Source organism: Phodopus roborovskii, unplaced genomic scaffold, assembly GCF_943737965.1.
Source record: "Phodopus roborovskii unplaced genomic scaffold, PHOROB, whole genome shotgun sequence".
NCBI lineage: Eukaryota > Metazoa > Chordata > Mammalia > Rodentia > Cricetidae > Phodopus > Phodopus roborovskii.
In genome coordinates this window covers 21,680,604-21,925,988 of record NW_026126558.1, presented here as the reverse complement: position 1 = coordinate 21,925,988, position 245,385 = coordinate 21,680,604, and the positions used below count along the sequence as shown (strand labels likewise).

General features: G+C 42.4%; 8 protein-coding genes, 2 non-coding genes and 1 pseudogene across 12 annotated transcripts; 5 read left to right on the top strand and 6 right to left on the bottom strand.

Annotated features, from left to right (window-relative positions):
• Window positions 1-3,001: 3,001 nt before the first annotated feature.
• Window positions 3,002-72,995, top strand: Sntb2 (syntrophin beta 2). The gene is made up of 7 exons (XM_051201465.1): window positions 3,002-3,537; window positions 43,402-43,615; window positions 53,402-53,612; window positions 58,749-58,891; window positions 64,342-64,538; window positions 71,632-71,816; window positions 72,524-72,995. The coding sequence occupies exons 1-7, from the start codon at window positions 3,018-3,020 to the stop codon at window positions 72,614-72,616; spliced, it is 1,563 nt and encodes a 520-aa protein (XP_051057422.1). The 5' UTR covers window positions 3,002-3,017; the 3' UTR covers window positions 72,617-72,995.
• LOC127234786 (small nucleolar RNA SNORA68) lies at window positions 45,835-45,965 on the top strand. Its single transcript, XR_007835606.1, has one exon. It is a non-coding gene; the product is annotated as a small nucleolar RNA SNORA68 (small nucleolar RNA).
• On the bottom strand, window positions 71,367-71,469 carry LOC127234774 (U6 spliceosomal RNA). The gene has a single exon (XR_007835598.1). It is a non-coding gene; the product is annotated as a U6 spliceosomal RNA (small nuclear RNA).
• A 12,676-nt stretch (window positions 72,996-85,671) lies between the features above and the next one.
• Window positions 85,672-99,642, top strand: Vps4a (vacuolar protein sorting 4 homolog A). The gene is made up of 11 exons (XM_051201464.1): window positions 85,672-85,793; window positions 90,929-91,040; window positions 91,137-91,284; window positions 91,968-92,029; window positions 92,130-92,249; window positions 93,963-94,119; window positions 95,462-95,610; window positions 95,916-95,997; window positions 96,238-96,457; window positions 98,569-98,709; window positions 99,186-99,642. The coding sequence occupies exons 1-11, from the start codon at window positions 85,773-85,775 to the stop codon at window positions 99,285-99,287; spliced, it is 1,314 nt and encodes a 437-aa protein (XP_051057421.1). The 5' UTR covers window positions 85,672-85,772; the 3' UTR covers window positions 99,288-99,642.
• Pdf (peptide deformylase, mitochondrial) lies at window positions 99,559-102,740 on the bottom strand. The gene is made up of 2 exons (XM_051201467.1): window positions 102,186-102,740; window positions 99,559-101,508 (listed from the first exon to the last, which is right to left on the bottom strand). Exons 1-2 carry the CDS (start codon window positions 102,721-102,723, stop codon window positions 101,351-101,353), a joined length of 696 nt encoding a protein of 231 aa, XP_051057424.1. The 5' UTR covers window positions 102,724-102,740; the 3' UTR covers window positions 99,559-101,350.
• An 88-nt stretch (window positions 102,741-102,828) lies between these two features.
• Window positions 102,829-110,409, bottom strand: Cog8 (component of oligomeric golgi complex 8). Its single transcript, XM_051201455.1, has 5 exons — window positions 109,980-110,409; window positions 107,501-107,708; window positions 105,593-106,420; window positions 104,469-104,637; window positions 102,829-103,318 (listed from the first exon to the last, which is right to left on the bottom strand). The coding sequence occupies exons 1-5, from the start codon at window positions 110,372-110,374 to the stop codon at window positions 102,996-102,998; spliced, it is 1,923 nt and encodes a 640-aa protein (XP_051057412.1). The 5' UTR covers window positions 110,375-110,409; the 3' UTR covers window positions 102,829-102,995.
• A 134-nt stretch (window positions 110,410-110,543) lies between these two features.
• On the top strand, window positions 110,544-112,319 carry Nip7 (nucleolar pre-rRNA processing protein NIP7). The gene is made up of 5 exons (XM_051201469.1): window positions 110,544-110,708; window positions 110,817-110,903; window positions 111,001-111,139; window positions 111,571-111,711; window positions 111,894-112,319. The coding sequence occupies exons 1-5, from the start codon at window positions 110,653-110,655 to the stop codon at window positions 112,011-112,013; spliced, it is 543 nt and encodes a 180-aa protein (XP_051057426.1). The 5' UTR covers window positions 110,544-110,652; the 3' UTR covers window positions 112,014-112,319.
• Window positions 112,320-114,928: 2,609 nt separating this feature from the next.
• Window positions 114,929-121,085, bottom strand: Tmed6 (transmembrane p24 trafficking protein 6). Its single transcript, XM_051201466.1, has 4 exons — window positions 120,836-121,085; window positions 118,835-118,961; window positions 116,993-117,141; window positions 114,929-115,180 (listed from the first exon to the last, which is right to left on the bottom strand). Exons 1-4 carry the CDS (start codon window positions 121,046-121,048, stop codon window positions 114,953-114,955), a joined length of 717 nt encoding a protein of 238 aa, XP_051057423.1. The 5' UTR covers window positions 121,049-121,085; the 3' UTR covers window positions 114,929-114,952.
• A 3,596-nt stretch (window positions 121,086-124,681) lies between these two features.
• Window positions 124,682-149,431, bottom strand: Terf2 (telomeric repeat binding factor 2). 3 transcript variants are annotated; one of them, XM_051201456.1, is made up of 10 exons: window positions 149,037-149,430; window positions 148,847-148,942; window positions 147,582-147,712; window positions 140,489-140,575; window positions 138,358-138,504; window positions 135,993-136,099; window positions 133,473-133,865; window positions 129,677-129,759; window positions 126,995-127,038; window positions 124,682-125,832 (listed from the first exon to the last, which is right to left on the bottom strand). In XM_051201456.1, the coding sequence occupies exons 1-10, from the start codon at window positions 149,413-149,415 to the stop codon at window positions 125,674-125,676; spliced, it is 1,626 nt and encodes a 541-aa protein (XP_051057413.1). In that variant the 5' UTR covers window positions 149,416-149,430; the 3' UTR covers window positions 124,682-125,673. The 3 variants fall into 3 exon arrangements, 2 of the variants coding, with proteins under 2 accessions (XP_051057413.1, XP_051057414.1); XR_007835585.1 differs by having other exon boundaries at window positions 125,689-125,832; window positions 133,748-133,865; window positions 149,037-149,431; XM_051201457.1 differs by lacking the exon at window positions 140,489-140,575.
• A 50,839-nt stretch (window positions 149,432-200,270) lies between these two features.
• LOC127234500 (cytochrome b5 type B) lies at window positions 200,271-235,098 on the top strand. The gene is made up of 5 exons (XM_051201470.1): window positions 200,271-200,525; window positions 217,659-217,787; window positions 218,239-218,271; window positions 227,139-227,167; window positions 231,075-235,098. Exons 1-5 carry the CDS (start codon window positions 200,364-200,366, stop codon window positions 231,163-231,165), a joined length of 444 nt encoding a protein of 147 aa, XP_051057427.1. The 5' UTR covers window positions 200,271-200,363; the 3' UTR covers window positions 231,166-235,098.
• A 9,718-nt stretch (window positions 235,099-244,816) lies between these two features.
• The window catches only part of LOC127234498 (60S ribosomal protein L9-like), a 629-nt pseudogene continuing 60 nt past the window's right edge, over window positions 244,817-245,385 (bottom strand).

Sequence of the window (245,385 nt, the reverse complement as noted above, 5' to 3'; positions counted from 1 at the left end):
TCTAGGCAAAGGCACTGTTTCAAAAGAATTTTAAGGAAATACTCCCAAGTAATCTCTATTACCTTCCCTGTTCCCAGGTTTAAATATTTTGTTATATAACTTGCTATCTTACATAAGTGTCCCCACCAATAATTTGAGACTTCCTTCAACTCTATTGACAAAAAGTCCTTCATACTCTTGGAAAGAATTTCCAGGACTTCCCTTTTCTAATAAAGGTGTCCTCGATTGCCCAATCCCACCCCCCACCACCACATGATCACATATGTAAAAGTGTTAAAATTAGTGCTGAGACTCAGAGGAATCAGCTGCCAAATGCTCTCTAACAAGCAGAAATTTCACATAACTCAGGCCTCTGGGGGCTCTGGCTCAGCTGGAGAAAAGCCAGAAATGCCTGTGACTGCAGGTGCACTTGGGCACATTGGGACCTGCTGGAACAACAAGCTAGCTTTACTGCAGTTGATTTAGGAGAAGGCTGGAGGGTTGAGCTTTCGCTGACATTTGCAGCTTGGAAAATCGTGCCCCACTCACTGCAAAGACCTGTTGTAATGATCCTTTTGATAAAAAGATACATTTCTCATTTTGAATTCTTTATTCATTCAGGCTCTGAACGCTTAGCCTATGTCCTGTCTGCACATGAATGCACTTTGATAGAGAGGTATGTGGCCTCAGTGTAGGCTCTTCACCGTGTATTTCCTGAGTGATCCTTCCAACTTCCCCCTTCACAGGAGTTGATGCACATTCCCTGTTTGCCCTGTCTCTGCTCAAATGAACACATGAGGATTTTATTTCTACTATGAAAGAAAGGTTGGAGGGCATCTTGGCCCTAATGATTTTGCTGAGAGAACTTACCTTCTCAGCATTATGGTTTTTGAGATGTGAGGTGGATAGTAAAAGCAACGCTAAATCAGGGTGTGGGAGAACCAATTTTGTCTTGGTTTTTTTATTGTTGACTTTATGTTAGAGTCTTTAAAAATATATACATTGTTTGTTGCCCTTTGTGGTGGCACATGCCTTTAATCCCAGCATTCAGTAGGTAGAGGCAGAAAAACAAAAAACAACGAAAGTTTTTTTTTTTTTTTGAGATAGGGTTTCTATGTGTTCTATGTGTAACAGTCTTGCTGTCTTGGAACTCACTCTGTAGACCAAGCTGGCTTTGAACTCACAGAGATGTGTATCCTCTCCTACCCTATCCTACTCCCCCTCCCACCCAGTGCTGGGATCAAAGGCTTGTCAGAATCTTTAAGTTGTAGTCTCTCTTCAGTTCCTCTACACCACCAACCTGGAAGAAACAGTGGATTATAGCCTTGGTTATTGGTTCTGCAATTAGGCAAAATTGAAGACTCTTTAGATAAAAAAATCTTTATACAGTTTCTGGGTGTTCACGTACATATGCTCAAAAAAAAAAAATGATGGCAAGCCTACAAAATCAAGAACAGACTTTTTAGTGTATGGTTATATGAAGCTTTTCATACACACACACTACCCCTTCCTAAGTAACCATCACAGATGGTTAATTTTTTGTGTTCACTTGACTGTGCTAAAAGATGCCTAGATAGACACTGGATAAACAGATGTAAAACATTTTTGGATGTGTCTGTGTGTTTCTGGAAGAAGTCATTTGCATGGTGACCTGAGTAAAGACGACCAGTGTGAACAGGCATTATCCAGTCAGGTGAGAACTACAATGGAACCATACGGCACAGGGTAAATTCACTCTGTATGAAAACTGGGACATCTCTGTTCTGCCACACTTCAGTGCTCCTGGTTTTCCATGGACTGGGCCAACTTTTTTACACTGTAGCTTTCCATTCCCATTTCCTCCTCAGGCCTCCAGTGTTCTAAGACCTTCAGACTTCTACCATTGGCTCCTCTGGTTCTCAGGTCTTTGGATTTTGGTCCAAAGCATACTAACCAACTTTCTTGGGGCTGCAGATGGCAGATCGTGGAATTTAGCCTCCATAATCTTGTGGCTAATTCTGCACAATCTGTTAACTATATATCCATTCATCTGTTTCTCTGGGGAACTCTTAAAACATCACCATGCTGCAAATGTCTTTGACCCTGCACACTGTGGCTTCCCAATGCTTAAGAAGATATGGTTCCCTCTGATTGCAGGCAAGTAAACAGGTTATTTAAAAAAGCAGCGACAAGGACTGGAGAGATGGTTCAGCTTAAGAGCACTGGCTGCTCTTCCAGAGGACCTGGGTTCAATTCTCAGCATCCACATGGTAGCTTACAACTGTAACTCCAGTTCCAGGGGTTCTGACGCCAATACACCTTAATCAAAACAACAACAACAACAATAATAAAACAGTGGCAAAGCCTTGGATTCATGCCTTTGGACCCATGTTCACTTACGTTTTATCCTCTGCTTGTGCTATTCTCTCTACCCTGGGCTCTGTGCTACTCACCCAAGACTAACCAAATGTTCTTTTTGTCCTTTCCTAGGGACGTTTGTACAGTCTTTTAACCACAGAGAATCACACCTAGTTAGTTGCCTCTGCTTTTCTTTCCCACCAGACCACAGGCTCTCTCAGCTGTGCCGTCTTCAGGGCCTTAAAAGGAGCTCCAGCACACCTCTGAGCGCTTAGAGTATTTGCAAAGAACCAATCAATGCAGGAACGAATGCGCCACCCGGCCCTGCAGGGTCACAAAGTGCCTCTCCATCCTAACTTCGCTCTCCATGCCCTGACAGCTCTTAGAGAGAAATCAGGAGCTCGAGGGGGGGAGGGGTCACGGAGAACCAACTCGAAGGACTGCGAGGAGCCGAGCTGCCCGCGAGCTGCTGCCCACCTACCAAGGACTTTCCGCGATCCAGGGCAATTTCACCTCCCGGAAGCCGCCGCGCCGGCCTTCCTCCGCCCCTCCGGAAAGTGGGCGTGGCCCTCATGAATAATAAATCGCCGGGGGGGGAGGGGAGGGGTCCGCCCCCCTCGGGCGGGAAGGGGGAAGCGCCTAGGCTGCCTGACTGGAATCCAGGGATCTGCAGCGACGGCGGCCACGGGAGCAGGCCGGCCATGGCGGTGTGGACGCGGGCTACCAAAGCGGGGCTGGTGGAGCTCCTTCTAAGGGAGCGCTGGGTGCGGGTGGTGGCTGAACTCAGCGGCGAGAGCCTGAGCTTGACGGGCGACGCCGCGGCGGTGGAGCCCGAGCCGCCGGCTGCCGCCTTCAACGGTCTCCCGAACGGCGGCGGCGGCGACTCGCTGCCCGGGAGCCCGAACCGCGGCCTGGGGCCGCCCAGCCCTCCCGCACCGCCCCGCGACCCCGCTGGGGAGGCGGGTGCCTCGCCGCCCGTGCGCCGAGTGCGAGTGGTGAAGCAGGAGGCGGGCGGCCTGGGCATCAGCATCAAGGGCGGCCGCGAGAACCGGATGCCGATCCTCATCTCCAAGATCTTCCCGGGGCTGGCGGCCGACCAGAGCCGGGCGCTGCGGCTGGGCGACGCCATCCTGTCGGTGAACGGCACCGACCTGCGCCAGGCCACCCACGACCAGGCCGTGCAGGCGCTGAAGCGCGCGGGCAAGGAGGTGCTGCTGGAGGGTGAGCGGGGCCGGGCGGGCGGTGGCGGTCTGGGCTCGCCAGCGCGCACTTTGTTTCTGCCACCCTGACGCCTGTGCGGGGCGAGCCGGTTCCCTCCGCCTTAGCCGGCAGATCTCTTCTTCTGGGGCTCTGGAGTGTGGAAAAACTGATGCACCCTTCGAGGACAAAGTTGGGTAGACACAGAAGTGTGGCTTTGCCGCCCCTCAGCGAGACTCAGCAGAGATTTGGAGGGGGGAGAGCAGCAGGCGCGTGCGAAGCTCACCCCCTTGCACGATAAGCTGACACTAAGCGCAAACGACGGAGAGGGCGATCGGCTCGAGTTCTGTAGTCTCCTTTTTGCCTGCTGAGAAGCGTCGGTTGGGCACTTTCTTAAGTCACCTCGGGCTCCCGGGGCGGGCGGGTCTATTAAATTCATCCACACCGTTGCCAGCAGTTTGTTTGGGCAAACCACCAAAGCACTGGTTAATTTATGGGAATTTAACCCATCATTGGCTCTCAACAATAACCAGAGGAGATCATAGCACTTCATGGAAGGCAGAGAGCTGAGACAGCAAGTTTGTGTGGTTAATGAGCCTTGTTTAACAGTGGAGGCTCACGTGTTTGAGCATTTTACTGCCAACTAGAGTTTCGCCCCTTTTGCAAGAGACTGGTGCCAGCTTCCTACCACTCGAAGGCATGCTGCCTCAAGACCAGTAGGCATTTTATAAAAATCCCGAAACCGTACCATTACACGATATATGTGAATAGTCAGTTATTTTCCTTAAATATAAATGTTATCTGTGAACTATGTTTCATATGAGTTGATGCAACTGACATAAAATTGAATCTCATCTCCAAAGACTTGTGCATGTTGAAGGTAATGGAATATTGTAAATGAAAAGCCAGTTGCTTGCTTTAGAAATAATTGCACGACTAGCTTCATTTCCGCTGCCGAGTCAGTCATTCCAGGAGCATTTATTGCTGCTAGCATATAATAGAGAGTATGAAAGGTGCTGTCCCTATTTTATCTCTACGTGGGGAAATGAAAGAAAATGCAAAATAACTTCTAGGGAGGAAAAACATTAAATACTTGACTCTGTAGTAGAGACTACAAGGGGCTAAGGGACTGCAAATTTAACAAGTTATATAGTTCATACCTTTTATCCCAGCACTCAAGAGACAGAGGCAGGTAGATTAGTTGGAGACCAGCATGGTCTACATACTGAGTTCCAAGCCAGCTAGGACTACACAATGGGACTCTGTCTCAAAAACAAACAAACAAAACAACAAAAAGGTGTTAGATGGAAATGGGCTCTCTCTCTCTCTCTCTCTCTCTCTCTCTCTCTGTGTGTGTGTGTGTGTGTGTGTATGTGTGTGTGTGCATTGAGAGCCTGGCCTCAAAGAGGTCATCTCCCTGACTCAGCTTCTTGAGTGCTGGGATTTACAGGTATGTACCTCCATATCCAGTTCAGTTTAAACTTAAAATTTTAAAGATTATGTTACACATAGAGGTGTTTTGCCTGCATATATATCTGTGCCCTATGTGTATACCTGGTGCCCTTGGAGGCCAGAAGAGAGTATCAGATCATGTGGGACTAGATTTACAAATGGTTGTGAGCCACTTGATTGGGTAATGGGAATCAAACCTAGGTCCTCTGTAAGAGCAGCCAGTATACTTTACCTGATAAGCCATCTCTCCAGCCCTAGTTTTCACCATTTTATAAATCTGTGATACTTGGGGGGGGAAAATAGCTTATAAAGAAACAGCATGGGGCCAGGTAGTGGTAGAGAACCCCTTTAATCTCAGAGACAAGAGGCAGGTGGAAATCTGAGTTCTAGGACAGTCATAGCTACACAGAGAAGCCTGTCTCTAAAAACAAAACAAGGAGTAACATGGGGCTGGAGAGATGGCTCCAGGCTAGACCCTGTACTCTTTTTGCCAGCAGACCCCTTTCAGTTCCCAGTATGTACATCAGGTTTCTGACAATTACCTGGAAGTCTAGTTCTAGGGCATCTGACACTTCTCCAAGGGCACATGCACATACCCACCACAGACATGTACACATAATTAAAGACTGTTAAAAATTTGTTTATGGGGGGCAGGCATGATGGTGCACACCTTTAATCCCAGTGTACTTGGGAGGCAGAAGCAGGTAGATCTCTGAGTTCGAGGTCAGCCTGGTCTACAGAGTGAGTTTCAGGACAGCCAAAGATACACAGGGAAACCCTGTCTCAAAAAAACAAAAGGAAAAAAATATTCTTTTTTTAATTGATTGCAAAATTGCAGTGCCTCATTTTTATAATGTCTTATTTATGAGTCTTGTTTATATCCCAATTTTAGGTAAGGCCAGGCACTGCCCAGAAATTAATGTTAATCAAGGAAATAAAAATACAGCAAAATTGGCATAGGTTTGTAAAAGTAAAGTACCATGACATGGTCTAGGCAAGTTATCAGCTATAAATTCTTAGAGCCAGAATATTGAATTTCATTCAATTTTGTGGTATGCAGTAGTGATGGAATGACAGTTCAACCCTTTATGCCATATTAAAATGCAAAACAAAAGGTTTTTGTTTACCAGTAGTTTGAACCTGGTATTTATAGCTGTAAAATGACAACCGTCTAGTAAATGCTTCCCAGTATTCATTAGTTCATTCATAGGCCTGGTGTGCTTTTAGAACCTGTTTTACAGATGGTGGCATAGTAACATTTATTGTAAGGAAGCCTTTTACCTAGCCTATAGACTTGTTTTTTCCCATTCGTGTAAGACAAGCAGTTTTTGTCTATATATAAGTGTGGTGAATTTGTGGTGTTCCTTTTTTACACCGAGGGTTGTAAAAATAAAGTTGCTCAGGTACAAAATCTCTAAAAGAGTTATTTAGTGAGCTAGTCAAACTATTTAAAATTGAGAGGTACTGTCTCCTCCAGACAGCCCCCTCTCAAGCCAGAGTTTCATGTAGCCATGCTCTCTCTCCTCAGGCATAATTATGTGGTAAGTCTGATCTTGAACTTGTGATCTTCCTGTCTCTTCTTCCAAAGGGCTGTGGTTCATGTAGGTCACTTGTAAAAGATAAGAGAGTTTAAAGCCCAATATTGTGGCATGAACTTTTAAGCCCAGCACTTGGAAGATAGAGGCAGGAGAATCCCTGAGTTCTAGATCCGGCCTGATCTACATGATGCCAGGACTATGTAGAGACTCTGTCTCAAAAATCAACCAAAAAAACCCCCCCCCCAAAAAAAAAAAAAAAAAAAAGAGCCTGCTAAGTGGGAGATTAAAGCAGGAAGAAGGGTTGCTTCAAGGGGGGCATTGGCATCCTGATGAGACCACTCCTCTCAGGGTGCTATCATATGTTAACAATCCACACACTTAACAGGTGGGGCCAGGAGGAGTGACAGTTGTTTGAGAACAGTCTAGGTTACAAAATCTTGGGGAGTGTAGAGCAGGAGGACATTTCTCCTGAAATCATTTGTCCTCTAGTTAGATGCCTGAAACCTGGCCTTGACATAGCATAGTGTTCTTTTTGTGGTGTGGGCAGGGAATTTCAGGCATATTCTTGCCACCCACATGTCAACAGTAGCCTTAGTGTCTGGTTGCCTGAGGTTAGAGAATAGAGCTAAAGGATTTTTTTTTTTTTTTTAAATATTGAAGAGGTGAGGGGATTGTTCCTCTAGTCTGTTGTCAGACATTTACTCAATTCCTTTTTTCTTACCCTCTCCAGCTTCAAAGAGAAAGGCCTGTTAGTGATTTTATTTTGGGAGACAGATCACTATGTAGTTTTGGCTGGCCTGGAACTCTCTGTAGACCAGGCTGGCCTTGGACTCAGAGATAAGCCTGCCTCTGCGTGTGCCACCATGCCCAGCTTCATATTTCTTGTTAGTCTCTCTCTCTCTCTTTTCTCAAGACAGGGTTTCTCTGTGTAACAGCCTTGTTGTAATAGAGCTGGAACTCGCTCTGTAGACCAGGCTGGCCTTGAACCCACAGAGATCTGCCTGCCTCTGCCTCCCAAGAGCTGGGACTAAAGGGATGCACCACTACCACCACTGCCACCTGTTTCCTTTCGCTCTCTATATGGCCCTTTTAAGTAGGGTGTATATTTTTGTTGTACAGCTAACTAACCTGGGGTTCACAAAGCTACAAGAATCACTGAATACCTCAGAATATTTTTTGATTTGGTGGGGGAGTGTTGATGAGGAAATTTTGTTTCCTTTAGGCAAAATTTCTCCCCTGAAATTTTTGTTATTGTTTTAATTTATTTATCTTTATTTTTTTGTGCATTGGTGTTGTGTCTATACTGGAGTTACAGTTGTGCACTGCCATGTGGGTGCTGGGAATTGAACCCTGGTTCTTTGGAAGAGCAGCCAGTGCTCTTAACTGCTGAGCCATCTCTTCAGGCCCTGCCCTGGAATTTTTTTTTAAAGAATTATTTATTTTGAGTGTATGTGTACATGCAGCATGGCACATATGTGAAGGTCAAATGGCACTTTATGTGAGTTGATTTGTGCCTTTACCATGTAGGTCAGAAATTGAACTCAGGTTGTTAGGGTTGGTGGCAAGTAACTCTACCCACTGAGGTATCTCACTGACCTTTCCCAGGGATTTTAAAAGCTGTACTGAGAGGTTGTGTACAAAAGAAGCTGAAGAGTGTTCTTGGCATCAAAGAATGTAATGCAGTTGAAGGAGAACTAGGTATACTAGCACATGCCTAATCTCAGCAGTCTGGAGGCTGAGGTTGGGGATTTGCAAACAAACAAAAGGAGCCCCACAACTATTTCACCAGAACTATGATAACCATTAAGCCAAACAATGACAGCTAGAGATCAGCTTTGGACTACATACTGCTCAGTACAGTTTTGAGGAGGCTAGCTGAGATGATCCAGTCTCCCAGACTACCCTAGCCAGGACTTGAGACAAGCCCTGCACTTACCCATTTTGCAGAAATCAGACAACAAATAATAGAGTTTGACAGTTAAAGCATAAGGTTTTCCTAGGCCACGTAAGCAAGATTCTGTTTTTTTTTTAAAAAGAAATAAATTGGGGTAAGACTATCAGCTTGAGAATAAAATATATAATCTGTTGAGATTTCTCTGGAGTAAGTAATCAGATGGGGCATGGATAGTTGAATGTGACTTCTGGACTGACGGGGAATTTGATCTCAGGCTTAAAGAACAGATAGCTTTTCTGTAGAGGAAGTCAATCCAAATTGAGAGGGTAGTTTGAACATGACATATAGTAGGAAATGGAGTGGAGAGCTAACTGGTATAGACCCAAGGGAAGAAAGTAAAATCAATTAGGTTTATGCAAGACTTTGAAAAAGCCAAAAGTATTGGATCTTTTTCATTTTGTCACTCAGCATTTAACAGATACCCATAGCAAACAACGTATGTGATAGGCGCTGGGAATTCCAAGTTGGGAGCGAACCCTACCCTTTAGGCTAACAAGGGAACATTATTGATTGTTGTGGTAAATACTTTCATAGGGGTGAGACTGTTTGCCCATAAAATAGGTAGATGTGTAAAGGAGACAACCTGGTAGTTGTAAGAAAATTGGTGTTGTGCTCATGTATGCAGACACACATTCCTTCACAAAGCATGACCAAGTGGTTGTTTTTAGACAAGATCTTGTATAGCCTAGGTGGCCTCCAATTCTTCTTCCTTCTGCCTCAGTCTCCTGACTGAGATTATAGCCTAGAGTTAACACATGAGAAGAAATAGGAGATGTATGTATGCCCTGTAGCCAATGCTAAAGTGGTGGTATCTAACATAAAAAGGAAAAAGAAATTGAGCTTTAGGAGTGATTAATAAAGTAATATGCCAAGAGAAGAGAGGAGGCTTCACAAAGGAGCAGGAGTTGGTCCTGGTGATCTTACTCATTTGTCTGCTGTCATCAGGTTGGAATTTAGAGTGTTATTGTCTCTAGTGGAGCAGCTTCATCAAATATCTTCTGCTTTGAACTAACTTCACAAGATGAGCATATGGTTTGCAGCAGTTTTCAACCTGTAGACCAGGCTGGCCTTGAACTCACAGAGATCTGCCTGCCTCTGCCTCCTGAGTGCTGGGACTAAAGGTGTGTGCCACCACACTGCCTCCTTTTTGGTTTTTTGGGATAGGATTTTTCTGTGTGGCCCTGGCTGTCCACCTGCTTCAGGTTTCTAATTTTATTTATTGTGTATTCATGTTTTGCCTGCAGGGACCTGTATACCATGTATGTACAGTGCACACATAAGCCAGATCTTCTGGAACAGAATTACAGAAAGTTGTGAGCATGTGGATGCTGGGAAGAAGGTGCTCTGCAAAATAGCTAGTGGTTTTAACTGCTGGGCTCTCTCTTGCCCCTATATCTCCCTCCTTTTGTTTTGTTTTTAAGAAAGAGTCTCAGGCTGGAGAGATGGCTCAGCCTTTAAAGATTAAGAAAGAGTCTCTCTGTATGGTCCCAAGCTGTCCTGTAATTCCCTGTGTAGGCCAAGCTGCTTAATGCAGAGATCGTCCTGCCTCTGTGCCTCTCAAGTGTTAGGATTTAAGGCGTATGCCACCTGCCCAGACCAATATTTCCATCTCAAAACTTTTAAAATATAATTTATTTATTCTTATTTTATGTGCATTGGTATTTTGCCTGCAAGTATATCTGTGTGAGGGTGCTGGATCCCTGGAGCTGTAGTTTCAGACAGCTATGAGCTGCCATGTGGGTGCTGGGAATTGAATCAGGCCCTCTGGAAGAGCAGCCAGTACTCAATGCTGAACCATCTCTAGCCCCCAATATTTCCTTATCAGTATGAGTTCTTTGCCACATGATGAGGTGATTAGATTTGTCAGGAAAGTGAAATTGTCAAGGAAACTATTTGAAATGCAGATATACTCACATTATCATCAATAAGGAACTTTACCCTATCTAATATATATTGTACTTTGAGTCACTTAGTTGCTGATACTAGAATGACTTCATTTAATTTTACTTCCTCTTTATATCTCATTCTTTCTTGATTTCTGTATTTTGTCATTTATTTTATGTAATAGGCACTTTGCCTAAATTTTGCCTGTACATCATGAGTGTGTGCCTGGTGCCTACAGATGTCAGAAGAGGGTGTTAGAATTCCCCTGGGACTGGAGTTATAGATGCATGTGAGCCACCATATGGGTACTAGGAGACATCGCTCCAGCCCTATTTCTGTATTTTTATATGCTTTTATAATATATAGCATTAATTGCTATTGAGAGTGATTAGAGATGTACTGTCAAAAAGGTTTAAGCCTGAGAAGCTGCACATGTTTTTTAAATGAGGGAGGGTAATAGGAGGGTGAGGGCAGGAAATGAAGCTGAGAAGCTCAAGTTCTGAGGCTTTCCCAATACCATCAAGTTAGAGACTGAGAGGGATAGTGTGAAACTGCAGTCTTGATATTGGTCAGGGTGGTGGGACAGCCTGGAAGTCCCAGCTGTCCGGGAGGTTGAGGAGGGAGGATCACAAGTTCAAGGCCTGCTAGAGCTACGGAGGGAATCTGGTCAGCCTTAGTCACTTAGCATTGTCTTGTTTGAAATAAAAGTGAAAGGGAGTAGACACATCTCTGAGTTCGAGGCCAGTCTGGTTTACAAAGCAAGTTTGAGGACAGCCAGGGCTGTTACACAGAAAAACCCTGTCCCCAAAAAACAGGAAAGAGGGAAGGGAAGGGAAGGAAGGGGAAGAAGGAAAAGAAGGAAAGAAAAGAAAGGTGAAATCTAGGGATATAGTTCATTGCTAGGTATATGCGATGCTGTAGGTTTAAAATGAAAAAAGTTAACTCGCGATGGCAGAGGCAGGTAGAAGATCTCTGAGTTAGAGGACAGCCTAGTGACAGTGAGTTCTAGGACAGCTAGGGATACGTAGAGACCCTGTCTAAAAAATATCAATTAAGAAAAAAAGAAGTTAGAAATAGAGAAGGGTGCTAGAGAGATGGCTCAACAGTTAAGACTCCAGAGGACCCAAGTTCAATTTCCAGCATCCACGTGGCAGCTCACACCTGTCAGTAACTCCAAGATCTGAAACCCTCACACAGGCATACATGTAGGCAAAACACCATTGCAAATAAAAATAAATTATTAAAAGAAATAGGAGAGAAAGAAATGGAGCAAAAGTCAAGATTTCTGGTTTGGGAAGCTGGACAGTTGTGAAACCAACAAGAACAGAGACCATGCCTCACATGCTGTAATCCTTGGCAGTCCAAAAAAAAAAAAAAAAAAAAAAAAGCCCCATAAAATGAGCATGAAAGAATTAGTTTGAGGAATGATAAAGAACTTCATTTCAGGGCATGTTGCACTTGAGTTACCTATGTGGTATTCCAGTGGAAAAGGCCAGAAGCTGGTTGGAAGTAGATACAAGTCTGTACTCAAGGGAAATGTCAGAGCAGCATTGAATATTTATGAGACATCAGGGTAGAGGTGGTAATTGTGGATGAAGTCATCGAGAGTAATGCAAATGAAAAAGAAATAGAAACAGGATGGAATCCTATAGAAACTTTGCTTTTAAAGCCAGGGTAGAGGAAGAATCTAGGAAGAAGTAGCACAGGAAGATGGGGGTGGGGTACAGAAAATAGCACAATGACAGGCAGGCACATTTACAAAAGGGGAAAATTGTGAAATAAAAAGTCCACTGGGTCTGACAGAGAATAAGATTATTGTCGTTCCTAAGACCTGTTTCATCAGGGTGCAGGGAACAGAGGACAGCAAGTGGACCATAATTTTTAAAAGCTCAGCAAAATGAAAGAAACAAAGGTGGTGACAGAATTGAATGATACACACAGTTTCACTCTTGTGGTTGTTTCTTATGTTGTTTTAAGTAGGGAAGAGTTGGGGCATATTTGTGTGAAAGAAGGAAAGGACAAAGTGAGGGTGAGGTTGCAGAGATAGGAGTGGTGCAGTCTGTTTTTGAGCCAGGAAGTGACATGATGGGAACAGAATTTTAGGTTGGCAGCAGTGGATGCACGGGATGCTGTGCAAAGAGGAAAGAACAGAGCTAGGAGAAACTACAGCTGTTGCAGTAAAGCAATCCAAATCATAGGTGACAGCCATGGATTGAGACTAGAGGGAGACTTTTGCCAAAGGTCATAGCAGAGCACACAAGGAACCTTCTGCCTAGGTAGCCTCTTTCTGACTGACTGTGCACCCACAGATTTGACACTTGGGACAGTATTTCTGCAGCAAGTTTCTGTTAACTAAGCACTGGTGCTTTGATCCCAGAGATGTTGAAGCAGAAAAAGTCATTATTTCAAAGCAAGAGATGCCAGAATTCAGTGACACATAGACTATAATGACTTTAGCCGTGAGATTTCTATCCAGGAAGTAGAGGAATAGTTACCAGTGACAAAATAGAATAGTATGGAGGATAGGGCACTCATGCTGTTCAACTTTGTTATAAAGCTGTTAGGCAGTGTCAATGTGCTGTGTGGCTTTGAGGGGAAAAGTTGTGGTTAACAGTACAGAGAGGAGGCTGAAGCGGAATCAGTGCATGTTTACCTCTGCCTTGGTCTTCACAGTGAGTTCCACCCAACAAAGCCCCAACTTTGGGGGAAAAGAAAAATAAAGGAGAGAGACTAAAGAGATGGCTCAGCAGTTAAGAGTACTGGGTGCTCTTCAGAGAACCAGGGTTCAATTCCTAGGACCCCTGTGGCAGCTCACAACCATCTGTAATTCTGGATCTAGGGAATCTGATACCCTCTTCTGGTCTATAGAGATTACTAGGCATGGAGGTACTGCACAGACACATATACAGGCAAAACACCTATCCATATAAAAGAGTATAACATTTTTTGTTGTTGTTCTTTGTTTTCCAGGCAGGGTTTCTCTGTGTAACAGCCCTGGCTGTCCTAGAAATTCATAGACATCCATCTGCTTTTGCCTCTTGAGTGCTGGGATTAAAAGCATGCACTACACCACTAAGCAATATAATAAATATGACAAGTATTCTCCGTGTAACAGCTCTGGCTGTCCTGGAACTCGCTCTGTAGACCAGGGTAGCTTGGAACTCAAAGGGTTCTGCCTGCCTCTGCCTCCCAAGCACTGGCATTAAAGTTGTGCTCTACCGCTGCCCAGAAAAAATAATTTCTAAAGGGAAAGAAAAGAGTAAACTCACTAGGCTAAGGAGATGGGGACATTGATTTTGTTGCTGTTGCCAACATTTCATTGCGGACATCTTTCTTTGTGTGTGTAGCCTGATTCTGGATTTTCTATCTTTTTTTAAAAACTTTATTTTATGTGTTGGAGACAGGGTTTCTCTGTGTAGCCCTGGCTGTCCTGGAACTCACTTTGTAGACCTGCCTGCCTCTGTCTCATGAGTACTGGATTAAAAGGCGTGTGCCACCACTGTCCGGCTATATATAAACTTTCAATCATATCAACTGATAGTTTGTAATATCCCTTTTCAGTAAAAAACACTAGACCTTACTCATCTATATGATGCTTGGCAGGTCAGGTACTTTGCCTCTGGAAACACATAACTGAAAGTGAGAGTTTCTCAGAGGATAGATAGTAAAGGTGGTGTTATGGACAGCTGTAAAAGGAAAACAGAATAGATTTGCTGGAGTAAAACAAATGAAGCTTTTGAAAAATTCTTACCACTCTAAATTATTCTGAACGTTAATTTTAATGGTACTTTGAACATAATTTTCTATGAATTTATAGAAACTTTGTAAATACCATCTATTTTTCCGGCTAAGCCAACCAAAATATGTAGTATTCAGGCCAGGGAGCTAGCTCAGTTGGCAGAGTGATTGCTTAGCATGGACAAAGCCCTAAGTTTGTTCCCAGCATTCCATAAACCTGGTGTAGAGGTGCATGCCTGCATTTCCAGCACCTGGGGGTAGTCAGGAAGATCAGAAATTCCAGCTCATCCTCATCTTCATAACACGTCCAGCCTTGGTATATGAGATCTGGTATATGAGATCTGAAATGGGGGAAGCACTCTTAGGCTAGGCCTTTAAGTCAGAAATAGATTTAGATAGAAACATTTGTCTATCAAAACAGAATATAAAAGTTTATTTTAGCAAGAATTATTTGGTTGCAGAAAACCAAAACACTAATTTAAGCTGAAGTTGTATGTGTTACCTTAGGTAACTCCTAAGACTGGGGTTGGCTCTAGATTTAGGTTCAGTAGAATCCAAAAGCTCAAATTATCTTGGTTGGCCACAGCAGTTCCTGTTGCAGAGAATCTAATTCTGTATAGTCAGCTAAGATGACACCAGCAGTTCTAGGAATATCTAGAACTTTTTTAAAACAAGATCTCTTGCTGGGTAGCCAGGTTGGCCTTGACTCTGCCTCATCCTCCTGAGTGCTGGGAGTATAGGCAAGAGCCACCAGCCACCACACTCAGCTCTCGGTTATTCTGATTTAGTTACTCCCACCTGATAAGTAACTTCCTACTTACTGGCTTTAGAGCCTTTTTTCTTCTTCTTTTTTTTTTTTTTTTTGGAGACAGGGTTTCTCTGTTTTGCTTTGTAGCCTGTCCAGGCTGGCCTCAAACTCACAGAGGTCCACCTGTCTCTGCCTCCCAAGTGCTGGGGCCAAAGGTGTGTGTCACCACTGCCCAGCTCAGAGGATTCTGACTAGCTCTACTTTGCCTACATCTTGGACTATGCCACTGTTACCAAGATGATAGACTGAGATCTAGGCACATGTAAATGGAGATTTGAAAATGCATCAGCCTGAATATTAATGTGGTGGATGCTACACAAATTTATATCCACTGTTAATAGTGCAGATAGTGAAGACTAGGGAGCTAAAAGTACCTTCATTTCTAAATTTTACTTAAAAATTTTTCTTTGTCTTTTATATTATACATTTTTAAGAATTAAAAGATGGGGATATATGTTTTATATATATAATAAAGGTAGGCAAAACATTCACAAACATAAAATAGGTTGTTTTTTTTAAAATTAAACCGGGACCAGTGAGGTGGCTTAGCAGGTAAAAGTACTTACCACACAAGCCTGATTATCTGAGTTTTTGATCCCTGTTGCCCAGTGGAAAGAGAGAACTGACTTCTGAAAGTTGTTCTCTGACCTCATTTGGATCACGACATATACTTTCCATACACACATCATAGATACAATACTAATATAAACAGAAACTAAATGACTTGCTGAGAATTTACTATCCTAATTTTGGTATGCATTATAATAATTTTAACAGCCCATGGAGCAATGGACATCATCCTCTTTAATTATATCATTATCATCATTATTATTAGAGATAGGGTCTCCTGTATCCAAAGATTACCACCCTGAACTTCTTCCTGTTTCTACCTCCCAAGTGCTGGGATTACAGGCATGAGCCACCATGTCCAGTTGATATGTGCTGGGGATCAAACCAAGGTTTCCTATGAGCTAAGCAAGCACTCTACAAACTAAGCTACATCCTTAGCCCTGTTTTTGGTTTTGGTTTGTTTTTGTTATTGTTTTTTGTTTTGTTTTGGTTTGGTTTAGGGTCTGGTTTTTCAAGACAGTTTCTTTGCCTATCCTCCAACTCACAGGGATCCTCCTGACCCTGCCACCTGAGTGCTGAGGTTAAAGACTTCTGCTCCCATCACCGAGCCCCAGCCCTGCTCATCTTCTGTTTGTTTGAAATGAAGTCTCACAGCTTTGCCCAGGCTGGTCCCAAACTCCTTGATTTAAGTGGATTCTCCTGCCTTTGATTCCAAGTAGCTAAGATTAAAAGGCACATAGCACCATATCCCTAGCTCCATACACTTATTAAGTATGAAGAAATTGAGTACTGGAATCTTAAACTACTTACCTAAGATTATAGCACTTGTAGCTGATAGAGACAAGTTTCATCTGATTTAACCATTGTAATAGACTGTTTTGGATCAAAAAACTAACAAATGCTAAGTGTGGTACCAGCCTTAGATTTTTTTTTTTCTTTATTTATTTGTTTTTTCGAGACAGGGTTTCTCTATAGCTTTGGAGCCTATCCTGGAACTTGCTCTGTAAATGAGGCTGGCCTCAAAGTTACAAAGGTCCTCCTGTCTCTGCTTCCCGAATGCTGGGATTAAGGCATGCACCACCACCATCTGGCTAGCCTTTGATTTTTAAATAATAATAAAAAATGTTATTATCGTGTTTGAGAGCACATTCGATATGTATATTTACATGTAGAAGTCAGTATGTTATTTTATTGTTGGATAATATCAGGTATGCACCATGTGTACACCTGATGCCCCGAGAAGGTATCAGAGCCCCTAAAACTATAACTATAGACTTGTAGACCATTGTGAGGCACCATGTAGATGCTGAGAACTGAACCCTGGTCTTCTGTAAATGTTCTTAACTGTTAATCTCTCCTGGTTTTTTTGTTTTTTTGTTTTTCTTTAAATCCTGATTGACCTGGAATTTAGAGATATATTTTCGTCTGCCTCCTGAGTGTTGGAGTGGAAGGCAAGGATACCATATCTGATGAAAATACTACTTTGATGGTGGTGTTGTTTGTTTTGTTTTTTAAAACAGGATTTCTTTATATAGACCTGGCTGTCCTGGAACTCATCTATAGACCAGGCTGGCTTTGAACTCAGAGATCTGCCTGCCTCTTCCTCCTGAATATAGGGATTAAAGGTGAGTGCCAACACCACTGAGCTACTTTGGTTTTGTTTTTGTTTTTTGTTTTTTTGTTTTTTGTTCATCTATTTATTATACATCCTGGCCAAAGCACCCCCCTTACTTTTTTAAAAATTTATTTTTATTTTATATGCATTGGTGTTTTGCCTACATGTATCACATGTATTTCTTTTTCTTTTCCTTTCCTTTCTTTTCTTTTTTTTTTTTTTTGTATTATATGTGCATTGGTGTTTTGCCATAGGTGTCAGGTCCTCTAGAACTGGAGTTACAGACAGTTTCAAGCTGCCATATGGGTTCTGGGAATTGAACCCGGGTCTTCTAGAAGAGTAGCCAGTGCTTTTAAACACTGAGTCATCTTTCCAGTTCCCGAAAATATTGCTTTCAATAAAGTAGTTTTCATTGTAATGAGGAAAATCTACATTTTTGAAAACCACTTATTTCTGGATGGTGATGACTCATGCTTTTAATCACAACACTCAAGAGTCAGAGGCAGGTGGATCTCTCTGAGTTGAGGCCAGCCTGGTCTACAAAATGAGTTCCAGGACAGCCAGATCTGTTAGACAGAGAAACCCAGTCTCAAAAAAACAAACAAAAAAGTTATTTCTCTTTTATATGTGTATTATATGTATGTATATATGTGTGTAAGCAGAGCTGCTCCCAAATAACCATTCAGAGACTTATTGTTAATTATAAATGCTGGGTTGATAGCTCAGGCTTGTTACTAGCTAACTCTTACATTTTAAATAACCCATATTTCTTATCTACCTTCTGCCATGTGATAGTACCTTCTTTCAACAAGGCATGTTCATTTTGTTTCTCTCTGCGTCCCTCAAGGGTCCTGAGACTCTGCCCTTCTTCCTCCCAGTATCTTCTGTGTCTGGCTGTACTACCCATAACCTCCTGCCTAGCCATCAGCCAGTCAGCTCGTAATTAAACCAATCAGAAGGTGCCTTGGCAAAGACACATCTTCACAGTGTACAAAAGATTATTCCATAACATATGTACACCATGTGCATGCCTGGTGCCTGCATAGAAAAGACTAAAAAGGGACATTGGATTCCCTGGAACTAGAGTTATAGATGATTGTGAGCTGCCATGTGGATCCTGCCAAGTGGCTTGTACTTTTGAGCCACCTTTCCAGCCTCTAAATATAAAATTCTTAAGTGTAGTCTTAAGGTAGACTCGCTCATTGTGGTGGTGATACAGTTCCATTAAGGGGGACAGTGGTGAAATGAAAAGAACTACGGAGTTGGATTAGTTAGCTGTAGTTTCTGCTACTCAGAATGCTGAAGCAGGTTTTTTGTTGTTTTTCGAGACAGGGTTTCTCTGTAACTGTCCTGGATGTTCTGGAACTCTGTCTGTAGACCTGGCTGGCGTCAAATTCACAGAGATCAGCCTGCCTCTGCTTCCTGAGTGCTGGGACTAAAGGTGTGTGCCATCACCAGCCTGCTGAGTATCACAGTTTTTTTTTTAAAATTTATTTATTTATTATACATTCAGTATTCTTCCTTCATGTATTTCTGCATGCCAGAAGAGGACACCAGATCTCATTACAGATGGTTGTGAGCCTCCGTGTGGTTGCTGGGAATTGAACTTAGGACCTCTGGAAGAGCAACAGCCAGTGCTCTTAACCTCTGAGCCATCTTTTGAGCCTGAGGATCACAGTTTTAAGGCCATCTATCTAGGCTACAGAGCAAGTTCAAGGCAAGCCTGGGAAACTTAATGAGACCCTAGGTAAAAATAAAGAGAACTGGGACTATAGCTAAGTGGTAAAAATCTTTATCTAGTATGTGTCAGGCATTAGGTTCAAGCTCCTGTACTGTAATATATGAAACTCCTTTAGTGGTTTTTGGTAAAGTAGTAATTTGTGAGTTTTTAAAATTGATTCTAATTATGTGTGTGCACATATGTATGTGCATGAGTGAGTTCATGTTGTTGTGAGTTACCTAACCTGGGTGCTGGGAACCAGACTCAGGTCTTCTGTAAGAACAGAAAGCCCTATTAACCCCTGAGTCATCTTTCTTGTCCTAAAGTATTAATTGCAGCAATATGAGCATAGAAAAAAAAAAAAAAACTAGAAGTCTTTATGAAAGGAATGCATTTTTCAATTTGGGGTGGGGAAAGGAAGTATTGCAAAATCACTGGGTATTATCCAGGTTTAGATAGAGACAAACTGAAAGGAATGTTAATCCATTCACATTATACTTACTGCCCAAAACAATGAACTTCAAAAACCCAAGCAAACAGAAGAAAACCAAAAAACACCTGAGAAATTGTTCTTGAATTGTTAGAAGGAAAAGTTTGAACAGTATTTTGTACTTATTTAAAACTGTTTCTGTATCTAATCACCCCTCTCCCTTTTAAAATTACAGTGAAATTTTGTTGTTTACGTATTCCCCTTAATTTTTTTGTTTGTTTGTTTTGTTTTGTTTTAAAGCAGAGTCTTGCCGGGCATTGGTGGCACACACCTTTAGTTCCAGCATTCGGGTGGCAGAGGCAGGCAGATCTCTGTGAGTTTGAGGCCAACCTGGTCTACAGAGTTCTAGGACAGGTTCCAAAACTACAGAGAAACCCTGTCTCAAAAAGAACCCCAACCAACCAGGGTTTCATTATGTATCTTTGACTGTCCTAGAAGTTACTGTGAAGACTAGGCTGGCCTTGAACATAGGGATTTTCTTATTATAGCCTTAATATTCTTATAAACAAGAGACTTTGCTTTAAAATATGAGGAAGCATTGCTGCTCAGCTGTCATTGCAGGGATTCACTAGAAATCTCCCATCAGACACCAGATTCCCTGGGTTGTATATCATCAGGTCTTCCTTAGATGGAACTTCATTTCTTGTCAAACAGAAAAACATGCTGAGATAGTAGTTTCCGATCTCAGATTTTGTCACTATCACCTTTACAAAGCAGCACCTCGGGCCTTGTCTAGAATGGGCTTAGAATCAGAGACATTCTTTATCAGGATGCTGATTCATTAATCTCATTTTGTGGAACAAAGAATCTCAAGTTAAGACCATCAACCTAAAAAAGCCTCTTTAGATTTAAGTTTGGGGAAACCTAAGACTTTTGAGAATAGTCTCACTGGGTAGTGGTAGCCTTTAATCTCAGGACTTGGGAGACAGAAGAGGCAGGTGGATCCCAGAGAGAATGGGGGGGAAAGAAGAGGGGAGAGAGAGACTTTCAAATGGTCTGCTAACATAGGGAAGTTTGCAACATTGGCCCTTCTAGCAATCCATCTCAATTAAATGCTCTGTGGCCTAGCAACTGTTTTCTACTCTCTCTGTATCTTTCTATGCAATTTAAGTGGAGCCTGTTTGTCCCAGTGGTGGTAGTTACTGTTATGTCTTTCAGAGAAGATCAAATTTTACTGTTTTTGTCATTTTGAAATAGGGTCTCATGTATTCTGTGGCCTCTGTACTCCTGTGTCAGTACTGCCTACCCAGGTCTCATTATTCTATACTGGTGATCTTGCTTTGTTTTCATACATATAATTTTAAGTTGGCTGGGAATACAATGTAGAAGACTTTAGTAAAAAGAGAGTCTTCCTATGCATGACACAATTGACTGCCCTAGAGTTCAAAGGAAGAAATACCAAGTACTTCCTTCATAGTACACCTTCATTTTCACACTGCCGAGAGACCATTGTACTACAATTCTTTCTTATCTGATAGATATGTCTTCTGGCCCTTTCTAACACGAGGAAAGAATCTCTTATCTTTTTTCCTTCCCTGTCATGTCCACTGATTACTGGATGTGCCCTCTGGCATCCTGCCCTCTGGCATCCTGTTTAGTATGACATTACAGCCTTTTATTTGTACAATAGTCTTTCCATTTTCTCTTCTCAGAATCTGAAACAACACATTTCACATGTATGGCCCCTATTCATCCAAACAAAGATTTTTTTTGTTTGTTTGTTGCTTTGTTTTGTTTCGAGAGAGACAGGGTTTCTCTGTGGCTTTGAAGGCTGTCTTGGAACCTTGTGGACCAGGCTGGTCTCGAACTCACAGAGATCCACAGTGCTGGGACTAAAGGCATTCGCCACCACCACCAGACTCCAAACAAAGAATTTTAAAACCTAGTAACATGAGATGGATTTGAAAGAGGGAAAACAGAAATATGAAACGTTCACTAAAACAAAAAAACAATACTGAATTTTCTCAGGATACTTCCTATACACTGTAAAAATCCTTCTTTTCATATCCTTTGCACATTGGGCTTCTTTCTTTCTTTCTTATTTATTTATTTATTTATTTATTTATTTATTTATTTATTTATTTATTTTTGGTGAGACCAGGCCTCTGTAGCTCAGATTGGCATTGAACTCACAGCAGTCTCCCTGACTTTAGTTTTCAGAGTGTTGGAATTACAGGCATACACCACAAAGCTCTGCTCTCAACTATGCTTGTTAAGAAGTAAAGAGAATGGGCTGGAGAGATGGGTCATTGGTTAAAGAGCACTGGTTGTTCTTTCAGAGGTCCCATATTCAATTCCCAATACCCACATGTCAGCTCACAACTGTCTATAACTTCATTCAGTTCCAGGGGACCTAATACCTTAACACCAATGCACATAAAATAAAGTTAAATAAATTATTAAAAATATATAAAAATAAAAGAATTTTTGAATTTTTTTAAATAAGAAAAAGTGATGAGAGAGACTGGAGAGATGGCTCAGTAGTTAAGAAAGCACTGACTGCTCTTATAGAAGACCCAAGTTCAATTCCCAGTACCTACATGGTGGCTCACAACCATCTATAGTAAGATCTGATGCCCTCTTCTAGCTTAAAGTCTGCAGATTGAGCACTCATATATATATATTTAATAATCTTTAAAAAATTAATTATTCTATAGATTGTTGTTTTCCCTGCATATGTCTGTACACCACATGCTTAAGTTACAGATGGTTGTGAGCTGAACATATGGGTGCTGGGAATTGAACCTGGGACTTATGGGAGAACAGTACTCTTAACTACTGAGCCATCTCTCCAGCCCTGAAGAAAAAATATTTTGAAAAGCCTTGCCCACTTTACTAGGTAATAAACATCTGGGCTATAAGAAACACCAATACATATTTCCTCTTGTGCTTAGGGTGATACTTTGCTCAGGTATTTGTTAGTTGCATGAAAAGGGGGTGCTAGAGAACTGAGCACCACCACCCCCCTTTTCAGGGAAGGATTCAACTTTTAAAATAACATTAATGTTTGTGAGTGTGTTTTCACCCGTGCTATATTGTAGAAATCAGAAGACAACTTGAGGGATCTGGTTCTTTCCAAAACACATGAAGGTTCTAGGGATCAAACTTGGGTCTTGGCATCAAGCACTCTTACCCACTGAGCCTCCTCTCTGGAGACAGGGTTTCATGTATTCCAGGCTGGCCACAAACGTGATATGGACTCAGTGCTTGTTAGGTGCTTGCTGCTGGGATGTAGCACAGTTGATAGTGTGCTTGCCTCTAGAATACACTAAGCTCATGAATTCAATCCCTAGTACCTCATAAACTAGATGTGGTGTCACATACCTGTAATCCCAGCACTGGGGAGAGGTGTGGAAATTCAAGGTCATCCTTGGTACTTAGGTACATAGGGACTTTAGGGACTTTAATGTCAGGGGTGGAGATCCTATTTCAAAAAAGAAAAACAAACCCTGTATCTTCATTAGAGTTACTAGCGAAACACCATGCAGAGCAATTTGGTAAGAAAGGGTTTATTTAGTTTACACTTCCACATCACAGTTCATCATCAAAGGAGGCACCAGGAGGCAGGGGCTGATTCAGAGGCCATGGAGGGGTGCTATGCTTACTGGCTTGTTTCCCATGGCTTGCTCAGCCTGCTTTGTTATAATATAGGACCCCCAGCCCAGGGATGGCCCCATTCACAGTAGGCTACTCTCTGCCATCAATCACTGATAAAATGCCCTTCAAGCTTGTCCACAGCAGGATATTTTTTTTTTTGGTGTGGGGGCGATTGTAACAGGGTTTCCCTGTCTATTCCTGGCTGCCCTAGAACTCATTCCCTATACCAGGCTGGCCTTGAACTCACAGACATTCATTTCCCTGCCTCTTCTGTGGTGCTGGGGTGGGGGAAGGCCTGCACCTCCATTACTCAGCTACAGCCAGATGTTATGGAGCCATTTTCTCAGTTGAGGCTGTCTCATCTCTGATGTCTCTAGCTTGTGTTAAGTTGACATAAAACTAGGCAACACACCCTGAATAATCTGTATTTAACTGTACATACAGTGTGAATAAAAATGACTGAGTATAAACAGGAGTACTCTTAAAGAGATTAAAGTATTTGACAGGTTTATAGATTCTTCAACATAATCATGGTGACTGGTTTTGGGTTGTTTTTTTTTTAAGCTTATGATAGTAGTAGTCTTCTACTCCCAGCTTTTTTGGGGCAGTGTACAGAATCTTACCTAGTCCCTTTTATCATTAAACTTGCAGCAATCCTCCTGCCTCAGACTCATGCATACTGGAATTATAGGTGTATGCCACCATGCCTTAGTTTCTTTTGTTTGATTGGGGTTTGTTTGTTCTTTTGATGTTACATTTATTTATTTATCTGAGTGTACGTGAGTGACTATATGGAGGTCAAAAGACAACTACTACTATATGAGTACTAGGGATGAAATTTAGTTGCCCATGCTTGGTAGTGTCTTTACTTCCTCAGCCACCTCACCAGCCCTGTTTTTGTTGTTGTTTTGTTTCTGTTTTGTTTTTTTGTTTGTTTGTTTTGCTTTTTTTTTTTGAGACAAAGTCTTAACTGTGTAGCCCAGGTCAGCCTTGTACTGAAGGTCTTCTTTCCTTAGCCTTCCATGTATCGAGGTTACAAGCACATGTGACATGTAGAGTTGGCTGCATTACATTTTGCATTTTGGGGTAGCTGGGGAGAAACCGAGGGAAATTATACATTAAGTAAGTACTACTGAGCTACATTCAAGCCTTTCATGTTTGTTTGGTTTTTTTTTTCCATCCAAGCCTTTCTTAAACTGTCTTTGTTTCCATTGTTTAAGTTATTGTGTCATGTAAACCATTGAATAAGGAAGCAAATTCAGTTCTGACCAGTTTTGACAAGTTCTGAGAGGAAATCTCATCTTTGTGGAATGAATATGAGAAGATACTACAGGGTTACAATGAATATGAGAAGATACTACAGGGTTACAAAGTAGATTGAGCATGTTGCTCCCTAACAGAGGTGAGGTCAGTTTGAATCTTCCTTAGAAATCAAAATACTAAACAAGTCTAGAGAATCTTACCTTGGTTTTCTTCCTTCCTTCCTTCCTTCCTTCCTTCCTTCTTCCTTCTCTCTCTCCCCCCACCTCTTTCTTTTTCTGTGTCTCCCAGCACTTGGGAGACAGAGGCAGGCGGATCTCTTTGAGTTTAAGGCTAACCTGGTCTACAGAGCAATTTCAGGTCAGCCAAGGCTACACAGAAACATCTTTTTATATGAACGTGTGGGGGTGGGGAGCAGATATATATATATCCCGTTTTTTGTTTTTTGGTTTTTTTTTTTTTTTTTTTGAGACAGGGTTTCCCTATGTAGCTTTGGAACCTGTCCTGGAACTAGCTCTTGTAGACCAGGCTGGTCTCCAACTCACAGAGATCCACCTGCCTCTGTCTCCCAACTGCTGGGAGACCACTATCATCTGTCAAATCAAGGTCTTCTGGACATTGTCAGTGCTCCTAACCATTGAATCATATCTCCAGAACTATTTTATTTTTTATAAAACTAAAGTGAGGCCAGGAACTCTGGGAGGCAGTTACAAGCTCTGTATTGTTTACATGTGTTTGGATGGAGAATCACTGAATGAAAGAGGAGAAAAGACATATCACTAAGGAAGTTAAGAGTTTGTTTACCAGAATGAAAAGGGATGAAAAGACTTCATTGACTGGAGAGTCTAGTTTTGTGTTGCTTTGCTACAAAGGATCTAATTTACTTAAGAAGAAGCTTCCAGAGATGCTCTTTGAAACTTAAGTTTTATTTCTTAGACCCAAAATATCTACTGTTTTTCAGAATACTACTATTCTTCAGAAGATGGGTAGTGATTAAAATAGCCAACATTCATTAAGCATGGAGAGCTTGCAGGCCCTGTTCCAACTGCTTTACAGCAGATGATTCTGACTCCCAAAGCGAGATTGTTTCCTTCATGAGTAACTTGAGGCATTGGGATCTGCCCAAGAAAGAAAAGTCTGAGAGAAACACAGGCAGCTCTGCCCAAGAACCTACATGTTTACTGTGCTAACAGTGGTAAGAATTTGCCCCAAAAATTGTTGATGCTAACATAGTCACGTAAGTAGGAATACATGCAACTTTGAAGAACAAAAATATACAATGTGTGACAAGACAGGGCACAGTGATAAGAGAGTATATTACTCCACCCTTCTGGATGTATCTGCAGTACGTGATACTTTGTCATGGGGGTAGCTATAGGAGACATCCTGTATTTTCCTACTGTTCATTTACAGTAATTGTTTAGGTAAGTTCACAAAGCCCTTTCATCTATTATGTTATATAACCACTGCTGAATGCACAGTTCCTTTTACAGTAAAAGAAAAAAAAAAGAATAAAATTATGTAAATGCAATGAAATAAAAGGAAATGTTATAACCAGGTGGTGGTGGCATACTCTTTTAATCCCAGCACTCAGGAGGCAGGGGCAGGTGGATTTCTGTGAGTTCAAGGCCAGCCTGGTCTAATAGAGTCAGTTCCAGGATTTTTTAGGTGTTTTATTAGCTATTTCAAATGTTAAAATATTTGTTAGTTAAATATTTGCTGTTTAAAAGCAAAACAAAATGCACACCTTTAATCCCAGCACTTGGTAGGTAGAGGCAGGTGGATCTATGTGAGTCTGAAGTACATTTAATATCCAAACTATAGATGGACATTGGTGGTGGTGCACTCCTAATCCCAGCGTTTGGGAGGCAGAGGCAGGCAGATCTCTGTGAGGCCACTCTGGTTTAAAAGAACAACAATGGCTAAAGAGCGACCCTTTCTCAAAAAGACATACAACCTATAACAAGCTCTTTAATCATTCATCTGTAAGTCTTCAACATAAACTTTAGATTTTAAGAAAACAAACAAAAATAATGCTGAACTGTGTGGCTTCTGTGTTTGGTTGGTTTTACTTGGATTCATGAATTAGGGCTAAACTGCAGGTGTTTTTAGAATGTATGGAAAACTTAATTTTGCTACTGAGCAGGTATCTTTTGCATACCTTATGCCTATATCCCTTCAGCAAGGCTGTGATGTGTTATGAATGAATGACACTGTCTTTTCTTTAAACTCTTTTAAAAGTTTGCCTTTATCTACTGTCCTTTGTGTTTTGTTTGTTATGAATTTTTGTTTGTTTTGTTTTGTCTACTTTTGAGACAGAGTTGGGTATGTATTCCTGGTTGCCCTGGAACTCTGGAATCCACCTGCCTCTGCCTCCTGAGCGCTGGGATTACAGGCATGCACCAACAAACCCAGCTATCTATTATCTTCTAAAGTTGAAGTCTCTGTTGTAGAGGTAACTTCAAACTGTGCTCTGAGGGAACTGCTTTTTGATGTTTGGGGAAACACTTCATTGTGTTTATCTTTGTATCTCCTTAAAGAGAAAAGACCTATACAGGCAAGACTGTCATGATATCCGATAATGCTGATGACTGAGCAGATGATTTCCTTAGACTTTTGAACGTACATCCCAGATGTTCCTAGCTACTTAGGTTTCTGTGACTGTTACTTCCTCCTTGCCTGTGTCTTCTCTGCCTTTGTGCCATAAGCCCAAGTAGGCTCCTTTGTTTTGTCTTTTCTGCTTGGACACTTGCATTGTCTTTCTATGACCAAGATTGAAATAAAAGATTTTTTTAATTTTTTGTGTTTGGGTATTATGCCTGCATGTATTTAAATGCCCCCTGAGGCCAGAAAAGTGCCTTAGATCCCCTGGAACTGGGACTAAAGAAAGTTTTGAGCCACAATGTGGGTGTTGGTATTCAAAACATGGTCCTCTGGAAGAGCAGCTGGTTATGGGCCATCTCTCCAGCCCAGTGTTTGTTGGTTTCTTTAAGATTTATTTTTAATTGTACACATGTGGGGGCTGGGTGGGAGTGTGCCTGTGAGTGGAGGTTCCCACAGAGGCCAGAAGACGGTGTTGAGTCCTCTGGAGCTGGAGGTACAGGCACTTGTGAGTCACCTTATGTGAATGCTGGGAACTGAACTTGGGTGCTCTTAACTCTTTATTCCCTGAAGAATTTGTGCACAAATTCATGCACATGTTCTTTGCTATGCTTGTACTAATTTTGTTATGTTCTGATTTCTGAAGCATATAAAGATGTAGTTTGCTGCCTTGGGAAAAGTAATGATAGCCCACATCTGTATCTCTTCACAGTTTCTAAAATCCCTCCCATACATTAAATTTATTTAATCCTTGTGATGACTATCTAAAGATAGCTACCATAATTTTACACAGAGAAAAACTGAAGCCCAAAGAAATAGGATGGATACATGGATACATAATCTCTTTCATGAAGTGATAACCCTTCAAGAGGTAGCTTGGCAGGGATTCCACGCTGCTTTCCCAGCCACCCTTTCCCTGCATTGCTGCCATGGTGTCTTTTTTTTGTTGTTGTTTGATTTTTTTCAGACAGGGTTTCTCTGTGTAGCTTTGGAACCTGTGCTGGAACTGGCTTTGTAGAGCAGGCTGACCTCAAACATACCCCTGGTGCCAGTAATTATTCAGGCTACTCTATGCTGCTTTTGGTGACTCATGAGCCATTTGCTGCTTTTTGGTGGACAGCCTGATGAATATAGGGCCTGATTTTAAGTCTTATGTCTGAGATTCAAAAGATGAATTGCCATAAAATGAAAAAGCTCTGGCTAAAGGGGTTTCTGTTTATAGTAATAGTTTAAAGGGTTAGTCTTTTGACAGGCCTGGTGGTAGCATGTGAGAAGTTGAGGCAGGATAATGATTTTGAGGCCAGTCTGCACTACACACATAGCAAATCCCAACAAAAATGTAGCCTCTTTGGGATCATTATCCTAGATACATGTTTCACTGTTTGATCCTCATTCTTTCATTTATTCCTTGTATGTGTGTGTAAGTACAGACATGGATGTGTCACAGGTATGAGATTGGAGGACAGTTTGCTGTAATTGATTCTTCATCACATGTGTTCTGGAGATTGAATTCAGGTTGCCACCCTTGGCACCAAAGCACCTTTATCTGCTAAGTTTCCTCATAGGCTCCTTTTTCCTTTTCTCTATGATTATTATTGGTGTGTGTGTGTGTGTGTGTGTGTGTGTGTGTGTGTGTGTGTGTGTGTGATGTAGTGATGCTCATGCCATGGGGCATGAATGTAGAGGTCAGAGAACAACTTTGTGGGTCAGTATTTTGCTTCCAACTTTTCTTGGATTCCAGAGATTGAGCTCAGGTTTACAATCTTGCTGCATAAGCGTCTCTACTCAATGATCTCCACCTGGCCGGCCTGCCTGCCTACCTGCCTTCCTTCCTTTTTTCCCCAATATGGCCTCAAACTTACTGCATAGCCCAGGATGGCCTTAAACTCTTGATCTATGTACTTTAGTACTCCAAGTATTAATTAGGGTTACAGGTGTCACCACGGCTGGTTTATAGTCAGAATGTGTGTGTTTTTTGTTTGGAGTTTTTTGGTTTTTTGTTTGTTTTTTGTTTTTGTTTTTATTTTTTGGTCCAGTTCATTAATTAGTTCTTTTTTTGTTTGTTTGTTTTGTTTTGTTTTTTTTGAGTCACAGTTTCAAATTATGGCCATCAATCATTTAGCAGTTCTCTTGCTTTAACTTTCTGAGTAGTAAGATTATATACACAGGCCCCCATTCCTAGCCGTTTGTTTGTTTGTTTGAGACAAGGTTTCTTAAACAACCCAGGCTATCCTAACTTGTCATCCTCCTGCCTTAACCTCGAAAGTACTGGGGTAACAAATGAGTGTCATCACATCTGGCTTTTTTCTTACATCCCAAAACAGGAGTTAAATGAAATGCTCACTTGCTCTCATACTAATAAGATTACTATGTTAATCTTAGCTAAGACCTGGATACTTCTCTTTTTAGTTATAAAGACCACAGGAGCAAATTTTTTAGTCCTGCCTCATTGATACTGGCTGCTGAATAATCTGCACATCGTAACTGCATGCTGTCTTAAAGATTGGAAAAATAAAAAAAATAAAAATAAAAAGATTGGATGCTGAGCTATATGTGCACAAGGCCTTGAGATCAGTCCAGGAGAGGATTAGGAGGGAAAGGGGAGAATGACAAGAGCTTTTTAAGTTCTTGGGCTTCCACTTTCTTAGAGAGAGAGAGAGAGAGTGTGTGTTTTGTTGTTGTTGTTGTTTTTTTTTTTTGAGACAAAGACTCACTACTTGCCTGGACTCACTCTGTAGACCAGGCTGGCCTCAAACTCACAGAGATCCTCCTGCCTCTGCCTCTGGAGTGCTGGGATTAAAGGCCTACGCCACCACTGCCTGGTTTTATCTGAGTTCTGGAATAGATTATATTTTATACTTGTTGGACCGAATTATCATTGGGGTTTCTTCTAGCTCTAAACTCTTGTATGTGATTTTTCTGAGGATAGTTTTTAAGCATAGTGTGTGTGTGTGTGTGTGTGTGTGTGTGTGTGTGTGTGTGTGTTATTACACACAGTATTCCCTTCTTAGTACTGGACGTGTGTGTGTGTGTTATTACACACAGTATATCCTTCTTAGTAGTAGGCATGAAAGCCAGGGCCTTGCACATGCCAGGCAAGCCTACTACCGCTACATCTTCAACTCTACAATGAATGTACTTTAAGAACCATTTCATAGCCGAGCCATGGTGTGCACACTTTTAATCCCAGCACGCAGAGGCAGGAGGATCTCTGTGAGTTCAAAGCCAGCCTGATCTACTGAGTGAATTCCAAGACAGCCATGGCTACAGAAAAACCCTGACTTAAAAAAAAAAAAACAAAACAAAACAAAAAAACAAAAAGAAAAAAGAAAAGAACCATTTCATTCATTAATCTTATCAAATGTGATCTTTTATAGGCCTATTTAAAGTTTAGATATGTACTTAATATATCTTAGCAATGGTGAATCTTTCTCCTTTCCTAAAATAATCTCCTAGAACCAGAGGAGGATTTGCCATGCACAGAGATAAATATAATCTCTGGATAAGCACTCTTACTGATTTGTAATATGCTGATATTAACACGAATGGACTGTCACTTCCAAGGACAAACTGGCACACATCCAGAGCTATTCCACAGCTGGGCACAGTGGTGCATACCTGCAGTCCCAACACTTGGGAAATGGAGGCCAGAAGATAGAAAATTCAAGGCCAGGTTTTATTACACAGAGAATTTGAGGTCATCCTCAGCTACTCAGTGAGACTCATCTCAAAATAACCAAATAGGGACTGGAGAAATGACTCAGCTGTTAAGAGTACTTCCACAGGTTGTCTTCTGACTTTTACAGAATTACTGTGGCACATACATAAGTATATGAGCAGATGGATAAGTAAGTGTAAAAACCATCATTGCCTATTCATTATTCTGACACCTCAGAAAGAACCTGGAAAGAAGTGGTAGGTGCTTGTAAATAAATGCACTGCTGAAGGTGGAAGCAGGAAGATTGCAGATGAAAAGCCAGACAGAAATAACCATAGGGAACCTGATTCAGAGAAACGAAAACAGCCAGTCATGGTTGTGAAACCCTTAGTCCCAGCACTTGGGAGGTGGAGAATGAGGTTTGGGTCTCAGAACCTACTTGGCAGCTAGCTCATAACTGTTTGTAATTCCAGTTCTGGGGATTCTGATCCCCTCTTGTGACTTATGTGGGTACACAGGCACACATAGTACATTTAAGGAGATGGGGAAGAGTGATGTTTTCTGTCTCCCCTTTTTAAAAAATAAACTTTTAAAGATTTATTATTGTTGTTTTTATTTATGTGTGTATATATGTGTTTGTGTGTGTGTGACTGCAAAGTCCAGAAGAAGTTGTCCATCTCTTGAAGCTGGAGTTACAGGCAGTTGTAAACCACCTTACATGGGTGCTGAGAACTCAATTTTGGTTCTCTGCAAGAGCAGCAAATCTCTTCTGATCCCTGTCCCCTTCCTTTCTTTGGGCAGGTTCTCACATATGCCAGTTTGGCATCCAACTTTCTATATAGCTGAGGATTGAACTTCTGATCCTTCTCGCATTAAAGTTATTCACTACTACATACAACTTAAAAAAAATACATGTCTATCACATGTGTATAAACTAGAAGAAGGCATCAGATTCATTGGAGCTGGAGGTAAAGGCAGTTGTGAGCTCCCAACATGGATGCCAGGAACCGAACTCTGGAAGAGGAGTTCATACTCTTAGCTGCAGAGCAATTTTTCCAGGCCCACAGCAAACATTTTGAAAGAAGTGCTAATTTGCTTGTCTGTGTGCTTATATTTGAAGAGTTGGTATAGTATAGACTGAAGCTAACATTGGGTTTTTAATTTGGGACAACCTGTGGTACCACCAACTGTGTCAAGTAGTTTAAACATTGAAGGCATGATGTTGGAGAGAATTGAGTTTGGACATCATGTAAGTTAGGAGTGTAATTGGTACAAGGAAAAGAAGACATAACCAAGAATGGCGTAAGTGCAAAGAATGTTTTAAGAGGTCTGAAATTGGTTCTTAAAGGACTGCAGCAACACCTTATGATAATCATGTTATGTTATTTGTAGTGAGTTTGTATTATAGTTGTAGAGCCTGACATATCTAAAGCTGCCTTGAGATGTAAGTTCAAAGGTAGAATGAAAGAGAGAGTTGCTGGTGGGATCTGTTCTCTTATCAAGAGAAGTGTTCCCAGCTGAGTATGGTGGCACATAACTATAATCCATCATTTGGGAGATGGGGGCAGGAGGATCACCTCAAGTTCAAGGTCAACTTTGTCTATATAGTGAGAGGCCAGGATGGGTTACAGAATGAGATCCTGTCTCAAAACAAAGGAAGGAAGGGAAGGAGTGATATCTCTCTTAAATGCAGGGTGTTTCAGCTATGAAATATCTCTTATCGGCCAACAGTGGGCCTGCAGCAAAGATTGGAGAAGTGTGTGATTAATTTTAACAAAAAGACCTGAGATTAGAAGTGGGTGCTAGGTTAGACATTCAAGTGTCTGCAATGAACTCACATTGTCATTATCTGTAAAACCTCAGATAAGGCGGGGCTGTGGTGGCACACACCTTTAAACCCAGAACTCAGAGGCAGAGGCAGGTGGATCTCTGTGAGTTCGAAGCCAGCCTGGTCTACAGAGCTATTCCCAGGACAGCCAGGGCTACACAGAAAAGCCCTGTGTGGGTTTGGAGGGGCGGGGACCTTAGATAAGAATGAGAAGCTCCTCTTTCTGTCATTTCTGAAGAGGCAGCCTTTTCTGTCTCTGTCTCTGTCACTGTCTCTTTTTCTCCCTTTTCTCTTCCCTTCCCTTCCTCCCCTTCCCCCAGTAAATGTTCTACATTAAAAAAAAAAAAAAAGTGAGAAACTCTTCAAACTCTTCATTATTTAGCCTTGGGTCCCATACAGAACTATAGTTGGTTGGTACTGTGGAGAATTAATTGGCTTTATAAAAATTAGATTAGTACCTGGAAGGGCCATTATGAAGGAGCTAGAGTGTAAGAATGTGCTTGTTTAGTGTCTGGTTTTCTGCAGATGACAAATCAAGGAGTATTCTTATATACCTCTGGAATTATAAGGTCTCCCCAAAGGCTGAATGAGTAATGATACTGCAGTCTGTGATGATTTATATTTAGCTGACACTCTTAATAGCATGTAATAGCAATATAACAGTCATTACACAGATTATTATAATACAAGCCTAGAGATTAAGTAATTTGTTTATGGTTGGACAGTAATAGAGCCTGGTCAGAGTGGGGAGGATCTCAAATCTCTAAGGCAGTGATGTGTATGTTTCAGGTATATTAGAAAAAGCCCTCTCTTTTTGTTGTATCTTTTTTCTAGTATTTAGTGGTTTGTACCAACCAGCCAGGTGTGGTGGTACATGACTTTAATCCCAGCTCTCAGGAGGCAGAGGCAGATGGATAACTGAGTTTAGGACAGCCAGGGCTACCTTGTCTCAAAATAATAATAATAATAATAATAATAATAATAATAATAATAATAATAGTAGTAGTAGTAGTAGTAGTATCACCATAATCCTAGGAAATCTGATCTATTTAAGCTTCTTGATGGTTTTATGTTAACATGTATATTTTCTCCTCAAAGAAAGATGTTTAGTTGATGTTTTTGTTTGTTTGTTTTTGTTCTTTTGCTCCTATTGTTATTACTGTTCCTGTTGTGGAAAGTCTAATGCATCCAACTGGCTTTAAGCTCACCATGTGCCAAGGATGACCTTGAAGTTCTGAGCCTCCTGCTTCTACCTCCTAAATTCTGGGGTTACAGAAATCCTGGGGTTGGACCTGGTTTCATGGACCTGGTTGGCAGTCTTTCTACCAACTGAGTTATATCCCCAGGAACCCCCTCTGGTATTTTTAATTAGTATTCTTCTGTAAGAAAGAGCTGATTCTTTCCTGTATTTATGTAGTTAATTTGTTCATATCAGCATAAACTCATTTTATTTTATGGGTTGTAATCCCTGCCATTCTACTAATAATTTTGATGTTGGAGTTGTTCTACTCTTTGTTTTCATTATAATCTAATCAACAAAACTAACCAAACATTGTTATTAGTTGTTATTTGATATATAAATATTACACTGTAGCTCAGCTGGGTTGGTCTTAGTGTGCTGCAGCCACATTCCTTAGTTATGTTACACAAGGAAGGAGAGTACACAATTGATTTCATCTTTTTCTTTTCTTCTGAACTTGGTTATTCTACCAAATTGTTCAGAAGATCTCTAATGACAATAAAAGTCTGGCAGTTACAAATAGCAGTCCTTTTTGTACAGTTTTAAAAGTTGCAAAGTGGTTGCAGATATGGAAACTTGGATGAAGTTCTTATTCCCAGTGGTGGCTCTCACTGGATGTTCAGGATGGAGTGCTTGCTGACCCTGTAAAGGCAGCTATTGTGCTTGGGTTAATACTGTGTTTCCGTTTATAGTGTATCACTCAGTGTGCTGATCTAAAACAAACCATCCGGTTTATCCAGCTAGTCCAAGATACATCTACTTAGCAGCAATGAAAGAGATGGATTTCCTTGCACTTAAATGACTAGAACTTTTTGCTTAGTATTTTTATAAGTATTTTCATTGTTTCTTTTTGTTTTGCTAATATATTTGATTATGTATAACATTTTACTTTTATATTTCTATAGCATTTATTGTATTTTATATCCCAATTTTTACTTTATCTGTTGGCCTAGAGTTTTTTGGGAATTTGGTGGGTGGGACATAACTTTCTTTCTGTTTATTTTTTCTTGTTAGACAGGGCCTTATATCGGCCAGCTGGCCTTAAACACCTCATCCTCCTGCCTAAATCCTGGAGTTGTAGGCATGTAATGTCACCTCTGTTGGGATCTCATAGTGTTTTAACCCTCGGGTGTGCCATCGGGCATGCAGAGTAGATGACAAAACAAAACCGTGACATGACAAGTACCAGGATGGCGACACATGAAATTCTGGGGGATAATAAATAAGAAAGAATGTGTGCTGTCAAAAATTGGTCTTTGTGAAAGGGAAGACAAAAAACAATTATCAACAAGTGTTGCCTAGAAATTGGTATCAAATATTTTATATAAAGAATTGCTCAAGCACCCAGGCAGTGGTAGCACACGCCTTTGATCCAGCACTCGGGAAGCAGAAACAGTCAGATCTCTGTGAGTTCGAGACTAGCCTGGTCTACAGAGTGAGTTCCAGGAAAGCAAGAGCTACACAGAGAGACCCTGTCTTGAAAGATGGGGGTGGTGGGTAGGGGGTGGGAAGGCTTGCTATCTTTTGGGAGCTCTCTGGAGTTCCATCTCCAGATACCATTAATCTTACATAATTTTACTCTACTGACCATTTATGTTCAGTGCTTGCTGTCTAGACAGTTCATATGTGTTAATATATGTTTCTTTAACTCTCTCAATTACTTAGTTGGTATTAGGGTTAGTATTACATTTTTATATGTTCTTAGTGGGTTATAAAAACAATAAGAAAAAGAATTCAGGTGTTGGTGTGGCACATGCATTTAAATTCCCTGCACTCAGGAGGCAGAGGCAGGTAGATCTCTGAGTTCAAGGCCTACAGAGTGAGTTCCAGGACAGTCAGAACTATACAAAGAAACTTTTTCTGGGGTGGGGGTGGAGGGAGCCATCTGTTGGTAGAGTGCTTGCTAATGTGCCAGGGTTTTTCCTGTGCTCTGTCCTCAGCATTGGGCAAAGCCAGGTGTGCTGTAGTCACATCATGAAAGACAGTAGTATTCTAACAAAACTTTTTGCTTACAAGTTTAGTGTATTTTATTTAAACATTTTGGTACAATTTAAGAATTTAAGTTAGTAAAACTTTTTGCATACTCCCTTTCTCATTGACTCTGTTTCAAAGAAGAATGGAAAAATCTGCAGGATATGGGGCTGGAGAGATGGCTCAGAAGTTAAGAGTGCTGACTGCTCTTCAGAGGACTAGGGTTCAATCCTCAGCAGCTCCCAACTGTCCGTGACTGCAGTTCCAAGGAATCCAACACCCTCAAACAGAAGCAAAACAACACTTCATATAAAATAAAAATGAATTATTTTGAAAAAAAATCTGCAGGATAGCTGTGGTGATTCCTAACATATCTGTAATTTGTAGTCAAAGCCAAGAAGGTCAGCCTGGGCTACACAGCAAGGCCCTGTGGAAAATTTTAAAAGAAAAAAAATTCAAACTTTACATGATCAGAACTTTTCACTAAGTATAGTAGCACAGACCTCTCATTCCCAGTACTCAAAAGGCTGAGGCAGGAGGATGGCAAACTCAAGACCAGCATGGGCTATGTCACCCAAAAAAGGTAAATGAAAAATAAACGACACATTGTTTCATATGAAGCAGTACTTCTTTGTAGAGAAAGAAGCAGGAAGAGCATACTTAACTACCCCCCCCCCAAAAAAAAACATAGAAACTAAATTGCTGTGGGTGTGGTGGCCTGTGCTTGTGATTTCTGCACTTAACTTGCAGAGGCAGGAAGATCATTGCAAGTTCAAGGGCAGCCTGAGTCCTGTCCAAAAAAAAAAAAAAAAAGTAAAACTCCAGAGAAGAGGCCAGGAAGATCTGCCCTGCTGAGAACAGCAGACCTTGTGTCCTCTGTCGCCCTCTTCACCTTCAGGCCCCTAAATGGAATGATTTGACTGGAGAGAGAGGAGGATGGGTAATGAGTGAATATGAATCAGTATGAAACAGAAGGAATTTCCTGTTTCTTTACTAATGTAAGGGTCTTAAATAATCATGCAGTTTCCAAAGGCAGATTTACTAGTGGCTATCTTCTCACAAAAGCATCTAAAAATGTAAAAGCCCAGGATGTTTAAAATAAACTCATGTATTCTGTTAGAGTTTGAGGGAACTGTTACAAAGAAAAAAATTTTTAATCTATGTAAGAGGTATTTTATTTACTTTATGAACAACCCACAGCTACTTGACCATTTTAGATTAGTAGTTAAAAAGTCTTCTACCAAGGAGAAATTATACTGTAAACAGACCAAAGTCTCAGTTATTTCAGTACAGTTGGGATTTATATGTACAGGTGTGAAAGTTGATAACTTCTATTAGGATGAGTATATATTACAAAGGGGATTTAGCAGATTGGCTTACATGATATAGACTAGATAGTCCAACAGTGGTTTGTCTACTGCTGGAGAAGCTGAGAACTCAGCAGCTGACCAGTCCACATGGCTAGATTCCTCAACAGTCCTAGTCTGGCACTTAATGCCTGGAGGATTCCTGGAGAATCACCAGTCTTCAGTCCACCTGGAAGACTGGGTTCCATTGTCAGCCAAAGATGACAATAGAGGCAGCAATAAGGTAGATGCTTGCACCAGCAAGAATTAAAAGTCAGCAGGTAAAAAGCAAACAGCTTTCCCCTCATACCTCATATCTGGGCATAGGAAGGTTCTCTTAGCCAATCCTTCTGGGAAAATACTCTCAGCCACTCAGAGGCATGTCTTACAATCAAGTTGTCAATCACAATTAACCATCACATATCAGTTTATGGCACATGGACATGCTACTTAGAGTATAAAATAATAAAATCTGGCTTTGGGGAAACAATTTACCCATGTTTATCAGGAATATTTTTTTGACCAGGTAATTAATATCTTCCTGAAAAAAGATGTTCATTGCAGATCATTAAAACTAAGTACCCAGTGATTAGGGAATAGCCTAGAAAATTGTGATAGACAATGGAATGTGATATGGTGCTTCTTAAATAGTACTTAAGAGTTGGTGTGATATGGAAATTATTATACTAGAAAAGTTTAAAACATAGAGTAAAATTGGGAATCTTTTATCTTTTTCCCTTCAGTATTTATTTATTTATTTATCTCTCTTGGGTGGAAGAAAGGGGACTGGAGAAATGGCTTAGTGGTTAAGAGGCTTAGTGGGTGCTGTTGTGTTTTGGTTTGGTTTGGGGTTTTTTTTTGGCTTTTTGAGAGGCCCATCACCCCCGCTCCCAAATAATGACACCCAGAGGCTTATTCTTAGTTACGAATTCCCAGGTCTTAGCTTGGCTTGTTTCTAACCAGCTTTTGTTGTTGTTGTTTTGTTTTTGTTTTTTTGAGACAGGGTTTCCCTGTAGCTTTGGAGCCTGTCCTGGAACTCACTCTGTAGACCAGGTTGGCTTTGAATTCAGAAAGATTCACCTAGCTAATTTTTCTTATCTTAAATTAACCTGTCTCCCTTTTCCCTCTGGGCTTTTATCTTTCTTAATTCCGAATATCTTACTTTCCCTTTCATTCTTTGGCTGTCTGAGTGGTTGGCACCTGCCTTCCTCCTCTTTGTTCTCTCCATTTTCTCCATACTCTGTTCTTCTCCTATTACTCTCTCCTATCAGCCCTCCTCGTATCTTACTCCTGCCTCACTATTGGCCTTTCAGATCTTTATTAGGACTATAAGGTGTTTTGTTTGTTTTTCTTTTTTATTGACCACAAATAATCACTCCCCTTTGAAGTGGCTTTTTTTTTTTTTTTTTTTTTTTTTTTTTTTTTGAGACAGGGTTTCTCTGTGTAGCCCTGGCTGTCCGGGAACTCACTTTGTAGATCAGGCTGGTCTCAAGTGCAGGGATCAAAGGCCTGTACTATCACCTCCTGGCCCATCAGGTATTTTAGACAGGCAAAGAATCACAGCTTCACAGAATTAAATGCAGCATAAACAAAAGTCACACACCTTATGATAATAGTCTGCCACAGGCTGCCCTTGCAGAGAACCTGAGTTTAGTTCCCAGTATCACTTCATTTGCTCATAGTCACATATAGCTCCAGGTTTAGGGAATCTGAGGCCCTCTGGCCTCTGTGGGTATTACATGTTAGTGTGCATATATAGGCCAAGTAGGTACACACGAATAAATAAAATTTTAGCTGGGTAGTGGTGGCGTGTACCTTTAATCCCAGAACTCAGGAGGCAGAGGCAGGCATATTTCTGTCTACAGAATGAGTTCCAGGATAGTCAGGGTTAGGGTTACACAGAAAAATCCTTTCTTGAAAAACAAAACAAACAAAATTTTAAAACTATAGAAACATTCTTTTCTCCGTTCCTCCTCCTTTCTCCTCTCTTTCCCTTTTGAGGCAGTCTTAACTTGCTATTTAACTGATGACCTTATTTTTAAATATACATAATACAGGCATTATATTTAAAATACGCAGAATTATATATTTAAAATCAACATATATATATATAAAAGCACTATAATATTTTAATTTATAGATACATGTACAAAATAGACAGTGTTTGTTAATTACAATTACTTACTTTGTGTATGTGCTTGCAGGGGTCAGAGGACAACTTACTAGAGTCTTTTCTCTCCTCTCTGTGGGTCTCTGGGACTGAGATCCTCAGGCTTGGCAGCAAGCACCTTTTCCAGGTGAACTATCTCATACCAGCCGTGTTTTTGTTATTTGAAAAAGAAGAAGGGACTGGGCGGTGGTGGAGCACACTTTTAGTCACAGCACTAGGAGGCAGAGGCAGGTGGATCTATGTGAATTAGAGGTCAGCTTGTACTACAGAGCTAGTCCCAGGGAAGCCCTGTCTCAAAAAAACAGAAAAAGGGAAAGGAGATGGGGTTAGACTGATACTTCTCAGAATGGATAGGAGCTCTTTTACTTTTGTTTTTTCTTTGAATCTTTTTGTTTTGGATGGAACCTAAAGCTTCAAGTCCTAGGCAAGAACTCTACTACTATCACCTAGGCACTTCCTTTCATTTTAAATAAGAGTGATCCATTCAGGTAAGACAGAAAATTAGCTCTAGCCTCTGAGAGTTTAGAGTTTAGTTGACAAACATTGGTGTGTGGTTATTTTAAGAAGTGTGGTTATTTAGTAGATAATAATCCCTCCACCCCACCCCACTTCCTGGCAGTCATGAGACTTGCTCTGTAGACCAGGCTGGCCTTAAATTCAGAGATCTACCTGCCTCTACCTCCCCAGTGGTGAGTCTATTTTGAGGGTGATCTTTAACTATGAGGGGAAAAACTGAAAGCCAGTGGGTTGGTTGTAAAGGTGTCTCTTTTCAGGTCATTGTCCAGGTTGGTTCTGTGACAGCCTGGAAGCATATGACAAAAATATTAATTTATAGGCTTTACACATTATGGATGGCTAATTAGCTGGATGTACAGATAGCAATACCATAATCTCAAGTGAAATTTAACACTTTTCTTTTTCTTGTTTCTTTTTGCAAAGGTTTCATGTAGCACAGGCAAGCCTTGAACTTAGTATCCAGCCAAGATGACCATGAACTTTTAAAATTATTTTTATTTTACATATCGATCCCAGTTCCCTCTCCCTCCCTCCCTCCCTCTCGCCCTCCCTCTCGCCCATCCTCCCATGCCTCCTGCCACCCACCCCCCACTCTACATGTAGGGTGATGCCCTCCAGGAGGGGTCATCTAAATCTGTCTAGTCATTTGGAGTAGGGACTAGGCCTTCTCTCCTGCCTCTAGGTTAGTTAAGGGAGTATCCCTCCATGGGGAATGTGCTCCCAAAATCCTTTTGTGCACCAAGGATACATTCTGATCCCACTGTCTGAGGTCCCTTAGACTGCTCAGTCCTAACTGAGACCCACGTTCAGGGGGTCTGAGTCAATCCAATGCTGGATTACCAGCTATCAATCTGGTGACCCATTAGCTCCTCCTTGTTCAGGTCAGCTGTCTCTATGTGTTTCTGTAGCTTGGTCTTGTCCTTCCTCTCTGCATCTGGATTCCTGTTCGGCTCAGTGTTTAGCTGTGGGTGTCTGCTTCTGTTTCCATCAGCTACTAGATGAGGGCTCCATGATGGTGGATAAGTTAGTCATTGTTCTCATTATCAGGGAAGGGCATTTATGGTAGCCTTTCCACTGTTGCTCAAACTGATAGTTGGAGTCAGTCTTGTAGGTGTCTGGACATTTCTCTAGATTCAGTTTTCTCTTCAAACCTACAATGGCTTCCTCATTTAGGCTCTCTCTCTATTTCTTTCTCTCCTTTTTCTCGTCTATTCCTCTCCTTGTTCAACCTTCCTAGTCCCACGTGCTTTCCTCTCCTCCCCTTCTCTTTCTCCTAGCTCCCTCTCCACTCACTGCCCCCCCCAATATGCTCAGGAGATCTTGTCCCTTTCCCCTTCTGTGAGGGACTTTATATAAATCTCTTAGAATCCTCCTTGCATCCTAGTTTTTCTGGCAGTGTGAAGTGTAGACTGGTGATCCTTTGCACTATGTCTAAAGTCCATATATGAGTGAGTACATACCATGTTCCTCTTTTTGTGACTGGGGTACCTCATTCAGGATGGTTTCAAGTTCCATCCATTTTCCTGCAAATTTCAAGATTCCGTTTTTTCCCACAGAGTAGTATTCCATTGTGTAAATGTGCCACATCTTCTTTATCCATTCAGTTGAGGGGCATCTAGGTTGCTTCCAGGTTCTTGCTATTACAAATAATGCTGCTACGAACATAGTTGAACACATGTCTTTGTTGCATGGATGTGGACCATTTGGGTATATGCCTAAGAGGGGGATTGCCAGGTCCTGTGGTAGACTGATTCCCATGAACTTTTTATTCTCCTCTTTGCACTACTTGAGTACTGGGATTTCAGGCTTAAACCACCATGCTTGGTTTGTGAGGTGCTGATTGCCAAACCAGGGGCTCAGTGCATGTTAGGAAAGCAGTCTACCAGTGGGCTGCTCTGAGCCCATAGTCATTGCTCTTTTAATATAGCGGCCCTTAGGTTGGGTGTGTGTCTGCTTTGCTTTTGTTTTAGCATGTTTGTACTAATCATATTAGAGATGCTAGTTCTGAGTAGATCATTAAGAATCTTCTAATCATTGTACTTTTCAAGGGTACTCATTTAGAATGGCTTTGTTTCCCCCGGTTGGCAGCCTGGTTGCTGGCATGGCACGCTGTAAGTGTTCAAAAAGCATGTCTCTGCCATTGGCATTGATTGAAAACCTTAGGAATTTCTGCCAAGTTCTCGTGATCTAATGCTTTCCTGAAAGCACAAAGCTCAAGTGTGTGCTGAAATGCCTGAGTCAGCTGCTCAAGGGATATACTGGCTACAATCCTGCTCATTCTTCCAGGATGAAAAATCTCCTTGGTGACCCAAGGCAGCAAGCTTTTACTTTCTCCACCCAGAGACACATTTTAAAAAAAAAAAAAACATGCAAGAAAAAGATGTGTGCATATGCAAGTATCTGTACTATGTTTAAATAGCAACATTAGAATTGTTTCCTAGTATGATTTCAGCAGATATTGGTATGGTGTTTTTTGTTTGTCTGTTTCATTTGTTAGTTTGAGTCAGGGTCTCATTTTGTAGCCTTGGCTGGCTTGGAACTTTCTACACAGACCCAGCTGGCCATGAACTCACAGAGATCCACCTATCTCTACTTCCCAAGTGCTGAGATTAATTTAATAATTTAAGACAATGGCTTCATCTCTTCTACTGACCAGGGTTAATTTTTAAAATTTCTGCAGCTTCCTAAGTCAGGAGTCAGGAAGGCAAAAGAAAGGCACCCACTATTTATTGATTACTCACTGTATGCCAGAGCTTACACTTATTTAGAATCACTCTGATTGTTTAGGTGAGGACCTTAGAAGCAGCAGGTAACCACAGAGCTTTGAAGTAGCGAGGACCGAGCCAGCAAGTCCCTTCCCAAAGGCCTTTCCAGTGTGTTGGGTGTTCGTAAAACACCATTATTGGATGGCATTGGGGGGGGCGATAATGACCTACTGACTGCTGTCAACATTACTAAATAAAAATACAAGTAGCAAATAGTAAGCATACTATACTACCATCAAGCAAAATTGATGGATACACAGACAGACAGATATGTCTGTTCTTACACTGTGCTTAGCATATGTAGCACCTCTACATGATCACACGATAGTTACCTTTAGAGATGGAAATCGATCATTATTATAAAATCTTTGGGTTTTGTTTTATGTGAATATGTATCAGTGATATCTCATTCAAAAACCCAAAACCTGAAGCTTTTAAAATACATCCAAGATACTAGTGGAAAATTCCATACCTGACCTAATACTACAGTCTAAATGAAGATGCTCTTGCCTAAGTTGCCTTCAAGCATATTTATACTGTTTATATGAAAGCCAATTTCCTGTTCATCTTCCCATGTATATACAAATATTTTTTACCTCCAGGTATATATGAATACTTCAAAATTTGTAAGGCTTCTGCTGGCAAGCATATCAGATAAGGGATATTCAACCTATATTATGTATTCAAAAGAGGATTTAATGGGAATAAACTATTTTGAAAAGGCAAGGGGTTTCAGTTGAATTGACTTTGTACTTGTATATACTTTGACACATTTTTTTAAACACAGAATAATGTTTGTGTGTCTTACTCCACCCCATCCAGGTGAAGCATTCCTATAGGTTAGGGTCTAAGCCTTATTTGCCCTTTTATCAATTGGGCTGAAATACTTGCTTTAGTATAGAGGGAAGAAAGATACATTTTTCTGACATTTGAAAGGCTCTCATGTACAAAAGAGATTAAGATTGTTGTGTGTATTTCAGTGGGTGGAAACATTAAGGTGAGTTCAGAAAATGTTGAATAAAGCTCAAGGACATTAATAGCATTTGAATTTTGATTTTTACTTTGCTCTAGATGTTACATGTATGTGAATATTTCAGTTTTCATTTGATCAGAAACAAAAATACTAACCTCCTTTGCTCTTTTTATTTTGTATTGTGTTTTTTATAGTCAAGTTCATCCGAGAAGTAACACCATATATCAAGAAGCCATCTTTAGTATCAGATCTGCCGTGGGAAGGTGCTGCTCCCCAGTCACCAAACTTCAGTGGCAGTGAAGACTCTGGTTCTCCAAAACATCAGAACAGCACCAAGGACAGGAAGGTCATCCCTCTCAAAATGTGCTTTGCTGCTAGAAACCTAAGCATGCCAGATCTGGAGAACAGGTAAGCATGACTGTTGAGAGCATCACATGCTCAGCCTTACAAACTCAAGGACACAACACAGAATCAGTGCCTCCTGCCGAGTAAATTATTAAGGAGAAAAATGATATTCTGACATTAGAGATCTGTCTTTAATGTGGAACCCTGAATGGCCTCAAACCCACCATCCTCTTACCCAGCCTCCCATGTCTTTTTATAGGATATTTATTTCTTTTTAGTTTTTTGAGACAGGGTTTCTCTATAAAAACCCCAGCTGTCCTGGAACTCACTTTGTAGACCAGGCTGGCCTTGAACTTGCAGAGATCCACCTGCCTCTACCTCTGGATGCTGGGATTAAAGGCACGTGCCATCACTATCCGTCTATAAGGAAATTTCTTAATTGTGAGTAACATTATAGTTCCGAGGCCACATTGTAGATCCGGGACATCAACTGGCAATGTGACAAGTTGGCTTCACAGACCCATGTCTTCTATGAAATGCAAGCAGTGGAATGAATAATTTATAATTTTCCTTCTTGTGTTTTATAATGATTTTAATTTCAGTGACTTTGTGAAAAAGTACTGTTAGACTCTGTTAGGCCAGGGATTTGGCAGAGTGGGGGTGACTTAAAACAAACAAACAAACAAACAAAAAACAAAACAAAACCAAAAAACCCTCATCCAGAGACCTAAAGATAGGCCCAGTATGCTTTCATTCTTGTGGTCTCTGATCTGAATACACCCATCTGCCTAAACAGAGTAGGGTAAAAGAACATGGAACACAGCAAGAAACTGAAGCCAGGCTTGTCCATCAGGCATAGTAGCACTTGTCTTAAATTCCAGTACTAGGGAGGAAGAAGCAGGCAGACCTCTGAATTCAAGATAAAACTGGTCTATATAGTGAATTCCAGACCAGCCAAGAATGACCTTCTTGAACATGTAAGGCTTTCGTGTGATTTATACTTAGGGTGTTTTATGTAGTATCTCAAAAAAAAAAAAATTGTAGCTTATTTTTAAGTCTATAAAATTTTCTTGTTTATGTGAATACTGTGTGTGGATGCCTGCAGAGGTCAAAACTGGATTTAGAAGCAGTAGTAAGTTGCCCAGCATGGGTACTGAGGTGACAAACTCAGGTGCTTTGCCAGAACATCAGGTGCTTTTAACCTTGATCCATATCTTCATCCCAAGAAATTGTAGCATAAAGGAAGCATAACTGAGACAGTTGTGGTAGCTCTCACCTTTAATCCCGGCTCTTGGGAAACTGAGGAAGGCGGATCACTGTGAATTTAAAGTTCCAGATTAGTCTAGGTTGTAAACCAGTTACAGAAAAATCACAAAGCAAAAAGCCTTAATTGATTTAGTACACACAACACCAAGGAGGGCAGAAATGTTAAAACCCTTTCATGATAAATCCCTTCTAGAATACATTCCTATGGTGTGGCTGATGCAACTAGAAGCTGGAGAAAAGAGCAAAGCATGTAAAATTTCTGGAGAAGAGGGGTTGTGGGGCTAGGGAAAGAAAAAAGGATGAAGGTGATTATGATTTTACTATATTACGAGGTTAGACATAGTCACCGTGACTTTCCTTAAAACTGGGGGCTGCATTCTTGGTTCAGTCATATGCTGCAACATTTTAAAAGATGTCTTTATTTTATGTGTGTGAGTATTTTGCCTACATGTATGTCTGTGTACCACATAAATATTTATTGCCATAGAAATCAGATCTCCCTGAACTGGAGTTACAGACATTTGTAAACCATGTGGGTGATGGGAATTGAGCCTGGTCTTCTTTTTTGTTTGTTTGTTTGTTTGGTTGGTTGGTTGGTTGAGGTTTTTGAGACAGGCTTTCCCAGTGTAATTCTAGAACTCATTCTTTAGACAAGGCTGGCCTCAGACTCAGAGATGAACCTGCCTCTGCCTCCTGAGTTCTGGGATTAAAGGCAGCATGCACCACCACCGTCATGAGCCTCAGTCTTCTGCAAAAGCAACAAGTGCTCTTAACTCCTAAGCAATCTCTTTCTAGCCCCATATACTAGAAGCATTTCATAACTGTCAGGTTTGAAAGAGATCCTCAGAACCAAGTGTAGAGAGCAATATGAAACTGCTAAAATTGTAGTAGACTATCTGTATGTATGTTTGCAGCTCAAGAAACTAGGACAGGGATTATGAGAGGGAGAAAGCAATCATAAGGGAGATACAAGATAGTAATGGATTACATGTAAAAGGAAAGCAGAATGGAAGCCTCTGGCACCCAACCCAAGAACTATTGCTGCCTATAGCAGCAGTTTAAACAGTGGTGCACACAGCAAAGGGGCTTTGTTGCCTTTGGGGAACTGTGTGGTGCCTCCCAGAGTAAATAAAGAAGTTCCACAGTCTTGGGGGTGGTGGGGGAGAAAGGAGAACTCAGTGAGGGCAGAAGGGGAACCAGCTGGAGAAGAGAACAATTGAGAAAAAGTATGCGGGTACACATACAAAGATGCTGTGGTGAAACCTAGTGCTTTCATCTTATCAAAAGTCAAAACACTGCATAATATTGGGGTATGTACCACATCCTTCATTCCATTCAGATGATCCTCATATTTAGCCATGACATGCTGTACAAGACTGGGGCTCAGGTGGCTGAGGCTAGTGTAAAGATTCAGTTTAACTGCTGAAAAGGAATTTTTCTTACCTGAAATACCACATTTGAAAATGGCTATCTTTTTATAAGATACAAATGAAAAGAAACTGATGGTTATTCTATGAGGGTGATGCTTTAACTTGCATTACAGTATTTTCTAGAGAAAAGCAAGCAGCAGACTTACAAGTAGCTGGTAGGGATCACATCTAACTTTGTTTATTTCCAGGATGTGAACATGTCCTGTTTGTCTTAGCAGGAAAAAAAACAAAAAAACATACAAAATCATGACCTAAGCACACTTGAGTTGTAAGACCTAGAAGACAGAGCCAAACATGTGGGCTGTAGCATTTTGGCCAAGCTATTTGTTTTCTTTACACTTCAGTTTCCTTTCAAACAAAATGAAAATTCTATGAGGGTTAAATAAGAAAATGGTTATAAAATTGGCAGAGTTACATTCTTAAAAGTGTGTGGTATGACCTGGAATCCCATGCTTAGAGACAGAAAGATCCTAGGGTCTTGCTGGCCAGCCAGCCTAGCTAGTCAGTGAGCTCCAACATCAGTAAGAATAAGATAGAGTGTGCTAGAGGAAGATAAGATGTCCATTTATTTATCTGTAGGGTTCTAAAAATTATTTTATGAGTATTTTACCTACATGTATGCCTGTGCCCCACAGAGGCCAGAAGAGAGGCCAATGTAACAGATGGTTGTGAACAACTATGTGGGTGTAGGAAATCAAATCCAGGTCCTCTGGAAAAGCAGCTGGTGCTCTTAACTGATGAGCCATCTCTCCTATCCTAACTGTGCCTTCTTGATAGTCACCTGAGCAATTTTTAGTTTGGAGTTGGTTGTCATGCCCATTTTGTAAATCTTTTTTTGGCCACACCATTTTGTTTTGCTTTGGTGAACTTAGTGAGTAGAGTGAGTTGCCATGTCAAGTGGTAGATGTGGCAGGGAATGGTGGTGCAAGCCTTTAATTCCAACACTAATTCAGCCCTCTAGAAGCACAGGCAGGCAGGCTTTCTGTGAGTTTCATACCAGTCATGCTACATAGCAAGACCTTTCCTCAGCAAACAAACAGATGTTAGGTGTGTGTTTTGTTTAAAAGGAACTCCCAGGGCTAGATAAATGGCCCAGCGGTTAGGCTGCTCTTCCAGTGGACTGTTCATTCCAGCACCATGTGGCTCACAGCAATCTGTAACTCCAGTCCCAAGTGATTAGACTCCTGACCTCCATGGACACCAGGCACACACCTGGTACACATTCATCTATGGAGGCAAAACATTAACACATTGAACACATAAAAGAAATCTAAGAAAGAAAAAAGAAATTTCCAGGCAGGCATTCTTTCAAAAGTGACCTGCCATTTTATGCTAACACCAACAACAGCTAACAGTGTGAGAATTTCCATTGCTCCATGTTCTTGCCAGCATTGTTGGCATTAACTATTCTGACGGGTATGTGGTAGAATCTCATTATAGTTCATCTTTCATTTCTATGCAAAGGTTTCACTAAAACCAAAAGGGAAGTGAGTAAATGAATGTTACTGCCTTTGCCCACCTGAGTTTCCACTGCCTCACTAGATGCTTCTGATAATTATGTGTTGTGTTGTGAAACTTGAAAACTAATGAATTAATGGTGAAGTCCATGAGAGAACATGAGCCTGTTCCTTAGCAGGTAGCATAGTGTCCGTAGGAATGTAGAATTTTGCTGTTGGTGGTGGTGTTTTGTTTTGTTTTTGTTTTTTAAGATGTATTTATTTATGATGTATATAGTGCCTGCATGCCAGAAGAGGATACCAGATCTCATTGTAGTTGCTGGGAATTGTGGTTGCTGGGAATTGAATTCAGGACCTCTGGAAGAGCAGGCAGTGCTCTTAACCTCTGAACCATCTCTCCAGCCCTGGTGGTGGTGGTTTTTTTTTTTTTTTTTTTTTTTTTTTTTAAAGACAGGATTTCTCACTGGGCGGTGGTGGCACGCCTTTAGTCCCAGCATTCGGGAGGCAGAGGCAGGGGTATCTCTGATTTACAGAGCTAGTTCCAGGCCAGCCTCCAAAGCCACAGAGAAACCCTGTCTCAAAAACCTAAAAACAAACAAACAAACAAACAAAAACAAAAAACAGAGTTTCTCAGTATAGCAGCCCTGTCCTAGTACTCACTCAGTAAACCAGACTGGCCTTGAACTCACAGAGTTATACCAGCCTCTGTCTTCCAAGTGCTGGGAGTAAAGGCATGCATCACAACTGCCTGGCTGAATAACAATTTTAATCTGGTTTTTGCATTCACTCACAGTTTCACATCTTCATTCTATTTTTTAGTAAAAGGTACATGTGAAGTTTGTGCTATAAAAATCACAAGATTATTACTAAAAACTCATAGGTTATATCAAAGACATAACCAAGTAGATAAAGTAATATAGGCTGAACTTAAAATTCCATGCTTCTATCTAAATATTGATTTGACTTATCTGTTCAAATTGTAATTAAGTTTCCCCGGAAATCCTCAGTGGTTTGAGTACAGGCCAAAACCTCTAACATTGTTGCTGCGCCCCCGTCCTATAGGCTCAGTTACTGGCAGACTGCCTCCATGTGTGCTATTAGCAGAGCTTTCATTTCAGTCATCCCTTTAAAACAACTCATCAAGCATTATTATGTTGCCTATGTTAGTTTTGAGGACTGCTCCAAGTCAGACTCTTCTGGGTCCTAGACTCAGTTCTGCTTGGGAGTTTATTGTTGTCTTGATTAACTCCTTTCCAAGAATCTACAAGATTTCGCTTTTCATGAATGTTGGTGATCCCACCTACAAGACAACTTCTTGCCCATTTCGTCATTCAAGCTCTCTTGTCCAAGTGTCTACTCCTGATTAATCAGGCTTGGTTTTACTTTATAGCAGATTTATTTTCATTCTTCCAGCTATTAATAATTAGGGTCTAATATCAGGATTTTTAGAAGCTATTCTGTGTTAATAGGCTACTCAGTGGCTAAGGACTCCATGACCTATCTGAGAGACTGTCTCAGGACTATATACCGTGTAAAGGGTATTTTTGGTTTTTTTCCCCCATTAAGTAATTGTTTTGTGCCTAAAGAAGGATGAACTGATTTCTATCTTTAGTGCTAAGTAGGTCAGTAGGAGGAGTGAAGGAAATTTCTTGTCTGGTTCTTGCCAGCAAATTTTAGTATGTGTTTAAAGAATGTTATGCTGTCCTTGGTCACAGAGCAATGGGGTGGAAATAAGTAAGTCCTTCTAGAAAATGGTCAGTGTAAAGACATATAGTCTGAACCAAGAATTGGCTTCTCCCAGACAGTTTGATGGGGATGATAATGGCTCTGACTCTTTTGCTAGGATAAGGTCATGGCAGTTACTGACCACTGAGTATGGAGAATTCTGTTTGTTTGTTTGTTAATAACAGTTTCATGGTGTAACTTAGACTGTCCTAGAATTTATTATATTGCCCAGGCTGGCCTCAAATTTCTTGCAATTTTGCCTTAACTACCTGAGCACAGGAGCCATGATGCTCAGCTAGATGCATTTTGTTTGGATTTTGTTTGTTTGGCCTTTTTGGTTTTGGCTTTGCTTGTCTTTGCAGTGTTAGGAATTGAACTTTAGGTTCAAATTCTCAACTGAGGCATGTTCCCACTTCCTGTTCTTATCTTTTGAGATATAACTCAGTAAGTAGCCAAGACTACAGTCCCCCCTGCCTCTTTGTAGTGCATACTTTAGTCTCACTTTCAGAAATAACCTTGCCACCAATTCCCTACCCACTTAGGAATTATGTGGCTGCAATTTTGCTTTTCCCACTCATTTTAGTTAGGGTTTCTATTACTGTGATGAAAAACTATGGTCAAAAGCAACTTGGGAGGAAAGGGTTTATGTCATCTTAGAACTCTCAAGCCATACTCTATCACTGAGGTGAATCAGGGCAATTCAAGGCAGAAACTGCTGCAGATGCCATGGAGGAATCTGCACTCCTGGCCTGCTCCCTATGCTTGCTGAGCCAGCTTTATTACAAAACCCAGGACCACCTGCCTGAGATGTGGCAGTGCCCACAGTGGGCTGGACTCTCCCACATCAATTATCAATCAAAAAGTGCCCCATAGACTTGCCTGTTTTCTCAGTTGAGGTTACCCTTTAGTAGATGACCCTAGCTTGTGTCAATATGTCAAAACCAACTCAGAGTCACTTTCCTAAGCCCAATGGCTGTTTGCTAGCTTCCCAAATTTTGTTGTAGTGAGCTCTCTGAGCTTATAGGATTATTCTTTATTTTTTTTTAAATTAATTTATTATGTGAGTTCAAGCATGCCACAGTGTATGTATAGAAGTCAGAGGACAACTTACAGAAGTCTTTTCTCTCTTTCCACCATGTAGGATCTTCAGATCAAAGTCAGGCCATTAGGCTTGGTAACAAATGTACTACTCACTAAGCCATCTCACTAGCCCTAGAATTAGCTTTTTAAAAAGCCTTCTTAAGCCTGGCAGTGGTAGCACATACCTTTAATCCCAGCGGTTGGGAAACAGAGGCAGATGGATCTCTGTAAGTCTGAGGCAAGCCAGGTCTACAGATTACAGAGTACCAGGACAGCCAGTGCTGTTACACAGAGAAGCCATCTTGGAAAACCAAAAAAAGAAAAGTCTTCTTAGGGGAGGTACCAGGTTTATAAATGATCTCCCCTCATAGAAATAATTTGGTAAGTGTGCCCAGAAGTATAAAGGTTTCCATTGCAGTCCTACTTTGCCTTTACTACCACAGAAGTCTTGTGTGTGTGTGTGTGTGTGTGTGTGTGTGTGTGTGTGTGTGTGTGTGTGTATTTATTTTTGGGTCTTGTTTCATTTTTCAAGACAAGGTTTCTCTGTAGCCCTGGCTGTCTTGGAACTCACAGATACCTGCCTGTCTCTATCTCTCAGAATACTGGGATTAATGTAAAGGCATGTACCACTACCGCCTAGCCAAAAGTGTCTTTTAAGGCATGGTCTTCTTAATAGCCAGGACCAACTATCCTTTATGACATCTTTTGGAACCTATAATTAACTGTGTTTTATCAACTGTTCATTTTCTGTTTTCCCTGTTAGACTGTAGGCCCAATTAGGGTAGAAACTGGATTTTTTTTTCCCCCTTTTGGTCTGTGTTTCTGCAGTACTAGCACATTATCTGTCATTTAGCAGGGGCTCAATTGATGTGTGTCTGAGGAAGTATAGATTGGGGGCTTAAGGGGTGGCTCAGTGTTAGAGAGTGATTGCTGTTCCCCCAGAGGACCCAAGTTCAATTCCCAGCGCACACCTGTGACTCTAGTTCTAAGGCATCTGATGACCTCTTCTGGCATCTGTGGGTACCAACATGTTACCATAAATACAAACAAATAAATAAAATAAATCTTAGAAGAAACTATAGATTAAGCAGAATTTGAGAATAAACACTTGCCATATAAAAAAACAAAGTATTTGGAGCTGGCATGGCATTCCATCCAGACCTGTCATCCCAGCACTTAGGATTGTCATGAATTTGAGGCCAATCAGCAGCATAATGAGACCTTCTCTCAAAATAGTAAGAAAGTAGGTAGGCTGCCTATCACCAAGCCTGACAACCTCTGTTTGATCCCTGGGACTCACATGGTAGAAGGAGAAAAATGTTTACCACAAGTTATCCTCTGACCTCTACACTCAACACTGTGGCACATGTATCCAAATGCACACACATACACACACACACACACACACAAACACACACACACACACACACACACACACACACTAATTGAACAACAGCCCCCCCTCCAAAAACTCAATACAAGATGAAAAAGTAAAAACAAAAATCAGTAAAAGTAGACTAGCAAGATGACTGAGCTTGTAAACGTACTTGCTGCACAACTCTGATGACCTGAGTTTGACCTGATCTCACTGCAGAACTAGAAGAGTAGGGTGGGGATGCCTAATGCATGACTGCTAATAATGCTAGAGGCCAACCTTGGAACTGCTGATCTAAAGTTAGCTTTAGCCAAGTATAATAGTAATAGTAGTACAGCAGCAGCACATGTCTTTAATCGCAGCACTCAAGAGGCAGGAGCAAGTGCACCTCTGGGAGCTTGGGGCCCACTGAGTCCATACAGTGAGTTCCAGACCAGCCAGGACTACATAGTGAGGCTTGGTCTCAAATACGTAAATAAACAAAATTCCAAATTTTCATAAAGAATAATATTCACAAAGAAAAGAAATATCCTGCTAATATCTCTTTATTTCAAATAACATTCATTTCAGTTCATTACTTTTTATGGCTTATATCAGAATTACCTAATTTTAAAAGATTATGTGTTTTTGTGTGTGTCTGTTCACATAAGTATAGGTGACCACAGAGGCTATTCTCTACCTGAGGTTATAAGCAGTTTATGTTATTATTGTTATTCGAACCACCTAATTTGAATGCTGAGATTCAAACCTGGGTCCACTGGAAAAGGAAGCAGCAAGTCCCCGTAACCACTGAGCCATCTCTCCAGCTCCTAATTATCTTAAAAATATTAAAATTTGTTTTTGTTTTTGTTTTTCAAGTCAGGGTTTCTCTGTGTAACAGCCCTGGCTGTCCTGGCACTCACTCTATAGACCAGTCTGGCCTTGAACTCACAGAGTTCACCTACCTTTGCCTCCTGAGTGCTTGGATTCGTGTGCCACCCGCCTGGTTTGTTATTTGTTTTGTTTTGGTTTTTTATTTGTTTGTAATTTTTAAAATATAAAATTCTCTTAGCTTTGTGTGGTAAAATTCACCTGTAATCCCAGTACTTGAGAGGTGAAGACCAGAGGAATGTGAGTTCAGGGTTATCCTCAGCTACATAGCAAGTGTGATGCCTGCCTAGAGTACATGGTATACATATGACACAAAATATATGTGTATGTGCATGTGCGTGCACGTGTGCTCATGTATGGGTGTTGGTGTTCCTGCCTGCAATGGACAGGTACTGGTTCTGTTTCTTTGACATGGAAATTAAGGCAAAGTGAAGTGTCCCACTAGTGACTATCCCATAGGCACAGTACAACAAATCCAGCCATTATTATTGTCCCATGTATTTGTGGTTTCTCTGGGATTGGACTCTGAGGAATTAAAGTATTTTTACTTGAAAAATCACAATTTTAGACTAGATTTAGTATGTTAACTCTGGTGGTGTGATGACTTGGAGCCTATGTCATTTTTCTCTTTTCTCTCTCCATACAGATTGATAGAGCTACATTCTCCTGATAGCAGGAACACCTTGATCCTACGCTGCAAAGATACAGCCACAGCACACTCCTGGTTCGTAGCTATCCACACCAACATAATGGCTCTCCTCCCACAGGTATTGGCTGAACTCAATGCCATGCTTGGTGCAACCAGTACAGCAGGAGGCAGCAAGGAAGTCAAGCATATTGCCTGGCTGGCAGAACAGGTAGGTGGGAGGCAGAGCAAGAATTTACTCATCCCTACTAAGAGTTAGAATGCTTCCCTTAAGGCATATATCTAGAGTATTATATCTATACCTACCTGTATAACCTCTCTCTCTCTGTCTCTGTCTCTCTCTGTCTCTGTCTCTCTCTCTTTCCTGTTAAGAGTAGGTTTTCCCTGCCGGTCTGGTCCCTCAGCCAGCCGCACCAGCCCCAAATAACACACAGACACGCTGTATTAGCTATAAAGCTGTTAGCCTGTACTAGCATTTCTTACTGGCTAGCTCTGTCTTAAATATTAACCCATTTCTGTTAATCTAAATGTTTCCACATGGTCTTGGCTTACGGGAGAGAGGGCCCGGCATTCTGCTCTCTTTGTCCTCCATGTTGAATCTCTTCCTAACTCTCATTTGAATCCTCCTCCTCTCCTAGTCCCGCCTATCTTGCTTTCCTATTGGCCAACAGTGTTATATTCATTAACCAGTACGATAAACATATTTACAGAATGACATCCAATGGTCCCATGTTGGGTGCCATTTTGTTAAGAGTTGGTGTACACACACACACACACACACACACACACACACACACACACACACACACACAGCCTGCCTGGTCCCAGAGCCACACCAGCCCCAAATAACACACAGAGACACTGAATTAGATACAAAGCTGTTGGCCAGTTACTAGTTTCTTATCGGCTAGCTCTGTTTTAAATATTAGCCCATTTCTATTAATCTAAGTATTCCCATGTGGTGTTATCTTACTGGAGAGAGGGCCTGGAGTTCTATTCTACCCTGTTGGTCCTACATCTTAAAACTCCTCCCTATTTCTTCTTCTCTCCACTTAGTCTCCTAGTCCCGCCTATCTTGCTTTCCTATTGGCCAACAGTGCTTTATTCATTAACTAATAAGAGAAACATATTTACAGAATGACATCTCCCATCACTTTCCTGGTCTCCCATCCAGTGTGTGTGTGTGTGTGTGTGTGTGTGTGTGTGTGTGTGTGAGAGAGAGAGAGAGAGAGAGAGAGAGAGAGAGAGAGAGAGAGTCTCACTCACCATGTAGACAAGGTTGGCCTGCCTCCTTTTCGCCAATGCTCCACCAAGCCTGTCTACAGATACATCTGTAGATTATGTATCACCCAGTTCCTGGATATCCACATAGCAACCCTTCTGTTTGTCTTTTATTTCTCCTCCCTAACTTCTTTTCTACATTCTAGCTACTGGTATTCTAATCATCACCTCCAGCAGCAGAATTAATCTTCGTGGTATTATCATCACAATATAACTAAAAGGAGGTTCCTGTTACCATCTCTCTAGACAGCATGGGGTGCTTTTTGTGATTTAGGACAAGTGTCAAGAGACTGGAGAGATGTCTCAGTGGCTAAGAGTGTTTTCTGTGCAATTATGAAAATCAGAGTTTAGATACCAGTACCTACATAACAAACTGTGTTGTACAAGTGCCTATATCACCTGTTCCAAAATAATCCAACACATTTTCCAAGCTTCTATGCAACACACACACACACACACACACACACACACACATATTTAAAAGGGTGTCTGGGTCAGTGAACTTTGTGTATTAATAACACATAGCAACATACTTTGATTCTGCTATAATAACAAGCAAGAAGTCTCAGACTTCATGAGAATAAATGAACATAACTATGTTTTAGTAAAATTTTAGAAAAACAGGTTGAAGGGTAGATTTGACCCAGAGGTCATAGGTTTGCCATTTTTTGTAGACTTTTGGTAGTGTTCCCAGGGGCAACAGTCTCTAGTCTATGTTCCTGAACTAGAAGTGTTTAAAATATACAAAATATAGAGTTGGAGATTTAACTCCATGGTAGCACACTGGTCTGATACAAACAAAGTCCTAGGCCTAATCCCTAATACCAGAGGAAGAAAACAAAATATTTTACAAACCATTAAACAAGATTCTATTTAAATATGAAATATTTAAATTAAAATATGAAAAGAAAAGAACCACAAAAGCCTAAGTGGATGCTCAATACTGGGGTGGGGGTGTTGGTAGAGCTGAAGAGCTCAAGTTCTTTTAGATCCCAGGTTCAGCACGATAGGGAAAAGGGTCACACATAATATCAAATTGCATCCCTCATTGTCAGTTGGGACAGTTAGTTCCAGGACATCAAGGGCTACACAGAGAAACCCTATCTCAAAAAAAAAAAAAAAAAAAAAAAAAAAAAAAAAAAAAAAAAAGGATCAGGGTGTTGGTGGCACACACCTTTAATCCTAGCACTCAGGAGGCAGAGGCAGGGGGATCTCTGTGAGTTTGAGGCCAGGCTGATCTACAGAGCTAGTCCCAGGACAGCCTCCAAAGCAATACAGAGAAACCCTGTCTCAAAAAACAAACAAAAAAACCTAAAAATGGCAAAGAAAATTCTTATTCTATTACTTACTGTCCCTATCACCCTAATTTATGTCTTTTTCCCTAGTAAATCTTTAGATATTTTCTTAATGCAAATGAAAGAAATATAAATATATAGTCTCCTTTTCCTCTTACAAAAATGTGTGAAGTATGTGTATGGTGGGGGTGGGGTGGAGGGGCCTGCACGTACCACAGAGAACATGTGGAGGTTAGAGGATAAAGGACAACTAAAGGACAACTTTTGCGGAGTCAGGGTTGATTTTTGTTTTTTGGTTGGTTTTTTGTTTTGTTTGTTTGTTTAAAGATTTGTTATGTAAACAGTGTTTTACATGCTGGCCAGAAGAGGACACCAGATCTCATTACAGATGGTTATGAGCCATCATGTGGTTGCTGGGAATTGAACTCAGGATCTCTAGAAGAGCAGCTAATACCCTTAACCACTGAACCATTTATCCAACCCCCTGTTTGTTTTGAGACAGGGTTTCTCTATGTAACAGCCTGTGCTGTTAGGTCCTGTCTCAAAACAACTTAAGGGCTCAGAGCTGTGAATGTAACTCAGTTGGTAGATTATTTGTTTAGCATGCATAAAGCCCTGAATTCTATCCCCAGAACTGTATAAAGCAGGCATACCTGTAAACCCGTACTCTTGAGGTATAAACAGGAAGATTAGGAAGCTTGGCTGCTTAGGAAGTTGTGGATGCTAGGAACTGAACAACATCCACTGCCCCTCTCTCTGGCCCTAAGAATCAACACTTTTAACAAATCATAAATTAAACAAAATTTTGTCATCCCACCTCACTCTCTAGAAATTGGACATTACTTATTCTTGAGGCAAGGGTTCCTTGAACTCTCATGTGGCCAGGAATGACCTTTAACAGCTGATCTAACCCTCCTGCTTTCACCTCTCAAGTGCTGACTGAGCTTATACACATGCACCACACTATGCCTGATAACTGATACTCTTCTACCAGATTGCAGCTAGCAGAGATGAATCTTAGAACATTAGGGAACATTGGTCCTCTCATAGGTTAGATTTCATTTCCCATTCCTGGAATCAGCCTATACCTTTGTCTAAGAGAAAAGAGATCCAGAGGTGTGTGGTAGCACATACCTTTAATCCCAGTACTAAGGCAGAGAGATAGGCAGGCAGATCTCTGTGAGTTCAAAGCCAACCAGGGTGAGTGAGACACTGTCTCAAAAGAATCTGAGACCCTGAGTTAAATGTTCTTAGTATACACTGGGCACGGTGGTGTACTCCTTTGATCCTGCCACTTTGGTGGCTGAGGCATGTGGATCTCTATAAATGAGAGGCCAGTTTGGTCTACATAGAGAGACTCTATGTTTTTTTTTACAACACAGAACCAAATAGCTTAGGCCTCTTGCAGATTCCAAGTGTGAATTTAAAATGTTCTGTCACATCCAAATCACCTTCAGAAGTGTTTTGGGTTTTTGTTTGTTTTAATGTGTTTGGATGTTTTGCCTACTTGTATATCCTTACCACATGAAAGACTGGTGCCAACAAAGGTCAGAAGAGGGTGGTTTGGATCCACTGGAACTGAGTTACAAGATGGTTGTGAGTTGCTATAGTCAAACTCAGGACCTCTGGAAGAGCGGCCAGTGCTCTTAACCACTGAGCCATCTCTTCAGCCCCCTTCAGAGGTCTCAAAGAAAAGAAATAAAAAGTGATTACGAAGACAGCTATTGAAGAGACAAATGACTCACCAACTTTGAGTTCTCCTGGAGGCAGTCAGGGATGACTTGGAGGGCAGGGATAAAATACAGTGTCCTTCAGCAGTCTTATTGTGGAGGACAGGGGCTTTGACGTGACAGGGCTTTTCTTGAACATAGTCTTTTCCATTTTGACCCTGGATCCTTGACATATGAATAAGTAGTAGCAGGTGTTTGTTTTCCTAGATTTTTAAACTTTCTAGATAACTGAGCTTTATGAGATAAAAATATGTATATTTGAAGCCAAAACATGTACTTCCTAAATAAAATGAAGAATCCTTGCATCTGTGTTTTCCAAAATAACAGTGTGGCACTGGGGACCAGTGCCTACATTGCCTACAGTGAGGCCCCTGTTTAAATCAGAGTATAAGAAAGACAAATTGCATCTGATCAACATTTTTTATAGTTATTATTGTGTGTGCATTTGTTGGGTGTATGTGTGTGTCTGTGTCTGTATCTGTGTGTGCATGAGTACAGGCTTGTGCATTCCCCTGTGCAGGCATGGAGGGGTTAGAAGAAAATTTTGGGGAGTCAGTTTTTTTTCCATCCACTGTGAACTCCAGAGATCAAACTCAGGTTGTTAGGCTTATATGGTAAGTATTCAAGACAGGTTTTCTCTCCATAGCCTTGGAGACTGTCCTGGAATTTGCTCGGTAGATGGGCTGGCCTAGAACTCACAGAGATCCATCTGCCTCTGCTTCCCAAGTGCTGGGATTAAAGGCCTGTGCCATCACAGCCCTGCTGATGCTGTTTTTAAGAAATGGGATAAAATTGTAATGTCACTAGATAATGCCTGTGACTTGTTAGCTTTTCAAATACACCCCCCACTTCACGCTTCCCAGTAGGGAATACCCACCTGTGGAAGTAACCTTGTGGGGATGATTGTGTATCTCAAGTCCACTAGGGTGGGAGAGCAAAACAAAGACTCCTTCTCCCCCCAGTGTTAGACCAGTGCTCACACAAAGCTCATTATTATCATATCACAGTTAGCTCTGATTCTGGATCTCACCATTGTAACAGGCAAAACTAGATGGTGGAAGACAGCAATGGAGGCCTGTTCTTATGGCTGTGACCGAGAAGGATTTGCTGCTTTATGATTGTATGCCATGGACAAGAGATGCCTGGGCATCGCCATGTCATAGCTACCCTCTTGTTGCCACAAGGTAAGATGAAAGGGGGGAAATGCTCTTAAATCTGCTGTAAAGTGATTTATACTACCTTTGGTACCTAAAATAGCATTTAAGAAGCTAACATAGAGAAAAGTATCTCTCCCCCCCCCCCACTTATCATTTTGTAGCTCCTAACTCTTACAGAATAAATTGCTTCAGTCACTTGTGGTTTTGTGTGTGTGTGTGTGTGTGTGTGTGTGTTGTTTAAATTATTGAGGGAGTGGCTGTTCCTTTTAAAACTTGCTTGGTCATGAAGATAATAGGGGTTTGGAGTGGTTTGGTTTTTCTTTATTATTGACTGTGACTAGAAAACCACTGAAATTGTAGCAGCCTTTTGAGTAGGTGATGAAATCATTTAAACCAGACTGTGGTGCAGTGGATAAAGCATTCAACTTAGCCAAAATGTCTTTCAGTGCTCTTTGCTACTAAAGAGCACATAGCAATAAGCACAGTTTTGTCCTGAAGCCACCGAATGTTCCCTGTGTCACAGATATGTGCAGTTGGGTGGGATTGAGAAATATAAACGGGCTGTCTTTTTGTTGTTGTTGTTGTTGTTTTGTTTTGTTTTTGTTTTTCGAGACAGGTTTCTCCGTAGCTTTAGAGGTTGTCCTGAAACTCACTCACAGAAGCTGGCCTTGAACTCACAGAGATCCACCTGGCTCTGCCTCCCTAGTACTGGGATTAAAGGCATGGCCATCACCACCCACCAAACTTAGGCTGTCTTAAGAGATAATAACTACAACTAGAAGCACCTTCAGATCCAGCTTTACTTGGATTCTAAAGGTGTTGGTATATCTGGAAAGCCCCACAAGACTGCTTTTAGAAATTATTCAAAGGCAATAAACCAGAATCCTTGAGAAGTCACAGTGCTCTCTCCTGAGCCGAAGCTGCCTCTTGGTGATGTTTTATTTTAACTGCCATTTGCCTTGATGGAAGGAAGGAGTGGGAGATAATCTAGTGGTTTCATTAAACAAGGGAGCTGCTCAGAAGAGTAGTTGATAATGAAAGACAGAAGCTCTGGAACCAGTGCTGTGCCCCATAGAGAACTCAGTATAGTGAGAGAACGCTGGGTAGCGAGAGGACGCTGGGTAAAGAGAGGACGCTGGGTAGCGAGAGGACGCTGGATAGAGAGAGGATGCTGGATAGAGAGAGGACGCTGGATAGTGAGAGAACGCTGGGTAGAGAATGCTGGATAGAGAGAACGCTAGATAGAGAACGCTGGATAGAGAGAGGACGCTGGATAGAGAGAACGCTGGGTAGAGAGAGCACGCTGGGTAGAGAGAGGACGCTGGATAGAGAGAGGATGCTGGATAGAGAGAGGACGCTGGATAGTGAGAGAACGCTGGGTAGAGAATGCTGGATAGAGAGAACGCTAGATAGAGAACGCTGGATAGAGAGAGAACGCTGGGTAGAGAGAGGACGCTGGGTAGAGAGAGAACGCTGGATAGAGAGAGAACACTGGATAGAGAGAGAATGCTGGGTAGAGAGAGAAACCTGGATAGAGAGAGAATGCTGGATAGAGTGTTGCATAGAGAACATTGGATAGAGAACGCTGGATGTTTCCTGTTTTGAACAACAGCAGCAACAAAAAGTTTGCTTTTGTGACAGCGTTTCACTCACTATGTAGGCCTAGCTAGTCTAAAACTTAATATCTAATCTGGTAGCCATGAACCCAGAGAGATCCACCTACCTCTACCTTCCAAGAACTAGATGTAAAGGTATGTTCCTCCATGTGCAGCTTGGTATCATTGTTTTCATGAAAATAAAATTTAAAATTGTCATACAGGGAGCTGGAGAGATGGCTCAGAAGTCAAGAGAACTGCCTGCTCTTCCAGAGGTCCTGAGTTCAATTCCCAGCAACCACATGGTGGCTCACAACAATCTATAATGAGATCTGGTGCCCTCTTCTGGCCTGCAGGCAGACATGGAGGCACAATGTTGTATACATAATAAATAAATAAATTTAAAAAGTCTGTCACTTTCATTTAAATTGAAGGTTAAAGATTATATTTCTTTAAAAAAATAAAATTAAAAGCTGTCATACAGCTTTCCTGAGTTTCTTTCAATTACAGAACAGAGTTAAAGTATCTCCTGAACTTGAGAACTAGGGAGGTGTGCTCTCCTTAATTCTTTCTTTACAAGAAGCACCTCGTAAAAGACACAGTTCTAAGTGTCAGTTTCCATGCCCTCACTCAAGTAAAGCTACCTTGACATCAAAAAAGTTTGATGTCATCTAAGAACGTCCCACTATGCTGTCACTTACTCTGTCTCACTTGTACTGAGAACCAGACAGGAACCCTACAAAAACAAGGGTGTTTCCACAGTTACGGTTGGACCAATTAGGTTGTGTTTCAAAGATTTAGAGCACTAAATAAACCTTCATTCCATAATGCTGAAATTTACAGTCACTTCATAAACAAGCAATTTCTATTCATTGGATGTCACTCATCAAAGGACTTTAGTAGTAAAGAAAATGGGGCAGTTGTGTATGTAAAGAGTAGGTCTACCCAGAGCCATCTTAGTTAGCTGTGGCAGCAAAAACAAATACAAAGTCAAACATGGTGGCACATACTTATAATCCTGGCACTTGAGAGGTGGAGGCAGTAAAACCAGGAGTTCAGGATTGGTCTGGGCTACTTGAGACCCTGTGTGAAAAAGGAAGAAAAGAAAATGTGTCACATGAGAAAAGGGAGTAAGAGTTAGTGTTTGTGCTTCAAATAGCATCAAGAAAACGAAGCCAAGAGTAGCTGCCTAAGAAGCCCTGCAAAAAAAAAAAAAAAAAAAAAAAGTATAGATGTAATCCCAATCCTGGGGAGGCAGAGGCAGGTACACAGGTGGATCCCTGGAGCTCTCTACCTGCCAGCCTAGTGGAATCAGTGAGCTCCAGGTTCAAGTGAATACACAGGGAAAAAGATAGTAGAAACATACAGAAAAAGAAAAGAAAGATCTTGATTTCTTGATTGTCCACAAAACTAAGTAATCCCTGATAAATTAAGAATTAATTATGGACGGGCAGTAGTGGCGCACGCCTTTAATTCCAGCACTTGGGAGGAAGAAATAGGTGGATCTCTGTGAATTCAAGGTCAGCCTGGTCTACAGAGTGAGTTCCAGGACAGGTCTGTTACACAAAGAAACCCTGTCTTACTACCCCCCACCCTCCAAAAAAGAAAAAGAATTGATTAATGCTTTAAACTTCAAGATCAAGTAATATTGTTAGATTTGTGTAAAGTAACAGCTACAGTTTATGTTGGATTATGTACACATTTAGTTTTTTGTTGTTAATGTTTTTTAGGGGGTGTTTGTTTGTGGTTGCTCGAGACAGGGTTTCTCTGTAGTTTTGGAGCCTGTCTTGGAACTAGTAGACTAGGCTGGCTTTGAACTCATAGCGATCCACCTGTCCCTGCCTCCCGAGTGCTGGGATTAAAGATGTGCAACACTATGCCTGACTTACACTTAGATTCTTAGAAATCAAACTTTATGCATGCATGTGTTCAAGTGAGCGTGTGTGCGTGTGCGTGTGTGTATGTGTGTTTTCTATCAATACATGACAATTTTGGCAATGAGGATTAAGTAATGCCTGGAGGTGTTGAAGGGAATTTTTATTTTTGGTCTTTCTTAAGATCAATGCTAGGTATACAACACAAGCAAAAAGACTTGATGTCCTAGGTGCTGTGGATCTTGCAGTATTTTCCTATAATATAAGACTTCTCTTTGACTGGGAGAGACAGAACCCAAGGATAACGTGACTTGCTGAACCATGTGGACAACTGAATGGTACTGAGCATGTGGGACTAATATGGCCCAGACTACTACGCTCAACTTTTCATGAGCTTATTTGGCACCCCCCCAGCAAAAGTTGGGGGCAACTTGGTAGTGTTTCCTAACCAGTGGCTGCTCCCCAAGTCCAGCAGCTGGTTTGAATTGGATCCCCTCTGCCAAACATTTCAAAATCAAATCTAGGAAAGAAATATCCTCCTAGACATGGGATTAGCAATCAAATAGAATAATGCAGTTACTTTCCTCCATACTCCATCTTACTTGGATCATATGTAGAGTAATTTTAAAACTTAACTCTTTCTGAGCTAGCTCATGTGAGTGCCACAGTAATCAGTTGAGTAACACAGTTCTCAGGTAACTCCATAGGGCAAGTCTGTAAGTTCAAAGGTATCTCATAGTAATTCTGTGTAATCATAAAATGTTACTTGTGGTTTTCATGTGCTAACAGTTGCCCTGGGGTAAGTTAAAGTGCTGATATTTTACATGTTTCAGGGCAACTGGCAACCTGTCACATGCACAGAACGCATCTGTATCAGTAGCCATTGTGTTCCCTAAATGGCCTTTGGGGGCAAGGAGTTTAAAATGCCTTTATTGAAGTAGTAAAAACTCAGGTTGTGGGTAGAAAGATTGTTCCTTGGATGATGAGTGCTTGTTTCAAGCATGAATTCTGGTTCCAGTGCCTAGGTAGAAAGCCAGGCATCCCACACATGTGTCTGTTCCCCAGTGCTGTGGGAACTGAGACAGGAGGATTGCTAGACTTTCTGGCCATCAGGCTCACTCCAGACTCAGTAAGAGACCCTGTCTCAAGAAAAGTATTGGTGCTAATTATTGCCCTGATAAAATTCTGGTTTTCAAGAAAAATTATAATTCTGAATTATGTTTGGGTGCTGCATATAAGTAGAACCATGTGCAAGTTGGAATTTTGACTTACTCTTTTAACATAAAATTCTCTAAGTTCTATGTAGTAGATGATCATAGGACTTTATTTTCTAGTCCACTGAGTGGAATATGCCATGGTTGAATTTTTGTTCAGTATTTTGCTTCATTTTAAGAGAAGGTCATGTCTGTACCCCAGGCTGTTTTAAAACTTAAAATTCTCCTGCCTCAACTGCTTAAGTGTTGGGATTATAGGCATGCACCATTACATTTGGATGAGTTTTCTTTTTTCCTTCCTTCCTTCCTCTCTCCTTTCCTCCCTCCCTCCTCTCTCTCTCTCTTCCTTTTTCTTGTTCTTTGGGCTTTGTTTTTCTGTATATGGATGTTTTGCCTGCATGTATGTCCATGCACCATGTGTGAACCTGGTGCCTGTGAAGACAGGAGAGGGTATTGGAGATGGTTGTGAATTGCCATATATCAAACCCAGGTCCTTTGAAAGAGCAGCAAATGCTTTTAATCTGAGTCATCTTTCCAGCCCCTGGCAGAATTTTCTGTATCTCTTTTCTGTTGGTAGAGTGTAAGTAGTACCCTGCTTCCTGTGACACCAAGGATTATTTTGTGAGATTAAAGAATAGTATCTACTTAAATACCACAATCTGGTTTTGAAATGCATTCATCTGAAAACTGCTGAAGGTTTTTTTTTATAAATTTCTGTTTATCAACAAATTCCTGGCATTTTCTTCCAGTAATGCAGTAATTACTTTAGCGCTCTGTTCTATTTGTGGCCCTAGGTTGGTTCATTCGGGTTCTGGATGTCGGTCACCCTCCCTTGGATCTGACCTTACATTTGCTACAAGGACGGGCTCTCGGCAGGGCATTGAGATGCATCTCTTCAGGGTTGAAACACACCGGGATTTGTCGACCTGGACCAGAATACTTGTTCAGGGTTGTCATGCTGCTGCTGAGCTGGTCAAGGAACTCTCGCTAGGTAGAGTTACTTCTGTTTGTTTGTTTGTTTGTTTGTTTGTTTGTGGCAGGGTCTCACACAGCCTATCCTTGCCTGCAACTCAGTCTGTAGCAAGGATGAGAGGATAACCTTGGACTCCTGATCCTCCTGCTCTGTTTGCCCAGTGCTGGAGTTACAGGTGTGCATATACTGTCATTCCAGGCCCTGGCCCTGGATTTCTAACAGCAATCATAGTGTTTTCCAGGATTTATTTTTATTGATGTGTGTAGGCATATGTTTGTGTGTATGTGCCATGTGTGTGCAGGTGCCCCTGGAGACCAAAAAAAGGGCAGCTGAAGAGACAGGATTTGCTTTTGTGGGTGGTAGGAACCAAACTGGAGTAAGTCCTTTAGAAAATTGAGGTATGTGCCTCTAAAAGCTGAGCCATCTGGGCTGGAGAGATGTCTCAGTGGTTAAGAGCACTGGCTGCTCTTCCAGAGGACTTGGGTTCAGTCCCCAGCACCTACATGGCAGCTTAGAACTGTCTGTAACTCCAGTTCCAGGGGATCTGATACTTTCACACTGGTGCACATAAAATAAAGTTAAATAAATTGAAAAAAAATAATAAAAGCTGAACTATCTCACCTGCCTTCTAACATTAACTAAGTGAAACTGTTCGGCGTTAAAGTAAAAACCACTTTTTTTGTGTGTGGTCCATAAACTGTTAAAATATGGCATCTGAAGTGTTTATGGTGGAAAGAAATCTGGTATTTGTCTCACTGGCAAAGCTTTACCATGCTTGCCACATGGCATTATGCACCCTACTACTTTTTTAGTGTTCATCATTTTAATCTACATTTAATAGTAAAGGAACCCAGGCAGTTAAAAATTAGATGCGCTGACTATAGTTAAGATTTGGCATCTAAGGTATGACTAGACACCTTAAATTCAAGCATCTGGCAATACTGTAGCTACATGTTTGGAATAGGAGTTTCTCTTCAAAGGTTTGATAATATCCTGTTCAAAAAATGCTTAGTACTTCTAGGAGCTGATTGCCATGTTTCTGCTGTGGAAGCTCCCTCTAGTGGCTAGTCTCTGCTGGTGGTTGTGTTCCACTGCGGCAGTGCGCCCTGGTGGCTAGTCCCTATGAACTTGGTGCTGTTGCATGTGCACTCTGTGAGCATACAGGTATTTCAGTTTGCCTTTCAGTTTCACAAAAACTAGGGTTGATGTGCCTGGGATTTGGGTTGCAGCACTTATACGGAACCAGCGATTTATGCTTCTCTCCTTCTCTATTCCCTCCTTCTCTATTCCAATGACTCATACTCGTGGCTGGGTTAAACGCTGGAAGGATGTACAATATCAATCCCCTTCATTCATTAAATCAGCAGATATTTGCTGTGTACTTTAGTGTTTACCAAGAGCTAAGCTTTGTGAGAGATAAAAGTAAATAAGACTTATTTCCTATCCCTGACCAAGAGCTGTGAGAAGAGTGCAGTGTCCTATTACCTCTGCAATTAGCTTGTTGGTTAGCCTTGATAGGATGGATTTTCTTACTCTATTAAGCAGGAATTCTACCCCAGCTTTTTTCTGGCATAGTTCTAGGGACCTTCTCCCTCCAAAGTTGCCCTGCAATTCTCAAAAGAGCCTGGGTCAGTGTCTGTCCATCCATCTGTTCATCTGTCTGTCCCTTCCTCCCCAGAACCCATGTCTACCTCTAAATACAGCTATGCTGGCTCATGTATGTAGTTCCAGACCCAGAAAGGTAAAGAAGAATCCCTGGGACTCAGTGGCTAGACCAACAAGATAACCTTTCTAAAAATTAAGACAGATAGCAACCAGGGAGGAACAATTCCCAAGGTTTGTCCTCTGTCATCTACATATGTGTACTTGTGCATGTACCCACACATACATGTAAAGGTACAGAATAGGTAACATGGTTACATTCATTTCAGTATAACAATGATTGACCCCTTAGTGAATAAATCTCTTCTCCTCCTGGCTTTACTAAAGATGTTAATATTAGGGGCTTCTTAAGAAGTTACCTTTAAGGTGGGCAGTGGTGGCACACCCTTTAGTCTGAGGCAGATCTCTGAGTTTGAGGCCAGTCTGGTCTACAGAGCAAGTTCCAAGACATCCAGGGCTATTACACAGAAAAAAAAGAAAAAAAGTTACTTTTAAAAGGCTTTTCTATTCAGTAATTCCCCATATGATGTGAAAAAGCCAATGTCCCTTCGTGAGTTTAAGACACAGTAACCAGATCAATGGAAAGAAAACTAGCTTTGTGCAGATGGTGAGTGTCATGGACCTAAAGAGTGTCAGGGAGAGGAATGGTGATAATACCTGCTGGCATGGATTATACTGAAGTTAACAGTGTCCACCAAGACTACATTAAATGTTTAAATTTCATTACAGCATTTTATTATTTTATATGTGAGTGTTTTGCCTACGTGTGAGTATGTGAACTACATGTGTGCAATGCCCATAGAAGCCAGAATTGGGTATTGGATCAACTGGAACTGGAGTCACAGACAGTTGTGAACTGCCAAGTGGATGTTGGGATCAAAACAAGAACAGCCAGTGCTCTTAACTGCTGAGTCACCTCCCCAAATACTCATCATAACATTTTCATACATGCATATCATTATGCTTTATTCATATTCATCCCCCATTACACTCATTTGTTCCCATACTCTTCCTCTTCTCTCTCCCAAATAATCCCTGTCTTAGTGTTTCTATTGCTGTGGTAGAACATGATCCAAAGCATTTCACTCACAGTTCTATGGAACAGTTCATCATTGAAATCAGTGGGCAGGAACCTGGATGGAGCAGGAGTTGATGCAGAGGCCAAGGAGAGATGTTGCTTACTGGCTTGCTCAACTTACTCTCTTGTAGAACCCAGGATCACCAACCCAGAGATGGCACCACCCACAATGGGCTGGGCCCTCCCCCATCAATTACTAAGAAAGTGCCCTGCAGGCTTGCTTAGCCTTGATTTTATAAAGACATTCTCTCAATTAAGGATCTTTCCTCACTGAATACTTGTGTCAAGCCTGGCCCTGCAATGTCTTTTTCTTTCAATTTAAACTAAAATGTTTTTCATTTTGTTTTTTGAGATATATTGTTCTAAAGTCAGGCTGATCTCAAACTTCCTATGTATCCAGGATGGTAGTGTACTCCTGATCCTTCTCCCTCAGCTTCCTAAGCACCAGGATTATAGGCATGTACCACCACACCCTCTTAAACCAAATACTAGAAATACATGAAGAGGTATGTGTCTGCTGGAGCCTAAGAGCCTAAAGGACAAAGGGTTTCTTTTCCAATCACAGTTCTTTTTTTTTTTTTTTTTTTTTTTTTTTTTTGGAGACAGGGTTTCTCTGGCTACCCTGCCTACCATTTGTTTCGTAGATCTGGCTGGCATCAGACTCAGAGATCTGCCTGCCTCTACCTCCTAAGTGCTGGGATTAAAGGCATGCACCACTAACACCCAGCTGACAGTGTTGCTCTTGAAGACAGAATGTTTGCCTACTATGCATAAGGACCTGGGCTTAATCCCCAGCATCACATAGGCCAGATATGATGGTGTATTACTGTAATTCCAGCATGTTCTAGTTTCCTGTCTGTGGCTTTAATAAAATAAAACACTGTGACCAAAAGCTACAAAGCTACTTTGGGGAAGAAAGAACTTATTTGCCTTATAATTCCATGTCACAATCCATCACTGAGAGAAGTCAGGACAGGAACTCGAGGCGAAAACTATAGAAGTTTGCTGGCTTGCTCCTAGGTCATACTCAGCCTAAATCCTCCCACATCAATCATTAATCATGTTCTTCACAGACATGGTCACAGGCCAGCCTGATCTGGGCAGTCCCTTGATTAAGATTCCCACAGATGATACTAGACTGTGTCAAATTAGAAGCTGAAATTATAGAGGACACAGCATTTGAGAGGTAGACATGGGAGAATCTGAAGTCCAAGGTCATTCTCGGCTATACAGACTAGCCTGAGCTACACAAAGACTGGCTCTAGAGTAAAATAAAATAAGGGGCTGGAGAGATGGCTCAGTGTTTAAGAGCACTGGCTGCTCTTTCAGAAGTCATAAGTTTGATTTCCAGTATGCACAAGGAGTCTTACAACTATCTGTAATCCCAGTCCCAAGGGATCCAATGACACTTTCTGGGCACCAGGCTTATACATGGTATACAGACATAAATGCAGACAAAGCAGTTATCCACATAAAATAAAAACAAATGAAACAAAATATAAAATAATATAGGGCTAGTGTGTGATGGCTCAGTGTGTGTGAGAATCCCTGATAGCCTGAATGCAATAACGATATCCACTTGATAGAGTAAGGGAACCAACTCCAAACTTGTCCTGTGACTTGCACATGCCCACTGTAGCTCAAGTGTGTGTGTGTGTGTGTGTGTGTGTGTGTGTGTGTGTGATACCACAAAACACATGCTCAGTATCTAGAGCTAAACATATTCAGTATGATCTTCCCTGCTCCACCATAAACAAGATTCTTTTTTTCAGCCAGGCTGTAGTGGCTCAGCCTATCTGGAGACAAAGGTAGTTAGATCCCTGAGTTCAAGGCCAGCCTGGTCTACAAATAAGTTCCAGGACAGCCAGTGCTTCACAGAGAAATCCTATCTTGGGGCAGGTGGCTGGGGTGGGGGGATTCTGTTTTTCAAAGTACCTCTTCTTACATTTGCTTTGCTTTCCTTCCCTCTTGAGGCAACACAGTTCCAAATAGAACATGTGAGAAATCTCAGGGCCTTGGAATGTAGCTCAGTGCTTGCCTGCCATGTGAGAGGAATTTCACACGAGCCCATAGTTGGATTGATGACTTTCCTTTCCTGGCTGTGACTATCTGACCTTCACACACTGCCAGTTACTCCACTGCCTGCTTGGCACCTTCTCCAGCCATCTTTGAATTTTTCTCCCCCTTTAAACTCCATCTCTTCACTGCACACTGGCTTTAGAGATGTTAGGACAGTGATCTGGGTGCTTTGTCAGGGCAAGCTGTCACCCGCACGTCTCCCTCAGCTGCTCATTTAGAGAGAGTAGAGTGCATGGACTACTGCAGGAAGCTGATGCACCCATGCTTACTCTTTACCCACTAGGTCCCTCCTCTGCCTCTGAGGATAACTACGAGTTAGTTGTTCAAAGCTCACTTCAAATAGTGCAGAGAAGGCTACTACCAATATTTATCTGTTTTTCTTTTTGCCAGTTTCCCAAACATACAGCTACATTAACTAGTAGGAGTTTTTGCATTTCCAGTGAGAGAATATGTTGGTTATATGTGATGACCTGCTTCAAGAGCCTTTCTTGTTAAAATGGAAAAGCAATAGCTCTGCCATAATCTCCAGGCATCACTCTGTAGCCCAGGCTAGACTCAGATTGCTGATTCTGCAGTCTCAGCTATTTAACTAAGTGCTGAGATTGTAGGCATGTGTCCCCATGCCCAGCTATCAGAGTTTCTGTGTTTTTGTCAATTCTGATGTATCTTAGTTTGGTTGAGCTTTAATTTTTTTTTTAAATTACATTAGCCTGTGAGAGTACATGCATGTGTTGTATATAGAAGTCAGAGGACAATTTGTGAGTCTGTCATCTCCCACCAAATGGATCTGGGGATGGGACAGGCTTGCTGGCAAGCACCATTTACCTGCTGAGTCATCTTGCAGCCCACCTTTGTTTTGGAGGGTGGGACTGGCAGTATTTGTTTTCTGTTCTCTGGCACTAGGGATTAAACCTAAGACCTCATTTATCTCCTTCCCAGATACCAACCAGAGCATGTTATAACTCTGAAGGACATCTTTCTGCCTTTGCCCTTCCTTCTTGCCCACTTGAACACTTCTCTCCACATCTCCCTGTCTGTTTAGTTTGATCTTTTTTGGTTGGTTGGTTGGTTGGTTGGTTGGTTGGCTGGCTGGCTGGCTGGCTGGTTTTTCAAGACAGGGCTTCTCTGGGGAACAGTTCTGGCTGTCTTAGAACTCACTTTGTAGATGTCTCTGGCCTGGAACTCAGAGATCCACCTGCTTCTATCTTCAGAGTGCGGTATTAAAGGCATGCACCACCACCATCTAGCTAGTTTTATCTTTTCTTTAGGGCCTATCTGAATTCCCATCCTAGAAACCTTTTCTTGACTTCAGCCTTAGCTTAGTTTCAAGTGTAATTGTGTGTTATACAGTGTACACAATTGTACCTTGTACAATTAGTGATTTGTAAAGTCTGAGAGCAGAGGATTCCCTTTTATCTTCCCCTCACTACACAAAGTTTACATACAGTTGAACTGAGTCAGACAGAGGTCAAGAAGAGTTAGACTATATCCTATCTCATCTCAATCAAGATGCTGGCTTGAGCAAAAGTAGTTTTAGGGGGCAGGAGACTGGACCCAGTAGTTCAGAGCATGTACTGCTCTTGCAAAGGACCCATTTTCAATTCCCAGTACCCATGACAGATAACTCATAATCAACTGCAACTCAAGCTCCAAGGGGACTTAGATCTCTTTGGACCCTTGCATTCACATGCCACACAACCACACAGATATATACACATATAGTTAAATTATACTTAATTCCAGATGTGGTGGCAGCATATGCCTTTAATCCTGCTTTCCAAAGGTAGAAGCAAGTAGATCTTTATGAGTTCGAGGTCAGCCTGGTCTACATATCAAGTTCCAGGCTATCCAGGGCTATATAAGGAAGATCTGTCTCAAAAAGAAAGAAAACTCAGCCTGGCTTTAGCCCACATTTATAGTTCTAACACTCAAGATACACAAGCAGGAAGATAAGGAGGGGTACATAATTACAGACCAGACTGGGGTACATTGAACCTGTCTCCAAATAAAAATAATAGGCCTCTTTAAAAAATACGTACTGCTTCATGAATTTGCATGTCATCCTTGCACAGTGTCATGCTAATCTTCCCTGTATCATTCCAATTTTAGTATTTGTACTGTCAAACTGTAGAATAATAAATCTTTTAAAATTTTATTTTAGGATATTTTATGTAGCTTGGGCCTCAAATTCTCAAGAAAAGATTGTTTTTCATGTTTGAAACCAGAAGACTTCTTTTCTACTTGATAACTAAAATAGGATTTTTATTATATGACTTTTCTTGTCTTCAATAGGCTGTACCTTAAGTGGCCAAGAGGTAAGATTCACCATCCACTATGACCATGGGTTCACTATCTCCAGAGACAATGGAGGCTCGAGCAGCATATTGTACCGTTATCCTTTTGAACGGCTGAAGATGTCTGCTGATGATGGAATCAGAAATCTCTATCTAGATTTTGGTGGTCCTGAGGGAGAACTGGTGAGAATGTTTTTGAAAACCATGAACTGTCTGTTGGATGGCACCCTGCATGACATGAGTCTGTCTTAGTTGTCTCTGTCTTTCACATTGCTTCTGTTCGTTCATTTGCTTGCTTGCTTGCTTTCCTTTATGTTGCTGGATGTTGCTGGGGACTGAGCTACATCTCCAACCCTCTCTCTGCTTCTCAATTCCTATGGCCTAACATTTGGCATTCCTTTAGAGAGTTAGTACATTGTTCATTTGTTTTCAGGATGGCACTGGGGCTGGATTCATTTTCTTTCTAGTTTGTTTGTTTTCAAGACAGGATTTCTCTGCATAGTTCTGGCTGTCCTGAAACTCAATCTCTAGACCTGACTGACCTCAAACTTGAAATCCACCTGCCTCTACCTCCTGAATGGCATGCAGCGCCACCACCTGGCACGGTTGATTTTTTGTTTGTTTTCCCCATATTAGAAAAACATTCTCTTTTTTTAAAGTTTTATGTGAGAACTGAAGAGAGAGTTATGTGTTTGCTCCACATGTATGAGTACCTGAATTCAATCCCCAAAAAAAATCTACATTAAAAAAGCTAGATGTAGCTGGGTGGTGGTGGCATACACCTTTAATCCCAGCACTCAAAGTGGGACATCATACCTAAATTTACTTAATGCCTTTGTTTATTGAAGTGTGTGTATATTATAGTAATAATTCATGTCCTTTCTCCACAGACTGTGGACCTGCATTCTTGTCCAAAGCCGATTGTATTTGTGTTGCACACATTCTTATCTGCCAAAGTTACTCGAATGGGACTGCTTGTATGAGCAGCAAGAGTCAAGAGAGAGCTTTGACTGTCACAAAAAGTATTTACACCTCAAAAACATGAAAATTTTAAAAAAGCAACAACAACAAGAAGCACAAAAAGAAACCCTTGCTCTCCTCCATCATAGTGCCTTCCCAAGGACCTGCAGATTGCTGCTGAACCAACAGGGTTTCAAGATGGGCTGACCTTACCCACACAACCTTGGTCAGAAATTCTAGAACTATAGTGAGCTCCAAATTGAAGTTGTGATTTATAGTCTTATTTTATAATGTGATCTCCAATTATGTTTATTTCCCATGATGAAAGCTAGCTCTTTCGGTTTCTCTTTGGATATAAACAAATAGCCAAAAGAAGTTCTCTTTTTCTTCCTGTAGGATTTGTTAGCCTTGTGTTTTTACTAGGATAACTGTCCTCCCCAGATGCTAGTGTGCAGCAACCCCTCCTGCAGGCATCCTACATAGGTGGATTGCGCGCAGTGTTACTCTCTTTACCTGTTCTTCCCCAGAGGGTTCTTTCATGCTCTCTGGCTCTCGCCGACCTCACCCTTCCCCATACCTCTGCCACTCTCTGGTTGCCTTTGCCTTCACTCCCCCTCTTTGTGGTTGGCCCACTGGAAAAGCAAGTTGGAAACCGCTGCTCTTAAAAGGGAGCTTTGCTTCCTTTAGTTTTTTTATTGAGTTTATATTTGGTAGGAGCCAGGGACGGTCTAAGGTTTATTTGGAAAGAAAGATCCTCATTTTAAGCTAAGCCATTTCTTATTGCTTACCAAATGTGCCTTTGGTGTCAGGGTCATTGGAGCTTTATGAGTGACTGTTTAGATGACTGGATCTCACTGCCATTCTAGGGATACCATAGCTTTAAGGAGTCATCCTGGAGGTTGGTTCTTTAGTGGCATCTTTCAGTAGTGACTTTGTGGATCATTTGTTAGTTTTGTAGCACAGATGCTATGTCAAGTGCACAGGGCACTGTGAGTCCAGGAAAGATCCTAGCATTGGACTTTTATGGCTCCAGAGTAGTAAGGATGAATTGCCTTCAGCTCACACTTTAACATTGGCTTCCCAACACACCCTGAGTGGGCAAGGGATAAGACAGACCATGACAGTCATCTGCTTTTGTTCAGTATGGCCAAGTGTCATCATGACTGCATCAGGGTGCTTTCTGGTTTTGTGGCCTGGAAAATCATACTCAGCTTGCTTTTCCTGGTTTGGAAGGAAATAGATGTATGTAGAAACATTTGAAATAGTCTTTCTACATAAAATGTCCAGATTAGCACAGTCCCTAAATCTGAAAAAAAAAAAAAAAAAAAAAAAGAAACATTGACTTTGAGTTTTCTATTCTGTCTGAAAAAAAAAAAAAAAATGTTTAGAAATAGCTCTCATTTTCTAGGTTTCTATCCACACAGGGTTATGAAGCTTCAAATGGGGTAGGAGGAGAAAAGGAAAGAAAACACAGCTGTTCATGCAGAACCTGAGCTGTGTAGTTTGGGTGCCTTGACTGTTGGCAGATACCCAAGTAGAGGTGGTGACCCCACTGCCCTCTGCTGTCTGTGCATCAGGCCTCCCTCTGCTCTCTGCAGTGAGACTAACAGTATACAAAGGCTAGGGAGGAATGCCCCTCCCACCTCACCTTCAAATAGGTATTGGAGCACCAAAACCAAATGATGTATTTTAAAGGTCCAGCCAAGATCAGAAAGCAGAACTACATTACAACAGATAACCTCAGGCGGAGTGCTTGAGTGCTCTTGTTACGAGGAGATATGGATGACTCATGGTTCAGTAGTAGAGTTGAAGTCTTCCATACTGGTGTGAAAGGACTTTTTGCCATTGATCCCTTAGCAGAGCTGTAAGCAGTGTGATGACTAGGGACAGGTAAGGTGTGCATCTGTTTTGTCTAAGGACTATGGCCTATGGGGTTTTTAATACTGACATTTGGGTCATGATGTAAAATGAAGGCCTATGGGTAATTTCTTTGTCATTAACAGCCCGAGAGCAAGGGCCGGAAGCTGCTTGTTTGAGAAGCACTCAGTCAACTAAATGTGTCAATTTTTCAAACCACAAGTGAAATGCTTTTTGTGAGTGTGGGATACCTTGACACGTACCTGTATTATTAATTTTGTACTCAAATGCCAAAAGATGGTAAAATATTTTCAAGTCATAACTAAAATTGGATATCTTTGATAATTCACCTCTTTTATAGAATCAGCTAAATTGTCTTTTTCTTTTGAAAATTGTTGAGGATGTTGTGGGATCCTGGGTTTGAGTGGAAAGGAAACTGCAGAGCACCCAGTTCAGATGGACTACTTTCTAGGTACCTTTGCATTCCATACCTGGATGGCCAGCCCTGGGCATGAGAAGTCTCCTGCCCCACAAGAAAGAGGACTAAAGGAAACTGATGTTATCAACAAGCTTTGCCTAGAAATTGGTATCAAATATTTTATATAAAGAAATGTTCATGTGGCCAGGCAGTGGTAGTGAACATCTTTAATCCCAGCACTTGGGAGGCACCACAGTCAGGTGGATCTCTGTGAGTTTGAGGCCAGCCAGAGAAACTGTCTCAAAAAACCAAGGAAGGAAGGAAAAAAGGAAGGGCTGGCTTCTGTATGCTGTATGCTGCATTTATTAGATAATTATGACTAAAGTCACAACTTGTAAAAGTTTTAGGTTAAATATCAGGACATGTATAGGCAATGAGAAATGTTATTTTAAATGTCATCTGCCTATTTTGAAGCCACATTTAGCACTTTTAGACTAGAGTAAGTCTGATAGTACCTGGTGGGGTTTTTTGATTTTTATTTTTCTCTGAATTCTCAGTTTGTTACTGGAAATTATTTGCATGGTAGGAGAGACTGGATTATTTATTTTTTTATATGTAGAGAATCTCTGCAGCCAAGAAAAAGCTAACATTGTCTTTTGTTTGGCTGAATAAATGCACTTAGCTGATAAACCAAAATTTATTCTTTCAAAATAAGAAATTATTATCACCAAAAATTATTAGGCTGTGTAATATCTGAACATGATTCTATTACCTCCCCCCCCCAAAAAAAAAGCTTTTACTATGAGTTATTCGGATGAACAGAATTGTGTGGAGAAAATTACTGATTTCTTAAAAGTTTTGTAAGAAACTCGAAGACTTCTTGTTTAGTTTAAATGCATGTGGATTTGTTTCCTATCCATCAAAGGATCTGCCCATGTGTTTTAATGTAAATCATCTTCCAAACTGCTATGCAACTTCTATCGGAAACCCCATCTGCTAAAAGAGTTCTGAAGAGTTCAGGGAAGAGACTCCAGCACTTTCTCTGTTCTTTTGTATCTTTGTTGGACACCTACCTTGATCATAATTTATTATTCTCACTGCTTCAAGCTGTTGGTTGTACAGTGTATTTAAACTATCCAAACAGTCTGCTTCCATCCCCAAGTGGCTGTCAGCAGTTCTAGGTGCCAAAATGAACTGGCTCCTTAGAAAGCTGGGCTTGGGACAGTGGTGGTGCACACCTTTACTCCTAGCACTCAGGAGGCAGAGGCAGAAGCAGACAGATCTCTGTAAGTTTGATGCCAATCTGGTTTGAAGAGCAAGTTCCAGGATGTTCAGGACTACAAAGAGAAGTAAAACAAGAACAAAAAGAAATCTGGGCTCAGTGGTGGCTTGCTGCTCAACCATGAGGACTGGGGTTTGGATTCCAGCACCCATGTCCAGTGGCCCAGGAAAGGAAGGTAGTAAACAAGCTCTTTATCTCTAATGAGAAATCAAAATGCAGGTCACTTAGTTCTTAAAAGCACATCGCTCTGGGTGGATTTTAATATGTAGTACATACTACATTTGATCCTGTTTCAAAAAAATTAAATAAATTTGAGGTTGCATAAACTTTAGTTGAGTTTTATAAAAGTCATGCTCATTCTTTCAAATGTTTCTGTCAGGCACACAGATCAGGTGGCATTATAGTCTACTGTGAGTTTAGGACACTTTCCATGACATTACAGTTGTTTTGTGGCTTTCCCTATGCTGAAGATGAAAGAAACTCTGCATTTTCCCATAGTTCCTTCTCCATGCCCTTATTTTAATTACTTAGTAATCTATAGTGACTTTTGGTTTTTTGAGACAGGGTTTCTCCATGTAACAGCTCTAACTGTCCTGGAACTTGCTCTGTAGACCAGGCTGGCCTGGAGCTCACAGAGATCCACCTGCCTCTGCCTCCAGAGTGCTGGGATTAAAGGCCACCAGCACCCAGCTCCTAGAATGATTTTTAATTTCTACATAATCCTAAAAGCTGATGGCAGCTAATCCTGAACTGTCTTTGAGCTCCACACTTCACTGTGGACACATCACAGACATTGATAAGAGTGTAATGACAGGTAGAAATCATGCATGTCAGGATTATGTATCTTGAAGCAACATAGTTGTTCCACACTATAGTGACATAAGTGGAAGTCATTCATTCCCAAGTAGCAGATCTGAAACCTATTCCCCCTTTTTAAGAAATGAAATGGCCTGGAGGTATATAGCTCAGTAGTAGAGCGCCCATTCAGCATGAGCAAAGCCTGGGCCCCTCTGGATTACTGCTGAAAGCAAACACAAACCCACAGCAATCTCAGCAGCAGCAGCAGCAGCAGCAGCAGCACAAAGGTGCTGCTTATCAAAGGTGAGAATTTCAGGTTGAGGTTCAGTGAATAGCCACAGGGATCACATTATTTTCTTGTATCTTTCCAGCAGTGGCCAAATCAACTAGAAAAATTATGGTTAATAAAACATGAGTTTTTATTCTTTTTTAATGTTAGGCATTGGCATTGATCTCAGGCAGGGCTGGGAGCATGCTAAGCATACGGTTAGTACCACCAAGCTATATACTCATGTATTCCCAGCCCCTATGATTTCAGAATAATAAGTTTTGGGTTTCTTCTTGGTTTTTAGACATACTCTCTCGTATAACCTATGTCAGCCTCAAATTAGTCTTCCTGCCTCCAACTAAGTGCCAGGTGTCATAGCTGTGCCCCACTTTGAAACTATAAACTTGAACATTTTCTTACCACCTCTACTTTTCCATCCCACTTTGGGTGACTGGATCGATTTGTTTTTATGTATATGAGTTTTTGCCTACATGTACATCATATGCACACCTAGTGCCCAAGGAAGCCTGAAGAGGGCACCAGATCCTCAGAACTGAATTCACAGAGGGTTAGAAGACATCATGTAGTTGCTGGGAACTAAAACCCAGCTCCTCTGCAGGTACAGCCAGTGTTCTTAACCACTGAACCATCTGACCAGCTACAGTATGTGGAGTAGAGTATGTTAAGGAGGTGTGAGGCAAGGAAGATCAGAAGTTCAAAGTCATCCTCAGCTATACAAAGAGTTTGAGGTCAACCTAGGATACATTAAACTCAGCTCAAAAATTTTTTGAGTGTGAGTTTAAAATATAAATATGCCTTTTGCAAATTATCTTTGCTCTCAAATACCAATTGGCATGTGTGTGTGTTGATTGGTTTTGTCAGTTGATTAGTCTTTCACCACAGGGTTTCTCTGTCTAATAGCCCTGGCTGTCCTGTAACTTACCCTGTAGACCAGGATGGCCTTAAACTCACAAAGATCCGCCTGCCTCTGCCTCCCGAGTACTGGGATTAAAGGCGTGCATCACCACAAACATGCTTGAAGCATGTTTTAAGACAGTCTCACTGTGTCTCCTAGGCTGGCCTTACAGCTCTCCACAGAGCCCAAGGCAAGCCCCAAACTGGCAGTCCCCTTGCTTCAGCTCTCAGAGGTTGGGATCACAGACAAGATGTTGGGTATTTAAAGGTGAATGCTTACTTTTTTTTTTTTTAAGCAAAGGTTCTGGCTGGTCTGGAAGCACTATGTAGACCAGACTGGCCTTGCAATGATCTGCCTGCATCTCTCTCCCCAAGTGCTGGAGTTAATGGTGTATCCTCCCACACCTGGGGTAAATGACAGTCTCAACAAAGAACCCTCTTGTTACTGCTCTACCAAAGGCAGTGAGGTGGATTAAGTCACAGGAATAAAAATATATCAGATTTACCTGAGTTGTAGGGTCCTTGGACATGTATTTTTTTTTTTTTCAAAATTTTTGAAGCCTTTTCAAATTCTTTGTTTTTGATACAAATAATGACAGCCTACAAAAGGGAGAAAAACTTAAAAGTTTTGTAATAAACAGGTGTCATTAGAATATCAAATATTAAAACATACTCTGCTGAAAAGCTAAATCTTGTAACTACCTAAGACTTTTCATATCGCATCAAATTCCTGTACTTAAAAGCCAACATTACTGTTCAAGCACTTGAGCAACCATAAATGTAGATTTTTATTGTTTTTAATGCCTAAGAGAGCAAAATTGGATCCCTTGGGTTACAGACACTTAGCCAGTCTGGGCTGGGCTGCCTAAGGAAAGACAAACAGACATGTTTATTCATTCCCAAACAGCACCTGAGCTCTCTGTGGTGGGGGTGGCATAAGGATGTAGTTACGTAGGCTTCTTCTTTCCACTTGTTTTCAAGTGTACTGGAATCATGTGTGAGAATGAGGTCATACCTTCAGTGTCTTGCTCTTTAAACTACCCTTTGACAATCAGGTGCTCATTACTGTATTTTATCAAAACCAGCACATAGTATTGCTGCAGGTCCAGTCCTTCAGAACACAAGAAGTGCTTTCCTTCTGTTGAGTCCTGTCACCAGTCGGCATTTGTTGCATCTTGCGGTTGTTTTCTGAATTAATAGGACTGGAGAGGAAAAAAAAGTTCAGGTTGGCCCAGTCTCTTCAATCCTCACTTATAGCCTAGGCACTGGGTTCAGCACAAGGTATCCCTGTTATGGTTACAGTCTGTTGGGTGAGTTCACATGGAGATCTCAGTGCCCAACCTATCTCTTTATCTCTTTTCTTTTTGGTGCCAGATCTGAAGTTTTTTAGAGCACATTTTTTCCTCTATGCACACTGATATCACTGACATGTATGTATTATTTCCCACTCTGTTCTTTTTTCTAATGTAAAACTGTGGAAGCTAGCTTCAGCAAGGCTGGTGATGTAACTCAGTTGAAAGAAGACTTGCCTCACGTACAGGAAGTCCCTAATACCATATAAAACCAGGTATGGAGGCCACATCTGTGAACCTAGCACTCATTTGGAAGGCGGGAGACAGGAAGAAGCTATCCTCAGTGAATGTAGTGAATATCAAGCCAGCTTGAGTGTGTGAAATTGTCTCAAAAAAGAATATATTTCTACCACTTGGTTGTTGCAGGCTTTGTTTTCTTTTTAGAATCCTTTAAATAAGACTTCTGTTCAAGTCTTACTTAACTGTCGCAAGTTTTCTGGCTACCAAATCCAAGATCCATGACATAAAACAGCAGTATGTGGTCTTACTTTTGAAAGAAGCTTTATGTATACTCTATTAATACAGATGTTTAGACAACACTTCCCTTGGGTTGCACATCAACATAGAGCATTGTATATTACAATGAAAACTTGTAACTTAAGGGTATTATATATATATATATATATAAAGTATATATGCCTTTGTAACCTTTATATTGTAAATAAAAATTTGCTTTTAGACATTGTTTCTTGATTTTTAGAATGTGGATATAGTTTCAGACTTTCAGGAAAGTTTCAAAAACACTGAAGAAACAGTGTGGTGGCTGCAATGTCAGCACTGGGGGGAAGCTGGGGCTCAAGAATTGCTGAACCAGCTTCAGCCAGTGTGAGACCTGCCTAATGTAGATTTCAAAAGCTTATCTCCCCTTGGCCACCTTTCTTAATTATTAGTGTTTTCCACACTTGTTCCATTATCTTGACATGTCTGTTTCTAGCAGGCACTCTATCATCCTTAAATTCTTTCATGATTATCTGTCTTACTATACAAGGCTCTTTGGGTGGCCACTGTCTGGCCCTCCTTGTCAGGAAATCAATATGAGATCAAGACCAACACCCCTACCAAGCCAGTACAGGTGATGCCATGCATTCTGGCCTATGGTACCCAGTACTGTGTGTTACTTTGATTGTCATGTCTCCAGTCTGCAACAGTTCTTTAGTTTTAGTGACTCCCTAATCAAACACAGGTTTTTGGGCCTATGGGAGGCTCAGCAGGTACCTCCAACCTGATGACAGAGAATACCACATGACAGGAGGAGAAAATAACTCCCAGAAGTTGCACACAAATGCACACATACACAGACATGCATGCATGTAGCTCCCACGCTATGATCTGTTCCACGAATCGGGCAAAGGTCATTCGTTTAATGGCAATGTCGAAACACCAAATGCCGAATGCCGTTTATTGAGGGGAAAGAACGGGCTTAAATACTGACTTACAGCACAGTGTAAAATTACAGGAATTTTAGGCTTAGCTCCTCTCGTGTGTGTGATCACGGTGAAAGATTTTAGTTTGTAGAGCAAGGATATAAGAAAAGGGGAAATTTTTTTATGTTAACCACTCTGGGGTTATCACAAACTCCATGGCAAAACTTAGAGAAAGGCTCAGTCAACAAGAAAGAGAGAGAGTAGTCCAACAGGGCTGGTTTAAAAGATGGTTCAATAAGTCCCCCTGGATGACCACTTTGGTGGCTACTATATTAGGACCCCTGACCATCCTCCTCCTTGTGCTCACCTTTGGGCCTTGCATTCTTAACTGCTTACTCCAATTCATTAAAGATCGGCTATCTATAACCCAAGCCCTAATTCTAACCCACCACAATCAGTCCCTCAAGCAACGAGAGGGACCTTAAGTTTTAAGATTAAAAACTCACAAAAAGAAATGGGGGAATGAAAGATTTTAGTTTGCAGAGCAAGGATGTAAGAAAAGGGCAGGAGAATAATTCTTGCAAGCAGAATATAGAAAAATCATAAGGCATGAACATTGACATGGGAGGAGAGAACAGAAATTATGAAAACAAAGAAAGTTACTATGGTGAGGGGGGCTAATGGCCATGCTAGACTGATCTTGTTAAATAGGGCTAGTTACAGCCAAGAGAAAGCAAGAGTATGAAAAAAGTTTCTCACAGGTCTTGGCCCACAACAAGGAAATAGGCCCCCAACCCTGGAACAAATGGTCCCAGATGAACAGCCCTGTTTGGGTCACTCCTGGCCAACGGACAGTCTGAGGACTTCCCAAGTCATTCTATGGTTTATCCTTTGAATAAGAACAGGTCGTACCTGGGTGAGCTCTCAAACATGAGATCATACTTTGTAATCAATGACCTTGTGCCCCATGCATGTATACTGATTTGCAGTCTTTCTCTATAAAAAGAGAGCCTGAACCCTTTGGGGGGTGTGCAGCTTTCCCCGAGATCGCTGACACCCGAGTGCACTCATTCAATAAACACCTCTTGCTTGTTGCATCTCCTGGTTTTGGTGTTTGTGTCGTGGGGCTCTCCCATTAGTCCATTAGGACCCCAGAATTAGGGTCCAACAACGGGATGTGTTGTCATGAGGTGTGTTGTTAAAATGGGAAGAGTACCAACAACAGCCTTGGGGCAAGGAGTTCCAGCCAACAGCTTCAGGCTTGCTCAAAGTGCCTCAGGGTCCATCCCACAAATGAACATAAATGTAAAAACATAAAAGAAGCCAGGTGTTGGTGGTGCATACCTTTAATACCACCAGCACTTGAGAGACAGAGACAGGCAAATATACAGGACAGCCAGGGCTACCCACAGAAAGCCTGCCCCCCCACACACACAGACTGTCATAGGTGTGCCTAGTCACCTTGATGTCAAGTTGACAACCAAGAATAGCCATCACATTCACTTACTGTAACTGATACCTTGGCCTTTGAAACCTTGCTTTCTGCCTCCCTGTCCATCACCCCACCCAACCATATCACTCCAAGACACCTCAGCTGCTTTTCCTTGGAAACAAGTTTCAGTAGCAGGGAAGATGGATTACAGAAGCAATTGCACAATTGGTGAACAAATGGATTTGGTGCCATTCTGAAGCAGATTCAAAAACAGCTGCACTTTTTTCAATATGTATGGGTGCTTTCCCTGCATATATGCACATGGAGGCCAGAAGACCACATTGGATCCACAGTGCTGACGTTAGAGATAGTTGTGAGCCATGTGGGTGCTGACTATAAACCAGGTCCTCTGGAAGAGCAGCCAGTGCCCTTAACTGCCCAGCAACCCCATTCTTAGAACTAGTTTTGGAGCCAGGTATAATGATACACCTTTAATCCCAGCACTAGGGAGGCAGAGGCAAGAGAATCTCTTGAATTTAAGGTCAGCCTGGTCTACATAGTTATATAAGATATACCCTTTAAAAACTGGCTTCTCGTGGACCTGGGTATGTTCTCTACTTAACCTCTTCCATTGTTTTTGTACAATTCTGTAAATCAGTCTTGAAGTCTCAACAATGCTAGGCAAACACTCTACCGCTGTCCTACTTGTTCAGCTGTTCTATCGTTTTGAGACAGGTCTCTGCGGACCAGTTTGACCTCAAAGTTTCGTCGTTACAGGCAAAAGCCCAAGGTTCCTTAATAAGTTGTTAAGAGTATGTGTCTCGGCATGAACCTCAGGACACTACTGTTTGATCCTCTGATTTTAGTGGGTTGTATTGGCTAATTGAAGTGGCTCACTGGTCCAAGCCTGGGTTTACAATAAAAGCCACATTCTTAAAACTAGCAGAATTCAACCTAGGACAGAGCTGTGATGGAGGTAGTCCTTCTGTGTATATGTTTGTCTTATTGGTTGATGAATAAAGCACTGTTGGCCAATAAGGCAGGAAGATAGGTGGGACTAGGAGATAAGGAGAATTCTGGGGAAGGTAGGCAGGAGAGCCAGCCAGTCAGTCACCATGTAAGGATGGGGAAGAAAGGACGCATCAGGCGTTTGTTCTCCAGTAGATAAGACCATGTGGAAACACATAGATTAATAGAAATGGGTTAGTAATTAAGACAAAACTAGCCAATAAGAAGCCCAAGCCATTGGCCAACAGTTTAATAATTATTATAGCATCTCTGTGTGTTCATTTGGGGCTAAAGTGGCTATAGGCTAGGTGGGACCAGGCTGGAAAGAACCTCAGCAACAACTGTGAGGAGAAGAATGGAATTAATTTCATTTAAAAGTCAGTCCTGTTCTACTGGAAGTGTAGGAGCTAAGAATCAACTGCTACACTGAGAAAGAATGTGAAGTTATCAAATCTAAGCATGTCATGTGGGCCAACCCCCTGACACTTAAATTTAGTGTGGGCAGTCCTCCCTCCTCCTCCCTGTACTTCCCATCCGGCAATAGCAGCACTGACTCCAGAACCCAGGCTGTCTCAGGGTTCAGGCAGCCAGGAGACTGCCAAGATGAAATCCCTGTCCCTCAGAAGCAGGCTCTGAGAGGAAAGCAAGTCACCAGAGAATACTGAGTGGTCCAAACCAAAAAAAAAAAAAAAAAGGCAACAGCCTGTGGGTCTCAAACCCAGCACTTGTCACTGCCTGAGTAGTATCCTCCAAAATTCATATGCTAAATCTTAGAGCGTGAGCAAAGGTCCTTAAGGATGGGATTAAGTCAGAATGGAGCTTGAGTGGGCTCCAATCCAATGTGGCTGCTGTCCTTATAAAATGAAGAAACAGGTGTTCTGCAGACTGTAAAGGCAAATGCTGATGTGGGCGGGACTGGCCATCTCCCTCCTCCTTTGAAGGCATTGGAGCAGAAAAGGAAAATAGGGCTTGGAAGGCAAGGAAGGTACCAGTAAGAAACTGGTCATTGCAGCCTCCAGCAGGACTGTGTTTGCATATATATGCATACACCTACTGCTTATAAGCAAGATGCAGACACTGGGCATTGTGTGAGTAATAAAATGTCCAAGCTCCTATGGAGTCCTTCATGTCTTTCATATTTCAAAACAATCTTCTAGGGGCTGGAGAGACAGCTCAGCCAGTGGTTAAGAGCATTGCCTGCCCTTCTAAAGGTCCTGAGTTCAATTCCTAGCAATCACATGACGGCTCATAACCATCTGTAATGAGACTGGTGGCCTCTTCTGATGTCAGGGATGCATTCGGGCAGAACTTAATATACATACATAATAAATCTTTTTTTTTAAAGATTATGTATACAGTGTTCTGTTGGCATGTATTCCTGAATATTCTTACCCACCATAAGAGGGCACTAAATCTCATTATAGATGGTTGTGAGCCACCATATGGTTGCTGGGAATTGAACTCAGGACCTCTGGAAGAACAGCCAGTGATCTTACCCTCTGAGCCATCTCTCCAGCCCATAATAAATAAATCTTAAAAACAACAAACAAACAAACAAATAACTAGCAGAATCTTGGCAGTGGTGGTGCATGCCTTTAGTTCCAGCACTCGGGAGGCAGAGGTAGGCGGATCTCTGAGTTCGAGGCCAGCCTGGTCTACAGATCGACAGATCGAGTTCTAGGACAAGCTAGGGCTATGCAGGGAAATCCTGTCTCGAAAAACAAAACAATAAATAAATAAAAATAAAAGCTATCACAAAACTGGCAAAGTCACTGTGTCCTAACAGTTACCTGGGATAGAGCCCTGGTACACTAGCTGTACACTAGCTTATTCATTGCTCCCTAAAGCTAGCCGAGGTAAATACTAATTATCATAACTTATTAAATAACCAGAAAACATAGCTCCAGTAAGTTAGATGTATTTTTCTGGTGATAATAACTCAAGTGGGGTCCTGATTGTACTTGGTGCCGCTCCCCAGCCTCCAAGCCCCGCCCTGCTCGTCCTGCCCGCCTGACTCTGGACCTTAGAAGTGCCCTTGCCGGGCCTCGCCCCTCAGGTTCCAGGCCCCGCCTCTCACCTGGATGTCACCAGGCCACGCCCCTACCTGTCCCACCCCTCAGTCAGGCGCCCCCACCCCTAACCTCATCCTTGGTCGCCCCCGCCTCTCACCCAGGAAGGCCTCAGCCCCGTCCCTCGTCGGGATCCCGCCAGGCCCCGCCCCCGACAACCCCCTCCCCTTGGAGGAGAGATGCCTGCAGTTCCGGATCGTGGCCGCTGGGTGGCAGCCGCGTGGCTCGGGCTGGGCCGCTCTGGGCCGCGCTTCTCGCTCACCTTCGGACTAGGTTCAGGCTGCTAGTGGCAGTCCTGCCCGCACCGAACGCCGACCCGCCGGGTTCCCAGCGCTGGACCCACCACCTCGGCTCCTCCGGGCCGGACCGAGGCCGCAAGCAACGCCGCGGAGTGTGGACCGAACCCAGGAGATGAAATGACAACGTCAACCCTCCAGGTACCTGGGCGCGGCACGACCGCCCAGGCCGAAGGCTGCAGGGCCTGCGGGCCGCTGAGCGGGCAGGCTGCGGCCTCCTCGAAGCCCCGTCTGGCGGTCCCCATAGGGCCGCCTCGTCCCACCCGTGCTGCAGCCTCTCCCATGCTCGGAGTCCCAGGGATGTCTCCACTGGGCCCCGGCCCAGGCCGAACCGGCGTGGCCCCGAGCCCTCTGCGCGCAGCTGGGGCTGAACTGCCGCCTTGCAGCGGTCCCGCCTTCCCCCCGAGCGAGCCCGGATTCCGCAGGTCGCTCCGGGAACGCCGCTCACTTGCTCCTACTATGCTCCCTGGCTGCCCCCTGACCTTCTGCCAACGAACCCCCGATTTCTCGGCCAGCCACCCTTCATTCATTCCCTAGATGGTGCAGGGCGATCCTGGAGTGGCGCCGCCCGAAAGAAGGAAGGGCTTTCTAGAGCTGTCAGAAAGCGTAAACATGTTCAGGCCTCAGGCTTGGGTTTAAATCCCAGCCCTGCCACTAGCGTGCCTAGGTTTTGATCTTTGAATGTTGGATCTCATCAGTAAAATGGGCAGTGCCCTTGTAGGGTGGTTGTCAGACGGCTCAAGACCGAATAATTCAGAGGAAGCGTTTGTAACATAGGTTCAGCACATCTTGTGCTCTGTAAGCCTTTGCAAATAGAGTCAGCACTTGGGCAGAATCAAGTAAGACTTCATGAAGGAAGGGACTTTAGCCAGAGCATCAAGAGTGGGTGGCTTTCACATACATGTTCGGGGGGTGGGGGTGGAATGGTTGCTCCAAATGGAAATACAGGAGTGGGAATCAATTGGAGTACAAGGTTTGGAATTAGATGGAATCCAGAGCCAGAACCCACCATCCACCGCCAGAATTCTTATCTGTTTATTTACTAGGGATTAAGCCAACTTCAGCTAGATCCCACCTGCCTGGCTAGTGTTTCAGTGCCTGTGAACCAAGAACGTTTTTTTTGTGCCGGGCTGTGGTGATGAATCCCAGCACTCTTGAGGCAGAGGCAGGTGGATGGATCTCTGAGTTTGAGGCCAGTCTGGTCCACAGAGTGAGTTCCAGGACAGTCAAAACTACACAGAGAAACCTTGTCTCACCCCCCCCCCAAGAAAGAGAGAGAAAAGTATTTTTCTGGCATTTTTGAAATAGTTCTTAAAAATTATTTATTTTTGTTTTGTGTGCATCGATTGCCTACATGTGTGTCTGTGTGAGGATGCCGGGTCCACTAGAATTGAAGTTAAGTTGTAAGCCACCATGTGGGTGCTGGGAACTGAACCCAGGTCCTCTGGAAGAGCTGTTAGTGCTCTTAACCATGGAGCCATCTATCTCTTCGGCCCCAAAACAGTTTTAGGTAGATAAAGAACTGGTGCTGTACATTTAAAGTGTACCATTCAGTGCTTTTAGAGGTTTGTATCATCACCAAAGAAACTATGCTGTTAACCATTGTTCCCCAGCCATTCTGTCCCACATAACCCACTTGTCTGTGGAGTTGCCTATTTTAGACACTTTATGTTATTTTGTGTGTCTGTGTATATATGGTGTGTGTATGCCTACTAATATGTCAGTGCCCATTCACTGCCTGTGGGGAGGTCAGAGGGTAACTTCAGAGGTCAGTTCTCTCCTTTTGAATGTTAACTCAGGTTGTCAGTCTTGGTAGTAAGCAGTTTTGTTTGTTTCTCTGGAATTTCCTTTATAACAAAACAGCAGCAGTAGGTTCTTCCCCAGGGCCTGTGATTCCTGAGCCATGGGCTTCTGACCAGATTTTCAGTACCAGACCTGAGTTCCTATAGAGGCCTCAGGCCCAAGCCTACATCATTGAGTACCCCAAACCTTTGTGACACTGTTGCACCAGAGAGCACAGCTTGCCTGGCAGGTCAGTATTGCAGCAAGCGTGGTTGACTTTAGGGATACTATTGATGTCTTTTCTCACCCAGGGACCTGTATAGCACCTTCCAGCACTATGAAAGCTAGTTGGCAGGTCAGTTTCAGCCTGGTTTCTATTTTATTTAATTTGAGACAGGATCTTGGTATGTAGCCTTGGCTGGAACTTGTTATGTGGACCAGGCTGGCCTCAGACTCACAAATATCTACCTGCTTCTGTTTTCCCAGACCTGGACTTAAACTGTTTACACCACACCTAGCTCACACTTGATTTGTCTTTGTCCTGAAATAATCAGGCAAGCACCTTTACCTGCTGAGCCATCTTGCTGGCTTGGGTGTTTTTGTTTGTTGTTGTTGTTGTTTTTTTTTTTTTTTTTTTTTTTTTTTTTTTTTTGAGGCAAGATTTCTCTGTGTAGCCCTGGCTGACCTGGAACTCACTGTTGAATTCAGTGATCTGCTTGCCTCTGCCTCGTACAGGGGTTAAAGTTGTGTGCCACCAAACAACTGAGATTTTATTTATGTAAAATCATACAATGTGTGGTTCTCTGTGACTGACTTGGCTGGCTTAACTTAGTGTCACAATCTTTTACGTTGTTTAAATGGTTTGGAGGGCAGGCTTTCAGGTTTTTATGACATAATTTTAAATTCAGATTTTAGTGCCTATAAATAAAGTTTTATTGGATGACATCCCAGCTCATTCTTTTATATGCTGTCTATGGCTAATTTTGTGTTGCAGAGATTATATGGCCCCCAAACCTAACACATCTGCTGACTGAGCTTTCATAGAAAAAGGTCTGTCAGGCCCTGCTAGCACACCTTTGCTACTCCTTCGTCTCAGCCCTTTGCCATGGTATTACTAGAAAGGTGGCAGGGCTGGCAATTTAATTTGTCACCACACCCTCCTGCTATGCAAAGCTGTTTCTCTCCTTTCAAACTGAGATCTTCTGCAACTGAAAGACAGCATTAGTTGCCAGAAAAAAAATGTAATGCACCAGTAGGTGCCCTAATAGTGTTTAGCAGAGATGAGACAGGCCTGCTCTGCTCTGTGAGGACAGAGGAATTTCAGATATTGTTCTTAGCCTACACTTTATTTTTTATTCTTATGCATGTGTTTTGCCTGCATGTATGTATGTATGTATGTATGTATGTATGTATGTATGTATGTATGTACGTATCTTATTGCATGCCTGGTGCCCTGTGCTCTCACTGTCCAGAACTGGAGTTACAGCACTACATGGGTGCTGGGAATCAATTCTAGGTCCTCTGTATGAGTAGCAAGTGTAGTCAGGCTTGGTGGCACACACCTTTATCTTAGCACCTCTCTGTAAGCAGAGGTCTAGCTCATTTACATTCAGAGTTCCAGGCTTGTCAAAGCCAAATAGAGACCCTGTCTCAAAACAAAACAAGAGCATCAAGTACCTTTAAACCCTGAGCCATCTTTCCAGATTACTTATTTTGTTTTGTTTTGTGTAGGGGTGTTTTGCCTGCATGCATATCTGTTCACCACTTATATGCCTGGTGCCTGGGGAGGCCAGAAGGCATCTGATCCCCTAGAACTGGAAGCAGTTGTGAGCTGTCATGCAGGTGCTGGGACTCAAATCAGAGTTCCTTCAAGAGCAACAAATGCTCATAACTGCTGAGCTATCTTTCTTAATTTATTTTAAAGTTTTATACATTATTTGTCTGTTTGAAGGTCAGAGGACAACTTTTAGGAGTTGTAGGTTCTCCTTGAGTGTGAGGGTCTCCTTAGGAATTAGATGTCTCCTTCATTCATGGCTTCTAGGAATATTGAACTCAGGGCTCTGTGTTTTCACAGCTAGTGATTTTACCCATTGGACCATGTCACTAGCCCTGATCCTTTCCTCTATTCCCCATCCCACACACCCCCCCTTTTTTTTTTTTTTTTTTTTTTTTTTGGTTTTTCAAGATAGGGTTTCTCTGTGGCCTTGGAGGCTGTCCTGGAACTGGCTGGCCTCAAACTCACAGCTGGGCATTGGTGATGCACACCTTTAATCCTAGCACTCAGGAGGCAGAGGCAGGTGGATTTCTGTGAGTTCGAGGCCAGCCTGGTCTACAAAGTTCCAGGACAGCCTCCTAAGCCACAGAGAAACCCTGTCTTGAAAAACAAATAAATAAATAAATGGGGAGACCAGGAAAGTCATATTGAGTGGAAAGTCCAAAGAACTCTAGAACCAGGTACTGTCTCCATGGTTTCTAAGGCAATTCTGGGGAGACTACTATATTCACCTGCAAGTCAGTCCAGTACTGGCCATTCAGTGTAGGCAGTGGAGTCCAAGCATGACAGTCACCCACACACTCACTTTTTCTGTCTCCTCATTCTGGTGAGTTCCTCTCGTGTAGCCTTTCTCCTCACCCCAGCCTGGCCACCTTACAGAGCTGTCTGTGCTTTCCTTCCAGATGAGGATGGCTAAACAAATGTCCTGGCCCTGCCAAGAGCCAGTCAAGAGGTTATTGTTTGTTGTGGCTGAAGCAGGGTCTGCAGTGGGATCTGCCTGCCAGGCAGCTAGTGCCACACCAGATGGAGGAGGATTCTGGCCAGGCTTTGCTGACTGGGGGTACTTCAGGTTTTCAAACTGGCTTTCTAAGGCCTCCAGTTCAGCTGGGAGCATGGACCTGCGGACCTTTTGAGACTCCCAAAGACATCACTCCCAATTCTTAGAGAGCACTTTTGATCCTGGAGCTCCTGGTTTGTAATGTACTGATCCTCCCCAACCATGTGTTCAGGAAACCTCTCTTCTGAACCTAGAGTGATCTGGGGAGTAGAGGGCTACAATTTTCTATTAGACTGAAACTGTCAGGTCCATGAAGGACTTTCTTAGCTGGCTGCATCTTTTTGGTCCTTGGGCCAAGTGTGGCTTCTGGCTTTGTTGAGCTACAAGAGCAAGTCCATCTTTCCCTGGGGCAGTGAAATAGAATGTGAACTTTCTCGTTGGACCTGCCCTTGGAGCCCCAACCCCACAGATTAGTTGGTTTCTATTTTCTAAGCTCTAGAACAGAATGGAGGAAGGGTGGCTTCTGACCATGACACTCCCTGGGATGAACAGCTTTCTTTACAATCCCTTCTAGTTGGTGTCAGAAAAGTGGGGCAACATACTGGCCTTCAACCAATAAATCCACAGGCCTGGCACTAACTCTCATCTCATTCTGCTGCTTGTGACCCCAAAGGCTCTCTGGGTCCTGTGGGGAGCACTGAGCTATATGCCTTGCCTCTCCAGAAAGCCATCGATCTGGTGACGAAAGCCACAGAAGAGGACAAAGCCAAGAACTACGAGGAGGCACTCCGGCTCTACCAGCATGCTGTGGAGTATTTCCTTCATGCCATCAAATGTGAGTCATTCTCAGGGTCCTCTGGCTGCAGTGCTCTGGAAGAGGAGGAGGGCTGGCACATGGGCTGATAGAGGCCACTGGGTTTCTCTTTTGCAGATGAAGCACACAGTGACAAGGCCAAGGAGAGTATTCGAGCAAAGTGCATGCAGTACCTAGACCGAGCAGAGAAGCTGAAAGATTATTTACGAAACAAAGAAAAACATGGCAAGAAGCCAGTCAAAGAAAATCAGAGTGAGGGCAAGGGGTGAGTGTGCTGGAGCATATAGCTTACGGAGCCACAGGCCTGGAGTGCATGTTCCAATTTCATGTGTTGATGTCATTCTTGATGCTAGTGCTGCCTTGGACCTTCTGTTGTACCTTCTTACAGGGTAGCTATCTACTGGTGACAAAACACCAACAGCTGCTTTCATTAAGCAGTCCACGGTGTCTTGATTTCTAAATATGAGAGACTGGGGAAGGGGAAGGGACAGAAGACGGGTCAGCAGGAGGCTTTGAGGGTGGGAAAGAAGTGATACAGATCTGGGCAGCAGATAGCTGTTGGCATGAGAGCTTCCCTTTAATGTTTTGATATAAGGTCTCTCACTATGTAATTTTAAACTTACTAATTTTAATTTTAAATGTCATGTCTTCTCCACCTTTTGAATTCTCTGGGGTTGCAACCACATGTAGTCTGTTGTCTGTTTTTGAGTTCTTCTGAAAAGTCTGACCATTTGCCTTGGTGCTTTTTAAATCCAGCCAAAAAAGCCTGACGTTGGTGGCGCCTGCCTTTAACCCCAGCACTCAGAAAGCAGAGGCAGGGGATCTCTGTGAGTTCGTGCTTGTTGCTCTGCCAGGGCTGAGCTGGGAACATACATACACAGCTAGCCTTACAGAGCCTCCTTGCTCTCAGAATGGAGGACCAACTTGATCTTCTGTTTCCTTTCTTAGTAGCGACAGTGACAGTGAAGGGGATAACCCAGAGAAAAAGAAATTACAAGAACAGTTGATGGGTAAGAGAGAGGCCTGAGCTCCATGGCAATAGGGGCACTGCATGGGTCCTTTTTTGGGTCCACTTGTGCTCATGTGTCAGTCTGGGCTTCCTCCTTTCAGGTGCTGTTGTGATGGAGAAACCCAACATACGGTGGAATGATGTGGCTGGTCTAGAGGGGGCTAAAGAGGCTCTCAAAGAAGCTGTCATTTTGCCAATTAAATTCCCACATTTATTCACAGGTAAGAATTCAGCACAGTGAATAACTTTAATCCCAACACTCAGGAGGTAGAGGTGGGTGGAGCTCTGAGTTCAAGGCCAGCCTGGCCTATAGAGTAAGTTCTACAACAGCCAAGGTGACACAGAGAAACCCTGTCTTGTAAACAAACCAAAGAATGTAGTCACTAGCTCAGGTATAAAACTATCAGCCTAAGGAATCTAGTTTGGGTTTCCATCATGAATGTTCCAGAACAGATGGTAGGTAGCCTCGTGTCTGCAGCAGACCACTCACAGAGGGTAAGTCCTGGCATGGCTGCATGTGTGCCTGTCCTTTTGACCACAGCCATCCACCTCATGGCTTGATTTTTGTTTTCTTTTGTTTTCCTTTTGCTGGGGATAGAACCTGGTACCTAAGCAAGCACTCTACCACTGACCCTGACCCTAACTCCCTGTCTTCTTCTTGCTAGATCTGAGTTAGAGGCCAGCCTGGTCTACAAATGAGTTTGAGGACAGCCAGGGCTGTTACACAGAGAAACCCTATCTCAAAAAAATAAAAACAAGTTTATGTGGCCTGGGAATATAGTTTGATTTGTAGTTTTTCCAACATTTGTAAAGCCCTGGGTTTGTGCAGGTATATCCCCCTATAATCCCAGTACTTGGGAGGCAGGATGAGCAGAAGTTCAGGGCCATTTTTGGCTATACTTTGAATTCTAGGTCAGTTTTGAGATACATGAAACTTGAATTTTGAATAGACATTCTCAGCAGGCAGGATCAAGAACCAGTGCTTGGGGTCATTAGTAAGATGGGGTCTGAGCTTCCAGTAGGTGTTTGGTTCTCTTCTAAGTCAGTGGCTTTATAAAACTTTTTCTTTCTGTATCAACAGAAATTTTATAACTTTGTTTTTATTTTATTTTTTTTTTTTAAGACAGGATTTCTCTGTGTGTCCTTGGCTATCCTGGAACTCTCTACACCAGGCTGGCCCCAAACTCAGAGATCCGCCTGCTTTGGCCTTCCAGGTGCTGGAAATAAAGGCTTATGCCACCACCACCCAGGCAATAACTTTGTTTTGAGATTTGGTTTTATTTTATGTATATTGGTGTTTTGCCTGCATGTATGTCTGTACACAGTATTCATTCAGTTCCCTTGAAGGCAAGAAGAGGGTGTTGGATCCCTTGGAACTAGTTACAGTTGTGAACTTCTATTTGGATGTTGTGACCAAGCCCAGGATCTCTGGAAGAACTTCTATAAACTGCTGTTAAGAACTATTAACTGCTGAACCATCTCTCCAACCCCACAACTTTTAATTTATTTATTGTATATGTATGGTATGTTCATGCATAATTATATATGTATTCCCTGTGTGGAGATGCATGCATGTGGACACGTGTATGAAGATCAGAGGAGGATGTCAAGTATCTTCCTCAATTGTTCTCCACCTTACATATTGAGGCAGCATCTTTAGTTGAAACCAAAAATAGATGAATCAGCTAGTCTAGCCAGCTTACTCCAGGGATTGCCTAGCTCTGCTTTCCAAACACTGGGGTGACACGTAGGCTGCCACTCTTACCTGGTATTTTCCTGGGTGCTGGGAAGCTGCACTCCAGTCCTCATGCTTGTAGGACAAGGGTTCTGTCACCTGAGCCAGCTTCTTCATAACTGCCTTCAACTTCTCAACTTTTCTTTGCTTCTTCTTTGCAATCAGGAAGCAGCTGACTTCTGTCTGTTCTTTATTACAGGCAAGCGCACCCCTTGGCGAGGTATACTGCTCTTTGGGCCCCCAGGCACAGGCAAGTCCTACCTGGCCAAAGCTGTGGCAACAGAAGCCAACAACTCCACCTTCTTCTCTGTGTCTTCCTCGGATCTGATGTCTAAGTGGTTGGGGGAGAGTGAGAAGTAAGTCAGCCGTCAGCTGTATTGTGGCAGCCCTGGCAGCTGCTGGTAGTCCAGCTTACTGGTCCCTTGGAAATCACTTCCCAGAGAAGCTGCCAGTCAGGGATAGTAGGAGAACAAGCTCTTACTTTTTTTTTTTTTAAAAAAGATTTATTTACTTACTATGTATACAATGCTCTGCCTGCATGTATGCCTACAAGCTGGAAGAGGGCAGCAGATCTTATTACAAATAGTGTGAGCCACCACGTGGTTGCTGGGAATTGAACTCAGGACTTCTTGAAGACAAGCCAGTGCTTTTAACCTCTCAGCCATCTCTCCAGCCCCCAAAGCGCTTACTTCTTGAGATGCTGTCCTGATACATGGATGTCAGGAAACTCAGCACTCTAGAGTTTCCAGCACTCATTTTTTTTTTTTTTTAATTTATTTTATGTATATGCGTGCTCTATCTGTATGTACAACTTTATGCCAGAAGAGGGCATCAGATCCCACTATACGTGGTTGTGAACCACCATGTGATTGCTGGGAATTGAACTCAGGTCCTCTGGAAGAGCAGCCAGTTCTTTTAACCCCTGAGTCATTTCTCCAGCCTCTTGTCAGGGAACTTGGAAAAGAAAAGATGAAGCACCCTTGTAATCCTAGCACTCAGGATACAGAAACAGAAGGAGCACACATTCAAGGTCGGCCTGCTCTCTATAATAAGACCTCTCAAAATAAAAAAGAAAGGGAAAGGATGCCAGATGGTGGTGGTGCACACCTTTAATCCCAGCACTTGGAGGCAGAAATAGGAGAATCTCTTGAGTTTGAAGTCATACTGGTCTACAGAGCGAGTTCCAGGACAGGCTTCAAAGCTACACAAAGAAACTCTGTCTCAAAAAATCAAAAAAGAAAGAAAAGGATTCTATTGTGAGTATATATCTTTTTGGGTTTGTGAGTCTGGCTCTCATGTACCCCTGGCTACTCATTCTGTAGCAGAGGCTTGCCTTGAACTTCTGATTCTCCTAGTACTACCTCCTAAGTGTTAGGGTTACAGATATATGTTACCAAGCCTATAGAGTCAGTTTCAGTTGTGTATCCTCTTTGGGGGTGTTTTATGGGAAATTGAGGCTCTGAGAATAGGAAAGGATTCTTCCCAAGTCCAGAGCCAATGAATGGTGCTCCCAGGACTTGAGGCTGATCCCACAGCAAGTTCTTGGTTCACTACTGTTTGAGGACTTGTCTGCCCTGTTTTCCCTATAACTATTTTCAGCCTCCCTGTGTGAGAGGAAGGCACTGGATGTAACAACTGGGTCTCAGGGTGGGCATGTTTGGGAGTGTCAAGGTCTTGACCTCTTTCTTACTCTCATAGGCTAGTCAAGAACCTGTTTGAGTTGGCCAGGCAACACAAGCCTTCCATCATCTTCATTGATGAGGTGGATTCCCTCTGCGGGTCACGGAATGAAAATGAGAGCGAAGCTGCCCGCAGGATCAAAACGGAGTTCTTAGTCCAGATGCAGGGTGTGTGCTGGTGCCTTGTCACTCCTTGGCTATCTTCCACCTAAAGCCAACCCAGGGCTCCATTATGTAGCTCCACTGGGTACGATAAAGGAGAGGCACTTGTGATGTCATCTCTGCCAGCCTTATATGGGCTTGCATCAAAGAGAGGTTCTGAGGCCTTTGTCATGTTGTCTCCATTCTTCCCAGAGCAGGTGGTACTTTAGATCTCTACCCAGGAAAGCCCCAGAACATTATTTATTTTCCCATGGGTCCTGGCTGCCTCTGCAGGCATCTTCAGATGCTTCTTTGTCTCCCATTCTCCACAGGAGTAGGGAATAACAATGATGGGACTCTTGTTCTTGGTGCCACAAACATCCCCTGGGTGTTGGATTCAGCCATTAGGAGGAGGTGAGTTTAAACTAGAAGGAGCTTTGGGCTGACATCTTTGTCTAGTAATGAATGGTCCATTTTGCTACTAGCTGTCTACCCCCATTTCTCTGGAATCCTCCCATGTCTGCATGTCAAGCAGAGCCCTTGGTAAAGTTGGGTACTGGACCTGGATCACTCATTTTAATATGCATGCTGCCTTTTCTCTTCACATCATTCTGTAATCAGCTCTCATTTGATATCATGCATATGTCTCTCCAGGTTTGAAAAGCGAATTTATATCCCATTGCCAGAGGAAGCAGCCCGGGCTCAGATGTTTCGGTTACATCTGGGAAGCACACCTCACAACCTCACGGATGCTAACATCCACGAGCTGGCCCGGAAGACAGAAGGCTACTCAGGAGCTGACATCAGTATCATCGTGCGGGACTCCCTCATGCAGCCAGTTAGAAAAGTACAGTCAGCAACACACTTCAAGAAGGTGAGTGGCAGCAGTGGCTTAGGCAGGGTCACCTGTCAGGAGGTGGGGTAGCCTCTGCTAAAGGTAGTTTTTTATTTGTTTGTTTTCTGAGACAGGGTTTCTGTCTGTAGTCCTGTGTAACGAGTATGGGTTTTCCGCCTGCCGCCGCCCGGTCTTGTTCTGCTGCCGTGCCAGCCCCAAATAATACACAGAGACTCTGTATTTGTACATACTGTTGGCCTGGTTACTTGTTTCTTCGCTAGCTCTGCCTTTAATTATTAACCCATTTCTGCTGATCTATGTATTTCTGGTGTTTTTTTCTTTTCTTTTTGGCCCAGGGCCCCCCCCCCCTCTTCTCCCCCTCCCCCCCCCCCCTTCCCTCTCCCGCCTTTTATTAACCAGTATGAGAAACATATACAGAATGACATCTCCCATCAGTCCTGGCTGTCCTTGAACTCACTCTGTAGACCAGGCTGGCTTTGAACTCAGATCCACCTGCCTCTGCCTGAGTGCTGGGATTAAAGGTGTGCACCACCACCACCTTCTACCTGGCTCCAAAGGTAGATATTAAGTATCCTTTTGCTCTAGAACTGGAACTGTGCCACACATCCTCCCTGAATTTACCGCTGTGGGAAACAAGACAGCAGCCAGCACTGTGCTGCGTGCACACAACCAAACACTTGTCAAGTCCAGACACAGCAAGTGGAAGGATTTGCTCACTCATTCAGGCACATCTTTGTTGTGTGTCTGCTGTGGATCCTGCTGTTTCCCACTGTCCTGGGTGTGGGGAAGGTAGTAGTGGAGACAACAAACGAGAAATGCTGGTTCTTTAGCAAATAGTGAACGCTTGTCAGAGTAAGTTAGCGACACTGGAAGGTCCACAAGTTTGGAGGGGTGAGTGGGTTGTTCTGTTAAAAGGAAAGACACACTATAGCGACCAGAGGCAACTCTTGGAGATGGGGGAAGTAGCCTTGGGATGCTTAGGGTGTGTTTCCCCATTGCAGGAGATGTTAGTGAGTTTGTTTCGGTTGAGACTGGGTTTCTCTTTGTAACAGCATTGGCTGTCCTGAAACTCACCTTGTAGCCCAGGCTGGCCTCAACTCACAGAGATCCACCTGCCTCTGCCTCCTGAGTGCTGGGATTAAAGGTGTGCACCACCATCACCCAGCTGGGAGAAACATTTTGCTGCAACATTTATGGGGATGAATCTTAGTGGAATTATTGAGGATGATGGGTCTACACTGGAGCTACAGGTAGATTCTAGAGACCAGCAGCTGGAAAGCATGTTGTCATGCACTTCTAAAATCGGATCAACCCACTTGGACCTCAACCTGTGTTTATTCATTGTTGAGTGTGTGCATATATAGGTCAATGGATAACTTTCAAGAGCTGGTTCTTTCCTTCCGCCATATGTACCTGGGAGAACAAACGCAGGTCATCAGGCTTGTTTACAGATGCCTTTACCATCTCACTAGCTGGAATTCATTTGTTTTAAGACAGTTTCAATTAGTTCAGGTCAGCCTCAAACTCTCCCTGAGGTCAAAGATAACCTACAACTCAAATATCCTAGGTGTTGAGATCACGGATGTTTGCCACCGGAGGGTTCTTGTCTTGTTTTAAGTACTGCTATGGGGGTGGGAGCAGTATGCTTGGGTGCCATGACATGTTTTGGAGGTAAAACTCAACTTTGCACTTGGCTCTCTTCTACTTTCACATGGGTTCCATAGATGGAACTCGCTTGTCAGGTTTGCATGGCAAGTGCCTTTACCCACTGAACCATCTTTCAAACCTCAGACCTGAGGGGTTTTGTTTATTTTTAAACTGGTGAGTCTTATTTATCAATGGAATCAGATGGAAAATGTTGACCCAGTATAACAATCCATTTGGAAATGTCAAGTACAAGCCAGACCCATACTTACTTGGTGGAGTGCTATAAAGCCATATAAACTTGATTTCTTCTCCAATAAATCTTTACAGTAGATCAGACCTGAGCTTTAAAGCAGCTTTGCCCTCCTCCAACCTTGACGACCTAGAAACCCCCTATTCCCTTCAGGCTATCCTTAAGTCCTCATGTATACTGCCACTAAGGTCAGCCAGCTGCCACACCAGCCTGAGTTTCTGCTTGGTTTCAGGTTTCTGGCCCTTCTCGCACCAACCCTAGTGTTGTGATTGATGATCTTCTGACCCCATGTTCTCCAGGGGACCCAGGGGCCATAGAGATGACTTGGATGGATGTCCCTGGTGATAAACTCTTAGAGCCTGTGGTTTGCATGGTAAGTGACCCACTGGAAGAGAACTAAAAAATCCTTAATGAAATTAAGTAGCCTTTTGGGTTGTGGGTAGCTGAGGTTTTTGCTGAGACTCTGGGAACCTTTAAGAGGAAGAGTAAAGTCCAGACACTATCATTCCAAGGACTGGCTTTTTGTTCCAGAAGGAACCAGTGAAAATATTCTCACACGAGTCTTACATAGACAGTCTAGATCTCTCCTAAGTTTGTTAGTTGTGGTGTCTGTCCTCCCCCAGTAGCTGTCTGCACTGTGGGTGAATATAGTAATGGAAGCTACTGATGGGATGGGGTGAGTTACAGGGTGAAGTGGTCTTTCAGATGGAAAGGCGGGTGGACATGATATTCAGTTTGCACTAGGGATGACCTCAGAGGCAGCCTCTTGTTAGTCTAGACAGCACAAATAAAGAGGCGCTGAGGACCTGGAATCAGCTGTTTCTCAGCTCTGTGCTTGTGTCTCTGTAGTGGGACATGCTGCGGTCTTTAGCCACTACCCGGCCCACGGTGAATGCAGAGGACCTCCTGAAAGTGAAGAAGTTCTCTGAGGACTTTGGACAGGAGAGTTAAAGCTTCATGTTGATAATGAAATTGGGAATTTGACTGGAGCAAATTCATGGGACTTCCTATACCAGTGGCCAGGCAGGGCCTGAGGTCCTGAAGTCACTAGCATCTCTTCTGCTGCCTGGCTGCCAATCTAGTGGGATGATGGGAGGGCCTCCACTGCTGCAGAGAAGCTTTGCCATATAGGACACCTGGACACTGGCTCTGCATACTTCACTCCTGGATGCTCACAGTCCTTGCCCTGATTTGTTTTGTTTATTTAGTTTTTTTTTTCCTCTTTTCTTTTTAACTTTTGTTCCCCTAAATTAATGCTGCTTTGATTTCTGTCTTGTTTATAAATAAAGAGAAAAATCATCTGGAAGTGTTGAGGAGTGGGAGCCACCAGGCCCTTGCTCCCACCCCTTTCCCCACATTAAGTCTGGCTACTTAGCCAGCTGACCGTGGGGAAGTAGGAAAAGCCATCCCACCCTCCTAAGTTTGCACCTGGAGCTTCCGGTCTTCCTTGCAGGAGCTGATGGCTTCTGTGAGCACAGAGCTTGTTTTCATCAGGAGAGATAACAGGCAGGTGGTCTTTATTGCTGCCTTCACCGACTGAGAACTGACCCCAGCCTTTGCTGGCCCTATGCTGGAGAAGTCTAATAAACCCTTTTCCTTTCTTGAGCTACTGAAGTCTTTCATTTTTGATTCTAGTATGGAATTCTTGAGAGTGGCGCTTACTTCTGGTAAGGCCCTCTTCATTGTTTTCTTTCCTTAGCAGGGCAAGAAGTAGGAGTGCTCATCAGGTCTGCTGTCCAGTCAGGTGACAAGTCCTGCATGCCTTAAGCTCAGAAGTGTGGCTGTAGTTTTGCTATCTTTTTTGTTTTGAGACAGGGTTTCAAGTAGATTAGGTAGATTCTGAACTCACTATGTAGAGGAGAATGATCTTGAACTTTAATCCTGCTTTCAGCTCTCAAGAGCAGAGACAGGAGTGAGTGGTAATGTTAGGTCTCTGTTCCTATGAGGCAACCTCAAATAACTACTACTGAACAGATGCTGCCCAGTTTAGAGTCCCCAGAGAAAGCAGCCCTAGAGATGCTGTGTGACATAGGTCACAGTATAGGCATGCACACACAATGAAGGAATTTCCAAAAACCAGTATTATTCCTCTGTATTTTATTTCCTGATGCTAGGACTCAAACCTAGGTCCCTCCACATTAAGCACTGTTGTACCCATGAGCTTTATATGCTCCCAGCTGTAAGTGCTCTAACTTGGAAACCTGAAAGGGCCAGAACTGATTCTGTAGCCAAGACTATATTGGCCTTTCACTACTTTTTTTTCTCTGATTGAAAGTAGCTGAGTGAAGCTTTGGTTGTTTTTTTTTTTTTTTTTTATTTTGTGTGTGTGCACGCACACACACGTGCATGTGCGCCCATATTCAAGTGCATGCCTCCATCCTAGAATTCACTCTGTAGACCAGGCTGGCCTCGAATCACCTGTCTCTGCCTCTCAAGTGCTGGGACTAAAGGTGTATACCATTATTGCCTGAAAAGCAAGTACTCTTTAACCTAGCTGTCAAGACATCCCTCCCTGATTTGAGCTAACTTTTTTTTTTGAGACAGTCTCACTATGTAATGTCCCTCTGGATAGCCTCAAACATCAGCTTGCCTCTGCCCAGAGTGCTGGAATTAAAGGTGTGCCATGACACCCATTTACCTGTATGTTAAAATGACTTTCTGATATTTGGACTACATTATTATCAAGCATTGGCTGTGGGGGTAGAATATATGTGTCTCATGAAGTCATCTGTACTGAGAATGGTCAACTGCCTACTTCTTTCCATGCAAAATTGTCAGGAAACACCTACTTCTTCAGTATTTCTATTCATGCTGTAACAGAACTCTGTCCGAATCTAATTTCAGGATAAGCAATTCCCATCATGTTCCTTTTATCTCAGTCCATTACATACCAGCAGTCCACTGTTTACTGTCAGGTTGAAACAATTCCAAGTTGAAGTACAAAAAGATGTGCCCATCTTAACCCAAAGTGTCTGCATGCCAATTTTCCAGACCCTCAGTCAAGCAACAGAGTGTCAGTCATTCACCTCCATCCAGCGGAGACTGGTAAATGTCCCACTGTCCATTTTGTCAATGAACAAGCAGCCTTGCAAATGATCCATCTCATGCTGGATGATTCGAGCTGTCCACCCACTTGCTGACCATACCACTGGCTCTCCTTTTGGGTTCAGTCCTGCAAAGGAAGTTACAGGCTCCCTGAGGTGAGGCTTTGCTAGATACGCTTAACCTCCTTCTGCCCCTACTTCCTGATTTCTGCCCTAGCTATGCCTGTTTACATCCTATCTACAGAGGCAACACCGGAAAGTGAATGTAGACAATAGTCCTTATCCATCCTAGAAAGGATGCCTCAACTTTGTTCAGTGCCAACTTTTTTTATTCAGCCCGATTCCCAGCTCTACTATAGGGCAAGCATAAGAAATCTTGATGAGGCGCTTTCCCTCCTCAAAGCTCTTCTTGGGTGCTGTTTACCAAAGATAATTAAGCTTGGCACTGTAGCAAATAAGAACCACCGTCTACAAAACAATGTGGACGATAGGCATGGAATGATTTGTTGCCCTAGTCTGGATAAAGCTGGGTCTCGCTTTCTTACACAAGCCCACCTGAAGATAAACTAGAAACGTGTAACACAGACACACATATATGAATCTATATACACACCTATGAGAGAGGAGAGACAGAATCCTATCTACGTAGTCTCCCCAGTTGGCACCCTGCGTCCCAAGAGGGTTTTGTCTTGCTCTTAGGAGTGCTGTCTGTCAGCCCTGAATTTCGTGTGCTCCCGGGTCCTGCTGTGTTTGCAGTCTCCGACTAGGGATAACATAGCCACCCCGCCGTCCCCGTCCCCGGCACCTGAGATCTGCACTGCCTGAAAGCGAGGTACACACGCCAGGAAACCGGCGACGCTCTCGCAGCCCTCAGGGAAGGTGACCAAGCGGCTGTCCAGCACTCTCAGGCTGGGGTTCACCAGCACGCGAAGCGGAAAAGGCTCCATCTGACGCAGCTCGCGCAGGCGCGGTGAGAAGGTGCTGAAGAGCGCTTCGGGGAACTCGAGCGCCAGCACTTGCAGCGGCACCCCCAGCTGCGGCGCACTCAGGCCCACGCAGCCGCGCCGTCGCATCACCTGCACCAGCCGCCCTACCAGCCGCCGCAGCTCCGGCCCCTCCAGCTGTGCGGGTTCCACCGGAGCCGCCACGGTGCGTAGCACCGGGTCCCCGACCTGGCACACACGCGTGTATGGCGGCTGTGGCGCGCCCCACACAAGGCGCCTCAGGTACCGCCAGTAGGAGCGCGTGCGCGCGGGGCCCTCTAGGCCGGCCGACGAACTGCAGCCCCGCGCCGGGCTCAGCGAGACACGCGTCGCTACCAGCAGCCCACCCAGCAGCCCCATGGCGCCTAGAACGGCCCCGGCCGGTCCTCCGGTTAACGCCAGGGATGCTGGGAAGCGTAGTTCCCGCGCGACTTAGAGCATTCGTCATCAGGGACAGCAGCCAGGTGGCGATAGTCGGTTGGCTTTATTAAAGCTCCCACGTACCAAAGTGCCCCGCGAAATCCTAGGCAAAGCTGTCTCAGCTTCCACACACGCAGCGACCTTCCCTCTCCAGATGCCGCCGACAGCACTGTGCCTTTAGTGCTGCTTGCCAGCCTGGGTGCAGGGAACGCCTAGGGCTCCTCACTCGGGGGCTGCAGCGGCTCTCCATCCAGCGGCTCTCCATCCAGCGGCTCTCCCTCCACTGGCTCCACAGGCAGCGGTTCCCCTGCTTCTTCCCTCTCTGACCCGCCCTCAGGGGACGCTGAAGTAACTGGCTCCAGGCTAGGTTGCTCCATAGAAACAGCTGGGGCCACGAGGTCGGGTACTATCTCCTGGTCATTTAGAGAGAAGACTGTCTCTCTCTTAGGCAGGATAAAGGCGAGAGGTTCCTGAATGGCGCTGATGTTCACATGCCCAAGGTTTCTGTGCTTGGAGAGCTGGGTGGGTGAAATGCCTGACTCACATGAAAATGAAAAATGAAATGGAAAGAAGTCATTAAATTCAATGCAGACACCGGGGGGGGGGCACACTCACAGTAAAGAACTGACACAATTACATATTCCAATACAGCAAGAACATATGGAACGACTTACACTGGCGCCCACAGTAAAGTGGGTGGAGCCAGGAGACACTGGGACCCTGGCATAGATAGACACAAGAGAAAGTGCTAAGCCAAGAACAGCTACCTTAGTGAAGGTCATCACTGACCCACTGCCTGAGAGAAGCTGTGCCTCCCCTCACCCAACTCCATAAGATATAACGTCTTATTTTTATTTTTTGAAACAGGGTCTCTACATAGCACTGGCTATCCTGGAATTCACTACCTAGACAAGCAGGCCTCCAATTCAGAGATCCACCTGTCTCCTGTTTCCCAAATGCTGAGATTAAAGGCCTGTGCTACCAAGCCCAATGAGGGATTTTTGTTTTATTTTCAAGACATGGTTTCTCTGTGTAGCCTGTCCTGGAAACTCACTTTGTAGCCCAAGCTGGCCTCGAAGTCAGATCTTCCTGCCTCTGCCTCCCAAATGCTGCAATTAAAGGTGTGCATCACCACCCCACCCCATCTAAAACTTCTTACCCCAACCCCTGGAAGTTAGAAGTAGGATGACCAGAAGTTCAAGAATGGCTTCAACTACATGCCAAATTCAAGGCCAGCTATAAGAGATTTAAAAAGATATTAACATACACAGATTTTACATGAATACATAATTAGAAACAATAAAATTAGGCCAGGCAGTAGTAGCACACACCTTTAATCCCAGCCATTCAGGAGGATCTTTTAAGTTTGAGGCCAACCTGGTATACTGAGTGAGTTCCAGGACAGCCAGGGCTATATTATAATGAAACCCTGTCTCAAAAAGCCAACAACAATAATAATAAAATCACAAAAACCAAAACCAATAATAATAATAATATTAATAAAAGTCCTAAAAGAAAACCAGAGCTAGGTGTCATGGTTCATGCCTTTAATACCAGCACTGGAGAGATAGAGGAAAACAGATCTTTGAGTTCCAGGTCAGCCTGAACTATACAGATCCTGTAACAAACAAACAAACAAACAAAACAAGTAGGTAAAAAATTAAAAAACCTTTCCTTTCTCTTACCTAGAGTCTGGGCTATCTGAGCTGGTGGGAAAAGGACTTGAAGACAGCGGTTCAAATAGGGAGCAAGGTCTTCCAGGAAGGCAGTGCAGAACTGGACAAAGATTTCTTGCTCCCCACTGCTGAATGCAGCCTCTTCAGCACGATGGAATGCCAGGATTGTTTTGGTTACCTACAAGACAAGAGTGACAACAATCAACCAGAGGAAGTCTACTGCTGCTGACTATGTGGAACAGCACAAAAATGCAGCATGAAGAAAGTTCATTCATAGCCAGGTGGTCAGGGTGCACACCTTTAGTCCCAGCACTCAGGAGGCAGAGACAGGTGGATCTCTGTAAGCTTGAGGCCAGCTTGCTGTACAGAGTGAGTTCCAGGACAGCCAGGACTACACAGAAAAACCCTGTCTTGAACAACAAAAGAAGAAAGTTATTCATCCCCAGCTGTACATTTCATTGCTATCTTGTTCACATTCAGCAATGTGGTCAATAGTCACTATTGTGTCACTTCATTGGTGGATTTATGACCCAGCCTGTTATGTTCTGGTATAGTTTCCAGTTCTAGCAGAGGATCATCATGAAAAACAAGTGGGATGCTCTCCTTAAGGCCTTGAGGAAGAAACATACACATTGTGAGCTGTCTTCGGTAGATGACCTCTAGGAACTGAGGACCTCAGTTCCATAACTTTTCCAATGGCACAGAATGGCACGTGACAACTGGAATGAGACTCTAATGGAGCTCAGAACTCTAACTCCAACAGACACTGGGAGATCCAGCTTAAATATAGCCTGTGAGACCCTGAACAGAAAACCCAGAGACAGTGTACCTGGATTCCTGGTTCACAGATACTGGATGATATATGTACTATTTAAAGCTGCTGAGTTCTAGGGAATCTGATATCAAGCAATAGACTGCATGCCGAATGATTGCCACAGGTACTCTACTTCATAGCTTCTACGATCATCCCCACATAGGGTGATCAATCATCAGAGATGCGCTACCAGAAAAACGCTTAAGACCACACTAAACCTCTCATAGTCAGCAGGCACCATGGTTACATGGACTGGTTTAATACAAAAGCCTGAATGGCTGCTAACAAAGGCAGACCAAGGTAGCAGAAAATTACCCACCTTAGCAAGAGCATCCTCCAAGGCCTGAGTCACATCCTGTGCTAGGGCCACAGGACAGCAGAGACGCAGATCATTGAAAGCAACCAAAATGTTGTTGAGAAAGCAGGCAAGAGGTGGGAAGTCTAAGAGTACCATCGGTGGCTGCAATGTCCCTGGTTGTGCGGCTGGCACTGCAGTAGGCATGTTACTGCTGCCCAGGATGGCTGCAGCCGAGATGAGGGTGTAGGAAGTCATTTCATCCTGGAATTTCTCCACTGCTTCCTCAACAGCCTTCTGGAAAGTGTTGATTGCCACCCTCTGGAAAACAGGAGCCAACTGGCCCCGGAAATCAGCCCCTACCCGGCTAAAGGACAGCCCAAAGTACATGCACTGGCCCAGCAGAGAGTCCAAGCGGCCACCTATACCCCGGGAAAGGTCAGCCTCTAACACCTGCAGGAATTGTGAGATTTTCTGTAGCACCCAGCCATGGAAGATGGCACCCTCATTCACAGTGTACTCTCCCATGGCAGGTGGGAGCAAGGGGTCTTCATCTGAGAAGATGGCACGGTACTGGGTGATGATATCAAAGAGGTGGACCCGGCAGGCCTCAATGGTTTTTGTGATATGGTAATAAGGATCATCATTAGGGATGGCAGTCAGGATGGAGCGAAGCCAAGCATCCCGGGCCTGAAGAAACTTCACCCTCAGCTCAGCCTCAGTGAAGACATCCATGCGCCTTAGATAGCCAATGACACGCAGGCAGGCTGGGAGCTGGATGTTGGTTCTCAGTTGCTGGATCAGCTGGCTGAGCATCAGCTGCATGGACTGACGTACTTCATTTACAATGCCCTGACAATATAGACATACTGAGTCACAACACACTGGGGAAAATATTTTGGAACCCATCCTACTAACCATGGACACTGTAGGCTTTCTTGACATACAACAGATTTGTAAAGCTTACACCTGAAGTTTACAGAGATCTGCTTGCATAACTAACTTTCTTGGTCAAAATTGTCCTAGCATTTTTCATCAAAATCGGCAAACTACAAACTGTTTATCTTGAGGCCCTGCCTGATTCTCCAGTTTCATCAGCTTCTTAATGCCCCCAGCCTTTCTCCATTATAGTACAGTAATAGTGGCTGGTTTGGAACACCTGAAACACTCCAGTTTCTTTCCACCTCACTCTGTATTGCCTCTTCTACTTCCTATTTTGCTCTCTCCCTAGATTTTCAAGTACTGGTTCTTTCTCATCCTGATCATGCTAGCAAAGCAACACTCTAACAACCCTTCCTAAGCCCACAATTCATTTCATTTTATTTTTGTCTTTTTAAAACAGAATTTGAGCAAGCTGGCCTCAAAACTCACTAAGTACCTAAGGATGGCCTTGAACTCCTGATTGATCCTTTTGCCTCCACCTTCCAGGAGCTGGTTTTACAGGCATATCCCATCACGCCTGGCTTTCTCTGGGTTATTCCTTCAGACATTTATCATTATCTGTCAAGTATCAGACGTTCACTAGAATAGAAATTTCATGAGAGCCATGGCCTTGAATACTTTGTTCACATGGTATTACTAGTACCTAAATCAGTATCTGGCACGTGAGTAATATGATCTTTGGCCAGGTGGTGGGGGTATATGTCTTTAATCCCAGTAATAGGGAGGCAGAGGTCAGCCTGATCTACAGAGTGAGTTCTAGGACAGCCAGAGCTACAAAGAAACCCTGTCTCAAACAAAACAAAACAAAAACCCAAAACAACAACAAAAAAGATCATTGAATAAGTAAGCCAATATCTTCTGTTCAGCTTCCCTGGCTAGCAGAAATTGATATGAAATAAGCAAAGGTTTCTACTTAAAAGCTTAGTCATAATCACAGAACTAATAATTACAAGATCATCAGCTTGAGGGCCCTCAGGGCAAGTGGGCTACCTGGATGACAGGGATGGAGGAGTATTTCCTTTCCAGTCGTCGCACATAGGCTGCAAGCTCCAGGGCCTCTTCATAATAGCTGTTTCGGACACAGGTGTCCATAAGCTGGGGAATCTCTAAAATCTCCAGGATTTCTGTGTGCCGGTTTAGAGTCAGGGTATTCATCCGGCGGTTAGAGCTGATCTCCTCAGCTTCTTTCACAAAGTTCCTAGAACCAGTTGGAAAATATATTTCTTCATTGTTTTGTTTACCTGATTCATTTAAAATCTTAACACAGTGCTGAGTGTGGTGATATACACTCTAAGCTCATCTTCCCAGAGGCTGAGGCTGATGAGTTCATGGCTTTTTCTACATAGTGCGTTCCAAACCAGGAACACATGGTTAAGACTCTAAGACTCTCTTTCAAAATCCTCACATCAAACCTGTAACTCTTTTTTTTTTTTTTTTTTTTTTTTTTTTTTTTTTGGAGACAGGGTTTCTGTGCATAGCCGATTGTCCTGTAACTCTCTATAGACCAGTCTAGCCTCAAACTCACAGATCTGTGTGCCTCTGCCTCTTGAGTGCTGGGATTAAAGGTGTGTACCACTAACTCCTGGCTAAGGAAACTTTTTTTTAATACTTTAATTAACATTATTATGTGCATTGGTGTGAGGGTGTCAGATCCCCTAGAACTGGAGTTAGACAGTTCCAAGCAGTCATGTGGGTGCTGGGAGTTGAACCCCAGATCTCCTGGAAAAGCAGCCAGTGTTCTTAGCCACTGAGCCCTCTTTCCAGCCCCTTGAAAAAATTTTTAACTCAAGGTTTAAGAAACTCCTCAAGAACACATCATTAACTGATGGCTTATATGGAGTCGAGATGGTTCAGTGGGTAAAGGTTTGTGGTGCCTGCCAACAAGTGTGACCTGAGTTTGATTCCCTAGATTTACATAATAGGAGAACCTACTCCTACAGTTGTCTTCTGACTTCCACATGCACATGGCAGCACCCATCTATCTCCATGTAATTTTAAAAAATGGCTTGAGATCTGGACTGGCTGCAAGGATTGTCACATTTGGTCGAGGTCTCATGGAGAAGGACTAAGTTATGGCAAGGTACTTTCCCTTCCTGGACCTGTCTCTTCATTGGTTAAAAGTAAGAAGACCCATTTCACAAAGGCATGAAAAGATGACATGTATGAGGCTGTTTGACAGTGGTATCCTACACCTTTAATCTGGGCACTCAGGAGGCAGAGGCAAGCAGATACCTGAGTTTGAGGCCAGTCTGGTCTATAGAGGGAGTTCCAGGACAGCTAAGGCTACACAGAGAAATCCTGTCTTGCAGAAGCAAAAGACATTTATGAAATACACAGGATCTGCCCCAAAGTAAATGTATAAAAACAGTAAATAAATTCCTTACTAGCCATTGCTGGGGCTGGCTCAGCAATCACTGCTTTTGCAGGGGACTCAGGTTCAGGTCCTAGTACACATATCAAGTGGCTCATAACCACTCCAGTCCTAGCAGATCTGACATCCCCTTCTGGCATCCCTGGGCACAAATGGTGCTCAGACATACATGCAGGTAAAACACTCACACATATTTTTAATAGCTATTAGTATTTCCCTAGTAGAGCAGCAACTAGCCTACAAGCCACTCTTGCCCTAAGACTCCCGTAGCTCTTAATGTGATGTGCTGCCCTTGCCCTTCCACTTTAACTTTCTCCACTTCCCTATAGTAATTCCAGAAACTGGCTTGATGAAGTCCTGAATCTCTTCAGGCACACAGGGTACAAAATCTATTTTAAATATCCAAAAGCTCTAAAGAAAACTGAACTTGAGTCACATAAAGCACAACTGGATAACAGAACTGAGGTTAAACAGACTAAGGACCTATAGCTGAAAAAGAAAATGCTTTTGACGATCTATGATGCCCCCAAATAGGATTTTCATGTCGGTCAGCCTCATATCAATGGAAGTTTCAAAGCAAATAGCCTCCAGCCCAAGCTGTTGAATATTCCTAACAATAAAGGTGCGTATATTAAGCTGACATTTACGTAATGTTAACTATGTCAGGCCCAATGAACTGCTTTATATAGATTTTTGTTTGTTTTGATACAGTGTCTCATGAGCTCGGGCTGGCCTGAACTCAAAACACAGACTTGGATGATGACTTTGCGATACAAGTGTTGGAATCACAGCTTGTGTTAACAAGTTTGGCTGGATTTTTATTATTGTTTAGTACAACAGCCTATGGGGGAGTGGTGGACTCCTGGCTTTCAATTCTGACTTGGAAACTTACTAGCTGTGTTCTTGGACAAGTCACTTCACTTTGACTTCCTCGTCTGTAAAATAACAATGACGGCACCTACCTAGATGGCTGTGGTGAAACTTAAGGGCATTAACAAGGCGTTCAGGAGAGTGCTCTGTGTAAGGGGCAGCTATGTCTAGCCTCCTGGCGTCCTGTTAGTTACAGATTTGGGACCCTCAGCATTAGGCCAGCCGCACCTGCAGCTCTGCTGAAAGCTGGGCAAACGGTCGAGTAGGTGACCGAGGGACGTCTCCACGTCGCCAAAGAGACGGTGGATGCGCTCGGTGCACTCAGCACCGCGAATGAACGTCTTGTAATTGGCGAAGGCTAGGTCGCGCGTCTGCTGCAGCAGCTGGGCCCGCTCCTCCGCCAAGCGCTCGGGCTCGCGCCGCAGCCGGTCCAGCCCCGAGCCGCTCAACTCCCGGAGGTAGCGGCCCACGTCAGGTCGCTCACGCCACTGGGCCTCAGGGAAGCGGTCGCGGAACAGCGACGCCAAAAGTCCCTCATCTTCTACCTCCCCCAGCGCGGCTGCTGTGGCCGTCGCCGCGGCCGGAGCAGGGGCGGAGGACCGGAGAGTCACAGCAGCTGCCATCTTTCCAGCAACGCCGTCACTTCCTCTCCAGGCCCGCGAGGGCGCCGCTGTAGCGCCTGGGACCGGAAACAGTTAAGAAGCATTTCCTTTTTCTATGGCTTCTCACCTAGCCGGCTTTGCGGCCCCCTAAGGTCCTCCAAGCTAGGTGGCACTAACATAGAGAACACGCGGCATCGGGCTAGAGAGGCAAGCTTTGGTGTTGCCAGGAAGCCGGGTGAGGTGACTTCCGTTTCCGCCTCTCCGGGCACGAGGATACCGGGAGTCAAGCTGGCGGGAAAATGAGGCCCTTGACTGAAGAAGAGACCCGAGTAATGTTTGAGAAGATTGCGAAATAGTAGGGTCCTGAGAGGCAGACGAGGGGCGGGCTGCGGGGAGCGGGGACGCGCGCGGCACTGGGGCAGGACGGCTCCGGCGTAACCGCCAGTCTTCTTTTTGCTCTCAGCATCGGGGAGAACCTACAGCTCCTGGTGGACAGGCCCGACGGCACCTACTGTTTCCGGCTGCACAACGACCGAGTGTACTATGTGAGGTGAGGCGAGGTGGGGCTTGGTGCGCACCGGCTCCTGGGCTGGAGGCCTGCGTCCCACAGAGGCCGTCACCAGCATCCTTCCTCCTCGACCTTGTAGTGAGATGATCCTGAAGCTGGCCGCCAACATCTCCGGGGATAAGCTGGTGTCACTGGGGACGTGTTTTGGGAAGTTTACCAAGACCCACAAGTTCCGGTTGCACGTTACAGCTCTCGATTACCTTGCACCCTATGCCAAGGTAAGTGGGGCCGCTCTTCCATTTTGTCATCGGGGATGAAGTCAAGAGCACAGATTCATTTCTTTCGAGTTCCTGACAGCGTCAGTAGGAGATGTTTGTAGGTGTAGCTGCGTAGCCTAGCTGACTGTAGTAAAACAGAGAGGCCTCCACAGTGTCAGCTGGTGATCAGAAAGTAGAGATAAGTGCCTGTGATGAGATTGATCTTGGGGCCCAAAAATAAACATACAAAACCCCCAAAACTGTTAAGTTGCTCATAGTGTTAAGATGTAGAGTCGAGGAAGGGACTCCATGGCAAAAGATAGAAAGATTGGTCCAAACAGTTTAAAGGGAGCATGTCTGCTTGCCTGTTTCCCCACCTCTCCTTAAACACAAAAGCAGCAGCCAGTCTACCTACTAGCATTCCTATCTCTTGATTTCTAACCCTTTTTCAGTATAAAGTGTGGATAAAGCCTGGAGCAGAGCAGTCCTTCTTGTATGGAAACCATGTGTTGAAATCGGGTCTGGGTCGAATCACTGAAAATACTTCTCAGTACCAGGGAGTAGTGGTTTACTCCATGGCAGACATTCCTTTGGTGAGTAGAGATGGTAGCCATCACAGATACCGGGTACCTTCTGAAAAGGATGTTGTTTTGGTCTGTGTACTGGGAGACTTAACTTCTCAGCACCCTTTGGAGTTCTCAGAGATATAACTGTTTTGATGCAGGTTTTTGTTTGTTTTTTAGTGAGTGAATTAGTGTTGTTCTTTCAATTCTAGGGCTTTGGGGTGGCAGCAAAGTCTACTCAAGACTGCAGAAAAGTGGACCCCATGGCAATTGTGGTGTTTCATCAAGCAGACATTGGGGAATATGTACGGCATGAAGAAACATTAACTTAGTATAGGCATCCCAAGAACTTTCTGCTGTATGAGGACTTAGCTTTGTTTCCAATGTGTGCAGACATCACCATGTCAAATTTGGATACTGGTATATGCAACTTCGATTCTTACTCAACACAGATGACTCAAAAATAGGGTTTCAGGCCCTCTAGAGGCAAAAGCAGGTGGACCACAAATATAGTGGGCTACTTGGCATGTTCAAGGCTAGCCTAGGGTACATAGTGAGACCCCCTGTGTCAAAAATCTAAACAAACCAAAACCTGTCAAGTGTTTGTGTGAGTAAATAGTTTTTGTAGTCTCTATCTGTATCTTTTTTGTTTGAATCAGCAGACTTGTTCTGATAACGAGCTCTAAGTTACTGCACTGAGGATAGGAGCAGTTTTACTGTTATCTGTGATAACACTTTTCCTCCAGTAATAGCATAGCAGACTAATGGTATTATTTTATTGATACCATTAAAGATAGAAACAGCCATATAAGGATAGTAGGCTATTCATATATATATATATATATATTTTATATTTTTTTTTTTTTTTTTTTTTTTTGAGGTGGGGGCGGGTTTCAAGGCAGGGTTTCTCTGTATTGTTTTTGAGCCTGTCCTGGAACTATGTAGACTACCTGGCCTCGAACTCATGGAAATCTGCCTGCCTTCGATCCCCTAGTGCTGGGATTAAAGGTGAGCACCACCAACACCTGGCTATGCCTATGATTTTTACCAGTGAAATTTAGTAAAAAGTTATGGATGGAACTCAACTATTTTTCTTGGTGGTAAGTGGTGTATGGTGTGGAAGAACCTGTACTCAAGTCTCAATTCTGCTGCCTGCCAGTTGTCTGGTATTGGACAAGTTACTCCAATACTGGATAAGCTTTATTCTTCCTTTGTTAAAAGGGGAAAGGGAAAAAAGTATGAAACTGATAAATGTGGTGATATACTTTTAATTCCAGCAGTGGGGAGGCAGAGGCAGATGTATTCAAAATCAGCATGGTCTACATGGGGCATTCCTGGCCAGACAAAAAGAAAACAAGCCAAAACAGACAAAATTGGAAAAATACCTTCACTCATCAATGTACCAGTATTCGTAATTAAAAATAATGATTATAAAGCATCTAGCATAGGTCTGGCAAATAGGTGTGGAATAAATACTGAAATAGGTTTTTTAAAGTGTTTTAGATGTATTTTTTTTGTGTGTGTATATGTGTGTCAATGTTTTGTCAGCATGTATGTATGTATGTATACTTGTGTACTGTGATGTGGAGGTCTGGAGAGTCTTGGATTCCCTGAAACTAGAGTTGCAGATGTATGTGAGTTAATGTGGGGGGTCTTTGGAACTGTGTCTTCTCCAAGAGTGAGTGGTCTGTGCTCTTAAAAACCATCAAACTATCTCTCCAACTCCCATTTTTAAAAACTATGTGTTCCAGGCATGGTGGCATACACCATTAATCTCAGCACTCAGGAGACAGGCAGGTGGATCTCTGAGCTCAAGGCCAGCAGTCTACATAGTGAGTTCCAGGACAGTTGGGGCTGTGTAGAGAAATCCTGTCTCAAAATAAAAAAAATTGTGTGTCTGTGTGAGTATATTCCACTTGGATGCCAGTGTCCTCAGAGGCCAAAAGAGGGATTAGATTCCCTGGAGTAGGAGTTAAAGGCAGTTGTGAGCCTTCTCTGTGTAGGTGTTGGAAACCAAATCCCTGTCTTCTAAAAGGAAGGCTCTTAATTGCTGCGCCATCTTCCCTGCCCATGTTGAAATATTTTTGTTACATTACTATTAATTGAAACAGGCTCTGAACTTGACCAGGCTGGCTTTGAACTCACAAAGATCCATCTTCCTCAAAAGTGTTGGAATTAGATGGGTAAACTGCCACACTGGGCTCAAAATAACTTTTTTTGTTTATTTTTTTGTTTTGTTTTTGGAGAGTGGGTTTCTCTGCTTTTTTGTTTTTAAAGCCCTGGCTTTCCTGGAGTCAGACTGGCTTCAAACCCACAGAGATCCTCCTGCCTCTGTCTCCTGAGTTCTGGGTCAAAGGTGAGCACCAACACCACCACATATCATCTTTTTTATTTTCTGTGACAGGGTCTCACATTGGTCTGAAACAACTATGTAGTCAGGCTGTCTAAGCCTCTCAAGTGATATTATAGGTCTATGTCACTACACCTCATTTCCAAAGGTAATATCCTTTAAAGTAAAATGTTTTCAACCACAGAAAGGCACCATAGAGCCAGCAGGATAGCTCCGTGGGTAGGCTGGTAGAGTGGATAAGGGCATGTGCCACCAAGACTAATGTTGAGTTCAGTCTCTGGGACAAAGTAGGAGGGAATGCTGAACTTCATAGTCCTATACAATGGATTTAAAAGTTTCTAAAGACACAAAAATTAGGTTTTGACGTATTGTTTTAAACTCTTTCAGAGCTTTTTAGCTTACATTGAGATAGGGGCTTGAATTGGCTGGGACTCATCTTTGCTTCCACCTTTGGGGTACTAGGGTTCAGGCCTGTGTGCCACTACTCTGACAGGTGTGGGGCTAGAGAACAAAGCCAGGGCTGCTGCATGCAAAGCAGGTACTCTGTCAACTGAGCTACTTCAGAACTCCCTTTCAGAAGGTTTTCCATTAACATCTAAGTGGGATCCATGAAGGTTAAGGGACAGCTGAACAGAATGGTATTTTAAGCTGGGGGTGGTAGTACACACCTTGGCAGCAGTGGGGAGGCAGAGACAAGTGAGTTTCTTGAGGCCAGCTGGGTCTACACAGCACGCTGTAGCCCAGCCAAGGCTACACATTGAAACCCTCTCTCCAAAACACTGCATTTAAGTTTTAACATTTAATACATATTTTAGGATAATCAGCATCAGAACTCAGTTTTTATTATTGCCATTTCCATTTACTGATGAACACAAATAGATTTGTCTTTCCCCAGAAAAGCTGGTTTATTAAAGCTATACATTAGCACCTTGGCCTTGTGTCAGCAGTTGAGACAATGAAAAGACGTTTCAAGAAATACACCTGAAGGACCCCAGAAAGAACAATAGCAAGGCTCTGAGCTGCAGACCACCAGTTCACATAGGTGTAGTTGGACTGGAGAAGGAAAAAATCAGCCACTTTTCTCATCCTGGCGAAGTTGTAGTAGCGCCACATGTGAAAGACATTGTTCTGAACCTTTCGTGTACTGTCCTGTGGGAATAAGGAAAACTGCTCTGGCTGCCGTCTGGGCCTTACCTGCACTAAGGTAAGTTACCAAAGTCACGTTATTCGAGATTCTGACATTCAACACTCCTGTAGCAGTTGATAATAAAAGGCCTTTAATCCTAGCACTCAGGAGGCAGAGGCAGGTGGATCTCTGAGTTCCAGGACAGCCAGAGGTGTTACACAGACAAACAAAAAATGATACTTTGGCTGTATTTAAAAAGATTTGCTGGGGTAGTTTTAAAGTTGGGAGGTATGGATGGGGGCTTGGGATGTACCTAAGTAGTAAGAAGGATTGCCTAGTATCTACAAAATTCTCAGCCTTGTACCCTAAACACATAGCCTTGCACATTTGAGGTAAACACTCTTACTAAGCTACTTTTCATGTAGCCCAGGTTGGCCTTACACTGTAGCCAAGGATAACTTTGATTCCTGATCTACTCTATTGAGTTATGGGTATAAGCCGTTGTCAGTGCCAGAAATAGTTCTGGAACAATGACTGTCATTGCCCTCCTAATTGATGTCTTCTCCCTACAGACTCTTGCTAGGCTTATAAAGAAATATCTTTGCAGATGTCTCTTATGAGTCCCACATTTTGCCATTATAGCACAAAAGCAGTCATAAATGATGTGTAACTGACAAATGAACATGGCTCTGTTCCAGTAAGATTTAGATTTACAGAACAAAAGCTTTTGTGTGCCAAGGAGACAAAGTGATGGGAGAAGAGATATGCAGATCACTTGTCTAGTCAGAGGCTTTCACCCAGAATCCAAAGGAAAACTTACAAGGAGCTTTTAAGAAAACGATGACTTCCCCACACACCTCTTTTCTACTTATAGTGCTGATGCTGCTAAACACCTAGCAAGGGCTAACTAGTACTGAGGTACATTCCCAGCCACCAGCAAAGGATCTCAGTAGACATTTTCTCAAAAATCTACAAAATGGTCAATAAGCATATAAAGAGATGCTTAATTTTGTTTGTTTTCTGACACAGTCTATCTACATAGCTCCAGCTGTCCTGGAACTCACTCTGTAGAGTTGGCTCAAACTCAGAGATCCACCTGTTTCTGCCTATGAGACCCTGTTTTTTTTTTTTTTTTTTTAAGAAAAAAAGAAAAAAAGAAAAAAAAAGTAATCAAAGAGGGGCAGTTGGTGCACACCCTTAATCCCAGCACTTGGGAGGTGGAGGCAGGCAGATCTCTTGAGTTCAAGGCCAGACTGGTCTACAGAGTGAGTTCTGGGACAGCCAGAGCTGTTACACAAGATAGTGTCTAAAAAAACCAAATAAGTAAATAATCAAGCTGGGTATGGTGGCACATGCCTTTACTCTCAGCACTAAAGAGACAGGTTGGTTTCTGTGAGTTCAAGGCCAGCCAAAGATGCATAGTAAGACCTTGTCTCAAACAAGCAGAAGCCATGCTTCGTGAAAGAAGCTACCACAAAGCTACATGTATGATTCTGTTTACATACAACTTCAAACAGAAAATCATAGGAACAGTTCTACAGTGATTCTAGCATTGGGTGATTCTGGAGGGAATGGGGGCAGTCAGGATGTGTAGAGTTTCAGGGACATGAGATTGTTCTGCTCTAGGCACCAGGGGTAAATGCACAAGTTTGTGAATATATATGAAAAGAGGCAGTGGGATAGATTGATCTGTTAGCCATTGTTTGCCCAGGCCTTGACACCAAACAGTGGTGCCATGCTGCATAATGCTGAACTGAAGGGTTCAGCTCCTCTCCCCTATTTTGTTTTTATCATGAGTCTTTCAGGCTATACCCCAGGAATGCTAATCCCATTACCTCAATGGCATCCAGGGTATCGTTCAGCTGTTTCCTTTGATTCTCTTTGTGATCCATTTCAGGCCCCTCATAGAAGACTCCAAAGTTGAGATACACTTGTATAGAACTGAAGCGATTCTGCTCATTTTTTAGACAAAGCTGATAGAAACCTGTGGGAATTCCTAGATCTCATTACCATGTTTTAAGTGTCCCACTCTGTCTTTTTGTTTGTTTTTTCCCTCGAGACAGGGTTTCTCTGTGTGGCTTTGGAGCCTGTCCTAGAACTCGATCTGTAGACCAGGCTAGTCTTGAACTCACAGAGATCTGCCTGCCTCTGCCAATTGCTGGGATTAAAAGTGTGTGCCACCACCACCCAGCATCCCACCCAGTCTTAAAGTTCTCCTAGTCATAGCTGTTCACCAGTTTGTTTGGGGGGGGGGTGTGTGTGTGTGTGGTTTTGTTTTTTAGAGGGGTGTGAGGCAGGGTTTCTCTGTGTAGCTCTAGCTGTCCTGGAATTTACTCTGTAGACCAGACTGGCCTCAGACTCACAGAAAGCCACCTACCTCTGCCTCCAAGGTGCTAGGATTAAAGATGTGTCCCACCACTGCCCAGCTTGTTTTATTTTTTAGTTTGAGGCGGCAGGGTCTCACTATGTAGCTCAGCCTGGTCTTGAACCCAGAATTCTCATACCTCAGCATTTGAAATGCTGGGATGATAGTCATTCACTACCACCTGTAGTTTGTTCCCGGGTTTCAAAATTACTACTGTAGCACCTATTTAGATCATAGGACCTTTTTTTGACACAAGGGGCACTGTTCTTTACAGCAACTTGATAAATGTTACTCCTATACTAGATACAAAAATGTTTTTTTCTTCCAACACTTACTGTTTTTTGTTTTGTTTTGAGATAGGGTCTCACTATGAAGACCAGTATGGTAGTTTGAATAAGAATGGCTCTATAGGATCATATATTTAAATGCTTGGTCCCTAGTTGCGAACTATTTGGGGAAAGATTAGAAGGTGTAGCCTTGCTGGAGGAGGTATGTCACTGTGGGTGGGGCTGTGAGGTTTCAAAAGCAATACCAGGCCTAGTCTATACCTCTCTGCCTCATGGTTGTGGGTCAGATATAACCTCTCAGTTACTGCTTCAGCAACATGCCTGCCTGTCCACTGCTTTGGTCATGTTTGTCAAAGCAATAGAACTCAGACAATCAGGCTGGCCTTGATTTCAGAGGTCTGCCTGCCTCTGCCTCCTGAGTACTGGGATTCCAGACCTCTGTTTGCCAATCCTAGGTATGTGTTGAAGTTGAAAGCATAGTGTCTTTGCTTATTCTTTGTATACTATTAAAACTGGAGGGTAACATCTTGAACTTGAAACTAGGAAAAATTGCTGGGCAGTGGTGGTACATGCTTTTAATCCCAGCACTGGAGAGGCAGAGACAGCTGAATCTGTGAGTTCAAGGTTAGCTTGGTCTATAAAGCAAGTTCCAGTATAGCCACCAGAGCTATACAGAGAAACATTGTCTTGAAAAATCAAAAACCAAACAAACACAAAAAACTTAGGAGAAACTGTCACATTATGGACAAAAGTGTTCTCACTGGAGTAATTCCCTACAAAATGTTCTGCTTGGTGACTAAAAGTTTGGAGTTTCATTTTATTTTATTATTATTTTTGTTTTATTTTGCTGTTTGGGACAGAGTTTCTTTGTGTGACAGCACTGGCTGTACTTATTGAACTCTCCTTATACATCAGGTTGGCCTCGAACTCACAGAGATTTCCCACTGTTTCTGCCTCCTGAGTGTTGTGATCAAAGGTGTGGGCAACCCTTATTTCTCAATTTCATAGAAACTGAAGATACAGACCTGTCTCTTGTGTAGCGAAGTTAATCTGGCCCCGAACATCCTGGGATGTGTCAATAAGGAAACCCTGTGGAGTATGTATGGTGGCAGCAATGTGTCGGTCATGTGACATCCCAAAAGTGAGCTGAACCTTCCATCACCATTTAAAAGAAAAGAATAGAAAAGATCCCTACATCATTCAGACACTAGCATGGACTTGACCCCCCCACAGCATCAGCACAGTAGCTCTGTGTGCCACCCTCCCAGCCCTCTTGTAGAAGCTTCAAACTGAGGTGGCTTTTTTAGTTGCCACCATGATGGCACGGTGGAGTCACATGAGTGTTCTGCAGTGGCACACACAGAATGTAGGATATAGTCACCTAAACAATTCCCCTGATGAGGAAGAAAGCAGGTCACCTGCCACACAGATATGGATTACTACCATATGCAGTTGCCATGCAGTTCCTGGCTGAAGTTGGGTGGTTGAGCTCCCTGGAGTGACCTAGATTTGGATATTTGCTGCTTGAGAGTCCCCTCCCCAAAGCAAACAGCACTCCTAGACACTTGTTCACAGTAAGCTCAAGAGTAGCTTTGGTTTAGTATAACAGACCATAAAAGACTGATAAATTAGGACAGGTGTAGTGAAGCACAACTTTAATCCTAGCACTTGGGAAGCAGAGGCAGGCAGATCTGTGGGTTCAAGGCCAGCCAGTTTCAGGATAGCCAGGACTACACAAAGAAATCCTGTCTTGAAAAACAAAATAACTACAAAAAGGTTAATTTCAGCAGAATAAGAGTAATATTGCTTGCTAGGCAGTAGTGCACACTTTTAATACCAGCACTTGGGAGGCAGAAGCAGGCAGTTCTCTGTGAGTTCTAGGCTAGACTGGTCTACTGAGTAAGTTCCAGAGCTACACAGAGAAATGCTGTCTGGAAAAACAAAACAAAAAAGACCTTCAGTGGAGTAAGAACAACTTAATACTATGTAAACCAACCAATATTAGAAAGTTATGGCTGGGTACGGCAGCACACACTTTGGGAAATGCAGGAATTTTGCGCATTCTCACCCAGCAAGGCCCATATATTGAGATCCTATCTCAAAAAAAGTAAAGAGAAAAAAAGCTAACAGGTTTCTTAGATAAAAACAGAGAACTGGGCTACAGCTCAGTTAATAGAGCACTTGCCTAGTATACACAAAGTCCTGGGTGTGATGCTCAGTACCACATAAACTAGGGCATGCTGTGTACACCTGTAGTCCTAGCACTTGTAAGGTGGAGGCAGGAGGATCATCAGTTCAGGGTCATCCTTGGTTGTGGCTCAAGTGTGAGGCCACCTCCTTGGCTGTACCCTGGGCTACATGAGACCCCCGTCTCCGCAGAGAGCCTCCACAACCTAAAACAAAACAAAACAACCTCTAACTTTAATATTAACCTCAGAAGGGTGTATTTGCAGCAACCATATGGTGGCTCACAGCCATCTATAGTGGGGTCTGAAGCCCTTTTCTGGCATAAAGTTGTACGTGCAGATGGAGAGAGCACTCATACATAAAATAAATAAATCTTTAAAAAGAAAAAAATTAGAACCTTCTGGTTGCACAGACAAACTTTCAGTTGGTTATTCTCTAGTATGCTAGGATTAAGAGGCAGGAAGAGCAGACAGTGGCCCCACACCATTGACTGAAGTGGTTTCATCTGAAATCTATTGATTGCCCTTTTCATCCAACTCTGTGCTGCATATATACCTATTTTAGAAGGTATTGGCTCTCTTAATCACCTAAAATCAGAGAACTAGTGAAGGCTGCCTCTCCTGAAGAAGCATGACTTTGTCCCTTGGATGTGAGCACACTGCTGTAGCTTCTAATTCTAGACCTACCCATATGTTTTCATACCTCTCTCATCCAGAGTTGCCCTCTAATTGAAGGTCCATTTGATTCACAAGTGGCAACCACAGCATCATAGATAACCAGATCTTGGCTTCATCAAAAACCTCACTTTATAAAAGCTATGGCCAGAGGCCTCCACGCACCTCATAGCTGAAATAGAAGTAACCCATCTGTTCAGCAAATTGCCAGAAACATTCTGTGTCTCCTGGATGGATCACAATGGCAAAGTCATGCTGATTGGATCCACGAAAGAGTGGCTGGTCCTCAGAGCCAATTAGGGGATCTGTCTTCTGGCTCATAGCAGAAGTCACTAGGCTAGGAACCACCAGCCCAGCCACAAGGAGCAAAGTGAACATGCTGCTTTCGATGGATTCTTCTGCAGGTGAGCTGCTCACAGCCCTATGGAAAGGTTAGACAGCATCTGGCTAATCATTAACCCCACAAGTTATAGCTAGGGCCAATTTCAGGGCCATCATAGACGTTCAGCAATACAAGTGCCATGCCCCCCATCTTGGATCACAGATAGATTTTGCTTTTCACCTCAAGTGGCGTGCCAGATCTAGTTAATGGATTATAGAAAAGTACTTATCAGAAGAGAGCTTTCCATCCATTTTTTGTGCTGTTTTCTTAGTTCTTGCTTCTTGTAGATTAAATATGTGGCAAGTTAATTTATAGCCAGTGTGCATACTGACTAAAGCTGGCTGAACTGAAGTTTCTCTTATATCAAATGGCTGGGTGCCACTTACTTTCTATTCAGCACCAGGTCAACAGACATCTGGCCAAAAGATTTTGTGCCCTAGAGCCAAAGCTCAGCACATACATGCATACAAAAGGCATTTTTCTCACTTCTTGTGAGTTGGGTGGGATAACCTATGTTTATTTTATGTATATATGGGTTTGTATCTGCATCTGCAAACCAGAAGAGGGCATTGGCTTCCATGAGACTACAATTATAGAAGGTTGTGTGTAACGAGTACGGTTTTTCCTATTGGCCAACAGTGCTTTATTCATTAACCAGTATGAGAAACATATATACATAATGGCATCTCCCGTCAGTTGTGAGCCCCCACATGGATCCAATTCCTGACACTTTTAGGACCTCCAGGATACCAGCCCAGTGCTCTTAACCACTGCTCTTTCCAGCCTAGCCCCCAGACTAGTCTTGAACTCCAACATCTGCCTGCCACTGAGTGCTGACATTAAAGACATTTGTCACCGTGCCCAGCTAAAAAGAAGTTTTTTGTTTTGTTTTGTTTCCCTGTATTGTTTTGGATCCTGACCTGGAACTAGCTCTGTAGACCAGGCTGGCTTCGAACTCACAGATACCTGCCTGCCTCTGCCTCCCGAGTGCTGGGATTAAAGGTGTTTGCCACCAACGCCTGGCACAAAGAAGTTTTAATATATTAAGTACTGGCTAGTTTTGTTAACTTGACACAAGCTATACTCATCTGAGATGAGGCAATCTCAATTGAGAAAATGTCTATAAAATTAGGCTACAGGTCAGCCTTCCGATATCTTAGTGATTGATGGAAGGCCCAGTCCATTGTGGGTGAGGCCCACGATGGGTTCTATAAGAAAATAGGCAGAGGAAAAAAAATGGAGAAAAGCCAGCAAGCAGCTCTCCTCCATGGCCTCTTCATCAGCTACTGCCTCCAGGTTCCTGCCTTGAGATCCTGTCCTGACTTCTTCAAAGATGAACAGTGCAATGGAAGTGTAAACCAAACACACCCTTTCCTCCCCAAGTTGCGCTTGGCCATCATTTTATCACAGCAATAGAAACCCAGACTAAGCTGGGTGGTGATGGTGATGCAGCACACCTTTAATCCCAGCACTTGGGAGGAAGAAGCAGGAGGATCTCTGCTAGTTCCAGAGCTGTTACACAGAGAAACACTGTCTGAAGGAGAGAAAACAAAAAAATAGGAAAAGAAATCCAGACAGTGAACAAGAAAGAAGGTGGTCTGTTCCTCCACCGAGTTTCCTCCACCCACTGCTCTCTAAACTGATATTGTTTTAAACCTTCTTTCTCTTCTTCTGTTTCCAATTTCTTCAGACCCACAGGGTCCAATCCTAAAAGCATTTCATATCCCAATCTTCAGTCTCCTATTCATGGCTTCAATACCCACTGACTCTCACAGGCACTAAGAAAAAACATTGTTTTTCCTCACAATACACTCCAGGGAGATACTGTCACCTACTTTTATTAGCGTTGAAGACAAGAGACACAAACTTGAATAGCTCATGGTCCCACAGTAATAGTTGGCATGGCTGGAGTCCTTATGTTCTAAGACAGTTTCTCAAGCTGTTAGTTCCCAAGGTCTGTCATCTGTAACTTGGGGCAGGTGAAATAGGATCTCACAATGTAGCACAGGATGGCATAGTATTTGTGATCCTGCTGCTTCAGGCTCCCACGGGGGCTGCAGAGATGTTTCAGTGGTTAAGAGCACTGACTGCTCTTCCAGAGGACCAGGGTTCAATTCTCTGCTCCCACATGGTGGCTCAAGGCTGGCTGTAACTCCAGTTTCAGGTAATCTAGCACCTTCACATAGACACACATGCAGGCAAAACACCAATGTGCACACGTGCGCACACACACACACAAAAGATGTGAGCCCTCATCTTCTGCTCTAGCAGCTTGCTATAATACCTGCCTGCCATGATGGATCTTTTGTTTTTCCAAGACAGGGTTTTTCTGTGTAGCCCTGACTATCCTGGAACTCAGAGATCCACCTGCCTCTACCACCACCCCCCTTCCCGCCCAGTGATGGGATTAAAGATGTGTGCCGCCACCACTTGGCCATGAAGTTTTTTTTATCCCTCTAAAACCTTAAACCCAAATAAACTCTCTCTTTTGTAAACTGCCTTGGTCATGGTGTTTTACAGCAACAGTAAAGTATCTAATACAGTCTTTAAAAAACAACAGGGAGAGGGGTATCATTTTCTTCAGTGGGTATACTACTGAAATACTGAGAAGTAGCCATGCTGAGGGGGGAGGAGCACAATGACAGGCCAGTCTCATCTACAGAGCAAGTCCCAGAAAACAAAATATACTCACTGAATTGGCGACTTTAAGAATTTGCTAGAATTCACTCCACTGACTCCAAGTGTTACAGGTAATAAGCAGAGAACAGACTTCAGCTCCCTTGAAGCCAGACAGCAAGCATCTCACTCACTACCTGAGAGGCCTGGTAGCTCTGAGGCTTCCCCCCCCCCCCCCCAGACAGGGTTTCTCTGTGTAGTCCTGGCTGTCCTGAAACTCACTTTGTAGACCAGGCTGGCCTCAAGCTCCACCTGCCTCTGCCTCCCAAGTGCTGGGATTAAAGGTGTGGACTGGCACTCCAGGGCAGTTTTTAAGGCGGAGGAACCAGGGACTACCTCATTCCACAGGTACACATTCCCTGTCAAGTCCCACTGCCAGTTTTCTATGGATGCTGCTTGTAACATAAGTGATGTTAAGATTGTGCTGGCATGTGAAGCATAGTTGTTTCAGGAGCTCTGTATAAACATAGTGAGGTCCTGTGGAAACAGGACAATGCTAACTTTAATTCATCAGTCTCACCCTCCTCCCTGGAGAGAGCCTTCTAAGGGTGACTAAGAAATAGTGACTCCCATCAGGGCTGGAGAGAGGGCACAACTAGCTATAGCTACCAGGCACTGAACAGTTCTGGGTCTCATTTCTCTGTGGCATCCTGTGTTGGGTGGTAAGAGGGCAGAATGCCACACACAGCCACCAGGTTCTAATCCTGCACTTTTCACACTTCAATTAAAGTGTGTTCAATTAAAGTGTTAAAGATGACAGAAAGTAGGGACTGTTTATAGTCTCTACATAAAGTGACCCTTGGGAGAAGGGACAAATCCACAACATGTGTGACATAGCATCTAAGGACTACAGAGTGGCTTCAAAGCAGCTCAAGAGCATCGTGCAGCAGCTGTAACCATCCTGCTGCCCTATTTGAATACATGCTGCACTGCAATTAACCAGCTATGGAACCTTGAGAGAAGCAAGACTTTAATGAGAACACTACAAGTAGGAACAATTCATTCTCATATTTAAAAAAAGGTTACAGAAAACACTTAACTGAAATTTTTTTTGTTGTTTTTTGTTTTGCTAAAAAGACAGTTTTTAAGGGTGTTTGAGAGAAAGCAAGCACAACACTGTACAAAAGGAGAAGGGCATATTGGATTCCTGTGCAAGACATGAACATAGCACGACTAGGGAAGTGTGGGAGCAACCACTTCACAGAGGATGAGTTATTCCACCAGGATTGACTTTAAGCTTTAAAAGTCCAGTATAAGGAAAGGCTGAGAAGGGGTGGACATGGGGTGGGGAGCTAAGCTTATCTACAATCACCATTTTACCAAAAAAGAAACACTTGTTCAACCACATGAGAACTGTGAAGGATAAACCTGCCGTGTAGTCCAGCACACGTTAACAGCGAATGCCAAGGCAGTTAGGTCCAGGGTTGATGATGCAAGTGGCGAAACAGTTTTTCAAAGGAATCAAATTCCACAAGGACTGACAATCTCTCATCTAGGCTCAATACACAGAGATCCTTTGTTCTTGAGTTAGGAGGCCAAAACTCAACGAAGATTAAGTACATTCCAGATAATGCTCACATTGCTGGTTTTAACAGGTCTTGGGATCATAAGTACTCCTAATGGATTCCATCATTCCTTAGGAGAAGGTTCTATGGATTACTGGGGATCAAATTGAAGCAAATCACTAAAGGAAAATGCTAATGATATTCTGGTACTGTACAAGCTGTGTGCCTGTCACCTCTGCTGCAGACACAGAGTATCCTTGGCTTTGCTTCTCAGCTCCATCATCTCCAACAACAGTGATGGGAGTGTACATGGACTCTCCATGGACAGAAAGAGGTCACCCACAATTCTCATCTCAGTCTAGCTTCTGAAAGACATCAGAACATCAGTGACTATTGTTCAGACCATGTTCTTGTGAATCCTGTGGAAATGAGAGCCTTTTTCAGTTCATGCCAAGTTTTTTCATGGTCCGCCAGCGATCTTTAATCATCACAGCTGTTCGGTTAATAAAGGGGTAACTTTTAGAAATGGCAGCCCAGTTTCCTTCCCCATATTTCTGCACTCCAGCCTTCACCCACTCGCTTTCTTCTATGGTCCACTTCTGCAAAAGAAAACCATAAAACTTGTCAGAACTTGTTGCCACTTATTTCTTTTCCAACATATCGATAAGGTAATCAAAGTAAAAAGTCCTACGAGAATACTCTATACTCAATAGCAAGGTTACAGCACAATATAAGCAAGGTGAAGATGACACACACATTTAATCCCAGTATTTGGGAGACAGAGGCAGGCAGATCGGCAGATCTCTATGGCAAGGACAGCCAAAGCTACAGATACAGACATTATCTAAAAGCAAAAACAAACACTGTGAGTCTGAACAGCTAGTAATTATCAATGTTCTAACATATCATTCTTTACTGATAATCACTGCTGTGGGGCTGGAGAAGAGGCTCAGTGGTCATGAGCATTTGCTGCCATTGCAGAAGCCCTTGGTTTGGTTTCCTGCACTTGCATCACTTGTATGGTGTATCACAATTATCTGTAAACTCCAATTTCAGGACATCAGATTCCTCTTTTGGCTTCCTGGGGGCACTGCACACATGTGGTACACACACACACATACATACAGGCTCACACACGGAAAAAAAAAAAAAAAAAAAAAAAAAAAGCCAAAACACTGAAAGAAACCTAAAACTCTGAAACTTAAAAATAAGAAAAGACATAAAGGGCTAGGGTGCAGCTCAGGGGCACAGTTGTTCACCAAGCATGTGTGTGAGGGCTCAAGCCTTAGTACCAAAAACCAAACAACAAAACCTACTGTTTGACCTTAGTTTGAACTGTCTTAAGTATTTTTACCAGGTGCATGGGTAATCTTTGCCTGAGAAGGGAAACTATTTTACCTGTTCTTATAAAACTCAAATCAGAAAATTGTCTTAAGGGCTAGAAAGATGGCACAGCATTGGCTGTCCTTTCAGAGGACCTGGTTCTATTCCCAGCACCCACACTGTAGCTCAACTATATGCACTCCAGTTCCTCTGCTGCCACCAGGCACACACATGGCAGGTATATGGACACAACCAGTTTTGATTTCCAGCACCATTATCAAGTAGCTCTTGATCATTTGTAACTCCAGCTCTGGGGGAATCTGACACCCTCTTCTGGATTCCATAGGGACAAGGTTACACACATATATAATTAAAAATACAATCTTACATGTAGGCAAAATATCCATACACACAAAGTTTAAACGAGTTTTTAATTACCTGCTTTCTTGTTAAACTGGCTGACTTGTCTTCTTTTGGTGCTGCTGGAAAATATGATCAGTACATGCTGTTTCTTTCACATGAAGAAAACATAGATTTAGACTTAAACATAGAATGTCCGAAGGGAAAACCTGATTTAAATTTCACAGGCACTGAAAGCTGGGAAGGCAGCTCATTGGTAGAGTGACTGCCTAGCTTCAATAAAACTGTCGAACCTCAGAATGGCAAAACCACAACAAAACAAATTTCACTAATGTTGAGATTTAAAAGGACATCACAAAAGGATAATTTCTTCTGTTTTTTTGTCTGCTGTCACTTCAGGCTCTGGGAACCTATACAAACAAGTGTTTTACACACAGACTTCTGCCAGTAACATGCCTTTAATCCCAGTACTCTGAAGGCAGAGGCAGGCTTATCTCTATGAGATAGAGGCCAGCTTGGTCTACAAAGAGTTCTAGGACAGCCAAGGCTACACAGAGAATCCCTGTCTTGAAAAAACCAACCAACCAAACAACAAAAACCCAAAGAACAAGAAAATCAGACTTCTAATAAATCTGGCTTGTTTTGAGGTTTTTTGAAACAAAGTTTTTCTATGTAGTTCTGGCTGTCCTGGAACACTCTCTGTAGACCAGGCTGTTCTTGACCTGGGACTAAAGGTGTGTGCTACCACCTCCTTCTTTAGAAAATGATGGCTTTGGTAAAGAGCTTGAAGTCTGTCATTAATCAGAATTTACTGGAACTGGCTGGTAGTAGTATAGGCCTTTAATTCTAGCACTCAGGAGGCAGAAAAGGCAGATCTCTGAGATTGAGGCCAGTCTGGTCTACAGATCTAGTTCTAGGACAGCTAGGGCTGTTACTCAGAGAAACCCTATCTCAAAAAACAAACACATATGAATAAATAAATAAATAAAATCTTAAGATTTACTACATATGTAGAAATACCACATATAGTTATCTGTATATAATCTCTCATTACCTGAGTTCAATCCCCAAGATCCACATGGAGGATGAAGAAAACTTACTCCCTCAAATTATCCTCTGACTTCCACAATCAATCAACAGCATGTGTGTACAAATAAATGGTTTTGTTTCTTTTTGTCTTTTAAAGACAGGGTTTCTCTGTGTATCCTTGGCTGTCCCGCTAGAGATCTACCTGCCTCTGCCTCCTGAGTGCTGGGATTAAAGGTGTGCACTGGCACTGCCTGGCTAAAATAAATGTGATTTTTTTGTTTTTCTTCCCCCATCTAAAACAGGGTCTCACTATGTAGTCCTACCTGGCTTCAACTCAGAGAAACTCCTATCTCTGTCAAAGGAGTGCTTAGACTCCTCTGAGCATGTGTTATCCATGCCCAGGTAATAAAAAGGTACTTTAAAACAGTATTTCACTTTGTATATATTTGTGTGTGCCTGTGTGCTCACAATAAGGCAAGAGTGTGGAGATCAGAGGACAAAGGAGAGTTGGTGCTCTTTCTATGTGGGTTCTGAGGATTGAATTTGGGTCAAGTGATTGGCAGAGTCATCTTGCTGGCCCCTATGAACATTCATTTTATGACAAAGCTTTTGGCATTGGGAAAGAATTACTGCTGCTGTTACAAGTCTTTACAATCCTCCAAATGAAGATTTAGCATTTAGCTATTTCTATTAGAATGCAAAATGCATAGTGGAAAAGATTCTAATACAAATGCTAAGAGCTTTAGATGTAATTACAGAAAATATAATTTCCTATCCTATACATGTATGCACAGAAACTGGTAAGACATCCTTTTCTTTTTTTTTTTTTTCCCTTTTTTGGTTTTTCGAGACAGGGTTTCTCTGTGCAGCTTTGGAGCCTGTCCTGACACTCATTTTGTAGACCAGGCTGGCCTCAAATTCACAGAGATCTGCCTGCCTCTGCCTCCCGAGTGCTGGGATCAAAGGTGTGCGCTACCACCCGGCAAGCCATCCTTTTCACTTGGACTGGAGATGTAGCTCAGCATTCACCAAAGAGACTTTTACTTTAAGAAATACAGGGAGATGGCTCAGCAGGTAAAGGCACTCACTGCCAAATCTGATGACCTGAATTTGATCTCTGGGGCATATCCTGACTTCCAAATGCATACATGCTACCTCCCCACTAACACAAAACATAATTTTTACAAATGGAATTTAAAAAAATTTAAATACAGGAGACCTAGCACTCAGTAGACAGAGGCAGGTGCATGGACCTGTGAGTTTGAGGCTAGCCTGGTCCATATAGAATTTCAGGCCAGCCAGGACTACACAGAGAGGCCCTGTCTCCAAAATAAACACACAGGAAAAAATTAGGTGTGATAGTGAATGACTGTAATCTTAGCACTTTGGAAACGGAGGTACGAACATCTTCAGCTACCACACAGGAAGCTCAAGGACAAACTGGACTACATGAGACCCTTTCTCACCACCAACACCCTACCAAGGGGGAAAAAAGGAAAAAGAAATACAGGGAGCCAAATGTGGTTACATGCCTGTGATCCTAACACCTGGGAGGCTGAAGATCCTGAATTTCAGACCAGTCTGGGCTACTCAGTAAGACAATCTGATCCGCAATGTTTCAAGATGAGACCAGGTACTTCTTCAGCTGTCTATCTGGGACACAGATGGTTCTGGAACATGAACATGACAGTAACATGCATCATACTTCAGCAAGGACAATCTGGGGCTTACCCTTAACTTTAAACAGCTGATCCTCTTCCATCCAAACTTCTTTTCCTTCAAGCCCATTAGGGCTGTTCCACTTGTTGGATACTCTAGGGAAGAGCAATGAAGATAAATGAAACACTCCCTTGGCCACAAGCTCTGGACTTGGCTCTTTCACTATTCAGGACCCACCACACCATGCTGACTCTTCCTAGGCTAGCCAGGCATCTCCATATGTGAACACTTCCCAGGCTGCAGGGCCACACCTCAAACTGGCACTGAGTAAAGCACGTTACTATATTGCCATTTCCCTCAACACTACTTTTAACTTCCTCATCTGTTTAGTTTTTTATGTTTTCTGTTTTTAGTTAGGACTATACTCTGAGCACATACTGGCCTGCAGCTCTCAATTCTCCTGTCTCTCCCTTCTGAGTGTTGGGATTACAGGTATGCATCAACATACCTAGTCATTTGGAATCCTTTAAAGGTCTCAGCAGTTCTCTGACTTAGAAGGTACCTCTCCTTCAGGGTCATGCTCTACTGTATTTAAACTGACTTTGGTACCCTCCCTATTCCTGGGGTTAAACTTAAGATACCTGGCATCAATAAGGTATCCTTTGCTCTTCCCAAGCCAACAGCACTGTGGCACTTATTTGTAGTAATAGTACCTAGGAGACTAAGTTGTGAAAACCACAAGTTCAAAGCCAGCCTGCAATACACATGCTATACTACTTAAGCAATAACAAAATCAGCACATGCCTCCTCATGGTCTATGAATCCAGGCCGTTTCCTATCTTGGCTCTACCACACCACACAAACACCATTACAGCAGTGATTCTGTAATCTAAGTATCTAATATATGACCTCTGTGGAAGGTCACATATTTGACCCTCAAGGGGTCTTGACTCACATGTTGAGAACAACTGCCCTAAAACAAGCCAGGCTACGTTGCTCCTCTTAGTTCTATCTAGGAGTTATCTTCCCTGCTCAGGAAACTAAATGGTCTTGCAATACTGAAAAAAAAAAAAAAAATCCATCTTTCTTTTCTTTGTGACAGGATTGTCCAGACTGGCCTTGAATGTGCCATATGATCAAAAGAGACCTTAATCTTCTGAACACTAGTACTGCAACAGGTATTTGCTTTCCCAACACAGAATGCCTGTGCTTCCACCTGCCAAGGCCTCACCCCAATTCCTCGTGTAATTTTCCTAACAAGTACCTAACCAAGTAGCTGAGACAAATGGTAGATAATGTATACTGTTAATATGGATTAGATCTTGAGAATAATTTACTTTACACAGAGTGGCACCGCAGCTGTCTTAGTTTTACTATAGACAGATAACAGTTTTCTGTCCCAGTCCTGACAGTCAGTGTGAACCCTGGTTCCTGGCAGCTACCATTTCCCCTGAACTGCTGTTCTGATCTCTCTGCAGTTCTCAAAGGCAGGCTGTTAGTAACCTGTCATTCTTTAATTCATACACTTGCTCTTTGTACAATTCTTCAGCAGGGGCTGCCTGAGGCCTAAGCACCTGTACAGTGTCCTGTGAGAATAGACTCTTCCTAGCTGTTAGGTGGTTGTGGCCCTGGGAAACTCAGGCCATTTCTGGATCTTCAAGTTCCTCACTAGTTAAGTTACAATTTCATGAACACTGGTCTATAGCAGGGACTTGTCAACCAGCCTGTGGCTGCTGGGTTTTGTCCTTTAGGCTTTGGAAACCTTAACCCTTAATATATTTAGGGGGTGTCATCCCTTACATACAAGTTCTAAGAATCCCTTTTACTTTATTAACAAACTCCTAGTAAACGCCTACCTTGTACAAGGTACTATGGGGGATAGAAAAATCTAGGCATACAGCAATTTTAGGCTATTTCACCTAACTCTGCCTTTCTCTGCTAGATCCTTCTGCCCCAAGCTCCAAGCTCTCCATACTAACCTATAGTTATCTCTAACTTCCTACCCCACTCTCAGTGGAGCCCCACAGGACTGGGAACATAAACATTAAAAAACAATGTTTAAATGTGACCTCTGCAGTTGGAGAAGATGCCTGCCTGATAACTTGACTACTACAAACTTAAGACTTGGCCACTGGCCTGTCCCTGCTGCTGCTGTGCTGTAGTCTCCCAGGTTTGCCATGCACACAATTAAGCTGCAACACTGTCGAGAATTCCTCTCTACAAGGTGCTTGCTATCATCCTACTCTTTCAAGGCCAGCTCAACATTTGTTCTTTTACAGGACATAGTCTACCCAAGAGCTGTATAAGCAGGCTCAGGAACTCTCCCCAAGCTCACAGGGCACCTCAGATGCTGCCTCATGCTATGCTCACTGGACAGACAGTGTTTGCAGATTTACAAGCCTTGCCATCTCTGTTGCCACTCATTTCACAGCCAGAACACTCAGTGGCCATGGACAAGCCCTACCTGCTGGATGTGGCTATGTTCCATTACATTTTATTAACAAAAACAGGTAGCAGGTGGATTTTGCCAACTGTTGTTGCATAGTACACATCATACTTCAGACCCTGGACATACTACAGCACTGGGTATATTCTGCAACTGTTGTACATACTCCCAGTTACAATCCTACTGGCATCCTGAATGCTCTTGTTTCTTCATCTGCTCATGGGGGCATTACCTATAACTTCACAGGGTTTGTGAGAAATAAATAGATCATGTATCAAACGAGGACAAGGTGTGTAGATCTGTATGAACTATGTGTGCCCGTGACTCACTCCTGAACGCAAGAGTGGTACCTACAGTGCAAATCTGTCTGGAGGAAACCATGTTATCACATGCCATGGCCTTCACACTGCAGGTCAGAGTGGGGTTCTCCAGTCACAACACACAGCGGTGTATAGAGATGGTGAGGACCTTGGGAGACCAGTGAGGTAGATGACTTACAGCAGGGACGGCTGTAGAAGAGTTCATGGAGGAGGTAAGAGTTTCAAGAGAGGCAACTGATGTATGTGGCCCCAGCTGCTGTGTCAACACCACATAGATTAAGACCCTGAAAATACATGTTTGCTACTTTCAGCTGTATGACAAAGGTGAGCTAGCAACTATCTGAGCCTTCCTCATCTATACCATAGGGCTAACTATCATCTCACAGAGAGCCATGGAGACTCAACAAGATAGCATGTGGAAGTGCTTGAGCCCAGGGAACACTTAAGTTTGCCTCCCCTTTGAAGCAGCAAAGGAATTCTGACAACGATGGAGAACTGACAGTCCACTGTCAGGAATGAAGTGAAGGTACAGCAGGAGAAACAAACAACATGTCCCAGAGAGAACAAACAAGCAATCCAGTGCCTGGAGGGTGGATCCACGAAGGCTAATCAAAAACCTGGGTTGGGAGTCACGATGGGAAATAAAACTAATCGAATTAACACATTCTAACCACTGCCCCATAGCAGTGGCAGAACAAGGAAGATTAGGAAATCTTTACTGAATTTGCTGAGTGTCAAATGACCACGAGAAAGTACACACCTAAGTATTCACTGGTCTTTCATACCAAAGTATAATGAGGCCCAACTCAGACAAACTTCACAAATAAGACTAATAGTCCTTGAGGCACTTAGATTGACTGGCAGAAGGCTCAGAAACCCTCCCTCCTCCTCATGCCGTAGGGCAGTGTAGTGTAGCCTCCAGTGAGGCTTGGGAACTGGCAGGGACTGCTACGTGTCGCTCCCTGCTTCAGTCTCATTCTAGCAGTCTGAGCAAGCCTTGGTAGAGAGTAACTTAGCAGCTTAGTTCATTCATGGAAGTAAAACCAGCCCCAACCAGGACCGCCAACCAGCCCCAAAACTGCTACAAAGAAGGTCTTCATACTTAGGATTCTTCTCCCCTGTGTGGGGTTGGTTGAGAGCTCTGGGCTTGGATGGAGATGCTGACATGGCCTCCAAGGAGGAGTTGAGGCCTGTGTTGGGCTCAGTACTCTGGCTGTCCTCCTCCAAAACCAATCTGCTTATTGTCATGCGACTGTTCTTGGGCTGAAGTTCTGAGCCTCCCTCACCCTCAGCAGGAGCTGAGTTTTCATTTTCATCTTTCCTGGGTCTCTTGTTTTTGTGGGTTGATGATGATAGGGATGCTAGATTAGGAAGTACCAGATCTTTCTGGTCCAGTCTTGTAAAAGCTGCCTCTGAGTCTTGTGCAGTTGACAGAGCTTTGAAAGCTGCCTTCAGAGTCCTGATTCCAATGGTGGTTGGAGTGTTCCGAGGCTGTCTGCAAATAAACAAGACACAGGAGAATCAGTCTCCCCAGTGTGGAAGCACATACAAAAAGGCAGGACTTTTGCAAAGTATAAGGCTTCAAAGAGAGGATTTTTTAACACTCTTATCAAAATAAAGGGGGGAAAAAAACAGGAGGGGGCTGCTTCCTGATTCTTGAAAAGCTGTTGTTTATAAAAAGTCTTCACTTAATGAGTACAAATCTAAATTGTATCAACTTTAAATTCCAAACAAGAGAGCCTCACAGGAGTCAAGGCCAATGCTATTCTCTCCAGAGGTCTCCAATCTGCATGCAGGCTACCATGTATGAGCAATGTTTTCCATCATGTAAGAGCTCTGAATAGTGCCTGCCAACCTCACATCTACCTGGGCAACAGGTCGATATGGCTACAGTCTCACTGAAATCTCCACTCTTTCAGCCATCCCAGTCCAACCCTCACAAACATTTAAAAACAGTGGCTTGAGAATTTTGAGGAAGTGGTGTGCCATTAGTCTGGAAGCAATGACACTGACTTTTACAGAAATTTTATTGATCCTTTGGAACAGCTAATGAACTTAGAGTAAAATCTGTCAGAAAAAGGCAAACTGGCAGCCTGAAGGCCAATTTCCCTTAACAAGTATGTCAGATTGTCTAACACATACAAAGTTTTTCTAAAATCAACACTCAAAAGTTGAGAAATCTAGCTCAGTGGTTAAGAATACTTACAGTTCTTACAGAGGACCACATTCAGTTACCAGCACCTACATAAGATGGCTCAATATTAACTGTATATAACTTCAGCTCCAGGAACTCTGAAGCCCTCTCCTGGATTCCATAGGCACCCATAGTCACCATACACACTCATACACACAACTAAAAAATGTATCTGTTTGAAACTTGAGAAATAACCACACACAAAAGAGGATATCTTACAAACAACCCAAGTTTTGGAATGTTTAGACACTCTCACAAAGTAGCAACTGCTAAAACCAGAAAACAAGGCCTTGCCTTTCTGTCCAGTGTCTTATTTTGAACTATCTAATTTTAGGACCCATTTGGCACTCTGTATTTCAAGCCAGGGTGTTATGATTCAGATATTGTTTCAGTGAGTCACATGTTGACATTTAACTCCTGGTCTGAAGATGGAGTTTCAGCAAGTAACGAGGATTAGAAAAGGCCATCAGAACAGAGCCCCAGGATTAACGAGCAGGGGACACACACATCCACACTTCTCTTTCCTCCTTCCCTTTCCCTCTCTCCCCATCAACTGGCATGCCAGCAAGAAGGCCATCACCACGTAGGGGCCCTCAAACCTCTAGTACTGTAAGCTAAATAAATCTTCTCTTTTATGACTAATAAAAATGTACCAATATACAGACCCCTAGAGGAATCTACACTTTTGACTTTCATATTAACTCACTAGAATTGAGATCCCATTTGTCTTCTTTCCTTTTCCTTCCTTCCTTTCTTTGTTCCTTCCTTCCCTCCTTTCTTCCTTCTCTTTCCAAGACAAGCTCTTATTATGTAGCCCAGGCTAGCCTCTAACTCAGGGCCTCTTGCCTCTGTCTCTCAAATGCTGGCATTAAAGCTATGTGTCACTAGAGGCAGGCAATCTCTGAGTTCAAGGCCAGCCTGGTATACAGAATGAGTTCCAGGACAGTCAAAGAGACTAACCAGGGGAACCTTGACTCCAAAAACCAAACAAACAAAAAAGAGCTACTTGCCACCATGTCCAGCTTTGATTCATTTACTTGAACACTGCTTCCTGAGTGAATTAAAAGATTAGTTATCCAGCCAGGTATGGTAGCTCATGCTGTAGTCGGAGCACATGGGAAGCTGAAGGAGTACTACTGAGTTCCTGGCCCAAAGGGTTACAAAGGGACTCTGTCTCAATATGAGCATGCACATTTGTGTGTGGTCATCCACAAGTTATAGGTGAAATGAAGAAATAAAAACAGAACCTTTGGGGACATGCCAATCAGGATCTTCTCTCAGAGACCCCAGGAGCTAATCTTATTTTCCTAGGCCACATTCTCCACCTCTCAGTATGGTATGCCCAAAACCTGGTAACGTCATCAAGTCCACTAAGAGAAACTGACCTTGCTAAAAGCCTTCCCTACAATCACAAAAAGACATTCTCACCTTGAAGGCTCTCTAGGTGGTTTTTCCACTGGCTCTGGGACTGGCTGCTTTTCTTCCTTCACTGTACTTGAAGCAGAAGATTCAGATTTCAAAGCCTTTTTGGCCATCTGGGAAAAGAACGGTGTCATTAGGAAGAGAAAGTCACATAAGTTCATTTAGTATCTGCTTCTTTCACCAAGAACATAGTCAACATGAAGCAAAGCATTTACAAATCCTACCCAGGCACCAGCTGGAAGACACAGATGGGCACAGCATGATGGGGATACCCTCAAACTTCTCTTCCTTATCGTATAACAGCAACAGACCTACCACAGTAACACCTCCATAGATAGCTAGCTACACTAAAAAGAATTCATTCTCTTGCACTGTACCTTTGTCTTTCCAACATCAGCCCTATCTAGTCCCTAGTTCCCAAGTCTCTTTTGGAGTTAGGTATAAAAGTTAAATTTCTTTCCCTACTTTAAAAAAATTTCCTATTTTCACATATATGTGCATGTACTTGCATGAATTCATGTGTACCACATGCCTATGGAGGCCAGAAGAGGGCATCACATTGCCTGGAAATGGAGTTGCAGGTGGTTGTGAGCCACCTTACAGGTGCTTGAAAGCTAACCTGGGTCCTCTGCAAGAGCAGCAAGTGCTCTTAACTACTGAGGCATCTTTCCAGGCCCCTCCCTCCCTCCCTCCTTTCTTTCTTTCTTGCAGGCTCTCAGCATATAGTTCCAGATGGTCTAACTTGACAAGTGGACCAGATTTGCCTTGGACTTGCTGTGACTTTCCTGTTTGTTTCCCAGGTGCTGGCATTGTAGGGGGTGTTCCATCATGCCTGGCCCAAACACTTTTTCAAACCTTAGGATAACTGACAGATAAAAATGATTTTTAAGCTGGGCAGTGGTGGTATACACCTTTAGACCTAGCACTTGGGAGGCAGAGGCAGGTGTGAGTTCAAGACCAGCCTGGTCTACAAGAGCTAGTTCCAGGACAGGCTCCAGGCTCCAAAGCTATACAGAGAAACCCTGTCTCGAAAAATAAACAAACAAAAAATTTTAGTTTGTGTGCATAATCTTTATTAGCTATATCCCTACATATGTTTTGTCTTCCTGACAGATTATTTTAAAATCCTTACCAGTACTACATAGGAAGCACTAGGCAGGTCATTCTAGCCTTAACCCTAACTGTGTTCATCTGTCTCCCTCTTACTCACTTCAGATACATCTGTGACTTGGTGTCTTAAGAGATAAGTTCTATCCTCATGTAAGGAGTAGCAAAATATTTTCCATTTACCCAAAATGCAAAGGAATCAAACACACCCAGACCAAAGTTCCAGTATCTAGATGCTTCCTGGCTAGCTATTCCAAATACCAGCTTTACAAGTGATCTTAGATCTGTCCAATGGCTGAAAGGCTCATCATTAACACTATCTGAAGAGGCCTCAGATCCCCCATTACAGGCTATTTTTAACAGTCAAAATCCTGGTTCCCCCACTTTATTCCCTTTTTTGGTGGTGCTGGGGATCAAATCGAGCCTTATACCTACTAGACCAAATGTTTTAATAATAAGCTGTGTCTCCAGCCATTAAGTTCTATGTAGCCTAGGCTAGTAATGCTCTGGTCTTACTGCATAGAGTAAAGGTGTGCATCACAATGAAATCTCAAGTCAAACAATTATCTTCATAAGGCCAGTGGAGCGCAGTGGCCCACACCTTTAATCCCAGTACTCAGGAGGCAGAGACAGGTGGATCACTCTGAGTTTGATGCCAATCTGGTTTACATACTTTTCCAGGCTAGCCAGGTAAAGACCCTATCTCAAAAGGGGTGGGAATAAGGCTAGAGAATAGCTCAGCGGTTAAAAGCATTGGATGCTCTTGTAGGAGACCCAAATTTAATTATCAGCACCTACAGGGTGGCTTAATCAGCAACTCCAGCAATTCCAGGGGATCTGACACCTTCTGACCTCCATAAGTACCACATATCTGTGATGTATAGGCATCTGTGTTGGCAAGATACACATATACTTTAAAAAAAAAAAAGGTCTCTTTCATTTGGCTACTTTAGACTATATCATACTTCTAGTCCCTCTTCTCCTCATGCCCTCACCTATCAACTCCCATCATTCCATATCTACTTCTCAGCTCAGATTTTACTGCCTGTGGGAACCAGTATTATAAGAGACAAGATTGGTCACAGGTAAAGTTGTCTAAAACTGCAGGTCAGAGAAACCAGGTACGTTCCATCTGTCACAGCCAGATCATCCAGGGCATCTCACAGGTATCTGAGAAAGGTAGTACATATAGTCAAGTCTCTGTCACACCATTCCTTTCATTTCAAAACATGGTTATGGGAAGAGAAGAGAGGCCAAAACACACCGTGAGGAGGTAGGGCTCCGTGTCATCCAAATGGTTCTCCAGGAAGCGCAACATCTTCTGCTGGAAGGTCTCATAGGAAAAGTTCTGGATAACAGGGTGTGCCAAGTTCTTTTCTCGAATAATGTTCAGGAGATCAGTTCTTAGCTTCTACATAAAAGATTGACATTTGCAACAAGAGCAAGGAAGAGAACAGTAACACATCAGTGCTGAGCTGAGACAGATACCACCAAACATCTGTAATTCAAAGGATTGGCCGATAAATCATGGTTCAGCCACAATGTATGGGTTATTATGCAGCTATTCACAAAAAAGGGACAAGGAAACTCCATAGTATGTTAATTAAAAAAATCCCAGGCTGGAGAGATGGCTGAGTAGTTAACAGCACTGGCTATTTTTCCAGAGTTCTGAGTTCAATTCCCAGCAACCACCTGGTGGCTTACAACTATCTATAGTGGGTTCTGATGGCCTCTTTTGGCAAGGTGTATATGCAGACAGAGCACTCATACACATAAATGAATAAACGAATAAATAAATAAATAAATCTTTAAGGAAAAAAATCCCTTACTACAATATTAAGAAAGAAAAAAAAAAAGGATAAGTGTTCAAATCAGTGTGAAGACTGCCTGCCTCCCATATGCAGAAGAGGTAAATGTGTTCAGGTGCACATACACACACAACAGACTTGCTTGTAGACAGTATCTCTGTAAGGATAAAAGTAACAACAGCTGCTGCTGAGAGCAGATAATAGCTAAAAACAGTGAATTTTCACTCACTGTTTTCTTACCCTGGCTTCATTTTACTTGTGTGTGTATATGACTGCCTGTGCATATATACGGATATGTCTGTGTCATAGCACAAGTATGAAGGTCAGAGGACAACTTGCAGGTGTTAGGTCTTGGGGATGAAACTCAGGTTGCCAGACTTGGTGTCTAGCACCTTTACGGACTTAACAGGCTCTTAGAATACCTTTTCAATTACATGTTAACTCTTCAAAGATTATGGGAATTTTGCTAGGCATGGTGGTACATGCTTTTAATCCTAGCACGTGGGAGGCAGAGGCAGGCAAATAATCTGTTAGTTTGAGGCCAGACAGGTCTACATAAGTTACTTCAACAACAGCCACAACTACATAGAGATGGCTATGCCTCAAAACAACAACAAAAAGGGGTAAAATGGGTTGAGTGTGTGTTTGATGACAGGATTCAAACCCAGGGCATGTTAGGAAATGTCATACCATTAAGCAATATTCCCCAGCCTAAAATTTAAGTTTATAAAATAATACAAATTGGGGGAAGAGAACCCGACTAAGGATGCAGTTCAAAATGACTTCCACACTTCTGACAGGAAATGGAGATATTAAGTCTTTTCTATGTAGCCATGTAGTCTACAAGGCTAACATTTACACAGACAGGGCTAGAAGTCTCATACTTTTGTTAAACATCTGGCACTGATTACTTATTTAAATGTTCTATCACAAAGCTGACAGAACAAGAAAAAAAAAAGTGGTTTATGAAAGCTAAAGCTTGAAAAACCAGTCTCAGATACTGAAGCCAGAGCCTGTTACCTTAAAAGAAAATGATGGGAAGCAGTCTGTTTTTTAGTTTTGAGACAGGGTTTCTTTGTGAAGCCCTGGCTGTCCTGTAACTCACCCTGTAGACCAGGATGGCCTTAAACTCACAAAGATCCGCCTGCCTCTGCCTCCCGAGTACTGGGATTAAAGGCGTGCACCACCACAAACATGCTTGAAGCATGTTTTAAGACAGTCTCACTGTGTCTCCTAGGCTGGCCTTACAGCTCTCCACAGAGCCCAAGGCAGGCCCCAAACTGGCAGTCCCCTTGCTTCAGCTCTCAGAGGTTGGGATCACAGACAAGATGTTGGGTATTTAAAGGTGAATGCTTACTTTTTTTTTTTTTTTTTAAGCAAAGGTTCTGGCTGGTCTGGAAGCACTATGTAGACCAGACTGGCCTTGCAATGATCTGCTTGCATCTCTCTTCCCAAGTGCTGGAGTTAATGGTGTGTCCTCCCACACCTGGGGTAAATGACAGTCTCAACAAAGAACCCTCTTGTTACTGCTCTACCAAAGGCAGTGAGGTGGATTAAGTCACAGGAATAAAAATATATCAGATTTACCTGAGTTGTAGGGTCCTTGGACATGTATTTTTTCAAAATTTTTGAAGCCTTTTCAAATTCTTTGTTTTTGATACAAATAATGACAGCCTACAAAAGGGAGAAAAACTTAAAAGTTTTGTAATAAACAGGTGTCATTAGAATATCAAATATTAAAACATACTCTGCTGAAAAGCTAAATCTTGTAACTACCTAAGACTTTTCACATCACATCAAATTCCTGTACTTAAAAGCCAACATTACTGTTCAAACACTTGAGCAACCATAAATGTAGATTTTTATTGTTTTTAATGCCTAAGAGAGCAAAATTGGATCCCTTGGGTTACAGACACTTAGCCAGTCTGGGCTGGACTGCCTAAGGAAAGGCAGACAGGAGTCATTCCAGAGGCCCCAGATTTCAGGTCTACAGAACAATTGATTCCAGTCTTTTTTGGGTACAAGAGCTCTGAAGTAGGGGTAGGGCTTGGTGACAAGCAAAGGGACAAGCAAAGTGCTGACCATCAAGTTCAGGTAGTTCTATTCAGAACAGGGCTGAGGCCAATTCTGTATAATGAAAACCAAGCCTCTTATACTATAAATGCCAGCTAGTTACTCGAACTGGAGTGTTCAAGGAATCTCTGAGAATGGCAAACAGCTCACCCATAACAGCAGATTTAAAATGACCAAGAGTCAGACAGGACTGACTTAACAGTCAGAGGAAAAAGAGTTTCTGTAAAGAAACCCTGAGAATATACACACAGGCAAAGGTAACAGTGACTGGGTAACTGAAAGGACACTTTTAACATGCTTGTAATTAGCACAACAATCCAGGGCAGATGAAACTGGTGCCAAATATTCTTCAACTAACAGGCTTGACTATAAATTCTTGGAAGATGCAAAATTAACCATCTTTTTGGATGACCATGTTTACTTACATATCATTTTCAGAATAAATATTATACTAACTTTCTTAAAATACCACAGCTTTTATTTTTTTTTTTTTATAAGCCACATCAGTTTTATTAGGTTTAACTGCATTTAACTTGCACACAGCAAAACTGTTTATGGCACCAAATGTTAAATATTCCCAGACTTCTGTAACCACAAAATACAAAAGCAATACTCTCCCATATCCTTTTCTAAACTATTCCTTTTACTGCTTTGTGTCTTTGCAATTTTACAGGTGTAGAGGGCACTACTTCTTGCTCTTTTCAGAGAGGGTATCACCACATAAAACACAATCCTCCTGTCTCAGCCTCCCACAAGCTGGGATTACAGCATTCACCACCAGATTGAGCTCCAGCACCAGCTGTATTAAGGATGTTTCTTTTACTCAGCACAATGCCCTCAGTCCATCTGTACTGCTGGACTGTCAGAAGTTCAGTTTTCTCGCTGTTGAGCACTACTGTATTGTTTGGGATATATATAGTTTACCCATTTATCTACTCAAGAACATTTGGAAGGATCAGTTTTGGGTCATTATGAACAGAAATGCTAAAACATGGGTATTTTTGTGAACAACCTTCAACTCTGAGGTAAATATGCAGAAGTGAGTTCCTTGGAGCAAATCACGTTTCATGGGGTAAGCAGCAGCCAAACTGATATGGTACAGAGCAGGGGTACTATTTAGCATTTCCGTCAGCAACAGGAACTGTTTCAGTTATCTGAATCCTCTCTAGTATCTTTTAATACCCCCACAGCAGTCCATAGTTCCTGGAGGTACTACAATGCATGGACGGGATGGTATAAGCTCCTACTCTATCTCCTAGCTCTGAAAATCTATTTACCATGTTGTCCTTGGATAGAGGAGAGCATATCGGATATTAAAATGTTGAGAACAGTTACCTGATATTAGCCAAAAGGGTGAAAAGTGATCCTGAAGCACTTTTTAACTATATAAATGTATCATATCCATGCTTTAAAGTAAAGCAGAATTTCTCTGGAGTTATTTATGAGTTTGGTCATCTAACTGATTCCCCATAGCAGGAAGGGTTATCTACTTTGGTGGCACTGACCCTGAACCCAGCCAGGGCTTACCCCTACTACCACAGATGTTTCATCACTGATTTTAGCCCCAGTCCTCTGTAAATTGAGAAAATAATCTTTAGTTATGTGCATGTGGACGTGGGTGTGTGTGAACACTGGTACCCACAGCGGTGCTGGTTCCCCCTGGAGCTGGAGTTAGAGGTGTTTTCTAATGTGGGTGTTGGGAATACAACTCAGATCCTCTTCAAGAGCAATACATGCTCTTAACTGAGTCATTTCTCCACATCTCTTTCTGAATTTTGAGACAGGATTTCACTAAGTGCCTAACTCTTTGTATTCATTCATTCTACAGTCTAGGCAGGCCCTGAATTCACAATCCTCCTGCCTCAGAATTGGGTACCTCAGATTACAGACCTGGTCACCAGACCCCACTCAGTGATTCTAGTTCACATTTCTTTTTTTTTTTTTTTTCCTTCGAGACAGGGTTGTTTCTCTGTATTGCTTTGGTGTCTGTCCTGAAATTCGCTCTATAGATCAGGCTGACCTTGAACTCATAGAGCGGCCTGTTTCTGTCTCCCGAGTGCAAGGATAAAAAGTATGCACCATCAATGCCCAGCTTGTTCACATTTCTTTAGTGACTAAATAAAGTTGAACATTATTTCATGGTTGCCTTAAACTTTTTTAAAAAGTGGTATACACCTCTATCCCAGAACTCAGGAAGCAGAGGCAGGTAGATTTGTGAGTTCAAAGCCAGTCTGACGCGCGCACGCATGCGTGTGTGTGTGTATGTTTCATTTATGTGTGTGTGTGTATATATATATAATGTATGTATGTATGTATGTATGTATGTATGTATGTTTACAACAATATGTTATTGTGTAAAACTTTACCCACTTAATCACAGGGCCAGAAGTTGGCTTAACAGTTAAGAACACTTGCTTTTGCAAAAGACCCAGGTTCAATTCCCAGCACCTACATGATAGCTCACAGCCATAACTCCAGGTCCAGAGGATCCAATGTTCTTCTGACCTGAGTAGGTACCAGGCATGTACATGGTCCACAGACACACAAGCAATCAAAATACTCAAAACACATAAAAATGAAATAAATCTCAGAGCTGGAGAGATGGCTCAGCAGTTAAGAGCACTGACTATTCTCCCAGAGGACCTAGGTTTAATTCCCAACATCCATATGGTAGCTAAAAACTGTAACTCCAAGATCTGACATCCTCACATAGACATACATGCAGATAAAACACCAAGGCATAAAACATAAAATAAATAAATTGGTCAGATGGTAGTGGCTCACACCTTTAATTCCAGCACTCAGGAGGCAGAGATTTCTGTGAGTCCAAGGCCAGCCTGGTCTACAGAGCGAGTTCCAGGATAGGCCTCAAAACTACAGAGAAACCCTGTCTCAAATAAATAAACAAATAAATAAATAAATAGTTTTTTAAAAAGGTAGCCTAGTCTACAAAGTAAATTTTAAGTCAGAGACAGCAATACAGGTAGACTGCCTTTAATTTCTAGAGGAGCATGGTGGCTCACAGCTGTAATCCCAACAGTCAGGAGGCTGAGACAGGAGGATTACCAGGAGTTCCAGCTGAGCTAGACACTATGAAAAGAGAACAAGAAAGCAAAACAAAGAATATTCTATGAATGTGTCTAATATACCAGTGTTCCTGAACATTTAGAACCAACAAATCAACTTATAATGCAATAAATATCTTCTAAAATCACACATGCGTGTGTACATGCATTCCTTAGCTCACATGTAGAAGTTCAAAGACAACTTGCAGGAATGTGTTGTCTCCTTCCACTATATGGGCTTGGCAATAGGAACCCTTAACTGATCAGCCATCTTGTTGGCCCAATAACTAACTCTTTTTCAGTCATAAAGAGAAACTGCCCGGCATGGTGGCACACACCTTTGATCCCAGCACTTGGGAGGCAGAGGCAGGTAGAGGCTGGATCATCGGTTAAGAGCACTGGCTGTTTTCTCAGAAGACCCAGTTCAATTCCCAGCACCTACATGGCAGCTCACAGCTGTCTGTAATTCTTCTAGGAGATCTGACTCCCCCATACAGACATACTTGCAAGCAAATAACAATGCACATAAAATAGATAATTAAAAACACAACAAAAAATGGGGGAAGGGGAGAGGGAGAGAGTATATGAGAACGAGCAAAGTTGGCTCCATATAATTACTTTTTATAGTCAGGATTCTCTCTTTCTCACTAAGCTGTCCTGGAACTCATGTCAATCTTCCTTGTTTTCATACCCAATGTAATGCTTTACTTATTTGTTTGTTTGTTTTCCAAGACAGGGTTTCAACTGTGTAACCCTGGCTGTCCTAGAACTCACTCTCTAGACTGCCTGGCCTCAAGGTATGTGCCACCATCGCCTGTCATGAAATAATGTTTTAATAGCCCTTTCAGAAAACTGTTGATGTTCTTCAACTTCAAACTTTTTCTTGGGTGGTGGTATTGGGAACTGAATCTAGGGCTTTGCATATGACAACAAAAGTGATCTACTGCAGGGCTATACCAGTGACCCTTATTTTTAAAATACTTATTACTTATTGTATGTGTTCATGCATGTGTACAAACTTATGTGCCACGGCACAACATGTACTGGCTGTTTCTTTCCTTCTACAATGTGGGGCTAGGGCTGGAGGTATCAAGCTCTGTTTGTCAGGCTTGGGCTTGGTGGCAAGGACCATTACTTATTGAACCAGTTCATTCTCTTCTAAAAAAAAAAGGATTTCAAGTTCATCATACTGGCTCAGCATTGGTGGCTCACACCTTTAATTCCAACACTCCAAGGCAGAGCCAGGTGGATCTGTGAGTTCGAGGCCAGCCTGGTCTACAGAGCTAGTTCCAGGACAGGCTCCAAAGCAATATAGAGAAATCCTGTCTTGAAAAACAAAACAAAGTTTACCATGCTGACCTTGATCTTCTCCCAGTCTCCTAAACAGCCTGGATTTCTTTAATAGGTCCTCATTAGTCCTGCTCTTATATCAAACTTTAGCAAGCAAACTCTCATTTAATTTTTTAAAATTTTACTGGGTGGTGGTAGCACACTCCTTTAATATCAGCACTTGAGAAGCAGAGGAAGGTAGATCTCTGAGTTGAGGCCAGCCTGGTCTACAGAGTAAGTTTCTGGATAGCCAAGGCTACACAGGGGAAAGGTCTCAAAATATAACCCCCTCAAAAAATTATTTTATGTGTATCAGTGTTTTGCCTGCATGGATGTCTGTGAACCATATGTGTGCAGTTCCTGAGAAGGCCAGAAGAGGGCATCATCAGATCCCTTGGACAGGAGCTACTGCATGTTGTAAGGTACCATGTGGATACTAGGAATAGAACTAGGGTCCTCTGGGAAAGAAGCCAGTGCTCTTAACTATTGTACCATTTTTTTCTTGCCCAACAAGCAAATCTAACACCATCCCACCCCACCACCCGCTGCCCCCAGACATCATCTCACTATTTAGAGGAGCCTGGCCTTAAACTCCACAGAGATTCAACTGCTTCTGCTACATGCACTACCACTCCTGGCTCAAACTTTTCTTAGTCACATTAAAATCCACTGGTCTTGGCAATCAAGATGGTTCAGAGAGTAAAGGAGTTTGCTGTGCAACCCTGAAGACCTTAGTTCTATCCCTAACCCTATGTATAGATGGAACAAGAGAACTTCTTCACAAAGTTGTCCTCTGGTCATCCTACAAATCGTGCACATGCACACACATAGACATACTAATTAACAAAATCTTTGGCTTTCTGGTTCCTCTGAAAGAGTCTCAGAGATCTCTAGAAATCTTTGAACATGAATTGATTGGTTCTAACTTAATTTACTTGATTAAACTTTTTCATTTTGAATTACCGACAATCTTCCATCTTACGGTAGCAGTCACTCAATCAAACCCAGAGCTCTCAGATCCAGCTGGTCTCCCCAGCCAGTTTGTCCTGAGATCCCATCTTCCCCTTCTGAGGCTGGGTCACAGTGCCCCCATGCCCTCCCAGCATTTACACTGGGGATCTGAACTCCAGTCTTCACACTGAATATCAAGTACTTAACTGCTGAACCATATCCCAGACCCTATTTTTTAAATACACTTTAATAATAAATTATTAAAACACTTTGCAAAACTTAAGTGAACCTAGGCATCCACAGTATTTTCTAAGATGACCACTAGGAGACTCTAGTACACTAAATGAGAAATTCAGAAAGTGTCATTTTGTAACCAGGGGGTTAAAGTAGCTGTGACAGAAGATCTAAAGCAGTCCTCACTGGGCCTGACCTCCTGAACAGTCCCATGTATACACTATCCCACAGCTGGCCTAGAGTGTGAGTCCTGCTAAGAGCCACATCACAGTGTGGATCAGATCTCTCAGACTCTACACAGGATCTTCTTAGTAGCTGAGGCTCGCATGCAACTCAAGATCCTCCCACTTCAGCCTCCTATAGTACTGGGATTTCAAAGAAGCATCACCATTCCCAGCTGAGTCTTGAAATGACTGCAACTGTGTTTATTTATTTATTTATTTATTTCTGCAGTGCTGAGAAGAAAAACCTACTTCTATACTTTAAGAGCTCTTCTACTTGAAGCCATCTGAGCCCTGCAAAGCAACAGCTTCAAATTCCTAGATGTTCATTAGCTTTGTTATTCTAGAATACTGTCTGTGCTATTCTTTCTCTAGTTGACTCTGATTCTAGTCTGTTTGCAGGGAATATTCTTTAACTCCTTTTCTCAGCAGTCAAAGAGCTCAGTTCCACATTTCCCATGGCCCTGGACATTCCATCTGGCTTGTTATGGACCAAACCCAGGACCAGAAATGCCTGGGGCCTCTTCTCAGTGCTCCTGAATGGCACAATAACTTCCAAAATGGCAGTCTTCAATGTCAACCCACTTCCCAGTCAATGGTCCTTCCTCGCTAAGGCCACAAAGACCAAAACCACAGAGTACTTTCTGAGCCTAGGTGAGAAAGGGGCCACGTGAAGAGATGACATGTTGCTTGCTCCACCACCCACCCTGCCTTTACTCTACCCACACAGAAAAGATTCGACAATGTGCCCTCAAAAATCTCTGGGTTTTGACAGATGAAAAAATAAAATGTTAAAAAGTGTCTTACAGCCTCTTTGATCAGTTTTCTACTGGATTCGACCACTGCTTCTGTCAGCGTGAATTCTGTTTTAATCATCTCCAGCACATTGATTGCTGATTCCAGGGGTGTGAGCTCAGCCTCCATATCAAAGGAACAGTCTAAGACAAAACACAGTTTTTACTTTAAGCTCTTTCCCAAGGAACAACAAATATGTCCAAAAAATAAATATCTATGGAAGCATGAAGACACCCTAAGACTCTCATTTGTATAAAGGACCATGCAAGCCAGGCATTTAATCTTAGCGCTAAGGAGGCAGAGGCCTCCTGTGAGATTGACAGTTAGGGCTATGTAGAGAGATCCTGTTTATAACAACAACAACAATAAAAGGACCAAGCAAACCCAGTAAGATTTGCATTTATGCCAAGTAGAGGTGGCAAATGATTTCATCCCAGCACTGGGGAGGTAGAGGCAAGTGGATCTCTGTGAGTTGCAAGCCAGCCTGGGATACAGCGCTAGCTCCAGAACAGCCAGGGCAACACAGAGAAATCCTGTTTTGAGAAAAACAAACAAACATATGATTTGCATCTATTTTCCTTATGTGCTTGTGATACGGTCCAAATTCAAATCAATTTTGTTTGTTTCTCTGTGTAGCCCTGGCTGTCCTGGAACTCCCTCTGTAGACCAGGCTGGCCTCAAACTCACAGAGATCCACTTGCCTCTGCCACCCAAGTGTTGGGATTAAAGGCATGGGCCACCACCACCTGACTCAAATCAACATATTTCAAATGACTAGCTCTCATTACTTTCCTACAAAGCTCAATTATAACATACACATTTACCTCTAAAATCCAGAATAAAACATGTTTCTCGGATACAAGTGGCCAACACTGAAGACAGTTTGTTATGTAGCTGCCAAGTTCAACTGGGGTGGGGTGGGGGGCATGGGGCTTCACACCCTACTACGGGGAGGAAGAAGGAGAAGGATGTGTCCTTAAGGATGTAACTTACTTTCAGCAACAAAAATAGGTGTACAATTAACAGGTGGACGGGAGGGGAGACCTCACCCTCCTCCCCCCCCCAAAAAAAAAACCACACAAAACCAGCCAAGAAGCCTTAACTGGAGAAAATTGGAACTAGAGAATTCAAACACTGTTGAACGAAAAAGACACCCACGGCGGAAACAGTAGTGCACTTTAACCCGGAAGCTTTCAGTCCCGGATGTTAAGTTTGAAAATAAAAAACCCCTACGTAAGTGAGCCCAGAAAAGAACACACACAAAAAAAGAGCCATACCTAAATTTTCCCCTTCTTCAATGCGCGACAGACACTGCATAACTCGCAGCAACCGGGACACCGTATGCTCCTTCCCCAAGGGCCTAACAAGCAGCGCTGGGAAAAAAGACATGGTTGGCTCAGCGAGCCCCGGACCCCAAGGCATGCCCCCCACAGACCCTCCTCCCCGCGGCCCCGGACCGAGACTCACCCTGCATGATGTCCCGGATCTGCCTGAAGTCCCCGTACCGGCTACTCCGAAAGGCCCGCAGCGCCTCGTGGAAGTAGAACTTGAGCACCCAGCGATTGACCGCCTCCTCCAGCCGCGCTTCCCCCGCGCCCCGCTCCGACGTACCTCCCAGCCCCGGCTCGTGCTGCCCCCGTCGAACCCGGCCGCCGCTGCGCGGTGCCCGCCGGCCAGCCGCCCGCCCGCCGCTGTCACTGCTCCCACCTCCTCCCGCCATCGCGCCCGACCGCCGAGCACCCTCCCCGCCCTCCCGTCTGGGCCGTTTCCTTGGCTGTGACGCCATCGGGTCACGCACAACGCCCGGGCCGGAAGCAGGGCCCGCTGTCCCGTCTCCCGCGGCCATGATACCGACGTGGTTGCAAGCCGCCAGCAGGCTTCTGGGAGGGAAAGGACCCAGAGAGGTACACCCTCCCCTCGGCCTCCGTAGTTCCCGTTGTGTTTGGCGCAATGCCTGCTGGGGGTTGAAGTCTACACAGTCTAGCTAGGAGTGTTGTTTCGAAGGTTATGCAGATGATGACACTGAAGAATATTAAAATAAGAGCAAGCATATTATTAGACATTCTGCAAATCGTGAGAAACAGTATAATAGAGAAAAGGTTCCTTCGTTTTGAGACAGATTCTCACTACGTATCCCTGGTTGGCCTGGAACTCATGATATCGACCAGATTGACCTGAAAAATCTGCCTCTGCCTGGTAGCGCTGATAGTAAAGGATAGTGCCACCATGGCCAGCTTTTGTTTTTATTTAAAATAAAATAATAATAATAATAATAATAATAATAATAATAATAATAATAATGTGGGTTTGTAGTGAGATATTCACTTCTCGGAATCAATTCAGGTCCTTGCGATTCTACAGCAAACACTTTATCAGCCATGTGGTCTCCCCGGTCCCCAGTAAAGATTTATTCTAAGACAGGTTCTGCAAAGTTGCTGGGTAGCTTTGAACCCACTTCAGAGCTCAGGTGCAACAAGGCTTTGAAGCCCTTCTCTGAAGCAGTCCTAGCAGTGGTAATCAAAGCTGCTTGGTGGAGTCCAGCCTGCTTACCTTACTTAAAAGGAACAAAATTATCCACCTTCACATCTGGACAGTTTTTGTTACTGTATAAATCTTGAACAAGTTACTTTCCCTTATGAGTGTACATAATGGAGGTACTGTTATTGTAAGCATTGTGGCAGCTTGCATAGATGGTGATTCTGGCACTCAGGAGCCAAAGAATACTGAGTGTTACAGCTCGGATGGCAAGGTGTTCTGGCACTCGGGAGCTAAGGAATACCACAGGTCACAGTAAGCATAGCAGTTTACAGCCCTGCTCTAGGGAGAGGCTTCCCCAGTGTAACAGCTCTGCTCCGGCAGGGGAGGGCTTCCCCTGTGAAGTTATTACAAGTCCTCCTGCTTCCCTAGAGGAAGGTTTCCGGAGCGAAAGTGTACAGCCCTGCTCTGCTTGCTCAGCTCTACTCTGCTTTGCTTTGCTCTGCTCTGGCTCTGGTGACTCCATTCCTGTGAAGAAAGGTCTCACCCAAACCTCATTTAAGAGATCTATTGGGAGGGAAGAATTCAAGAGAGTGGCTGTCCTCTGCCACTCTGGCAGAGAGCAGTCAGACAACCAGACAGCCACAAGCTGAACATGCACAGGATTTATATAGGACTTCTTAGGAGCAGGGTCGCCCCCACCCCTTGGAGATTTCCAGGGTGGGGATTGGTCAGATTTCAATCCCTGAGCTCAGATTGGCTAACTCTCATGCTCAGGAATTGGTTGGTTTTCTGCACAGGTTCAGGTTCAGAGTTGGCTATGATTTCAGGGCCAAAGTGTGTTTCTTTCTTTTCCTTTGTTTTTTGTTTGTTTGTTTGAGACAGGGTTTCTATCTGGCTGTCCTGGGACTCACTCTGTAGACCAGGCTGGCCTCGAACTCACAGAGATGTGACTGGCTCTGCCTCCCGAGTGCTGGGATTAAAGGCGTGCACCACCACCACCTGGCCTCAAAGTGTGTTTCTTTCTCTAGTCCTTTTTAGCCTTTTGGCTCTAATTTTAGGGCCAAGGTGTATTTTTTTCACTGACTCTGATTCCAGGGATAAAGTGTGTTTATTTGGCTGGCTCTTTTACCCCAAAGTTATTATTCTGCTCTAGTGAGACTCCTGTAGGTCAGGACTCAGCTTATAAAGGTTCAACAAGTGTGTGGTGTGTGGTATGTGGTGTGTGTGTGTGTGTGTGTGTGTGTGTGTGTGTGTGTGTGTACATACATGGAGATACAAGGATAACTTTTAAAAGTTAATTCTATCTCTAGCACTGCAAAGATAAAACTTCCTTTCCTTCATTTCCCTTTTCTCTGTACAGCTTACAAGTCTCAGCCAGATGTGGTGCACATGCCTGTAACCCACCTTTTGGGGTAGTAGGATTTACAAGATTGAGTTCAGCCCAGGCTACTTAGTCAGATCCTGCCTCACAAACAGGTGAAAACAAACAAGAACCCCTGTAATTCCAGTACTTAGAAGATAGAGGCAAGAGGATTTGGAGTTCAAGGCCAGCAAGGACTACATGGGACACTGTCAGGAAGGGAGCAGGGAGGGAGGGAGGAAGGGAGGAAGGAAGGGAGGAAGGAAAGAAAGCTTCTCACTCAGCTAAATCTGCACACACACCTTCATGAGAGTTCTCGTTTTTTTTATTTTGTTTTGTTTTTATTGCTTTTAAAACAGGTCTAACATAGTCCATGCTGCCCTCAAACTCCCAAACCTCCCATGCCTGCATCTCCCAAGTTCTCATATTCCAGAATACCTGGTGCTGTTCTAAGTTTTTGAAAATCCAGTGTCTCATGGTTGAACCAGTCTTTACCTACCACAGTCAGTTGGGACTCGGTTGCTTCAGGAGCTCCATTTTTCTCCAGCAGGGGGCAGAGTGGTGTAGGGGAAAGGCCACTGTCTCTGGGTTAAGCACAGGTTGGTTCTGGATTTTTCTGTTTTACAGGTTTGGGTAAGAATTTAAGTTTTGGGAGTCTAATTTTACTCCATCTACTTCAGAGGCCAGGCTACCAAACGGACAATTTATAGAGCTGTAGCTAAGATATGAACAAGAAATAAGTTAATGCCTGCAAATACTGCCAAATCCCAGTGCAATTAACAATGTTTACCTTTTGGTTTTGCCTAAGTATGTGTACATGGTGTAGGTGCTTGTGTGCATGTGTGCTTCTATGTGTGGAAGTGCATGTGCACATTTGTGCACAGTGTATGTGTAGGCCTGAGGTAGACATAGCTATCTTCTACTTTTTTGTTGTTTTTGTTTTGGAGAAGTGTCTGGTGGGCCTGGAACTCTCTACACAGAGCAGGCTGTATTTGAACTCACAGAGATCTGCCTCTGCCTCTCAAGTGCTGGGTTTAGAGGCATGGTAACACAGCCCCAGAAGGTTTTTAAAAATTAATAATATCCACTATCAGGGAAGGTATTGTACAGTAGGTACTTTCAGCCATTTATGGTGGCAGTGTCAATCAATACAACCTTTCCAGAGAAGAACTCAAAAAAGAACAAGCCATTATGAGGCCATACACATTCCACCTTTAGAAATTATTTCTGGAGGAAGAATCATAAATAAGTACTAAAATTTAAAGACTTTTTATTAGTAATTACTAATAATGTAGCCAAAAAGTTTTGATAATAGAATTTTAAAAATAAATCATGGTGTATATCATACTTAGGTATATTATTCTATGACTTTAAAAATGGCACCCCTGTTAAACTAAGTAATAAATAAAGTGTTAGCCTGGCGTAGATGGCACACGCCTTTAGTCCCAACATTCGGGAGGCAGATCTCTGTGAGTTCAAGGCCAGCCTGGTCTACAGAGCTAGTTCTAGGACAGGCTTCCAAAGCAATACAGAGAAACCAAACTAAATAAATAAAAGTGTTCAAGCATTATTTCATGCTCAATATATGAAGAAAGGAAAAAGAATGGAGCAAAAGAAATATTTAATATATAAAATATTTCTGGATCTTGGGTTATTGGTTCATGTGTGTTATCCCAGCTGAGGCTAAGACTGAAGGATCTCAAGTTCCAGGCTTGTCTGCCTACAGAGCCCGGTTCAACTAGAGCCTGTGCAACTTAAGACTTTCTGTCAAAGGAAAAGTAAACAAACAAAATGAAGGAGGGGGAGGGCCAGCAAGATGCCTCAATATATAGGTGTTTGTGGGTACTTCTGATGACAGTAATTCAATCCATGGACCCCACAAGGTAACAAGAGCAAATCAATTTACACACACACACACACACACACACACACACACACACACACACACGACTGGGAGTGGGATGTGATGCTACATGCCTATTATCAGAGCACTTGCATAATTGCCATAGTCTGACTTACAGGTAAAGTTTTAGATCAGCCAGGGATACACAGTGAAACTGCACCAAGGAGACAAAACAGAAAGTGGGGCTGCAGAGGTGGCTCAGCTGTTAAGAGTGTGTGATGCTATTCGAGAGGATGCAGGCTCATTTTCTAGCTCCCACATCTGCAGACATCTGTAACTCCACCACCAGGGTATCCAAATACTTCTTCTGACCTCATCTGGCTTTGTGCACATGGTACATATAACGTACATTCAGATATCCACACATATACATTAAATTAATAAATAAGGTCTAGAGAGATGGTTCAGCCATTAAAGGCTAGACTCACAAGCAGAAATGTAAGAGTTTGGTTCCCAGCACCCACAGCTGTCTCTCCAGCCACAAAAGCAAAGAAATAAATCTTTAAGATGTCAAATAAATAAATATGTAAAAACTACAAAAAGCAACAGAGGAGGAGGCCACAGCTCAGTGCCATCGCTTTAGCAGAGGATGGTTGAGGCTGTAGGTTTAATCCTATGGTAAAAATAAAGTAATAAAATAAAATAGTATCAGTATTTATTATTCATATTAGCCTTGCTAGGCTAATGCTTTACAACCTTTGTTACATTTAGTCTAAACTAAAATTCAATAAAGGATTTTCTTTGTTCCAGGTTTATATATGAAAGACAGGCTTCAGGGGATTAAATGACTTGCTTTAGACCCTTACTAATGCTTGTCTGAATCAGTTATTTTATTTATTTACTTTAGAGAGGGTCATATACATCCAGTCTGGCTTCAAACTCACTCTGTAGCTGACCTTGAATTTCAGATGCTCCTGCCTCCACTTCTTAGGTGTAGCCAGTGCCATCTCTCCAATCCCGGATTTTCTTTCTCTCTTTCTTCCTTCCTTCCTTTTTTTCTTTTTTAATAAAACAATTGTATTGACTTAGAAGCATACAGAATGTCAACAAAACAGCTGCATTTTTTTTTCAATTACAGAGTGGTATTCAACTAACAGAACAATTATCTTCGTGTCAGAGACAACTGAAGATGAAAAAAAAAACAAAGCAAAACAAAAACAAAACAAAAAAACTACCATCCCTATATATAACTAATTTGTGCTGTGCACCAATGAGAACCTGCTTTAAATTTCCACACCAATTTACAACCCCCAGACTGTACCAGGCAAGGTTAGTGGCTGTTGAAAATACCGCCAGTAAAGTGCTAACAAAAAAAAAGACACTGTATAGTTTAAAAACAAATCTTACAGAGCCTTACATTTCAATTTTTTTCTTTAAAAGGAGTGAGTTGTGTACATGGGGGTTAAATGCATTATAGACAAAAAAAAATACACAAAACTGGGCTAGAACCAACTTATTCTTCCTTCTTTTTCTTGCTCTCTTCTGCTCTGTAAGCAGCAAAACCCTTTCCGTACTTCTCCTTCAGCTTGGCTGCCTTCTTTTCGTAGGGCCGCTCGTCGTCTGCACAGTGTTGTTCCACATCTCCCAGTTTCTTCCCAACATCACCAGTGGACAAGCCTGGGTGTTCTCCTTTGATTTTTGGGTGATACTCAGAACAGAACAAGAAGGCCGAAGCAGGTCTCTTGGGTCCATTGGGGTCCTTGAACTTCTTTTTGGTCTCCCCTTTGGGGGGAATTTGGTTTTCATTTCTCCTTCATAACGAGCCTTGAAAGCCTTTGCCATTTCTTCAATTTCCCCTTATCTGATCACTTCTTGAAGAACTCTGAGAAGTTGACAGAAGCATCCGGGTACTTCTTCTTATATTCCCCCCAGCACAAGTTTGCATAAAAATGCATATGAGGACATTTTTCCCTGGGGTTCTTAGGATCTCCTTTGCCCATGTTTAGTTGAATTTCATCTGTGAGACAGAGTGGCCCAGTGCCCGTCCGGTTCGTGCTTGCTCTAGTGCTGTCCCTATGGAGCTCCATATACTGCAATGGCTGTGAGAGCGGGAGGCTATTTATTTATTATATGTCTATATGAGGATGCCAGATTCCCTGGACAGACAGTTGTGAGATGCCATGTGGGTGCTCAGAATTGAACCCAGGTCCTCTGGAAGAGCAACTAGTGCTCTTAACCACTGAGCCATCTCTCCAGGTCTCTTGATTTTCAAGATAGGGTTTCTCTGTGTAACAGTCTTGGCTGTCCTAGCACTCGCTTGTTAGACCAGGCTGGCCTGGAACTCAGAGAAAGCCACCTGCTTCTGTCTCCTGAGTGCTGGGATGAAAGGTGTGTGTCACCACCGCCCAGTGAGACATAGTTCTTAATAGCTATTAAGAACACTGGCTCCTCTTCCTGAAGAACCACAACCATCAGTAACTCCAGTTCCAGGGGATCCAGTGGTCTCTGTATGCGCATGCATACAACACATTCACCAAATGAATAAATTAAAGGCTGGGTTGTAGCATGCATGATTCCCGGGACTTCAGAAAACTTGACTTGGTCACACTGGGTTTAAACCTTTGGTCTTTTTTAAAATCCAAATTCAATCTAATTATTTTGAGACAAAAAAATCTCATCATGCTAGTCACATTCCTCACCCTAAGTCTGATTTTAAATTTAAACCTAATTGATAGCAGTAAGATAAAATGACGGGATTTGATTAGTTTCCTCTGTTCTTGAAGTTCATGTAAATAGGATCTCACACTAAGCAGTCTTCTGTCTGGCTTCTTTCGCACATTGTCTGTGAGATCTATCCACATAGTTCCTTTTTATAGCTGAGTATTGTGTTTCATCATGTGAGAGCCCACAATTTACCCATCCATTCTCATGCCAATAGACATTTGGATCATTGCCAATTTTGGGCAATTAGGAAAAGGTCTGCTATGAATATTCTAATTCAAGTTTAAAGGAAAAAACATACAAGTGGAAGTTCTGGACATTAACTGTAGACTGCTCATGGAGAGGTATACATAATTTTAGGCATCAGTTTCTTTTATTTATTGTGGAAGAAAGAAATGAAAGTAAAATTTGCTTCCTAAATATTTACAGCATCCAACACTTCTCTCTCCTTTCTATTTTAGGCTAGTGACAGCGTGGTGAGAACACAGTTGTGTTTGTTGGAAACATCTTCTGTCTGGATCTAGATTGTTAAGAGCACCCATTTCTCAGTTCCCAGTACCCAGATGGCAGCTCACATTTATCAGTAACTTCAGCTCTATGGGACCCAACACCCTCACACAGACATACATGCTAACAGCCACCATTCATAAAATAAAAATAAATAAATCACTTAAAATTATTATTATTATTTGTTTTTTGAGACAGGGTTTCTCCATATTGCTTTGGAGCCTGTCCTGGAACTAGCCCTGTAGACCAGGCTGGCCTCGAACTCACAGAGATCCATCTGCCTCTGCCTCCCGAGTGCTGGGATTAAAAGCATGCTCCACCAATGCCCAGCCTAAAATTATTTTTAAAAAAGAAAGAAAATATCTTCTACTAATCACTCTATGGTTTAACCTTTTTTCTTTAATTTGGCTTTCTCTTTCTCTCTTTTAAAGATTTATTTATTTACTTATTATGTACACAGTGTTCCTTCTGTATGTATGTCTGCAAGCCAGAAGGGGGCACCAGATCTCATTATAGATGGTTGTGAGCCACCATGTGGTTGCTGGGAATTGAACTCAGGATCTCTGGAAGAGCAACCAGTGCTCTTAACCTCTGAGCCATCTCTCCAGCCCTATGGTTTATCTTTAACGCAAACATTTTTAAAATTATGTTTCTGTGCATGTACTTTCCATGTAAGAGCTGTCTGCAGTGGTCAGAAGAGGGTGTGGCTCCCAAGAGCTGCCTCATGAGTCCTCCGAAAGAACAGAAGAGTCTTTATCTGGTGAGCATCTCTCCAGGCCTTCTTTGTTATCTTTCATACTCTTTTAAAAACTAAGCTTTTTAATTGGATGTGGTGGCACACACATGTAACCACTCTGCTCAGTGGGTAGAAACAGGAGGCGTGCTAGAAGTTCAAGGTCAGTCTGAACTACACAGCAAGACTGTCTCAAAATAATAATAAAATAATAATAATAACATACAGGGTGCAGTGGTTAGGAGCACCTCTTTCAGAGGACCTGAGTTTGACACCCAGAACACCCACATAGTGGTTCAAGGCCATCCATAACTTCAGTTCCAGGGGATCCAAAACCATCATCTGATCTCCAAGAGTATCAGACAAACACGAGGCATACATATATACATGCAAGCAAAACACTCATATGCATAAAAATAAAAGAAAAAATATAAAATTAGAATAATGATATAATAACAAAGTAAATGGGTTAGGTGTGGTGGCACATGCCTTCTTAAATTTCTTTTTTATTGAAATTTTTTTCATACAATATACTTTGACATGTTTTTCCCTTCCTTCAATTCCTCCAGGATCCTCCCCACCTCCTTGCCTTTATGTTCTTGTTCTCTTTTTCCTTCAAAAACAAATAAACAAACAAAAAAACAAAAGAAACAACCCCCCCACAAAAAACAACAAAATAAAGCAGACCAACAAGACTGGGGGGGGGGGAAGCTGAAGTAAAGTAAAATGAAACAAAAAGTCCAGGAAGTCACCATTGAGTTTGCATCTCCAGGGCATGGGTCCTGCTTGGGAGTATGGTAGATATACCATGTACGGCTTCATTGGAGAAAAGTAAGGGTATCAACTGCAGACAGCTTATTCAGCTTATTGGTTAGGGGTGGGACCCTGCCCACTTCCCCCTCTTCCCCCTCTCAGTGATGGGACCCTGTCTGGCTTGTTTAGGCACAGACTTTTAATCCCAACACTCTGGAGACAGAGGTAAGTGGATCTCTGAGTTTGAGGCCAGGCCAGCCTGGTCTACAGAAAGAGAACTTGTGTCAAAAACCCAACCAGCCATCCAACCAATAAACACAAATAAATAGGGGGCTAGAGAGATGATGGCTCAGTGTTTAAGTGTGGTTGCTGCTCTCACAAAGAAACTGAGTTCAGTTCCCAGTACCCTCTATGGGTTGTAACATCTGGTTGTAACTCCAGCACCAGGATACCAGAAGCCTCTGGTCTCCACAGTCATCTCCATGGCACAACAGTCATGGGCACACACCCACATATATACATACACACAATTAAAAATAATTTTAAAATCTTTAAAAAGCAAAGAACCAAAACAAAACAAAACAAAAAACTTTCTCTCTCTCTCTCTCTCTCTCTCTCTCTCTCTCTCTCTCTCTCTCTCTGTGTGTGTGTGTGTGTGTGTGTGTGTGTGTGTGTGTGTGTGTGTGTGTATGCAGGCATGCGTGGAGTCCAGAGGACAACCCCAGATGTCTAAAGGGTCTTTCACTAGCCTGGAGCTCACTAACTAGGTAAGGCTGTAAGCCTCAAAAATTCACCCATTTTTACTCTTTCAGCACTAATATCGTAAAAAGATTTTTACAAGGGTTTTTGGTAATCTAATTCAAGTCTTTGTACTTGCAAGGCAAACACTTTACTAACTGCTGCCCTAACCCTCAAATTATAGTTTGGACTTTCACAGTCTTAAAAATGATGGTGATGATGATGGTGGAGAGGGGGAATGGGGAATGGGTGTGTGGCATGCTGTGGTGTGTGTGGAGGTCAGAAAGCAACTTTCAGGAGTCAGTTCTCTCCTACCATGAGGGCTTCAGGGATTGGAAGTCAGGTTGCCAGGCTCGTGTTTCAACCCCCCACCCCTGCCCCTAGTCCCCAAGTCTCAATATGTAGCCATACATAGCCAGAACCTCACTATGTAGACCAGGGTGAACTCAGAGATCTGCCTGCCTCTGCCTCAAAAGACAGAGTCTCAAGCAGCCTTCACTGACTTCAAATTCTCTATGCAGCCAAGGATAGGCATGGATGTCCTGACCCTCCTGCCTCCACATCCTTGATGCTGGGATGACAGGCATGAATCACCATTTGGTTTTGTGCAGTGCTGAGGATGGAAGGCCAGGGCTTTGCACAAATAGGCAAGCATTCTACCATCTGAGCTATAGCCTCAGCCCCTAGACATAATTTTTTTTTTTTGGTGGTTGTTGTGTTTTTTTGTTTTTTGTTTTTGTTTTTGGTTTTTTTTTTTTTTTGCTTTGTTTTTTGAGACAGGGTTTCTCTGTATTGCTTTGGAGGCTATTCTGGAACTCGCTCTGCAGACCAGGCTGGCCTTGAACTCACAGAAATCCGCCTGCCTCTGCCTCCTAAGTGCTGGGATTCAAGGCATGCACCATCAACGCCCGGCTCCCTTGGCATTATCTTTTATCTAATCTAAATTTGATGTTTGAGAATGGCATAAAATAGGGGTCAGATGCCCTTTATTCCTCTATGAGCAACTAACTCATTGCCCTTAATAAAACAAACAAACAATAACCAAAAAACACCTGTTCTGGGACTGGAGACAGGTCAGAGTTTAAGATCACACACTGTTCTGTGTTCAGTTCCCAGCACCCAGGCAGTGATTAACAGCTGCCTGCAGATCCAGTTCCAGGAGATTTGACACTCTTTTCTGATCTCCATGGATACCTGCACACACATACACATCAACTCATGTGGGCATACACAACATAGACAATAAAACACACACACACACACCCTTGCTTTTCTGAAGTGTCACCATCATTATGAATTAAGAGCCCTGTGTGTAGACTCCAGAAATTTGAAAGTTAATTGAGTATGCAAACAAAAAATGTGAAGACCACATGACTAAATAATTCTTGTGTCTTTGGTCATTTCACTCACCCATGCCCCTGTTGTGGTGGGAGATAAGTTATGATGGCAGCCAGATACTCTGACCCAAAACACCTCAGGCAGCAGTAGTAATAGGTTTTTTTTTTTTCTCCCTTTTGTTGTTATATTTCAAATGCCGTGGAGTACATGGAAACAACACCCACTTGGGGCAGGAAATGCCAGGGAAAGAGCCCAGAGGACGTGACATTTGGGTGGGTCGTGAGTGACGGTGAAATCTGTCATCTCTTTTTATGACTGCAATCTGCTGTCTATGGTGTGTTTCCCACCCAGGTTTCATCTACATTATGTCTTATCTGATTTAGAAGGGCCCAGAGGGACTGTACTGTGCCTTGCCTCCCCCAGCCCTCACCTCAGAAGATCTAGAGCTGGTGCTGGCTTTGTGTTTGGCAGACTCACAGGGACTTCACGAAGGCCTGGGCTAGGCCTTTAAATTTTTCTGTAACTGCAGTGCCGCAGGATTCCTGAGTTTCACCCACACATGGCTCCCGCCCCAAGCCCCAGCTGACTGCCAACACCCACACCAACAAACTCACCCCCAGCACCACCACCCTAGGCTGTGTCGAAATTCTCACCACACCACACCAGGTCTATCTTTGCTCTGGAAGAACACAGGGTCTTGTGCTGTGCAGACACCTGATAAGCATCTGGTGAATAACCAGTGAGCAACTACAGTAGCTCAGGATACAGGAGCTGCTGTGTAGCAAGAAAGGGGAGGATGGGTGGCTGTTGCTATGTTCTCTGTGCATCGGAATCATGCAGGAGCCCTGAAGTGCTCAGACTTCTGCCCCCTTCCCCATCTGGGAGATGAGAATGAAGTACACAGTGAAAGTCCCTGGGTTTGGAAAAGAGCATTACTAAACGCATTGGACCCATTCTTCATTAAAAGTATCAAATTGAGCCAGGTGTGGGAGTCCATGCCTTTAATGCCAGCACTTGGGAGGATGAGGCAGGAGATGGCAGAGTTTGAGGCAATCCAGGGTTACATATAAAAACCTCATTTAAAAAAAAAAAAAAAAGATGGGTGAGCACACCTGCCAATACGTGCACGTATCCCTTACATTCACACACAGAGACAAAGACAGAGAAAGACAGAAGAAAAAGAAAGACAGAGAGAGACAGACAGAGAGAAAGGAAGGAAAGGAGGGAGGGAGGGAGGAAGGAAGGAAGGAAGGAAGAAGACAGGGTTTTTTGGTGTGTGTGTTTGTAACAGTCCTGGCTATCCTGGAACTTGATTTGTAGACCAGGGTAGCCTTGCATAGAGATTCACCTGCCTCTGCCTCCTGACTGCTGGTATTAAAGGTGTGTACCACCACTACCCAGCTTAAAAAATATTAATATTTAACACAGGAAAATTGAATAGATATAGGAAGGAGTAGGAAAGAGTTTGCTTGTATTTTTATGTCTTTCCTTGGCATTAAAATTTAGCTTCAAGAATCACTACTTTTCTATGTTACAAGCAGAGGATGTAGCTCAGTTGGCAAAATGCTTCCCTAGTGTACATGGATTCCACCACCAGAGCCACACAAACCAGGCATGATGGCATACCCTGTAATGCGGCCACCCTAGAGATGGGGGCAGAAAGACAGATGTTAAAGGTAATCCTTAGCTGCAAAGAGAGTTTGAGGCCATCCAGAGCTACATAGGATTTATCTAAAATAACACATAATTACACACTTTTGTGCACACTCAAACATATTTATACACACAAACACAGCATGAGAGGTAATCCTTGACTGCAAAGTGAGTTTGAGGCCATCCAGAACTACACAAGAATTCGTCTAAAATATCACACACACACACACACACACACACACACACACACACACACACACACACACAGAGAGAGAGAGAGAGAGAGAGAGAGAGAGAGAGAAAATTCCATATAGCCTCTGGATCCTGTAAAATGTTTTCTTTCCAGAAGGGGGCAGCAATGATTCTCAAATATCCCTGTCTAAGCGCTAAACCCAGGGTTAATGTCCACAGGTTTCCAGTTCCAGGCTCAAGTACCAGATGACAGAGGAAACAAACAACAACAATAACAGAAAGCTTTAGAGCTGTAGGAATTGTTGAATAAAACATTTTCCATATAGATCTTTTATTAATTCCAAAAGCTTTTATTACCCCTGAAGCTCAGTTTTCTTTTCTTTTCTTCTCTCTCTCTGTCTCTATCTCTCTCTGTCTCTCTCCTTCCTTCGTTCCTTCTTTTTTTTGAGACTAAGATTCTCAGTGTATTGCCTGCCTCTGCCTCCTGAGTGCTGGGATTAAATGGGTGCATTACTGCTGCTTGACTTTTTAGTATTTCTTTTCTTTTTTTCTTTTTTTGAAGCTCAGTTTTCTCATCTGATAAATTCTATGGAGTTGGAAATCGATTTAAAAAGCTCTCTGTTTAAAAACATCACCAGCAACAACAAGCCTGGAGTGATGGTGCATGCCTTTAATTCCAGCACTTGGGACACAGAGGCCAGAGGATTGTGAATTCTCCGCCAGCCTGATCGGTCTACAAAGAGAATTCTGGGACAGCAGAGCTGTTACACAGAGAAATTCTGTCTTGAAACACCAACACCAATACCATCCACCCACTACCAAAAAAACCCCACAAAACTTTAAGCAGGCATGGTGACATGCACCTCTAATCCCAGCATTTAGGCGGCAGAGGCAGGCAGATTTGAAGCCAACCTAATCTACAGAGTGAGTTCCAGGACAGCCAGGGCTACAGAGAAATTATGTCTTGAAAAACCCCAAATAAGTAGAGAAATAAATAAAACTTTAGCTGGGCATGGTGGTACATGCCTTCCAGGCAAAAGCAAGCAGATCTCTATGAGTTTGAGGCCAGCCTGGTCTACACAATAAGTTCTAAGTCAGCCAATGCAACATAGGGATAATCTGCCTTAAAAAAAAATATATATATATACACACACACACACACACACACACACACACACACACAATGCTGGGTGTCGGTGGCACTCAACTTTAGTCCCAGCATTCGGGAAGCAGAGGCAGGTGGATCTCTGAGTTTGAGGCCAGCCTAGTCTACAGAGCTAGTTCCAGGACAGGCTCCAAAGCAACACAGAAAAACCCTGTCTTGAAAAACCAACCAAACAACCAACCAACCAAACAAACAAACAAACAAAAATGTATATATACTTTGAGGCTGGAGAGATGGATCAATGGTTAAGAGCACTGGCTGTTCTTCCAAAGAGCTCAAGTTCAGTTCCTAGCAGCCCCATGGTAGCCCACAACTGTCAGTAACTCCAGTTCCAGGGAATCTAATACCTCCCCACACAGACATACATGCAGGCAAAACATCAATGCTCATAAAATAAAAAATAGACTTTACAAATCAAAATCAGCATTAAGAAGAAACAAGCCCTACTACCCTCTGAAATTAATTGGCTTATTAAATTATCTGCTTAACAGCCCTCAGCTAATCAGGATGAATCATTACCAGTTTAGCTTTAGTGTAGATCAAAGAACACTATTTTTTAGTGGGGGTATTGGTATTTACCAAAAACACTGATGGAGAAAAAGAGCTTCCTACTCTATAAATGTTTAGCATGTATACAAAGTGTTGTTACAGGGATGCCAGACCCGGAGAGAGGGAGAAGCCAGGATATCAATACAAAGGTCATAGCTCTAGTGTTCAGAAGTCACACACAGACTTACAAAAGGATCTTGAGTGGACTGTCCAAATTACACAGCAAGCAGTTGAAGAGAAATAAATGCAAGTTAAATTTTAACTGCAACTATCTGTTCTTGCTGGTCTGTTCTCCTCAGTGGGAGGGGCTGAGAGGGTGAGAGCGAGCTCTGGTCATTCTTGAAAGAGTCTGAGCTCTGCTGTGACCTCAGAAGGCATGTTCCATATAAACATGTGCTGTATATCTTTACATATATACAACACTTGAACTTTTCCAGCTATTTTTATGCTTCAAGAGCAATGCTGTTTTTACAGATGGCTTAAAAAAATCATAAAACTATTTCCTTTGTGTGTGTGTGATGGTACTAGGAATAGGACTCAGGGTCTATTGCACGCTAGGTGAGCACTCTACATCCCCAGCTCTTTTTGTTTGTTTGTTTTTGTTTTCTGTCTTTTTTTTGAGACAGGGTTTCTCTGTGGCTTTGGAGGTTGTCCTGGAACTAGCTCTTGCAGACCAGGCTGGTCTCGAACTCAGAGATCCACTTGCCTCTGTCTCCTGAGTGCTGGGATTAAAGGCACGTGCCACCACCACCCTGGCCCCAGCTCTTTTTGTACTTTCCATTTTTTGAGACAAGGCATCACTAAGTTGCCCAGGCTTGCCTTGAACTCTCTCTGTACCTAGGCAGGCCTTGAACCTGTTATCATCCTGCCTCAGCCTAAGGAGTGCTGGGGTTAAAAGTTTAAACCACCATACCCAACCCCATAACTATAATTTGAGTCTACTGGAATGTCTCTAGGAAAGAGTGATGCTGCAAAGGAACCCCAGTTTCCACGGTCAGCCAGGGTGCTTGGGCCAGGTCTCCTGGATGGAGGGAGACCTAAGAATCCAGAATGGCCCTCAGGATCAGATAATCAAAACAGGCCTAAGAATCACCTAGAACACTTGTTACATCATTGCCATGGTTGGCTCTCTAAGATTTTCATGCTGATCCAAAATGAAAGAGATTTATTTTTATGTGTATATGAGTGTGTTTGCGGGTACCCGAGGAAAGCTGAAGAGGGTGTCAGATCTGGAGTTATTCACGGCTGTGAACTGCTAGATGCAGGTGCTGGGAACAGAACACTGGTCTTCTGGAAGAACAGGAAACACTCTTAACTACCATCTTTCCAGCTCCACTGTACTAATTTTCTATTTTTCTTCTCTTCTCCTTTCTTTCTTTTATTTATTTTTTAAAGCTAACCTTTGCTCCTGTTTGAGAGTTCACATGAACACATGCTGGAGGACAGCCTGGGGTCAGTTTTCCCCATCCACCTTATTTGATATGAAATCTCATTTTGTTTTGTCTTTGTGCTCCAGCCTAGCTGGCCTTCAAGCTGCTGGGGAGTCTCCGGTCTTCACCTGCACATTGTTGTGGGAGTCCTAGACTTCAGAGGGCACTTCTGAACCCTGCTTTACCTGGGTTCTTCTACAAGCAGTTTTACCCACGGAGCCAGCACCTCAGCTCTGAGCTAAAACTGCCATAAAACTTTAACCACACGAGGGGCCACACGTGACATTCTGCAGCCATTTCCTTTCCCTGCCAGTCTGTTTGTTTTCTCCCAACACCGACTCGCCTGGCCTCCTTTATCCTCAGTCAAGGGCATCGCTTTGAAGTGCTGTAGTGTGGGTGCCCTTCAGTTCAGTCTTGGCATGAGGGCCTGTGAATTCTTTCATCTGAAACCCTCCTGGGTGTGCCAGCCATGCACTAGTCAACAGTCCATCTCTATTCTAAAACTTGCTGCAAACTCACCTCTCCTGGCAGTCTTACCCACCAACTTCCAACTTTTTGCTCTGTGTTCTGTGCTGTAGATGCAAAGGAGAAATGAGGATATAGGCCTGGAAGGATCTCTAAGACAGTGTTGAACATATGTTAATTCTGGTTCTTTCCATTTGAGGCAGTATGGCTGGATGAAGCAAGTAGTGACTCTGGAATCTGTACGGCATGCACACCCGGGAGTCCTCGAATTCATTCTGCTGTCCCCTGTCACCCAGGAAATGTTTTTTCCTTGTTGTGGGCCCTTGTCTTCCACCTCAGCTTCTCCCGGTAGCTGCCTTTTCTTTTCTCCTGGAGTGGAAGAACAGGTTTCTTTTACCTTCCCAAAGCACAATAAAACCCAAACTATCATCCCATTGTGTCCTCATCTGTCAGCGGAGGATAATTATAGTCCCTTCCTCCTTGCATTCTTGTAGGAATGAAATGAGATCAGGCACGTTTCCAGTCGCGGCACCTGGCAGGTTGCTTTAGACTGGCTTGTTTAAAACTCATTCCACCGCCTTTGTAGCTGGCTTCTTGGACTGCAGCTGACTTTCTCATAACTCTTGAAGCTATGGTTCTCCACTTAAGAGAGGGAGAAGGGGGCAGGGAGGCTGATGGAAGCAATGGCGCTCTGGGGTCAGGAGCTGTGGCGACGGCTTGGCAGTGCTGAAGCTCCTGGTTGGTGGCAACACTGTCACTTGCTTGTCAGCCAATTCTATAGTATTTTGGAAGTCATTCTTGGGTATTTAGCCCAGAATCTGTTTCTTCAACTTTCCATAATAAATTAGCAAGAGAAAAATAATCTGTCAACTGTAACTGAGAAAAAAACAAATCAGTCATCATTTTAAAACTTCGTTGAGGGCAGCTGAGATGGCTCTGTGGTAAGGGTACCTGTCACCAAGCCTAGTGACCTGAGTTTGATCCCTAAGACCCATCCATCGAGTAGCAGGAGAGAAGCAACTCTTGAAAGCTGTCCTCTGACCTCCACACCCACACCACATACATACACAAAGTAAGGAAATAAATACTTTTTTAAAAAAATTCATTGACAGCTTGGTGATAGAGGACATAATCATATTTCAGGAAAGAAAAAAAATATTTGTTTATTTATGTCTGTATGTCCCTTGGCACATATGTGGAGGTCAGGAGATAACCTTCAGGAGTGAGTTCTTTCCTTCCTCCAGATGTCTGAACCCAAATGTCTAGTCTGGCATTGCTCCTACTGCTGAGACACCTCACCAGCCCTTCAAGAAAGAAAATTTCAAATTGGCTACTAGATATGATCATGCTAAGTAATTATTATATTATTAATGTACCATAGAACTTTCTTTAATGACTCTTTTCTTTCTTTTGAGAGAAGGTCTTGCCACGTGGCTCTGGTTGGCCTGGAACTCATTATGTAGTTATGTGGCTCAGGCTGCCCTCAAATCTCAGCCTCCAGAATGCTGGGGTTCCAGGCATATGGCACCATGCCTGGGTCTTAATGATGGCTCTTATCTTACTTATGTGTTTATTAATCTTTTTTTATGAGTATGGGTGTTTTGCCTATATGTGTGTCTGTGCACCAAGTGCATACAGTGCTTGTAGGGCCAGAAGTGGGTGTCAGATCCCCTGGAACTGGAGTTAGAGAGAGTGGTGGGTTCTGGGAGCTCAACCCAGGTCCTCTGGTAGAGCAGTCAGTACTCTTAACTGAGTCATCTCTCCAGCCTCTTTATGGTGGGTTTTTAACATTACTGTAATCCTTAGCTAATGAAAGAAAATAGAAGAAAAAAAATTAAACTGTTCCTGTTTGTAGATGCCATAATTGTCTATGCACAACATTTGAAAGAACAGATAAAGATCTACTCCAAGTAGGAAGACTCAGTATTGAACTGGGAGTTGTAGCTCAGTGACAGAGTATCTGTCTAGCATGGCATAGTCCAGGGTTCCTAGAAACAATAATAAAAAAAAGACTTATTGTAGGTTCTGCCCAACATGTTCAAAAGAACACCAATCAGGCCGGGCCATGGTGGTGCACGCCTTCAATCCCAACTCTCCGGAGGCAGAGGCAGGTAGGGTCTCCTGTAGCTTAGGTTGTCCTTCAATTGGATATACAGCCAAGGCTAGCCTTGAACTTCTGATCTTCCTGCTTTTACTTCCCAAGTATGCACCATCATCATATCTGGCTTGATTCCAAAGTTTATTTAGAAAGACAAAAGATCCAGAATAATGAACACACTATTAAAGGAGACGAGCGTGCTGGAAGGCTGACATTATCCAACTTGAAAACATACTATAAAGTTACAGTGATCATGGTGGTAAAATAATAGTGAAAGAACAGACATATTGATGGAATAGAGATCCCAGAAACAGACACATATCAACACAGTCAAATAACCTTTAACAATGTAATAGAGATAGTGAAATGTAGGAAAGGCAGCATTTTCAACAAATAATACCTGACATACTTAATATCCATGTGCAACAGAATGAGTTTACACACAGACCTTAACCAAAATTAACTCAAAATGAGTCATAGATTTATAGGTAAAATGTAAAATTATAATGCCCTAAATAATAATCTGTGAGAAAATCTAGATGACATTGGCCATGTTATCTTAGATACAACACCAAAGGCAACATTTATTTAAAAAGTGAATGTATGGATGGCCTGGCTTGAATTTTTTCTTTGAACTTAGACCGGCACAAAAGCAATACACATTAGATGTGCTATAAACTGTTTGGCTTTTGATCTCTTCCTTAGTGGTATCATACGATACTATATCGTCTCATGATGGTGGGTGGTGGCAGCTAGCCCTACCTCTCAGTTAGCCACATAATCATGAAGGGAAACAGCACAGCTCTGGATTGTTCTGCTATGGTGTTTGGTAGGATGGGATAACAGGAGATATAAATAAGTACATAAATTGTAGAATATTCTGTTTACCCCTGACATAATTTTTATTAATTATTTGGGAATTACATACAATGCACCCTGATCACACTCACTTCCATTCCTCCCAGGTCTACCCCCTCCCCTTGAGCCTCCCCTTCAACAAAAAAATAAGAAAACAAAAATTAAAAACCCCAAGTCCAATTTGTGTTGCCTACATTCTCATTTGAGCCTTGGCTAAATCCCAGTGGCCAGTCCCTGGAGGATAACTGAGTCTTCCCACGGAGACAGAAGCCATCAACTGATGCATCTATATCACAGTTTTTAAGGACTTTCTTCAATAGTTTCATGTCTGGAGGGGAAGAGATTGGCACAGAAGCCTTCTCTCTGGCTTATTCTCAGTTATCTGAGTCTGCAGTCATCCATACGTCTGCAAAAGATGCATCCCTGCCCAATGAAGCCTGTAACAACATGGATCAACATGGTTTCTGGGGGCAGCACAGATTACAGAGTCTTGTGAGGAGATTTAACCCAGTAAATGAACCATTCTTCATCCTGGGTATCTTGCTGTTGCATAGAGTCAGGGTGATTGTACATTTGGACAGAGTGTCCAGGGGCATTACCTGCTCAAGCTCCAGGTTTTATATCAACTTGCCCTCCACACTGGACACCCTGCCAGTACCCCTGGCATGACCATTGTGTTTGCAGCCTGAGGGCAATGAGTGGCCCTATGCTTTCTTCCTCCCAGCGATGTAAACACTGGCTAGAAAAGCTGAAGGCAAGTCTGTAGAACATTTTGTTGATTAATGTTTTATGTTGGAGGGCCCACCTCCCCATGGGCAGTGCTGTCCTCTGAGTCTTAACTCTGGAGAGACTCCTTTGGTGCAACAGTTAATTACAGCCTCACACCAGGGATGTCATGGTGACAGGAGTCCAGTCACATGGAATCTGTGCTGGGTGTCACAAGCCCCACAGGCTTCTCTGTTGCTCCACTTATCTACACCTCCCCTTCAAGATGCTCCACCATACTCGCTCAGCTGTGATCAGAGATCACACTTGTTTTCCGTATAATATTCTCTTTTTTAACTTTACTTTATCTGCATTGGTATAGAAGGTGTCAGTTCCCCTGAAACCAGAGTTGCAGAAGGTTGTGAACTGCCATGTGGGTGCTGGGAATTGAACCTGGGTCCTCTGGAAGAGCAGCCAGTACTCTTAACCTCGGAGCCATCTCTCCAGCCCCTTGTATAATATTCTTTTTGTTTGTTTGTTTTTGTTTTTCAAGACAGGGTTTCTTTGTATTGCTTTGGAGCCTGTCCTGGAACTAGCTTTGTAGACCAGGCTGGCCTGGAACTCACAGAGATCTACCTGCCTCTGCTTCCCAAGTGCTGGGACTAAAGGTGTGTGCCACCAATGCCTTGCCTGTATAATATTATTAAAAGGGTGGATACATGCTATTGTACATTAGTCAAACCCACAGAAAGTGCACCAACAAGTCAGGCATGGTAATGCATGCTAGTTGGGGACTGGAGGACTAGGAGTCCATGGTCAACCTTGGCTATATATGTAATTCTATGCTAGCTTGGGCTACATGAATCGCTGTCTCAAAAAAGAGGTAGAGCACTAAGAGTAACTCTAACACAAACTATGACCTTTAGGTGATAATGATTTGTAAATCTAGTCTCACTAGCTAGAGCAGATTTATCACTACAATGTGGGGTATTGAGAGTGGAGGGTGGATTCTGAGTAGAGAGGGGTCACTACTTCGTGCTTAAGTTTATGTGACCTAAAATTGCTCCTAATTTAAAAAGAAAAGCCTGGTGGTGGTGGTGGTGCACATCTTTGATCCCAGCACTTGGGAGGCAGAGGCAGGCAGATCTCTGTGAGTTCAAGGTCAGCTGGTTTACAGAGAGAGTTCCGGGACAGCCAATGCTACACAGAGAAACCCTGTCTCAAAAACTAACTAACTAACTAAATAAATAAATAAACAAATAAATAAAGGAAAATGAATGGGGGAGGTGGGCACTTGGGATATAGTTTATGGCAGGATAACTGTCTAATATGTGAAGCCCAAAGTTCAATCCCGTGTTTGGCTAGAATCTCCACTCACCCTTGCTCGATCCAGATTATTCAGCTAATGAAGTTCCTCTCATTGATTTCTGAGAGCTGTTTGTTAAACAGTTACCAGAACACCTTTGCACTCAGAACTAAGAAGCAGGCCTTGTTCCTTTCCCTCTTAATCATCCACCATGAATGATTTCTAAGAGAGAGACCATGTTTAACACAGACATGAACAAAATGGCTCTTCCAGGCATAAAACTGTGTCCTTGAGGCTGGTCAGATCTTTGTACAAATAAAGCATTGACTTCTAGTCTTCAGGACTTGCTCAGGCTCTGTCTGTGGCCCACTGTACTCAAGGACAACTGGCGGGGCTAGCAGAGGAGAAACAGTAGAGGAGATGCCCTTAATAGCTTCTGACTCAGGCAGCCAAAGAAAAAAGGAATTCTTTTGCAAGCTTAAGCATTCCAGAAGCAGAGCAAAAGTGGAGTTGTGCATATTAACAAGGACTAAATGGTTGAAAGAGAGGGAGAGGGATGCCCACTTCAGAATTTGGAAGATCTAGCTAGGCAGGGTGGCACATGCATATAATCCCAGCACTTGTAAGGTGGATGCAGGAGGATCAGGAATCTAAGGCCAGCCTAGGTTATGGAAGAGACCCTGCCTCTAAACAAAAACAAAACAAAATCTACATGTAGTGATGCATAGCTGGAAAGACAGAGGTAGCAGGATAGCTACAATCGAAACCAGCCTGATTTATCTAGCAAGTTCTAAACTAGTCAGTCAAGGATACATAGTGAGACCCTGTCTCAAAAAAACAATAAACAGCCGGGAGGTGGTGATGCTTTTCTTTAATCCCAGCACTCAGGAGGCAGAAGGTGGCTCTCTGAGTTTGAGGCCAGCCTGGTCTACAGAATGAGTTCCAGGATAGTCAGGAACACAGAGAAAACTTGTCTTGATCCCGCTGCCCTCCAATGTAAAAGCAAGAGAGCTGGGTGTGGAGTAACAGACCTTTAATTCAAAAACTAAGGAGGCAGAGGTAGACAGGTCTCTTCTCTATAAATTCAAGGCCAACCTGGTCTACAGATTGAATGTCAGGTCAGCCTCGAGAAGCAGGCAAGTACAGGTTCTGAGCTCAAATTCTGGCCTGGGTGGGTCCTTGGTCTCGATACTTCACTTTCCTCATCTCAAATTACTTATCTGTACAAGGAGACACTGAACAAGCGTAGGCATAGGGTTTACAGAGCAGCTAGACATGTCTAGCACATAGTAGAAATAATGGTTGAAAAGTTTCTGCATCTTGATAAGCCTTTCCACTGATGCAGCAATCCAAATCAGACCAAGTCAAACTGAATTAGAAAAAGCCCACATTTAATGGATACAGCGCTCCTGGATGGCCTCCTAGCCCCCAAGAGAGGAGATGGGAAAGAGAGACCAGAAAACCACACATTTTCTGGAGGGCAATTTAAATACCCTGTGGGAGTGGTCTTGAGCATCTCTGGGGAGGGAGTCATCATTTGGTGGGCTTTCTAAGATGCAGCAGGGTTTGGAGGTAGGTAGGGTTCAGGCTGAACTTCCTCTGTAACATTCCAGACTCTTTGTATATATGGATCTCAGGGGCTGGGGTGAAGCTTCCACCAGAACAATGGTTAATCTCCATTGTTGACTTAATTAGGAGTTAGCTAAGAGACACTCCTCTCAGGACTGTCTATGAAGGCATCTCAGAGGGGATTAACCAGGGGGGCATTCACCCTGCATGTTGGCAGCACCACCCTTCCCCCACCTATTTCCTGATGGTAGATACAGCATGACCAGTCACTTGGTGCTCTACTGCCATGCCTGGCTTGGCATCATGGGCTGTAGCCCTTCAAACCAGAATTAAGAGAAGCCTTTCTTCCTTGAGATGGTTTTGTGAGGCATTCTGTCACAGAAACCATCTCTAATACAGCAGGTATTCCATTTACCACAGTAGTTATTACTGCTTCTCATGGGCTAACACAGCAAATAATCATGTGACTGCAACAAAATCCATATAAAGGACATCCTTTGCTTTTTCTGTTTTTTTTTTTTTCTTCCATGATAAATGTAACAGATTCAGGAAATTTACATGGTATTTGATATCATTTGTAGAATAAATAGAAATATATCTTCTGTCATTTCCCAAGCAGAACTGAATCCAGGATCACTAAAATACTAAAAGCCGTGGATGCTCAAGTCTCTGATAAACTGCAGAGTTATATGTGTGCAATGTGCACACATCTTCCTGTTTGCATTCTTCTTAGAAGGGAAGAAGAAGGCAAGCTGCACTGTGAGAAGTAAATAAAGAGGATCAAATGTTTGTCTGCAACATTCTACTCTTCAGTGAAGTCTAGTCCTTTAGTAACCACTAATTACGTCAAAAGGTAGTCATACAAGGGGAAAAAATGGCAGGATTTTTTTTTTTTCAAGACAGGGTTTCTTTGTATATCTTGGGCTGTCCTGAAATTCACTCTGTAGACCAGGCTGGCCTCAAACTCACAGAGATCTGCCTGCTTCTGCCTCCCGAGAACTGGGATTACAGTCATGTTCCACCAACGCCTGGCACAATGGCAGGATTTTAAAGAGGGCAATTTATTATGAAATAACACAAATGATTATAAATTTGTTATATAAAGTCATGGCTTTGGGCTGGAGAGATGGCTCAGCCGTTAAAGGCTAGGCTCACAACCAAAAATATAAAGTCATGACGTTTTTTTGTTTTGTTTTGTTTTGTTTTTTTTTTTTTGCTTTGTGCTTTGTTTTTCTTGTTGGTTGATTGGTTGACTTGAGACTACAAGAAGACATTCATTAATCCTAGAGCTATCACCTAACAGCTCTGCAAGCCTTCTGGAACGCAAGTGTTCTCAAAGAGTGCAGAGTGCAGTCAAGGTCCTCTTCCACCCTGTGCCGCTTTCATGAGATGACAAGAATAATCGAAGTGATGAATCATAGAGGTTCCGCAGACCTTCCTTCCCATATAGCTAACCAGTGGGCAGCAAGCAGGAAGCTGGGGGAAAGACAGAGGTGTCCAAGCTCAGCTTTATTCTGGACCTTATCTTTCCTTCTTTTCCCACACAGATGTTCCCTATGAATGAACCTGGCTCCATTGCCTCCACACTAGAATAGATTGTCCAAAGTGGCCTGAAAAGAGGAACTCATATTTTTTGAACTGATTCTTTCTTGACAGGAATTCAGACTTAGGAAGGAGCTGTCTAGCCTTTGATAAATACTCAAGATACATACCCAACCCAAAGACGGAACTGATGTCCTTCTGTCCTCTTGGTATCTCTTTTATCTCATTAGATGTGCTGCTGTGTTTTTGATTCAGGGTTGCAGTGAGTGGCAGCTGGGAGTGTGCCCTTTCTTCCTGCTGGGATTCACAAACAACAGGGTGTTTCCCGTAACCTGAAGTCCCAGGTGCTTGGACATATTGCCAAATACTTTTCCCAGCTTTTTTTTTTTTTTTTTTTTTTTTTTTAAAAATGCAATTGTGTCTACTAATTTCAGATAACAACACACACTCACATAATTTAAAACTTCAAGGAATATAGAGCATAAAATGTAATTTGTTCCCCCAATTTTGTGGCTTAGAGTCCCAGCTCCTTTCCCCAGTTATGCTAGTTTCTAGGCTATCTTCTCTGAGACAGAGATTTTATACACACTTAAAATAACACAGTATAAATAAAAGCAAGCTCATTAGGCCTGATTGCCTGCGTTTGATCCCTGGGATCCACTTGGTGGATGGTGAAAATTGACCCCTCTAAGTTGTTCTCTGACCACATGCACAATGCATCACATGTTCACCCCCACCCCACAAAACAAACAAATAAATGTAATCAAATGAATAAAAACCATTTACATGTTCTACCTCTTTATTTTTAGACATCAGGTTTCAATATGAAGCCCTGGCTGTCCGGGAACTCACTCTGTAGATCAGGCTGGCCTCAAACTCACAGAGATCCATCTGCTTCTGCCTCCCAAGTGCTGGGATTTAAAGGCATGAACCACCATGCTCAGTGTTATTCCTACCTTTTATCCTTTTATTTTATGGTAATAATACTGTATTATAGGGAGATAGGTTTTTTCACCCCCCCCCATCCCCACTATACAAAAAATACTTTTTTTTTTTTAAAAGAAAAAGTTCTTAAAAATAAATTTAGTGATGTGGGGGCTTGTCTAAGACCTAGGGAATGCTTAGTGCTAAATGCTTCTGGAGCCTTCTCCTAATCTCCACCTTACTACCTGTCTGTTTATGGCTGGGAGGTATGATCTTCTTCACCCTCCCAGATGGATTTGCACTTAAAAGGAAACCATCAACAACTCTTCAAAGGGATGGAGAAGGCTCTATGGTAAGGAGAGTTTCCTGATCTTGAAGGGACCAGACCCTCACCCAGCCCTCTGCTTTGGCAACTATGACAGGCTGCAGAAAAGACCCAGCAAGATGTAGACCTCTGACTTAGCACATGTTTGGACCTTCTGACCTTGCAGGACCTGTTCCAGTCACTAGAAAGCCCCAGACACCTTCCATGTGGCAAGGAACCAATCAGAAGTTATCTGGCAAGCTCTGGATGTGCTTTACTGAGGTAACAGTGACATATAGAACAATAGCAACCTTTCTGGAAGGGTTTATAGGCTATAGCAACCAGTTGACCAATCAACTCAGGACAGGTTGTCCAAGCTTGAAAGTGCACCAATCCTGAGACTGTTGAGGACCTCTAGACACTCCCCTTGCTCTGTCCCAACAAATTTCCCGCCCCTTGGTCCCTCAGGGTCCTTCTTGCCCCACTGGAGGTGTTAGACGAGGAAATGAGTTAATAAAGTTAACCCATTAAACTACTAAAGACTCGTTGCTTTTGCATCTGAACTGGTCTCTTGGTGATTTTGGAGTTCAGAATTTGAGCACAACAATCTTTCAGAGGACTAGAGTTCAGTTCCAAACACACAAGTTGGGTGGCTCACGGCTGTTGTGTGACAAAACTTTTCCTGTAGAGACTCAAGACAAGTGTCTACTCATCCCTGGTAGGGAGGCCACCACAGGTCAAAGCATGGATATCACCAAAGTCCAGTTTGATGGACCCTGGGTTTTATTGGGGTTACTTAGAGGAATATGGTAGGGAGGCCACTGCAGGTCAAAGCATGGATATCACCAAAGTCCACTTTGATGGACCCTGGGTTTTATTGGGGTTACTTAGAGGAATATGGGTAAGGGGTTACTTAGAGAAGCAGAAGTGACTCAAAGTCAGCTGCATCACCAAAGCCCACCCCAGTGTGGGTGACAGCTCACAGAAACTGGGAATCTGGAGCTCACTGCACAGCCTTCCAAGTAAGTGACACTGGTCTAAACTCTTCAGGCCGCTTGTCTAGTGTCACAGTCTTCACTGCATCTTGGGTTGTCTGTGAGCAACTCTCAGAAACTTTTATTGCTTACTCTGGGAGGGCAGGGATTAGTGAATCTGGTTAGTTTCAGAAACTTCCTAAAGCTGTTTTGAGTTGCTTACTTTTCTGCTTAAGGAGCTTCCCTGAATGATAGAATGTTTCAGTATTGGACACAGTTATATAACACAGCTAACTATGACTTCAGTTCCAGGGGATCTAACCCCCTTAGGTACCAACATACATGTGCTCATACACATATGTGCTTAGGCAGAGACATGCAGAGACATACACATATATATACATAAATAAAAATAAACCCTGAAAAAATTTTTACAACTCAGAGCTGGAGAGATGTCTCAGCCTTTAAGAAAACATGCCCCTTGAGTGGGTATTATGGCCCACACCTTTAATCCTAGAACTTTGAAGGTAGAGGCAGGTGGATCTCTGTGAATTCAAGGCAGACATGGTCTACAGAGTGAGTTCTAGATCAGCCAGAGCTACAAAGTCAGAAACCCTGTCTTAAAACAGAACAAAACAAAACACAATGAAACAAACAAAATGAACAAGTCCCCCAACACCTCCCCCCCAAAAAGATAGACCATGCCCCTCTTAGTGAGGACCTAAGTTGGATTCTCATCACCCACATCAGGTGGCTTACAACTAATTGCCCATAACTCCAGATCCAGGGATGTTTGATGCCTTGTGGCCTCTGTGCATAAGAGTACAGATGCCCACAGAGGGGCAATACATACCACTAAAAATGATAAAAATTAATCTGTCTTTTGTTTGCTTTTGTTTTTGAAGACAGGGTTTCTATGTGTATGTAGCCTTGGCTGTCCTGGAACTCTCTGTAGAACAGGCTGGCCTCAAACTCACAGAGATCCACCTGCCTCCCTCTCCCCAGTGCTGGAAATAAAGCCGTATGTATGCCACCCCCGCCCAGCAGACTTAATCTTAAAAAACAAACAAGCAAAAACCACACAATTCTTCTGGTGAGGATGGTGGCCACAAAGTCAGGGGGCTTTGAGGGAACTTTGGTAAATTCCCAGGTCAAATCCAGCCTCCACTCACTAATGACAAAGAATAAAACCTGGGAAGGAGGGGACTGGAGGACGAAGGAGAAAGATGATTTTTTTCCTCTCCAGCTTCTAACAGAATTTTGCAAACAATTGAAGTAATTAAAAGTTCTCAGAAGTAGCCGCTGGTGCCCTTTTCACCGAGGGAATGTGGGCCAAGCATGATATATTAAAAGAGAGGGAGCTGCTCCATTGAAGTTAAAAATAACCTTCTGTCACATGGCTGATTTGTTGGAATGCAGCAATAAAGGGCTGTGGGCAGAGGGAGAGCTGGATGCAGCTGGGTGGTTTGCATCAGGCCCTGTGCACATCCTGGGGACTGTGTTTGTGTTTGCACGGAGAAAGCAAACGTTATCCCAGCTGACTTAGGGCATCTGAAACACACACACACAAAGGAGGCAGGAAGAAGGGAAAGTGAGTTCAAGTTCAGAGCTGTGACCTTTGGGCTTATCAGACAGTGAGTGGATGAGAACTGGACACCTGTGCTCACTGGCTGCTGATTCACTAAACAAGGAAGGCCTTCCAGTTTCCCTGCCTTTGAATCTATTTCAAAGGGATATATGGCCCCAAGGAAACCTTTGATCCTGCATTCCTGGGAAAACCAATCTATAGTGTCTTGAGAGAAAAAGAGCTCAGCCAGCACGAATCACACTTGAGACTTAAAATGTTTCCCAGCCCTGGAGGATTGAACCCAAGGCCTTGTACGTGCTGCACAAGCACTTCCCCCCTGAGCTGTCTCCTCGGCTCTCTTCATTTTTTATTCTGAAATGGGGTCTTGAACTAACTGACCTTGAAATCACTCTAGCCTGGACAGGCCTCGAACTTGCAATTCTCCTATCTCAGCCTCCTAAATAAAAAGAATTGAGGGGACTAGAGAGGTGGCTCAGCAGTTAAGAACAACAGCAGTTAAGCACCAACATGGTGGCTCATAACTGTCTGTGACTCCAGTTCCAGGGGACCCAATGTCCTCATGTAAGCAAAGCAGCAATGCACATAAAATAAAAATAAAATAAATTATTTGTTAAAAAAGTGTTGAAATGGTAGAGTGCTTGCCAAGCAAGTGAAAAATTCTGTGTTTTAACCTCTAACACTTTATAAACTTGGTATGGTGGAACATTCCAGCAGGAGAATGAGAAGTTCCAGGTTATCCTTAGCCTCAGAGAGAGTTTGAGGCCAACCTGGGGTACAAGAGACCTTCTTTCAAAACAACAACAAAAACAATACAACAACTAGCAAACAAACATATATAAGACCCATGGCTGTGATGCTTACAAAGTGTATAGTGTAACAGCCAACCTAAAAGAAATCCTTATGAAAGCTAAAGTGGGCTGACATGAAGGCTCGAAAAATAGACACACTTGCCACCAAGCCTGAAGACTTGGGTGGGATCCCTAGAACCCATGTGGTTAAAGTGGGAGACACTTCTGCCAGTTGTTCTTTGGCTTCCAAACATAAGCCTTGGTGCAAATGGGAGAACACACACACACACACACACACACACAGTATTAAAATAAATTAAAGGTAGTGGTTACTGTCTTACACATAGTTTTTTTTTTTTTTTTTGAGACAGGGTTTCTCTGTTTTGCTTTGGAGCCTGTCCTGGAACTTGTTCTGTAGATCAGGCTGGCCTCGAACTCACAGATACCTGCCCGCCTCTGCCTCCTGAGTGCTGGGATTAAAGGCGTGCACCACCAGTGCCTGGCTGTCTTACCCATATTTCAGCACCATCTGGAATCAAATTTGTAGGTTTTTTTTAAATATTAATTTGCACACACACACACAAAACTATTTAGTTTGAGTGGGATTCTGTCTCCCCTGCCCACCTCCAACAATGGCCCACTACACATAAAGGAGACCGGCTGAATGTTAGGATAGCCTTTCCTTTCTCAGGTAGAGCAGACACCTTCGGCAGTATTCTATCGCGCCCACATGTCTGGTTTTCCCTGAAGCCAGGTGCCCTTTGGCCTGAGTTTTTCAAGCTGCTGACAAGCAGAGACAGGGCCAACATGAAGGAGCTGGTACTACTGCTTCTATTTGGCAGCCAGTTCTGCTGGGATCTTCTAGAATGCTTTATCCATTTCAAAGTCCATAATGGGAACCACTAAAAAAGGGTTTCTTAATGTCCTAGAGGAAGTTTGGGGTTCTTAATCTGAACACCTCTGGGAAATGGAGGCCAAGTTCTCTGTTGGGCATTCAGTGCTGAGAACAGAAACGACACGTGCTAGCTTGTGCAAAACTGAGACAAGTACTGTCTGTTACCAGACCGGATTTTACTTATGACTGGATTCAGCGCTGGCCAAGGTCCTCAGGGCACCCTTTGCCTTCCCTAGCCTCCTGTTCATCCCATCACTCTCCTGTGCCCACGAGTTTCCTCTGACAGAAAGCCGGGCAGCAGGAGGAAGGTTACGTGTTGTCACTGCTGTAGGGAGCTCTGTAACTCCAGAACAGGCCAGGAAGGGATGACACCCCTTCCGGACAGAAGCTCTTCAGAAGGAAGGTCTTTCCATTCCCCATGTGTCCTGCTGTTTGTCGGGTCCCGACTAACAGTGTTCTGTTTTTCTTCACCCTTCACTTCTACAAGTAGAGAAGAGAGGTCATTAGGAGAAACTGGGCCTGACTCTTCAGTATCTTGCTTTTCCTGAGGCCTGAGGATTAAGAGATTGGGCATTGGGTAGAGGAGGGCAACCCAGTGGCACAGGGCTTACTTATCCTGTACAAGGCCCTATCACTAAAAAAGGGAGGAGAAGGATACTGAGGATAAAGGAGGGGTACAACTTCTTCTCTTCACTCTGGTCCATTACTCCTCAAAATTTCTGGGGGGGGGGCGTGGATCTGTTTAATTAGGATATAAGTAAGCTTAGTCACATACTTCACTGTATTCTCCAACCTGTAGCCAGTATCAGAAGAAAAGCATCGTTTACTTTTTCTCAACTGACTTAGGGTCTGCTATGTTGTTAAAGCTGCATTTTTAATTAACTAATTGATGTGCACACAGGTGTGTACTTGTGTTTGTGTTTGGATGTGTGTAGGTATATGGAGGGCGTTTCAGGGGTTGTTCTTCAGGCACCAATCATCTGGGTTTTTTGTTTTTTTTTTTGTTTTTCTTGCTTGTTTTGTGTTTTGAGACAAGGTCTATTATGTAGTTCTGGCTGTCCTGGAACTCACTCTTTAGACAAGGCTGGCCTTGAACTCACAGAGATCCACCTGCCTCTGCCTCCTAAGTGCTGGGACTAAAGGCGTGCACCATTACTCCTGGCAACCATCTATCTACTTTACTTATTTATTTATTTTTGTTTTGTTTGCTTTTTGAGACAGGGTCTCTTATTGACCTGGAACTTGCCAAGGAGGCTAGGCTGGCTAGTCAGGCAGCTCAGGACCCACTTGTCTCCACCTCCCCATCACTAGAATTACACATGCCTCCATGATGCATATTTTTGTATTAGATCCTGGGGACTAAACTCAGGGTCCTCATGTTTGCATGGCCAGTACTCAACCAACTGAGCCATCTCTCTAGGCACTCCCTCTTGCCCCTCCCCTCTTTTTATTTTTCATTAACGGGGTTTCTATGTGAACCTTGGCTGTCCTGATCACTTTAAACCGGGCTGGCCTGGAACTCACAGAGATTCACCTGCTTTTGCCTCCCGAGTTCTGGATTAAAGACGAGTGCCACCACTGCCGGGCTTGCCCACCCTTTTCTTTTTTCTTTCTTTCCCTGGTTGGTGGAGAACTCACTCATTACAAGGTTGACCCCAAACTTTGGGTAATATCCTTGCCCCTATCTTTCAAGTGTTGAGATTATAGGTGATTGTCATCATTCCCAGTCTTGAAACCCGTTATTTCTTAAATACCTTCTGCAAGTCAACCAGAAGCACAGCTAAGAGGTCCAAGGACCTACAGACGCACCCTGGAACTCTCCCTTCCTTCAAAGTCCCCAGCACTAGGAGAATGCAGCACTTTGCCCTGGGAATTTAAAGAGACAGTGGAGGACTACAGCAGGCTCCCAAGGAAGTCATGAAGGAGGCAGGAAGGCCACATTCGCTCACAACAGCAGGTGGGAGATCTGGGTTATTTCACATAGAGGGGGCAGAAAAACAATGGAGAGAGCCATGCAGAGGGTGTGGCATCCCTGGTATTTTTCCACAGCTTTGCTCAGATTGGATCAGAGTCACAGTTGTCCCCCACCTCTCTTGTTCCGCTCTCATGCTTTTACGTATACCTCTGGGAAAAGAAATTGTTCCACTTGTGCACCCGGAGACGTGCAGGAGGTTGGGACACATACCAACCTAAAGTCATTTAATAGAAAAAAAAAATTGGAAAGTAATGAAAATACACAGAAAAGTATAAAGATGAAAGTTAAAGCCAGGCGTGGTGGCACACACCTTTGATCCCAGCATTTGGAAGGCAGAGGCAGGCGGATGTCTGTGAGTTTGGGGCCTGTCTGATCTACAAAGCGAGTTCCTGGACAGCCAGGGCTATACAAAGAACCCCTGTCTCAAAAAACAAACAAACAAACATGGCTGGAGAGATGGCTCAGTGGTTAAGAGCACTGACTGGTCTTTCACAGGCCCTGAGTTCAATTCCCAGCAACCACATCGTGGCTCACAACCATCTGTAATGAGATCTGGTGCCCTCTTCTGGCCTTCAGGCATACATGCAGGCAGAACAACAAACAAAAAAACAAAAAAGATGAAAGTTAAAATCAAATACAAACCCTTAGCTCTGAGATAGTAGTACTGTGATTCTTTTTTTCCATTTCCTTTTCTTATTTTTTAAGATTTATTTATGTATTATGTATGCAGTGCTCGTAGGCCAGAAGAGAGCATGAGATCTCATTATAAATGGTTGTCAGCCATCATGTGGTTGCTGGGAATTGAACTCAAGGCCTCTGGAAGAGCAGCCAGTGCTCTTAACCGCTGAGGCATCTCTCCAGCTCTTTTCTTTCTTTCTTTCTTTCTTAAAAGCTTTTATTTCATATGTAGGAGGGCTTTGTCTATCTGTCTGTATGCATCCCACATGCTTGCCTGGTGTTCTTAAAGGACAGAAGAGGATGTAAGATTCTTTGGAACTAGAGTTCCAGATAGGTGTGAGTCACAATGTGGGTGCTGGGAATTGAACCTAGGTATTCTGCAAGAGCAGCAAATCCTCTTAACCATGGAGCCCTCTTTCCAGCCCTTATTTTATTTCTTTTTCTTTTTTTCTTTTTTCTTTTTTTTGAGACAGGGTATCATATAACCTCAAACTCTTTGTGCAGGAAAATGTCTATGAACTCCTGACCCTTTTGTGGTCCCCCCTCCACTAGTGTAGGACTATAAATGTGAAGCACCATGGCCAGCCAGCATTTCGGTTGATCACTGTCTATCTTTTCTGCTGAATGTATTGTCAATTTTTTCACTATTCCTCATGTAGACAAGTAGTTTAAATAATAGAAAAATGTATATAATGTAGAAGATGAACATGGCATTTTCTACAATCTCTTCCTCTCTCTCCTTTTTTTTTTTTTTTTTTTTTTTTAAAAAAAACAGGGTCTTATGTAGTCCAGGCTAGCCTTGAACTTGTAACCCCTCTGTTTCAGTCTCCTGGATGATAGGATAACAGACCCATGTGTGTCTACAGCACACCATTTCTTTTAATATTATCATTTATGTGTTCGATGAAAATAATTTTTACTTTACAACTTTCTTTTCTCTTTTAGGCTTTAAAAATGCTTGAAATTAGTAGTACTCATTTGAGAAGAAGGTGCTAGCTTTCTGGCTCCATTTTGAGAGATGAAGAACTGGAGGTTCTCCTGGGCATGCTGGTACATGTCTCTAATTTCTTTTTTTGTTTGTTTGTTTTTCGAGGCAGGATTTCTCTGTGGCATTGGAGGCTGTCCTGGAACTAGCTCTTATAGACCAGGCTGGTCTCAAACTTACAGATTCACCTGCCTTTGCCTCCTGAGTGCTGGGATTTAAAGGTGTGTGCCACCAATGCATGTCTTTAATTTTAGCACTCAGGAGACAGATGTGAGCTTGAGGCCTTGAAGCCAGCCTGGTCTGCTTAGTAGGCAGCCAGAGAAAAAGAGAGAAGGGGGAGAGAGAGAGAGAGAGAGACCCTCCCTCAAATAACAGAAGGACCTCAATTCCCAAGGGTTGTCCTTAGCTATATTTGACCCCTGCTATGTGGCCAGACTCTAGGAATAGGAACACTTTCTTTTCTTCTTAATTAACTTTTAAATTAAAATAAAAAACAATTAGATACCAACCCTAGTTCCCTCTCCCTCCGGTCCTCCCAGTCCCTCCACCGTCTCCCCCCCCCCATCCACTCCTCAGAAAGGGTGAGGCCTCCCATGGGGGATCATCAATGTCATATCATTTGGGGCAGGACTGAGACAATCTACCGTGTGTCTAGGCTGAAAGAGTATCCCTCCATAGGGACTGGGCTCCAAAAAGCCAGTTCATGCTAGGGATAAATACTGGTTCCATTGCCAGCAGCCCCATAGACTGCTCAGGCCCTCCAACTGACACTCACATTCAGGGGACCTAGTTCAGCCTTATGCAGGTTCCCTGGAACAATTTCTTAATTTAGAAGACAGCTTTTCTAAGAAGAGGTAGAGCTGGGTGGTGGTAGCACACGCCTTTAACCCCAGCACTCGGGAGGCAGAGGCAGGCAGATCTCAGTGAGTTCAAGGCCAGTCTGGTCTATAAAGTGGACAGCCAGCACTGTTACACAGAGAAACCCTGTCTTAAAAAATCTCTCCCCCCAAAAAAAAGAAAAGGTGGAAAGACAAGTGATAAAAACAAAACAAAACAAAACAACCCAAGATTCTAGGACGTCTCTCTTTACCAGAAATACCTATCACATCCATCCATACTCCCAGGGTCCCTCTGGCTCCAATAATTTGATCATGGGAACATATAAGTGAACAAAGAGTTACAGAGAGTTTTTTTTTTTTTTTTTTTTTTTTTTTATCAGTGGGAGAGTTACTTTATTCAATGTGTTTCCTAATGTGAGTTGGGACAATAAGGGGAAAGAAAGAGAAGAAATAAAAGGCCAGTTTCTTTGGCCACTATTAATGAATCACCCCCCATGTCATTACCCATCCCTAGTCAGGAAAAGCTGAGTTTTTTCATGCCAAGAAAAACAGCAGGCAGGAAGAAACAAATTATGACCTTGTTTGTGTTTTGTGTCTTAACCATTTGATTTGTAGGCCTTGATCCAGTGATTATGGATGAAAGAAAATATTTCAGTGCCCCAGCTGTAACCTGAACTTAACCAGGGTGGGTCTCATGGCCATGGCTAAAATGTTATGAAGCTGAAATGCTTTGAGAATAAAGGATTAAAGTTTGAGGCCATCTGTAGGCATTTTCAAGCTACTCACAAGGTCAAATTCCTTTCTCACACTCTAACATCACAAAACTCTCTTTAGAAAGTTTGCTGCCTTTTTCTCATCCCAGAAGCTGGGCATTTACTGACTCAGTAAACAGTTAACTATCTAGTGTGTACTAAGGATCAATTCAGACACTGAGGATCCACATCAAAGTCAGAAGACATCGTGTGGTCATGGGCTCTGAGGGGAGAAGGAACACAGAAGGATGTACTAAGACAGGGAGCTACTAAGTAGAAGTGGCAAGTCTAGGCCTCACTTCGGGGCTGACATTGTACCTGAGATGGAATAAATGTATGTGAAATTGGGATGGAGGGGACCATTCCAGGTACATGGAATAACTTCTAAAACTGGCTCATGATACCGTCCTGATGGTACAGACCAGTAATCCAAGCCCTTAGGAAATTAAGGCAGAACAATCCCAAGTTCAAGGCCTGTGTGGTGGTTTGAATAGGTATAGCCCCATAGACTCATGTGTTTCACTGCTTGGCTCACAGGGAGTGGCCCTATTAGGAGGTGTAGCCTTGGAGGAAGAGTACCACATATGCTCAAGCTATGCCCACTGTGGTACACAGTTCACTTCTTGTTGCCTGCAGATGAAGATGTAGAACTCTCAGCTGTCTCTCCACCACCATGTCTGCCTGCATGCTGCCATGCTTCCCATCATGACAATAATGGACTAAAACTCAGAACCGTAAGCCAGCCCCAATTAAATGTTTTCCTTTACAAGAGTTACCATGGTCATGGAGTCTCTTCATAGCAATATAAATCCTAACTAAGACAGCCTGGAATATACAGCAAGATCTTGTTGCAAAAAAACAAACACACAAAATCTATAGGCAAATGTTTCATCATGGGGCTATGCCCTCAGCTCTATCTACACATGTCTAAGATAAGTTATTATTTTAAAAAAACCATGGCACAGATTTTTACATTACTCATTACACTTTTCTAACAAAAAGTCAGAAAAATGAGCATATTTGTATTTACTTGCATTTGCATGAAGAAACTTAGGAAAGGACTGGAGAGATGGTTCAGTGGTTAAGAGCACTCACTGTTCTTCCAGAGGACCTGAGTTCAATTTCTAGCACCCATAAGGCAGCTCACAACTGTCTGATACCCTCTTTTGGTGCAGATGTATATGCAGACAAAGTACCCATATACATAAAGTACATAAATAAGTACATCTTTAAAAAAAAGAAATGTAGGAAAGAAACATGCAAAACTAATATTCACTTAACAATTTTTTAAATGTAGGGCTACCATAATTCAAAAACATTAGTATTCTGTGTGTCAAGTTGTGAGAACTTGCTTAAATGCATTGTCACTGAGAATATCCTTTTGGTGATTGCTAACATTGCAAATGCTAATGTCTTTGACCTAGAAGTCCTATTTCTTTTTGTACATTGCATAACATTGTTAAGATCAAAGTTACTAATTTCAGTATTGTTCATGCTTGCAAAAACCTGGAAGGAACCCAAATTGGATATAAGTTAGGGTATATTTACTACTATGAATACTGGAACTATGCAAAGCTGTGTCACTGTACCAAAGAACTGGGGGTAAATCTCTCTCTCTCTCTCTTTCTGTGTGTGTGTGTGTGTGTGTGTGTGTGTGTGTGTGTGTGTGTGTGTGTGTGCTATGCCATGGTGCTATTGCTCCCCTTCCCCATCTATCTAAACATTTCTAAAGTAAGTCATTAAGTAAAAAGAAAAAAAAAGGCATGTCACAGATTGTGTGTGTGTTGTTCACTACATTTCTAACAAAAAGGTCATAAAATGAGCAAATTGCTGGCACATGCCATTAATCCCAGCACTCAGGAGGCAAAGGCTGGTGGATCTCTGTGAGGTTGAGGCCGTTCTGGTCTACAAAGGAGTTCCAGGACAGCTAGGGGTGTTACATAGAGAAACCCTGTCTCAAAAAAAAAAAAAAAAAAAAAAAAAAAAAAAAAAGAAAGAAAGAAAGAAAAAGAGCAAACTTGTATTTACTGCATGTATATTAAGAAATGTAGAAAAGAAACACACAAAGCTAACATGACAATCTGCACTGGGTGAGTGGAAAGGGAAACTGGGTAAAAGGTGAGACAGAGACGGCACTGCGTCTGCTTCAATTCTTTTCCTTTTTCCGTCCTTCTTTCCCTTTTTGAAGCTAACTTAATTATAATCTCCTAGGTCAACATTCTGTTAACAACTAGATAAAACAGATGTCTGATTTTGTTTTATGTGCAACAATAAGGTTTTCTTAAGTACTGATTTGCTCTTAGCAGTGTTTATAAAGACAAAGATTATGTTTTTTCATTTTACTAAATAAGGCATTTTAAGCCCATGATTAAATTTCTCCAGATGCTATTTATATGCTTTCCTACTAGGCAAAGCCTTCACTTGCTAGATAGATGCTGTCTTAATAGTAAAAATAAAATAAAAATTAAAAAATCTTGTCTCAAATAATTATTCATATTTGGGACATTCCTGCAAAATTACATAGTAATCATGGAGCTTATTTTACTGGACAAGAAGTTAAATGTACTTAAAATGTGTCCATTATACAAAATTTTATCACTTCTATGATTTCTGGTCCTTTAGATCAATAATTAAACATCTGTCACTACGTAAACCTCTAAAAAGTAAAGATATAGGTGACTTTATTAATGAAAAGAAGATCCCCTCCAGCCTAGAAGAAAAATTGCACTTTTATATTTCCTTTTTATTTTTTCTTATTGAGCCAGGTACTCTCACCATGTTGCCCTAACTGGCCTGGAACTCACAGATGTGTGCACTGCCATGTGAAGCTCGTTTTTATATTTCTCTTTCTTTCTTTCTTTTTTCTTTTTTCTTTTTCTGAGACAGGGTTTTTCTGTGGCTTTGGAGGCTGTCCTGGAACTAGCTCTTGTAGACCAGGCTGGTCTCAAACTCACAGAGATCTGCCTGCCTCTGCCTCCCGAGTACTGGGATTAAAGGCATGATCCACCAACGCCCGACCTCATTTTTATATTTCTTAAGTCTTGCTGTATTTAAAGGGTGTTTAGATTTGTGCTTGGTACAGTCCTTAGTCATGGGGATGATGCTGATCTCAGGTCTGATAAGATTACAGTTAAGACAGTATAGAAGCTGCATTATTTAACGTCATTTTGGGAGTATCCATATTTAAACTTTTCTAGTCTAAGGTAGATTGCCTCTCCATTTGCTCATTGCTTCTTAAAACATCCATTGTCTTTGCTAATTTTGATATGAAATATTATGCTCCTGTGCTACAACTGAGTTAAAACTTTAATAGCTACGGTGTTGTTAGAACTTTAGCAGTAAGTATAGAGAGCTAAAATGTTTCAGGTCTAAACCCCAAATTACAAATTATCTTGAACTATTTTAGTCTTTTTTTTTTTTTTTTTTTTTTTTTTTTTTGGCTCCTGAAACAGAGTTTTTCTGTAGCTTTCGAGGCTGTCCCACAACTTGCACAGTAAACCAGGCTGGCCTCAAACTCACAGAGATCCACCTGCCTCTGCCTCCCGAGTGCTGGGATTAAAGCTGTACCACCACGGCCCGGCGAACTATTTTAGTCTTTTAAGTAGCCAGTCAGTTACTTTCCTCTTTATGTGACTTGATATTCTTTGTTTGTTTTTTTGAGACTTGATATTTTTATGATCAGAACTCAAAAACAATTTAAGAGAGTCGACCTTAAGGAAATCTGTTGCACCCTATGAAAGGGTCTTTGTTCCCCCTAGACTTTCACCAAAACCTCCTCCAGAATACAAACCTCAAGCTTTATGGCACTCGCTTCTCCACAGGTTATTCCAGCATTAACCCTTTACCCTTTACCCTCAGAGCTGCTTAGGTCGGTCGTTTGCACCTAAGGCCATCTCCCCCACCCTCTCCTCTGCTGCAGGGCTCTGCCTCTCCCCACCCTCGCATTCTCTCTCTACTGCAGGGTTCTGCCTCTTCCCACCCTCAGAGTTCTCTGCTGAAGGGTTCTGCTGATAGCCCCGGGCTTTGTTCTACAGCCAGGGCTTTGGTACCCTCTACCTTCTCTTTTGTGGTCTCCTCCCTGAGTTCTGTACCCTCCTTTGTGGCTTCTCATCCTAACTGAAACACTGTTCCTCCTTCCCTTCCCCTTGATAAGCCTCTGAGTTTTCCGAGACCCCTGTTCACTGACCGGGAATTCCAGAACCGGGTTGGGTGTTCCTCTGGCTTGAAACTGAATCCCTTGTCTTGATCCACTCCTTTCCTAAAACGCTAGGATCTCAGCTGTCTGCACGGACTTCCTTGTCCCCAGGAGGGTAGACTAAGGCTCACAAAGACTTGTCTGCACCCTCTCCCTTTTCGCAGAACCATTTGATTTACCAAACAAACAATTCCTCCCCATGTGGTTGGTGTTCCTGGTTACACTGGATTTTCTTCCTCTGTCCTGTGACCTGCTTTTCTCTGGATGAGACAGTGTTCTTCTCCTCACCCCCACCCCATTTCTCTACCCTTTTGTCTGCTTTTGCTGGCTCTTCTGGGTCCAGTCTAATGTCCTTAGACTCAATAGTAAGTCTCCAAGTAGATTGGTGAATTTTTCTGTTCAATGTTACTATGTCTCAAAATATTAAAAAGGGAAAATGAAGTACAAGGAAAAGTAAGAAAGAAGAGAGAAGGCTAGACGGGTGTAAGACTGAAACTATTTTTAGCGGGGATGGAGAGATGGCTCAGTGCTCACTGAGCTTGCTGCTCTCTCACAGGATCCAGGTTTGGTTCCCAGCACCCACAGTGGGTGGCTCTCAGCCACCTGTAACTTTTGATTCTAGGGGATCTGACATCCTCATCTGGTCTCCAATGACACCCATGCATGCACATCCCCACACATCCATGTTCATTAAATAAATAAATAAATAATAAATAAATAAATAAATAAAATCCTTAAAATATATTTTTGCTCAAAGTTCTGTATAATAAGTCTGTTCAAAGTTCAGATGGCTGGATGTTCCAAGAATGGAAAAATAAAGCTAAGGAAGCTTTGACAAGGTACATGAGCTCTGTCAACGATAAGACTACACATGACATATGTATAATAATTAAAGGCAATTAAAAATATCTAAGGTCAAAGTTCAATCAAACCTCTACTTAAATTCATATATTATGTAAGAGATAAGACTAGAGATGATATGTGTGTAATAATTAAATATTATTAAAAATATCTAAGGCCAAAGTTCAACCATACTTCTACTTAAATCAGGAAGATTCTCTTAAATTAGTGATCTGTTCTTGATAGCATTTACAAGTACCAGCTTAAGGAACAAGAATATGTATAATTCAGAATTTCTAAACCAGTTTAGTTTTTGCCCAAGTTTTTAGGTATCTAATAACCAGATTTGAAGATCTATACATACATGGGCAGGAAGTGTAAAAGGGACACTATTTAACTTTTATTCTCCAAGGTCAGCTAGCTCCGAAGGGGGACGTTTCTTGAAAGGTTCTGAAGCCCTGGCAAGTCACCTGCCCTCCTGTGCACAGTGCATGAGACTCCCTCAAATTGGATTCTAACATGTATACATTCTATAAAGAGGAGTGCCAACATGGAAGGATATACCCTCTGTGTTTCCAAGGAGAGCCACAGCCAGCAAGGACTGACCCCTCCTCAGCAGATGACACAGCTGGTTAAAAAAAAGACTGATGGGGCCTTGGAAAGATGGATCAATGGTTAAGAGCCGTTGCCCTTGCAGAGGACCTGGTTCAGTTCCCATCACCCACAGGGTGGTTTATAACCATTCATAACTCTAGTTCCAGGGGATCCTATGCCCTCTTCTGACCTCCACAGGTGTAGGGCATACAAGTCAGTCAAAGATGGCGCAGAGGGCAAGAAAAGAGACCGAGTCCTGAGTTGTTTACAAAAACAAAAAAGATGATTGATTGCCTAGATTGAACCAGATGAGATCACTGCATGAACAGCTCATGATCACTAGGTAAAGCATGAGGTAGCCTAGGCATGTGATAGACTGATCTTTAAAACCATTGGCTGGCTGTTTTCCCTCTCTGCGGTCTTTTCATTTAAAAGATGCCTGCTATGGGACAATAAACAAGTTCCTACTTGACTAGATTTCTTGCCTCATCTGATTGTCTCTGAGATTCTTAGAGGCTGGGGAAAGAGCAGGCAGCACACTTAACTTTCCTCGGACCTAGCTCAGCTTTCTGTGACTGGGCTGAGACCCCCCCCCACACACACACACACAGGCATCGAGCATGCACAAGGTGCACAAACAAACATGGGGCAAAAACAGGCTAAGGGAGTTCAGGTCTCTTTCCAAGCCCAAGTGACCCATGGGGACTAAATTCCCACCTATATGGTCTTAAGCATCCAGCAGGAAAATATGACTAATGATTTAATTATTTTAAATAATTGATAGTAATATGAAACAGCAACTAAACTAAACTATGCTTTAAAAGAGATGAAGGATCCAAGTGTTAAAAATCTCCCAATAGGCCAGGTGGAGATCTCCATTTGTAAGATATGAGAAGATGATTATACTTTTCCTAACTGTAAACAAAATAGTTTGTATGTAGTTGTACTTTCTTTGACCCTCCAGCTCCCAAATAATGACACAGAGACTTTTTTTTAAGTGTGAAAGCTTGGCCTTAGCTCAGTCTTGTTCCCAAGTAGCTCTTACAACTTAAATTAACCTGTTTATATTTATCTGTGTTCTGCCATGTGGCTTGTTACCTCTCCTCCATAATGTACGTCTGACTTGCTGTATGTCTTGCTGGCAAATCCCTCCTCTCTTCTTCCCAGAGTTCCTATCTCTGCCCAGAAGTCTTGCCTATCCTCTCCTGTCAAGCTATTGGCCATTCAGCTCTTTAGAAGGTGCCTTAGCAGAAACACATCTTTATAGTGTACAAAAAGATTATCCCACAACATTTGTATAATCCTGATAATCAAACGCCCTCATCCTCTTGGTGAACAACTTTGAAATAGAATCCCTGGATCTTTGCAGTAAAAAGCGGATTGTATCCATTAGACTCTTGGTAATGACACTATTAGTCTTTGGACTTGTGTTCTCAACTTCCCTGTTACAATCTTGGTAGTAAGACTATTTATCTTCTGACTTTGCATACTCAACTGATTCTTAATTTTATCTACTCTTGTTGACAGCAAATCCATGTTTAGCTGACCCTGTGACAATCTAACTCTACCTATCTGGGTCCCCTTCTTTGCCCTTCAATGCCTGGAAGTCAGCAAGAGTGGAGATCCTAAACCCTATGTGTCCAAACTTCAGCCAGAACTTTCCAGATTAACTTGATGCCCATCTCCTAAGTTATCTTTAGGGGAAACATTAGGTAGCAAGGCAGATATTGGTGGGCATGGATAGAGGATATTGAGAAAGGATCTCCCCCCCCCAATGGACTTTGCATGCTTCCCTGACATTTGAACTTTTTAAATTTTAATTTAAAATTTTTTATGTACATTGGTGTTTTGCCTGCATATGTATTTGTGTGAGGGTGTTGGATAACCTGGAACTGGAGTTACAGATGGTTGTGGTGCTGGAAATTGAACATGGGTCCCCTGGAAGAGTAGCCACTGCTCTTAACTGCTGAGCCATCTCTTCAGGCCCCATTTGGACCTTTTCACTCATTACTCGAAGATTCCCCACCAGAAGGTGGCTGCTGGCTGACCTTCATTACTGAAACTGCTTACTTCTTAATTAGAAGACATGTTGACAACATCCTTTCCCTGAATTTCTGATACCAGAAGCTGCTCCCAGACAGCCATGCCCCCCATCCCCACCCCAATGAGGATGTCCAGTAGGAAAGAGCTATAACAATGGCAAGTATTCACTTCTCCACCTATCTATAGGAACAAAAATCAGGACTGTTGGCCAAGGCATGTTTTATTTTGTTTTAATGTTCCTCTATTTTGGTTAAATGGAGATGATTTATATCTTTAGAACTAACTTGTTTCTCTGGATTCTTGCTGTTCATGCCTTATTAAGCCTAGTAATGGCCCACCAGGACACATGTTTATCAATCACCTAACATTTTTTAACTGGTTACCCTAACAATGTCCAACTGCCCTCCACAAGGAAACTTTTCTCTTTGCCAACCATCTTGTTATGGAACTGCTTCTCTGCCATGTGGTCTGGACTCTCAGTAGAGCCCTGGCCATGCTGCTGTCTACCTGTCTTTCTATGGCATTAGTAATTCTTCCAATAATCTCTAAGGGGACAGTCTGTCTCTGAGTCTGATTTGAATCTGAAACCCCAAACCTTTTACTGGGGATCAAATCAAGAACTTTGCCCATGCACAAGAGCTTGGCAGTGCTCTACTACTAAGCTGCACTCCAGCCTGCTTTCAGTCATTTTTAAATTGGCTACTGGACTTTTTGTTTGCTTGTTTGTTTTGGTTTCTCTATGTAGCCCTGGCTGCCCTGGAACTTGCTCTGTAGATCAGGCTGGCCTTAAACTCAGAGATCTGCCTGCCTCTGCCTCCTGAGACCTGGGATTAAAGGCGTGCACCACTACCACCCAGTTAATTGGACAAGTGAGATGGCTTATGGTTATAGTATAAGCACTTGCTATCAAGCCTGATAGCCTGAGTTAGATTCCCAGGACCCACATGTTGGAAGCCCAGAACTAGCGCCTGCAAGTTGTCTGCTGTCTTCCACACAAGCACTGTGGCAAGTACAACCCCCCCCCCAATAATGATGCATGTGAGTGCAGGTACATGCATGCACAAGTTGGTGCATGCAGTTGGTTTTCGCTTTCTACCATTCCTCTGGGATCAAACCCTGATGGAGGATGTCCTTCTGTATGCTATATCTCTTATTGTTTCAGTCAATGGACAGGCAGGATTTAGCCAGGTAGAAAATCCAAACAAGGATAGTGAAAGGTAGTAGGTGGAGTGAAGGAGATGCCATATAGCTGCTGAGGAAGCAAGAGACTCAGACATCACCAGTACATGAGGAGATACACAGATTAATAAAAATGGGTTAATAGTTAAGAGAGAGCTAGCCAATAAGAAGCCTGGGCCATCGTCTAAACAATTTGCAATTAATATAAGCTTCTGTGTGTTTATTTGGGACTAAATGACTTCGGGACCAGCTGGAACAGGAACTCTGACTATAAAACTCAGATCCTCAGGCTTGTGTGGCAAGCGCTTTTACCTGCTGACTTACCTCTCCTTCCTGGATATTGACCTGTTAAATTAGGAGTTCTACATCCTTAAAAACACAGTTTTACATTGTCTACATGCAAGTACCTTATATTAGATATGACTTCCCAACATATCCTCCCTTTTTAGGAGCTGTCTTTTAGTTTTTTTTTTTTATAGTATTCCTTAAAGATATATTTTTAAAATTATGACAAAGTTAGGTTTATGAGATGGCACGAAGGTAAAAGTGCTTATGGCACAAACTTGACAATCATAGTTTGATCCTCATACCCCACAGTGGAAGAAGAGAACTGACTCATAGCATACACATGCCCACACTCTTAATCACATATACATTACTCTCATGCTCAATAATAATAATAAATAAAATTGAATATTTATAGGCTTCAAGTTATTTATTTTTTGTCTTGACCCTTGAGCTTTTGTGGTTGTATTTATTTCTCTTGCTTTTAATTGTCTCAATTGTTTTGTTTGAGAGAGAGAGATTGTTGCTCTCACCTCTCTATTTGCATGTAGAGGGTAGGGGTCAATGTCAGGTGTCCTCTATTTTCCCCAACCTTTTTTATTGAGACAGGGTCTTTCACTAACCCTGGAAGCTCATGTTTAGATTAGAATGCCTGGCCAGTGAGTACTTAGAATCTTCACTTCTTCACTCCTCAGTGCTGGGGTTACAGGCTTGTTCTCATAGGGTCTGTTTTATTTTACTCAGGTCCTCATGGTTACATAGCAAGAACTTTACCCACAGAGCCACTTCCTCAGCCCACTGTTTCCATGTTTCCAAACTCTGTTAGCACAATTGTTATTCACTTTTTCTTGTGTTATGTTTAAGGCTTTGATTATGTTTGGATTTTAGCTTAACCATTTGTTCAGAAAAACATTTAATTATTACCAGTTTGTCCAAACACCATAGAGAAGGCCACCTTTCCTCACTGATTTATTTATTTGTTTATTTTTGGTTTCTGGTGACAAGATTTCTCTTGTTCTGAGAACTCTGTAGACCAGGCTGGCCTTGAGTTCAGAGATTCCCCTGCCTCTGCCTCTGGAGTACTGTGATTAAAGATGTGTGTCACCACCACCTGGCTCATCACTGATTCAAAGTAACATTTTCACCTCATCATCTATTTTACTTACTTTAATTTTTTTCAGCCCTGGGACTGGGACACTTGCTAGATGAGAGCTTTAATATTAAGCTATATTCTTAGCTCTCCTTTTTTTTTTTTTCTTCTTCTAAGTTGGGGACTAGCAAGATGGCTTATCCAGTGGTAAAAGCAATTGCTACCAAGCTTGATGACCTTAGTTGGATCTCTGGAACTCACATGATAGAAGGAAAGAATCAACTCCCACACATCATCACTTGACCTCCACACATGGGCAGTGGCACATGAATGCCCACATGTGTACATGTGTGTGAAATACATACAGAGAGATAAATAATAAAGAATTAAAATATTCTGAGACAGGAGGATATCACTTGAATATAATATGTCCCCATAGGCTCATGTTCTGCAAAGGTTGGTGGTGCAATATGAGCAAGTTGTGAATCCTTCAAGAAGTGGAGCATGGATGAAGAAGCACACTGCCACACTACGAAGCAAGGCATTCCAGGGGATTGGAATTTCTCCCAGGATTTCTGTGCTTTGAGAAGAAAAAGGCTGAAGCCTTGTGCCATTAAGAGGGAGAACTTGTGTGCTAGCTAGTTACATGTCTACTTGACACAACTAGTCATTGGAGAGGAGGGAATCTCAATTGAGAATATGCCTCCATAAGACTGGGCTGTTAATGGCCAGGAGGTGGTGGCACACGCCTTTAATCACAGCACTGGGGAGGCAGAGGAAGGTGGATCTCTGTGAGTTCCAGGCCAGCCTGGTCTACAGAGTGAATTCCAGGACGCAGAGAAACCCAGTCTTGGGGAAAAAAAAAAAGACTGAGCTATTGGCAAGCCTGTCCATCAGCGGTTTTCAACCTCCCTACGGCTTCAATCTTTTAATACAGTTCCTTATATTACAGTGCCCTCAAGCCATAAAGTTATTTTCATTGCTATGCTGTAATTGTAATTTTGCTACTATTATGAATCATAATGTAAATATCTGATAAGCAACCTTGTGGGCTGAGAGGGTTGGCTGACCCCTCCCCCAGAAAGAGGTCACAGGTTGAGAACCAGTGCTGTAGAGCATTTTCTTAATTAGTGATTGGTGGGGGAGGACCCAATCTACTGCAGGTGGTGTCACCCCTGGCCTGGTGGTCCTAGGTTCTATAAGAAAGTTTCTATGACAAGGGGGAGCTCATGGATCCCAGACTGACTGCTGGAAAACCAGCATAGGACTGAACCAGGCCCCTGAACGTGGGTGTCAGTCAGGAGGCCTGGGGAGTCTATGGGGCCTCTGGTGGTGGAAGTGTATATTTATCCCTAGTGTACAAATGGACTTTGGGAGCCCATTCCCCATAGAGGGATATTCTCTCAGCCTAGATACATTTGCAGCGGCGCGGGAGGTGGGGGTGGGGGATTAGGCCCTGTCCCAAATGATGTGACAGACTTTAATGGTCCCTCATGGAAGGCCTCACCCTCCCTGGGGAGCAGAAGAAGGATGGGATGGGAGGTTGGTGGGGGGCATGGGAGGGTAGGAGGAAGAGGAAACTGGGATTGATATGAAAAATAAGATTGTTCCTCATTTAAATTAAAAAAGGAAAAAAGAATTAAAAATCTTAAAAAAAAAAGAAAGAAAGAAAGAAAGAAAGAAAGGTTTTATGAGCAAGCCATGAGGAGCATGTCAGTAAGCAGCACCTCTCCATTTCCTCTGCATCAGTTCCTGCCTCCAGGTTCTAGCCCTGCTTGAGTTCCTGTCCCGACTTCTTCCAACGACTATATCATGGAAATGTAAGCCAAACAAAGCCTTTCCTCCCTAACTTGATTTTGGCCATGGTGTTTCATCACAGTAACAGAAACCCTAGTAACCAGGACAACTTGTCTCCCAGAGAAATTTCAAGTGCTAATAACTTGCCTTACCACTTGCAGGATGAGACTGAAGTTCACTGATTGGTGGGACCATACCTTAACCTGGACTGAATAGATACACATTACTCTGGAAATCTACTTCATCTCAGTCTCATGTCAGGACCCAGCAGATGGAATGGGGGCGGGGTTCACTAGATCTCTTTGTCCCTCTTCCCAGTGTGGCCACATTGAATGCATCTTCTTCCTTTTCTGCTTTTCATTTTTTATTTACTTCTTTTAATTGTCTTATAGAGATGAGAGGCTGAGCCTGGCCTGCCAAAGGCCAATAACGTACACTTACTTTACTTCTTTTTTTCCTTTTGCTGCAGCTTGAACACAGGCCTTTGTGACACAGCAAATGCTCTGTCACAGAGCCACAATTCCAATCCACGTTCACTTTTTTAAACGTGGACATACTTTTTACCTATTAAAAACAAACTGGAAAATGCTGGAAGGAGGAAGAATGAAGGCTCTGAGCCTAGGCAGCTGAACCCAAGGAGGAAAACAATCTCATCAGTGTCTGTTTATGCAAAGCTCCCCCCCCAGATACAAAGGTAGGGGGAAGCAGGCTGATCTGAGGGTGGGAATTTTGTCACAGAATGCTGACGACCAGGCTAGAGGATAAAGGTTCCTAGCTTTGCAATAACTTTCTGAAACTTCTCAAAGAACTTCTCAGGGGTTGGACCTGGGAAGGAAAAAAGAGAATGATGGACTGTGATAGCTTTAAAAATCTGTCTTTCCCTCAGGGAAAGACCTACTTTTCCTTTCGAAGGATTCCAGATGAATGTCTTCCACCTCTCCCTTCCACAGAGGCTCTCCCATTCTACCCTCTTTAAAAACACCCTTGGGCCAGGAGGTGGGGGCATATGCCTTTAATCCCAGCACTCAGGAGGCAGAGGTAAGCAGACCTCTGTGAGTTCGAGGCCAGCCTGGTCTACAAAGAGAGTTTCAGGACAGCCTCCAAAGCTACAGAGAGACCCTGTCTCGAAAAACAAAAACAAACAGCATTGAAGGTAGAAAGAAGATGATGGGAGCACTGTAACTAAATCATCATATAAATGATAAAGGTATTTTTATCGTGATTTGAAATTCAGTGTTTTCAACACTGTTCACAAACAAACTGCACCAGAACTGATGGAAACACTTGCTAAAAATGCCCATTTCTGATTCTATATCCATACCTACTGGTCTCTGCATGCTTGGCAGGGGGTCCTCAGAAGGTTCATGTGTACTGAGGTTCCTTTTGAGTTATTTGTTTATCAAATATGTGCAGAGAGCTTGTTTTCACTGCTTTTGGCAATAATCTCTCCTAGAAATTAAATTACACACACATATAGGAAGGCATACCATTTGTGTCTGTGTGTCTATGTTTTAATTTCTTTCAGAGGAGAACTGGTTTCTTTAGATTTTTTTCTTTTGTTCAGAGCTGGAAATTGAACTCAGGGACTCAGGCATGCTAATCAGGCATTCTGTTTTTACATCCTCAGCCTATTGAGTTTGTTTCTTGCTGGAAGTGGTCACACACACACACACACACACACACACACACACACACACGCACACGCACACGCACACACACGCCCTAGTATTTGGGAAATGGAGGTAGGTGGATCAGGAATTAGGATCACGAATTAGGATCACCTTTGGCTACATGTTCAGTTTCAGGCTACCTAAGGCCCTCAACCAACCAAAGAAAACCCCCAAAACCAAAATAAAAAAATAGGGTGCAGAGAGCTGCAGAAAGATTGCTGAGCTTGTAAAAGTGCTTACCAGTAAAGTTGATGATTTAAGTTTGGTCATTGGAACCTGCATGGTTAAAGGAGAGAAATGATGACTACTACAATTTGTCCTCTGACCTCCACAGGCACTCCTCTCCCCAAATAAGTAAATATGAATAAAAATAAAAATACTTTTTTAAAAGTGAAGAAAAAAAAGCTACAATAGGGACTCAGTGGGTAAGAACTCTTGCTGAGCAAATGTGAGGTCTTAAGCTCAAGTCCCCAGCACCCACATTAAAAGACAGACAGGCACCCATACACCTGTAATTCCAGTTCTGGGGTGGTGGTGGTAGAGACAGGCAGATCCTGGGAGCTTGCTGACCATCCAATATAGCTGAAAACAGCAACCTCCAAGTTCAGTGAGAGACATGCTCTCAAGGAAGTATGTAGGGGAATGGCAGAGGAGACCTCTGACAAACTCCTCTAGCTTCCTTGTGCATGTATAGGTGTGCATACACATAAACAAAATAATAAAAATAGAGTTAAAACACAACAAAGAGCCTGCCTCATAGCTACATCCTTCCTCAAACCCTATTATAAAACTTGTGATGCTGTAAGTTTTCAGAAAAAAATCCTTGAAATGAATCTAAATGTTAGAATTTAGTGGTTGTGGAAGATCTTAAGAACCATAAGGGTTTGCTCTTACAGTGACATGTCTAGGAAGGTGAAGCCTTCCTCAGATTGGCCTGTGGGCATGTCTACAGGGCACTTTCTTGATTGCTAGTTGATGTGGGAGGGCCCATGCCACTGTGGGCTGCATCATCTCTTGGCATGTGTGCCTGAGCTATACAGGAAAGGTAGTCCTGCCCTGGCTTCCCTGCATGATGGCTTATAACTTGTAGGCCACATAAACGTTTTCCTCCTCAAGCTAGTTTTGGTCAGTATTTTATGACAGCCATCAGAGCAAACTATAACACATAGTTTGTATAATTAGGGAAATAAGATATGAAAAGTGGACATGGCACATGATGATGTACACTTTAAATCCAGCACTTGGGAGACATAAGTGTGTGGATCACTGTGAGTTCCAGGCCAGTCAGGCTTACATAGTGATACATGTCTCCAAATACATAGGTAAATAAGTAAAATATTAGTGAGAGAGATTGTAAATAGGTTACGGAAAGTCCCGAATGGTAGCCTGTGAAGTGACATGATGAAAACATTTTGGGATGATCAGCCTATTAGTTTCAATGGCAATTAAAGACAACAGGTTCAGGTGGATTCTGGCAATGGCGCACGCCTTTAATCCCAGCACTTGGGAGGCAGAGACAGGTGGATCTCTGTGAGTTCAAGGCCAGCCTGGTCTACAGAGTGAGTTCCAGGACAGCCAGGGCTGTTACACAGAGAAACCTTGCCTCGAAAAAACAATCAAATAATAATAATATTAATAATAATAATTATTATTATTATTTTAAAAAGCTAAGAGGTTTGCAACCCTGAACATTAACTTGGAAATCCGAAATACCTAGACTTCTAGCAGGGTTCTGAAGTCCCATTTTAGTCATTTAAAAACTAAAATAGTGTTGACAGGCCCTGGTCACTGAAAATTTTCATTAGAGATCATTTTGTCGGTAGTGGAGGAAACTTGGGGTATATGCTCATGCCCCAAGTGCTGTCCTTGTGTGTAGAGTCCTGGTGTCCAAAGCCAGCTGCAATTTACACAGCGACTGCTGTGTGCTGAGACCTTTCTTTACACACTCCCATTTAGTGTGTCAAGCGTCTCCAAAAGGAAGGTAGAGGTTATCTCGCCCATTCTTATTGCGGAGCCGTTTGGAGCCTAAGCGGAACCAGAGCAACCCCGGGACTGCAATTCTGTTTGCGAAGATAAGAGTTTCCGGTGTCTCGGGGGACTCAGGGTGGAGGGAAGGGAAAGAGACCCAGCTCTTTTAGGACTATGCTTGCCTGTGGGCTCTGCGAAGAGAAACCTCTCCTGAGGTGACATTTGTCACCCGGCAACGTTTAGGCATCGGTCCAAAATCACGGTATCCGATTGGCAAGGTTGGAAGGACTGGACGACGTTGATTGGTTACCTGGAGGTCGGACCAGGCTTTACCCGGTTACGGAAACCGACGAGGGCCACGCGCGGGCCGGACCTGAAGGAAGTTAGCCGCCGAACCCCAGATAGCGGTAGAGAGGGACTCGGACCCAATGGCGACCTCAGAGGCCAGCTGCAGCGGCGGGAATGGCGAGGGCTGTGACCCCTCCGTCACCTACTACCGGCTGGAGGAGGTGGCGAAGCGAAACTCCGCGGAGGAGACGTGGATGGTGATCCACGGGCGAGTCTACGATATCACCCGCTTCCTCAGCGAGGTGCGGGCCTGGGAGTCGGGAGGCCGCCGCGCGCTGCTGGGGTGAGGGGTGGAGGCCACGCGCGCCGGGAAGGGACCCTGCAGTCTCAGACCTCGGCTGGCAGAGTGCGTTTCTTAATGAATGCAGTGCTGCCGATATGTTAGAGCACATGGCAGACCATCAGCCCGTTTTCCATAAAGAGAAACTGAGGCTCGCAGAGGCCGAGAACCCTCAAGGTCACACACTTAACGACCTAATCCACTCGAACCCGTTTCAGAACTCTGCTCCTTACATTCTAGAAAGTATGCCTTAGGAAACAATGCCCTTGGGGTTTTTATTTTCTTGAGGAGAACCCGAGATATTTTTTTAATTAAATTATATATGTGTACGAGGGCTTATGCAGACGTGTTTCGGTCCTTGCAGAGGCCAGAGATCAGAGCCCTAGGAGCTGGAGTAACTGGAGGTTGTGAGCCTCCTGATGTGGGTTCTGGGTACTGAACTTGGATCCTTTGAGAGTGTAGTTTGTGCTCTTAACCAGTGACCATTCTTTCCAGTGGAGCAGAGATTCCTGTTACCCCTGTTCCCGACTAGCCAGTTGATTTTTGTTGTTGTTAAAGACAAGGTCTCATTGCCTGTCCTGGAGCTAGCTCTATGTAGACCAGTCTGGCCACAAATTCAGAGAGATCTGCCTGCCTCTGCTTCCTGAGTGCTGAGTTAAAGGATGGTGGCCTGATTTTTTTAAAAAATATTTTCCTCCCCTATTTTGAGTTGAACTAGAAGCCATGATTTTTTCCTTTTGCCATTGACTATATATTCCCTCACTCTATTTTTTAATTTTTAAAACTTTAAGGTATTGGGGATTGACCCAAGGCCTTGGCTGTATTAGGCATGTCTTCTACCATTAAGATAAATCTCTGATTGCTCTCAACCCTTTTTGTTGGTTCTTCAGATCAAATCTCATTACACAAGATCTCTTTGAGCCAGTTGTGCAATAGCTAATCTTTTCTTTCTTCCTGAGATAGAGTCTGATGTATACCAGGCTGGCTTTCATCTCAACTATGTTGTCATTTATTTAGACCTTGAACTTCTAATTTTCCTGTGTGTGCCCTGCTGGGGATCCAGTCCTCTTCCTTGTCAGGCATTCTGTCAACTGAATTATACCTCTAGACTTAGGTCTGACAGGTATTCAGCCATGTAATCACTTCTGAGGAAATAGAGCATTTTCATTCTCCTAAAATGCACCCTTTTGTTCCTTTGCTATCATTTTCAACCTCAGGGAAGCAGTGATCAGCAGTCACTAAAGATTAGTTTGAAGCCTTGATTTGTGTGACCATTTTATTTTGTTATAGAATAATACTCTTATGGTTGATATCTTATAATTCAGTTTTGTTTTGAGAACAGTTTATTTCTTTTGTGTGTGTGGTATTGGATATTGCATATGAAGGGCTTGCACATACCAGGCAAACACTACTTCTGAACTATTTTCCCAGAGCCACACCTTCCCTCCAGCATCTTAGTTTTGCAAAGAGGACATTGTGCTAATGAATTTTTTTCTACTAGACAATGAACAGATTTCAAGAATTTGGTAATTTCGTACATTTGTATAGCAGACTACCCTCCTTCCCAAGAGGGTAAATGAAGCCAGGACCCTCACACATGCTAGGCAAGTAAAGTATTCTACCCTCAATGTCACTGCTTGACACAGGATTTTACTCTGCAGCCTAGGCTAGGCACTAAACTCTTTGTAGTCCTACCTCAGCCTCCTGAGAGCTGGGATTCCAAGTCTGTGCCATCACATCTGACTCTCAGGTTTGTTCTTTCTCCTTTAAAAAAAAATGGTTCTTCAGATTGAACCCAGGGCCTTAGATTGACACAGGGCAAGCAGTGTGCCACTGAAACCATACTATACACCCAACCCAGTTGTTTGTTTGTTGATTCTCCCAATTACTAGCAATTACTAGAATTAATGATGACCATATACCATCTCTCCTGGCTTCTTTTCTCTTTCTTTCTTTTCTTTGTTTCTTTCTTTCTTTCTTTTCTTTTTCTTTTTTTTTTGGATGCAGCATCTCTCTCTATAGCCTCGAAGATTCTGGAACTCAATATGTAGACCAGGCTGGCCTCAAACTCTCAGACATTTACCTCCTGGGATTAAAGGTGAGGTGCTAGCTTTTTTTTTTTTTTTTTTTTTTTCCAAACAACTAGTTAAGAGTAACATGGATAGGGATACCAGAAATAGTTTCTGGGGGGATTATGGTCATATAATTGTCTGATGAATGACTGTCGGGCTTAGAAGATCTCTTGATTTCTTTTGTCTACATAGTATTATTTCAAAATCCTGGTCTTAAGTGTGTTTTCTGGTATTTGAATTCTAATATGTTTTCTGTTCAAGTATAGTCCATTATATGGAGGCAGCCCATTTTTTTTTAACTTCAAGCTTTGTGATTTTCATTTTCCCAGAATTTATTGATTGAGCATAGGTAGTGAATTTGGAAAGATCCAGATAAGTAAAGGTTATCAGCCTATTTTGCCATGAACTGAGGTAGTTAGAGATGACATATGGTAGGCAAGGCTTCCCTTGAAGCTTGGGATACAGCTCTTTATATTCAGTTAGCTGGTTTTTTTTTTTTTTTTTTTTTTTTTTTTTTGCTTTCGTTTTTTGAGACAGGGTTTCTCAGTGTAGCTTTGGAGCCTATCCTGGCACTTGCTCTGTAGACCAGGCTGGCCTTGAACTTAGAGAGATCTGCCTGCCTCTGCCTCCCAAGTGCTGGGATTAAAGGATTGCATCACCACTGCCTGGCCCATTTAGCTGTTTCTTTGTTGTCTTTTTTTTTTTTTAAGACAGGGTCTTACCTGTATTCCAGGCTGGCTTTATGGTGCTCAGACTGGCCTTGGGTTTGTGGTAATTCTCCTATGTCAGCTTCCTGAGTGTTGAGATGACACGCTTGAATCACCATGCTCAGCTTGCAGTCAGCTGTTACTGGTTAACCTGTTCCATAATCTATCATTCCAAGATTATTCATTCATCTACTTAGGCAAATATTTAACCTTTACTTGGTGCCAGATGCTGTTTTAGGTACTAAGGATACAGTAGTGAATCTATGCCATTTAAAGTCACAATGCATAGGAAGCTAACAGTAAACTAAGTAAATGAATGAATTGTAATCCATGGTATATAGGTAGATAGTATATAGGTTCTAGGAAGAAAGAGGATGGTGTAATCTGTGTATATATGGTGAGATAGTAAAGATTAGGGGTTAATATTTTTGGTATGAAAGCCAGAGATAGTGTTTTAAAGGCGAGTAAAGACCAGGAGTAAAGTGAGGCAGCTAGCCAGGTGGATGTCTGCAGGGAGAGCACTCCCTGGGGAGGGCTTTGAGGTAAGAATGAGTCTGATATGTTTGAGGACATTGGTTGGATAGTAGCACAGGAGATCAGAATGATTAGAGGCCGATCATGTTCCAGCTTTGTTGGTTTTAGGATGAAGTTTGATTTTTGTTCTGAGATGGCAAATCATTGGAGAAAAAGCATGATATATTGCAGTTTAATGGGGTAATTTCTTAAGCTCTATTGAGAAAGCAATGGTGGAGGACAAAGGTAGAATTGGGGATTATAGTTAAGGAAGATAATTGCAATTAAGGCAAAGAATAGTGGCTTGGACCAGAATAGTAGTGATGGGGTAGTAAGAAGTACATGTTAGTGGTGGCACACTGCTTTAATTCCCGCACTCAGGAGGCAGAGGCAGATCTGTGAGTTTGAGGCCAGCCTTGTCTACAGAGCTAGTTCCAGGACAGCCAGAGTTGTTATACAAAGAAACCCTGTCTTACTCCCCCCCCCCCCAAAAAAAATAATATGGCCAGAGAACTATGCAGAAGCCAGTAAATCTGGCTTGATAGGTAACTCACACTAGGTAGCTGTAGAGGCTAGATGTTGGATTCCCTTGAATTAGAGTTACAGGCAGTTAAGAGCCACCTGATGTGAATGCTGGCAACCAACTTGATTGTAAACACTTACAATTAATCAGTGAGCCACCTCTCGGCACCAGCATTGCTTTTTTGTTTTGCTTGGTTTTGTTTTTGAGTCAGGTTCTCACTATGAAGCGTTGGCTGATCTGAAACTCACAACATAGATCAGTCTGTCCTTGAACTCACAGAAATCTCCCTTTCTCTGCCTCTCCAATGCTAGGATTAAAGGTATGCACCACCAGCCTGGCTCCTGTATTTCTTTTTTAACCCGTGTATCTGTTTTTGTTACTGTTCTATTTCTACGAAGAGATACCATGACTAAGGCTACTCACAAAAGAAAGTCTTTAATTGAAATTTTGCTTACAGTTTCAGAGGGTTAGTCCATGAACATCATGACAGGGAGGGATGGCACAGGAGCAGTAGCTGATCCACAAGTTGCAGGTAGAGAGAATAAGACTGGGCCTACTGTAGGCTTTTGAAACCTCAAAGCCCACCCCCAGTTACACACTTCTTCCAACAAGGCCACATCTGCTCCAACAAGGCCACACCTCCTAATACTTCCCAAACCCCACAGTATCTCAAGGACTTTTCCATATCAATATTTGGATAGGATTTGTTGTAGATAACCTGATTAATTTAGGCAGTTTCCTATTGATAAACATTTGGGGTGTATCAGTATCTAGTTTTCCTCTAGCTCCAAGTCAGTTTTATTGACATATACAAACAGTGACGTGTACAGATACTGATATAATAGAGTTATATAGTTAAGTTTTGAGAAATGTTACATTTGTAACCATCATTAAAATCAAGAGTGTTTCTACCATTTCTAGTGTTCTAATGTAGAATAGTGTATATGTTTCTCACGTTTTTATCCATTCCTTTTCTGTTTTCCTTTGTATGGATATGCTATTTATTCACCTGTTGATTGACATTTGGGTAGTTCTGGGTTTTGACTGTTATGACTAAAGCTGCTATGAACTTTCATGTACAAATCTCTTTGTAGACATAAATTTCTATTCTTTTACCTAGTAGTTAAATTGGTAAGAGTGAAGCAGTGTATCTGTAAATTTTTAGGCAGTGGTTAGTTCAGTACTACTCTCAGAACTCACATCATTTGTACTCATACCAGCATGTAAGCTTTAAAGGTCTGCTTGTCTTCACTGACACACTGTATTTGTTAATCATTTTATTTGCAGCAATTCTGATGAGTAAGCAGCGGTATATAGTTCTACTCCCTGATGACACATGACTTTTGGTTTCATGGGCTTTATGGCCATCTTTTTGCAAGATACCTTTGCAGTCTTGCATTTTTTTTCACTTTTTGTTTGGTTTTTTGTTTGTTTGTTTGTTTTGAGACAAGGTCTCGATGTATCCCTGGTTGGCCTGGAACTCTCAGAGATCTTCCTACCTCTTCCTAAAGAGTGCTGGGATTAAAGAAATGGGCTACCATGCCCGTCCATAACTTTTTTCCCCAGAGACAAGGTTTTACTAAATTGCTCAGGGTAGTCTTGAACTTCGTATGTAATCTAGGCTGGCCTCAAACTCAGGCCTTCTGCCTCAGTCTTCTAATTACTGGAATCGCAAGTATATATCATCATGCCCAGCTTTTTTTTTTAAATTAAAAATGTTTATTAAGTCTTTAAAATTTAGTGTGTTTGTGAGCATGTATGCATGTCCATGTGTGTATGCAAGTGCACGAGAGTGCCATGGTACACGTGTTATGGTGTGTTTAAGGTCTCTGCCTGAAGGAAGGCAGAGAATACAGACTCTGTTAGGTGCAATCCCAAGGGATCCCCTGAAAACATCAATTTGACTGTCATTTATAGTAGATTTTCATGAGGACGGTTTAAAAAAAAAAAGCAGCAACAACAAAACAGTTCAATTGTTATTTAAGTGGTGGGTAAGCATATATATAGAAGGCATTCTGTGTTCCCTCAGCTGTTCACATGAGTAGTCCTAGGGAAGACTTAAAATAAGATAAGGCAATTTAATCCCTGGCCCTGCATAAGTAGGGTAAACCAATCAATTGCTTTGTTTTCATTTGTGTGTTCATTTTATGTGTGGTCATAGGCATGTGTGTGCCTTTTGAACAGAGTGAGTGTTCCCCAATTGTCTTATAGGTGTCATGCTCTGTCTCAATCACATAGAAGGTAGCTGTGGTTCCTATTCCTAAGAGTTTATAGTCTAGTGGTGAAGAAAGACATTAAATAAAATAACAATTGTGGGTTTTAGGAGGTGGCTCAGCTGGTAGAGCACTTATGGTGCAAGTCTCACACTACCTGAATTTAATTCCTGGGACCTACATAGGGTGAAGGAGAGCCTACTTCACAGGGTTGTTCTCTGGTCTCCACAAAGTGCTCTGTCTGGCATGTGTGTGCATCACCCACAAGAATTAGTTAATTAAAATTGTTATTCTATGAAGATACCTAAACACTTGTGAGAGTCAGTAGCCATGGAGCCTGGGGTGGTAGGGTTATCAGGTTATGTTAGAATTTGTAGACCTGAATTTGGGACTTGGGGTAATTTGGTGACCTTATCAGGTTATGCCCTTTGGCATCAGGCTTGTTTCCTAGGCAACACCCCTGTCTTACCAAGTTCACTCTTCCCAAGCAAATGCCATAATTTCCTCCTGTCACTTCCTAGCTCTGTTATCTTTCTTTTCCTTGTCACACTTTAATCTTCGTTTTTGGCTTTGGTGATATAATGTATTTGGCTAGAGATTGCTCTTTATCATCCAGCCTAATTTTTGCAGTTTCCTCAAGCTAATGTTTCTCAGTTCCATTTTCCAAGTCAGGTGGTCTCTAGTAGAGTTCCATTGTCACATTTTTACTGCACCAGTATGGAATTTCCATCCACAGACAAATTTAATACTTTTTTCCAGCTAGAATTTTATACTGTAATTGTCATTCCTCATATTCTCTTGCCAGTTCATCAGTCCTCTGTTCTTTCCATAGACTTAATAATGTGGGATACATTTCCATTAGTAATTTAATTTTTTCATTTGTCTTGTAAAGCATAGATTTTTCTGTTCTCTATCAGCAGTATTTAGTAAACTAATTGAATTTAAGACTACTTCTGCCATCTGTGGTGTCAATCGAAATCCCTGTACTTATTAAGCTGAATTGGGAAAATCTTGAGTTTGAGAACTGTCTAAGCTACAACAAAACCCCAAAACTAAACACACAAAAGAGATTTTTATGCAAAGTGGGCATTATATATTATATAATACTAGGTTTTACTTAAAGTTGGTGGGAATCTTGTTCGTTTTGGTGTAGAGCTTGAACTGAGGACGTTGAACTTACTAGGTAAATAAACACTTTATGATTGAACTATTTCTCTAGCTCCTGTGTATGTGATCTGTTCAGATTTATTTTTGGTTTTGTGTATGTATGTGTGTCTGTGCACTTGGGTGTTGGGACTCTTGGAACTGTAGTTATAAGTAGCCGTAAGTGCCCATTTTGGGTACTGGGAACCAAATGAATCTTCAAGAGCAGTAAGTGCTCTTAACTGTGGAGTCATCTCTTCAGCTCCTTGTAAGTTTTGTTGTTATTATATTGTATATTGTATTTTGTTGTGTTTTGCTGTGCTAAGAATCAAATCTTCTGCATGTTTGGTAAGCACACTGCCATTTCTAGGCCAAGGAAGAAATTTTTTATTGTTCAGTAGACTTAATTATTATAGAAAACCAGTCTAGATTGCAGAGGATAACCCCATACTCTTGTCTGGTTTGTCTGATTTAGACAGAAGTAAATATTGGGCTTATGTTAAATGTTGGTATATAAATTAAGATTCTGTTTTATAACAGTAAGTGGCATATATGTATATTTATATGTGCATGTATATAAAACTATCTTTACCTTTTTTACTTTTGCAGTGTTGAAGATTGACCTATCTATACCCTTGGAGCTCCCCTTTTTCTTTCATTTTTGTTTTTGTTTGTTTGTCTTGTTTTGTTTGTTGGTAGTTTTTTGAGACAGAGTTTGTTTTGTTTTTTGAGACAGGGTTTTTCTGTGTAACTGCTCTGACTGTCCTGCAACTTACTCAGTAGACCAGGCTAGCCTTGAATCCATAGAGATCCACCTGCTTCTGCCTCCTGAGTGCTAGGATTAACGGTGTGCACTTACACCACAAGGCTTGAGACAGGTTTTCTTTATGTAGACCTGGCTGTCTTTGAACTCACTCTGTAGACCAGGTTGGCCTCAAACTTAGGGATCTGCCTGCCTCTGCTTCCTGAGTGATAGGAGTCGAGGACCACCCCCACCGTGGCTTTAGCTCTCCATTTTAACCATTTTTACCTGTACAATTCAGTGCTACTCATTTTATTTACACTATTCTGTAGTTATCACCACAGTCTTATTTCCAAAGCTTTTCATCACTTTGAACAGAAACTCTGTAAGCATTAAGCAACAACTCTCTATTTTGTTCCCCAAATTCACGGTAATCTCCAGTTGTATCAATGGATCATTCTGTTTTATATAGCTGAATCATATAGTGCCTTTTGTGCCTGTTCTCCTTAACTTACTATATTCTTTTTCTTTTCTTTTGTTTTGTTTTTTCAAGCTCTGTGTAGCTTTGGAACCTGTCCCAGAACTCTCTGTAGACCAGGCTGGTCTCGAATTCACAGAAATCTGCCTGCTGAGTGCTGGGATTAAAGGTGTGCGTCACCACCGCCCAGATACATGCTTTTTAATGTTATATATTTACTTGTGTGGGTGGATAGGTGAGCCATACTACAGTGTACATGTAAAGGTCAGAGGAGAACTTTTTGGAGTCAAGTCTTTTCCTAAACCTTTCTGGTGATCAAAGTCAGGTCTTTAAGTTTGGCAGGAAGGACCATCACCTACTGAGCTATCTCATTAGCCCTTTACTCTTTGAATGAAAAGCATTCTTATGATACATTTTTAAAATGTAACATTTAACATTTTAACCATTTTTAAGTATATAGTTTGGCAATAAGCACATTTACATTTTTTTTACAACTATTAGCACTGTCAGTCTTCAGAGCTTTCTCATTCCAAACTACCTATTTAAACAACAAATCCCAATTCCCTGATGCTCCCAGTTTTGGCAGTTCACTGTTCTGATTTCTGTTTCTATGAATTTTACCGATAGAAATGGGATCATATAAGTCAGCTGTGGTGGTTCATGCCTGCAATCCCTGAACTCAGGAGGCAGAGGCAGGAGGATTACTTTAAGTTCAAGGCCAGCCTTGAACTTATGGTTATGGTTGAACTTAGGTAGTAATTCTTCTAGATGCAATTAAGTAGAATTTCCTTCTTTTTTGCTGGGGTGGGGGGGGGGTCATTCATTGCTGGTTATAGAAACACATTTTTTTTTTTTTTGAGCTTGTTTCCAAAACCTTGCTGACTTATTTTGTGACCTGTTAATACCTTTTTTTTTTTTTTTTTTTTTTTTTTTGTAGAGTCTTTGAGCTCTTCTGTTTCTTTCTCTTCCTTCCTTTCCTCCTTCCTTTCTATTTGGATTTCTATTTATTTGTCTAAGTGTCTTGGCTAGAACTTTAAGTACAGTACTGAATAGCAGTCCTGCAAACAGGCATCTAATCTTGTTACTGATTAAGGAACAGTCTTTCACTCTGAGTATTCTTTTGTATGTTTTTCATAAGTGCTGTTTATTATGTTGCTGAAATTTCCTTTCTAGTTTTCTAAGACTTTTGTCAGGGTGTTGAACTTTGTCAAATGCTTTTTTCTGTCACTAGATGATTAGGTTGTTTTTCCCTTCTTTTAGTTAATTAATGTGGTACATTGATACATTTTATTTTTCTTTAGTAATTTTATTATGATTAAACATTATTTATTTAAAATCTGTTTGTATACATGTACATGCCATAGCACACATGTGGAAGCCAGCAGACGACTTCAGGAATCTGTTCTCTCCATGTGGGTGATGGGGAATGAACTCAGGTCATTAGTGTTGGCAACAGGTACTTTTACCTGATGAGCCTTCTGAGCTACCTTGAAGGCCCTCTCTCTACCTTATGTTTTGAGACTGTCACTGAACTGAATCCTCATGTCTGCTTCCCCTGCTCTTGGATTATAAGCACACTCCACTGTGCTGAGCTTTTTACATAGTGAGTCTTTATGCTAGTGTGGAAAACTCTTTACTGACTGTGCTCACTAAAGTCCCAGTCCACACTGGTGGTAAATAATACCATCCCAAAAAGTTGGGTGTGGTGATGAACACCTGTTAGCCCAGCGTACAGGAGACAGACTAGGGCAGGTCTCTGTGAGTTCGAGGTCAGCCTGATCTATAGTTTCTGGATAGCCAGGGCTATGCTGAGAGACCCTGCCTCAAAACAAAACAAATCAACCTCTTTTTTTATATTTTTAAAGAATCCTTTTGTTGCCTTCTTTTTTAAGTTTTTTTTTTTTCAAACATGAGTACACTATATTATTTCTATCCTTCAATCTCTTCCCTCCAACTCCTCTAATGTTCTCTTTTAGTGTTGGTCATATTTCATATGTACATGTGTTTAGGTTTGACACTTGGGATTGGATAGCCTATAAGGAGGTTCCTCCCTGGAGAAAACAGATTCTTTTCTGAGCAGCCAATCACCTGTGGCTCTTCATCTAAGAGTGGTGGCTTGTGAAGTTTCTCCCATTCATGTTGGCATCCCAGTTGGTGTGGTCATTATATGGTTTAGCTTAGGTTTGAGAGAATGTGGCCCATTGTGGCAGGGAAAACATGGTGACTGAAGTGAGAGATGACTGGTCACATCGTGTTTGCAGTCAGGAAGAGAGAGAGGTGAATGCTGATCTCATCTGACATTCTCATTTGCCCTTTTTATTCATTTTGGGACCACAGCACATAGGAGCATGCCACCCACATTCAGGGTGGGTCTTAGGTAAGTTCTAAAAACGTCCTCACAGCTGTGTTTTCTAGGTGAACTGCTGAACTCTGCTGAACTGACAGAGAAGATTAGCCAACACAAAGACTGGTTGACAAGAACTAGTTGGGCTAAAATTGAACTTGGTCTCATCTCTTGTATTGTTTGGGCTAGGTCTAGAATGGACTCATATTGACCATAGGACTTACAGCCCTTGGGTCGGGTGGGGTGGGGTGCCTTGTGCACTATTTTCAGTTCTTTTTTCCTTATTTGACCTCTTAAAATAGCTACAGCAAACTCAGTGTTAGACCCAAAGTTAACTGTAAGCTCTACCTCCCCAAGGACCAGATAACTTCCTAAGATTCTGAGAGTTGTAGTTCTTGGAAAATAACTGCAAAGCTTCATGGGAAAATATGATGACCTGGGTTTTGTCCATACAAGTCCCACCAACATGTGTCTGGAGGCCACACAGCTGGAAAGTTTCCAGATGGTGGTCCTGACCAAATTCCATCTTGGTTAGTATTTATCATTTTAAATAAAAGCTTGCTTAAATTCTACCAAAATAGTGGAACTGCTTTAAATTTTAGGATTAACAATAATAGCACATTTTTATTTATTGGCAGTCTACAGTATGCTTTCCAAGACCTGTGGTGCTAAAACTAGGGACGTATTGCCTTTTTTTTTTTTTTTTTTTTTTTTTTTTTTTTTTTTTTTTTTTTTTGAGACAGGGTTTCTCTGTGTAGCTTTGGAGTCTATCCTGGCACTCACTCTGTAGCCCAGGCTGGCCTCGAACTCACAAAGATCTGCCTGCCTCTGCCTCCTGAGTGCTGGTATTAAAGGTGTACACCACTACTGCCCAGCTGGGACGTGTAGCTTTTAATAGTATTTAAGATTACTTTGTGTCTGCTACTGGTATCATCAATTTGTCATTTAGTCTTTTTAAAATATTTATTTTTTTTTAAATTTTGTTTTGCATTCCAAACAAAGTTCTCACTCCCACCTTGTCATTTAGCTTTATTTGTCCATTTGTGTGTGTGGGTGGTTTTAGATTGATTCTTGAAGATGGCTAAACAATTTAATCACTGTGCTTGATTGTATATATTGGGCTTCCGTCTAAAATGTTGCTTGGAGAAAGTGCTGTGCAGTGAAAAACATTTGAAAAATTCTACCTTGTGTCCAGTCAGTAAACTTATCCAGGTGTTTCCTCTTTTTGGATATCAACTGCATAGTTCTAAAGACATATTTTAAAATCTGTAACACAAAAATGCACAAAGCCTGAAAGCTTCTTTAATGAGTTTTTCCCAAGTGAAACTGCCTCCCAAGTTCTGGTAGCCCTCTAGGTGTGTTTCTTCTAATCAGTACCCCTTCCTTTATGCAAAGTGATCAAAGTGTGGTGACATCTAGCTTTTTACATAATATATTCTGTTATAAAGCATTCCTTTTGCATACTTATGTATAAATCTTTTTTATTTTCTTTTGGTTTTTCGAGACGGGGTTTCTCTGTAGCTTTGGAGGTTGTCCTGGAATTTTTTTGGTAGACCAGGCTGGCCTTGAACTCACAGAGATCTGCCTGCCTCTGCCTCCTGAGTGCCGGGATTAAGGCCTGCACCACTACTGCCTGGTTTATGTATAAATCTTACAGTTATTATGGATTGACTTAGAAATGCCCCCTATAGGTTTTGAACACTTATCTGCCAACTGGTGACACTATTTTGGAATGCTGTAAGTCTTTTAGGATGTGGAGCCTAAGCTGACAAAAATAGGTCACTTGGAGTGGGAAATTATGCCAACCCCTGCTACTCCCTACTTTGTGGTCCAGACCACTACAGTGTGAATCTGCATCTCGTGTTCCTGTTACCATGTTTTCCCTGCTCAGATGGACTGTAAATCCTCTAAAACAGCCAAAAGAAATGTCTCCTCCCTGATGCTGTTGGCTTGGTTTACTTTGTAGAGTTGTTATGATTATAGCTACTCAAAATTCTTCTTCTCTTCTTCTTCTTCTTCTTCTTCTTCTTCTTCTTCTTCTTCTTCTTATTCTTCTTATTATTATTATTGTGTTTGTATGGATATGGGCATGCCTTTTCCGTGGTACATATGTGGAGGTCAGGAAACAGTTTTAAGGAATTGGTTCTGTAGATTAAACTTGGTTTTTCATGTTTGCACATCAAGGGCTTTGCGGGATAAACCATCTTACTGGCCCTACATCTACTTCTTGACAGAAATGTCACACTGTCACTTCTCCAGAACATTTAATCCAGGTAGAATATCCCTGGGCAACTCATATCTGTGTCTGCCAGAAATTGCCTTTGCTGTCATTTTACAACATTGTATGAAACGTTGTAACCAAAATAACTAGGTCTTTAGTTCAACTGAGTGATATACTTGCTTGTAGCAGCTTTGATTTTTCTGTTGATTTGATACATTCTCTTAAAAATTGTATTTTACATGTGTGGATGTTTGTGTGCATATATGTCTGAACAGCACATGTGTTCTTGGTGCCTGAACAGGCCAGAAGAGAGTCTCCCCTCTTTCCCCTCTTCAGATCCACTAGAACTGGAATTATAGACAGTTGTGAGCCCCCAGGTGGGTTCTGGGGACAGAATCTGAGCCCTCTATTTGAGCAGCTAGTGCTTTTACTGCTGAGCCATCTTTCCAGCCCCAGTTTGATAAATTCTTAACTATGAGGCAAGGAAGGACCTTTGTAATGTAACCCCTCTTTGATTCTAAAAGCACTTGAGAATATAGCAGTATGTTAGAGTCATTCATTTTCCCTAGATAATATTCAGAGATGTGTCTGTCCTGGCACTAGGTATTCATGCTGAAAATAAATTTTGTGAATAAAATTTTGAGTCTTTGTTCTTCATGTCACTTAAAATGAACAGAGAAATTTTATTTGCTCATCTGTGGTTAATAAATTTTTAGTAATAATAATTATGAACTTTTGTAAAGAAAGGGATTAAAATATCAACATAGATATAAATATATTTATCCACAATATTAGTTTTATTATGCTTTAAGTTAGGACTTAATGCATATAATAGTTATAATTGATAATATTTTTCCAAATGTTTGAAAAGTAGCTCAGGTTTTCCCCCTTTTCTGCCTACTATTTCTAGTGTTAACAGAAGAATTCTGAATCTATGTGTATGATGTGTATAGGTATGTTTGCATGTGGTGTTTGTGTTTGCATGTGTGTAGGGGCTGAGGGTGACATCAAGGGTCTTCCTTAATTTGAGGCAGGACCTCTCAGTTGAATTCAAACCTCACCTGTATGACTAGTCTAGTTAGTCAACATGCTCCTGGGATCCCTTATTTCTGCCTTCCTCGCTCTGAAATATTACAGGCAAGTTGCCAGGTCTATCTGGCATTTATATGACTTCCAGTTTTCATTTATGTGGGATAGGCAGTTTACCAGCTGAGTCATCTCTCAGCCTCAAACCATTTCATTTTTAATTTCTTTTAAGTTTTTTTTTCTTTTTTTTAAGTCGGGCAATTTTAATCCAAGCACTTGGGAGGCAGAGGCAGGTGGATCTCTGTGAGTTTCATTAACTACATAGCAAATTCTTGGACATTCAGGACTACATAGTGATAACCTGTCTCAATTCCTTTTCCCCCCAAAAGATTTTCTTACATAATATTTTTTGTTTATTTCATATGTCAGTGTTTTTCCTTCATGTATGTGGCATATGTATGTGTACCACAGGTGTTCTTTGGTGCTTGCAGAGGTTAGAAGAAGATATCAGATCCCTGAAACTGGAGTTACAGATGGTTGTGAATCACCATGTGGGTGCTGGGAACTGAACCTGGGTCCTCTGCAAGAGCAACAAGTGCACTTAACCACTAAACCCCTCTGAAATATTTTTGTTGTTGTTTTAAGACATGCCTCTAAAACATTTTTAATTTGACTTTTTCCTTGTGAATTACCAGCCACACACTTATCATTTCCTATGTTTTCTAGTATCAAATCTCAGAAAAAAAAGGCCCTGCTGCATGTCCCAGGCTATACAACCTCCCTTTTATTCAGAGAGACTCCAAGTGAAGGGCATCTTGTTTTTAGTCATATTTTATTTCTTTTTAAAAAAATTTGTTGTTCGTTTTGATTATATTTATAACATTTCTCTCTCCAAATGCTCTAATATATTCCTTTCTGCTGTCCAAATTTGTGGCCTCTTTTTCCATCAATTGTTATTATAGGCATGTATGTATTTGTATGTACATAGATTCCTAGGAACAGCCTGCCGAGTCTGTATAATTTTACATGTATGTATGTATGTATGTATGTATGTATGTATGTATGTATGTATGTTTGTTTGTTTTCAGGGTTGACCATTTGGCACTGGACTACCAGTTGTGGTGTTCTCCCCCGGGGAGGATTACCTCTCCTCCCAGATTTACTCAGTTGTAAGGGCAGCTCTTAAGTTCTCACAGGAATCCACTAGCCTCTGCCTCCTGAGTGCTAGGCATTAAAGGTGTGTACCACTGTGGCTTTTCATTGTGATAAAGGATCTGACAAAGTTGTTCCAGCTGGCTTGAGCTTGGGATGCCCTCCTCAGCCTCTTGTGTTTGTTGGGATATGCCATAAGAGGAAAATATCTTCCATAGTTTAGACACAGAGCAGATTGGGATGCAGATCCCTATGCAGTGATTTCATTTTCTCTCTGGATGAAACAGCTGAATGGTTTCAGATGAAACAGGTGAACAGTGCTCTTACTCCTGCATTAAAATAGCCTAGCTGCTGGGCTCTCCTGGGTGAATGCCTTTGAGAAGACCAAGATAGAAGCAGCTTTCTAATCCTCAGGGAGCTGGCGAGTAAGCGACTATGACTGGAAGGTGACTTTGAGAGGTTTTGTGTTTCTCTTAAATTAATCTTTAAAACATTAATACTGCTTAAGTGCTTGTTACAAAAGTCACTAATTAAAAAACACTAGTACTTCAGGAATACAGGTTTGGATGTTTTAAATAATGAAAATTCCAAATTTGTTAATAAGTAAATGTCTGCTGGGTTTTGAAGTCAGGGTCTGCTGAATTTAGAAAATACAGTTTTGGAATAGGTGATAACTTAGTAAAAATAGTTTCAAAAGGCAGGGTGTGTACCTTGTGCAGCCACCGGAATCCCTTTGGTATTTCCAGGTATCTACTTTTTGTCTGTCTGTCTGTCTGTCTTGATAAGGCCTCTCTGGGCCCTGAATGGCCTGGAGCTCACTGTATATACTAGGCTGCACTGGAATTCAGAGATCTGCCTGCTTCTGCCTCCCAGGTGCTGGGACAAAAAGTGTGTATCATTATTTTTGGCAGGTGTCAAGTTTTTTAAAATTTACTTTATTATTAATTTCTGTGTGTGTACATGGGTGTACAACCTACCCCAAAGCATGTGTGGAGGGAAGTCAGAGGACAGACACCTTTTGTAAGTTAGTTCTCTTTATAGGTTCCAGGAATCATAATCAGGTTGTCAGGCTTTCTCCTACTGAGCCATTTCTCATTATTCTATTTTACAAGTATGGACACAAAGACATCTTAGTCTCTTAGTAACTTATAATTATAGAATGTACTTCCCCTGCCCGACCTACTCTTTTTAAAGTTTTTTTTGAGACAGGGTTTCTCTGTATTGCTTTGGAGCCTGTCCTGAAACTAGCTCTGTAGACCAGGCTGGCCTCGAACTCACAGAGATCCGCCTGCCTCTGCCTCCCTGAGTGCTGGTATTAAAGGTGTGTGCCACCTTGTCCAGTTTTTTTTTTTTTTAACTTGAAAACAGCTTTAAACTTACAGAGAAGTTGCAAGAATAACCATTCAGGAAGCTGAGCTGGAGGAATTCATGCACACACATACACAAGAGAAAGTTTTTGAAAAGAAAGGAGAGAGAAATGGAATGGACATGCATGAGGCCCTGGGTTCAATGCCTAGAACCTCTGTCTGGATGTAATGGCCCACACTTGCAATCCCAGGAAAACAAGAGAGCTGGCTTAAAGGTCATTCTGGGGTATTTATTGAGTTCTAGCTCAGCCAAACTACATGAGACCCCATCTGAAAAAAGGAGGAAGAGGAAGAAAAATGTAGAAAACAGAATAAAGAACTCCAGAAATTCTGGAGTTCCCACTTGTGGTTTTCATTGTTGTTTTGTTGCAGTTTTAATGTTGACAAAGGAAATCAGTTGTTACCCTAATTATTCATTTTGGGCCAGAATTTTATAGACAGTGGTGCTGTGCTCTTCCTGATGTGCCCTCACAGGTGGCACACAGTTTGTTCTATTAAATGGAGAAAGGGGAAAGGAAGAATGGGGATGGAAAGAAAAAACTTCAGTTTGCTTTTCAGAGAGCACCCTATTTAGCAAATGCCATTTCCTTCTAGCATCCTGGTGGGGAAGAGGTTCTGCTGGAACAAGCTGGTGCTGATGCAACTGAAAGCTTTGAAGATGTTGGCCACTCCCCTGATGCCAGGGAAATGCTAAAGCAGTACTACATTGGTGACGTTCATCCGGTAAGAACTGTTGTATAAAAACTCAGTCACTTATGCAGAGAAACTACTGGACAGGCATTAACAGGATCAGAGAATGAATTATTTAGAGTAGAAATTCATTAAACCTAGCTCTCAGGCCTGGTTTCTCCAGAATCGTCAAGCTCTCATTTGTAGCACATAGTATCAGAAAAGCCAAGGGAACTAGTTCTTTACTTTTATTGACTGATTTTTATAATTAATAATACCTGTTTCTAAAATAGTGCTTTGGTTATTCTTGAAAAGTTTCTTGCTAAAGGTATCAACTATAGACTTGTAAGTCCTTTGTGCTTAGCATTCTAATGGGGGACCCTGGTAACCTAAAGGGTGGAGCTGGGCCCCTTCTTCAGACCTAAAGTCTTTGAGGGATAGGGACTAATTCATTGCTGCAGTTCATTTAGATCCTTCTAACATTGTTCTCTCTTTTTTGAAACAGAGTGACCTTAAACCTAAAAAAGGTGGTAATAAGGTAAGAAGTCATTAGTTTTTCTTGTGTGTTTCAAGTCTTTTTTTTTCTTCCTTCCTTCCTTTATTATTTCATTTGAGACAAGGTTTCTCTGTATAGTCCTAGCTGTCCTGGAACTCACTCTGTAGACCAGGCTGGCGTTGAACTCACAGAGATCCACCGGCCTCTGCCTCCCAGGTGCTAGGTGGGATTAAAGGCATGCACCACAACTGCCTGGCTTTTAAAAATAATTTTAATAAGAGAAATAAAAATGGGCCATAGAGATGGCTCAGTGGTTAAGAGCACTGGTTGTCCTTCCAGAGGACCTGGGTTTGATTCCTAGCAACTACATGGTATAGTTCATAACTGTAACTCCAGTCTCAGGGGTTCCAGTGTCCTCTTCGACTTCTGCTGACATTGTATGCACATAATGCACAGTTGATATTCATGTAGGGAGAACACTCATACACATAAAATATAAATAAAGGCTTAAAACAAGGAGAGAGCCAGAACATGGTGGTGCATGCTTTTAATCCCAGCACTCAGGAAGCAGAGGCAGATGCACCTCTGTGAGTTCAAGTTTACATTTATCCAAACCAAAATTCTATTTTTAAGTAATTTGGATTTTATAACTGTCAAAACAAAGGAATAACTAAATCTTAAACAAAAGGCAGCATTTTAACATTTTACTTGTGAGCCTAGCCTTTAATGCCTGAGCCATCTCCTCAGCCCAGTAAGAAGCATTTTGTTAATGCTTTGTATGCTTTTTTATTGAGACTCCAAAGTATGTTTTTTTGTAGTTTTGAAAGAAATTAGGTTATGGATTCAGTTTAGAAAAAATCTTATTCTTACTTATATAAAACAGATAATAAATGCTCTGATTAAATTTTTTTTTTCCTACAGGGTATCTTCTTTCTGTAAAATAGAGGCCTTTCTTTCTGTCCCTATTTCCCCAAATGAATTTTTAAAAACCTGTATGCTCAGATTATCCCACACCCTTTGTAGTTCCCTCACTGATGCAACCAAAAGAAAAGATTCAGTATTTGAGTGTTTGAAAACCTTAGTGTACTTTGCCTTATGTACAAAGAAGAAAGCCTTAAAGTCTTTTGTAATTTCCACAGACAGGGTGGTGTCATTGCCCATGTACTCCTACAGTTTCCTGTGACTTCTGTCCTTTAGAAGGTTATTACACTGCCTTCTGACCTCCAGGGATAAGCAGTCTAGGTGTTTCCTAGCTCATCATGCACATAATAGAGATTCCCTCCTTCCTCCTTCTAGATCTTCATTCTTCATTGAGCCAGGAAATAATGAACAGGTTTGGCACAGCAATTCAAACTGGCTTTGGCACAAGAATTCTTTCAATTCAAGAGATTGCTTGCTTGGCAGTGTCTGCCTTTTGTTGTTCTGAAATCCAGAGTGTGTATATAAATTAACTATTCTGTCTTGCTCCTCTACTGCTGTGAACTGTTAAATTATGAAAGGCAGATGAAATGGGTCTTTAAATACTTGTAAGCACTTTTGGTTGGTTTTTGTCTTTCCTTCCTCACACCTTACCCATTCTTGACTCCTCTTGTGACATTAAGGTAAATTTTGAGCTAATCATGGCCTTAATTGAACATGTTCAGAAAATGCCACTCTCAGAGTTCATTTTATTCAAAGGATACTGTAATTTTCCTCAAGGGGCACACCTTGAATTTAGGAGCCTTCACTCATTTCTTCACAGCAATCATTAAAGCACTCTTTATGTTAAGATAGTAGGAATATATTTTTATAGTTAACTTATCTAGAAATCTATCAGTTGTTTCTTGTTGCTGGTTTTCTTTCTTGGTAATACAGGAGGCAGTTAGGAACATTTGTGGAGAATGGACAGTAGTGTTTCAGAAATTCTATTCCTTGCATCAACCTAAATTGGGATCCCCTGGAATGAACTTGAAAATACAAATCAAGTGTTCATTTCCTGGGCTTTCACTATTCTTGTTCAGAATCTCTTGAGTTGAGCTGGGTTTGTATTTTGAATAGCCTAGGTGATAGGAAGGAAGCCAAGCACCACACTTTCTGCTGAATGCTGTGTCTGTTACTGCATTTTAGAAGAGATTGATTAGCTGACATAAAACTGACAGGCCTTGGATCCTCTCCCCCCAAGCAAGAAGTATAAAAAAAAAAAAAAAAAAAAAAGCCTCCTCAACCCACCAAATACTATATAGTAATTTAGAACTGCAAATGTAGTGTGGCCTCATCCTAGGTTAGGGAGGGACTGAAAGCTGTGCTTTCAAGCTTGTTTTTCTCCAGCTTCTTGTTCCCAAGAGACCTGTCTCCATTAGGATGGTTCTGGCTGTTGTTTGTTTCCAGTCAGGCTGTCTGTTACCTTCAGGCAGATTAGGCAAAGAAAGCCTTTTGGAAAAATTTCAAGATTACCTACCAGGTTTTCATAGAATTATATTCCAAACTGATTCTTTTTCCAGGAAGAAATTCTTGATCCCTCAGGTTTATTTCTATGCTTGATGTTAGCCAAAAGGCTGAGAAATGATAGGTTTTTCACAGCGGTTAAAACAGACACTTCGATCCTAGGATATAGATATCTCTTTCCTTCACTTCCTCATCTATGGTTAGACATTCACTGTCAAAAGTAGGAGCAAAGCTCATTTTATTAACTAGTTTCTTGTGGTTCAAGGTTTCTGAATTGGTAAGAAATGATTTTTGTTTTGTTTTTTCGAGACAGAGTTTCTCTGTGTAGTTTTGGAGCCTGTCTTGAAACTAGCTCTGTAGACCAGGCTTGCCTCGAACCTTGCAGAGATCCACCTGACTACCTCTGAGTGCTGGAACTAAAGGTGTAAGCCACCAATGCCTGGCTAAGAAATGATTTTTTTTTTAAAGATTTATTAAGTAGAGCCTTGAGCTTTCTATGGTAGGTAGAGATTTAGTTTTCATTCTCCTTTTCCTCCTGCTGCATCACTCCTCTTCCATCTTCATAAGCCTCCACATTCTTCCTGTGGAAGTGTGGGGAAACAGGACAAAAACAAAAACACATGTCTCTATTTGGGAGTACAAGTCAGTTTTCATTCCCACTTCTTCATTGTTTGCTTGTTAGCCAACGTTGGTCATATCTGCTAACGATATCCTTGAACTTCTGATCCTCCTGCTTATCACTTCTGGAGTCCAGAGTTTACAGACATGGACCACTGTGCCCTGTATTCGTTTCCCAATTCTTTTAGGAACAGCTTTTCATGTTCCCTTACTATACCACAGGTAAATAAGTGATCATGGTCACCATCATTTTATTATATGTTGATAATACCTTAGTTGATGGCCGGGGTATACTACAGTATAAAGATTTTAAAGATCTGAAGTTTATAAAATTGACAACAGATTTGTTTTGTTTTTGAGACAGGGTCTCACTGTAGCCTTGGCTGGCCTAGAACTCAGAGAGATCTGCCTGCCTCTGCCTCCCTAGTTCTGAGATAAAAGGTGTGCCATGATGCCTGGCTTTAGTCAGTAATAACTAATTAGAATAAAAAAAAACATTATTCAGTGGTGGTCCTTCCCTTTAATCCCAGCTCCAGGACAGCTAGGGCTACTCAGAGAAACCCTTCTCAAAAAACAAACAAAATTTATCCTTTGGGGTATGTTATGCCAAAGGTTACATGGTGAGACTCTTGTCTTCAAAAATAAAAAGAGAATACTTTGTACTTGATAGTTGGGGTTAAGAGAGTCACTACTTCAAAACCTGTTTTAGAAAAATAAAACCAGGAAGTTCTTTATTGTTCCTATCTTAACCACCTAACTTATTGAAGTTTGGAGTTAGGCTTCATAGATTCAAGTAGTAATTGCTACTGATCAAAGACTTCTATCAGGCTATGTCATTGCTCCCTGTAGTTTGTCAGACATTATGGTCTTTGGAAATTAAACATAGAATGTCATGGCCCAGTCACTTTTGAAAAACAATTGCAGTTTTTTTCTGAGCAGTGCCAGAGATTGATGTCTTCTTACCAAGTTCTAGAGGCAAAATAAGGTATGAGAATAGCCACACAACACCCTTTTATACTTTGCAGATAGAATTGGTGGGTCACATTTTCCCCTTTTAGGTCTGATTATATGGGAATGATCACTTTGGGATTTTTTTTTTTTTTTTTTTTTTTGGTTCTTTCATGACATGATTTCTCTGTATTGCATTGGAGGCTGTCCTGGAACTGACTCTGTAGACCAGGCTGGCCTTGAACTCAGAGATCCGTCTGCCTCCACCTACTGAGTGCTGGGACTAAAGGCGTGCACCATCAACGCTCAGCGGGATGTTTTTTTTCTCTTGAGACAAAGTCTCATGTAGCCCAGGCTGGCCTCAAAGTTACCATATAACAGATGTTGACATTGAACTTTGATTCTTTTTGCGCCACTTCCTAAGTTCTGGGATCACTTGTGTAGGCCACCACATCTTGTTAATAATGTGTTGCTCAAACACAGGGATTCATATGTGCAGTCATTCTACCAAATGAACTATGTGGGGTTTTTTTTTTGTTTTTTGTTTTTTTCTTTTGTGTTATATGTATCATCACAGTGGGTTCTTTTTTTGTTGTTTTCTTGAGGCAGTTTCTCAGTAAGAATCCTATAGTGAGTTCTTAAGAGAACCTAGAAATTGGTATTAGGGAGTGTTTCTTGTTTTTAAATCTTGTCCTGTCGACAGAGAAATATTTTTATATACAGTAGACTGACTACAGGGACCTACACTTTGTAAGGCAGTAACTATTGGAACTCCATTTTCATCCAAAAAAAAAAAAAAGCATTTGGGACGGGAGAGGTGGCTTAGCTGTTAAGAATGTATGCTGCTCTTTCAGAGGACTGAAGTTCAGTTCTCAGTATCCGTATTAGGTAACTCTCAACAGCCTGTAACCCTAACTCCAAGGGACCCTATACCCTCTTAGCCTTCCAGGGCACTGTACTCACATACATACTCAACACATAGGCATAATGTACTTTTAGTTTTTGTGTTCATTGGTATTTTGAATGCTTGTATGTCTGTGTAACTGAAGTTACAGACAGGCATGAACTGCCATGTGGGTTCTGGGAATTGAACCCGGGTCCTCTGGAAGAGCAAACAGTGCTCTTAACTGCAGGGCCTCTCCAGCCCTGCTATAATGTACTCTTAGTCACCAGTAATAAAAAGGGTTTTATTCAAAGAGTTGATTTGTAGTAAAAGCATTACGTATGCTAGAACTTCACGAGAAGGCTGTCTCCATGATTATATACTATATGATCTTATATAATTTAGTCTATAAAATAAAATTTAAATCTTTTTTGGGGGGGTTTCGAGACAGGATTTCTCTGTATTGCTGTAGAGGCTGTCTTGGAACTAGCTCTGAAGACCAGGCTGGCCTCGAACTCACAGATTCACCTGCCTCTGCCTCCCTAGTGCTGGGATTAAAGGTGTGATCCACCAATGCCCGGCAAAATATTTAAATCTTCAGTCTTCTGTCCCCTTCTTTTTTAAGTGGTAGCATGCACCTAATAATAAAATTCAAGATAGATTGTGCTGGTGTATGTCTTTCATCCCATCACTTGGGAGGCAGAGACAGATGGATCTCTTGAGTTTCAGGATAGCCAGAACTGTTACACAGAGAACCCTTGTTTTGAAAACCAAAAACAAACAAAAATAAAATTTACATAGAGGTACATTTTGATATAAGGGCCATGGTATAATATGGGGAGAGAGTCCTTTCCAGCACTGTTTTAAATAAAAAGCTCCCTACTTGTTTTTCGTAAGCCATTGGCACAGAAGCCATAGTGAATGAGTAAAAAGCTGGGGAACTGCTATGTGGGTTATTGAAGATGCTTGAGGCTTAAGTTTTAAATACTTGGAATCCTCTTGAAATAGCAAATACATCTTAGGAATTGATCACAAGCTCCTTATACATTTTATACATCTGTTGTTTATGCTTTTGAAAGCCTAAGTACAATCTGTAATTAGCCTAAGTTACAGCACCCTATCTCTACTTTAATGCCTTATAATCATAAATTTGGCTCTTTCCTGTGTTCTGTGATGAAGTTTACTGCATTCCTTTAGTGTTTGTTCTCTCTCGTGTTTTCTTACAAACTAGAGTGAAATCTTCCTCCCCTGATCTCAATATCCTGGTCCATGACTGCTAGATAGACATTTCTTTCTTATTCTCATTTTCACACACATTCTCTTGTGGAGCTAGTGACAGAGAAAGAGATGGGCATGTGGTTATAATGCTCCTTCAGTTTCCTAGACATGCGAGAATGGTGCTTCTGCTGATCCTAAAGGTTTTGCTAAAATGCCTTGGCTCAGAAAATTGTGCTGGAGAAATGATTTTAGAATTTAAGTTCATCTGAATCTTCATTCTACAAACAGCGAAGCTGAGTTAGTGCTGAGCTGGAAGATACTATATATATTTCAGTTATGGGAAGATTTATAAAAAGTTTACTTGGGACTGGAGAAATGGCACAGTGGTAAGAGCACTAGCTGTTCTTTCCAAGGACTGAGTGAGGTTTAGTTCCCACATGGCAGCTCACAACTGCCTGTTAATTCCAGTTTGAGGGGATCAATGCTCTTGTCTTATTTCCATGTTGTGTACACACACATATAAATGCAGGCACATACTCATACACATAAAAAACAACAACAGCAAGAACAACAAAAAAACCTTTAGAAAAGTCTACTTGGTGTGCTGGATAGTTTTATATCAACTTGACACAAGATAAAGTCATCTAAGAGGAGGAAACCTCAATTAGGAAAATACTTCCATAGGATGTAGGGCATTTTCTTAATTGTGAGTGGTGCCATCCCTGGGCTGGTGGTCCTGGGTTCTCTATGTAAACAGGCTGAGCAAGTCATGTGAAGCAGGCCAGTAAGCAGCACCTTCCATGCCCTCTGCCCAGCTCCTGCCTCTAGGTTCTTGCCCTGTGTGAGTTCCTGCCTTCATTGCTTTTGATGATGAGCTGTAATTGTGAACAAAATACCCCTTTCCTCTTCCAGGTTCTTTTGGTCATGGTGTTTCATCACTACAGTAGTAACCCTAATTAAAATACTTGAGCATAAAATATTACCTTTTAACCTACAAATATCATCTTTAGTATTCCTGTTCATAATATATTTATTTACTTATTGATTTATGAGGAATTAAACCCTTAATACCTTGTGCTTCAGGACTGAGTTTTGTTTTAAATTTTGTTGTAAAGAGAGTAGAAAAGGTTTGAAATGTAGAGATTACATCTGTGTGATTTCAGGATTGAAGTGTGTATTAATCTGTATAACTGTTTTTAGTTCATTCGTGTACAACTGCACTGTACAATAATAATTGGAATCAATTTTATAACAACTTGATCACTATATATAAAAAGGAATCTTGAACCTATTACCAGCCATTTATCTCCCAGTCCTGCTTGCCAAGCCTAAGGCAACTGCTGATCTCCATCTGTTTCAATTCATTGTCCATATAAATAATATAAAGTAATTGCTTTTTATTCCCAAAATTGTGTTTATTTATTTTTATGTGTTTGGGTGTTTTGCTTGCTGCATGTCAGTGCACCAAATGCATGCCTGGTGCTTGTGGAGGTCAGGAGAGGTTATCAGATTCCTGGGACTGCAATTACAGATGATTATAAGCTAGTGTGTAGGTGCTGGGAATTGAACTCAGGTCTTCTGAATTATCTCTCCAGCCCCTAAAACCTAATTTCTAGGATTATTTGGATCATATAGTGGTGTACAATTGTAATCTCAGCAAGAGGCCAAAGCAAGAGAGCCATGAGTTTAAGGCTAGTCTGGACTACACAGAGTGGATTTGTTTTTTAAAAAGAAAAAGCATTCATTTAGTATTTTCTTTCCTTTAACAGCTCTTCCCCTTTTAGCTGTCAAATAATCAAAGACTGGAGAAATGGCTCAGTAGTTAAGAGCATTGCTTGCTCTTGCAAAGGACCCAGGTTTTATTCCCAGGAACCTGGGAAGTTTTCAAATGTTTATAATGCTGGTTCCACAGAGTTCAACACCCTACTCCTGGCACATATACATACACAAAGGCAAACACTTATAATGCACATAACATTAAATAAATCTTAAAAACAGCCAAGTGGCACAGCCTTTAATCCCAGCACTCTTGAAAGCAGAGGCAGGTGGATCTCTGTGAGTTTGAGGCCAGCCTGGTCTACAAAGTGAGTTCCAGAGCAAGTCCCAGAGCTACACAGAGAAACCCTGTCTCAAAAAAACAACAAACAACAACAACAAAACCAAAACAAAATCTTAAGAAAAAAAAAGTTAGGTAATCCCCAAATTCTCTAGTTTCAATTTCAGAAAGTAAGCCATAAAGTAGTAGTCTCTATCTATGTCCAAGAGCATTTGATAGTTGATAGTTTTGCAAAAGGAAAGATTTGAGGACTTTTTAAATGTTTTTAGAAATTGTGATTTTAGCTATGCTATGGCAAGTTCAGTTAAATAGGCCTGTCTTTGTGACCCAAACTATTAGTTCATTTCAATAGACTTTTGTTTTGTTTTCAAGACAGGGTTTCTCTATGTAGCCTGGCTGTCCTGGAACTCACTCTCTGGACCAGGCTGATCTTGAACTCACAGAGGCCTGTCTCTGCCTCCTGAGTGCTGGGATTAAAGATGTGCACTGCCATCACCTGGCCATTCAAATAGACTTTTATCATTGATTTTTTATGTGTAAAAAACAGATCATTTCTGTGTTCTCATTAGTTTATTCACTAAGAAATGCCAATGTGTTATTAGGAATAAAAGATTTCAAGTCTATCCATCATTTAGAGGCTGTAGGCATCAAATGTGTAAAGGAAATTCTATTATAAGCTACAGTTTATAGATATCCAAGAAGACTTAAATGTACTGTACTAATGTTCTCTTTCTGTTATTTTTGAACATGTGACTTCTTCAGGATCCTTCAAAAAGCAGTACGTGCAAAAGGTTAGTATCTCCCTAATGGACTTTCTTACAGTCTACATAATGTCTGGCAAGAGATTCTTTTTAAGTACACATCTTTGGGGCTGGAGAGATGGCTCAGCAGTAAGAGCACTGGCTGATTTTTCTAGAGGACCTGGATTTGAGTCCCAGCACCTACATGGTGGTTCACAACCATCTCTAACTCCAGCTCGGGGATAGGGTGGGATTTGATGCCCTCTTCTAGTCTCTGGGCATTAGTCATGCACATATAGACAGACTGGTGTGTAGGTAAAATGTCTAGATGCATAAAATTTTTAAAAGAAAACCCAAAGCACAGACTTCCTATGTAGATACAGGCAACAATAATTAGTTTTGGAGGGAGAGTATTAACTCTTTTAAAAAAGAGGATGTGAGGTTGGAGGGAGGCAGGCTGGAGGCACACAGCAGTGGTTCTCCACCTCCTCATGTTGCCACCTTTTAGCACAGTTCCTCATGTTGTGCTGTCCCCACTGTATAAGTGTTCTCATTAATGTCATATCGTTAAAATCATGGGCCTATTTCATGCCTAGTAGGTGGACAAAAACTAGAGTTACTGTACATAAGAAGACCTGCTTATTAGGAGTAAGTTATGAAGATTCTTACTCCTTCTTCTGGGAACATTCACTTTGGAACATTTTGACATTGTTAGTAAGTAACTTTGACCTAACAATTTCATTTCTGTGGAACCTGCAATAGAACAAGTCACAAATCAGAGTGTAGTATGCCTGCCTTGTAGTCTCACTACTGGAGAGGATTGTTTGACCCAGGAGTTTTGAGATCAACTTTGGCAACATGGTGTGACTGTTGTACAAAAGAAAGGTACAAGGTAACAGATACATGAATGTTTATAGCTGGGCTGGAGAGATGGCTCAGTGGTAAAGAACACTGCTCCAGCACTCTCATGGCAGTTCACTACCAGCTGTATAACTCCAGTTCTAGGGGACCTAGCACCTTCTGACATTCGAGAGCTCCAGGAACTCATGTGGTGCACGTTCATACGTGCAGGCAAAACACCTCGCTGTCTTGGCTTTTTAAGCAAAGCTGCCTGTTTGTCATTCTCATTTGTTAGAAGTAACTTGACACTACCTCTGTGTACACTGTGCTAGATCTGTTTAGGTAGGCAAAGAGAATAATTTTTGTTAACAATCCCAAACTGGCTTTATTGGTTTGGAACTTTTTCATACCAAGAGTGGATATGTTAAATAGAGGGGCAGGCCTCTATTTGGGTCACAGAAAGCCTCCCAGCTTAAGCCAAGTGGAGCTAAATTAGCTCTATTAAAGAATTGTTTTAAGGAGGCTTTAAAGATGGAGGCTTTAAAGAAGGAGGCTCAGCAGTTAAGAGCGGTTGCTGTTCTTCTAGAGGATCTAGGTTCAGTTCCCTGCACCCACATGGCAGCTTAGAAACATCTGTAACTCTAGTTCCAGAGAATCTGACACCTTCTGATCAGACACCTCAGGCAGAAGCATGCAAGTGTATAGGGATTTACATGTACACCAAACACCTATTCACATAAATATGTGCACTCGTGACACACACACATACACAGAGAGAGAGAGAGAGAGAGAGAGAGAGAGAGAGAGAGAGAGAGAGAGAGAGAGAGAGAGAGAGAGAGACTTGGTTTTGTTTGTTGTTTTTTGAGATAGGGTTTCTCTGTATTACTTTGGAACCTGTCCTGAAACTTGCTCTGTAGACCAGTCTGGCCTCCAACTCACAGAGATCTGCTTCCCAAGTGCTAGGATCAAAAGGGTGTGCCACCAACACCTGGCTACTAAAACTTGTTTTAAGGAGAACAGTATCTGCTCTGAAACTCCTAAGAGAAGTCACCTGCAGTATTTCCCATGGCATTGCCACTGCTTAACTTCTTTTAAAACAACCCCTGTACTTTTTGTATATCCTCATTAGTGTTCAAAATTAAAACTAGACATGAAGGATTTAGAGAGATAGCTCAGTAGTTAAGAGCAATTGCTCCTCTTGCAAAAGACCTGAGTTTGTTCCCTAGCAGCCACATGGTGACTCACAACCATCTACAACTCTAGTTCCAGGCAGATCTGATGCCCTCTTCTGACCCTAGGGAACCACGAACCCACATGAACCCTTACATTCATGCAGACAAAAAGTCATAGATATAAAATAAATAATACATCTTAAAAAAAAAAAACAACAAATAAAACTAGACTTTGAGAGCTTGGCCACCTGACTCCCATTACCAGCTTCTTACTTGGGGTGCAAAGATTGTGTTGCTTCTAAACTTATAATAAGATAGATAACATTAATATCTATATGGGGTCTTGCCCCTAGCACCATACACATAAAAATACTGCAGTAAAGGCAAATTTATTTTTTTTAAAGATTTATTTATTGTATATATAGTGTTCTGTCTGCATGTTTGCCTGCAGGCCAGAAGAGGGCACCAGATCTCATTACAGATGGTTGTGAGCCACCATGTGGGTGCTGGGAATTGAACTCAGGACCTCTGGAAGAGCAGTCAGTGCTCTTAACCACTGAGCCATCTCTCTAGCTTCCACAAAGGCAAATTTTAATGTCTCTAACCTCATAACCCAGAAATAACCAGTATGTCTTCATAGAAACACCTAGAAAGGTATTTATGTATATCTAGTGGTTGGTTTTTTTTTTGTTGTTGTTTTGTTTTTTTTTTTTGTTTTGTTTTGTTTTGTTTTGTTTCTTTTTGAAACACCAGAATAAGTTTTTAAAAAATATTTGTGTGTCTCTGAGTGCATATGTATGCATGAGATGTGCAGATTTCATCCTCATGAACATTGTCTGAGACTAGGTTTCTCACTAGTTTGCCTACACTGGCACATACCAGGCATCTGACCATCTTTATCTCCTAGCACTGAGATTTCAAGCATAACCACTTTTCCCTGAAGTTTTACTTGAGTTCTGGTGAACACACTCAAGTCCTTAACTTAATGTCTCCAGGTCCTCAAGCTCTTGATCTTCCTGTCTTAGTATCCAAATGCTGGGATTATGGGATGTACATGTGTGTTCATGTTCCTTTTTTGTTCTGTTTGTTGTTTGTTTGACAGCATCTTGCTACATAGCTATTGTTGGGCTGGCGTTTACAATGTAGCCCAGGCTAGCCTTTAATTTGCAGCAATTCTCCTGCCTTAACTTCCAGAGAGCTGGGTTTGCAGGCATATACCACTGTGTCCAGCTTATATATGTTTTGATAACATATTATGCATTCTCTTTGTTATATTGTGGTGTTAGGGTTCAAACTCAGGGCCTTTTGCATGGTAAGTAAGTGTTCTACTACTGAACTACATTTGTTTTGTTTTGTTTTTTGAGATGGGTGTCACTGTGTGGTGGCCTTGAACTTTCAGAGATTTACTTGCTTTTGCCTCCAGAGTGCTGGGGTTAAAGGTATACACGACCTCACCCTGCAAGTTAAATTTTTCTTTTAATTTTGTTTTTTGAGACAGGGTTGCTCTGTGTAACAGCTCTGGTTATCCTGAATTAGCTCTGAGACCAGGCCTCAAATTCAGAGATCCACCTGCCTCTGCCTCCCAAGTGCTAGAATTAAAGGAGTGTGCCACCACCACCTAGCAAATTAAATCTTTTTTATTTTATTTTTTACATCCTTTCTAAAAGGAGGACTTTAGGGCCTTCCAAGATGGCTCAACAAATAAAGACACCTGCCAGGTCTGGTAACTCAAGTTCCCATGTGGTACGAGAGAACCAACTCCCATGTGTTGCACAGACACAAATAAATGTAGAGTTAGGTTTTTTGATTTCCTTTCAAATACTGTGTGGTAAAAGTTCCAGGGAAAATCAAGACTTTTCTCACGAGTTTTAAAACAGGTGCTGAAAAAATTTCTATTATTTGGGTAAAATATTCTTAACATCATTGCGTTTTCTTCCTACTTCTAGTTGCTGGGCATATTGGATTCTCCCCGTCGTGGGCGCTATTCTTGTAGGTTTCCTGTATCGTCACTTCACGGCGGACAGCAAATCCTCCTGAGGAGACCATGCTGAAGTGTGGGAGCACAGGCTCCTGGGAGTGAGAAGCTGAGACTGACTTTGGAGGCTGCAACAATGCTTCCCCCTAAATCCTGCCAGTTTCCCCCTCCTTCCCTCTCCCCCCTTCCCCAGCCAAGACTGACTAGATATCTGTCCTTCTTCAGTCTAGGACCAGGGAGGGTCCTTCACAGCCAGAGCCTGATGCCTAAAGCCCCTGCTCACAGTGTGTCCTTGCCAGGGCTTCTCACTGGCTTCTACCCATTCCTTTCATTTCAGAGTTTATGTAGATGATTAGAGTTCCTATGTTGTAGAGACATGGCCTTTGGGGACAGTATATGATTTCTGATACTCTGAATTCACATTAGATATATTTAAGGGAACAGTACTCTAGTTTTGAATCTTTTCCCATTTTTCTTTTAAGTAAATTTATTTTTTTTTAATTCTGATTTAATTTTGTCATTTATCATAAGGGATTTTCATGAAGTTAAGATGTGTCTATCTTATTTGAAACACAGCTGTCAAATGATTTTATGAATGTTACTAAAATAAGGGGCCTGCAAGATAGATCATTGGGTAAAAGCAATTGCACCAAGCCTGATGACCTGAGTTTGATTCCCTGGACCCACATGGTAGAGGGAGAGAACCAATTCCCAAAAGTTGCCCTCTGACCAACATGTATGCTATGACTCTAATGTACACACAGACACCTGTATATACACACAGGTACACACATTGAGACATAACACAGAGGCACAAGCACACACTAAACAAATGTAATTTTAAAAACCATACAAAAGAAAAAAAGTACTATGTGGTTTTCTCCCTCCCAGATAGTGTAGATGGCTCTCTCTTATCCCTCAGTCCAGCCTCTTTCTTCCCAAGAGTACTTTACAAATTGCATCCCTTTGGTCTCTTAGGTATAGAAGAGCCGAAGAAGGGATCAGTGAGTTAAGGTGAATTCAGAATAATCTTTTTTAAAAAGAGAACAAAACACCACTTACAGGACAGCAGTTTAAAGTGACCGGCACGCTCTCTGGTCTGACACCAATTTTTCTAACCGTCTTCCACCCTGGCTGTCTGCTGGTGAAAGACAAGTGTTAGCATGGGGCGTCACTGAAGCCTGTGGTTGTGTCCATGTGGCTTCAGGGAAGGCTCTTGCCGCTTTTTTGTTTACTGATTAACTAATTTTTAATTCCCTGTTTTACCAAAGTAAGAAACTCAAGTTTGGCCTTATCTCAGTAAAATAATTTACATGTAAATATCATTGTTGGGGGCATGCCACTTAAGATAGGAGACCTTGCCAAGAGACTTCTGTTTTCTTCTGTTTTACTTACATGGCTCCAGCTTGGTGATTTTGTTCTACTTTTCTTCTGAGGGTTATACTGATAAATCTGGAAGCTTTTCCCTCCTCCCTTGGATATGTATTTTATTGGAGAGTAGTAGTTAATCATTACTGTTTCTCATTGGTCCAGGCATTTTCCTGGCCTCTTTTAATATATTCTTTTTCCTGTGGCAGTACATGACAGTTTCCCAGTTATTTTTTTTTTTCCCATTATCTATGATTTTCCTCTACATCCTTTGTTCATTACCAATCTGCTTCTGGACTGTTGTCATGTCCAGCAGGAAGCCATTGAATTCTAGAAGGACCAGAAATGCTGGGAAGTGTCTCTTGCCTCCCTTCCAGCTTGCCAGGGGCTTGACAGGACAGGAAACTGCACATTAAACCAGTCTGCCCATGCAAACTATTTAAGAAAAAGTTCAGCCCAGGACTTCTATTCTGTGATTTAGCAATTGAATGAATTCAGAATTCATTAAAATAACATTAGCCTTTTCCTTGCATACTTGGATATAATATTTCAGAGTAATTTTTAGATGATTTCTATATATCAGGGATATAGACTTAATCACATTTATCTTTAAAAATTCTGTAATATGGTAGATTGAAAGAGTAGTTATACTGTAACAAAAGTGGCATGACTGAGTACACCACATAAAGGCAAGGAAGGTCTGTGTGCAGTGAGGCTTGGGGTCCACTTGCTGTGATATCCAAGCTACATGCAATATGTTGGGTTGATGGAAAGAATAAAGGTACATTGAAGTGCAGGAAGGGAACATTCATGCTAACACTAAGCCTGAAGATAACTTAGATCAGTTATGAATGTGTGTTGGCAGTCTCTTTACATCCAGTGAAAAACATCTGGCTATAGGAAATGTTAAAACTGTTTTTGGCTGGGTGGTGGTGGCGGTGGCAGCACACTCCTTTAATTCCAGATTTCTGAGTTCAAGGTCAGCCTGGTCTACAGAGAGACTCTGTCTCAACTCCCCACCCCCAAATAAAGAACTGTATTTTTTAAGTACAGTTGGTGTTTTGATACCAATATAAAAATCGTGTTTTTCTATTTCACAATCTGTTCTTTTCCTGCTTTTATCTGAGCTTGTTTCTTTTACTGAAAGCCAGAAGGAAAAGATTTTCATACTTGTCTTTGCCATTTATGAAGTCCATCTAATACCCAGGGCTTCTTTTGAACTACTGATAATGTGATATCATTTTATATTATTAAAAAATACTGCTTGCTTTTTTTTTTTTTTGGCCAGGTATGGTGGCACATGACTTTATTCCTAGCACTTAGGCGGCAGAGGCAGACAGTTCTTGAGTTCTAGGCCAGCCTGGTCTACATAGCAAGCTCCAGGCCAGTTAAAGCCACATAGTGAGATTCTTGTCTCAAAACAAATCCCCCCAAACCTCTTTTAGGTCTTTTTGCTGTAATTGTGTTGCCTACATAAACAGCTAGGAGGAGAGGTAGGTCTTAGGTGAGAGTTTGTTGAGGCTTTTCTTAAACAAAGCAATACAGTATGTGCACCAGATGCATTAAAAAAGAACTTGTCAAAGAAGCCTTGACATTTGTGGGTTATGCTAACTCATTGAGAGCAAGAGGAGCCAGCCTCTGTTGGCTAACAATAGCCCAACCTGTGGGGTGTTCGGTTGTTTATTCCTAAAGTGGCCAGTTGCCACCACACCATCTAAGTTAATAACTGGTGAACACAAAAGGGAATTTGTGCTACCAAGACACAGGGTGTTAACGCCCATTCTCTAAAAGTTCTTACCTGGCCCTGGAAGCTGGTTTTCTTTTCCGAGTGACTGCACGTTTGTAAAGAACACAGTGGGACAAAGTTTGTGGACTGTGTTTATAGCTCTTTGTATGATTACTTGAGCAGACAAGTCTGTCCAAAGCTATCATTTGAGCTGGTAGGCAGGCTCTTTGAGCAGTTGCCACCGGGGCTTGTGCTCTGGTTGGGTTTGTGCTCGCTCAGTGCTGGGAGCAGCGAGGAATGCTTTTATAAGCCAGATGCATCGTCATATATGGCATCCATACTTCTCAGGGGATACCCACCTGGCTGAAGTCCACCTGAGGTGACTGAAGCACAGAACATGAATGCTCTTTGCCTCCTACCCAAGGGAAATGGATCCAAACATGTCATGTCTCAACAAGAAACTGAAGTTTTGAAGCTGTGTGATTCAGTTGCCAAATATCTCAAAGTAATAAAGAGCTCCGTCATATTTGGGCAGCTTTGGAATGTGTAGGGTGGTCTAGGAGGGGGTTTCTGAAGAAGCAGAGATGTGCCAGTCACCTGCCTTATGCCCAGTGTCTTACTCATGAGTTTCAGTGACCACTCCTTGCCCATGCCTACATCGCCTACATTGGCTGCTCGGGCAGAACATCATTTCAGCTATTTAACTTGCTTTTTACTGCACCCTCAACTGTGAGTGACTAATATTAACATTCCTTTTGTGTATTCAATGATGGAGTTTGTTTACCTATTTGATTTCAGCTTATTTTGAACAAAGATCTTTGTCTCTTTCTACTGGAATGTGCACACAGTGAATGTTTGTTAGAACTACACAATAAAGATACTGTTTTCCTTTTCTTGTCCTGACTACAGTTGCTTTAAAAAAAAAAAAAAAAATCAACTTTTTTTTCTTTTTTTTAAGAAATGTTGGTGCTGTGCTTCTCATGTATTCCCTATGAGAACAGTTGGGGTGCACACAATTTTTCTGTATATCTCTGCTAACATTTGTTTAACCTAAGTGTGCTGTGGTTCTTCAGGGTTCTTTGTTGGAAGTGGATCTCTCATCTGAGAGTTGCAAGATACAGCTATCCTGGTTCTGCCAGGTTAAGGGGTATGAAGTAGGAACCAGAAAACAATTTGGAGTTCTCTACTGAGAAAGAAAAGCCAACACGAGGTAATGTTTTATTATCTGCAGTGCTGGGCCTCAAATGATTGCTTTTCTTGGAACTAGCTAAACTGCTGGGGAAATTTAAACAAAGGTTGAAGTTCTAGTGATTGTATGAAGCAAGGGAAATAAACCATTTTTATAATTACCTCTATCACATACTGATAGCCTTCTAGCATGACCAACATTAGGTCACAGTAGATCACTCATTAGGACCTGGTGATTCCACTACCACAGGAATCGGGGATTAGTGACAGGAAGGGATAGCCCCATTCTTAACGACAGCATTTGAACCTAATGTTTAATCTCTGATACTAATAAGAATTCATTATCAGAGCACTCTTCCTGCTCTTTGGTAGTTTCGTGACAAATCTTGATTGATTCATGATAATCTGACAAGACTGTGATTCCATTTACACAAATTTAGGGTTGGAAAACCCCACGTAATTTATTTAAGTCTGGTAATGGGTAGCATACATCTGACAGCATTTAGCTAGATAGGTGTCCTGTGTATTCAAAGCTGGCTCAGTTTAGTCCCTTAAATGTTTTTTTTTTTTTTTTTTTTTTTTTTTTTTTTGTTTTTGTTTTTTTTTTTTTCCCCTTAAGTTTTTTGAGACAGGGATTCTCTGTAGCCCTTGTTGTCTTGGAACTTGCTCTGTAGACCAGACTGGCCTCAAACTCAGAGGTCTGCCTGTGTCTGCCTCTCAAGTGCTAGGATTAAAGTCATGCACCATCACTGCCTCGCTGTGGGTTGGGTGGTTTGTTTTACTTACATGCATCTTGAAATTTTAATTATTGAAGCTAAAGAGATGGCTCAGCAGTTAATAGTACTGGTTGTTCTTCCAAAGGACCTAGGTTCAAGTCCCAGTACCACATGACAACTCATAACTCAGTATCCTCTTCTGACCTCTATGGTCACTGTTCATAGGTGATGCATACACATATGCAGGTAAAAGACCCATACACATAAAAGAATTAAAAAACAATGCAATTATATTATAAAGCACTGAACTACAATTGTTTTTCTGGTGAATTATGAATGCAGTTGTAAAACTATTATTTATGTGACACATGCTGTGTGTTACCAAGTGACTGATGGCCCCAGACATTCCTGATCTTTATTCTTACTGTCGTTCCCCAGTGACATGGGATGTCCAGATTTTCCAGATTTTACTACTGAGTCAGAAAGTCACAGGGGTTGGGGACAGAATTTGAGCCTGACTGGCTGGGGTTTTTTAGTTTTGTTTTGTTTTTGCTTTTAGAGACAAGGCCTAACCATGCAGCACAGAATGGCCTCTGAATTCAACACCCATCTTCTTCAGCCTACCTAGTGCTGCCATTATAAATTGATGCCACCACCTGTTTCTGTAGCAATAATAGGCTTGCAATAACTCAATTTTCTTGTCAAACAGATTTTGTTGTTTTTGTTTTGCTGGTGCTGGAGATCCAACCCAGGACTTACATCCATGCTAGGCAAGTACTGTACCACTAAGTGACATCTGCAGCACTAAAAATGTTTGTTAACTATTAAGAGTCTTGCTGTGAGCCAGGTAATGGTGGTGTGTATCTTCAATCCCAGTACACTGGAGACAGAGGCAGGTGGATCTCTGAATTCGAGCCCAGCCTGGTCTACAGAGTGAGTTCCAGACAGGCTCCAAAGCTGCACAGAGAAACCTTGTCTCAAGAAGACAACAACAAGAGTCTTGTGTACTTTTGCTGGCCTAGAACTCCAGCTCTCTTACCTCACATTCTTGCAAGCTTATGGTTAAAGTGTTCAGATATACAGGTATTAAGGAAATACCTCTGGTTATCCAAGGAAATGCCTGTAATCTCAGAGCTTGGGAGGTTGGGGCAGGTAGATCTTGAATTTGAAGCCAGCCCAGGCTTCACAGCAGAAATTCTGCTAAAACAAACAAAAAACCCCAAGCTGTAAAAGAAGGATATGTATTCTGGAATTGTACTTAGAATAGTGTTAATGTAAATGCTGGAGACAACTTGCTGCCTGTAGGGGGATGGAGGAGTCACGTGGGATTGCTGTATGTGAAAGTGCAAACAGATCTTTCAAATGAGAAAGTCAGGAAGCAGTGACAAAACATTCTTTTTAAGATGGAGTTAAATGCTAGAAGAAACCCTAACAGAGTCGAAAAGCTTTCCTGTGCCTCAAGAATCGGGAGAAAAGCTGAGTATGATGGTGACTGCCTTTGATCCCAGCATGGGTGAGTTTGAGGCTAGCCTCGTCTACACAGAAAGTTCTAGGCCAACCAAGACTATACAGTGAGGCCCTGCCTTTAAAAAAGAGAAAAGAAAAACGTGGGGAGTGTATTAGTTTAGGTTCTTTGTAGGAACAGAACTCATAGAATGAGTTTATAGATTATATAAACTCTACATGGATAAAGGATTAGAATGGTTTTTACAGGTTGCGGCCCAGCAGTCCAACAATAGTTGTCTAACAACAGAAAGTCCCAAAATCCAGTAATGATCAGTCCACCAGTCTGGATGTCACAGTTGGTCTTCTGTATATATTGGAATCCCAAAGATGTAGACTCTGGATTTGCCAGCAAGAGGAACCAAGCAGGCAGGCAGGCAAAGAGGGAGAGAGAGTTCTTCCATGTACTTAAATAGGCTGTCAATAAAAAGTGTGGCTCAGATTAAAGGTGGAACTTCCCACCTCAAAAGATCTGATTTAGGGTGGGTCTTCCCACTTCAAATGATTTAATACTGAAAAATCCCTTATAGCTGCTTGAGTTTTAGTTAATTCCAGGTATAGTCAACTTGACCCTTCTTATGGGGTAACCTGGGTATGGGGAGGATCAGAAACTGAACGTCATTCTCACCTATATAAAAAACTGAAGGTCAGGCTGGGTAGTGGTGGTGCATGCCTTTAATCTCAGCACTTGGGAGGCAGAGGCAGGCAGATCTCTAGGAGTTTGAGGCCAGCCTGGGCTACAGATCAAGTTCCCGGACAGCTCAGAGCTATATAGAAAAATCCTGTCTTAAACCAAAACAAACAAACAAAAAAAAAAAAACAGCCAAGCATTGGTGGCACACACCTTTAGTCTCAACACTCAGGAGGCAGAGGCAAGAGGATCTCTTGTGAGTTCGAGGCCAGCCTGGTCAACAGAGTTAGTTCCAGGACAGGTTCCAAAACAATACAGAGAAACCCTGTCACAAAAAACAAAAAAGCAAAATTCAAAGCAGCTCAAATTTGTAACTCCAGTACCTGGGTTCCACCACCCTCTGAGGGCAAGAGGCACACACTTGGTACATAGGCATGCATGCAAGCAAAACACCCATATACATATAATCATAATGCTTAAAAAATGGGCAGGTGAGATGCCTTACTGGGCAGAAGTACATGCTACACAAGCCTAATAAGTTGAATCAATCCCCAAAACCCATGTGAAGTTGGGACAAGAGAAGAGAAATTTGTTCCAACCCCACACCATATACATAATCACAATAAAAGCAAGCCTGATGCCACATCTATGATCTCAACTACTTGCAAGAGAGTTTGTGGTAGATTCATGTGTAGCTCTCCATGTGGAAGCTTTAAGAACCAGTCTGCTCTAGGAAACTAACATTATTTAACCTTTAGAATTAGGTTGCATTGGCTTGAAATAAAATTTTCGATCTGGGTGTGCTAGCTAGTTTTATGTCACCTTGACACCGCTAAAGTCATTTAGAGAGCCTCAGTAGAGAAAATGCTTCCATGAGATCAGGCTGCAGACAAGCCAGCAGAACATTTTCTTCATTAGTGGTGGTGGTGCTGGGTTCTATAAGAAACCAGGTTGAACAAGCCTTAAGGAGCCAGACAGTAAGCTCTGCTCCTCCATAGCCTCTGCATCAGCATCTGCCTCCAGATTCCTGCCCTATTTTATTTAGCTCCTGCCATGACTTCCTTTCATGATGCATTTTCTTCCCCAAGTTACTTTGGTCATGGTGTCTTATCACAGCAATAGGAACCCTGACTAAGGCACTGGGTATGTGGTGCACACCTGCAATCTTGGCATTGGGGGAGTGGAGAAAGGAGAATGAGAAGTTCTAAGGCATGTTGAGATACATAGTGAGTTTGAGGCCAGCCTGGGCTATATGAGAAACACTCTCAAAATCACACACACACACACACACACACACACACTTTTTAGTGAAAATAATACAAACAAATTGTCAAATTCAGTTTGTCATTTTTCTGTCTGAATATAAAGCTCATTGGCCAAAATGGTATTTTGTCCTGGAGTCAGGCCTACATCTGAATTGATGTGATTATTCTGTTAAAAATGAGATCACATACAGCGCTTATGAAACACTTAATATTGTGTACGTTTTCTCATTTGGTTCTCTTTAACAATCTTACCGAAATACTTTTATTATCCCTCAGTTATTATAGAAAGGGAGACTGAGGCATAAAAGGTTATAAGACTGTATTCATAAGGTGAATTATGAGTCAGAATCTGTGCCCAGCCTGTCTTGCTCTGGCACCCTTCCTATAACCACGAATGATATTGTCCCATTTGTGTTAAGTACTTCATATACATCTTACCATAGTTATTACCTTACCTTATGAGGCAGCTGCTGCTACTCCACCCTGGCTCAGAGGACATGCAGTAGGAACCTGTCTTGTTTCTGGCTTAATGTGTAAAAACCATTTTGGTAGCATCATCAGTTTCAAATAAGTTCAGTTTAGTTCATCAAGAAACCATTTGTGAAAGCAGGGTGTAGTGGCATTTGTATAGCCTCAGTCCTGTGCCCACTTGGGAGGCAGAGGCAGGAGGAGCATAGCAAGTTTAAGGGAATCCTTTTCTATATAATAAGTTCAGGCCTTCCAGATTTATGGATGGATAATCTAGTTTAACTACTGTAATAAATAAGATTTAAAAACACTTTGTGAGAATTGAGAATTACCAGGTTGGGCAGCCAGGAAGGACTGTGTCATAGACCTCAAAGTCTTAGCACTCAGGAGACTGGATATCACACGTTCAAGGCCAGTCTGAGCTACATTGTGAGACCCTGTTTGAAAGAAAGAAAAAAAAAATCCTTAAGTCTGTTCATATATGTGATGCTTTTTTCTAGATGCCAGACTTTTTTGTTCTTTTTTTTTCTTCTTCTTCCAGAGATAGTGTTTTATATGCCCCAGGCTGGCCTCAAACTTCCTATGTACCAGAAGATAGCCCAAGCACTGGGATTCCAGGTGTGTACCACAATACCCAATTTATGTGGTCATGTTAGCTGACTGATCTATGTCTCCAACCATTACCCATGGCTCTGTACGTAAGAGCACCTGTCACTGAGTTTGATCCCTGAAACCCTCACGGTAGAAGGGGAATCTGCTCCCTTAAGTTGTCCTCTGATCTCCACATGTATGCTGGGACATACACATGCCCCCCCAACACATAAATACAATAGAAAGTAAATATACCTATATAACTGCATTGTCTATGCATGTTCTTTCCGGGCTATTTTTATTTAATTTTCTTTTTTATGTATGTATTTATTGTTTAGTGGTACTAAGGATTAAACATGGGGCCTCATACATACTGGGCAAGAAAACTATTTTTTCTGTAAGGTTTGTTTTTATTACTTTTAATCATGTGGATGTATGTGGGGTTTTGTGCAGGTGAGTGCATGTGACAGAAGAGGTACCAGATCCCCCTTGAGTGTGAGCCAATCAATCTGAGTGCCGAGAACTGAACTCTGGAAGAGCAGGCTCTGCTGAGCCCCAAGAAAACTATCCTTGATGCAGCCCATTCTTTACCTGTGAACAGCTTCAGCATCTTTTGTGACCTCACACAGCATGCTTCACCCCGGACAATGTTAACAGAAGAGCTGTAGAACCTTCCTTAAGGCTTTGCAATCCCTTTGCAATTTTATTTAGAGCCCAGTCATTGTGGCACACAGCTTTAATCTTAAATCTCTGAGTTCAAGGCCAGCCTGGTCTACAGGACGGACAGTTTATAGGACAGCCAGGGCTACACAGAGAAATCCTGCCTCAAAAATAAATAAACAAATAAAATTTCATTTACTTTTTAAAGGTGTGTTTATCTTATGTATATAACTGTTTTGTCTACATGTATGTACACCACATGTGTGCTGGGTGCCCAAAGAAATCAGAAGAGGTCATCAGATCTAGAACTGTAGTTATGGATGGTTGTGAACCACCTTGTGGGTACTGGGAACTAAACCCAGGTCCTCTGCAAGAGCAAAAGTGCTGTTAACCCAGAGCCTTCTCCCCAACCGCCTTTCTCTTTGGTAGACAACACATGTATGTAGTTCAAAAGTTAAGATGGTGCTATGTGTCTTCTGCCACCACAGACTGACCCTTTCCAAGCTCTGAAACTGCCATGTGGAATTCTCTGGTTTGAGTGCAGATAATGGAAGTAACTTTGCTCTGTTACAGGCATTCTTCTGGCCAGCCTGGTCCCAGAGCTATGTCAGCCCCAAATGAACACATGAGACTAATTATGAAACTGTTGGCCATTGGATAAGGTTTCTTATTGGCTAGCTCTGTCTTAATTATTAACCCTTCTCTATTAATCTAAGTATTTTCACGTGGTCTTGGCTTACTGGGGAATGCCAGACCCGCAACACCTTTGCCTGCTACATGATGACTGCTCAGTGTCTCCACAGAGAGTGATTTCCTGTTTGTCCCTGCTTATATCCTGATTCTGCCTAGCTGCATCACTTCCTGTCTGGCCAACAAGCCCAGAGTCAGTTTTTTATTCATTAACCAATAAGAGAAACATATACACAGAAGAACATTCTCCATCATTGCTCAGCCGGTTTCTTCCTTCCCTTGTTGCTTTTTTGTGCTAAAGCTGAGCAGGACCAGAAGCCACCCCAGGAGACCAGAGTCTTCCAGTCCTGTCAGTTACTAAAGGGATTGAAGGGCCTAGACCCTCACCAGTCTCCTGCTTTGGCAGCCATGACAGGCAGCAGAAAAGACCCAGCAAGACACCCCCACAACCACCCCCGGACCTTGCCCGAATTACTGGGAATAAACTGCCTGTGGTAAGGAGCCAATCAGAAGTTATCGGGTGGGCTTTGGATGTGCTTTACTGATAACAGAGCAATGTAGTAGGTAGCTACAACACTCAGATGGCCTCCAGGCACAGCAACCTTTCTGTAGCTGCAGCTGACCAATCAACTCATTACAGGTTTCCCCCAACCCAGAGTTGTGCCAATCCTGAGGTTGTTACTATGCAACTAGCAGACCCCAGATACCCCCCTTGCTCTACCTCCAATATATGCCCCTGCCCCTCTGCTGCTCGTGGTCCCTCCTACTCCACCCGCTGGGTCAGATGGACCAGGGACAGGGAACCGAGTTTACTCATAAATTAATGACTCTGCTTTTGCATCGGATCTGGTCTCTTGGTGGTTTGGGGGCTTCAGAGTCTGGGCACAACAAGGGTAAATCTCACTGTTCGTTAGTGGAATGTAGGAAAAAACTCCCTCAGGTTCCAACTACTTCTGTTGTTTCCCACCTCTGCCTTGTTCTTTCTCCTTAAGAGATCTCTCCAGTGAGTCAATATTCAGAACCCACCTACACCCTACCCCTGCCTCCTGAGGGCCTTTGTCAATAGTTCTGGTCCCGGATGATGTTACTTAGAGGACCATATTTGGGCCTGATGGGCCAATAGATCCACGAGGGCATTGATTAGCAATGTCTGCTACGGGCAGGAAGAAAGAGGTGGGAGATAAACAGTCCATTTCCCATGTGGGCCTTGCTGAGTCACGCCTCAGTTTCACAATCCAACCCAAGTCTCAGTCTCCATGAAGCCTCTCTAGTCCAGGTTGACTGACCTGAATTCTCCACTATTCAGACCTGTCATTGCTCTGTAGCTCTTTTGAGATCCCTCACTGTACCCAGGTTGGTGCTTTGTCTAGTGGTAATACAGAATATGTTGTGTTGCTTGCTTGGTGGCAGCTACAACTAAACAGAAGCTGAGAATGTGCCCTCTGCTGGCAGGGTGGGGAGGAACACACCTGTTGAAAGTCTACAAACTTGACCTAACCTTGTGGAATTTCCAAGTGACATTTACTTAACTGTAAAGAGGATCCTGAATATTCTTAAGAAGTAGTTGTTTTGGCCCGTGCTGGTAGGATTTGCTGAAGGAGGCAGAGGCAGGAGGATCACAAGTTTGAGGACTACACATTTTAGCTGGGCAGTGGTGGCATGTGCCTTTAATCCTTGCACAGGTGTTTGCATGTATGTTTGTGCACCACAGTGCATCCCTGGTACCAGAGGAGGGTTTTGGATCCCCTAGGACTGCAGTTACAGACAGTTGTGAGCTGTCAGAGGGTGCTGAGAACTGAACCTGGGTCCTCTGGAAAAGCAGGCAGTGTTCTTTTATTTTTTTTATTTTTTTTGTAGGCGGTGCTCTTAACCACTGAGCCATCTCTCCAGGTGTTTTATTTTTTTACTTTGGTAGAAACAGTAGACTCACTTAAATAAAGCAAGGTTATTGATATATTTTCTTATAGTGGTAATATTACATAACAGAGAGTTGCATGTGCTGATAGTACCTTATACATGTGGTACAATTGAAATTGTACCTAGGGTGTGGGCCTAGGGCCTAGGGAGATGATTCAGTATGTAAGGAGTTTGCTGTTTCCCCAGCCCCTTAGAGTTTTTTAAACCAAAATGTAAACATTATTGATACACATACACAGTGGTAGCTATTCTTGGTGTCAGCTTGACTACTCTGGAATTAACTAAAACCCAAGCAGCTGGGCATACCTGTGAGGGATTTTTCTGAATTAAATAATTTGAACTGGGAAGTCCCACCTTAAATTTGAACCTTTTGAAGTGGGAAGATCCACCTTTAACCTGGACCACACCTTCTTCTGGCGGCCTACATAAAGGACATGGAAGAAGGAAGCTTTCGATTTTTGCCTGCTTGTTTTGCTCTGGTTGGCAAGCCCATTCAATCACTGGCATTAGAGCCTACTTCTTCCAGATTCTGGTGTATATGAAGATCAGGTGAGACATCCAGACTTTCGGACTGAGCACCTACTGCATTCTTGGATTTTCCAATGGTAGACAGCCATTGTTGCACAAGCTGGACCACAGCCTACTAGCTATTCTAATAAATCCCCTTTCTACACATACATAGATTCATATCGGTTCTGTTCTTCTAGAGAATCCTGACTAATACATGCACATATCTGTATGAAATGTTACATATGTATATAACCCGCCATTAAAAGCTATCTGCTATTTATACTATCATTCACAGATGTGCAAATTTTGCCATTTAACACAAAAATATCATTATTGTGTTGCCATTATTTGGATTACTATTTACTGATGATGGCATCTTTATCATTCACATTTGCAGTGACAAATTTCTTTCTTTCTTTCTTTTTTCTTTCTTCCTTTTTTCAATACAAGTCTTTTATTGTCCCAAAAGACATGCCAAATCATACTTAAATTCAGGATCTTGTTTCTGGAGCTGGGTAACTTAGGTCTTACTCATCAGCCTGCTGAACGGTTCCCTTTTCAGACACATAGATACCATCCAAAAACTTCCTGATATCTTTGTTTTTAACTGTCGTGGCTTGCTGAATCAGAGCCGCTGAATTTGAAACAAGTTCCATATCATTCCCTTCAAGGATTAATTCATCCTTCTAGGCTTGAGAGACAGAACAAACAACACCTGTCCTCATCCGAACCCTGCGGATGTATTTTTCACCCAAGAAATCTCGTTTTTCAACCAAAGACCCATTCTCCTGAATAATGATGTTGATGGGGAAGTGAGCATAACAGACCTCATCTTGTAGTGAAAGCCCAGTGTGACACCCTTGATCATGTTCTGAACATGACTGCAGATGGTTCGGACAGTGGCCAGTTCCTAGTTCCTTTCTGTTACCCCACCATTTGTCAACCCGGAGCTTCTCCTTCTTCCCAAGGAGACTCAGCTCTACGTAGATGTGATTGAAATCCCTCCGGAGGATTCCTCTGGGGCCCTTCACAATGACTGTGCACCCCTT

Excerpts from the sequence above, each read along its gene's own strand:
- Sntb2 (XM_051201465.1), top strand. The coding sequence starts at position 3,018 with ATGGCGGTGTGGACGCGGGCTACCAAAGCGGGGCTGGTGGAGCTCCTT. Across the intron at positions 3,538-43,401 it reads CAAGGAGGTGCTGCTGGAGG|TCAAGTTCATCCGAGAAGTA; the intron begins GTGAGCGGGGCC and ends TGTTTTTTATAG. Across the intron at positions 53,613-58,748 it reads TTGCCTGGCTGGCAGAACAG|GCAAAACTAGATGGTGGAAG; the intron begins GTAGGTGGGAGG and ends CCATTGTAACAG.
- Vps4a (XM_051201464.1), top strand. The coding sequence starts at position 85,773 with ATGACAACGTCAACCCTCCAG. Across the intron at positions 91,041-91,136 it reads TTTCCTTCATGCCATCAAAT|ATGAAGCACACAGTGACAAG; the intron begins GTGAGTCATTCT and ends TCTCTTTTGCAG. Across the intron at positions 95,998-96,237 it reads GATTCAGCCATTAGGAGGAG|GTTTGAAAAGCGAATTTATA; the intron begins GTGAGTTTAAAC and ends ATGTCTCTCCAG.
- Terf2 (XM_051201456.1), bottom strand. The coding sequence starts at position 149,415 with ATGGCCGCGGGAGACGGGACAGCGGGCCCTGCTTCCGGCCCGGGCGTT. Across the intron at positions 148,943-149,036 it reads GATCCGGGACATCATGCAGG|CGCTGCTTGTTAGGCCCTTG; the intron begins GTGAGTCTCGGT and ends CTTTTTTCCCAG. Across the intron at positions 129,760-133,472 it reads ACAGGGGAGAAGAATCCTAA|AGTATCCAACAAGTGGAACA; the intron begins GTATGAAGACCT and ends GCTCTTCCCTAG.
- Cog8 (XM_051201455.1), bottom strand. The coding sequence starts at position 110,374 with ATGGCAGCTGCTGTGACTCTCCGGTCCTCCGCCCCTGCTCCGGCCGCG. Across the intron at positions 107,709-109,979 it reads AGCTTTCAGCAGAGCTGCAG|GAACTTTGTGAAAGAAGCTG; the intron begins GTGCGGCTGGCC and ends AACTGGTTCTAG. Across the intron at positions 106,421-107,500 it reads CCTCCATCCCTGTCATCCAG|GGCATTGTAAATGAAGTACG; the intron begins GTAGCCCACTTG and ends CTATATTGTCAG.
- Nip7 (XM_051201469.1), top strand. The coding sequence starts at position 110,653 with ATGAGGCCCTTGACTGAAGAAGAGACCCGAGTAATGTTTGAGAAGATT. Across the intron at positions 110,709-110,816 it reads TTTGAGAAGATTGCGAAATA|CATCGGGGAGAACCTACAGC; the intron begins GTAGGGTCCTGA and ends TTTTGCTCTCAG. Across the intron at positions 111,140-111,570 it reads ACCTTGCACCCTATGCCAAG|TATAAAGTGTGGATAAAGCC; the intron begins GTAAGTGGGGCC and ends ACCCTTTTTCAG.
- Pdf (XM_051201467.1), bottom strand. The coding sequence starts at position 102,723 with ATGGGGCTGCTGGGTGGGCTGCTGGTAGCGACGCGTGTCTCGCTGAGC. Across the intron at positions 101,509-102,185 it reads TCAGGCAGTGCAGATCTCAG|GACTGAACCCAAAAGGAGAG; the intron begins GTGCCGGGGACG and ends CTTCCTTTGCAG.
- LOC127234500 (XM_051201470.1), top strand. The coding sequence starts at position 200,364 with ATGGCGACCTCAGAGGCCAGCTGCAGCGGCGGGAATGGCGAGGGCTGT. Across the intron at positions 218,272-227,138 it reads CTAAAAAAGGTGGTAATAAG|GATCCTTCAAAAAGCAGTAC; the intron begins GTAAGAAGTCAT and ends TGACTTCTTCAG. Across the intron at positions 227,168-231,074 it reads AAAAGCAGTACGTGCAAAAG|TTGCTGGGCATATTGGATTC; the intron begins GTTAGTATCTCC and ends TCCTACTTCTAG.
- Tmed6 (XM_051201466.1), bottom strand. The coding sequence starts at position 121,048 with ATGTTCACTTTGCTCCTTGTGGCTGGGCTGGTGGTTCCTAGCCTAGTG. Across the intron at positions 118,962-120,835 it reads ACTTCTATTTCAGCTATGAG|GTTCAGCTCACTTTTGGGAT; the intron begins GTGCGTGGAGGC and ends TGGTGATGGAAG. Across the intron at positions 115,181-116,992 it reads ATACCCTGGATGCCATTGAG|GACAGTACACGAAAGGTTCA; the intron begins GTAATGGGATTA and ends TTATTCCCACAG.